Here is a 285,936-nt window from a genome sequence, read left to right as displayed (position 1 = left end):
TAGATTGGGAGGACTGTGCCCTTGTGAGTGGATTGCTCCATTCATGGAGTAGTGGGCCTGGTCTGATGGCTTTAAAAGGAGAGCGAGTGAGAAGCTTAGCTGTCATGCTCAGCCCGGTCTCACCATGTGACACACTGTGTTGCTATGGAGAGTCCCCACCACGAAGGCCCTCACCAGATGTGTTCCCTGGACTCTGGACTCCCCAGCATGCAAAACTGTAAGAAATACATTTCATTTCTCTATCAAGAACCCAGTTTCAGGTATTCTGTTATAAGCAACAAAAACAGACTAATAACACATGGGCTCTTCCCACTTCCACCTGGGTTAGAAAGGGTTGGCTGACATCCTGCCCACAGTCTGTCAAGAGGCAGAGATGGTTAATCCTGTTTTACAGATGAAACTTAGGCCAAGAGCTGATGGGCAACTTGCTGGTGGTCACACAGCCAGTAAGTAGCAAAGCTTTGACTTAAACCCAGGTTCTCTGGCCAACTCAGGATCCTTCCACTGACTCCCAGGAAGGGGGACGGCAGGTGATCAAGTCCCCTCCACGGGTCAGTCTCTCAGAAAGGGGCACACACATATACCACACATGGGCATACAGTGACACGTTCACATGTGCTCTGCCTTTCTCCCTTTTTCTGTCTCTCTCCTTTCCACCCCTTCCCCACCTTCAACCAGCCTATCCGTACTGGACCATATACTTTATTAAAAATATATAGTTACAAACTCCATTGTCAGCCTGGGCTGGGCCTGGGGGCCGGAGGGACCACAGGGAGGGAGGGTCGGGTCCTTGCCCTGCCCGTTGGGGTCCTTCCTCTGCACCCAAACTCAACACCATCCTGGTGCCGAGATGGCCGGCGCTGAGGGCCTCAAGAGCCAGTCAGCTGGGCGGGAGGGGGAGGGGTGCACAGAGAGGGACCACGTCTCATCCTGCAGGTAAAATGGCAGAAGGTGAATTTGGTGTCTCCATCTGTCTCCATTTATAGATATTTACAAAAGAAAGTCATGAGCAACAGGCCACAGTCATGCAAAGAAACGCACTCCCTCCCTCCCTCCCCCCAAACTAACCTCCTGCCCACCCAGAACCCCATGATGCCCACCCCCCAGCAGTCCAGTTGCCTTCCCCAAGGTTCTGAGGGCAAAGGGGGGCACGTCCTTAAAGAGTTGGTGGGGAAAGGGTGGTGGGTCTGGGGGTCCAGAGCTGCCCCCGTGGGTAGGCACTGGGGAACCCAGGCTGGCTGGGCAGCAGGTACCCTGGGCCCTTCCCAGTCCTGGGCTCTGGAGTCGGCAAGAAGGGGTTCCCCAGTCTTTGAAACCCCCACCTTCCTCCAGAAGGTGCACAAGGGAGCCAGGGTCAGCTGTGTCCTGAGTGTGGGAGGGGCGTCCTGGCAGCCCAGCCCTGGCAGAGGCTCTAGCAGGGAGCGGTGAGGGCAGGGCCTGGAAGTCAGATGGCAGACTCCCTGCGGTAGGAGATGTTGTCCAGCGGGAGGGTGGCTTGCATGCGCTCCAGATCCAGGTGGCTGCCAAACTCGAGCATTCGGATGATGCCCGCCTCCTCCTTGGACCCCGCCTCCAAGGCCAGGCCTGCGGCCACGGCGGCAGCGGCCGCGGCCTCCTCCTCCATGTCCTCCTCCTCCTGGCTCATGAGGGCCAGCTCGTTCTCGTAGCAGAAGGCACTGGGCGGGGGCGGCGGGGCGGGCAGCACGGTGATCTTGCTCTCCTGCAGCTCACGGGCAGAGCAGCAGGGCGTGCCGGCCACCTCGTAGGTCTTGTGGAAGCGGGAGTAGTCCACTTTGTAGTGGCTCTTCTCCTCGAAGACCACGGGCTCGAAGCGGTGGCCCCACAGGATCTCGCTGGCCAGGTAGGAGCTGCGGGCCTGGGTGGTCATGGCCGTGGCCTCCACCATGCCCTCGAGGATGACCACGATCTCGAAGTCCTCGGACTCCAGCTCCTCCTTGCCCATGCCGTAGAGGGGGCTGTCCTCGTCGATCTCGTGGACGATGATGATGGGCGACACCAGGAAGATGCGGTCCAGGCCGATGTCGTAGCCCACGTTGAGGTCGCGCTGGTCCAGCGGCAGGTACTCGCCCTCCTGGGTCATGTAGGGCTTGATGAGCTGGGCCCGCACGTGGGCCTCCACGATGTGGCTCTTGCGCAGGTTGCCCACGCGCCACATCAGGCAGAGCTTGCCGTCGCGCACCGAGATGACCGCGTGGTGGCTGAACAGCAGCGTCTGCGCCCGCTTCTTGGGCCGGGCCATCTTGGCCATGATGGTGCCGATCATGAAGGAGTCGATGACACAGCCCACGATGGACTGGACCACCACGGCGATGACCGCCAGCGGGCACTCTTCCGTCACGCAGCGGAAGCCGTAGCCGATGGTCGTCTGTGTCTCCACGGAGAACAGGAAGGCGCCCAGAAAGCCGTTCACGTGCATGATGCAGGGCTTGGGGGCCGGGGCCGCGCCGCCGCCACCGCCGCCGCCGCCGCCTGCCGGGCCCCCCGCCGCGGGCACCGCGGGGCCGGGCTCCAGGTCACCGTGGAAGAAGGCGATACACCAGAAGAGGAGGCCGAAAAAGAGCCAGGACACCAGGAAGGCCGCGGAAAAGATCATGAGCATGTAGCGCCAGCGCGTGTCCACGCACGTGGTGAAGATGTCCGCCATGTAGCGCTGCGACTTGTTGCTCAGGTTGGCGAAGTAGACGTTGCATTGGCCGTTCTTCTTGACGAAGCGGTTGCGGCGTTTCCGCCGGGGCACGTGGGCCTGCCCGTTGCGGCTGTGCCCGTGCATGTCCTGCAGCCGGCGTGGTCCCCTGGGAAGAGGCAGGGCCTGGGGGGTGGGGCGAGAAGCGGGACAGGTGAGATGCTGGGGAGCAAGGGGCGGCCCGGGGGTACCCCGGCTCAGGGCATCAAGGCACACGCCCAAGGACACTCAGAGGGGAGGAGCCAGGACCAGAGCCCCAGACTTCCTCTGGCCGCGTGTGGAGTGTGAGCTGAGGAGTGTGATCATGGCCTGAGTCAGTGCCCCCGAGGCCGGCCCAGCTCTGAAATCGGGGTCTGCCCGCCCAGGAAGCTAGGGCCATCAGGATGTAGACCCTAGTCCCTGCCCCCAACACGGCCCCTCCAACTCTCCTTTGCCCACTGTTCCAGAAGTTTCCTGATGCCCATCTTGGCTCTCTCCACCATTTGTCCTGTTTGCCCTGAGCATAGGGAGCTATGGGTGTTCCAGCTCCACTCATCTCCCTGGGTTCAGTCTTGTTGGGTCTCCCAGGAGCTGGGCATCCTCCTGTGCTCTCCAATACAGAAGCCACTGGCCACCTGTGGCTCTTTACATTTCATTAAAATTAAACAAAATTTTAACTTCAGTTTGTCATTTGCACTAGCCACATTGCAAGTGTTCAGTAGCCACAGGTGGCTGATGGCTACCATTCCGAACAGAGGAGATACAGGCGCTTTCCATCACTGCAGAAAGTTCTACCAGACAGCACTGGGACCCTCAGCCCTCCTAAGTCTGACCTCTCTCTTGGACTCTTCCCTCCCAGAGTTGCTTTGAGTCCCAAGCCCCAGATTCCTGTCCTGTCCCCAAACTTGTCAGGAGCAGTGGTGGGTGGAAGATCCACTGTGGTGGTCAAGATGGAGGAAGGAGGGAGCCCCAAGCTTTCGCTACTATGTAGGCATCACTATCCCTATGTCACAGGTGGCTCAGAGAGGGAAAGTGACCTGCCCAAGGCCACACAGCTGGTAAATAAGTGGATCCCAACTCAGGTGCTCTCAGCATTGAAGACTTCATGGTGTGAAAACCAGGATTGGGAGAGCCAGACACCCCTTCTGCCTAGCGGTATCCCTCAGACTATTCAATCCACCTCTCTGAGCCTCAACGTCCAGATGTAGTAATAAAATGGGGATCAAAAGTTCCTGCCTCATAGGACCTAGGGAGACAGTAGGTGCTCAGTTAAAGCCAGTCGCCCTCCTGCCTTCCTTCCCACTTCCCACTTGCCAGGCTGGTGAGAAGCAGAACTTGCCTCTTAGCGTCCCCAGCTGTTTCAGTGGAGGAGGCACCTTATCCCACCAGGTGGCAGGTGCACCAGCTGGGCCCATGGAGGGCAGACCCTCTTTCCACCTCTCCCTGCCACTGGGGCGCCAGGAGGGAGATGGTGCTGCCTGCCCTGGGCCCCAGCGGCTAGCAGGGCCAGGACCGGGCTTGGGTTCCCACTAACATCTTGGCCCAGAATTATGTAAGGCTGGAAGTTTCTATTTTCTGTTCTATTCTTCTTCCTGATCTAATTGTGCATCTGTGGCAATGTTTATACACTTCCCCAGTTCAGGACAACTCGGTTGCCGCAGCAACCGGTGCGCGCCAACGCTATAATTTAGAGATCAACAGCTTCAGAGCCTGCCTCTTCCCAAGAGAAACTCCCTCTTCCCAGCCCAGGAGAGTGAGCCCTGCCCCCACCTCCTCCCCCGGGGCCACCCCACCCCAACTTCTGGTTCTGCTATCTTCCCCCCTGCAAAGGAGCTTCCTGAGTCCTGCAGTCTTGGGTTGAAGTCCCAGACCCACTGTGTGACTTGGGCAAGTTTTAACTGCTCTGAACCTCAGTTTCCTCATCTGGAAAATGGGACCAGTGAGACATCATTCTGAAGAAGTAACAGGTCATGCGGACATGACCTCTAATGCAGTACTGGCCGATCAGAGGTCAAAACTTTATCTGGGAGCCCCGGACCCTCTTTGCCACCTCCTCCCAGAGTCCTAACAACCAGGGCTCCAGGTGGTAGCCCTGAGGGGATGGGGGGCCAGGCGCACCTTCTGGTCTATAAATAGTTTTCAGGGAGTTTGTCCTTTGCTAAACGTCTCCCCCTCTGCTCTGTCCCAGTGCCTTAAATGCCTCCATTAGCACCACCAACTGTCAGAGGAGGAGGAACGTAAGATCACCAAGTTCAAGACCCTCATTTTACATCAGAGGCCAACTTGTTGGGAATCCTAGAGCGAGGCCTGGTGGGGTTTGGGGTAAGGGAAGAGAAGGTGCCAGCTCAGCCACAGCAGGCCCTGGACCACTGTCTGCAGGTCTCCAGGAGAGAGACAGAGGGGACAAGCATGGCAGTCTGGGCCTCTGCCAGATAAGGGTCCTGCCCAAGGCTGAACGTAAGCCCAGGGTGCTGGGGGACCCCCTGGTTCTCTGCCCGGTGGGACTGGCTCCTGACCTGGTGGTTCACCTGGTGCTGCAGAAGGGGCTCTTCATAAGGTCCCACCATCTAGGAGGGGCCCTGGCGGTGAGGGGGTGAGGGAGCTGGTACCCCCACGGCTAGAGGCTGTGGGCCTCCCCTCCCCAGCACTGCCCACTGCTCCCCCTCAGTGACTGAGTGAGTAGCCTCAGCCAGTGCCACAGCCCAGGGTCAGCCCCGAGGTTCTGCCCATCCCACTGCTGACACTTCAACCGTCTCTTCAGCACTCACTCCCAGCCCCTGCCCTTCTATTGCCCCAGACTCCACCATCCCATACCCCTCGCTGCTGCACCTCCTGGCAGGCCAGGGCAGGTTTCCTAAGTCCCTGCTATACACTGGGCCCTGGGGTGACTGCCTCAGGCTGCTGGCGTGTCCTGGTGCTTGGCAATGCCTGCTCCTGGTCCGTGAGGAACGCTGCCTCCCAGGTACTCCCCAGGTCCGCAGCCCTTTGCCAGGGAGGCACCTGCGTGCAACCGTGAGCAGCCCTACCCCCCTGCAGACCCTCTGCTGGCCAGAGCCCAGTGCCTCAGCTGCAGGGACCCGCTCGCATGAGCTCACTCTCCCGCCACCATGGACCCCTCTGGCGGGGAGGAGAGGCTCACCTGCCAGCGCACGGGCTGCCCCTCACAGGGCCTCACCAAAGAGGAGAAAGCACGAGCTTGGCACTGTGTTTTCATGTAACGACTGCCAGCTTTTCTCCTCCTTATTTGTCACACGGGGCTCCCTGGGGAAGGCACATGGACCGAAGGTAAGTGCGAAAGAGATGGTGGCAGAGGGACAGAAGCATTGACAATTCAGTGCCATCCTCCTCTGAATATAGACCCTTCAGTTTTTAAAAAAAGAGCCCTGATGGCTTAGGGACCTGCCTTATTCCTGCAATTATACTATACTTTTCTGGAAGGCAGGGAACTGGTCTAATCCGCTTACGTCGAATGTGCACTGCGAGAATGCACTTTCAGCCATGTTTTCTGCAGCGGAGGCCCCAGGAGGCAGGAGGCCTCCTTCCTGGCCTTCTCCCTTCTGGCCTCGCTTCCACCTCCAGTCGATGGGCTACTCGACCGCCCAGCCTCTGTCTCAGGGCTTTTTAGAGGGTCACAGAGCTTGACATGAAATGATAGAACCAAAGGGATTGGTGAGGTGGGGCCCTCGTTTCCCCAAACCCTCAAGTGTGGGCCACTAGCCCATGGCAAGGTGAGAAAATAAAAGGACCAGGGAGCTGCTGTCCTTTATTCTAAGATTACATCATGAGACTGAGTGGTGAACGTTCTTTTGGGAAGTGATGGGGATGGGAGATGCTGGCTACTTTTTAAAATTTAATGTCCTTTCTTGGCAAAACGAAGATCTGACAATGCTATACCAGCTACCAAACTTTTAATTTTACTGTACTGTGAACATCAAAAGTCTGGGAATCCCTAGTACAGACTTCATTGGACAACTAGGGAAACTGAGGCCAAGAGCAGGGCCGTGGCACAGTGTCTGAGGTGGTACAGTGGTCAGCCATTGTAGAAGGAAACTTGGGCCTCAGGGGAGAGATGAAGGTGACCAGCAAGGCTGTCATGCTGGCACCGGCACTGTCCTGTCCCTTCCTGGGGAATTAGGGAGGGGCCGCAGACCCTGCATGCCAGTGGGTCCAGAGAAGGCAGGAAGACCACCTGCTCTTGTCACCTCTTAGATTTTCCCTATGATTTCATGACACTAAATGCCCATTCCTTGCCCACAACTCCTTGTGCAAAATTAAAACCAATAAACTAGCAGCAGCCCCAGAGGGTCCCAGCAACCCGGGCAGGTCACGAGGGCAAATCTCCCTCTGCACACCCTCACCACCCACGGGAGACACAGTGACAGCCGCAGATGCACCTGCCAGCCCCAGACAGCAGCACCAGCCCTTCCTGGAACTCAGCTCCCTCAGACGGGATGCGGGAGCGGGCGGAAGCCCACACTTGGGAGCATTAGCCAGTGCCAGCCTGCCTGTCTTAGTGCATCTCATTCCACCCCGCCATGAGCCTCTGAGGTTGCTGTGATTGGATGAGACAACAGGGGAGGTGATGTGACTGGCCCGAGGTCGCACAGCCAGCCACCCCTCTCTTTGCAACTTCTCTCTGAGAACGAACACTCTGCACACCCCGGCTCCGAGCCAGGTGCCGCCTCTTCTGCCTCATGGAAGCATCGCTGCACCCTTTGTTTATTTCACAAGTATTTATTAAGCACCTACCACAGCAACAAGCAGGGTTATTATTTCTTCCAGCTGAAGAATTGTAGGCTGCAGAGCTGGGGGAGGGGCTGAGCACAGGGATGGGGTGGGGTGGGGGGTGTGACAAAGCCAGGACTCCAACCCAGGTCTGGCTGGCCCCAGGTCCCTGGCTCCACCTGCTCCCCAGCCTCCAGCCAGGTCTCCTTCACCTGCTCAACCTAGGTCCCCCCAGGCCCTCCAGACCCACTCCAAACTCCCTCAGTTCCCCTATGCCATTCCTGGCTGCACTGCCAGCCACCAGCCTCCAGCCCCTGCTTCCTCTGCACCCCTCAGCCCTCACTGCCTGTCTGCATTGCTTGGTGTCTGTTCTACTTTATGAAAATAACATGCTGGCTAAACCCACGTGCCTGGTTCTCAGTCTCACCTCTGTCGCCTCCTAGCACATCCTCCTCGGACCTCAGTTTCCCCATCTGCAAAATGGAGATGATGGTAATAGTATCTACCTCACCAGGCTGCTGTTAAGGCGAACATGATAACCACACTAAAGAAACACCAGCTGATGCGAGGGGTCATAGGGCATTGTGGGTAAGATGCAAAAAATGATATGTTGCTGACGATGATGTCAAGGGTGTTGATGACAATGATGTAAGAGCACGGGACTGGGAGCTGGGAAACCCCTTCCAGTCCTGGCTCCACCTCTGATGTGACCTGGCCAGGTGTACCTTCCCTCCTTCTCCAAAATGGGGAACCATAATTGCTCCCTGGCAAGATAACTGGGTAGATGTAATGAAACAAGGTGCCCAGCAGAGTCTGGAATAAGGCAGGTGATTGGTGGATCTTTCTGAGTCTGACCAGCCCCACGCCTCCCTGGGCCCCGTCCTGGCCTGGAGGGAGAGGCTAACTTTCAGAGAGTTGGCACAGGGTGACGAGGGGTTGACTCAGTGCACCCAGGAGGGGTCCTAAAGGGTGGGGATATTTTCCTGGGGGAAGTGGAAGGAATTAACACTGTTGCCCCACTTTCCATCCTTGAGTAGCACAGAGTCTGCCCTTAATGCCAGCTCTGAGCCCCTCACGGTGGGTACCTGATTTGGGTGGGGGAGACTTTCCACTTTAACACGTGGGGCTTTTCAGGGAGCAAAAGAGCTCAAGGTCCCAGGCAGCTGAGTAAAGGGGAGCTGAGGACAGACCTAGCCACAGGGGGTCCCCACCTGCCTCCCGCTCTCTGCAGGCCCCATCCTCCTCTTCAGACCCCGGGAGGTCTCACTCTCTTCTTGAGTCTTGAGAGCCCACACCTTCCCCCTCCCAGTGTAGCCACTTCAACTCTGGAGTCTATACCACTTTCTGCCTGTGTGGCCTAAGGCAAGTTACCTAACCTCTCTGGTCCCCAAACTCCTCATCTTTAGGTGAAACTTCATAAGACTGTGATGAGAGTAAATGGGATCCCGCACATCACGTGCCCAGCACAGAGTACATCATAGATAAGGGGGAGTATTACTCCCATGGGTGAATAGTCCTTGATTTTCTCCCCTGAATTTCAGATGCAGCTTCCCAGAGCTCACCTGGCAGCCATCCACCTGTCCTTCCAACACTGCACTAGGGAGCAAGGAGGCAAGACCAGCAGCCTCAGAATCACACAGAGCTGGGTGGCAACTGGGCTCAGTCCCGCCTAGCCCTAGCAGGTTCACTGGCTTCTCTGAGTCTCGGCATCTCCATTTGCAGATGGAATATAGCAATGCCTACCTGCAGGATGGTCCTGAGAGGCGGATGCAGATTGTCACAAAAGTGCAGGCCACACAGCGGGTGCTCAATACACACCATTCCTCCCCTCCACTTTCTTCTGGGCCCTGAAATCCCACTGCACACCTAGCCATAGGCCAACTCCGTGACATGGCAAAATCCACGCTGAGCATCTGAGGATTTAGCATGCATTCACTGTGCCGGCGCTGTTCTGCGTGCTTCATGCGTGATCGATTTCTGTCATCCCCACACTGGCCTCAGAGGAAGTTACGATTATCATCCCTATTTTAGACGTAAGAAAACAAAGGCACAGAGAGCTTCAGTGACTTGCCCAAGGTCACACAGCTCGTAAGCGGTAGAGCCTGGATTTGGACCTGGGGAGTTGGCATCAGACCACACTGATGAGGCATGTTCCTCTCCTGCCTTGAAGATACGCTGTCACTCTGTACATTTGCTTCCTCTTGATAGGCATAATCAAGTCCTACTATGTGCCAGGTTCTGTGAAATCAGTCCTACTTGGAAAGGAGAAAGTGGATCATAGGGCAAGTTGGGGCCAGGACCCGGGTTCTTGACAGTGAGTCCAGGCAGAGCCAGGACACACAGGTGAGTCTGTGCTCTAGATGGGCTCCGAGCAGCGGGGAGTGAATGGGCTCGTTCCTCCGACTCTGCACCCCACCCTGCCCCCCAAACCACTCAGCCAGCGAATGTGGGTCAGGTGAACAGGCTGAAAAGCAAGTTCCACAGAATGTCCAGAGAGGCCTTGGGTCAGGGCAAAATCGCAGGAGCAGGTGGCTAGAGGACCCAGAGGCCACCTGCTCCGAGCCACAGGTGCGCCCTTTGCTGCCCTGCTGATGGCTGGTCCCTGTCCTCCATGGGGAGCTCACTGCCCCTCACAAAGGGGTCCCCCAAGTACCTACAAAGATTTGAAGGCAAGAGCAGGTCCCCGAAGGTTTCTCTTTTCCAGAACAACCTCAGCTCCCTCAGTGGTGGTGGGCTTCAGTCCCCCACTGCCTCGTGGTACCTTCTGGGGACCTGCTCTGCTTTGCCACACTTCCTTCAAAGTCTCTCATGCAGTTCCTGTTGACTGCACACTTGCTGTGGGTCAGACACAGGCCTTGGACTCACCCGGCTTACGGACCAGCAGGGTGAGACACTCTAGAGGGCAGGAGCATCTGCACAGTGGGCAGGTGTGGATTGTGTGAAGTGGTTTCAAGGAAAAGTACAGTGTGATGTGAGAGGGAAGACGAGGGGTGCTAGGTGGATGGGGATCCCCGAAGGCCTCTGAGAAAGTGACATGTGAGCTGAGACCTGAGTAGTAAGTAGCAGTCAGTCAGGAGAATTGTGTCTGTGTGAAAAGTGGGGTATGGAACATTCCAGAAGGAGCATGGTGTGTCCAGACTCTGCAGCAAGGCCAGGTTGGGGCAGTGAAGTGAGCAGGAGGGGGAGCTGCCCAGGATGAGGACCCAGAGGCAGGAGGGGAAAGGGTTGTCATCCTCAGGGCCACGGGAAGCAGGTGGCAGGCTGTCGAGTTTTGCCTGCTTTGGTCTTCTAAATTTTCATGTGAAATCTTTAAGACAAATAGGAGTAAAGAATAACACAATAAACCCTGTGTATCCGCCACCAGGCTTAAGAAATAAAACATCCTGGATACGGCCTCTGAAAGGAAAGAATGCAGACCTCGTGCTTTCCCTACACTCTTATCAGCAACAGCCCAAAGCAGACAAGCAACTAGCTCCGCAGTGGGTGCCAGCTGGGTGCCAGCAATTCAGCTCCGATGCTGTCTACCTGGAGACAGCGTCGTCAGATCCCACGGGTTGAGGGCTCAGTCCCCAAGACTGCCCCCCACTTCCAATGCCAATTGCAAGCCCCAGGTGGTTTTACCTGTGCTTCTGACCAACTGGCTATAAATTGGGGTCCCCACGACTCCCTCCTTGCATTCAATTAATTTGCTGAGCGGCTCACAAAACTCAGGGAAATACTTACTTACTCGTAGCAATTTATTATAAATATTACAAAAAATACAGGTGAAGAGATGCATAGGGTGAGGTTTGGGGAGAGGCACGGAGCTTCCACGCCCTCTCCAGGCGCACCACCCTCCAGGAATGTCCACAAGTTCAGCTACTGAGAAACTCCCTGAACCCTGCGCTCTTGGGTGTTTACAGAAGCTGCATCCCTCGGGCTTGACTGAAGCGCAGACGACTGTGTAGAAATGGGATTGGACAGAAAGGGTATGAAGGGTGTGACGCAGCACTGACAGACGGGGTGGGGAAACCCAGTGAGTCCTGTCTGTCCCGGTTCCCAGTGAGTCCTGTCTGTCCCGGTTCTTCTCGGCCTTTCTGTGCAATATTTATTCCTCCAGGGTATGGGGCAGGACCCCTCCTGAAATGGAGGTCTTATGTCCCACATCAGATAAGGTAGGTCAGAGAATTTCTTTTAAGCCAGCTCCAAAACAGAAAGGTGGAGAGAGGTTAGAACAAGCCTGGAACTGTAGTTGAAAACCAAAATACAGATATCATAATGTCACACGGTCTCAGTGGCACCCTGGCCTGATCTGGCCTCTGAGGCCTGCTGTGTCCGGGAGCGTTGGGCACATCGCTGTGGTGAGATGTGTGAGGCTGGTCTCCGTAGCGCTGTGTGGGGCACAGTGGAAGCAGGAGGCTGGCAAGGAGGCGCTGATGGTGGCTTGGAGCTGCCGGGATGGTGGCCGTGGGGCTCAAGAGAAGGAAAGGGATTCGGGACACATTCTGGACAAAGAGTTTGCAGGGCTTGGTGTGGACTGGAGGGAAGAGTGACGGATAATAGTGGCAGACTGAAGGAGGCATGAGTTTTAGGAGCAGCAGTTTCTAGTGTGCAGAGGCCTTGGGACGTCCAGATGGAGATGTCCGCTGGATGTCAGATCTCCATCCTCTGAGAGAGATCTGGGCGGAGTCAGGGATGTCAGACCATGGACATCTGGGTGACATGTTCATCTGTGATAGCGGGTGACAGTGCCTGGGCCAGGGGTGTTGAGTGAGAAGAGAGGTCTTGGACCAAGCCCCAGAGAAGAGGGAATTTTGAACAGAGTCACCCACAGAGTCACCCTGGCCAGCGCAGACCACCTGAGGATGGTGGCCACACATCTCTCCTCCACTTGGGTTCCCTCCCTCCCCAGCCAAGAAGGGTAAAAACTCCTCATGGGCAGGGGAGAAGGGGTGGTGCTGGGGGGAGGAGGGGAGCTGTGGTGGGCTCGGAGGGAGGCAGCAGCAGGAGCAGAGGTGACCTTGGCCCATGTCTGTCCCCATGCCCGCACCCCAGCCCAGGGACGGTGTGGACCTGGTCATCACCATCCCCCAGCTGCATGCCTCCTCCTCGGCTCTCAGCCAACAAGACTTCAGGAGCTGGGGCTGCTGGCTGGGGGACGGGGGGGGTCTCCCAGAGCTTTGGGGAATAGGGGCCAATGCCACCCATCACACATACACGGGATTTCCCTGGAATGCTCCACTGGGCCCAGTAGGTACCACCTTAAGAGGAAGGGTGGAGTACGGAGGACTGGGGAACGGAGAGGCAGTGGGGAATGGAGAGGCAGGGCTATTCATCAGAGGCCACCAGGCGGCACCGCCTGTGACGCCTCCTGTGCCCTCCTGGGACTCTAGCCTGAGACATTCGCGCACGCGGGCAGCCTTGTTTGCTGCAGCATTGCTTGGAAGCAGCCCAAATGCCTATCCATGGATGGTAGACCACGCAGCCATAAAAAACGAGGAGGGAGCTCTTTAAGGAGCCATGTGGGTCCTCAAGATGTATTTTTATGTGGAAAAAAAGGCGACAGTGCTGAACAGCGAGTATAGTAGCTGCCATTTGTGTAAAAAAGGAGAGAAAAGAAATTTATAGATACACATATTTGCTTGTCTCTGCTTGTCTGTGGATGGAGACCCAGGAAACTGGTGACACTGGCTGTCTCCAGGGAGGGGAAGCAGGTGGCTGGGGATGGGGTGGGAGGAAGAATTCTCACTGTATTCCCGTTTGTCTTTTTAATTTTAGAACCATATGAATGTATTACCTATGGAAAAAATATACATGAAAAATTTTAAAATTAGTGTGTAATTTTCAGAGAGGGGTTACAGCATTTGTAAGGTCTTCAAAAGGGACTGTGACCCCAGAACGTCTGAGAACACTTCACTCATGGGCTGTGTGGCTTTGGGAAAATACCTTAACTTCTTTGAGTCACATCCATAAAATGTGGAGGAATAAGAGCCAGTGCACGGGCATGCTGTAAAGACGGACAGCGGGGAGCAGGGGCTTGCAAGCTGTAAAGTGCAGAAGCTCCTTAAAGGGGATGACTTCTCCCCTCCGGCAAGGTCCCCGGGGCTCCTCTCAGCAGCTCTGACAGAGGCCTCTGGCTGGTCTTCGTCTTCCTCCTACAGTCTTCCAGGCCCCAGGACCCCTCCCCGGGTTGCACCTCAGTCTCCCTCCTTCCGCCTCTCTATGCCACACACCATGCAGTGCCCTGCTCGGCCACCGGGCCTCCCTTCTCTTCCCCTCTGCTCATCCAGTCCCATAGTTTAAAATACCACCCGGCCCATCTCCCTCCTGGGCAGCAAGCAGCAGACTCGCTCCTGCCCCGTGTGTCTGCTGGACGTGGAAGAGGCATCGCAAACCCAGCACCGCCAAGACAGAGCCGTGACCCCCACCCCCCAGCCTCGCCTCCCCGGCCTTCCCCATCCATCTGCGGGCCTCCACGGGGTCACTCAGGCCTGACACCAGGGCATGGTCCTCCAACCCGCCCTAAACCCAGGCGCAGTCATAGTGGTATAATAACTAACACACACTCAGTGTCTACCGTGGGCCAAGCACAGGCTACTCGTTTGATCCTCACCACACCTGCCACACCTGTTAATATCATCCTGCAGGGGGCTGAGGAGCTTGCCCAAAGCAGGTGAACCTCGGGGCTGCACCCTGGATGCTGGCCCCACACCCTGGCCAGCCAACCCACAGAGCCATATCACTACCCAGACAATCGCATGGCTTCCCCTGGCCTCACAGCACTCCTCCCCAGGGCACCCAGGAGGAATCCCAGCCCTGGCGAAGTCCTGCCCTCTCTGACCTCACCCCTCCTTGCCCCTCCCCACCCCCAGCCACACGGACGCAGATGCACCAAGTTTATTCCATCTCCAGGCCTTTGCACTGGCTGTTCCCTTTAGTTGAAATCTTCTTCTCTAAGACTCTGCGGCTCACTCCTTCCTGCCGTTCAGCTCTTGAGTCAAGGGCTGCCTGTCCCAGGAGGCCCCTTGGGCACTGTCCACACAGTTTCCTGATCTTCCTACCAGCACTTAATGATCCAAACCCACCTCATTCACAGCATCCTAATTAACTCCCTGCTTCACCCTGAATCCCAGGGCCTGGCACATAGTAGACGCTTAGTAAACAACTGACGACTGACAGAGACACAGGATAATTTCAGCCCGTCATCATTCCTGTGAAGGACCTAAGCAGGGCGAAGTGACAGAACGTGACCAAGGAGAAGCTATTTTTGACATTGTAGTCAGGAAGAATCTCTCAGTGGAGGTGGTCTCTGAGCAGGGAGCAGAAGGAGATCTTCTGTGTCACTGGACACAAGCGTAGTGGCCATGAGCAGGGGAAGAGGGGACAGAACGTCTGAGGCCTTGGGCCTTTGCCTCTCTCTCCATGGGACACTGGCTTCTTCCCAGGTGTCCTCCCAGGGATGGGGGTAGGGGCGTGGGTGCAGGCGTGTGGAGGTGGATGGCAGACAGAGGCTTCGGAAGGGCCAGAGACAGCGGCAGTAGGAACAGTCAGTGCCTGCTCCTACCCCAACAAGCAAAGGACTGTCACTAACGGAATGCCTGCCACACACAAGCAAAGTGCTAAGTGCTTACTCATCATTTCTGACCATCCCCCCACCCCCAGCTCCTACGGCCAGAGACTCTCGAACTCCAGCCACCCCCCTCTCCATCCATCCATTCATTCATTCGTTCATCACCCTAAATGTATCCTGAACTGGAACAGCATCTCCCTTCCTGCCTGGTGCGCCTCCAACACAGAACAGTGCCCTGCCTTGGAGGGCACTCCGTAAGTAATTGTTGAGTGAATGAACTTTATTGAGCTCCTATTATGTGCCAGGAAAGAGAAGCACTTAAGACCGAACCCTGCTTTGCTCAGCTCTGCTTGTGTATGTGTGAGGACAGGAGCCAAAGGAGGTGCACAGCCAGAGGGCTTAGGGTCCCCAGGGAGATGTGGGAGAGTACAAAGATGGAGCAGGGCTGTGGCTGGGCTGGGCAGAGAATGGTGAATTGGGGCCAGAGTGGGACCTAGGCCCCCGGGTGAGGTGTTTGGCCCGCAGGAGCTGGGTGGGCTGCTGGGCAAGGGAAGGAGACTGCTTCTGAGGGCAGAACAGTGGCCTCCTGGAATTCTGGGCACTTACATTCTTAGGAACTGAGCCTCTAGGAAAAAAGGAATCTGCACACCCAAGCCTCTATCTGTGGTGCTCCAAAATTTCTATACAGGGCAGTGGCTGTCAAACTTTTACCAGGGTAAAAACAGACATATTGTTTGTTCTTTTTACTTACTATATAGCATATATTTTTAAAACTGAAACAAGAGCTTCACAAAATAATGCCCTCACTGCATGCATAGTGCTTTAAATTTTTCTTTCTTATTTCATTTTAAAAAAATAAGTAATGCAACTCGCCAAATCAATTTCACAAACCACTAACAAGCCAGGACCTGCGTGCAGTTTTAAAAGCACTGGCCTGAAGGGTGCTTAGGAGCTGTGAATGGGTTGAAATGGAGAGCTGAGCCTGTCTTGGAGCTGAGACTGGCTGAGCTTGGACCACAGGCTTTTGGAGGCACAGCCATTGGGGAGTTGTTGGGGGTCATAGGGGATTCTTGGATGGTCTGTTAGACCCCTTGGGCTCATAGGACTTCTACCCTGCAGCCCAGACTACAGGGACCCTTTGGGTTCTGGGTCTAATCCCTTCCCTTGGCCCCATGTGAGAACCCCCTGCTGCCCCGCTAGCAGTTGTTTACACACCTCCATGACAGGGAGCCCACCCGCTCCTCAGGCAGCCCACTTGACTGTGGGGAGTGAGGCTCTGCTGCGCTGTCCATGCAGCTGGGAACTGGAATTCCCTCCCATGGCTGACTGTTCTCTCTGTCCCCAGCCCATCGTCTCAGGGACCTGGGGCAGCTCTGGTGTGCGGCTGTGGCCCCCACTCCACCCTACCTGGTTCTCTCTCCTCTCTACTGCCCAGTCACTGCCCAGTGTCTGGAGGACAGCCTTGGAGCCCAGCCAGAGAGAGGCTCTCTCCAAGGTCAGGTGGCCTCAGGATCTGCAGCTGCATGGCCTGGCACTGGCACTCAGCCAGCCCTACCCCCACCCAGGCAGGTCTGGGGCAGTGGGGTGGGAGGGCTCAGAGGGGCTGCAGGGGCAGGGCTCAGCAGGGGGGCAGGTGCCTGGACACCTGAACACCTGAGCTATCCAGAGAAGAAGGTAATGGCTGGTGAGTGCAGAGGCAAGGGAGGCGGGGCCCAGAAACCCAGCCCGGGGGAATGACACAAAGTGGTTCATGTCAACAACAGGCTGTGATACATTCACAGACCCCCAGGCTCACAAGAATGTCCCACCAACCCTCAGATGCAGGGGCACAAGCCCACCCTTATGCGTGCAGAGTCTGAAGTCTCAGCAAGGTGAAAAGGCTGCCCAAGGTCACACAGCCACTCAGGGTGGAGCTGGGCTTGAACCCAGATCTTGTTTCCCATCCATGGGACTCAAGTGGGACTACTGGGGCCGGAGGAGAGAAGCCTTGTGGGGACAGAAGGAGGCGGATCACCCCTCCTGTTCTGTCGGGAGCAGGCTGGGTCCTTCAAGTCAAAGTGGGAGGCAGGGATCAATCAGCAGAACCTTCCAGAAGCTTCCTGGGAGATGGTGAGCTCCCATCAAGAGGAGTGTGGAGGGATTCAGATGCCCTTGTCAGAGTGGTTGCAGAAGCATGTCTCCCATGGGTGGGAGGTTCAAAGGACACCTAAAGCCCTTCTGCCCCCTCCATGTCACCCACAGCTAGGGCCCCTCCAGCTCTGTGCCTGTCACCTCCCCTGCATGGCCCCATGGAGTCCCCTAATCGCTGACTCCCATCCCATCTGTCCCCCATCCCATCTGTCCCCCAGGCTGAGTGGCACCTTAGCATTCACAGGGCACAGGGCCCCGGGCCTCTTCTCAGGCCTGCGGTGGGAGAAGAGAGGCTCCTGCAGGGAGTTTGGGGTGGGGGCTTGAAAAGGAGCTACAAGTTAGGTGGGGGCCAGACAGCGAAGCCTGGTGCCAGCTCTACCAGCAACTGGATGTTGGGCAAACCCCGTCCCCTAGGCCTGAGTCTCCCCATCGGTAAAATGGGATCAACTCCCTACAGCACATGGTCCCTCCTCTCTGCCTAGCTGCCTCCCCCCCATCCCCGTGGCTGGGCAGGAGCTGGGGAGACTCCAGCAACAGACAGGGCAGCAAAAGGAAAAAGCCAGCATGTCCCCACCATCCCCACAGGTGGTTCCTGCTTCAGAGAGGGGCAAAGACAGGTTCCCAAAAGGACAGTGACCTGGTGAAGGACACATGGGGTTAGTGAGTGGCTGAGCTGGGATCAATCGACCCCAGGCCTGCCTGTTTCTTACTGCTGTGACAAGGGGCTGCTGCCCCTTCCCCTCTCTCCACTCTGAGGATTTTCCCAGGCGAGGGGGCTTGAAGAGATCCAGCCCCTCTTCTCCTCATCCAAACACCATAGATATAGGGAATGTCTTAGAGGAGGAGGGTGTCAGCAGACCTGGGGGCCCATCAAGAGGCAGAGGAGTCAGGAGCAGCCCTGGGCTCAGGTCCAGCCCCAGCTGTGCCACCATTGCTGTGTGACCTTGAGAAAACCCCTGTGGTCTCTGGGCTGTTTCTCCATCACCCAGGAGAGGTGTGGAGACCAGGCAGACACAGGAGCAGACCGGGGGGCCCCTGGGTAAAGCTGGGGAGGGGTTTCACCTTTGATTCTGTCCCAGGGAGCTCCTCTGCCCAACTGCACTTCCATGCCCCATCTGTCCTCCGCATTGCTGGAGGCACCCACTGGGCCCACCTGGGCAGGCCTAGACCAAAGCAACCAGTTGATAGGGCACTATGACAATGCAGTAGGGACACGGCTCCTGCTGGGGTCAGGAACACCAAGGACCACCTTTCCCTGTAGCCCTGAGGGACCCTGTCCTTGACCTGTCAATATCTCTCAGGGGCACCTCACTTCCCCCTGCCTCCTGAGGCCAGATGGTCCAGCTTTTGGCACCAGGGCTGGTCAAGGACTGGCCAGGTAGCCACAGGGAGCTCATGGGGTGGTGGTGGGGGTGCAGCATGGGGGACGGGGTGGGCTTATGCTCCAGCTTGCTCTGGGTTTGGCCTGTGGCCCACCATCTGGCCCCTGTGGTGAGCCTGGAGGACTTGGGTGAGCTGTTGCAGGGAGAAAAAGGGGAGCATCAGGCTGGAAGAAGTGTAACCTCCCTCCTTCAGGAGGCCAAAGGGAGACCCTGTGCTGGCTAGAGCTGTCAAGCAAAAGCATATATGGCTGTTTCTACCTGTGGGGCCTTAGGCAAACCCTTGTTTCTCACTGAGCCTTGGTTTTTTCATCTGTAAAGTGGGGGTGATGATTCTCACAGGGTGGTGGGGAGGATTAAGTGAAATCATGAATGTAAAGCCCAGCACAGGGCCTGGCACACAGAGACTACTCCCCATCCTGCAGGAACAGCCCCAAGAAAACCTCACTATTACCCCAGCATTCCTCCCTACCCAGTTCCCAGCCTGCGTGTCCTGCAAAAGAACAGTGGGCTTAGAATCAGGCAAAACCCATCCACTCCAATCCAGTCCCAGACACTTTTTACTTTCAGCCCAGCCACTCCCCTTATTAAGCCTCAGTTTCCCCTTCCATGCATGAAGAGAACCATTGATGCCCCAAGTCCTCCAGGCTCACCATGGAGGCCAGATGGCCAGCCGCAGGGGCAGTATTGGCCAAGGCCAAGACCCAGAGCAAGCCAGAGAGTGAGCCTACCCTGCCCTCCACGCTGCACCCCACCACCACCCCGTGAGCGCAGTGTGCGCGCCTGCAGGAGCGCGCACGTGTGACTCAAGGTCTATTCATAGCTGAGCTCCACCAGCTGCAGCGTCACAAGCAGAGGGGCCTGAGCCCATATTATTATTTCAATTACCATCTGAATTAAAAGTTTGAGCAGCTATCAGCCCACGTAGCAAGGAGAAGAGGGAGCAGGAGAAAAATAAAGATGAAAAGGAGAAGAAGGGCTGCACCCAGAGATCCCCCACATCCCAAGGAGGGCTGAGTCCGCCGAGGAGGCTTAAAGGTTATGCCAGCTGCCAGGATGCCTGCCCGCCCCTTGCCCAGGGCCCAGGGTCCTTGTGAAGATGCGAGGAGCACTTTGAGATGACAGCCCAACTGCATCTACTTTGTGGAAATAGATCACTCAGTCCAGATTCTTTGTCACATGGATGGGCAGACCGAGCTCAAAGAGGGTGAGGGACTGGCCCAAGTTCACACAGGGGGCACACCAGGCTGCTCTCTCCATGACCCTTTCTTGCCAGGCAGGTCCCACACTCAAAGTTTCCCCTGACCCTACCAGGCTGCAGGACACCAACATCTGTGAGTGGTCCTGGGGGCAGGGCAAGAAGCACAGGGGTGGAAGCCGTGATCTCTGCTGCCTTCTCTCCCTGTTCCCCAGCTAGACTCTCCTCCCTGCAGCCCTAGCCTGGAGCCGGCACTACTCAGCCCTCTGCACCCCCAACCCCACATCTCATGCCACCAGCAGCCCAAAATGCCTCTCCTCACCCGCTGATGCAGAGGACAGAGCCCTGGGCCAGGAGACAGGCAGCCTGGCCTGAATCTAATTCTCTGTGCACCTTTGGGCAGGTCCTTCCTTGTCTCTGAGATTCAGTTTTCCCATCTATAAAATGAGTTCCCTCCTCTGGTGCAGATCTGTATCTGCGTTTTCAGAATGGAGCCCCCAGAGGATCCCTGAGGGGGTGTCATGCTGCGTGGGCGACTAGACCATCTCCTGCCAAGCCCCAGCCCAGGGGAGGAACGTTTTCCACTCTTTTCCCAGGGAAGTCGCAGAGACAGCCCCCAAGAACCAGACCAGTCTTAACTCAAATCCAGGCTCCTCTGCTTCCTTGCTGTGTGACCTTGGACAAATCACACAGACTCCCTGAGCCGTAGCTTCCCCATCTGTAACACAGGGATGTCAAATCAACATTGCGAGGTTGCTAGGAGGATTAAATGAGAATTTGCAAAAGCTCCTAGACCAGTGCTCGGCGACCCAACGTGAGCTTCCTAGCTGGGAAGTGGGTAAGTGACAGGCGCTGCTTCCCAGCTCCTCCCTGGAAAATATCAAAGATTCCTAGGGTCTTGGAGGTGGGGATATCATTCGACCTCACCCAAAAGCAGGAGTCACTGGGCCAGGATCCCTGGCAGGTGCTCTTCAGGCTCTGCTTGCATAGCTCTGGAAACGAGGAGCTCACTATTTCACAAAACATCCATAGCTGCTCCTCATCTTTTTCCACTGTAAGCTCTGCAAATTTTCTAGAATAGATCATAACCTTCCAGCTTAACTCCAAATTCAGCCCGTCCCTGCCTGGGACTAGCTGAAACTGTCTTTAAACCGAGCCTGAAAGGAGTTCCTCAAAGAGAGGGATGGGATTAATGCCTGAGAGAGCTGGGGAGCAGGGAGGGAGAAGGAAGGGGCCGAAGTCAGAGTTGGGCTCTCAAAGCTCCTGGGTCCTGTCGGGCTTGCCACAATGTTCCGCAGGGTGGTTGTGTGTCTGCCTGTCTGTCTGTCTGCTTCCAGGTGGGGCTGGGACCCAGCAATCCTGGGTTCCAGCCCTGGCTCTGCTTCCTCCATCCCAAACCATCACTGTGACCTCCTCTGGGCCTCAGTTTCCACTTCTGCAGAATGAGGGCATCAGACCGAGTCTTCTGTCTGAATTAAGACACTCTTCTGTCCCACCTCCCCCGACTCCTGGCAATTCTAGGTCAGCCTGCCCCTCACCTGCATCCCGGCCTGCTGGGGACCATTAGGGCCCTAAGAGTCTGTAGTTTCAGGGCCAGACATCCTGTCTCTTCTCCTGTCCCCTCTTTCATGTGTAGTGCCTTGGAAACTGTCTTTGAGAGTTCTATCATCCCCATTTTATAGGTGAAGAGCTGGAGGCATAAGGAGGTGAAGCCACCTGCTCAAGGTCACAGAGAGTGATTAAAAAATCAGGACTCCCTCCTCTGGGACCAGGGGAGCAGCAAGACGTAGCACATCTTTTCAGGAGAGTCACTAAGATCTTGAACAGCCAAATGCTCTCTATACAGATGTGGATTCTGCATGGGGTGGGGGTGACCTGTCCAAGGTCACATAGTAAGGGAATGACAAATCAGGGTCCTAAACTGAGGCTTCCTGCCTCCCAAGCCCCCCTGGCCTGGGGAACAGCCACATGGCCTCACTTCCTGCTCCGGTCCTGGGATCTCCCCAAGACTGGGGCCCTTGTCCAGCCTCTAGGCCCTGCTTGGCTGTTCCCAGAAGCCCCCAACACCTGGGACTAAGGTGGGAAGAAGGCAGACAGGAAACAAAGTTAAGGGCTGGCCGCTGCCCCCGGCCCTCCGTCCCTCCCGCTCCGTCTCCCCTCGTGCAGGGGGAACGGCGGTGATGTAATGCGCTCGGCTTTCGTCCCGGTGCCAATCTCAGAAGAGACGACAGATTGCGTGAGCCAAATTTGGCATCCTAGGGGGAGAGGCATGAAAAGTGGAGATGTGGAGGAGAAAAGAGAGGAGCCTGGGGAGGTACAGGAGAAGCCCCCTGCCCAGCAGACCCGAGGCACCTCCCTTCCCTCCACTCAGGCCCCCCAGCTCCTCGGGGCCTCCCCAGTCACTCAGGGGCCAGCCTGGGTGCTCCCTGGACCCTCCAGCCCCAGTGCTGCTAGCCCTGCTCCCCCACCTCCACCCCGACACACCGCTCCAGCTCCTTTTCCCACTGCCGCTAGTTTCCTGGTTACCATGTTGCTGGTTGTCATGTCGCTTACATGTCCTCGTGACTCAGTGGTCCCCGCAGAGGAGCCCCCTCCTCCTCACACCCCCCTTAGCACTCGCCCCCGCCTCCCCCAGATCCACATTAAGAACCAGCCCGCCCTGTAAGCCTACACTCTTCCTCCTCCCCTTCCCTCTCATCCCAAGCTGAGGGATCTTTTCACAGCATCTCCTAGGGCTGCTTCATTCCCTGTGCCATAAATGTCTAAGAACCTACTATGCTCCAGGCTCACGCAAGCTGCTTTCAGAGACTTGACATAATCTGGAAACTGCTCAACACCCCAGTGAAGTCAGTACCATCATCCCATTCCCCACTTGAAGACACCGAGGGTCCGGAGAGGCCAAGCCAGCTGCCCAAGGTCACCCAGCAAAAACGTGAGGCCAGCTCTGTCTGGTCACGGTGACCCCAAAGGTTTTTTTTCTAGGAGAGGAGCTTTCTTTTTTTTTCAAGGGTAACCCAAGGGGCCATGAGGGATAGCTCCCAAGCCCCAAATCTTCCTCTAATTCTTGGACACTCCTACCCTTGGTCAGTCCTCTATTTCTGGCCATATTCCCCTCACCCCTGTCCCTCTGCCCATTAGCTGTTCATCGCCCTTAAGTTAAGATGAGTCTTTACCCCCATCTGCCCAGCACTTTCCCCAGCCTGCATACAGCCCTCAGCTCATCAAGCCCAGGGGCCCCCTTTGGAGGTCAGTGGGGCAAGGAGTGATGCTTCCATTCCACAGACGTGGAGGTTGAGTGTCAGATGGAACGCAACTCGCCCAGGGTGCTGGTTCTCAGCCAGCCAAGCTAATTTCTGGGAGCCTGAATGGAGGCTATGTGAGGCCCACTGCCCAGTGTAGAAAACCCCAGAAAGAGTCCCTCCTCCCAATATAGAACAGAGGCGAATGTTCTAGGCTTAGCCGTTCAGACTTCAGTTTGGATATGGGTCAGCTCGAGGACCTAAAAGCCTTTGCTCGTGCCTTGCTGCACCTAGCCCTTATCTTAACTGCTTTGCCTCTCCATGTGCTCCCCCCATTACAGGCCGAGCCAGGGCCGTGGTGTGGCTCTTCGGCCCCCAACAGCTCCCAGAAGACCTGAAGTTCTGGAGGTCATAAGACTGGATGTGGGGGAGAAGCAGAGTGCATTTACATGCGTGCGCGTGCACACACACGCACGCACACACATGCACGCACACACACACGCACGCACATACGCGCACACAGGACTCCAGCCCTTCTACGGCCTTGCAAGCCGGCCCTTGTGCCTCCCTCCCTCAGTTTCCCAGTTCCCTCAACCTGCTGCTTGACATTCTTCTGCTCTTGAAGCCCTCATTTGTCAACTCAGCCAGGCTGCCCTGCCTCTGGCCCCCCAGAGGATGCATGTCCCTGCATCCTCCCACCATCCTGCAACCTGGACACTGGCACAGAAGCGTGGTGGAGGGGACATTTGGCAGGTTGTCGGGGAAGTTCTCCTGGCTCAGGGCCTCATTCAGACCTCTCTTTCTCCCCTGTGTAGAGGAAAAAGCAGTCTCTGCCTCTCTCCCTAGCCTCAGTTGTGAAGTGTGAAAAGCCTCATCCACTGGATCCCTGCCCACCCACCCTGGGGTCGCCCGGCAGAAAGTAGGTTCTCAACACATGAGCACTGGGATATCGTTCTCGGTCAGATCGCAGGGCCATTTGCAAAGAGGCTGCAGTTGGGAGGTGGAGAGACACCCCCCACCTTGCCACAAGTCACCTGCCTTGAAGCTCCCCGGCATGAAAACTGGGGGTGGGTGGAGGCACGGAAAGGTCATGGCCGGGGCAGGAGGTCGAGACCCCTTCCACCCACCTCTCCCCTCTTCCTGGCCACAACCCAGATCCAGATGCTCCCGACCGACAGACAGACAGAAGCCGCCAGCTCCCGCGGAGTCACGGGACAGCGTCAAGCGCGCGCCGGGCAGCCAAGACCCGGGTCAGGCATAAGTGTGGAGCGGGCTGGGCCAGAGCGGCCGAGCCTCGGGACACACAGACACGCACGCGGCCGGACAGACTGACGGACAGCGTCCGCGGAGCGCGAGCCCCGGCTTACCGCGGCGCGGAGGGTCCGACGAGCGTCCGGGAGGCGCTGGGCAGGCGGCGCTACATCCCACGGCGCAGGCCGGCGGGCGGCGTCCCGGGCCGGGAGAGGGGAGTCCCGGCGCCCCCTCCCCGGCTGCCGGCCGCTCGGCGCGTGGGTCTCCGGGTCTCCGCGCCTCCGGGCCGTCCCGCGCCGGTCCCCGCGGGCCGCCCAACTTTCAGCGCTGCCCCGCGCCGCGCCCTCGGCGCCGCCTCGGCGTCAGCATCGTCGGGCCCCGGGCCCCGGCTCAGAGCGCGGGGGTCCGGGGGCCCATGGCGCCCCCGCCCCCGCCTTCCCCTCCGGTGCCCCCGCTGTTCCCTCGCCGTCACTCCGTCCAGCCCGCCCCGGCCCCCAGCCCTGCGCTCCGCTCCCCGACCCTCTGCGCTGGGCCCCGGCCCCGCGACCCCCTCGGCCTCCGGGCCTGGGGTCGCCCTCTCTGTCCCCGCCGGCCGGGCTCTGCCGCCACCTTCCCCTCCCGCTCCCCGCTTCTCCCCGGGGTCTCTGCCCCTGTCCCCGTCTCTGTCTCTCTCCGGGTCTCTCTTGCCTCCCTCGGTCTCTGTCGCCCTCGCCCAGCCAGGTCTCTGTCACCGTCTCTGTCGCCCTCCTGGTCTCCCCTCTGCCCTGTCTCTCTCCCCTGCGCGCCTCTGTCTCCCTCGTGGTCTCTGTCCTTCTCTGTCCCTCTCCCTCCCGCTCTCGCTGCGGCCCCCTCTGTCTCGGACCCAGGCCCCCGCCTGTGCCGCGTCCGCGGCTCGCCCGGGAGCCCGAGCTCCCGCCGCCCGCGGCGCGCCGAGAACTCCCAACTCGCGGCACGCCGCCCCGCTTTGCGAGACTTTCGCCCCTCCTCACACGTGACCCGCGCCCCACTGCGGAGGCCAAGCGTCCCCCCGGCCCCGGAGCCCCGGGCGGCCCGCGGGGTCTGGCCCTGGCCGGCGCCCTCACCCTAACTCGGCATCAAACCCGCTACCGCAGGGCACGTGGCGCGGGGCAGAGGCAGGGACTGGGGGCTGCGTGGCCCCGCTCCTGCCGCGGATCCTGCCCGGGTTTTCCTCCGCCCCCGGGAGCGCTCCTCCCAGAACCCGTTCCGAGGATCCGCTCCAGGGTTTTCCACACCCCCAGGGGCAGGTGGGGAGGGTTCACTCCGAGTCTGGAAGGGGATGGGTGGGAACCGGTCGGTCTGGGGTCCCTGGGCGCCCGTCTCCTCCCCTAGGCAGTCCCCGTTCCAGTTAAGAGCCCTAAGGACTGCTCTCAGGGGACTGAAGTGGCCCTGCTGCAGGGACCCTCACAATCACTGAGTCAGCATTGCCCCATTTTACAGACTCAGAGACTGAGTACCAGAGGGGGTCAGAAACTCGTTCAAGGTCACCCAGACGTGGCAGAGCCAGACCAAACCCCAGTCATTTGTTCTCTGCTGTCACACGCTGTCTTAATAAGGGATGACTGGTGCCCTTTTCCTCCCCCACACCTCTGCCACTGTGCCCCAGGTCTGGGCCCCACTCTCTGGACTGTCTGGGAAGCCCACAGACCCCGGCAAGCCAGCTTCCTCTGTGGCCATCCTGCCAGCTGGCTGGGCCCTCTGAGGAGATAGGAGGGGACGCACTTCTCCCTCCAGGATGGCAGGATGAGAGAACACCTGCAGTCAGACAGTCAGAAGGACTTCCCTGGGAGCCTGGCCATGTCTGACTTGCCCCAGTTCAGACGAGAGACCAAGGCACCCTAAAGCTGGGTGGAGAACTGCTTGAATCTGAAATCCCCTCTGGCTCCTCCTCCAAGCTGATCCCCGGGGATGTGTCCAGTACAGGAACCACAACACGAGCATCACCGTGACTGTTTCCCTTCCCCATGGGCTCTCCCCACCCAAAAAGATCCAGTCCCAGTGTGCTGTACAGTCAGGCCCCACCTTAGCTCACACCCCACATACTCACACATACACCTTGATTCGCACAGATCCCAGAACACACCAGATGCCTTCACACCTCTCTGCCTGCATGCACTGTTCTTCCTGCCTGAAATGCCCTTCCACCTTCTGTGCCCAGAGAAATCCTGCTGTTCTCCAAGCCCAGCCTCAGTGCCACTTCCTGGAGAAGGCCTCGTGGTGCCCTCAGTGGAAGTCACTCATCATTCACTCATTCACTCAACCAGCACTGGGCACCCACCACGTGCCAGCCCCTAGGCTGGGCATAAATGTAATTGTTGCTTAGTGGGCTTGGGAGTCAGGCCAGCCTGGGCTCAAAAGTGCTTAGGAGCTACATGACCTTGAGCAAGTGTTTTACTTAACCGGTCTATAAAATGGGGACCCTAACAGCTCCCTCAAAGGGACAGATTAAGTGAGGTATGTGCACAAGAAACACACAGCTCATAGCAGGTGCTCAGTAAGCGCAGCATCCCTTCTCGGTGCTCTTCAACACTGTGCGTACTCCACAGTGCACGTTCTAGTTCCACACCCGTCTACCTCATGACCCTGCTGTGCCTGCACAGGCACACACCACGACTGATGTTCCGTCTCATGAGCCCTTGCTGTGTGGATGGATGGGGGGCCTCAAGCAACCCAAGTGCTGAACCAGCCAGATGTGTGCCTGCCACCTGTCACACCTTTCCATTGTTGGAAGAGGATGTGAGTGAGGCCGATGACCTGTGGTCTCTTGGGCAGGCCTCTTGGTGGCTGCCCTGGGAGTGCAGGGGAAGAAGGGAGGGGCAGGAGGACAGGGACATAGAGACAGGGATGTCTGTAGATTCAGAGCATCCATTCTAGTAGGATCAGTCCCCCGATGCCAGATTTGGGCACGAGATTGAGGAAGGGATGGGGGCTCAGGGGCAAGCAGGATAAACTTGCTGGACCTGGGCTGCAGCCTGGGGGCAGCTGCTCGTCCCTTGTAAGGAGAGGTAGGGAGAGGCAGGAAGGGCAGCTCCAGGCAGGGAGAGGTTCAGAGACCCCAGGAAAGAGAGTCCCTCCTCTCCCACTCAACCCTGTGTGACCCTTGGTAGCTCACCTCTCCTCTCTGGGCCTCGGTTTCCTTATATGTAAAGTGAGAAAGATAATAGCCACTTGGAGCGTCTGTTCTGAGGATGATTAAAGTCTGAAGGAAGAGTTCATCATTGCCCACTGAGCAGCTTCTAGCCCGTTTGAGGTGAGGGGTGCGGATGGATAATGTGAGACAGGCATGCAGAGGCCTGCTGGGGTGTGTGTGTGTGTGTGTCTGTGTGTGTGTGTGTGTGTGTGTTTAAGGGAATTGGGGAAAAGACTGGGTGTCAGAACCAGTGTGACCCTGGGCAAGTTGCTTGTCCTCTCCGGACCTCAGAGGCTGCATCTATAATGGGACAGTCTGGACTGGGTCCCCAAAGGGCAAGAAGACTTTGTCATCATCCAACACTGAAGTGTCTCCTAGATGGAGTGAAAAGAACCAGCACCCACTGAGCTCGCACGTCAGCCTGGCACTATTCTAGACCTTCATAGGCATCGTCTCATTTAATCCTTACAAGAACTGATAGACACCTGTTCCCAATGGGGAAACTGAGGCACAAGTAGTATTGCTATAAATGGCATGGCCTGGGTGGCTGAGGACAACTCTCTGGGAGAGTGGGATTGGCTCTGAGGGTTGATGGGGAATGACGCTAAAACCTTTGTCCATCCGTACATTTTGCCAAAGCTTCCTGCCCATTCCATTTTCCCATTTGATCCTCACAACACTCCATGAGGTTGAGGCTACAACTGTCCTTACTTCACAGGCAAGGAAACTGAACTGAGGCTCAGAGAGGGGAAACGGCTTGGCCAGAGCCCGTCATGGAGTAAGCAAGTGTCTGAGCCAGGATTGGAACAAGGTTCGTCTTCTAGTTTCTGGGGAAAGGTCATTCCAGGCCAGCAGAGCACTCACTAACTGGCTCGCCCTGGGAGCCTGCTCAAGCTCCTGGGTCTCGCAGGGGCTCTGATAACCTGTGCAGAGGGCCGGGCGGAGTGCAGAGAAGGAAGACTTGGGCCAGGCAGATGGGACAGCTGAGTAGGAGAGGGAAAAGTCACTTCGAAATGCCGGAGTCACAGAATCCAGAGGTTTTTGCCCTAGAGAGTTCCTTAAAGTCCAGCTAGCCCATTCTGCAGATGAGGCAAACTGAGGCAGCCCAGCTGCTTAGATTAGAAATCAGATCAGGACACAGCTGGCCTGCCTCAGAGCTCTAAAGTCCTGGCAGCTCTGAGCGGGGGAGGTCCAGAAGGGAAAGGGACAGTGGGTCGGAGGGCCAGTACTCATCCCAGCAGGCTGTACCCTGGGGACAGAAGACTAGGGGGTATCTCCCGCCCTCTGTCCCCCACCCCCAGCACTCAGTAGTCACTAGGGTGGAATATTTTAGCACCTATAGAAAAACCGCCACAGACGGGCCGTGGCAGCTGTTGCTAAGGAGACGCTCCCAAAATAGCCCCCCTCCGCCAACCTTTCCCGCTGCTGCTCCTGCTGTGGGGAGGGGAGGAGGCCAGGCGGGGAGGGGGTGGCACATGAGCCCTGGTCCCAGGCTCACCCACCTACCCTATCACCTGGTGTCCACCCTGGCCAAAGACCTGGGCAGCCACAGATCTGTAGAGGGGGAAGGAGCTGGCCTGGGCATGCCTGTGACCTCAGCCACAGTCCTCAGCTGGGGGAAGGTCACCCAGGTGAGGGGAGGTCAGGGAGAAGAAGCCCCTGCACCCGGGACTGCCAGCACACTCCCACATGCACCGTCACATATCCACTCGTGCACACCACAAGTACAACCCCACATGCCCCCCTAGATGTGCATACGTACCAGCCAAGACACAAATAGATGCGCGGGTAAACACACATGCCGCAAATACACAATACACACCTGCACACACATACCACACAGCCATAAATACACACATCTACACGCACATACTCAGATATGCATACCCCTTACATACCCTGATGTACACATGCTGGACACATGGACACACAAGTTCACAGATACACACAACTGCCCAGACACATCCCCAGCGTGTAGCAGTCAATGGGCATTCAGTGCTGTTACCCAATGGGCTCTGGCCAGGGGGTCATGTCCTGGGGCTTCCAGACACCCTCACTTAGTGGGGGAACTTCTACGATCCAACCTCAGGGCGGAGGATAAGGACACGTACAGGCAGGAGATGGAGGGTCGTGTCTGTGTGAACCCCTCTAAGGCTGGAAGGATCCTCTGTGCCTGGGAGAGCTGCCCTAGGAAGGGCAAAGTGGAGCAGACTGTCACCTGCAGACTTGAAACCCCTGCACATGGAGAGTTCTGAGACCCAGGTTCACTGTGCAGCCAGATGTCATCGAGGCTGCCTTTGGGGCTGGGGTGATGAAGAGGACAAGATGGCAATAGAGTGGCAACTGTGATGGTCCTTGACATGTGCAAGGCACTTCACAGTTTACCAGCTGCTTTTACACACATTGATTATTTCACACACTTTGAACAGCTCCTCTGAGATATTGATGGTGGTGTCCCCGTCTCTGAGACCCAGAGAAGAGAGGGGACTTCAAGACCACACAGCAAGTTACTAGCAGAACCGGAACCAGAACCCAAGGAGATGCCAGCACCCGGCGCTACATGGCTCCAATCCGCTGTGCTGCACGACCTGGGAAACAGGCCGCCTGGGTGCGGGGCCTGGCTTTGCCCCTGATTTGCCCTGACATATTGGGGATGGAGCCAAGGGCTCCATCTCCCCGACCCCACCCCCAGGGGTATTCAAGCCCCAGCTTGTGGCCGCGGTCAGGGTTGGGGAGTGGTGTTTGCAGGATGCCCCCGGAATGCCAGCGCAAGGACAAAGGGCGGCCGCGTCGCTCCCCTCCTCTCTGCAGCCTCGCTCCTGACTCCAGGTCACGAATCCGGGCTCCGGGTCCTCGCTCGCGCCTCGTCACTCTGGAGACGCGGCGAGCGGCGAGCGGTTGCCGTGGGAACCCCGCGGGGCCGGACGCGCGGCGCACGACTCAGGCGCCGGCCGCTGGGCCTGCGCGGCGCTCGCGGGGAGCCGCGTCGGGGTCCGCGAAGGACACCTGTCGCCGGCGGCGGGCGGAGGGGGGGCCTTGTGGGCCGGGTTATTACGTTTTTCCTTTTTAAAAAATTGAGGTGTAACTTACCAAGACTAATGCATGCATCTTAAGAGTGCAGATCGGTGATTCTTGTGTGTGTGTGTGCGTGTGTGTGTGTGTGACTAATGCATACATCTTAAGAGTGCAGATCGGTGATGTGTGTGTGTGTGTGTGTGTGTGTGTGTGCGTGTGCGTGTGCGTGTGTGTGTGTGTGTGTGTGTGCGTGTGTCTGGCCGGTATGGGGATCCGAATCGATGAATTTTTAATACATGTATAAGACCCGGGTCACCACCGGCCGGATCAAGGTACAGAGCACTTCCAGCGCCCCAGAGGTTCTTCGCCTCCGGGAGAAACTGGCGAGGGAGGGATCGCCTTCTGCAGACGCGGGCGCTCGGCTTTGCGGGGCCCTCTTTGGGCCTCGGTGTCCTGTAAAGGGCGAGGAACTGCCATTTGTCGTGTGGTTTATTCCTTGCAAAGTGCTTTAGATACGTAGCCCTGCAAGATCACCCCGACGTGCAACTATGACTCCGAGATTAAATAAACTGTCTCAGTTTGGACAGCGCGTACGTAGGCGATGGAGCTCGAGGCTCGAACGCATCTGTCTAACCTTGACATTGACCTCTTTCTTCCCTTCGTTGGCCTCTTTTCAAGAGCGGTGCACATGAAATGCGCTGGGAGAGGGGGCCGTGTCATAGCTCTGCTCCTCTGTGCATGCTCCTTCTGCTTAGGACTCTCCTCTCGTGCCCCAGGTGTTGCCCTTGAACCAAGCTCCTGCTCACGCTTCAAAACCCACCAGGCCACCGCTTCCCTGAAGCCTTCCTATCTAGTCCTCCCTCGCCGCTCCTCTCAACGCACAGCGATTCTGTCTCCCGGGCGCCACGTCCAGCCCGTGCCCGGGCGCCCCCTGCCGCAGCGGCCGAGGGCTCCAGCAGCCCGCGCCTGGTCCCGCCCGCAGGCTGCCCGGCACACGCTGCTGTCCAATAAATGGGTTCGGAACCAAAACTGGAAGAGAGATTTTAGAACCTTGGCTTCTCGCTCCCGCGCTGGCCCTGCCGTGTGTGTCGCTCAAGAGATGCTGAGCTGGGAAGGAGCTTCCCGAGCCCACCAAGCCCCTGGGGCGGAACGCGGGCAGAGAAAGGCGGCCCCCAGCCCACCCCGCGCGGTTAGGGACCGCTCGGCCGGGACCTCGGGGCTGCCTGACAACGTTCATTCTTTCCACGGAAGCAGCGTCCACTGGCCGAGGCCAAGGGACGCCGTAGTGGCCTTTGGGGACCTCCAGGGAGTCCCGCGAGCCCGGGCCCTGGCTCCGCCTTCCATCCAGGGCCCTGCCTGGCGAGAGGGGGCCGATTAAGCGGTGGCGCGTCCGGAGGATCGTGATACTCACTTTACACCCCTATTTCCTTTCACACAGGATTTGAGGCAGTTTGCAGGATATTCCATAGTGGCAGGACCACTGTAACAAAATGTAACAAAAGGCTAGGGCCAGCAAGGGAAAAAATGGATATATACACTTTTTTCCCCTATAACTGAGCAACTCCCCCATCCTCTCTTCCATAAACCTTTGAATATACAATTTGCTTTGCTAATGAGAAGAAAACAGTCCTCGCCCTCTGAGCTGAAGGAAGTTTTCCTCTCGGCTTCCCCTCAGTGGCATTCCTACAGCAGGCGTATTTTTGGGTGTCAGGAAATTGAGGCTCATAGGCGTGAGGGACTTGCCCAGATGCACCACTTCAGGGACAGTGAATGAAGGTGCTGGTGGCTGGAATGCTGACATGGGCTGGCGCCAAGTGTTTTAAATGAGTAGGGGATTCCCCCTTTTCTCTACCGGGCACATTGAAAAATGCTCCTCATCGGGAGATGGAGTGGGAATGAAAGAGGCAGGGCTGATTGCTAAGAAGAGAGTGGCAGAATTTGGGGGGGCGATGAGGTCTATGTGACCTGGGGGAGCAAGAAGCAAATGGGAGCCTCAATTTCCTCATCTGTAAAATGAGGACATAGTATCAGTTTCATTGAGAGATCCGGAAGACAAGATACACCACGGAGCTCCAGATAAGCAGTCAGCAAATCTTGTATCTTCATTATTTCCGTTTAACGGATGGGAAAGTTGAGGCCCAGAGAGGGGACAGGGCAGGTTCAAGGCCACAGTGGCAGGCACAGGACAAGGTCTATGCCCCGGGGCCATCCAGCCTGGGTTCTTTCCCCTCCACTGCCATGGTGATCACTTCTCAGATGTCCCCTGGCCTTGGCCAGTTCCCTTGTGGTCTCCTGGGAGAAATAAAGGGAAAGGGAGGATTTCAACCTCTTTCCAGCCCCCGCCCCAACAGTTGGGGCTGCTTCCCAGGAGGACAGATGTTTCACCAAATGGCAAATGCACGTGCTTTTCCCTGGCTTGGGGAGGAGGTGGGCGCTGAGAAGGAAATGCCAGCTGGTTGGGCAGAGAGAAAGGCAGCCACACCTGAGGGATTTAAATAGCCACCGCCTTCTCTGGGCTCTGGCTGGAGGGGAGGCATCTGGGCAGGTTGGGGGGGGGGTGGTGGGGAGTGCGGAACAGAAAGGCTCTTTCAGAACCTGCCGCAGCCCAGAGATGAGTGCCTGGCTCCTCCTCTCAGAGGGACTTGCTCCCTGCACCTCACCTCCCTGGGCCTCAAGGTCCATCACCTGCAAAGTGAGGCTCTAAAGCCTGCTTTCTAGGGTACCTGTTGAGGCTAAATGGATAGAACCTGAGGAACATGCCTGACCAGGCCTGGCATGGAGAATGTCAATACTTTGTGGCTATTGTTACTACAACCTTCCTCCAGGGCAGGAATCCCTGCTGCTGAATCCCCGACAAATGGGCACCCACCCGCTGCTCACCCACCTTTCATGACAGGGAGCTCATCACCTGTCATGGCAACCCACAGTGGAATGTAATGATTTAATTGCATGAACCTTGAGTCAGACTGTGTGTTGGAATCCAGGCTCCAGGACTACATAGTGTCTGTGTGACTTAAGCAGATTACTTAACCTCTCTGTGCTTGTTTCCCTAGGTATGAAATGAGAGTAAGATCAGCGCCTCCCCTCACAGCGAGGTTTAGATCAGTGCCGCGAAAACTTTCATGTGCGCACAGATCACCTGGGGATCTCGTTTAACCGCAGATCCTGATTCAGCCCCGCAGGTCTGGTGTGGGGCCTGAGATTCTGCATTCCCAGTAGGTGATAGCAATGACGCTGGTCCTTGGGCCACATTTTGAGTCTCAAAGGACTGCCTTGCCCTGGGAGTTACGGTGAGGAGCTTGGGAGGATCTTAAACACGGGAGCGGCAGATTTTCATCATGGAAAAGCCTCTTTGACTATCTGTGGTAGGAGATGTGGGTGGTGGGAGGCCAGTTGTTTAGGGACAGATGGGGTCCCGAGTAGGGGGTCATGGGGGTTTAGGAGGGGGTGGTAAGGGTCCTCAGCTCATCAGGTCCACTCTTATGGATGCAGACACCCACACCCAGAAGAGGGTGGCTGACCTGCTCAGGCCACACAGCCCTGGGAGGACTCCTGCCCACCAGCGGGACTTCACCCTCCACCCTTCCTGTCTCTCAGCCCTCTGGGGTCTCTCCTGGCCTGTGTGCCCCTGTTTAACATCTTAGCAAACCGAGAAGAGGGAGGCCTGACAGAGGGCCCTGGATCTGCCTGCAGACTCGACCTCTTCCATACTCACAGCAACCCCATTTTACAGAGGAAAAGCTGAGGCCAGGAGAGGGGCAGGCCCACCGCCCCCAGGCTGGAGCCGGGGTCAGCCTGACTCCACCACCCCTGAGCGCTGTCGTGCGGGTCCTCCGGCTCCAACAAGGTGAGGTCGGGGCAGCGCGCACGTCCCAGGCGGCAGGGACCACCCGAGGGCCGCCCGTTCTCGCTTCTTCCCTCCCGCGCCCCCCCACGAGGGAGGAATTCGACATCGAGGATGACGACGACACGGCAGTGGGTCACCACCTACGGGGTGCCTCCGACCTGGCCCCAGTGAGATCGGGCCTGCGCCCAGAGGAGGGAACCGAGGCGGAGAGGCGGCTCGGCGGCTGCCCCAGGTCCCGGGCGGGAGGGCTCCGGTGTCTGCGGCGGGGAGGCAGGGGACACCGGGGCAGCGGGGCGCCGGCCGGAAGCCCCCCTGCCGGGAGCAGCCTCGGGACGGGCGGGAGGCGGGGTCTCCCGGCGGCGCCGCTTCCTGGCTCCCCACCCCGCGCCCGGGCCGGCCTGGCCACGTCACCGGCCGGCCGGGAGTGCGCTGGCGGCGGCGGGCTGGGAGCGCGCGGAGCCGGAGGCGCGGGCAGGGGCCGGGGGCACCGGGAGGCCCGGGGACGTGGCAGCCGCCCCGCCCACCGGAAAGTCGGCTAGAAGTTTGCCGGGCGCGGGAGCAGGACCGGCGCGCTGACCATGAACGTGTTCCGAATCCTCGGCGACCTGAGCCACCTCCTGGCCATGATCTTGCTCCTGGGGAAGATCTGGAGGTCCAAGTGCTGCACGGGTGAGGGGCGCCCAGGGAGGGAGGTGGGGGACCCCCTCGCTGGCCAGCTCCACGCCCTCCTGACTGCAGGGCGGGGACTCCCCAATGTCTGCTCGGGGTTGGGACTTGGGCTAGGGGGTCTTTGAGACTTTTTGCACAGCTCAGCTTCCAAAAAAATGTACTGTGCAATATCAAAGAAGGAGGACCCGCCGAGATTATGGGGGGAGGGTGGACTTGTGCCTCCATCGACCCCACCACCACTCTCTCCCAACTTGGCATTGCCACTGCTAGCTGGAAGAGGAAGGGGATGAGGAGGAGGTGACACGCCTTCCCTCCCATCAGTCACCTTCCTCGTTCCCTCCACCTTCACCAGGGAGGAGAGAGGGGGTGGGCACTCAGGAAGTGGTACCCAACCCCGGGGTCTTCTCTTCCCCCTGCACCCTCCCCTGCTCCGCCCAGATTTCCCCCAGGCTGGGCCCTCTTCCGTCCCAGGCCTGAGGCCTGCATGCGGCACAGGCACTGTGATGTGGCAGGAGGGGCACCAGCCCGGCCCAGGTGGGCGTGGAGCTGCCCGTGAACAGAAGCACAGGCAGGGCTGGAGGAGTCCGCTGTTGACCCAGCAGTCCAGCTGCCCTGCTGGAGGTTTGGAGAAGTGTCGAGGCTGGACTGGTGGTTGCCACACAGACCCAGTGCGGTCAGGGGCTGCCCAAACCTCCTGCAGCCATTTTTGTTGGCTGGTGTCCTGGAGGTGACGGCCCTGGGCTGGGCACTGGGTGAGGCCCTGCAGAGACGAACACAGGCTCCTCCTGGGAGCCAAGCAGCCGTGGAGGGAAAGGCTCTGCTCTGGTCTTGAATAGCAGGCAGGGTGTCAACACAGGAAGGGTGTGGGGGGCACTAGGGAGTGCAAACGTGCCCCAGGCAGAGCGAGCAGCCAATTGAGGGGTGGTCCTCCAGGAAGATGAGTCCAGGACAGAGGGTGGCTCAGGTGTGAAAGGGCCTTTTCTGTCAGGCGAAGGAGTCAGGACTGGAGAGCCGGGGAGGTTTGGGAGAAGGGGAGGGGGCTTAGGAGGGGACCTGAAGCAGGTCACTCTGGAAGCTGTGAGAGGGGAGGCAGAAAGAGTGGGGTGGGGTGGAGGCGTGGGAGGGGGCTGCCAGCCTGGGAGGCATGGTGGGGCTGGGGGAGTGCAGATGTGGTCGTCATTCCAGAGGGAGTGTTTCCAGACCTGGAGGCCACTTGGGTTTGGGGTCTCCAGAGAGACGGGCACTCACTACTCTTCAGGTTTCCACTCAGGGGAAGTGGGCCAGGAATTCTGAGGGGTGAGGGAGAATCAGTTTGGACCTGTCCCTGTGCTTGCACTGAGGGCCCTGGGCAGGGTGAGCAACTGTGAGTGGGAAGGGGCGCAGTTACCAAGTGTTCTTTGCCAGGCACATGCGAGGCACCTGGGATTTTGACAAAACACCAGATGCCAGAGAGCCTGCCTTGGGGGAGCTGACCGTCTTAGCCTGGGAAACCGGCAGTCCCAGCAGTCACAGCAACTGAGTGAATGATACAGTTTGTGAGAGGCAAAGAAAAAGGGCAGCTGGGTGGTAGTGATGTGCACAGAGGAGTCAGAGGTGAAGTGCCTGGACACCAGCCCTAAGGAGCAGGCCCTGGTGTGACCCTGACTGACCCAGCCCCAAAGGCCAGAGATTTGGGCTTCATTCTCTCTCCGCTACTCACCGGCTGTGTGACCCTGGGTCTCAATTTTCCCATTTGTCAAACGGGAGGGAGGGCTGCCCTGGTCAGTGGGTGCCATGTGTGATTGTTGGACCCCTCAGGGCCTCCGGCCGGGTACAGGCTCATATTCTCCTAGATGTTCTGTCTCCATGTGCAGCTTGCTTTGGTGGAAATTATTCATTGTTTTCAAGTGTGAAAACCATTGTGCCCAAGATCACCAGGGCTCCCAAAGCACTAAGGAAAATGTGAGTGAAGCCCAGAGGCCTGGCAGGCTGAGGACAAAGCGGGGGTGGGGGCGAGAGCCGTGTGAGGGGACGGCTAAGTGTCCCTGCCAGGGCTGCCTCCTGGACGGTCCTAAAGGGTCTCTGTGAGGGCTCAGGGAGATGGCATCACATCAAGCCCAGCCGGAGCTGGCCTTGGGTCAGTAATACCTCCCAGTCCCCTCACCCCAGAGGGCTCCCTCACCCCTGGCAAGCGCACAAGTGCCAGGCCCCCCACGAGGAATCCTATTCTAATGGAATCCTATTCTTGCTTCACATTAGTCCTGCACATCCCGTGTGTGTGAGGACAGCCATTTTACAGGTGAGCAGTGTGAGGCCCAGGCTTGCCCTAAGCATGCCACACACGCACCCAGCACTCTCCACAGTGCTAAGGGCTTCAGCAGTGTTCCTCCTCGGCCATTAACAATGGCTGGAGGGGGACAGCGAGGAGAGGTGGGGTTGGGGAGGCAGGGGAGCAGCCAGGCAGGACCTCATGAGCCATGATAAGGATCTGGGTCTTTATTCAAGAGCATTTCAGCCTGATTCAGGACAGAGGAGTGACCCGCCACTGGAGAGACTGAGGAGGAAGGACAGTTGACTTTTGGATGCAGAAATGTGGGTGTCATTGAGGGGAGTGGTTTGGCAAAGTGCCTGGTGTGGGCCTGATGAGGAAAGAAAGGTGAGGCTACCTCACCCTGGAGCTACCTCCTTAAGTGACAAAAGTGGCCAAAGACGACTACGGAGCGTGACAACAAAATGCACCACAATTCCTTGATTGGATCCAGGAACAAAACAGGATGGCAGTGGGAAAACTGATGAAATGGAAATAAAGTCTGGAGTCTAGTCAGTAGTGTTATACCAATGTTAATTTCCTCACTTGGATAAAGTACCATCGTTATGTATAATATTAACATTAGCGGACGTTGGGGGAAGGGTATATGGGAACCCTCTGTACTGTCTTCTGTAAATCTAAAATTCTTTCATAATAAAAAATTTTAAAAGAAAGAGGCCAAAGCAGGTCAAGAAGTAGCATGGAGAGTGTGACCCCATTTCTGTCACATAGGTGCCTCCTTGGGTGTCATGTGTACATATACATGTATGTGTCATGTGGGTCTGTGTGCACCAACAAAGATCTGGAATTATGCACGCTGAGGCTTTGGGATGCTCTTTTCTTTGCATCTTTATATATTGTCTGGTTTTTGTTTTACAAAGAGTAAAAATAGGCATAACTCTTGTAACTAGAAAAGGCTTCTTTAGGGGCCGGCCCGTGGCTCACTCGGGAGAGTGCGGTGCTGATACACCAAGGCCACGGGTTTGGATCCCATATAGGGATGGCCGGTTAGCTCACTTGGGAGAGCGTGGTGCTGACAACACCAAGTCAAGGGTTAAGATCCCCTTACCAGTCATCTTTAGAAAAAAAGAAAAAGAGAAAGTCTTCTTTAATCTTTACATTTTGGAAAACAAAATAGAATGCTCCCTGGGCTGAGCCTTCCTCCTCCTGCTCTGGTCTCCCTGGTGAATCAACACCTTGTATAGTCAGCAAGTTCTTCTCCCAAAGACAGAGCTTTGGGGATTGTTAGTGGAACTCTGGGGGTGGAGCAAAGAAGAGCCTCGATACCCCCCACCAAGCTCGACTCACACCACCCCCGACATCCTCCCCAGAGCAAAAGCCAATTCAGGAGGCAGGCACACGCCAGGGGGACTGGGAACTCGGTGTTTGTGCCTTTATTTGGAGACTGGGAGACATATTACAGCTTAATGAGAGGAACAACGACTCAAGTGATCTAATGGGAAGGGGAGAGCTTCCAGGCCCTCAGGGAGTGACAGTGCCCTAGCCAGGGTGTCTTTGTCACGTGGAGGCCTCCCCAGCCCCAGACCCTGCGCCTCTCGAGTGTGGGTGGGCTCAGGAGACTGTGTTCTCATTGTCTGCTCTCCCCCTCTGGCCACAGGCATCTCTGGGAAGAGCCAGATCCTTTTTGCTCTCGTCTTCACCACCAGGTACCTGGACCTGTTCACCAACTTCATCTCCATCTACAACACAGTAATGAAGGTGAGGGGGTCGGGTGGTGGCGGTGGTGGGCCCGCCAAGCCCCCACGAATGATGAAGCAGTCTGCTTGGGGACTTGGGCTGTGGAGTCAGGCCAACCTGGGTCTGAATCCCTGCTTTGCTGCTGACCTGGGCTTGGGCAAGGCCTCTGGCCTCTTTGTACCTTGGTTTCTTCATGTGTGAAATGAAGATAATACTAGTACTTACCTCAAAGGGTTTGGTTGTGAAAATTAAATGAGGTAATAAATGTAAATGCAAAAAAAAACTGCCATGTATTCAACATTCAATAAAGTTTAGCCGTTATAGTGGTTAAAAAATAAGCAAAATTCAACAAGGTGCCCTGAACTTTCAGAGAGCTTATTTGGTCATCCATCCAACAAATATTTTTAAGCCTCTACTGTGTCAGCACTTGTAGATATACAAGACTCCTCTTCTCATGGAACCTACATACTTTTTGTTTTTTTCCCTTACTCTCTGAATAAAGGCACCTATATTCTAATGGGGGAGACATAATAAAACAAACAAAAAAAACTTTGATGAGGAATAAGGCTATGCAAATCATTAAAATCCTATATTAATTGATGTTTCAATAAAAAAAGTTTTAAAAATAGGGTTATGCAATAGAAAATGACAAGCGAGCCACTTCAGGGAGTGTGGTCAGGAAGGGCCTCTCTGAAGAGATGACATGTAAACTGAGATGTGAGTGACACAAAGAACCAGCCATGTGAAGATCAGAGGAAGAGCATTCCAGGCTAAAGGAATAGCTGGTGCAAAGACCCCCGAGACAGGAACAAGCTTGGTGTATTCAATGTACAAACAGAAGGCCAGTATGGCAGGAGCTCAGCCGGTGAAGTCCACCCGCTGCTGGTCGAGATTCCAACAGAGAGCAGGTGAGGACGGATGGTGCAGGTGAACAGTTGAGATTTAATTTTATGAAGGGAAGCTGTTGCTTTGAAGCATGGCACTGTTTTACAGAAGTGTCTCTCAGTTCCACTCTGATGTCCCAGGCCCTGGGCCATAAACTATCAGGTTATGATGGGGTGAGGCATTTTCTGAGCTTTTAACCAACCACCATGGCTCTTTAAGACAACATACCTTAGTGGAAGGAGCCCATATTTCAGAGTCAGTAAAATGAGTGTAACTGCTTGGATGCTGATATCAGACTTAAGAGTGATTTTAACAAGGGTTTATTTTTTTCTCAAAACATGCAACCTGGAGGTAGGCAGTCCAGGGTTGGGATGGCAGCTCCATTGATGTTCTTAACCTCCTTCTAACTTGCTGCCATGCCACCTTTATTGTGATGAGGACTGATGGTGTGCAACTTGTGCAGTTGTTCAGAAGGGCCCCATGCTTGGTTTAATGTTCTGTTGCCCTGTTGAAATTCTTAGTTTTTAACTGGCCGTTTTTTTTTTTTTAATTCTTAGTTTTTAAATAAGAGGCCTTGCATTTTCATTTTGCAATAGGCCTGGCAAATCATGTAGCTGGTCCTGAATGTGATATTTGTCCTCAAGGTTGTCACAGGGTCACAAATGGGTTCTAGAGCTCCTACTATCACATCACATTCTAGGCTAGAACGAGGAAGGGGAGAAAAGAGCAATAGTGTGCTTGCCAGCTGAGTAAGCTGTTTCTAAGGAAGGTCTCCACAGGGGGAATCCTACCTATCTTGCAGAGCTATTGCAAAGATTAAGTGAGGTGATATGTAGAACCTAGAAAATATTTAACTGAAGTGAGTTGTCTTTCTTCTTCCCCCATATCAGAGAGGTCCCTTTGGGATTCCGTGCATCGTTACTAGGATTGGTAGAAGGGAGGATGCTGTGGGGTGTTGAACTCATTCAGTGTGAACTTGAGTCTGAAGTCTTGAAATCATCGTCTACTTCAATTGAACAAGTATCAAACATCACCTGCTCATTTCATTTCTCTGCCCAAGGGTCCACCTTGAGCATTCCTGGCAGAGATGGCAGACCCAGTCCTTGGCATGGGTGAATGAAGTCACGCCATCTCAAAGAGGCCAGTTTCCACATTTGTGAAATGAAAAAGTGATCCACTTTATCGGTTCATTCACTTATTCAGCATTTGTTTTGTACCAGGCCCTGAGTTAGGAGCTGGGGATTCAGAGGTGGAACCTGCTGTCAATAAGTCCTCTCTTGTAGGAGAGAGACTTGTGCACCACTATTTACAGAACACGTGATCACGGGCTGCAGTGAATATTTTCACATGTGGCTAAGGTGATAGTATGTGTGCCTCATTGTAGTGAAAAAAGACTTCTTTGAGGGGATAACTTAATCTGAGTCTTGAAATACAAATAAAAGTTCTCTAGGCCAGTGTGGTCCTGCACTAACAGCATCAGCATCACTTGGGAACTTGTTAGAAATGCAGTCTCAGACTCACTCAGACCTACAAAATCAAAAACTCAGGGGGCAGGAGAAGAAGCCATCTGTGTGATTTTTGGGGGGGTTGCTGGCCGGCATGGGGATCCGAACCCATGATCTTGGTGTTACAAAGCTGCGCTCTAACCAACTGAGCTAACCGGCCAGTCCCATCTGTGTGATTTTGATGCACACTCAAGTTTGAGAACCTCTGGCCTGGAAGGTGGAAGGCCATATCTAAAGTAAGTCATTATATGCTGGAGGACAGCTACTGTAATTAGAAGGGCTTTTCTGAAGGAACAATGGTGAAATAATTCAAGGGATGTTAGTCCTTGTGGAAGAATGCTCACAAGTCACTGATGCATGTCCAGGAAGTTGAGGTTTTTTAATTGTTTCAAGAGCCCTGGCATGCCACTGCTAAATCCCCTGAAAAAGGCCAATTCAGTTTTTTGGCCTAATGCTCCACAGATGGACGGGCCAACCAAGCACCTTTGCCTCTTTGTGGTAGCATTCAGTCCCAGTGAGAAGCATGAAGTTACTTGACAAAAAGTATCATCAACTTCAGGTTGTAGGCCACTGGAGCCAAGAGAAATTGCAAATACATTTCACCTCTTCACGTTACAGCAGAGCCCTTTGGCAGGCTTTGAAGCCTAGCAAATAACGTGAGGAATAACTTCATAGATTCCCATGTCACTCTCCCTTTTTAGGTGGTTTTTCTCCTCTGTGCCTATGTCACAGTCTACATGATCTATGGGAAATTTCGGAAAACGTTTGACAGTGAGAATGACACATTCCGCCTGGAGTTTCTTCTGGTCCCAGTCATTGGCCTTTCCTTCCTTGAGAACTACAATTTCACTCCACTGGAGGTAAGGGAAGGGACTGAACGTACTAATCCCAAAGATAAGCATGTTCCCTAGCTTTCTTTCCTCTGGACCCTTGACGACGTCTGGGCTTGCCTTGGTGAACGTTACTCACGTGTTGCTCAGGTTTAAGTTTGAAGAAATTGGCAACAAGCTCTTCACAATGCTCTACTTGAAAATGGGCACATCTAAATAAGTCATGATGCTCATAAACCAAGCAGGATCACAATCTCACTCCTGGCTGTTGAGATCTTATGTCCAACAGGTGATCAGCAGATCTCTCGAGCACAGTCCAGGCCCACAGATTTTAACTCAGTAGGCCTGGGTCCTGACCCATGAATGCATGAGCAACAAGCATCTCAGAAGATTCTGATGTTGGTGTTTATGGACTGCATTTTGAGAAACTGCAGCTCACTTATGGCAAGTTTATACAATAGAACTCTGCAACATTTAAAAATTATGTTCTATAGAAATGTTCATGCTATATTGTAAAAAGAAAAGCAGCACGTACTGTATACTTGAATCTTAAAAAATAAAAAATTTTGTATTTACATAAGGTTGGAAAGATATGATTACGTTTTTTAAAAGAGATGATCACCTTCCCATCTTGCTCAGCCTCTTCTGGCCACTTTTCTCTTTGGCTTAGATCCTTTGGACTTTCTCCATCTACCTGGAATCAGTGGCCATCCTACCCCAGCTCTTCATGATTAGCAAGACTGGAGAGGCTGAGACCATCACTACTCACTACCTGTTCTTCCTGGGTCTGTACCGGGCACTCTACCTGGCTAACTGGATCAGGCGGTACCAGACTGAGAATTTCTATGACCAAATCGCAGTGGTGTCTGGAGTAGTACAAACCATCTTCTATTGTGACTTCTTCTACTTGTATGTGACCAAAGGTAGGTACTGGAAAAAGTTGTTGGCACTGGCCCAAGAAGTTACTCATCCACTCAATATTTGAGGCAATATGGAGAACAGAGCCAAACCTGCCCCTCATGGTGCTTATGTTCTAATAGGGGGAAGACAAACATTTTCAGTAAACAATTAGAGCTGTAAAAAATAAAAAAGATTCAGGCCCACAGGGTATTGTGTGTACTGTCCAAATGTGTACAGGTAAGAGAGCTGTGAGATGACCTCTGACATATTTGGCTAAGAAAACATAGGAGAAAAGCATTCCAGAGCTTATGAACAAACTCCAAGGTAGGAACCAGCCTGGTGTGTCAGCGTGGCAATAGGCTAGTGTGGTCAAAATCTATAAACCTGGATATTATCAGGTCAAACAAGACCAGCTCATATAGGGTCAGGGAAAGGGGTTTACACATTCTGATGGCCAACGGCAGCCATCCAAGGGGTCATTTAAAAAACCAATCCACTAGCTGCTTTGTAGGGTAAAAGTGAGCCAAAGTAGGGAGACTAGTTATGGGGCAGTTTAATTTTCCAGGAAGGAGGTTATCAGTGGAAAAGATGTGGCAGAGGTTTTGGGAGTAGAGTTGAAAGAGTACTGACGGACTGTATGAAATGTGGAACAGAGGGCAACTGCTAAGTTCATGGCCTAAGGTAGGAGGGTGCCAATTAACAGTCAGTGAGTCCACAAGTCAGCCTGAGAGGAAGTGTCCCCTCGGCTTTAACCTACTGTGAGCTGGGCATTGAGGTGCTAAGATTACGCAGTTATATAACAGTCCTTTCATCAGTATGGTAAATTCTAATTTCACCTCCATTTTCTTCTAGTCCTTAAAGGAAAGAAGTTAAGTCTTCCAATGCCAATTTGACGGCCCTCAGAGATGGTCTACACCCTAACAAGGACATGGAACAAACCATTTTGACTGTTCTCCTTGAAAACCATGAGATCAAATGTTAGTTAATTCTATCTATAACTTCTCATCAATAGGATCTCCTTAAATACTCATCATGGAATGGTGCCTGACAACAGGAACAAACCTTAAGGTGCCTAACTCATCAACGGGTCAAATAAGCTATTGCTAAGGCCCTGGGGTAAGACTCATGCCAACAGTGAACCCCAATCTAGAAAGATGTCCTTCTGTGTATAAGAATGCCCCAACTGAAGACCAGTTGAATTATTAGGAATATGCTCTGTGGTAATTTCCATTTTCTAAGAAAGAGACCAAATTTAGGTGGTCAAGATAGAAAAGTGATAGCGTTCAAGTGTGAAATGTTACTGCACTTCCACACTCCTTTAAGTCATAAGCAAATCTAATTTACCAGCTTTGGCTGGAGTTAAGCAGTTTCATGCCTCACCTGTAAAAGACTGGCTTGAGTCTTACTTTTGCTCACACTTAGCCCTGCACTGAGTACCTCAACCCCAATAACCACCCTAGGTGGGTATCATCAGCATAATCACCATTTTACTGAAGAGCAAAGAGATGCCCAAGCCCTTACCAGTAGGTATCCTGCCTTATTTTGTGACTCAAATTCTTGGACCAATCAATCCCACCTTTCTTTCAGTTTTAGGTGCTAATATGAGTAGTCAATCCAACACCCCCAACCTTAGGAAGCAAACAAAAACTATTTTAAGAGAAGTACCATTGATCTATTCAAAGAAGAATTTTTAATCAATAAAAACTTCACACCTTATTGTCAAGTGTTTTTATTTATACCTACAAAAGAAAACAAGATGGTATCAAAAGGACAATTTACAAACTAAGAATAGTAACATTGCTCTTAGCATCCTCTGCCTGAACATCACACATCTACAAATTTTTCAAGTCATAACACAACAGGAATGTGTTCAGAGACCAGCAAGGACATGAATAGAGAGCACTGATCCCAAGCAAAAGCCACCAACCTTTCAGACGAGAGAAGTCCACACAATGAATTGTTAAGGAGGGATTAGGAAGAAGTATCCCATAGCTTAATATTGAAACCCTTTCCCTAAGTGAGTTTCAACCACAAATGCAATAACTAGCATCAAATGAGGATTCTTCTACTCATGTTCTGAATCAACAACAGAACCTGAATTAAGAGTGACAGACATGGAGGCAGAAGAGTTACCCTAGAGCTATATAGAAGAAACTGCTAGATTTCAGCTGTGCTCAGGCCACAATAGCTTTTGAGATATGGAATTTGCTGTTATTTTGATTTTAAGATTACTATGTCCCTGGTGGAAAAAGGGAAACAAGCAATTCAAATTCTGCTCACTTGCCCAGAGACCTTTCCCCCAAACGGATGCTTTTCAGAGCTGCAACAGAGTAGTACAACTGTGGTGGAACCTCTATGTTCAAAGAAAAAAAAAAAAAAAAACCAAAAAAACAACACAATTTGATTGTAGAAGAAATGTCCACAACAGACTTGCCAGTGCTTACATAAATTGTGTGGGGGTGAGGGCACTTTGGTTTGAAAGCACAGAGCAGTTTTGCCACATTTTTTTCTGTGCCTACCATCCTCCCTTGGCCTCAACTTCTATAAAATGGGGAACAAAAAGAGAAGTAAAGGAAGAAGAAAGTAGAAAATAAAGGATGTCAAAGTTTTTACATGCACATATTTCAGCTTATGCTGACAACCTACCTGTATGTTGCACATTGAATCACACTTTCAGAACCCCTCAGAAACCATCCCTTCTCTCTCCCTGAAGAATTTAAAAAGGAAAACAAAAACAGAAACCTCAAGTATTTCTTCCAGGCCCATCTGCTCTATGAGGTCTAGGAAAAACAGTATTACTATGAATACGATGAACTCACCTACCTTCAGATGGAGGAAAAGTAAAACGGATTTAGGCTTTAGTCCTCCATAACTTTTCTTAAGCACTACCTACCTGTAAAAAGCTGAGTGCAAAAGGATGCTGAAGAAAATTTGCATCCAGAAGCTGTTACAAAGCACTGCAGAGAAGAGGGTATGAAGAGAATAAAAGCTCTTAATAAACTCTTAAGATTCTTTGATCAAGCTAACTTGGCCAAAAGGTCAGACGTAGCTGATAAAGAGTTGCTTTTATTCTCTACTGCAAATAATGAGTTCAAAAAGAAAACGTGCCCATTTTGAGAATATTCTGTTTACAATTAAAGGTGCTTTTTACACTGCATGTGAATGCATACTCAACTGGTTAATAAAGTAAGTTTCCAGTGAGCATTTATATCCACTCGCTCACAGCAGCTGTCTGGCTGGAAAATGAATTTCACAGATGGTCCCTAGTCAGAGAATAGGCAACTTCCATCCAGATGCTGAGATGCTACAGTTTAACCACTGCAATAAACACTTGTGGTTTTTGGTTTAAAAGATACACTTAAAACTCAGAATCAGCATTTCAATTTCTAACCTGACGCTAAAATGGTTATTTTTCAAAAACTGGGAGGGCAAAAGCGGGGAGGGGGCGGGGGGGGGGAAGCAGAGTGTAAGGGAAACAAAACCAATTAGTAATTTTTTTTAACTGTCAAATGTACTTAACAAGCAATCAGCTAAAGCACTGTCTTAAAAACTCATCAGGCCCGAGGAACCCTGATCCAGCTTGAGAAACATTAAAAAGCATTACGGAAAATGTGCAGGGAAATCCCTCCTGGTTTTCTAACCCAGTAATGAGAGCAATTTAAAGCACAGATGCCATCTTCTACAGAACAATTCAACCCTCCCCCCACCCTCCCTCCCAACTCTGGACAACAAAAAATGGGCACCCACAAAATGGCCTAATATCTTACTTTTTCTTTTAAGATGAAAAATAGCTCAAATATCCTCAACATGCAAGAAGTTGGGGGAAGAAATTAATCTCTTCCAGTCGGCTATATATATATATATATACTTTGACAAACTCTGGTATTAGAGACTGGATCATTTTGGTGGGCAGAAGAAATCTGGCAGTGAATTCTAACTAATCTGCATGAAAAGACAAATCACAATGGTTGGAGATAAAAAATAAAAAAGAAAATGAAAGAAAAGGGGAAGAGGAGGGAAAAAAAGGAAAGACAGCGTTCCTTTAAATGTAATTAACTCAGCACAAGTCACTACCACATTAGTGGTTTCATTTACGTGAAGGAGGGGGGGGAGGGGGAGGAGGAGGGTATTGGTAGGCAGTCTGCCCCATGTAACCTATCATATTGGTAGCTCCTGGAGGCTGTGCAAACTGTTGTGACATCAGTGGCTGTGGCTGCTGCCCAGACCGGCCTATCCCACTAAACTGCTGGCTAGAGCTCTGTGAACTCCTCCCAGTTGAGGTGGTGCTACTAGCTCCGTAAGTGCCAGCACCATATTCTTGGGCTGTATAGCCACTGGTACCATAAGCAGCTGCCCCATAGGTGCCTTGACCATAGGTGTATTGGCCTGCTTGTGCTCCAAAGGCAGAATTTGGACTTCCATAGCCACTGCCATTAGCATAACCAGCTCTATCGGTTTCACCACGATCCCGATAGCTCGCAGAATCTCTCCGTCCACCATCCTTGACTCCTCGAAGCCTCCGGTCACACTCATCCTGATACATCAGATTGGGATTGTTGGCTGAAGAAGTGGTCCGGTATCGAGAACGACCTCCTGAAGGGAGGATAGAAGTAATTTTTTAATGCAGATATAGATCCAAATAGAACCTCATGTGAACACTCTACTGGGTACAAAAAGTATTCAACATAACACGTTTCCTTGATCTTTAGCTAGGCCAGCCTCCAAATCAGCACTTCAAAAATATACCCATAATTTTATTCTTTAATGGATCATACTCAAACATAAAAATTGAAAACACTAAAAGATACTCAACTTTTCACTCTTTCAGGCCCTTTAACTTGAGGATGACCAAGAAACACAATCTTACAATACCAAACCGGGAGTCAGGAAGCCCAGATCCTAGTGTATTTTGCAATTGTGTAGATCCAACTGCTATGCCTTAGTTTCTACCACCATAAAATGGTGTAAAATTATTGATGTCTCCATATGGAATAGTGAAAACTTAATAATTTATTACCAGGCTTTTTGAAGGTTATTAAAAAGCAACCACAATTTAGTTTAATTTTGAACATGTACCATGTACCTCAAAATTCAAAGGTCAGTTTTGGACTATTATCTATAGAAGTATTATGCTGCAAAAGTAGGACAATCATGACAAACTTCACATTTTCTTACTTAGAAGAGGCTATGAAAAGTATTAAGCACTGTTTTTTGTTATTAAGCAACATACTTAAAGCCTTCACAGGATTTAAAAACAAGGCACAATGAACATGAAAAGATACCTTGGCAGTACCTGGAAAACTCCAGGACTTACCCTTACCCCCTCCGCCGCCGCCTCCTCTGTGGTCCACCAGCTGCATCAGCTTTGGATTGATAGCCTGATTAGCCTCTTCCAGAACTTTGATCAGCTCTCTGGCTTGCTTTAGGTTCCCTGGGGTGAAGAAGGTATAGGCAGTGCCCTTGTTGGTGCTACGGGCTGTTCGGCCAATACGGTGCACATAATCCTCTGAACTGTTTGGATAGTCGTAGTTGATCACAAACTTGACATCTTCCACATCTTCAAAGTCAATGATGAGTCAGCGTGTAGGTTGATGTGGCAGGGAAAGAGAAGGTAAAGGACATGCCAACAACAGGTGGGAAGCACGAATGCAGATGACAGCAAGAGGAGAGAATATGAAGTTAGTAACCACTCTGAAGAGGAACAAAAAAAGACTCATCCCAACAGAGTAAAAGAGGATTAGTGATTCTTGGGACATGCATGGGAAATGGCATCTTTACTGGCTGTAACACTCTAAGGGAACCCCATCCAACCACCTGAACTCCTGCCTCTTCTGTATTTTAACCAATATACTGACAGGAGTTGCACCAAGATTGGTCTTCAGACTGGCAAATTCCAGTACTATTCTTTTCAAAAGAAAGAGGTAACCACTGTTAAGTTACAAGGCCAAATCACTTCTACTCTGTTGGGAGAAGCCTGGCAAAATCTACCAACAATGTAACAAACTTACCTTTAAACCAGTCACAGAGCAAAATGAAAAAAAGGAGCTTCATATACTTATTACTACATTTTTTTCAAGGACACTTAAAACATTTAGGTTAATTCTTTTTTGCTCTTATATTTTAAAAAACTGATCAGAGCCTAAGTTGTTAAGTACACACCTATTTTCCTTTGCAGAAACATCCAGATTACCTTTCCCCTTTCCATTACCACAAGAGCACATTACACTAAAATTTCACTGTACTACCAAGCCCAGCTTCTGCCAAATGAGGTTTTTTCCTTAACTCAAGGTTATTTTAACTCAATACTTGTTTCAATGATCAAAGATTATCTATGTGACCTGGGAAAATAAATTAATAGCCAAAGAATGTGGGAAAAACCATGAAACCTTGAGACAGTTTAATATTCTGTCTGCTGCTGGGAATTGGGCTAAATAACCTCCTAATGCTTAAAGTATGTAAATGTTAGTGTAATGCTTTTAGCTACATGTATATATATATTTTTACCTACTTAAACAAACAAATTTCAGAATATAACAAAGAATCCTAATGTTTTGTGGAAAAAAAATCTGCATTTTACAAAGAATATTCAGAAAATATCCTAGATAAAACACAGATTTTTGTGATATAAATAATTAAAAAACATTCTCTGTTTGTTACCAGACCGATGCACACTCCCTCCTCCTTTGGGAAACCGCTGCAGCCGATCCCGTCTCTTTGCCTTTTATTTTTGGCGGCCTCCTTTCGAAAACTCCGCCTTCTGACACGGGACCACTGGAGCGCGGGGAGCATGCATCAAGGGTCCGTGGCAGTGAGAAGTCCCCACACACGCTCGCTCTGTGAACTGGCTTAGATGCTTCTCTGTAGCCCCATTTGGTTGCCAAGCGCCGGAGAACCTGGGTTCGGGTAAAAATTTCAGGTCCTCCAACGCCTCCCCCAAGGATAATTGGGGTGATTGTAGAAAAAAATTAATAAAAAAAAATGTAAGTTACGTCCAAAGGGTCAGACTGCATCTATTGCCCAGACTGGATTAATTTCAGGGGGGAAAGGGGAGATGATTTAAAAAAAAATTCAGCTATTGTCACGGGGCTTGTGAAGAAGGGGCATTATGTCTGTTTCTTATTACAATAAAGGCTCCTCGGTCTTTACTGACCCCTAAAGTCCTGAATCACACCAGAAAGACGAGAAGGCACTTATCACAGGGGGCAGCGTGAGTCTCTGGCTAGGGTGACTGATACAATAAAGGGAAAAAATGAATTTATAGGGCCAGTATGAATGTAAGATGGGGGGAAATGGGAATTATATTCCATGACATCTTCAGAAGTAGGATAATGCTTCTTAACTGATCACATTGTATATGACCATGGGCAGCAGAGCAAGGTGAATTACTGCACTGGATGCACAGAAGTCTGCTTTCCTACCCAGACTGGGGGCTGAAGTCAACAGCTTGGATACTAATTCTTGAGAGTATTTCTAGAAGGGTTCAATACGGGAGACACATGGTGCAAGTTCTTCATACTAGAAAGGTGTCCTGTGTGCGCACACATAACTGGATGAGGGCACATAAGAGCAAATGCAGAATTTGGTTTTCTCCAGTCAAGCCTGCCCTGATGTTATTTGCGCACTACTATATTATCTTGGTGCCTTTACAGAAGATGCTGTAGCAGGGTAAGAAATTGAAAAGTTAATGTTTTGGCCAGCTGCCTGGGATAAGAACCTTTCATTTAAAAAGCCCTATGACATGGCCTGAATCACCAATCGCTAATTAGGAGAAACTAAGACTAGCCAACAGGCTCATCTAGAGCTGCTTCGGGCCAATGTAGATTTGCCTCGGCCATGTACTGTGTGATCTGCAGCTGATATCAAAGCTTCTGTTAAAAAACAAAACAAAATAAATTCAATACTTTTAGTTTAACAGTGTGTAGTTTAAAACAAAAAAATAAAAAATATCCCAGTGAAAAGGGAGTAGTGGTTGCCTGAGGATGACTATTATAAAATTAGGGGTATAAAAGAACTTACCTGAAGGGAACATTTAAGAGACCATCGCTTGACAGGAAGTGAAAAAAGACCAGATGACTCAGCTGAAAATTGCACCCCTGTCTATGAGGTAGAAGCCTTCACTTTCCAGGATCTTGTAGGACCTTGGTCAGAATTCTGCCATTTTGGTGGGTTTTCTCCCTCCTTTTGATTTTTACAAGGCAGCAAACAAAGGGGCCCAAAACAAGCACTGATGTTGAGTAACAAGAAACAGACTCAGGTACCTTCCCTTTCCCCTCACTTGGATGAGTGGGGGTGGGATGAAGAGTCTAAGTATTCTAATGGTAGCCAATTGATTTGGTTTAGAAATGCTGGGGAACGTGGAACAAATATTTTTAATTGTCTAGGCAAGATGCACAAAGAAGCTACCAGCACATAGCAAGCCTGTTTAAAAACCACCATTACTGAAAGCTTTTATGTAAACTGCTTTCAGGCCTCCACTTCCTCTCCCAACAGGCCCAAGTTCTAAAGGCACAGATCCAGACATGACCTCAGAGGGCAGAGACAACTTTCCGTCATGGCTGCAGGTCACCACTTCTGAAGGAGGGAATGATGAGTGCAATGGATCAAAAGGCTTCATCACTTTTGTATTCGTTTGAATACTTTTCTCTTTTTATATTAAATACTATAAGGGAATATGGTACTTCTCACCTTACTGGGCAAGAAATCAAATATCTGTCAATAATTTATAGATGTCCTTATAAGAAAAATAATCCCGTTTTCTAACCTGTTAGACCTGTTTAGCTCAGAACGATGTACTAAAGTACCATAAGATATCCATACATATCGTAAGTCATAACGGGTGGAAAACTGCAAAAGATCATCTTCAAATTAAGTCCTTAAACTGGATAACACATCTATGATACAAGTATGGGTAGGAGGAAGGGATAGCTGAGTGCCCATGATAATTTTACTTCAGTAAATAAAACTGGGCAATGCAGATTTAATTGCTGAATGATACCATATTATAGGTTTATTAAATCCCATTTAATAAGCATTAATGGAACTTGATCTCTATATATCTAGTACAGATAGACTGGTATAGAGAAAAGAGTAACTGAAGAAACTGGCTTACAGTAGCTAGGTTCAATCAGGCTCATTCTATCCAGCCAGAAAACAGAACAAAATTAGGAAGAAGTTGAGCTGTTCAACTCAATGTCTCCTCTCTCTCTAACTGAATAGTCATGCCTAGGCCTTGCTGCAGACCAAAGCCTGTTTGTTAGGAGCAGGAAGAGACTCTGAAAATTAAAAACAAAAACAAAAGCCAAAAAAAAAAAAACCATAAAAAAACCCCCCCAAAACCCCCAAGTTTAAAAAAATCATGGGGTGAAGGGTGGCCTCATGCTTGTACTCTTCTCTTTCAAATATTTATCTAAACACATGTATATGCGACTCTAAATTAGAAATGACAAACCAATCTTTAAACCAAAAGATACATATACCATTGACAGAGACACCTATCTATACAAACCTAGCCCACGGGAAGCTACATCTGTGGCAATGAGGATGGGAGCCTTTCCAGAACGGAACTCTGTTTAAAAAAAAAAAAAAAAAGGTACCATAAAAGTCAAGTTATACAACCAATACTAAATGACATGTCTTAAAAATAATCAAATAAACATTCCTAACTATCTGGCCCGTTTACTCTACCATGTTAAAATTCCAAGTAATGATGTTGGAAAACACCAAGCTCTTTAGATGTAAGACAGAGTAATTCTTTTGAAAATGTTCACTACACTCGTCTTTAGTAGAGGGACAAGAGGAAAAATTACCTCTATTAGCAATGAAGTATGATTAAAACGGTGCAGCAATTTATAACAAAACTAACATAAGCTAGAATTTTTTCCCTTAAAGTTATCTCCCAAATGAAACAAAACCAAAAGGGGGGGGAGGGGAGGGGAGGAGACAAGTTTAAATGCCGTGGGATGAAAGGAGAAACCATATTTCCCCCCTAAGATGCATGTATATTATTTCTTACATACAGCCTCTTTAATAGCTTTCCCAAAAGAGTAGTCCTGAAAAGAGGACTGGAAGGAAATATGCTAAAATATGACTTAATGATTAAGGAATGTTTTCGTTTAAGCATTTCAGTTACTGTCAATTTTTCCAAGGGAAAATTATTTCTATAATCAGAAAGAAAAAATTAAAGAACTTATTAAATAAATAAAGGGTGGTGTAAGTTATGGAAAAGTGTAAAGAGCCAGCATTATGAACCTTGAAGACATGTTAAAAGTGCCCTCAATATTCAATTAATTAGAGCAGGGCTAGAGCAAACTCCGACCTGCAGGTCAAATCTGGCATGATGCCTATTTTTGCAAATAAAGTTTTGTTGGAATACAGCCAGGCCTTTCATTTTGTGCTACAAAAGCAGACCTCAGTAGCTGTGGTATGAGACCACCGTTTAGTCTGCAAAGCCCAAAATATTTACTATCTGACCCATTACAGAAAGTTTGCCAATTCCTGAAATAGAGTATGGGCATTTGTTTAGGGTAAAAAAATCTACTGACAATGCTGTTTTGAACTTACCATTAAGTACCCAATCTCTTTCTGGTTGACTCTTGTCTCCATGGATACACATAGCTGGCCAACTATTAGAACAAAAGTGACCAACATTTTAGATATCTTTTAAAAAGAGGAATATTAAGCTTTAAAAAGAAATGCTGTCATGTAAATTTGGTAACATTTAACTAGGCTGTATGAATAGACAGCTGTGTTCATTTAAAGAGCAAAGTGCACATTAGGCCCTACTGAAATAGTATACATTTGCAATACCAAATTAAAAATTCTCACTATGAAACCTGAGGCTAATTAATTACCTTGGTGCTGTACTCACCCATCTCTGCGCATCCTTCGAGTGAGGTCATCACAGCGTCTCTTTGTCTCAACAAATATTATTGTCTTATTTTCCTTTTCAGCCATTATTTCCTCCATTAGTTGGATCAATCTGAAAACATGACCAAAATGCAGTCACCACCCAGAAAAGATCTACTTATATATTACGTAGAAGATATGTCTGCAATTACCAACTCCCAAAGCTACACATTACCCCCTTTAAAAACTTTCATAAACATATACAGAGCACTGAGTCAGGTACTGACTGCTATATGTTCTTAAGAAACATTAACTTGTACTATCCTCACATTAAGTCTGATGTAGGTAGTATTATCCCCATTTCACAGAAAATGAGGCACCAAGAGGTAAACCTGTACAAAATTATATAGCTGGTAATTAGCAGAGCCATGATTCAAATCCAAGGATCCAGAATCACAAAGCTTGACTTAAATCACAAAGCTCTGATGAATGATATAAAGGATGATCAGAAAGCTAGACATGCTCTTAATGTTTTCAGGTCTCAAAAAACACTGACTTATCTAACACTTTAATTTTGGAGGATTATTAGGAAAGGTCTATCAGCATTATCAGTAAAACAATAAAATCAGTTTCATACTTGTGGTCTTTTTCACTTTCCATGCAGACATCCACAATCTGGAGAATGTTGTGGTTGGCACTCAACTCCAGATTGCCTACATTGATCTGTGTGTAATCACGAAGGAAATCCTCTGCAAGCTGTCTGACTTCTTTTGGCCAGGTTGCACTCCACATCAATGTCTGCCTATCAGGCTATGAGAAAAGGAAAGGCATTCTTTCAAGCTAAAGAACTGGGGCCTTCAAAAGGTATAAAGATAGCTAAGTATTAGCTTTACACACCCTAATTTGGTCGACAATCTTACGGATCTGGGGTTCAAAGCCCATATCAAGCATTCTGTCAGCCTCATCCAGTACAAGGTAAGTACATCGGCGAAGATTTGTCTTTCCTGACTCCAGGAAATCTATCAGGCGTCCAGGAGTAGCTATGCAGATCTCAACACCTTTAAAATGAAATTAAAGATTTAGCCTATTAAGAACTCTTTATACAGTCCAAGCCTCAGCAAACAAAGAACCACCGCCTTCGTTGTCTGTACTCAACATGCTACAGAAAAGTAGCTAAATTTTAACACAATACCTACAAAAGCATGATATAAGAAGAATTTATGTATAATCATCAAATCTTCATGAAGTCTCCAGCCATGTTAAACTTCCTTTTTCAAAATAGCTATTTTAAGCATGTCTGCGAATTTCTAAACTATTGAAAATACTAGATTTTCTTTATAAGAACCCACTATTTCCTCAATCTCATTCACAGAATTTGGTAAAGTAAGATAAACTAATAATTCGCATACATTAAATATTTTTTTGTTACCTCTTTCCAAGTCTCGAATCTGGGGACCTTTAGGAGCACCTCCATAAATGCAAGTACTCTTCAATCTAGAACATTTGCCATAGTCATCAGCTACCTGCTGTACTTGCTGGGCAAGCTCTCTTGTAGGAGCCAGAACTAGACACTGAAACAAAAAAACACTTGAGATTACCATCCCAAATTAAAAAAAACAAACACACGCACACACACACAAACCTACAACAACAAAGTACAAAAAAAGTAATCAAATTCTTTCCTGATAGTCTAATCAAGTACTTTCAAAATATGTGATGGGGGGCCAGGGGCTGGGAGACTAGAGAATATAAAATGTACACACTAGTGGAGTGTGGGAAAATTAGAACTTAATATTTAGCATGTGGAATAATACTAAAACCCTCATCATTTGTTTTACTCTGACACATGATTCATCGCAATTTATATGTACTATTTAAGTGGGTTTACAGATTGTATTATCTAGTTTTAACTCACAACTCTCACAAAGCAAACAAGAGGCTTTAAAATACTGCAACAAAACCATGGTTTAAGTATTAGTAAAAAACACAGATGAATAAGAAAACAGCAGAGCCGGTACTCTTCTAACGTCTAGTTTGAGCTCTTCGCCAAATACATTAGGCAAAAACAATTCATATATAATCTGACAAAACTGTATATAATCTGGCCAAAACTATACAAAATCAAGACTAAAATAATGAACCTCACTCTGTACTGATCCATTAAAAGATCAGCTAATGATAATAAAGATAATTCTATTAGCTATATTAAATACACTACACATTACATAAAGCAAAGTAATGCATTATTTCTTTTTGTGACTATTTTGAGACATACTGTAACAATGTACATATTTATAAATATGAGTACATGACAACTGCAAGTTCAATTTTTAAATGACAGGTAAGAGTGTATATGAAAATGTTTGGAAACTACCACTCAAAATCTCACAGGAAATGACAAAAGTGAAAATGATCAAACCAGAGAACTGCATCGCCCTACAAACATTTACAAAAGTATTATTTAACCCCAAAGAATACATATCTCCAACCCGATTTTAAGACCCACAATTCAGGGACTTCACCTCATATCTCTTTGGTATCCCTCAAAGCATCACTGAGCAATTAAAAACTGCACTTGAATATACTCCACACTTCCTATATACAAAGGCAGAATGCACAATGTTTAACAGAAAGACTAGTTTAAATTCAAGCTGTGCCATTTAATGGCTATGTGACCTAGGGACAGTCATTTAATTGCACGTAAGATGGAGATAATAGCATTCCAGATATGGAGTATGGGGCTAAAAATTAAACTGGATAATGTATGTAAAAGCACAGTGTCTGAAACACAATAATCATTCAACTGTAGTTATTCCTACAATTACAAACAAACAAAAACACTTACAATTGGGCCATCTCCCCTTTCCAAGTATGGCTGGTGGTTAATATGAACAACTGCAGGCAGCAAATACTGGAGGAGAAAAGAATGACAGTCTTACACAAAAACTAAGTATCATAATAGTTCTAATTTATCACATTAATTAATAATGCCTAAATAGGAAAGTGACAAACAGAACTCACCACTGCTACAAACATGAACAATGTAAATTTGAACATAAAATGCTCCCACATATTTGATAGTTAAAAAAGCTGAAATATTACCTACACTATCTGACTTATACTTTTATGAAGAACTGAGAATATATACGACAATTGGAATAGCAAAGTAAGTTACCACAATGTCAAAGAACTTCACTTGCTGGTACATACCGCCAATGTCTTCCCAGAGCCAGTCTGAGCAATGCCCACCATATCCCGCCCACTAAGAGCCAATGGAAATCCCTGGCACTGAATTGGAGTTGGTTCTGTAAAGTGCTGATCCATCAACACATCCATTACATATTCTGTAAGAGAATTAACATGTTATTGCTTTTAAGCAAAACCAAGAACAGAGACAAAAAGAGTTTTTAAAAACTATTAAGATCACTGAAGGCAAGATTTACCCAGCTTTATAAATGTGCAAAGTGTTTTTTCTTTATTTACTCAATCTCTTAACAGCTCATTGCTTCCTCTAAGAAGGATGCTACCAGAGCCATCTACACTCCTCACCACCTCCACCACCACCCAAAATTTGAAAGCCACTACCCTAAAGCATCTAAGAAGGCATGGGGACATGGTAACCACTTATTGTTGGCCGAGTTCATATTATATCCAGTTAGAAAGCAATTCCATTCTACTGTTTTCTGAAAGGCATAGGTAAAACCCTAGTGGAATGCAAAAAAAACAAAAAAAAACAAATACTCAGTCTAAATTGGAGAACAGATGGGCATTAAAAAAAATCTCTTATGCACCAATATGGTTTTTACTGCTAACATTGAGCATGTTTTAAAAAACTTCAAAAACCATTATTACATAAAATAATCTGCCTTTGTGAAAGGTTTCCACTTGCCTTTTCAACAGGATCCTAAGTCCGGGACAAAACCTTGAAATAACCTATTACCCATGTTTACTATTCAAACAAATTTAACAACTAAGATTCTGGACGGAAGAACACTTACGTGGGAAGTTAGCATGATGGAAAGCAAACACGGGTTTAGGACAAACATCTCCCCCTCTCACTGTAATCTCTTTCTTTCGACGTAGCTCATCAACCTCATACTATGGAAGAAAATTAGGTAAGACAAGTTAGTAAACGATTTATTCTAAACATTCAAAACTTTGTTACAAGCCAGCTAAACAATTATTATCCAATCCATAGTTACAATTGCAAATATGTTTAATAGTTTATATAGTGCTTTCATACTGGTACTTCAGAAAGTCTGTGGAAAGACAGAATTGAAAGTAAACATGGGGGCTGGCCAGTTAGCTCAGTTCATTTGAGCACAGTGCTGGTAACACCAAGGTCAAGGGTTCGGATCCCCAGCCGCCAAAGAAAAAAGATAATCTGAATTTTCCCATGAACTTTTTGAAGACCCCTCATATTACTTCAACTTTGTGAGGACCCTCCTAACCTTGTCAGTTAATTAAAGATATGGGTGATTAAAAGGTCCAATTTCACAGGAGAAAACAGATAGAAAGAGTAATTAACTTGCCCAAGGTCAGACCCACAAAGAGGGAGAAATGTGGAACCTGGGCACAAGTGCTTTTCCCATTACACTTTCTTCTCAATAAGTAACCATTCATGGGTAGAGCCCTAAACAAACACAATTAGGTTAAAAAGTGCCAATATTTTACATTTATTTTACTTCATAAAGATAGGACTTAATATACAATACACAGTTAAAATCATGTATGACAAATAGGCTGGGAAATGTAATCAACAAATAAGAACTAAGCAATACAGGTACATATTTAAGCTGGTACCTTTCATGAATAACAGAAGTCTTTTTTTTTTTTTTTTGTCTTTTTTCGTGACCAGCACTCAGCCAGTGAGCGCACTGGTCATTCCTATATGGGATCCGAACCCGCGGCAGGAGAGTCGCCGCGCTCCCAGCGCAGCACTCTACCAAGTGCGCCACGGGCTCGGCCCAACAGAAGTCTTAATAAGAATCTAAGAAAAGTAATACACCACCCTAGAATAAAACATGAAACAGCAACAACAGTACACCAGTAAATTCTGGCCAGTATGTCTACTTAGTTCATTAATCTGTATTAAAAAAACAAAACACACACACAAAAAACTTACTGGAGTCAGTCTTGCCACTTCTGGATGTTCCACATAAAAATTCTTCTCAAACTTGGGGAGCTCACTCAAATCCCACTTCTTTTTGCGTAAACGCTCCCCAGGATTACCAAATTTCTTTGGGGGAAGGCCACCACCACCTCTTGCTCCAAATCTAGAAACATCAAAATTTTTTAGTTCATTAGTATTTTAAAGCAATTTATCTTATGTGCCATAAAAACATGCAAAAAGATGGACTACTAGGATACTACCAGCCTCCCTCAAAAAAAAAAAAAAAAAAAAAAAAAAAAATTTTATTACTTCCATTCAACAAAGTTACTGGGTACCAACTACGTACCAGGTAGTTTTAAGTGGTGCTGGACATAATGAAGTAAATAAAAGAGAAGTCTCTATTCTTCTGTAATCGTACATGTAGGCAAAGGAAGATACAAGTTTAAGTTTAAATTAAGGGCAAGATCGTGGATAGGGAGAAAAACACACTTCAGTCAAGTCCCCCAAACTTGCAACAGCTTCTTGGGTTCCCTTTCCCCTTTGTACTGTGATGAGCACAGCACTCCTACTGTCTGCTAATCTGTAAAGGAAAACTAATGGGATTTGTAAAGGGCTGGTGGGCTCGTCTTCATCTTTAGTTTATGCTAATGAAACAAGAGCCAGAACAAAGATTTACAACCTTTCCTTCCCCCTTGTCTCCACTTTTACCTTATACTCCTTTTGGTTCCCAGGCAAAGACACTATTAATTTATAGAAGAAACCATTAATAATTCCTAAGTAAGGTTTTCTGAAACTCAAATTCAATGAACTATTTAAAATCAATTTCTTCTTGCTCTTATATACCTTTTACAAAAGGCAAGTTCAACTACAATGCAAATAAGGCCACTAGCCAAACCTAAAACGTAAGAAGCTAGAAGCTACTTTTCCTAGAAGAATGCTAACACAAAGATGGCCTTCATTTTCCTATTTCAATCTATGTAAAGTGCACAGCTTTGGTATACAAACTGTATATGGTATTTTTTCATCGCATTTCCTTTCCTTACTCCTTGTAAAACACTGTACCGAATTTAATTTCTTTTCCCTACACTAACCCACTCATGACATCATCTTGTGGAAAGTTCCACTTTATAATAGGTAGTGGCTGTACCACTTTAAAGGACCTCAGTATCCTGCAATTCAAAGCATTAGAAAGAACTCTTTGGCTTAAAGATCCAGATAGTCATTTCTGCAAATACAATCATATAAAAACTGATGGCAGGAAATTGTATTGGGATCATCAGGGATCTACATGCAAGGCTGCACTTGGCTAATTCCATTTATACTACTGCTGAACCAGTAACATAAATTAGGACTCGAAACAGGAAAAGGGGCTGGCTGGTTAGCTCAGTTGGCTAGAGCCTGGCGTTATAACACCAAGGTCAAGGGTTCAGATCTCCATACCAGCCAGCTGCCAAAAAAAACCCCAAACAAAACAAAACCCCCAAGATCAGGAAAAGCCTACAGGGATACCCATATCCATGACACCTTTAATATGCTCTCAAGCTCAATACTGAACAGACCAAAGGCCACTTGGATTGGTACGAAGTAGCTAACATAATTCTAATAAGGTACTCTTCCAGAAATAGAAAGTCCAGCCTCACAAAGAAAAACTAACCAAAACCCAATTTTTAGTTTGTCAACCTAGTTCATATAAATGTGGCTCCTAGGTGGTGTTATTTCATTGTTACAACTGCATCCCAATGCTACCCAAACCCTAAACCGAGGAGCTAGGAGAAAATAAAACTTTAAAAAGTAAGGTTCCTTTTAAGATTCATTCTAAGCTGATCATTCTTATTTAAAAAAAATTTCCCCCCTTCTCTTTATTGCCCTGGCTATTTATCCAAGACATACTATTCTATTCTACACTAAAGATAAAATACAAAATACAAGGTTCTTAGAAAATATGCTGTCTTCCAAGTTTATAATTAATGCCCTCAAAATTTCAAGTGAGCTTTTTACCTTTGCAGAACTTTTGAGCATATCTATGCCATCCTTTAACTATGCACATATCCTATGGTATACTATGCTCCTCACTAAATATTTTAAAATGAGTCAGTAATAACTGTTTAATTTGGCTTTGCAATAAACTCAGCTTTAAAAATTCGTATTAACATGCCAAAACCATACTAGTTTAAACATACATATCATTTTTGGACCCTACAGGTACACACAAGTAACCTCATCCATTTCCTTTTCAAAGTAATAATCCATTCCAGCTCTGTAGCATTCAGTTACAAGTAAAATAGCAACTCAAATCATAAAGAAAATTTCATGGTGAAAGCAGAGTCAGAGAAAGTAGAGTTAGACCTTATGAAAAAATGCCATTTTGTTTGAAATGAGTTTTTAAAGCTTTTTTTTTTTAAAAAAAGTTACCTGATATTCAGTCAATACAGGATAAACTAAATATGGTTCAGTAATTCACTTTTTTTCCTCTTTTCAAATTGTTTTTATTATTAAAGCATATATAAAGTGAAAGGAAACACTGTATTAAACCAAACACCCATGGTAAAGAAACAATGTTTTCAGTACCTTTGGTAGCCTCCATGCGCCTATTCCAAATTTACAACTCCCACCATAACTACTACCTTGAATTTTGTTAACCATTCCCTTGGTTTCTATAGTTTGTCACATTTGTACGTATCCTTACATGTGTCATCCTGCCACAATTTGCTTTTTTACTCAACATGTTTGTGAGTCATCCACGTTGATGCAAGTTTTTTTTTCTTTTTCACTGCTGTATTATATTCAATTGTATGAATACCCACAGTTCATCCAGAGGTATGAGCTGTTTCCAATATTCTGTTGTTATGAACAATGCTGGTATAAATATTTTTGTACATAGATCCTGAGGCACATGTGCAAGGATTTCTCTAGGCTTTAGAGTCTAGGGCATAAAGCTCAGAGAGAAATTACTTGGACATTCTTAACTTTACTAGACAATGTTAAGTTCTTTTTCTAAGTGGTTACACTGAAATTGACTTCTAAACTTAGCTATATACACTACTTAACATTAAGCAAATATTCCACTTCCAGCCCTCCAAATTTAACACGGAGATCCAATATTTTCCTTGCTAACAAGGCATAAATCAAAATAATTCTTATTTTGCAAATTAAGTTATAATTGAAGTGTTTGTGACTAGAAAGTCTGGTACTTACATATGTGAACCACAAAAGACAAAAATGTTTGAAGAGAATATCACTAACAGAACACGAGGCAATTACAGACACTATGTCTTAATTCCGGAGAACACAGAAAAATAATGGCAATTATTTCTCTCTTCTACAGATGAGGAAACAGGCTCACAAAGGTTAAGAATCTTGCCCAAGGTCATACATACTAAGAAATGGCGTCACATTATACAGAGATACCACTTTGATTACTAAAAAAGTGGTAGCACAAATAAAAAATCTCTAAAGTAACATCTTCGTTTACCCGACATTGAGATTTTAATCTCAATATCTGGGAGGACTTCAAGTTTAATCTCATACTAACTTCCAACGAGTAACCGTGGCATAACCTCATCAAAACTTTCTAGCTAGGCCGGGAAGATACTGCTACTGCTGCAGCGCAATCAGAGAAAAAAGAGCGGACCATGAAAAAAATTAAAACTACAAAAACGACCATAAAAACTTGCCCTTTCCCAAACACGACCATTTAGATGGCAAGTAATTTCATAATTTTATACATTCCAATGTGCTTCCTCCGGCTTATTTAAAATACGACCAAAGGACATCAAAAACTAATTTTAAAAAGAAAAGTGGCTTTTCAGCCTCTAGTCCCTTTAACAATCATCTCTGGAGAGAGAACGTGACGGAAGCCATTTCGTGTTCAGATTTTCCTAGATGAACTCGTCTCTTCCCACAACGAGAACACCGGTGGTTTCCAGATGGATGTTGAGGCCTGGAGAGATCAAATGACCTGCTCGAAGCAGCCAGGCTCGAAAGTGGGAAGCGAGGCGAGGCCCGGGCCGGGTCCGCAGCGGCCAGGCCGCCCCTCCCGCACCCCCCGGGCCTGGCCGCGCCGCGCCACGACGGCCGTCCGCAAGGGGGGCCCGGCGTCGCCAAGCCGCCGCCCCTCCCGCCAGGCCCACGGCGACCCCGGGGCCGAGGCTCGCGCGTAAACCGCTATTACGCCTCTCAGGGTCGGGAGTGCCGCCGCCAGGCCCGCAGTCTCGGTCTCCTCGAGAAGCAGCTCCCGCCACGCACACGCAAGGCCTCTCCTCTCCTCCTCCCCCCTTACCCTCCACGGTCACGATCCCGGTCCCGGTCCCCAAAGCCGCCTCCGCGCATGGTCCCAAACGGATAAAGATCTGGGAGCGGGGCACGGATGGCCGGGCTCGGGAGGGCCTGCGGCTCCGGTCTGGTGACGACCGATGGCGGCGGCGCCTCCGCTGTTGGGGCGGCGGCAGGCGCGGCGCTTTCTCGCTCCGACGCGCTGTCTCCCGTCGCAGACGCCACCGTCGCCGCCTCTCTCGTCGGAGACGGGAGCAAAACACAGAGAATCGGGGTTATAAAAACGGCGGGTAGGTTTGGCTACGCTCAAACCCGGCAGTGCCGCGGTCTAGGCGTCTCCTTCCTTCCCAGCGACTGCACAAAATGGCGGCCGCCGCTGAGACTGCTCCAACTTAGCGCTACGTACGTCGGGGATGATACGTAAACAGCGTCTCGGAATCGCTCAAGTGCTCAGTGGGACACTACGCATATTCTCGGGAGCACTTTACGTCAGTTGCGGAAGCGGGCGCGTTTTGAGGTTGGTAGAAGAAAAACAACGTACGGAGCGGGCGTACAGTTCTTGAACTAGAACGTGGGGTGGGTGGGGGGAAGAGCCTCCGGTGCGACGTAACATTCCTTGCGTCGTTAGCCGACCCACTGTTGCGAAGATGCGCAGTGTGCGTAACTCATTCCGTTTAGAGAATAGAGGATTTTGTCAGATTCCGACCGCGGGACGGAACCCGGGGCCTGCTTGTGTCAGTTGCTTTGCAAGGACAATGGCCGCCCTCCATATTGCAGTCGTCCGTTTTCAGGGTCTCCAGGAGCCAGGAGGGTCTTAAGGTCCCTGGGGGCCCTGTCGCCCCGCCGCCTTGCGGCCGCCAAGATTGGCCCCGCGCCCCGGCGCCATTTCCTTTCGGTTGCTTCTCGTTGCGCTCTCGTCGGCAGCCATGATGGATGCGACATGTCCCTTTCTCTAAGGAGCTGGTCAGGCGGCGACGTCCCTGCTACGTTAAAGCACGCTGTGCTACACTCGGTTCACACTGAGGTGCATTTTCTGAACCGAATATTTTCACCGTCTCTGGCTGAGCACAGTTGATGTGTTAACACAGAAGCAGAATGTGCTTGGAACCAGTCTGAAGGTGGATGTCGCCGCGGTCCCTTGGCCGCCATTAAACAGCGCTCCTCAGGAGGCCAGTGGCAGGCCCTTAGCACCCTCCGGAAGCAAAGGTTCCAGGGTGGTCTTTAGACACAGAAAGGGTGAAGGCATAAGTACATATTTTCAACCAAGCTAGGCCGCGTTCTCGGTTCCTTAAAGCTGGTTTCCCTCCCGCTACCTCCTTCCTTTCCCCTCAAATTGCATCTTGAGTCTCACACGCTTGGCCAGATTGCATCACAGGATTGTCGAGCTGCTAGGGCCCTTGAGACCAGCTCATCTAATGGCTCCTTTCAAGGCCCCTCCGTGTGGGGGCTGAATGGTGTTTCCTATTCTGTGTTGTGTGTGTTTCCCAAATTATTGGAAAAGTAGCGTAAGGAAAGGAGCTTTGTGAGAGGCCGCTCAGATGTCACTTTGGCTGTAGACGCAAAGGGACAGTATTTGATTCCTTGGACAGGCGTTGAATGGCTAAAGAGCCAGGCACGATGCTAAACACTGGGGCACAGCGGTGAACAAGTTCCTGCACTCACATCGTTTACACTCTAGTGGGGGAGACAGGTAAGAAATGTTTATGTCCAGCAGTCCCTAACTAAAGTAAAAAGAAAAAGAGGAAGGGGATAGTGCATGTGTGCTTGTGTGGGAGGGGAGTATAACGGTTATGTAGTGTTACATCAGGTGTTCTAAGAAGGCCTCTCTAACCAAGTGACATTTGAGCAGATACCTAAAGTAAGGGCACTAACCTTGCTGACATAGAGGAAAGAGCAAGAGCAAAGGCCCTGAGGCAGCGTGTGGCTGGCATAGAGCAAGGAGGAAAGACAGGAGAGGGCCACATCGTGAAGAGCTTGTAGGCCACTGTAAGAACTTTGTTGTCTATTGAGTAAAATGGAAATTTGGAAGATTTTAAGCAGAGCGACATAAAAATGGACACGTATGGCTGTAGTGTGGAGAATAAATTGAGGGTGAGCTAGGGCAGAAGCAGGCAGATTAATTAGGAGGCTAGTGCAGTAATTCAGGCAAGAAATGAGACTTGTCTCAGGTTAATAGCAGTAGGTTAGGGAGAAATGGTTTAGTTGTGATAATTGAGCCAGTGATTTGCTGACGGGTGAGGTATGAAAAAAGAATCAAGTATGAATCTTAAAAGTCATCCAACGAATATTAAGCACCAACTGTGATTTAGACAATGTGAGTGGACTGGTTGTTTGTACTGGTTTGCCTATTTACCATATATGCTAAGTAGTTTAACCTGAGGCTCTGTAGATGAGAATACTTCAAAGAGTTTATGGAAAGATTCATATCATCTTTCAATTCTATTTCCATGAACTATGAACTTTGTGAAGTACCCTCGTATAACTAAATCATTTATATAAAGAAAAAAATTTTAAAAGCCCACAAAAAAACCAGACAATAAATGGTTTCCAAAGTAAGGCAGGTCGGCTGAAGCCCTTCCTACATTTTGCCACCAGGGAATAATTTATATTTTGCTATTGATCAGGTCTCTGTCTTGCAGCATTTTATAGCTCCTTTGTCTTCATAAAGCTTAACACGGTATGTAATTATATATTTCTGTCATGGTTTGATTAATCCCACCTTTCAGAAAAAGTGAGTTTTTAGTTTTCCTTTGGCAGACAAGTTTCCAATTACGAAGTGAACCCATAGAATCATTTCACATTCTTGATATATCATTTCTGTGTTTTCATACCAAAGATGGGTGAAGTTTATGATGTTTTTTCTGAACACAGAAAAAGAGTTTCATTAGATAGGGAGGTCAGAGAACCTAGAAATTTCATTAGTAACAGCCAAAACTGTTGCTATAAGTAAAAATATGCTTAGCTCAGTTCATCTTTTTTTTTTTTTTTTTTTTCTTTTTTGAAAACTTAAGAACTAACAGTTGGGTGCTCATTTTCACTGTGTTCCAGGTATGTGCTGTAAGCTTTATTTTATCTTCATTTATGTAGTTTATCTTCATCTGTAAATGAAATACCTCACAGGGATGTTTGAAAGAGCAAATGAAATACTAGAGTGGTGGCTTGTACACCTCATTTTTTTGCTCTTAAGCTACTTTTACACTTTTACTGTGAACCACCTAAGTTCTGTACATACATTCTATTGTCTAACTCTGCAATTTCAATTGAACTTGCCCAAATGTGAAATACAATGCCTCTGTTTTCTATCTTGATAGGACCCATGCTGGTTCTTTGGTAGCTGGGTTCATTATACTTTCGATACCAGAGGTTGAGAATAGTTGTACTTAAGTCAACAAGGTAACCTAAAGCAGGTGCCATCAAACTGTGGTGTATGAGGGACATGTAGGAACAGAGAGTTCACAATTGCACCCTCCCACTTTACAAAAGAAAAAACTTCTTCTACACAAAACTTCATTATGGGCTTTGTCATAGTTGTAAAAATCTCTAAAGTGCCAAATACAGTAACAATTAGAAATGCTAGTATTGGGCCGGCCCATGGCTCACTTGTGAGAGTGTGGTGCTAATAACACCAAGGCCATGGGTTCGGATCCCTATATAGGAATGGCCGGTTAGCTCACTTGAGAGTGTGGTGCTGACACCACCAAGTCAAGGGTTAAGATCCTGGGCCGACCCCGTGGTGCACTGGGGAGAGTGCGGTGCTGGGAGCGCAGTGGCACTCCCGCCACCGGTTTGGATCCTATATAGGGATGGCTGGTGCACTCACTGGCTGAGCGCGGTGCGGAAGACACCAAGCCAAGGGTTGCGATTCCCTTACCGGTCACAAAAAAAGACAAAAAAAAAGGGGGGGGGGTTAAGATCCCCTTACTGGTCAGCTTTAAAAAAAAAAAAAAAGAAAAAAAAAGAATGTAAAGGATGATACATCTACCCTGCTCTTTGCCTTAGCAAATGGACCTTTCTCATAATGATGGGACAAGAAAAATTTTTTTGGTGACAAAAAATTGTTATAATATCCTAGCAACCTTCTATGTCATGGGGGTCCCAGTGGATGAACGCTTTTTGGCTAGTTAAATATAAATGATTTTAAAGACAGTGTTAAATGATGGGTGTGGGGGTGCAAAATTTGAGAAATCTGATAAAGTGAAAAAGCTTTGCATGAAGGAGAGATGGGAAAGAGATGAGACAATAACTTTATCTTCAATAAAATCAGTAATGTTCCCTAGTGCTTAGGAGAGGGTGTTTGCTTAATGGAGGTGCCAGTAAGATGCCATGGAGTGCTGAGTTCCTCTTCAAGATGGAAGCCAGTCAAAAACACAGCTGTCAGGGAATGCAGCCATATCTAAGGTAGCTGGTTCTCAGTCCAAAGAGAAAATTCAGACATGTTCCAGCAGATTGTAAAGCACGAGGATGCAGTTTTCTTTAGATTCCTGGTTCCCTAAATTCCCTGTTCCCCCTCTCCCCTACACTTCACCCCTTGTGCCCCTGTTGCAAAGGCTGTAGCCAACCCCAGGGTTTTCTAGCAGTTGAAGTCCACACACAGCCAACTTCACCTGGCTCCTCGTTGCTTGCTAGCAGCAGAAAAACAACTATCACAGGTTTGGACTGACCAAAGGCTGAGTAACCAAGGCCATTTCAGTGGCAGCTTTTCAGCTCTGGAGAAGCCATAAAACTGACCCAAGCAAACTGTTGGTTCACGGTGTCCAGGGATCATCTGCTGCATCACCTGCTGGACTCAAGTCTCTGAGTTCTCATTCTGGGTGGGGCACAGGGGTTAGAGATCAGACCTGCCCAGGCTGTGTAACTATGACTTCTGGTGCTTGAGAGATGCTGACAGTCTTCTGAGTTGCAGCAAGCCCTTCTCTTTGTTGTGGAATACAAACAAGTCTTTGGTCTTTCCTGATAAACAGGTGATTATGATTCTAGTTTTGCTTTTGACAAAAAAGAGGAAAAGTCAGCCCTCATAGGCTAGAGGAGAAGTAGAATATGCTAAAATTGAGACCAAATTCCTTAGTAGCTGAACAGGAGTTAGATGTTCATGTTTTAATAGATTCATTTGTGTTCCCCAGACAGATCAAGGGGTGTTGATCAGACATGGAGTTGAGCAGAGAGTCAGAGAGGAAAGTTGGCATTGTCCTGCTGAGGAGCAGAACTAACTACAAGGTATATAATTATGTTACAGTCAATTGTACTTTGGAAATACATAGACTTAATAATGTGAAGAAAACCAGCCTGGCACCAAAAACCAGAACATAAGGACAAAGACAATGAAAACATTGATAGGTCACTTAAACACCAACTGGTGTCTCCAAGATATATAATGAGAAGGAAAAATCTTGTATTTACATAATTTTGATCACAGAGGCAGAATATAGTTTGCACACACTTGGAGGAAAACCAATTAGCGTTAGGGTTATCTCTGAGGAAGGACTGTGCCAAACACACATACACACACCCCTGATATAGGGGTGGTTCAGATTGGTACTAGATGGAAATTGGGTGGAGTCAAAGGAAGAATGTTTGATCTTGTATAAATATGGAATTCCGGACATGAGAGAATTTATGGGGGTACTGTAGACCTGTTGTTTCCCCCGTATAGTTTGGATATGTTTGTCTTGCCAAAGCTCATGTTGAAAACCTGATTCCCACTGTGACAGAGTTAAGAGGGTGGGAATCCTATCATGGCAATTTAAAAGTAGGGACTCGAAGAGGTAATTCGATTGGGAAGACCATGCCCTAGTGAATATAGATCAACCCATTGATGGTTTAATGATGGTCAGGGGCAAGGCTATGATGTCTTTATAAGGAGAGCGAGTGAGGAGTTGGCTTTCTCTTTGTGTCTGTCTGTCTCTGTCTCTGTCTCTCTATTGCTCAGGCTTTCCTCCATGTGACACCCTGCGATGCTGTGATGAGTCAACCAGCTACCAGCAAAGCTCTCAGCAGATGTGTTCCCTGGACTATGGACTTCCCAGTCTCTAAACAGTAGCAATAAATATTGTTTCTGTATACATTACCAGTTTCAGGTATTTTGTTATAAGCAACAGAAACAGACTAATACACCCCAAAAACTGGCTACTGCTCGGAATAAATGATTCAGTGAAAGCAGATTCACATGGCTTTTCCTTCTCTACTTATTGGAATAGCTGCAAAGACCAGTTCTTAGCTTGGGAAATGAGGAAGTTGACTCCCTTGGCAGTACTTGTGAATTGTTTGGGATTGTAGTGTTTAGGACAGGCTTTTTCCTTTCTGCCAAGGAGGGGTTGAAACCACTTGGGGAAAGGGGTAGAGGGGAGGTTGGCAATGCAGCCATGCAGGAACTACCCAAGGTAGAGGGTGCCTCGTCAAGACCATGTGAATGTCCAGAGTGCCTGGCAGGCCTTTGTACCTGCCTTAAACCTGGCCAGGTTAACCCCTCGGCAGGAGCTCTCATAACTACCAGTGCTTTTGCTTTGTAGCACTTAACCATAGTTATAATTACTTGTTCTGGTGATTATTCCTGAAACTCCATGTCCCAGGGACTGTCTGTGTTGATTAGTCACTATATCCATTGTATCTGGCACCTAGCTGGTATCTCAATATTGGCTGAACGTAAGACAATATGCTTTATTACTTAGGGATATATATATATATATATATATATATAGAGAGAGAGAGAGAGAGAGAGAGAGAGAGAGAGAGAGAGGTCTATCTATATATATGTAGTGTAAGAATAAAGAAATGCATGCAAGCATTTTACAACAAATTCAGGGAAATGAATAATTCTGTGGGGAAGAAAGAGATTTAATTCCAGAGGATATTCAGGGGCATTCATTTGTACTGATTTTATTTCACAAGTATCAATTGTACATGGATACTTGAAAAAGTTCATGGAAAAACTGAATTGAAAAATACTACAAATCCTTCCATGAACTTTTTGAAGTACCCTCATATTTTTTTTTATATCTTTTTGTCTTAAATTCTTTATAATATATTTAAAATATACATATGAATGAGTGAATGAGGATGAATGTGGCAGGCCATCAGAACCCATTAATAATTCAGGGTCTATAGCCAAGCAGCCTTATTCTGATTCCATGTTCTTCAAGCATCTTTCTTCTCAAGCAACTTTAGCTTCACATGAACTTGCTCAATGAGGCAATGGATTGTTCATTCAGGTCAATTTTCACATCTGGTCTGCTTGATATTACATTCTATTCTTCATTGTCATCAACGTTCTGGTATACTCTCATTGGCAGCTTATTTGAGCTTTGTCAAACTCAGGCATCGCTCTAGAAACCAATCAGTATTGGAGCACTAAACGTATTGAAGACTTAGGCTGAAGACCTGACACTGAGGCATGGAATATTTGCCACCATATGAGGTCTCTTGGGCAAAATCCAAGCAGCCTGCCCAGGTTGATACCCCGCTCCCTGTGCCTGCCTTCAGACTTACATAGTCTTAAAAATGTTATTTAAGTATTTAAATCTTCTATTGCTATTTAACTTTTTGAGAGTTTCTGTCTCACGTCCCTGACCATATTGTAAGCCCTTGAAGATAAGCAGTACCTACCCCCAAAGGGTCCAGCATAGTACCGTGGGTTACACTGTTATACTGATGACTTCCAAGAAACCATGCTTCCTGGAGTTCAAGCCCTTGTGTAGTTCTCTCCCACATTGTCTCCAGGCTTGGTGCATAACTGCTTTGGCCAATGGTAGGCAAGCAGAGGCTTGATAAGCGCTTGCCCTCTTGGAACCCAGCTGTCATGTAAAGAAGCTCAGGTTAGACTATTGAATGATGAGGAGAATGTGGAGAGAGAGGTCCCAGCCTTTCTACCAGCCCTGCCGAGACCCCAGATATACAGATGAATCCTTCTTAGACCCTCCAGCCAATCCAATAGCTGAATGCAGCTGCATGAGTGGGCTGTTTCCTTTCTCCTAAAAGAATGTTTTTTCTTTTTCTTGGTGGTGTCATCTTAGGATGTGAAGGTAGACATGCTGTAGCCATCTTTTGACCATGAGGGGAACTTCTGGAGAACAAAACCAGCACACCGATGATGGGAAAGTAGAGAGAAGGAAAGAACCTGGGCCCTTGATGACATTATGGAACTGCTAAATTAACCAACTATGGAGCTGGTTGGTTTCCGGACTTCTTATATAAGATGGCATATTTCCTCATTATTTAAGCTACTTTGAGTTGGGTTTTTGTTATTTGCATCTGAAGGCTTTCCTCAACCAGCTCTTCTGGTACAAGTACAAAAATCTGAAACACCCTGCATAGTATATAAGAGGCATTCAATAAGTTTATCATTGGTGAGGAGGTAAAAGATTTTGTGGTAAAAACTGCTAGTTGGTTACCCAATAATCACTTTCCCCTTCCTCCTTAATAACAACTCCAAATTTTAGCTGGGCATATTGCTGTCTGGAACAAAATACTGTATTTTCTTTCTTCTTTTTTTAGAAAGAGACATTGCTAGGTAAAAAAGACTACTTTCTTACCTTCTTTGTATATAAGTATGGCCAGTGAGATGTAAGCACAACTGTTGTGTGGGAGGGCTGCTTCACAGGCGCTGACTCAACTGGAAGAAACTTTTTTCTTTTTTTTTTTTTTTGCCTTTTTGCCTTTGTCTTTCTAATCTTGACTTGGTTTCTATGGCTAGAGTTCCAGCTGCCATTCTAGGTCATGAGCTGACCTTGAAGTCAAGAAGCTAAGATGGTCAAACAGAAAGACAGATGCTTGGGGTCGTGATGACAAAGTGGAGCCACCACAGCCACCACAGCAGCTCTGGACTGCCTAGCCTCAGATTTCTTTTCTTTTTCATTTTTCCTTTATTTATTGCAGATGGCTGGTACAAGGACTGAACCCTGGGACTTGGTGTTCTCAGCACCACACTCTAACCAACTGAGCTAACCAGCCAGCCCCAGATTTCTTTTCTATGAGAAAAAAATAAACCTCAATTTTGTTTAAGACACTGTTCCTTTGGGGTTTTCCCTTACATTCAGCTATGTAAAATCCCAAGTAATACCGTCTGTTTAACAACTTTCTTTTTAAAATATTGAAGACCGGTGTAGATGAGTATAAAGAGTAGGAATAATTAGGAATCTCCTACCCAAGTGTTAAGCAAGCCCTTCCTGGCTTCCCTTTTTCCAGTCCCCTGAAGCAGCACTTAGAATTACCTTGTCATTCTTTTGGTTGGAGTTCTAGATGGCAAGTAATAGAATCCAACTCTTGCTAACTGAAGCAAAGAGAACTTTATCAAAAGTACATTAGGGGTCATTGAATTGGCAGGAAGCTGGAGAACCAGCGTGGGAATGGATGGTAGTCTGAGCAACTCTGCAGTCTTGGAGTCAGAAACCTCCAGTCTAGGGCCGACCCCGTGGCTCACTTGGGAGAGTGCAGCGCTGGGAGCGCAGCGGCCGCGGGTTGGTATAGGGATGGCCGGTGCGCTCACTGGCTGAGCGTGGTGCGTGGTGCGGGCGACACCAAGCCAAGGGTTACCATCCCCTTACCGGTCACCAAAAAAAAAAAAAAAAGAAAGAAAGAAACCTCCAGTCTAGTAGCAGGAATAGCTTGCTCAGGTCACCACTGCTGCCGGCCCTGTGCCCCTGCCATCCCTGCTCTCACTGCATGTATGAGTGGCCTCTAACCTGTGCTTGCTTCCTTGCAACTGTCACTCACTAGCCAATGTATGGAGAAAGACTACATAAATTGGGAAGAGATAACTCTAAAAAAACCCCAGAGTGATGTTATAATGGAGAAATGGAAGCTGTACCACCAAAGAATGAACATTCACCTTATCTAACAAACCAGGATCATTTGAAGGCGACTTGACTGGCTGCAGCAGAGTATCTAGGATCCAATCCCTCTTCTCTCCATGAAAAGTATACCTTGTATCTAATCTCTGAGTCTAGTCTGTGGTATTCTGTTTTTCATTCTGACCTCCTGGCTTTCTGCTCTTGTTTTTTCTTTGCTCTTTAAATTAGAGGGGTGGTCTCTAATTGCCTGGTACCCAGCCTTGTGATGATTAGGGCAGAGGAATATTGTCTCCTGTGGTGTACAGGCCAGGGGGAAGAAGGAATGGCTCTGGACTGGTTAATTTGCATATCAAAGGCATGCTCCCAGCTGGGCTCTTTGCTATCTTTAAGAATTGGCTAGCACCAAGTAGGGGCAGTCTTTCCCTAGATTTAAAAAGATTTTTTTTAAGATGTGAAAGCATCATAATATACAGAAGATAAAAAATATATACAATGCATCAAGTAATAAAAACTTCCCTTCCCCAGGACAAAAGTTTGCCTTTATATTTGCATACTAAAAGAAGCCATTTATGTGATTTTGCAGGATACAGAAAAATCTGCTCCTAGCTGACTTTATCTTTGCTTATTCAGAGAAGCAGCTAATGTGGTTTAAAAAAAGTAAAAGAAAGAAAAAAAGCTCTTATTTTCCATTACCCTGCATTGTGAAAAATTCCTGCTTGTCAGGTTGGTGTTCTCTTTGTTTCCAAATACCAGTTTCTGTACCTTTGCACATGCTGTCTCCCAGCTTAACCTTTCCTCTCCCATTTTTGGAATCCTACTTTTTTCTGAAGGGTCAATCTAAGACCACACTAGTAACTAATTAATTATATAATCATTTGCTCTCTTAGTTCATAAATATTAGTGTTTTCTGTTAACTCTAGGGTACACATTCTTTGAGAGCAGGAAACATACTTGTATATTCTTCAGCATTTAGCATTCAATAACAATTAGTGAGTGAATGGCTTAACAGATAAGCAAATACTTTTTGTTATAAGTCTGTGCTGTAACCAACTGAGCTAACTGGCCAGCCCCCTGCAAATACTTTTTGTAACAAATGGTACTTTCAATACCTGAATTTTTGTATAAGTTAATGCAACATAAAAGATTACATCTTTCTGAAGTCTATAAAGATTGTCATTGTGTATTGTAATTTAAAAATATTTTCAACATACATACATTTTGAAAACTAGATTTTATTTTTGTTTAACAATCAGAAAAATACAATATTATTTTGTACATTTCTAAAATTACTATTCAGAAAATTACATTTAAGTTAACTTTAATATTTTTAAAAAGATTTTGAATTCTTTACTCAAAACCTAAAATATAAAAACCATGCTACCTTTATCATCCCAAATTGTACATTTTCTAATTACCTCCTTCTTTAACTTGCCAAGAAAATATGTATGTATCAGAAATACATTTTTTAAAAGTAATTTCAACTTGTCAAAAAGTCAAACAATTTAAAATTTGGCTTAATTTAATGTTTCTTTCCTGTTGCTATAAAGTTGAATACACAGTTTAATACTGTAAATAACAAGCTTTTTTGTATGTCCTATAAACATTCCTCCTTTAAACATCTCCCTCCTTTGGAACAGCATCCAGCTCTGTAAATCAGTGGTACTGTTCCCTAGAGAAATGTTCAAGGGGAACTCCATATGACAATGGGACATTTCTGAGCTCTTAGACTATTCTGTCTGTTTAGTGCTTCACTTTGAAAAGTGAAAGTAAGGGGAATCAGTTACCATTTCCCCAACTAGTTTTCTACAGTTGTGTGTATATATCTATTCAATAGTTATGTATATATCTATACGCATAATTCAGGAACTTTTTGAAGTACCCTCACATATTCCTGAATTGACATACAATGTATAGTTATCATAAGTCAGGGACTTTTAAGATAAATATAAGATTTAAATCTTTTTTGCTGACTTTCCTTAAATAACGTGAAAAAAAACCAAACTCTTATTTCTAGATCTGAAATTTGAAACCGCTTCTCCATTTCTTCAGCTCCTAATGAGCACTAAGAAGCAATTTGCATCAATTCACCACCTACTCCTTGGCATCCCCAATTCCTCCAGCAGTTATTGCGAAGGTGGCTTCATTTTCGGGCATCTCAGGGCTAACAGAATACAAGGGAACAGAAGTTTATAAAAAGCTCTATTTCTATAAATACTATATTCATGTCACAGGCATTATGCTCCCATCAGTCTGACTCTCCAGAGACATCTCAGAGTTGGTACAGCTAAATGTGGACTACAGAATTTACCTACAAGTGTTATTAATACTCACAAACATTTATTGAACAACTTCTATATGTAAGGTTCTGAATGTCAAGAAAAATTGTCCCAAACTTGGAAACAGGCAAAAGGGATAAGTGGGTGTTCTTTTAGTGTAGTGCCAGACACCATGCAGCAGACCCTTATGGGCTTATCTGATTGTACAGGGGTGTGCACCTTCCTACTGACTAGGCTAATATAGGGAAAAATTGTAAAGACTTTGAAATGAGCTAAAAGATTGCTGAGTACCTTCAATGGAAAAATAGTTTATCAGGGCTGGCCTGTGGCTCACTTGGGAGAGTGTGGTGCTGATAATACCAAGGCCACGGGTTCAGATCCCTATATAGGGATGGCCGGTTAGCTCACTTGGGAGAGCATGGTACTGACAACACCAAGTCAAAGGTTAAGATCCCCTTACTGGTCATCTTTTTTAAAAAAAGAAAGAAAGAAAGAAAAATAGATTATCTAGCACATCCTTCTAGGTTATTCAATTCTATAAGGGGTGTATGCCTTCCACTGTCCTTGATCTATTTTACAAGTCTGTAAGTTGTAGAAAAGTATGAGTAATGCAAATTTTTCTTGTCCACAGAAATGTAAATTGTGTGGGGTGGAATGCAATTGATTATTCCTATGAAGAATCTTTGATCAATTTATGATTCACTTCAGCATTCCTTATTTGACTGCTTATGTATGGTACTGTTATTTTTCTTTTGATCTGGTTATAAAATCTTATTAATGCCCTCATTAATTAATGAGTTAAATAAAATTTTTGACATTTTGTATTTGTACATGAGTCATAATTATATACTCTTAAATTTTTATCTTTTAATTTATTCTCCAACTCTGTAGGAGTAGAGGTTAATTTGTGGAAAACTGATAGCAATGCAGATGATTCTTGTCTGACGGCAATGCAAATGATTCCAGACTATAGCAATGGAAATGAATTTCATTTTGTAGAGAAGCTATTGATTTCCCTCCAGTAGAAAAGATAACTTCAAATGTTACAATTTATTGCCTGGTAGGATATTTACCAGTTTTGCATATAGCAAATTTATTTCAGCACTCCTTTGACTGATTGGCTACATAAATCTCTGTTCCTCAAATTACTCTTTAAATCAGTGGTTTCCTTATTAATTAAGGTGTTGAATAAAATGTTTGATATATGTTCATTTTATATGTATTTGCAAGAAAGTCAAGTTTTTAACTTTTTGAAAATCGTACGTTAGCATATACTAGATCCTATAGATGACACAAAATAAGACAAAGTCCTTACTCTCAAGAAGTCTAACATGTGAGCTATGACATACGACAAATACGCAAATACTAATACTATAATTCAGAGTCAACTTATGTTTCATAAAGTCACTATAAATGTTAGAGAACTTTAAAGAAAGGAGACATTATGCCTGGCTGGGTTGATTAGGAAAGGCTTCAGAGGTAATAGTTGAAGAAGCCTTTGAAGAGGCAGAAATGGAAGTATTCCAGGTAGAGGTGATAGCATGAACAAAACCAGGAGTAGGAAAGCGTGTTTTGTGTACAAGAAGGAGGGGAAGAATAAGAAGTTAGGTGTAGATATGTTGAATTTGAGGAACCTGTAGGACATTCACATACAGTCTACAAGCAGTTGGAAATGAATATCTAAAATGTGAGTAAAAGGTTAGATTAGAAATAGAAATTTGAAGATCACTGACCATCAAAGAACCTACTATTACTTTGAGCTAACCATTTTTATATACTGGTTATGGTGAATGCATGCTGCCATTTATTAAGTATTTACTAATTACTATGTGCCAGATTCCCTCATATTATCTCATTTAAACTTTTTGATAACCCTGTCAGGTATGTATTATTATCCACATTTTGCAGATGAGAAGACTGAGTTTTAGAGAGAACCTAAGATCACATAGCTGAAGATCACACTGCTAGCAAGTAAAGATGTCGGATTAGAGACCGAGGCATTTGACTCCACAGCTCATGTTCTTAACCATATTGCCTCTCATAGTTGGTTTTGTCTTTTTTTTTTTTTTTTTTTGGTGGCTGGCTGGTATGGGGAACCGAACCCTTGACCTTGGTGTTAGAAGGCTGTGCTCTAACCAGCTGAGCTAACCGGCCAGCCCTGGTTTTGTCTTTTGATTTTGTTTATTTGGTTGTTGTCTGATGGGTGATTAGGCAGTACACTTTGAGCACATTACGGGTAAGGTTATTTCCCTTAGGAAATAGCAGAGGGGTCTTCTCTAAGGATAGCAAATGGGTTATAGATAAGGTGGATCTTGCTGGATTAAAACTGGAGTTGAATAAGAAGGCCTAAGTGGCTTGTAACCTTTTGGCTTTGGTGGAAACTATTCAACTACTTACAAATGGCAGGAAGTAAAATGAAAGCTCTCTCTGGAGAGAGGCAAGAAGTTGTAAAAGAGAGAAGCCAAGCAAGGTTAACTTTAAAGTTGAACCAAGGTTTTTGTTTGTTTGTTTTTAATGTTTTGGTTCTGAAAACATAACCAGAAGCAATTACTTCATAAACTTGACCATTTGCATGCCTTTTCATTTTCTGGTAATTAAAATTTGTTCCTCCTTTGAATTCAGTAGCATCTTTGTTTTTATTTTTTTATTATTTTTTAAAAAGATGACTGGTAAGGGGCTCTTAACCCTTGGCTTGGTGTTGTCAGCACCACGCTCAGCCAGTGAGCGAACCAGCCATCCCTATATAGGATCCGAACCTGTGGCCTTGGTATTATCAGCACCACACTCTCCCGAGCAAGCCACGGGCTGGCCCTAGCATCTTTCTTTTTAATATACATTGATCTCAGATATGCTAAGTGGATTAAAATAGATGTTTTTCTTTTTAATTTTTTTTTATTAAGTCGCCTAAAAGTTTGAAAGAGAGAAAAATGTACATTTGAGTGCCAGGAGAGATGGAGCAGTAACTATAACTATAGTTAGTAACTATACTGTAGTTAGTAACTATAGTGACATTCAAGGAAAAGGCTGGTTTCTGTTTTGTAGTCACTCCTGCACAGCTGGAAATTCTTCTGAGAATTCCTTTCTGCTCAACTATTGTAGAATTCTGTGTTTTCTTTTTAACAAGAAATGTATGTCTTTTAAATCTGTTTAAAGGTAGTAGTTGAAGCCATGAGAGTAGCTACAGTAGACTAGCTATGACTACTCTAAATAGATCATTCTCAATAAACTCAGAAATAGAGTAACATTTATTAAAGTGTAGGCTTTAGATTCAGACAGCATAGATTCTGTTTTTTTTTTTTTTCGTGACCGGCGCTCAGCCAGGGAGTGCACCGGTCATTCCTATATAGGATCTGAACCCGCGGCGGGAGCATCGCTGCGCTGCTAGCGCAGCACGCTACCGAGTGCGCCACGGGCTCAGCCCTGGACAGCATAGATTCTAATCCTGGATTGATCCTTTATTGGTTGTGTGATGTGGGAGAAGTCCATTCATTTACTCATTAGGAAAATATATACGGAGTTCCTGCTATATCTGTTGTAGACACTTGAAATCTTTTTATTTATTTATTTGTTTATTTATTTGGTGGCTGGCCAGTACAGGGATCTAAACCCTTGACCTTTGTGTTATAACATTTGTTCTAACCAGCTGAGGTAACCAGCCAGTATGGCACTTAAAATCTGTAAGTGAAAAAATAGACAAAAATTCTTGTCCTTGTGGAATTTGTACTTGAGAGGGGAGAGACAGACAATAAATATATTATGTGATATGTGAGAAAATAATAAATGCTATGGGAAAATTAAAAATAGAGGTGGGTAAGGGATATTTGAAGTGTGGAAACTGGGAGGAGGCTAGTTGCAATTTTAAATAGGGAGGTCAAGACAGGCATTGTCAAAGACTTGAAGTGAGGGAGATAACCAGACAGAGGGCTATGTGGGGGAAGTTTATTCCAGACAGAGGGAACAACAAGAGCCAAGGCCCTAGGGTAGAAGCCTGCCTGGTATGTTGATCAAACATCAAGGAGTCAGCCCATTGAGGTTGAAGCACAGTAAGCAAAGGTGAGAACAGGAGGAACAGGAATAGGGCCATTCATGGAATGCTGTGTAAACCACTGTCAGGACTTGGGCTTTTATTCTTTTTTTTTTTTTTTTTTTGTCGTTTTTTCGTGACCGGCACTCAGCCAGTGAGTGCACTGGTCAGTCCTATATAGGATCCGAACCCGCAGCGGGAGCGTTGCCACACTCCCAGCGCAGCACTCTACCAAGTGCGCCACGGGCTCGGCCCTGGGCTTTTATTCTGACTTAAGATGGGGAGCCACTGGAGGGTTTTAAGCAGAAAACAGAAATGATCTGACAGTTTTATAAAAGATCACTCTGGCTTCTGTGTTTAAAATAGACTGTAGAGGGGCAATGTTTGCCTAACTGCATGGGGCCTTGTGTGTAAAATGGGGAATAATAAATTTACCTCTTAGGGTTAGTATTATAAATAATATATATATATATGTATGCAAATATATATGTATTATTTATATATATATAAAGCAGTTGGAGCAAGGTCTAGCACATAACAGCCACTCAATAAGTGTTAGCTATCAGTATTAGTATCATCATGTTCTCTACCAAAAAGTTTTCTCTAAAGTGAAGCATTCTTTTAAAAAAATCTCTAGGGACCATAAAAAAATGAGTACATGCTGCATGACAACTAAATTTTGATATTTTAAGCTCTGATCCAGTTTTGCTTTTTTTATTCAAATTTATGGACATTTGACATAACTAACCTTTATGATAACTTACTGATAACTTACTTTCATTATTCTTTATCTGCAGAGCCCTACCTGTCTCTTAGGACTGTAAAAATTGCAGTTGTTTATTGCAAATTTGGAGGGCTTGATGAAATATACAAATGATTGAATATATAGATGGAGTTCATTTATTAATTCAACAAATAGTTATTGAGTGCCTACTACATGCCGACTACCATGTTAGGTGCTGTGGACATTAGTGAACCAGACTTAGTCCCTGATGTGAGGGAGATGTATGAGGGTACTTCCAGAAGCTTGTGGAAAAATAGAATTGAAAGATAATAGGAATTTTTCCATGAACTTTTGGAAGTACTGTCGTACATGTAAACAGTCAATTACAATTCAGAGTGAAAAGTGTTAGGGAAAGTCCTAAGCACAGCAATTTGTCCAAGATATAGACCAAGAAACTTTAGTAACAAGGATATAACTATCTAATTCAACAAAGAACTTTGGAGCAAATTTCTAGAGATTACTAAAGCTCCATAAAACATATCATTTGCTTATTAGAGTCTTCTACAGGGTCGTGATAAAAAGCAAAAGGGTATGAATAAGCACCATCTTAGATAGATGGGGGAACTGATTATTTAATATTTATTCAATGACAATACATAATAAGTACAGTACTGTGACTCAGACTAAGAGCTCGTCTGATTTTTGAGGTAATACTTTTCTATCCGTAAGGTCAAGAGTTACTACAAATCTTTGCCTTGTTGCTTGGGGCTGGTTAATCAGTTGGTCACAAATTTTGCCCATTAGTTATGTCCCAGGCACTTGGAATACAGTGGTGAGCAAGCAAATAGTGTCCCTTTCTTCAGGGTTATTGTTAGAGGGGATGACATATGTTATACAAAACATCACCAGTGGAACGAATGTAAGTTCCATGAGGGCAGGGACTTGTCTTTTTGTTTTGTTCACTGCTTTGTCCCAAGAACCTAGAACAGCTGACATGTATGGTAGTAGGTTTCTCTGTAAAGATTTATTAAACTTATAATTCTTAATTAAATAAGTACTGTGAAAGAATATATTGTATATATAAAGAATATATTGTATATACATTTAGCGTATTCTGTAAGGGTAGAGGAAAGGTTCCCTGAGTTAGTGATGTTTAAACTGAAACCTGAAAAGTGAATGGAGTTAAACTGGCAAAAAGAAAGAAGAATATGTTCCCATACTGTGTACTTCCCCTGCACTCCCCACGCTTTAATTGGAATTGATGACTACATTTTCTAGCTTTACTGTATGTTTTGAAAGGTTAGGGACCAAGTCCATTTGTCAACAGAATCCCTGAATCCCTAGTACCTTAGCACATAGTATTTCCCAATCAATTACGTAATTTTTGAGAAGGAAATTCAAATATGTAGCATCTGCCAGTGGTAGAATCACAGCCTTGTAAGAAAGGTAATTCTGTTTAATACCATATGCACAAGAATCTGATGAAAAATATTTACCTGTCATAAATCTTGGCAATTCTCAGTTCTCCTCTTCCCTTTCTCAAGCTTATTCTTGTTGTTGAAGCATGTGCCAGAATATGTCCCCCGATGGGTTTTTTGGGGTCTGCCTGAAACCTGCATTAATAAACACCTTTTCAGGTTTTATCATATGGACTATGTACAGCAATATCTGCATTTACAAGGCAACCTTCCTGTGGAGGATGGCAGGGGATAAAGTAGGCATGTACTCTTAACAAGCAGAGGCTTGTTCATAAACTGTGGAGTAGGGTGGGGTTTGGAGCTGTGACATATAATGGAGTGGCTCTGATGTTCCAGGTCACACTGTACCTTAAGTGTGGTTCTTTAAGTCTTAAAAGAATTCTATGTTCTGTATAGATGGATTGCTTGAGGCCCTGATGATATTCTCAACTGGGCTGTGACCTCTGAACCCACAAACACTGTATTTATGCTCTAATGCACTTTTCATGTTCTGCCTTATTACTATTATTTACTCACTTATTATATTTTTCCTCAATCCTTCTCCTATTCCTTATCACTAAACTCCATCAGGGCAGACTACATTGTATTTAGCTCTGTAGCAACCAGCTACACAGTGGGTGCTCAAGAATGTTTTTTGGGCTTAAGATATGGAAGCTACAAAAATTCCAAGGAGAATATTGGACTGCAGAAAGATTGGTGCTTTCACAGAAGTTAGGTAAAAATAAAATTGAGACCAGTTGGAGATTTCTATCAAGAGGAAATAAGAAAGGATAGTCAGGGTTAGCTAAATGGGCAGAGAGAAGTCTTAACAGCTATGTTACTGCATTCACAGGTGGTCCTTCAGTACTACTCAGTAATTCTCCTATATGAACATGGGCATGGTTGGCTTCACCTCCCCTTTTACAAATCTTCAGTAATCTCCTTAAGCCTCCTTTTCCATTCTTGTCCTCTCACCTTGTATGATGTTGCCTACGACTTCATAGAGAAAACAAGGGCTGTCAGGAAGAAGCTCCCTTCACTTCCTCTGCTTTCTATACACCATCTACATACTTATCTACAGTTGTACTCATTTTTCCTCCTTACGTCTCAAACTTCTTTTGTTTTTTCTTATTTCAGCAAGTCCTCTTGTACCTCAATGCCTTTGTATATAAATGCCTTTGCACAAATGAAAGCCCCTTTCCCACTGTGTTTGCTCATTCAGCTCCTACTCATCCTACAAGTACCTTCCCTTCTTGGAACCCTTCCCTAATCCCTTGAAACAGAGCAGAGCGAGCCCCCTCTGTGCTCCCCTACCACTGTATGTATTCCTCTATTAAAGCACACTACATTGTAATTTTAAATTCATGGGTTTCACTCCCTACTATAATCTGAGTTCTTTGTAACTCCAGTGCCTAGAAAAGTGCCTATAATATAGAAGGTGATCCACAGATATTGTGAAATAAATACAGAGAAGACAATTTGGGTCTCCCTAGTCTAGGTCCTTCTGAACATAGATTTGTGACATATCTCCAAAGAAGCTGTAATTCAAGGAACTTCTGAATGGTGTTCTGACAGAAAGGCAAATATGAAAGGAGACAGATTCCCCCACTGAATTCCCCCTCTTCCTGCCATTATAGATAACCAAAGAGGAGTGGGAAGCTGGAGCTTCTAGATGTAGAGCCATGAATTTTTTCCTTAGCACACTACTGTTTGTTGTTACCACTGTAATACCCAATGCATGAAAGAGAATAGGCATGTTATTGAGTACTCTAGGTGAAAAACCTAAATGTTAAGAATGTCATCTCCAGGGCTGGCTGGTTAGCTGACTTGTGAGAGCATGGTGCTGGTAACACCAAGGTCAACAGGTTTGGATCTCTGTACTGACCAGCCACCGAAAAAAAAGGGAAAAATTATGTGGATAAAAACGTCCTCAAAAATGACTCATAAACTAAGAGGTTATACTTAATCAAAATAGACTGTGACATAGCATAAGAACCTTAGCTCTGAGAGAATATCAAGCTAATTCAAATTTTGTTTGCCCCATCAAGGTATTCAGGATTCTGGGCAGAATTTAGTGTAGAATTTATGGCCCTTAACCGTTTTTGTAGGTCACCAACACTTAGATAGTTTAATAAGATATAGAGCCCCCTCTCAGAAAAATGCACTTATATACATTTACAAAAAATTTCATGTAAGTTTAGGAGATTCATGAACACCCCCCAACCCTGTATATATAGGTATTAATAATAATAATAATAATAATAATAATAACCAAGATTTACTGAGTCCTTACTATGTGGCAGACATTCTTCTAAGTAATCTAATTTCCCTTTGCTTGGGTTCCATATTTAGTAAATAATTACAGATTCAGACTTGGATTTTGATAAAGTCTACGTACAGGGAGAGAATGTACTGGTCACATAAACCTCAGATGTAGTTACGTTTTTCATTATGAATAAGCTGGCCATGTGGTTTTTCACTGAGTCTCATGAGCTTAATTAATGTGAGTCTGCCCCTGAGAGATGGATTGGTTCTCAGTAGGCTGACCAAATCAAATCTCTGCCTGCAAGGCTGAGGGCCCTGGACTATGGTCAGTTCACCAGAGTAATGGATACATCCCTGCAAAGCCTCTAAGGTGACAGCATGCAGATACAGCCCTCATGCACTGTGTGGTATCTGAGCTTTGGAGTTAGACCTGGCTCAAATTCTGGCTTGACAGCTATGTGAACCTCAGGAAAATCTAACCATTCTAAGCTTCTGTTTCTTTATTTTAATTGGGGGACAATAACTGTGCCTAATTGGTAGGAAGGTTGTGAGAATAAAATGAAATAATTCAAGCAAGGCATTAGGCCAGTAACTACACTTATTATTTATCTGCTTTCCTAATCCTGACTCAAACACTTATTAGCTATGTTACCTTGGGCTAGTTACTTACCTTTATGAGTCTCGGTTTCTTTCAGGTAAAATGGGAATTAAAAATCCTTACCTCTTAAGGCCGATATGAAGATTCAAGATACATTTAATATAACTCATTGGGAGTCTACTACTTGCCAGGAACTATACCTGGTCATTAATATACATTAGCTCTATCCTTACAGCAATCATCTTGGTATGTAAGAGATCCTCGATAAATGGTAAACATTACTACTTAGTTAAATGATTCAGTTAAAACAGTCACTCTTACCGTGAAATGTAGACGAAGAAACTTTTCTTAAAGTCTCTGAACTTCCTGACTATGCTAGCGGTTATAAACAAGTCTTGAAGTACAAGAAGGTGTAATCGCATTCCACATTCTTGTAGAGGGCTTTAATTTACTTCTATTTCTAACCAAGTTAAAACAGCTTCAGAAAACCACCCACATCCCTCCTTTAGCCTGTTCTCTTATTTCCCCTTCATTTACGTTTTCTTCTCCTCTTTTTTTCCTCCTTTTCTCAGGAGGTTGAGGAGAACAGTAAGGAGGAAGATGAAATGGGGGTGGATATTAGGAATAAAGAGGGACTAAGAAAGATCATTTTTCCCCTTCTGGTTGAACAGGATATGTCATATTATATTGTGGAGGGTAAGACCCAGAACAACCTGATCTGCCAATGTCAAATTAGGATGCTGGGGTCATGAAGAATAAAGTTATGGTATGGGATAAAAAGGTAGCATGGTGAGACTAAAAGAGCATCAACTTTGAAGTCAAAGATACCTGGATTCAAGTCCTGCCTCCCCCATTTTTTAATTGTATGATCAGACAAGCACTAAGTACTAAGCCTTTGTTTCCACCTTTATAAATTAAGGCGCAGCCTTGTAACACCAAGGTCAAGAGTTCAGTTCCCCATACTGGCCAGCCACCAAAAAAATAAAAATAAAAAAACAAATTAAGAATAATCATAATACCTACCTCAAATACTGGTTGGAGTATGAACCCTGAGGGGCATGGGCAAGGGCAAGCTTGAGGGACAATAGTGTTCCTGGCACTTTTGACTTGTAAGGGGCAAGCTTACAGATGGAATTTTTGAAAAGGGGCCCATTGAGGAGAGAAAGGCTGAGTGAACCTGCCTGAGAATGCAGAGGAGGCTTTGAGATTAGGGGAAGATGGGGAGAGAAGAGTACTACCAAAAGGAAAAAAATTTTGAGAAAGAGATGAGAGGGTTTTTTAAAAAGCGTATTTTAAATAAGTTTTGTTAAGAAACCCTCTCCTCCTGTCTGCTCCCAAAATATGCAAAAACAAAAACAACAACAAAAAAAACCCCTACACTTTTTTTCAACGTTTTGAAGATGGAGTTCTGGCTTTTTTGTGGGGGTGGGGTGGGGAAGGATGCAACAGCATATTGAGATTGACTTCATAGAACAAACTGGGAGACCCAAGGAGGCTGAATTACATTGGAGTCGCATGAGAATTACATACGATGATGCATGAAAGCACCTGGCACGTGATAAGTAATCAATAAATATAAGTTCTCAATTTTGAGGGGGAGAAAATGAAGTTAAAATAGTTTAAATGACTTGCGTAAGGTTACCACACTAGTGACCCTGGTTTAATGTTTATTTCTCTAGCAATATTACCTCTTAATTTATGCTAATAATGTTGAATCTGTAGGTGACATCCTTAGAGAATAAACTGACTGTACATTTATAAGACAGCAAATGTTCTAAGATAACTTTTTGTTTTAAGAAAACAAATACAGTACACAAATGAAGTAGGGGGCAACATCATGGTCTTGTTATTATCTTATTATTAACCCTGATTTAGAGCTTTACCGGCTGATACTCTGACTTTTTATTTCCAGGCCTTCATCAACTGGGTCATTTCAGTTCTAAAATCTGTATCTGTATCTGCCTTGTCTAGGAGCAACTGCTCTGCTGTATCATACAGCAGCTCCTCGCCTCTATAATTTTGTTCCTTTTTAATACGTTGTGCCATCAAGTATAATGCATGGGATATAAGCCTCAATTATTGTCAGTGTACTTGGGGACTAATACCAATTATAGTGATATTTCTCTGACAGGCCCCAGGCGAGCTGCAGCTTGGAATTCCTCAACACTGAGAAAAGATATTTTCTTTACGGGAAGATTTCTAATAGCGTTTGAAATCCTTTACCTTAAAACTGTCCTGGTTTTTTTCATTTAGTTGTGGTAATTTTTGTGCCTTATATGAAGACATGCATCCAATTTGTATTGTTATAATTTAATATACTTTAGAATGCTAATTATAGTGAACCTTGTTCCTTACAACTCTGCTAGGTGGAGATAATGTTTCAAAGCAGACTTACCCAGAAAAAATATTAGCCTCTGCTACCTTCTCTAGCTCTCTACTTAGCTCACTTCATTATAAATCCCCTCCTCATTCCAAATTCCTCTTCAGTTATTTCCTGTCACCTCTCTATTTCTCCTTTATTGTCTTATTGGAGTTAATTCAAAATGGTTTTACTTTTTGAAACTTTCTCCAAATATAAGATAAAGAACCCCTATGTGACCTAATTTCCACTGATTTCCTTTGCCTTCTAACTCTAGAATGACAGTTTTGGCCTCTTCAGTGTTCCCTCCCTACACCTGAAGAAAGAACATTGCTCTTTAACTTGTACCGTTTTATTTGAAAGCATCCCACTTCCTCCCTCTGAGCCAATGAGTCATTTTCTCTTTTTAAAGTAAGCCTTAAAAATCTTCCATTTCTCTTCAGTTTAAAATTATTCTCTTTGTGAAGTACTTCATGTCCTGCGTATGAAAGACACCCCATAAAACAGAGAAGATTGCTTTAACCACTCAAGGACTACACTACAGAAGCTGTGTGACATACTGAGACTTTAAAATTTTGAGTTAAATGGACATCATTTATTTTTCTCTTTATGAAGGAAAGGGATTTTGTCTCTTTTGTTCACTAGTGAATTCCCAGAGTCTTGTTTCATAGTAGATTTCCAATAAATACTTGTTGAATGGATAAATAATTGATTTCTCCCTCTTTGATCTTTTTAACTTGCTTAATACCATTTGTGTAGTTATTATTTTTCACATCAGAATCTCCTGTAATTAAGTGGAAAATACTCATAAAAGGGTATTGAAAAGTGAGAAATATATCAAACTGCAGAAGATGCAGCAATACCATTAGAGTAAGTTAACAATATGACTAAAGAGAGACACATTCATTTCTGTACAATTTACAGAATTTATACTATCATATCAAATATTTTCTAATATATATGTCAATGACTCATTTTATCTGCTAGTATACGATGTATCACTTTGGGTTTTTTTTGTGTGTGTGTGTTTTTCGTGACTGGTACTCAGCTAGTGAGCACACCGGCCCGGAACCCGCGGCGGGAACGTCGCTGTGCTCCCAGCGCCACACTCTCCCGAGTACGTCACTGGGTCGGCCCTATCGCTTTGGTTTTAAAGTAATACTTTATATTGCAACTATCAGAGTAATAATTGATTTAGGCAGGAATCTTCAATGGATGCTAAAATAAATGGGTGAAAGCTTGTTGCAGAACAAGATATTTACACAGTCTCAAACTATCACCCCACAAATTACTTATTAATTACAAGAGGGAATTTTTGTAATTCTCTTTTACTATAGAGAAATCTTCTGAATATTGTCTTTTTTTTTTTTTCTGACATCTGGCCAGTATGGGGATCTGAACTCATGACCTAGGTGTTATAAGGCTGTGCTCTAATCAACTGAGCTAACCAGACAGCCTTGAATACCATCTTAATCATAAGATCAAACTTAATGTCACTAATAATGGGATAAACTGCCATCATGTGCCTCCTGATATGATATACTGAGAAGGCTATAATATCACTTATGTAGTTTTCCTGCCAAAAGTGTTTAACATTTTAAATAATTAGAAAAAAATCAATTCCAAATTGAGGGACATTGCAAAACAGTTTGCCTATGCTCTTCAAAAATGTCAGGGTCATAAAAGTCTAACAAAGGAGGAGTTAGATTAGAGGAGACTAAACAGACATAACAGCTACATGCAATGCATGATCCTCAATTGATCTTGAATTGAAAGCAAAACAAAAAACACCAGCAACTGTAACAGACATTATTGGGACAGTTAGAGACGCTTGAATATACAACTTTATGTTAGATAAACTATCACGCCGATGTTAAATTTCCTGAATGTGATAATTATATTGTGGTTATGTAGGAGAAAGTTCTTGTTCTTAGAAGAGATGTGCTGAAGTTTTAACAGGTGAAGTGTCATGTCTGCAAATAATTCTCAATGGTTCAGGGGAAAAAAAAACACCTCTCAAATGGTTCACCAAAAATATATGTGTGTATGTGCATGTTTATATACATATGTATATATATATGCATATGTGTATGTGGTGAGACAAATAGATTTTATACATACACACATGTGAGAGAGAACAAATGTGGCAAAATGTATCAATTGATGAACCGAGGTGAATACTATATGCATGTGCATTATACTAATCTTGCAACTTTTCTCTGGTTAAAAAGCTTTCTAAATAAAAAGTTTTAAAAAAAAATCTTTAAAAAAGCATTGTCATGAACTCAGGGTTATTTCGATTGCTTATTCAGACACATAATGCTCAAAATTTCTGTTGGTGGCAACAAACCTTTCTTTGAATTTTTGGTTTTTACTATCCTACTTTAGCTCTCCTTGCCTTTACAGTCACTGCTGTATTTTAAACAGAGTCATCAATAGTTTTATGTGCACAAATACTTCAACAAATTCTGAATGTGCCTAGTGTGGACTAAAATTCTGTTTCTTGAAACAGGAGACTTCTCTTACAGGGCTTCTTATAAATATATTTAGTATATATCCTGTAGAAAGCCTGCTTTTTTGTTTTTAGGCTAACAGCTTACAAATGCAATAGAAGTCATTCATGTATTTGGAATATAAGTTTTCTTTCCCTAAGATCTTTTTCTTAATGTCCTCCAATATCATTTTAGTTCTAGCCCAAAGAGAAGCACAAAGTACCACTGAAAATGGCTAAACTATTGCTTTATTATATAAAGAACTAGAGAAAAATACAGTCTAGATAACAAATAAGTGACATTTATAATTATGAAGTAATAGGCACTGTGCAATAAGGTGATTTGTGCTCACATTAAGACTGATTATTTTTGCCGAGCCCGTGGCGCAGTCGGGAGAGTGCGGCACTGGGAGTGCGGAATCGCTCCCGCCGCGGGTTCGGATCCTATACAGGAATGGCCGGTGCACCCACTGGCTGAGTGCCGGTCACGAAAAAGACAAAAAAAAAAAAAAAAAAAAAGACTGATTATTTTAAAATTATTTTCTATTCTACATTCTAACCCTCTTGATATTAACATCTGTAAAATACAAAAGTAGAATATTTGGGCTTACGTCATAGTTGCTCCTGGATCGGCAGTCATTTGATTGGTCACAAACACAGCCACATTATATTCTGCATCAAGAAATACAATTATGAAACTAAGAGAAAGGCACTATATGTATAAAAAGTTCATTGTTTAGATTTCAGAGTTTAGGAATATTGTGGTATGAATTTATTTTATAAATTATAAATAAGATCATATTCCTATTTTTTTCATTGATAACAAATTAATTAATGTAATTATTATTATTTAGGTTAGAATAAACATTCTGGCTTAAAAAGAGTTGTATTCCCATGAATGTAATTCTATATATTAAAAAATTACTGCCTCGTGACATTATTCTGAGCTTCTCTGAAATTCATACTTAGCAAACACAGTCGCAGATGCTATTCTGATAGTGCCATTTTATTTTAAGATATACCTTCTGAGATTTTTTGAAGTCGTGACAACATTTGGGCTAATTTTTGCTGCCGTTCAGCCAACTCCCCACGACCACTGAAATCCACTCGAAAAAGTGCCATAACTGAATCAATGATCTGCACAGGGTTAATGTAAAAATTAATATGCATTCAGAAATAAAAGGAAGAAGTTAATTTGAATAGGATTCAATAGAAGAAAAATAATAAATAGCCCTGCGAATGAGCAATATTTACTAGCTTGTACCAATAACTTGAAGATGCCAGCTTCTTCATGGAATTTTGCTGCTACATAATCAAGTAGCTCCATCTGATGTTCACCTGGTGGGAAATGCAGTGAGAAAATGTTACAAAAGCTAGGAGAAGCAAAAGCTAAGATCATTCATGTCCTTGGGAGCCAGGAGAAAGAGAATCCCTAAAGGATTCTCTTAATTATTTATGACATATTAAATATGAGGGTACTCGAGAAAGTTCATGGGAAGATTTGTATTATCTTTTAATTCTATTTTTTCCACAAACTTTTTGAAGTACCCTTGTATGATTGCATATTCTGCTTTTTATCACACATGCCAAATACTACATTATCCAAAAAGAATGTGACTCTGCATTTCAAAGACACAGAATAAGAAATAATTTGAGGGCATTTTAATATCTAAAGACTTACCAGATAACATACTTTATGGACTGACCAAGTTAATTTGGAGAAAAGCAAAATAAAAGAGAAAAGAATGGTGTCAAAATGTAGTATGTATGACTCAAGTAGTAAATCAGTGCTGCCAACTTTACAATTGACCAAAGCATTCAATTGCATGGGGCTCTTACTAGTGTATGCGCGTGCATAAAGTACATTATCCAGTACTGCATCGTGGTCTACATTGAAGCGATCAGCAATGTCCCGAAGGCGATCTGGACGGCTGGATCACGATTAAGGATCCAATAAATCAATTCCAAAAAAAGTTTAGAAAACAACTATAAAATACAATGCCTTAGTTAAGTAAATTAACAGAGAGGCAAAACAATGTACCTGCAAAAGTATTCTGGAGGATGCTAGCAATCACTTAAAGTCCACACCAGATTTTATTTTTCATTAAGTGCCTCAATTTACCTCAGACGGTGATAGTCATCAAAATGGTGGCAGTAATGCATTTAAATACTAAATTTTCAGATCTTTACAATCACCTTGGACATTAGTAATTATGGCCTAAATTACATTTTGCAAATGAGGACACTGGCAAACAGGGATTAGGTAAATGACTCAGGATTATGCAGTTCCAAGAAAAAAAAACTAGAAACAAAGTTCCAAGAAAAAAAACCCTAGAAACGATAAAGTTTGTGAGTCTCTTTTGTTCTCAGTTCTATAAAAATAGGTCTATCCTGGGCCGGCCAGTGGCTTACTTGGGAGAGTGTGGTGCTGATAACACCAAGGCCACGGGTTCGGATCCCATATAGGGATGGCCGGTTCGCTCACTGGCTGAGCGTGGTGCTGACAACACCAAGTCAAGGGTTAAGATCCTCTTACCGATCATCTTTAAAAAAAAAAAAAAAAAAAGGTCTATCCTAGAAAGATAATATCACCAAAATATAATTCACGTCACTTCAAAGTGAATTAATTTACTCTCTTCGTACTCCTCATCTGCTCAGTATAAAATAGTTTAAAATACAATTAATCATGTGTTGCCAACAAATGGTAAATTTGACCACATGAACAAAAGGGCCAAAAAAGTAACCTCAAGGATCCAGAAGGGAATTATCAACCCAGGGTTTTTGGTTTATATAGGGTTTATAATCCACTTTCTTCTAAAAGAGTTGCTAATTTTCTGAAATTAGCAAATTCACAGAGAGGCAAAGTACCTGCAAAGGTATTCTGAAAGATGCTAATACTCGTAATCACTTATATTTATAAACTATAAAAGAATAATAAACATTTTTTCTTAGATCTTTGATGATCTCAACATGCCTGAAGTAAAACAAAGTAAAATAAAATGCTTGTCTGTGGTCTCATTTCACTTTGTTTATACTGTTTATATAGCACTGATCATACTACAGTATAAGAAACTGCAGAGCAAGAACCATTTATAATCTCATTTGTGAGACTTGCAACCAATTCAATAAATGTTCAATTGAATTGCCTTTAGGATTTCTCAGTCATCTATATCCCCTAATGTACTACATATGTTCTTTAGAGCTTCAGTGACAGCCACTAAAATCTTCCATTGCTATTGATTATATCCAACAAATGTTTTTGGTACACAAGTCAAAGAAAACAATGAATTGAAAGAGGCAATAAAAATATTTTTCACAATGTCAGTTTCTGCAAAACCCAAATACTTGTGACCAGGGGTATAAAAGTTGAGCTTACACTGAAGGGAAGTTCAAATCAATCTACAAATATTCGTTAACCAATTACCATATGGAATTGATTGCCATACTAACGAATCACCAAGGCAGAGCATTGTGGAGGATATAAGGAGTCATAAGACAATGTGTGCCCTAGGTAAGCTTGAAATACAATTAAGCAGACAAAATATAAACATCTAAAGAGGAAAATATCAAGAGACAGCAGTACACATGTGAGAGAAACTGAAAGAATGAGAATATTCCACTGTGGCCCTTGCCACAGTGCTCCGCCCCTCGCCCTCCTTGCATATGACTCAGCTCCTGACTGTTCCTCTATATCATTCTTGATAAAATCCAGATTGATCAATGAGTGGCTACTAATCTGCAAGAAAAATGCCTCCGTCTCTGAGAATCATCCTTAATCAACTATTTATGAAATTAGCTGAACTCCAGACAAGCCCCCTTGCTAAAGCCCTATACTACATTCTGCCCTCCTTCCCGAAGTTGGAAGGCTCATTAAGTGTCTTCTAATGCCTGATATTTTTGAATAAAGTCTTCTGCAAATAGTTCTCTGGCTGCTTTTCTTCTACACAAATATCTTAGATAGTGAATTCTGTAATAGATCAAGAAAGACAAAGTTTTCTAAATTGGGTAATTAGAGATTAGAAAAAGCAGGCCTTGGAATGAGAGGCTTAAAGTATTTGTATTATTCAGAAAGACTGAGAGATGGGGATAGAGGGAGCCAACACCCAATAGGATAGAAATACTCTCACACCAGGCAAATTTCTCTATGACCAGCCAAATTAACATTCAAGAGTGGGAGCAGAAAAGGTATTTATTTTCCAGGGCTCAAAGTTTAACACCTGGATTACTTTTCTGAAAGAAGTATTTTAGTAGGTCCTCCAGCAAAACAAAAAATATAGCAAAGATTTGAGATGCAAGAAACCATAATGAAAAAAGAAAACAAAAATCTTTATAGTTAAAACCTACATAATTGCTGATATATAAATGTTTTCAAATTTTAACAATAAAGCATGTCTAGAGGCAATGGGATCTGACTAGAACAGACTCATCTCTTTGCCTCTAATAGTGACAATAGTGAGTAATGAGCTTGGAAAGGTAGATTTGTGCTTCATTGTGAGGCCTTACAAACCTGTGCACATGTTGCCTATTATTAAAAAGATTTATCATTTCCTATGATCCTGATACTTTCTTAAACTACTGTATTTCTTCTTCCATTCATTGGTCATGCTCTGACCATTTGCAAGAAACTTCCATCATTTCACCCTACCACAAATATTCTCTTGAACTCCTAATTTTGAACTTCAGTGATTTTTCTGTCTGCACCTGCAAAATCTGTGTGAAACATTACTGACACTGTTTTCTTCTTGAAACTTTCCTTTTGCTTGTCTTCCACAACCAGATTTCCTCCTAATTCCTGTGTCTCTGTGGGTTCCTCATTTTAGTCTTCTTCCTAAGTATAGACACACCCCAAAGTTATATTCTCAGTTCTCTCTTCTCTCTCTGTAAATTCTCTTTCCCCCTTGGTTATTTCATCCATATCTCTTACCCAACCCCTTTCTCACGCTGAGCCCAACATTTCCAACTGCCATCTGGATATCCTCTTGTACCTCATACCAACACATTAAAATGAAATATCACCTTTTTTCTGAAACATGATCTTCCCAATTCTATCATTAGCATCATTATTCTCCCAGTATTTATTTTTTAAGTTTATTTTATTTTTTTATTGATACATGGTGGACTTTTTATTATTGAAAAATAATTGATCAAACATATGTGTGAGGTAAAGTTGAATATCAATACCTGTGTACAATGTGTGATGATTAAATCAGGATAATTAGCATGTTCATCATTACAGAATGTAATTCCTTGTGTCCATTAGCCAATTTCTTGCTAACACTCCTCCCCCTCCCCCTTTCCTCCTTCTAGTAACCACGGTCCTGTTCTCCTTCTGAAAGTTCAATGCATTATTATAATCTTTCTTTTTTTCTTTCTAGAAAATTAATTTGGCCAAGCAAAGCTAACTCTTTTTTCATCACAATAATCCAGAATGAAAAAAATTTTTGATCTTCCCTTAAAAAGCAAGCTTATGTCTCTTGTTCCTTTTTTAAAAAATATTAACTTTGACCCTGCTCTTCTCTCAGACAACCATCTCATGTCTCCTCCACAAGTGACCACACTGGCCACATAATCCTGGAATCATGAAATTGTACATGAAGTGAGAGGCAACAGATGCCGCTGAAACACAATTCATGGAGGGATGTGGCATCTGAGCTTCATTCACTCACCTAGGAGATAGGGACTTTTGGTAAAAGGTGGCACTTTTACTTGCAATAAATCTGTTTTTCTAAATAGTCCAGCTGGCTTCCTTCATGCCATCATCTCAAATTTCATCTCCCTGTACATCTCTGTAGCATGGAAACCTTGTTGACGATTCACTTTGAACAACTAATTTTATCTCTAGAAAACAAGGAATTTTTTTTCTTTTTCTAGCTAGCATCCAAGTCCTCCTTCAGTTCTGATTCTGGGCTTTGAGATTTCTTAGTGTTCCTTTATGTCTTTTACAGATATACATTCCTTATCCCAGTCCAGTGAATCCCAGGCAATGTTAAGTTCTCTTACAGTCTGGAATATCAGATCCAATATTTCTTTTCTTCCTTTTTTCACTTTTAAATGTTTTGTTTTGTTTTTAACATTAATGTATACATATTTGTGGGGTACAGTGTGTATCAATACATGCAGATCCAATATTTCTTGCTTCCCCAAAACCCTCTGACCCTTCAGGAAGCAACCTATGGAATAGTCAATTCTTGCCATCCTCTCTGCATAAGGACTTAGTTACATAGAAGGACAAAGTGAGAAAGAACCATCACTGAAGGATTTACTGAACAGGTTATTCCAGGTCACGTTTGTCTTTTCCTCAGACTCCATTTGATGGTTGAGGTTTTTTAGAAATTCTTCACAGTAAAATGGAATTCCACAGCTTCCCTCCACTAGGTACAAGTCCAAGTTCTTTGGGGATGTTGCTCACATTGAGGTCAGGACAGACCTTGTTGCAGATGTCCTTAGGCTGTACAGTACCAAGGGTAACATAGGTAGTGTTCCTGTTCTTCATTATGCCACTGGAAGCTGCACAGGGTATATCAACAAAAGGAGACAGGGATAGTGTAGATAAGTTTCTTCATAAATGCCCAGGAGGCTGACTCCACAAACTGGGCCTCGAGATGAAAATAATTCTTTCCTCTTTCACTGTCTGTGATCCTCACCTTGAGTCAGGTACTCGATTTCCATTAGTATCTGGCTTTTTCCATATTCTGGCAATCCTTCGTACATCAGGACTCAGCTGCAGTTAGACATCAAAAATTCCTTCATAGTACACATGAAGTATCTGATCTCCTTATCATATCCCAGCAAAGAATAACCCTCATTTCTTTTGCAGATGAAGTATGCCATACCAAACATGACTTTCTCATTAAGGCCCAAACACTGAAAGACTGGTCCAAAATCTCCAACACCTTTCATAACTTTCTTTGGAATCTCTTTTAAAAAGTAGGCTGGTGGGTTGCTGCCATTTTAAGTGACAGAATCAAGGGCATGATTCCCATCATCATTCTGGCAGCTATGTTGACTTTTTGACCAAAGACTGTGAACTTGTGTCTCACAGTATGTCCCACACTGATGGACACAGTGTGGATTTTGTGGACCTGAGAGCAGAAATCAAATATATCCACAGCACTTTCCAAAGCATGAGTGACCTCATCAGGTGCCTTTCCCCTGGGGGAAACCAAAGACACAAAGGAAGGAGCAGCCCTTGTCAAATGTGAAGACTTTATTGATTTGGCCTCAAAAGACCTTCAGAACAGAGGTGATGTGCATGCAGTCATCCTGGATGGTGGAGCCTATGACTTTTGCTTTATCTTGCTCTTTAAACATCAGGTTCACAAACATGATTGCCACTGGGCAAAGTTCAGACAAATAACCCCCAAGCTGTTTGTGGTCACTATAATTCAAAATGCTCTCCATCAAAAACTTTTGTAGAGACAACTCCAGTTCAGGATCAGAGTCCAGCATGCTCGCAAGCCTCAGGAGGTTTTTGTCATCACCAGAAGGATAATAATTCATGAAGGTCATACACTTCGTGAAAAATTCATCAAAGTTAAAAGTAGGGGGTGGTTTTAAGAAGTTAACCTTAACTGCTCTCTGATCTGGAATCCTCTCAATTTCAATCATGCTCCAGTCACAGAGCTACCAGCAGTTTGGTGACAGAAAGACATCATTCATCTGTGCCATGTTATGTGCAAGGTGCACATCACCCACCACCTGACCAATCACCAGAAAGTGGTTGCGTGTTTCATCTCCAAAACCAACACGATGATGTGGCCAGCAGCCAGTCCTATCTTGACTCAGACATCTAGGCCTTCTTCAGACTCCTGGGTCCCAAACAATCCGTGGATCTCCAACAATCCATGGATCTCCAGGCTATATTTAATTACCACTATGATAATGTTTTTTAACTGCTTTTGCTTCACCTTCCACAGGGCTAGCAGTGCATCACTTGCAAATTTTAGGATGTCTCCTCCAAAAATCAACACTTATTTTCTGAGGCTGGGAAGTCCAAGGTCCAGGGAACGTATCTGGTGAGGACCTTCTTCTACAGAAATGCAGGATGTCACATGGTAAATGGGCTGAGCAAGAGCTCTTCCGGTATTTAGACAAAAACCCTGAGAGTGGTTTCTCAAACCTGTCTTTTCTTTGTCTACCAAATACAGTCAGTCATTAAATACTATCAATTTCCTCCTCCTAGCATTTCTGGTCCTTTTCTTTTTATTCCTGCTGCTTCCAAAGTAGATCGAGTTGTCTTTACTTGCCTAGAATATTGCAAAAGTACCCAATTTACACCCACCCACCATTCAAAATCCTTCATGTCTAAGATCCAAATCACCTTTCTAGCCCTGTATTCAGGAATACCTTACACTTTTAATTAACCTGTAATTCTTTCTGTTACCCATTCAGGTTCTGCCTCTTTTTCTTCTATGCTTTTGCTCTCTTCATACCTTTCCCTTATTTGGGACCATGACATTGATTGAGTCAATAATTTTCTTTCTAAGTATCAAATAGGCTGGCCTGTTAGCTCTGTTTGTTAGAGGCTGGTGTTATAACACCAAGGTCAAGGGTTTGGATTCCCTTACTGGCCAACCCCCAAGGCGGGGGAGTGGGGAAGGAAGCTAAGTATTGAACAAAATCTTTGAGGTTAACAATGAATAAGATACAATTTCCTCTCATGTATTTGTTTTGTCATTTTTACACCAAACCCATGTGGAGAAGTGAAACTTTATTAAATAAGAAGTAATTTGAGAATGTGAGCAGTCACTGTTTTCCCCTTTTGCTTTTCTCATTATTGTTGGTTTTTATGGGATGATTACAGAAATGATGGACCTGCTGGTTAGCTCACTTGGTTAGAGCACCACCTTGTAACACCAAGGTCAAGGGTTTGGACCCCTGTGCTGGCAAGCTGCTCCCTCCCTCCCCAAAAAAGATATATTGTAAACAACCTGTTTTGTAGTAATGTTACTATGTCACACTATTATGTTCGCAATTTGTTTCTAAAAAGATACAAAGTATTTTCTGTATCAATGAAGATAATCTTTCCTCCTGGGTAGCCACCGGCTCCTGGAAGTTGAGCTGTCACTAGGGAGCAATTAAAAAATTAATATTAATAGGAGTGAATAAACTTTGTACAAATGAATATGTAAATAAACATGGGATTTATGCTGGTTACAACTATTTGGTGAATTACCAAAGAATCATGATCCTTTAGTTTATAATATATTTTCATAATATATTTTCATAATACTTAATACTTAATAATATATTTTCATAATACTTAACCAGTGGTGAAATTTTAAGTGTTCTGCCACCATAGTAGTCATTCAACAAAGAATGTCAATATCTCTCACAATGAGAGATATTCATGAAAGTTAATTCTTCCAAAGAATGGAAGTAGAATTTAAATATTACTAATTTTCTTTCTACAAGTAATAATCACAGATATATTTATGTTATATAATTAATTTAAGTTGCATTTCAATTAATGTATGGCAAATTTTAAAAATGCATTAACTTTTTATGTAATAGTAGTTAACACCAAGGAGCTATTTTATACCAGGTAAGTGCATTATTTCATTTAATTTTCAAAACAATCCTAAGGGGCAGGCTGGTTAGCTCAATTGATTAGAAAGCAGTGTTGATAACACTAAGGTCAAGGGTTCGGATCCCTGTATAGGCCAGTCACCAAAAAAAAAAAAAAAAAACCTTAAGATTTGGCACTATCATTATTTCTATTTAATAGATGGGGAAAATTAGAGAGGTGAAGCAACTTACCCAGGGTCCCATTGCTATTAATTGTAGAGTCAAGACTAGAGTCAGACAATTTGATTCCAGAACCTCCTTCTTAACCACTTTGCCATGCTCCTTCTACTTAGGTCAAAGAGGTGCAGAGTAGTACTCTGTCTTTGTGAAAAAGGAGATATCTTTGCTTATTCTGTTTTAGAAAAATTTAAGTCTTAGAGCCAACCTTACTGCATGGAAAGTAAAGAATTCTAGGCCTCAATAGATTTTGTGTCATTCTTGTAAAAAAGATATAGAAAAAATGGAATAGGAAAAATTGCAAAAGTGGACCCCTCTTTTCACCAACACACTCATATACTCATTTACCTTCTCCCTTTTTCCATTCAGGTATTTATAGTGCAGTACATACATCGTATTAAGCATCACACAAATACTAGCTCTGGTATCTGTGCAACCATGGGCAACTTACTTAATCTCCCTGAGTTTTTGTTTCCATGCAAGTATGATCAGATTACATGAGATTATGTAAAGTATCAGCCACACAGTAGATGTTTAATAAGTAATAGCTATGATTATTTATTATTGCTATTGTTATTGTTGTTATTTATCCTTACCACAGAGGGTATGAGAGAGCTGGGTTTTTCCAGTACGAAATTCTGTGCAATAAAGAAAAAATAATTTAAAACATGCATAGTTAATTTTATATTTTTTCATAAAGAATAAAACACGGCTTCAGAATATTACTGTTTTCTTCTCTATCAAATCTCACTCATAAAGTATCTCTTCTGTCACAAATGGATTCTGCAAGTATGAATACCAATAGTAAAAAAAATTTAAGTATTTTTTTCACAGAATTGTCCTTTAGATAAAAGTTAATGTAAACCAAAATTTCCTTAGGAACAGTCATAAATGAAAGTTCAAGACCCCACCACAGAAAGGAGATCCTGAGGTTCCCCCAATGAACTGAGATCCTCAAGGGGAACTGAAGTAGTCTGAGACTGATGGCATCCCCTAGCTACCAGCACAAGCATCTTCTCTCTGGAGGAAAACTTCCCTACTCACCCATTTAGATCCATTGAATTCTCATAGATTAAATCAAGCAATAAGCTCATAAATATTGATAAACACACAAGAAGGTAAGCCACTAAGAATTAGTTAAAAGAAATAATGAAAACCAGATTAAGTTCTCCAAGTCAACAGAAAAAAATAATAATAACAAGAAGAAAACAGATTTAGTTTCCAAAGGACCGCAAATACTGGAATTGTCAGATATGATATATAATACAGCTATGCATGAATTGTTTGAAAGAAAATAGAGGACATAATCAAGGAAGAGAATTCAATCTCTATGTTCATGGAACATGCATTGATTAGAAATAAAATCAGCCTCATTATTCAAATAATTACCTTTTGAAGGAATAGAAGAAAATTCTATTCTTCTATAGAAACCACAAATAAAAGGATGAAAAATGTCAATAAGACACATGTTAATGTTGGTATATATTTTCATTGCAATTTGAATGATCCTGTATTATGATCATCGGGATTTCTTCATAAGTTCTATTTTGGAAGCACAATTCACTACTGGTGGTTTATTTAATTACAGGTATGTGTGTATTATTACATATAAAATATACACACCCATGTTATTTCATGTAACAAACTATTAAGGTTCTACTGACCTCCAAAAGCTTCTGTGATTGCCATGCTTTCAATTCCACCTCCTAGCAACTTACTGGAAATAGAAAGAAAATATCAGGAACAGGAACAGAAATAGAGATATCAAGAAAGGAGAAAGAATTTGTATCATTAGTATCATATCTATCTATCCTAATCTACCATCTGTCTGTCATACGACATGAACAGGAATTCTTGGCTGAACAAATGGCACTCCACCTGTTCAGATCACAGGTTCTACTGTGTATGGGTAGGTGGATCAACAAAACAATTTATGAGCCCTGCTGTTGTTGCTTCTGAGTATCAAGACTAGATGGGTTAGTAAAGCCTTAGGTCTCACTATTCCTTAGAATTGAACTGCAGTTAATAAAAATGATCTCTAGTTGTGTTTTTCATATTGTGGTAGGACTGTTTCTAAAAGCCGACCGAATATTCAACTTCTAATATGCTGAGAAACATATTAAAAATAGATATGAGGAGAATACAGTGATTGTCACCATGGTTGGCTTATCTCTCATAAACCAAATTTTATAAAGAACACATCAAAATAGAAACTGTTCAAAGATGTTAGGGCTGGCCAGTTAACTCAGTTGGTTAGAGAATGGTGTTGTAACACCAAAGTCAAAGGTTCAGATGACAGCACACATTTAATTGGTAACCCAGTGTTTTAGTACCTTTAATGTTCTTTATATGAAAAGACCTAAATTCAAGTCATGATCTCATTCATTAATTAAATATAACAAATATTAATTGTGTTAACTGCGTTAAGACTTAGAAGCACTTTAAAAACCTTTGTAGTTTCTATTAGCATGACTTTTGGGATGTGATTATAGATTAGACAAAGCCTTAAGAGAATGGATAATCCATTAGATTTATATTTACATAGTTTAAGAGAGCAATTTAAATGTAAATGAAGCAATGTTTGGAAGTTACCGCAAACTTAGTGAGGGCTGCAGATTTCAATGAGTCAAAGAAAAATCTACATACTGACCTGCATAATTTGAATCTAGGGACTGAGAGATCACCCCATTTGGAGGGCATGCACTCAGAGATCCTATAGTCCTGGCAACTATTAAAGAGAGCGTTACTTGTCCCTTTCCATCTTGAGAAAAATCACTCTGAAAGGCTACAGCTCTGGAAAATCCCATACAAAATTTCTGATTGATGTGCAATCTCAATCAGCTGAAAAGGTAACCCCAAAATTTACCACAAAGGCTACCCCAAATTATTTGGGATAATATAATTGTTTCCTTTGTGAAACTCAGAAAATTTAGAATTAATTGCAAGAATAGTGTTTTTAAATCTAGGGTGGTTTTCCAATCGCTTCTTGGCCTTTTGGCTAAGATCAAATGTAGGGCGATTTTCCAAGGTCACGGGTTTGGATCTCCCACACAGTCCAGCTGCAAAAAATAAAATAAAATAAATCTAGGGAGATTTAAAAATAGAGACACAAATCAAACCCACAGGTTACTATTTTCATATAAAATTTGGCAATAATCTGTGCATATTTGGTATTTCAAATATGAATTTTCAAAGCTTATGAGAATTTGCCCTTTTTATAATAACAGATTAGCCTCTGACTGATTAAATGATATAAACTTGCTTTTTTAAGTTGATAAATAAGTTTATAAACAGTATTTGAACACTTAAGAGTGTCTAAGACTCATTATATTTCTAAATTTATTAGATTTACAAAAGAGATTTAGGTAATTGCCAAAATTTTGCAATTTTGCTTGTTAATAAATAGACCAAGTTCCTAAAAGGAATACAATGTACTAAATGTATAAATATAATTTAAAATGTTTAAGGGAATTTAGTTAACCACATTATGAAAGCCCTCCTAAAATCTGCTAGATTTATAAGTGGACTTAAAGCTTAGGGAAAAATGTGTAACATTTTAATAAATTAAATAATAATTTTAAAAAACTTAGCTCCTGAGTGATCTTTTATGTGCCCAAAAGCAAACATCAAGGACACCAGAAAACTCACAATAACACTAATAATTTTTCTAGCCCAGTGGTTCTTAAGCAATGTAGGAGAGCAACTGGAGAATACCAAGTTGTCATTTGAATCAAGTGTTTTGTTACAATTTGATCAATTTGCCTTGGAATAGGATTTCCCAAGGATTCTTCCTTAGCCTTGAAAAAAAGTTTCCGTGAATTAAAAGTTTGGGGCAATTCTGGGTTAAACAGGTATTTTTGTTTCACTGCAGGATTTCACAGTGCCTTTACTAGGCTAGTGTACTTTGTGAATCTCCAAGAAAAGTATATAGTATACTGTACTTCCCAAACTTATTTCATTCATTATTTATTTATTCATTCATTCAGTCATTCAATAACTATTTATTGAGCACCTCATTTGTGCCAGAGATTGTTCTGTGCACTTGGGATAAAGCAGAGAACAAAAGAGATAGATATTCTTCACTTCATGGAGCTTAAATTCTAGTGGGATATCAGACAATAAAAATAAGTAAAATCTGTGGTATGTCAGATGTTATTAAATGGTATGGCTAAAAATAGGACTGGGAAAGGGGATTAGGAATTCAGAGGATGAAGATGGGGAGTTTACATTTTCAAATAAAGTAATCAGAGAAGGCCTCATTGAGAAGTCTATATTTTAGTAAAGACCTGTAAGAGATGATAGCAAGCCATGTAAGATAAGTGAGTAAAGAGTATTCCAGGCAGAGAGAACGTCACATGCAAAGGCCTTGATGCAGGAGTGTATCTGACATGTTCTAGAAATAGTAAAGAGGCCAGTGTGGCAGGTATATAAAAAAGAAGGAGAGTAAAAGATGAGATTAGATTAGAGATTGGAGAGGATTTTGGTTTTTTCTCTGAGTGAGATGGGAAGTCATTAGGGTGTTTTGAGCAAAGAAGTGTCATGTTTCTGATCTATGTTTTAAAAGGATCATTCTGGCTCTTGTGTGAAGAACAAGCAGTAAGTACAAGGTCTGAAGGAGGGGAGGTTGGTTAAAAGTTATAATAATTCAGAGGAGATAATAACAGGTGGGGGTTAGACCAGTGAGGTAACAGTAGAGGTGGTAAGAAATAGTTGAATTCATATTTCCACTCTCTCTCTGTACACTTACACATAAAAAGAATATATATATTAACTTTTAACAAAAAATGGTATAATGAGGTGTTTTTTTTTTGGTGGCTGGCTGGTATGAGGATCCAAACCTATGACCTCTAATCAACTGAGCTAACTGGCCAACCTCAAAAAAATTGCATAATGAACCATCACGTACCTGTCACTTGGCTTCAATGATTATCAACTATCAATTCAGGGTCAATCTTTTTTCATTTAACCTCCAACCGCTTCCATCAATTCCCATATTATTTTAAGCATTTACTAGACAAAATATCATTTCATACTAAATATTTCAGTATGAGAGCTCTCATTTTTAACATAACTACATTACCACTATCACACCTAAAAAATTAGTAACTCAATATCAACTATCTAGTAAGTGTTCAATTTTCCAGCTGTCTCATATATGTCTTATTTTTTACAGTATGTTTGAATCAGGGTCCACATAAGATCCATACACTGTGATTAGCTGATGTCTTTTAAGTCTCTTTTAATCTGTAGGTCTTCTCCCTGACTGCACCTCTTTTTTTCTCCCCTTGTAATTTATTTGTTGAAGAAACTGAGTGGTGGAGAAGACAGGATTTGTTAATGGATTAGAGTTAGGGTGTGAGAGGGGGAAAAGGTGCTAAGGGGTTGGCTGGTTCAATTGGTTGGAGCATGGTGCTGGTAACACCAAGGTCCAGGGTTTGACACCTGTATGTGCCAGCTGCCAAAAAAAAAAAGAAGTTTGGTTTCGACCTGTGAAGTCTGATCTGCTTATTAGACCTACAGGTGGAAGTTATATGACTGACCATAAAATTCTTTTTTTTCTTGGGGTATCTTATGAGACCAAGGTTTTGAGCAATACTTTAAGGAAATACTATTTTTGTTCTAATTGCTCTTGGCCACCACTCTAACTTATGAATACTAATTCTTCCTACTGGAAAGATGATGATATGTCTTAGGAATCATAAGATAGTAAATAAAAAGATATGTTAAAATTGTTCCTGCTGAAGAGAAAAAACAACACTGGATTATTTCTTCTAAAATATTCACCCTAAGGAGCTGGTCAGTTAGCTCAGCTGGTTAGGGTGCAGCCTTATAACACCAAGGTCATGGGTTCGGATCCCCATACCGGCCAGGTGCCAAATAAATAAGATATTCACTGTAATAATTGATTTGTGGTGAAATAAAATTTTCTTCATCAACAACAAAGAGGAAATAAAAAGTTTAACCAATTTTTATTTCTATTTTTATTTTTTAAATTTCATCATTATAATAATAATAATTATTATTATTATTATTTGGCAGCTGGCCAGTATGGAGTTAACTGATTTTTTAAAAATGGTTTGTAGATCAATACAGGCTGATTCAGAAACTACTTATATTTTGGGTCTGAATTTCTTGTAAGAAATTTAATCCTGTTCCTATAAGCAGTCTGGAAATTGCTTCAGTTTACATTAAAACAAACAAACAAACAAACAAAAAAACAAGCTACTTCAAAAGAAGCAGCTATTTCTAGTATTTAGAGTAGAAATAACAACCAGATAGAGGAAAAGAAACATGGTATTCCAAAGATTTTGCTTGGTGGTTATAAAAAATATGAGATACGCACTCAAATTCCTGGCTCCCAGTGGTGATATGGAAAACCATCTTCCTCTTTTCACTATATTCAAATGCAGTCAAGAATCCTGGTTCCTACAGAAAGATAAAAGGAAAGGTTCAAAAAAGGTATCTGATGGTTTTAATTTCAAATGCTGCCAAAAACTATATGCTCAATTACCAAGGTGATCATTTGTATAAGAAATAGTTTATGTGTCTTTGAAAGCAGTACAAGATCATGGTTAAGGGCACAGGCCTTTTTTTTTTTTTTTTTTTGTGACAGTACAAGGATCCAAACCCTTGACTTTTGTGTTACAAGGCTGTGCTCTAACCTATTGAGCTAACTGGCCAGTCCCTAATTTCTTTTATTTATTTATTTCTGAAGAACACAGGCTTTGAAGCCACCCTACATAGGTTCAAAATATGTCTCTGATCCTCTTTAGTTGTATGAAATGGGGTAAACTACTTAATATCTTGCTGTACTTCTGCTCCCTCTTTTGGGTCAAACGAGGATAATAAGAGCTTCTCTTTTATAAGGTAGCCAAGAAGATTAAATGAGATATCTTTATGGCATAAAACAGAATTGTATTTTACTGAATGATTCAGTTGCTTTCATTCAGCGGATCATAGAAAGATTTGCATTATCTTTTTTTTTTTTTTTTTTTTTCCATAGCTGGCCAGTATGGGGCTCTGAACCCTTGATCTTGTTGTTATAACACCATGCTTTAACCAAGATATTATCTTTTAATTCTATTTTTCCATGAACTTTTTGAAGTATCTTCGTATTTTTCACATGATAGATATACTACTTATTTGCTGAATTAATAAAATACAGCTGATGCAGGGGCAAAACTAGTGAAAATGGGCCCCGATGTAGTCTAATATGTTTCCCTCTCTGTTGTTTTATACTATGACAGTGGTTCTCAAACTTAAGAGAACTTGGAGGAGCAGGGGGATGGGCAAGCCCAGACCCTAGCCTACTTCAGTGAGCCTGGGCCTCTGCATTATTAGCCACTCCAGGTGATTCTGATACACATCAATTTTTAGAATCACTGTACTAAGAAATTAACTTCCTTTCTTTCTCTCATTCTGTCTCTCTCAATATCTTTCTCTCTTTTTAAGAATAAGCAACTTTAGCTAAGAAATGATGAGACTCTTATGGGTGCTTGAGAAGGAGAGCGGTTCTTTTCATTGATAACAAGATTTCATTTCCAAAGAAAAGACTGATGTCTAAGAGCTATAAAGTAGCAGTATCCCAAACCCTGGGTATTGCTCCTGGTCTTTGTTAGACACCCTGGCAGTTGTGGAATTCACCTGTGGGTGCAACTGCTTGATTGTACCCAGAAACTAGAGCAATTGAGCTCGGTTCACAGTAGTTCAGTTGGGTCCTCTCCAAGTTTAGGACTCACTACCACTTGCATTACTCTTCTGCCTTGACTGCCTCTGAAGAAGGAAACCACATGGCTGTTGGTAAAGAGAGCTTCTCGACTCACTGGGAATGAGACCCTCACCTACCAATGGAGAAATGGAGAGGATAGCTCTTCTGCAAAGAGGAAGACTTGGTTACTACCTTTCTGCATACTCCTATTTCCAAAGCTAGTACCTCTAGTGGTCCCCAAAAGCTCTACACAAAAGCTTGGGTCAAAGGCATATATGCTTTTGCCTAGCAGTCTGGCAGCTGCATGGGTCCCTCACAGTGTGTGGGTCCAGGTAAGAGGTACGGGTTATATTAGCTCAACTGCCTCAGTGAGAATATTCTTGGTCATAACTATTTCAACTGCACACATGTAGACTCAACCACTGTTAGTCTTTTTCTAACCCAATGCTCTCTTATCAATTGGTCTGCACCAGGAGAGAGCAACTTCTTTGGAACCAAGTGCTTTCCAACAGCCCTATATAGGTACAACATTTGAGAAGACAAGACAAAAATAAGGAGGTGGAAGATAAAAAAAACAAAAACAAAAAGAAGGAAGGGCAGAGAAACAGAAAGCCCCAAGTAACACAAAGTAATTACAAAGAAGTAATACAAAGGGAGACAAAAAGAAAAGTTTGGGTAGAAATAATTACCTTCATTAGTGTTTCAGGTCCCTTAACCCCTACCTCAATCTTTCAGAAATTAATTGCCATTGCTTTGAAAGTGAAGTGATAAAAAGTTAACATGGAGAGTATAATATATTGTGATCTACAGGGACTCAGAATTCCCACATTAATTTCTAGTGTTCATCATGAAAAAGACAACAAAGACTCAAAATGCTCTTCTAAGCTAAAACAGCAAAGAATAGATTTTGCTTACAATAAGTTTGTTTGCTGCCTCTTTAATCTTGTCCACTTTGGCTTCTGAGAGTCCTTTTACATTGCATAGGGCTCTTCTTGTTGTCATTTGTATCCCTTTGATGGTACAGATTCCTACTGACTTCAGTTTCTTAATGTCAGCCACATTCTGTAAATAAAAAAAATGGACACAGCAGATTGATAAAATGACAGCCTGAAAGGCTCCCATACTATGTCATGTGCTTTTGTGTCCATCTCCTTCCACCATTATGCCAATTTTATATGAGCAACCAGGTGGAACCCACCCACCATGTAGTCAAATGTTCTGGAAATATCTGAGTAGAACATACCCAGCAGGCTGCCAAATGTTCTAGCTGTACCCTGATTTCCCAAGAATGTTAGTGAGACCATGGCAATATAACAAGGAATTCAAAAGAAAAGTCTGTTGGTGGAAAAGCTAACAAATTTATCATACATTCACCCCTTCAGTTCAGCTCTTTCCTTCTACAGAACTTCATTACCAACATGCTCTTTTAAAATTTATAAAGATTTTTTCTTCTGCCCCTGGAGAATGCAAATAACTATATCACCAAAGGACCAGGATTTTCTCTTTCTTCTATTTTGTAAAACCAACTGAAAGAAATGAAATATGAGGGCTTCAAAAGATAATGTCAGTGGAGTTTTACTATCAACTGAATGCTACTGAAATCCATTGAGTTTGGGTCTGGCTGGTCAGCTCAGTTGGCTAGAGCTTCGTGCTGATAACACCAAGGTCCAGGGTTTGATCTCTGTACTAGCCAGCCACCAAAAGCAAAGCAAAACAAACAAAACAAACAAACAAGAAATCCATCTACTTTATTACCCAAAGTCTGGATTTCTTCCAAAATCATTTACTCCAGTCACCTGACATATAGAACCAAATTTTCTGTTAATGAAGATAGTAGATGTAGACAGTAGATAGATAAGGAGATGGGGAATGGGTTCAGAGGAAGCTCTGGACACCTCCAATTGGATCAGTGGTTCTCAACCAAGGGCAATTTTGCCCCCTGTGTACGCTTGACAATATCTGGAGACATTTTTGGTTGTCAGTTGTCACATCTGGAGGGGTGCTACTGGCATGCAGTGAGTAAGTAGAGGCCAGGGATGTTGCTAAACACCCTACAACGCACAGGACAGCCCCACACAACAAAGAATTATCCAGCCCCAAATGTCAATAAGGCTGATGCTGAGAAACTCTGATTTGGACAATTTAACACAGCATTGAAAAACTACTTACAATTCCATGTTTTTGTAACAGATCAATGTCTTGAAACAAAGATTCCTGAAGGAGACAGAAAAGAAAAAAATGGAGTTGTGATTTTTCCTATCAAACTGTTTCACATCTTTTAAAGAGTTAATTCAATACTATGAATCACTCCAAAATGCCTCAAATTCCACTTCTTTGGACAGATTGAGGCAGGATCAGTAATATTTTTCAAACACATTTTTACGTACTTAGAAGAAGCACTAATAATGAAAGGGCAGGGAAGCCAATTACTTTTGTCATGTCCTCCTTAAAATTTTAATACCTCTACCCAAAGAAGTGGAACAACATTTGACTTATTTTAAATATGTTTTTTCCAACTTCTTCCCCTCCAGGCCTTGATCTCCTTCCTCTAGAACTAGGCTGCTATTTGGTACCAAGGTGCATAGGTACCAGAACGGCCATACCAGTTAAGTTATTAAAATACTTTCATACCAGTTGCTAAGTAGCTAATCTTAGCACCCCTCGCCAAACAAGATGTTACATATTTGTAACATATAACTGTCTTGTTTCTACTCTCAGTTTCTAAAACTAGTAGCTAACAGAGAAGGAACTTGATTTTTGTGGGATGACTAAATGTCTACTTATCTTTCAACATTCTAGTCATACCTCTTCATCTTGGAATCCTGGCTCTTCCAGCACAACTTGATCCTCCTTCATATTGAAAGGTAAGCAGCAGAACAATAATCAACTCTGGGAAAACAAAAAATATTATTAAAGAAGTAGTCAGAGATCATATAGTAAAAATTCTTTTGCCCAGAATCCTCATTGATTTCATTTCAAAGTCACCAAGGACCAGAAGGACAATAAGAGAAACATTTTGTTTGGAAAGACTGGGCTGGCCTATCTTTGTGCTGAGCATGTGGCATTATTTCTTTTATGGGTTGTGTGTATGTGAGGGATGGGGGGCTATGGTTTCTTTTCTCTTCAGCATTGCTCACTTTTTATCATCTTCTGATTTCCTATTGCACAATTAGTCATGATTGTATGATATCTTTATTACTGCCTTGAAATATTATTCAGAATTGCATATTGCTATTAATCTTTCATGTTTAACAATACTCTAAAAAACTTGACATTTATCATTTTTCCTTGTATCCTCCCTTGAACTTAGTCTATCCTAATAAATAGATTTTATTTTTCTCATATATGGAGAATGCCTTCCTGCTTGCTGATTATGAATGGGTGCGCTTGTAAAATACATCTTTTTGTTTCATAGAACATTAGCTATACTTTGTTTCACCATATTTACTAGTTTCATGATTTTTTTTTTTTAGGATTTAAAAATATAGTGGATACCCAACATTATAATATAATATTAGGGCTAATAAGCAGACACTTTGATTTAACATTGTAGAAGTTTCAAAATCTCAGGAAGCTGCAAGGCATCACTGTATTCATTACAATAAAACATGGTTCAAATAATCATTTTTCTTGGTCTGTTCCATTTCCTCATTTAATACCAAAGACAGAGGCTGGCGCTCAACAGAGAACAAACTACTACGGCAGAGGTATGGTCGGTACCATCTGTTATCTCCCAATAGCAACGTGTCAGAGGCAAACGAGGACACAGTTTGAATGGGCTCTCCTGGATGCTGTCCCTCAGATAGCTACCTATATGCATGATCACCCCAAATTCCACATCGCCTGTCCTTATCGAAGGAAAAAAAATTCTTCTCCCTGTGACAAAACGAAGATTGTTCCCCATCTTTCTCAAGTAGCGATTGATGGATTGAACAATTGAATCTAAACTAGGGCCACCAAGCACCTAGGTTTAAGGCGACCGCTGTTGCTCCTTACGGTGGGGGTTGCGTGGGCAGGTCGCCCTCGACGCCTCCCTCCCGACACCAGAATCCTTCGAAAGAAGGAGGCGAGGCCGAAAAGTTCCCTTCAGGACTTAAAATAAGGAGGCTGGAAATCGCTCGAGATCCCCGAGATTCCTTCCCGGCGGTGGGGACGGAACGCACAGTGTCACTAGCCCAGGGCCCAGCAGCGACCACCAACTGTTACCAAAATGGGCGAGAAAGCGGAGCGCTAGTTCTCGCAACCTCGAGTTTCCCCTCAGATTCTTCACACGTTTTCCCTTTTTGCCACTCACCCCCTTCGTACCCACAGTCTCCCCGAGACTTTCAAGGTGAATCTCTTTTGTCCCCCGCCCGCGCTTTCCCGTCCTCAGCTGACAGGATTCTAACTCGGAATCAGAACGCGGATACTGGCGAACCCCGCGTAGCCAACCACAGAGTTTGGCGCCAAAGGAGGAGCGAGCGCGCTCGGCGTGGGCGGGGCGAGGACCAAGAGGAGGGGCTGGACCCCGGGCGGGGCTCAGAGCGAGGAGGCGGGGCGAGGGGCGTAAAGCAAGCGGGGCCCACAGACCGCGACGCTCAGGGCGAGGGGGCGGGGCAAAGGCAGAGAGGCGGGGAGTGGAGGGCGCGCAGTGGGCGGACCCGGGGCATGGTAGGGCGGGGGCCGTGGCTGAGGGCGAGGGGGCGGGGCGAGGACTGATGGGGGCGGGGCGAGGACTGATGGGGGCGGGGCGAGGACTGAGGGCGATGGGGAGGGTCCAGGACCACTGAGGGAGATGCCGAAGTCGGGGAGGGGACTGTGAGGCGGCGGCACTGATGTGGCCGACCTTGAGACGGGGAGGGGTACTGAACGGAGGTGGGCGGGAGGTGACGTGCCGATGCTTAATCAAGACCCTCGGGTTAGGAAGTCGAATATGGCGGCGGGGGGGCGGGGCGGGTGTCTTTTTCCCCGCCCAAGGCTTTTGTTTTCACACCACGTATTTCACAGCTGTCTGTACAGTCTGTTCCTCCTACCCCAGTGTTCCGTTTCCCTCTCTTCTCTACGACTCATCGTTTGCCACTCTCTTGTCTGTGATTGAGACACTCAAAGCCCATTCAGGATGGAGAGTAATTTTTCTTCTTCTTGAGGTTTTAAATAGACCACAGAGGCCAAACATATTTTGGCTCAGCTTTTAAATAGACGTTTTAGGCCAGCCTTCATGCCAGCAGAGCCATCTCTAGCACGTCATCCTCCGCCCCTGAAATGGAGACTGACTGTTGAGAGTCATAAAACGTTTGAGAGAGCATCTGTTGAGGTGGAGGCTGTGATGTCTCTTGGATGAATATCTGTGCAAAAGTTCTTTGGGCTCAAGACCTCCTACAGAGCGACCCTTTTTCTTCTGTCTGAATCATTTTGCTGGAAAAAATAGCTAAAAATTCCCACAAAAGCCGTTGGCATTTTGTAGGACTTCCCCCCCCCCAGGTGGATTGCTTAAAGAGCCAACAAATAACTGCCACAGCGCTTCAAAATCTGTTATTTTCCAGAAATATAGCCTGTCTTTGTTAAATGGAAATTAATGCCCATTTTGGGGAGGAACTACATAATGATGATAGGCTTTCACTGAGGCCTCACCTGAAATAATCATAGTAACTTTTGAGCAACTTGTTCCATGAAGACATCAACAGTGTATAGAAGAGCTGCAAAGAGCACAGCAAGATGATTTAGGGGAACATAACATATGTAGTTTGGTGTAGTGACAGCTGGGAAAGAGGAATGTTCATAATATTTGAAGGTTGTGTGCAGTACACTTCAAGAAACTGAAATGAGCTTGGTAATGACAGATTCATGAAGTGGGTATCATATTGATGGTTATAAGCAACTTTTAAAGTGTTTTAAAACAACAACAACGACAAGGCCTGGAGTAGTTAAAAAGTGCACATGAAAAACTTTCCACTCAAGTCAGGCTCCCCCACTGTCCAAGAAAACCTAGTTTTTCATATACAAAAATTCTGAATATGATCAAGGTGACATTTCAAATCAGTGAGGAAATGATGAATTCGGTGAATGGTGTCGGACTAACTAGGTAGCCATCCAGAAGAAAAGTAAAATTGGAGCTTTGGAACCATACTTCATTCCTTATACCAAAATAAATTTCAGATGGATCGAAAAATTAAATCTGGACCATAAAATAATAAATGTACTAGAAGAAAACATGGAACAATTTTTTATTATTTTATAATAAGAAAATCTTTTTAAGTGTGACACAAAACTCAGAAGCTGTAAAAGATTGATAAATATGACTATATTGAAAAATATATATCCTACATGGCAAAATGCTATTTTCTTATCCAAGAAAAAAAGCATGGCATGCTCGAGCTTTTGTATTAATTAGTGACTGGAGAATACAGCTTGCCAAATTTTTCAAATCCTTCAGGGAGTCAACATCTGTCTATAAAAATTTTAAATTTTGTGTCATTTTTATGATATTCTAAGAAAAAAAAAAAGACAAAAAACAGGCAATAGAATTGTGATTAAGACCTGAATTTGAAACCATTACACTTTACTGCCCCTCTGTGGACAATCACCTTATAACCAAATAAGAGGCACGTGATTCCAGTGCGTGCAGCTGGGCTTCCTCAAACTGGTGCCTGTGGATATATGTTTTTGGAGTTTGAAGAGCTCAAATTTGAGAAATACTTTAGTAGAGAATTAAAGAATGAAGGCTCATTACAAAAAAATAATTTCAATGCGGTAGATCTTCTATTAACATATTTAATTCATTCAGAAAATATTTATTGATTTCCTACTATCAGTCAGGCACCTGTGCTAGGTGTTGGGTAGTAGAGAGTCAACACCAAAGGCACCAACCCTAGTGGGGCTATAGATAAATATACGGGCAATTACAGTAAGAGCTTGTGAAAATGTATAATCGTGGATCTGCCTATGTTTTAGCCTGTTTTGTGTTGCTATAACAGAAATACCTGAGACTGGGTAATTCATAAAGGAAAAGAGGTTTATTTGGCTTACAATTCTGGGACAGCTGCATCTGGCATGGGCCTCAGGTTGCTTCTACTCATGGTGGAAAAGCGGCAGACAGCCTGCAGGTACAAGCAGATCACATGGTGAGAGGAAGCAAGAGAGAGAGAGGGAGGGAGGGAGGGGAGGGGAGAGGAGGTGCCAGGGTCCTTTAAACAATCAGCTCTCCTGAGAACTAATGGAATGAGAACTCACTCACTATCCCTCCTCCCCCAGGGAGAGCATTAATCCATTCATGAGGGATCTGCCCCCATAACTCAGTCAGTTTCCAACACTGCCACATTGGAGATCAAATTTCGACGTGAGTTTTGTCAGCACCACGCTCAGCCAGTGAGCAACCGGCCATCCCTATATGGGATCCGAACCCATGGCCTTGGTGTTATCAGCACCACACTCTCCCGAGTGAGCCACGGGCCAGCCCTCGACATGAGTTTTGGAGGGGACAACACATCCAAACTCCATCACCCCTATTAAAAGATAATCAATCCTCCATGAGTATTTTCACTTTTTTACATAGTATGGGTGTAGTGGATTGAATTATGTCCCCCCAAAACTCCCTGAAGCTTGAATTGTGTTCCCCAAGTTTTATGTATTAGAAACAGCCCCCAGGAAGAGACTGCCTCTAGCAAATGGTGCTGGGAGAACTGGATATCCATATGCAGGAGAATGAAACTAGACCCATACCTTTCACCATGCACTAAACTCAACTCAAAATGGATTAAAGAATTAAATATACACCCAGAAACAATAAAACTTCTTAAAGAAAACATAGGAGAGACACTTTAGGAAATAGGACTGGACACAGACTTCATGAATACGACCCCAAAAGCACGGGCAACCAAAGGAAAAATAAACAAATGGGATTATATCAAACTAAAGAGCTTCTGCACAGCAAAAGAAACAATTAACAGAGTTAAAAGACAACCAACAGAGTGGGAAAAAATATTTGCAATATATACATCTGACAAAGGATTAATATCCAGAATATACAAGGAACTCAAACACCTTTACAAGAAAAAAACAAGCAACCCAATTAAAAAATGGGCAAAAGAGCTAAGTAGGCATTTCTCTAAGGAAGATATACAAATGGCCAACAGACATATGAAAAAATGCTCAACATCACTCAGCATCTGGGAAATGCAAATCAAAACTACAATGAGATACCATCTCACCCCAGTTAGGATGGCTAAAATCCAAAAGACTCTGAACAATAAATGCTGGTGAGGTTGCGGAGAAAAAGGAACTCTCATACATTGTTGGTGGGACTGCAAAATGGTGCAGCCTCTATGGAAAATGGTATGGAGGTTCCTTAAACAATTGCAGATAGATCTGCCATATGACCCAGCTATCCCACTGCTGGGAATATACCCAGAGGAATGGAAATCATCAAGTCGAAGGTATACCTGTTCCCCAGTGTTCATCACAGCACTCTTTACAATAGCCAAGAGCTGGAACCAGCGCAAATGTCCATCATCGTTTGAGTGGATATGGCAAATGTGGTATATATACACAATGGAATACTACTCAGCTATAAAAACGAATGAAATACTGCCATTTGCAACAACATGGATGGACCTTGAGAGAATTATACTCAGTGAAACAAGTCAGGCACAGAAAGAGAAATACCACATGTTCTCACTTATTGGCGGGAGCTAAAAATAAATAAATAAATTCACACACACACACACACACACACACACACAAAAAAAAAAACAGGGGGAGGGGGGAAGAAGACATAACAACTACAATTCCTTGAAGTTGATAGGATAAGCAAACAGAAAGGACATTGTTGGGTGGGAGGGGGGAGAGGGAGGAGGGACGGGGGTTTCGGTAATGAGCCACAATAATCAACCACATTGTACATCGACAAAATAAAATTAAGAAGAAAAAAAAAGAAAAACAGCTCCCATGATGACTGTTAAGAGGATGGGAAATCCTGTTACGGTAATTGAAAGGTGGAGCCTTGACGAGGTGATTGGATTGTAGGACCATGCAGTAGTGAATGGATTAAAAGTGGTGGTCAGGGGCATGGTTCTGAGGGCTTTAAAAGGAGAGGAGAGTCTCTCTCTCTTGCTCTCTCTGCTTCCACCATCTTGCAATGTGAGACCCCTGGGTCCCTGTCACCACCACCAGATGGACTTTGGACTTCCCATCCTCAGAACCTGTAAGCAATAAATTTCAATTTTTACAAATCACCCCATTCCATGTATTTTGTTATAGGCAACAAAAAGGGACTAATACAATGGGCTTTATTATTGAATAACAAATATGCTTTGGAATTTAGAGATAGTGAATTGCTCTGGAGAGAGATTTAGAAACACCTTCCCTGGAGCCATTTGCTCACATTCCAAATGTAATAAAAATTAGAAACACCTTTCCCCTCTCCTCCAGAAACATTTGCTTATATTTCAGGGTTGTAAAAACTTAAGGACTTTTCACTCCTCTCCCAGCAGAGGATTTGTTTACATTAAAGAGTAAAGTTCCGTCTCTCTCTTTAGAAGGAAAGGGGAGGCAGATATACCAGTACCAGCTGCCCTATCTCAACTCCAGTTCTTATATTTTGGGAGTTCTTTTCCTGTGGTACAAACCCTGCTGCAGGCACATATGAACAGTTGGCCCTAATTGTATCACCCTGTGAGGGCATGGGGCGTGGAGAACCAGTGCTAAGATGCTCTGTGAGTAATAACAGTCTCTTCTCTGAGCCAGTCAGAATACATAATATAGAATATATACAGTCAATTAGTCAACTGTGTATTTTAATTTGGAATCACATGACCAGGTTGTTAGATCCTTGAATTTGACAAATTCTCTTAACCAATCAATAACTATATATTAAAATATCTGTCTACATATTTAACAACCCCTGCCTCCCAATCAAGAATTAGCTTCTTCTAGTATGTTTTGGAAAACAGAAAAACTCATTTTACATTCTTCCCACAATGTTCTGGGAAGTAGCTTCTTAACACTGCCTACTGCCAGTTATGCCTCTGGGTCATTTCTCATCTCACTGCCACCTGACACTCCTAGATACAGTTCCCTCAAGAGGACATGCAGCTCTTTCTCCACAGACGTCATTGGAGAGATTGAGGCAGACCATGGTTCCTCCCCTTCGATTCTCCATATTATCACTCAAAGCTGAAAGAAACATCAGATTTTTCTGAAACATTGCAATGTATAAAGGAAAATATGAGTGTATGTTAGAACAGTTTTTAAAAAATTAACATTCAATTTATTAAAGTAATACTTTTTTTTTTTTACTGATGACTGGTAAGGGGATCTTAACCCTTGACTTGGTGTTATCAGCACCACGCTCTCCCAGGTGAGCCATGGGTCGGCCCTAAAGTAACACATTTTAAAATTTAGCTCTCCTTAAGCCTTTAATAAAATGCCCATTTATGACTAATTAAATTCTGTGCATTTAAATGGCTGTATTAACTTTAGTATATTTGAATTTCTTCTGTTGCTTGACCAGACCAGCCAAACTTTCAAAGTACTTAAACCACTCTATTGAAGTCTAACTAATTTAACTTACAAATATAGTGATCTTGAGTCCTCATAGATATTCTGTAATTTTGTTAAATTATCTTATACCTTTCAACTAAAAATACCTAATCTACCTTCAGTTAATCAACTAATATTTTAATTTGGAATCACAAGACCAATTCGTTAGATCCTTAATTTGACAATTTCTCTTAACCAATACATTAACTTTAAATATATATATATTTATATATATATATATATATATATTTTTTTTTTTTTTCTTAAAAGATGACTGGTAAGGGGATCTTAACCCTTGACTTGGTGTTGTCAGCACCATGCTCAGCCAGTGAGCAAACCGGCCATCCCTATATGGGATCCGAACCCGTGGCCTTGGTGTTATCAGCACCGCACTTTCCCGAGTGAGCCACGGGAGGCCCTAACTTTAAATATAAATATACACATATTATTCCTAACTGTCACGAATAATTTTATCATCTCTGTATTAAGTTCTGAACTTTCATTTTGCCTCCAAAGAATTGATTTACATTTTAAATTACTACCCCAAACAAGTTGGACCTACCATCCTAGGGGACTAGAGTGGTTGGGACGTGAAAACTTTGGCTGCATATGTTCAGGAGGACTTTTGTGAGTCCAGTAGAATTTTAAATTGTTCACCAAATGCAAATTTTCCCACAGCCCAAGGGGAAATCTTTTAAAGAAGTTAAATTCTTCATAGGAGTGTCTCTTATAGAGACATTCTAGCTCCTAACTTGGTTTTCCTGCTCTCATGACATTTTGGGAAAAATGTTTTCTTCTAACTTCTGCCGTGTGAATCTCTACTGACTTTGGGGGACTTAGCCACATGCTTAAAAAGAGGTTGGTATAATCACAGGATACATTCTTCTTCACTACACAGTGTGTTCAGTAATTTTATTTAAAATAATATTCTATTTATAATTAATCAGCAAATATTTATTGAGTGCCTAGTTTGTGCCAGTTACTATTCTGAGTGCTGAGTAGCCCCCAGGAACCTTCAAGAGGACACTCACTGATGACTGGTGATAGCCTAAGGGCCTAGAATAGTCTGGGAGAGGTAGAAGCTGGGGTTTGTTTCTCTCTGTGGTCCAGGAAATTTAGGGCTAACAAGCTTTGCTCCACTCTGAGATTTTCCCACCAATGTGAAATGTTATTCCAAGTTTCCAGTAAGAAAGTGTTGGACCACCCCCCAGATACCCCTAAAAGACAAACATTACTTCTCAGACAGTATGGTCTGAACCCATAGAAGAAAAATGTTTTTCTCACCTCACTATCACATGGCCGTCTCTCATGTAATGAAGTCAGTGCTTCACAATATTACAAAGAGCCGTATTCCATTTCTTTATCTCCATTTCAAAATCGTGCTTGCTCTTTTAAGAATAAGGCTCTTGTAGCCTATTGCTGAGTCCTATAGCTTTTAGTGGCTGCTCTCCTAGCTACATAAAGAAGGTTTAAAATGACTGCAAATTCTTAACCTCATTCTCCTCCAGTTACAAGAATAAATACAGGGTGCTATGGGAACACGTGGAAGGTGCACCTTATCCAGTTTGGGGGTGAGGGGGGACATAGCATTTAGGCTGAGACCCATGGGTGTTTGGTTAGTCAGGTGGTAAGAGGGAATGGAACAAGTACTAATTTAGCAGAGTGGGCTTAGCTGGAACTTAGTATGTATTTGTAGAATGAATGACTGACTAGTAAAACATCTCTTACAGTTTAAACTTTCTCTCCAATCTTCTTTTTATTTTCCTCAGTATTCTAGTTTCATCAATCTTGTAATGCCCTTTTTTCTTATTACACTTCTAGTTTATATCAAATGTTATACTTATTGCCTCAGGCAGGGGGGATATTCCAAAAGACACTAATCATTCTACAATGTGTGCATTTGTATTAACTTAATGGGGTTTCCTATGGATTTTCAGGAAACAAACAAACAAAAAAATTCACCAGAACAGTAGAAAAAGAATAAAAACAAACAAAAACAGTTTTGTTATATATATTTATGTACATATATTTAATATATATTCAATTCCTACTTTTGCACTTGTCTAATACACATTTTTCCATGTCTTCTTAAGCATAATTTTAAATGGCTGCATAAAATTACATAGGATGTCTGTATTGTTAACTTAACAATTTCCCTATTATCTGGCATTACATATTGATGTAAGCATCTTTTTGTATGGCTTACTTCCTATTTAGGATTACTTTTCTTAGAGTAGATTTCCAGAAGTGTAATAATTGACTCAAAGGGTGTGGACACTTTTAGGGCTCTTGATAAATGTTTAAGGCTCATGGAAATATTTGGTTGTACCCATTCCCATTCACCAGCAAAGGAGGCGTTGGTTATTTCACAGCTCTCACTAAGCTTACAATCCAGCAGGGAAGGCAGACTTTATATGAAGAATTATACAAAGAACAATATAAATAGAATTATGGAAAATGCATTGAAGGAAAAATGGTGTGTACTGTGCTAAGCACACAGATAGAAAAGTGACTAAGGCAAGTCTGTGCCGTGGAAAGCCACAGTCTTTGGGAGAGGCAGACCCATAAACAAACAGGTCATTCTAACCTAAGTGTTATGATTGACTGTGAAATTCACTTCAGTCGTAGTCTGCCTTTGTTTTTCACCATCTCTTATTTTCTTGTACCTTTTTGATTTCATAAATATAATATTTTGTTTAACCATGATCCAAGTCACCATGGCTAGGTGGTTAGATGTCCTGTTTTTGCTCACATAATACCAATTTCTGTCTACCTACTTAAAAGTTGTTCTACAAAAAATTCATACTCTGTGCAAGTTCTACATAAATCTATCCAGAATCTGGATAAATGAAATGTCAGAGCAAAAACATGACTTATAGAAACAGAAAATGAATAAAACAGCAGAGTTACAATAGCACCTGGTGTAGGATTCTGGTCAAGATGGCAGAATAGATGGTCCCCAGCATCACTGTCTCCCACAAATCAACCAATTTACAACTATTAAAAAGCAACAACAGGGCTGGCCTGTGGCTCACTTGGGAGAGTATGATAGCACCAAGGCCATGGGTTCGGATCCCATATAGGGATGGTCGGTTGGCTCACTGGTGTTGCTGACAACACTCAGTCAAGGGTTAAGATCCGCTTACCAGTCATCTTTAAAACAAAAAAAAAGCAACAACATCCAAGCTGGAGCCACTAGAGCTCAGGGGAAGAGGAGGAGAGACCTACAGAGGGCATGAAGGCAGGAGAAACCACGATGAGAGAAAAAGAACTGCTCTGACTGTTTCAAGTCCCGGCCGCTTCCAGGCTGGAGCTGCTGAGCACACGGAGCAGGAACCGGCAAAAGCTGCAGCTGTGTCCTTCAGATGAAGTTGCTCGGAGGCTACAGGGTAGAAGAGGGCCTTGGTGGCCCCCAGGCCAGTAAGACCACTAATAGGGTTCCTGTGGACCCACATAAGAGTAAGGAGCCACAACAACTGAAAAAAAGGCCACTCAGAGGCTGGTGAGTCATCACAAGGGACTGTACACAGCCTGCCCCATGGGAAGTATTCGGAGTGCAGGCGGTGGGGGAGATGGGCCCACTGGGAGAATACTGGGGCACAGCAAGGACAGCTGATCTGCCCCCCAATCAGTGTAGGATCATCAGTGAAGACTGGTCAGGAGTATAGAACTGCAGAGGGTGCAGTTTGCTGAAAAGACTCAGGCCCAGACCAGAGTTTCTACACAACCCAGGTGTACCAGATCTCATGAGAGCTGGAAGTACCTATAAAGTCAACCATTAAAACCAGAACTGCACAAAAAGCCTTCCCCAGGGAATCAGCAGCAAAGCAACAATTTAGCTCAACCACAGAGCTCAAGTGCTGGTCCCCACAGGAAGTTCCCCCATTTTAGAAGTAAGCAAAGGACAACAAATTAGTTCCAGTGCAGAGTTTAAGTGGTAAGAACAGCAAATAATCCAACACAGAACTGAAAGACAAAACGAAATACCCACAGACCAGACACAAAATTTGATATCAACTAGTAAAGGTCTTATATCACCAAAGAACACCTATAAAACCTAGAAGGACCGGAATTCCCCTGGGCTATGTATGAAGCCAGGGAGGAGGGAGGGCTGAGGGCCACAGCCATGCCCCCAGACACACACAATCAGCCCAGCCATGACCATTGAGCCACAGCAGGAAGTGCCCCAGGCTCTCCCAAGCTGTGGTGGTGGGGAGCTGAGGGCCTCGGCCATGCCCCCCAACACTTGCAACCAGCCCAGCAAAGACCACTGAGTTGCCGCAAGAAGTGTCCTGAGCTCCCGAGCTGGGGTAGTGGGGGGCGGGGGGTGAGAGCTTTTGCCACACCCTCCTGACATCTGCACCCAGCCCAGCAATGACCAAGACACCACTGGAAGCCCCCTGGTCTACCCTGCAGGAATGAGGGGGGTGCCACAGGCCTCAACCCTGCTCCTCCTTCCTCCTTCTCCTACCCTATTTCCTTCCCTCTTTTCCCTCTCCCCCTCCCCCAACTGCTCTGCAACAACATTATACAATGTAAAAAAATATATTAATAAATAAATAAACTTAAAAAAATAAAAACCAATAGTACTTGCTGGGTGGTAGAATTGTTTCCCTGTTCATGCTTAACTTGAAGTTCCAGGGTTAAAAAACAGTAAATAAATAAATAAGTAAAGCTTTAAGTTTTTTTAATCACAATAACTTTATACATAGAAATTAAATAGTATATATTTTCATTTTTCATATAACCTTTGAAAGAACACATGACTTGGAAAAGATTTAAAGAAATACAAATATTTAGGCACAGATACATTTCTGGTTTGGCTTAAACTTCCTTTACAGAAAACCATTTATATAAACTTTTGATATATATTAATAGATTATATACATATAATATACATAATAAATGGGAAAGCCCAAAATAATTTTTTATATATACATACATATGTAAACATGTGAGGGTACTTTGAGAAGTTCATGGAAAATAGAATGAAAAGATAATACAAACGTTTTCATGAACGCTTTTTTTTTTTTTTTAAAGATGACCGGAAGGGGATCTTAACCCTTGACTCGGTGTTGTCAGCACCACGCTCTCCCAAGTGAGCCACGGGCTGGCCCCCCATGAACTTTTTGATGTAGTGGGTTTTTTGTTCTTTGTTTCAGCTTTTTTTTTTTTTTTTGGCAGCTGACCGGTATAGGGATCTAAAACATTGACCTTGATGATACAATGAGCTAACCGGCCAGCCCTCTGTGAACTTTTTTGAAGACCCTTCACATAGACTAACATTTTATATATATTTTGTGTATATATATATATGTATATGTATATGTGTGTGTGTGTGTGCGTGTGTGTGTGTGTGTATATATATATATACATGACTGTTCTGTGTGTGTGTATATATGTATATGTAAAACAGTCATTTTGGACTTTCTCATTTATTGAGATTTTTTTCGAAATTTGAGAAACTTCCAACTTCAGCACATTGCTGCCCCGACAGAGGCATGCCTGTGACAGTTTATTTCACCAATACTTATCAAGCAGTGCTCAGTCCCAGCTCTCCGCTGGATATGGGGATAAAATCAGGTAGCTGCCCTCAAGAATTCATGAGTCTAGTAGGGAAGTCAGACACAGAAACAGATCATCACCACACAGGGTCAGACAAGAGAGATTAGACATGCAGCTGGGAACCAAGTAGAACTCTCCCTGGGAGTCTCCCAGAGGTGATGACCCTTAATTTGGGGCTGGAAGACTCAGTAGGGATTTGCCAGCTGGGCAGGGTAGGAAAGGCAGGAGGAACACAGAGGCTTATTTGGGGAGCTGCAAGTGGTTCTGCCGGAGTGAAAGGCACTAGAAAGAAAGGAGCTTTTAGAATTAAAGGAGAGAGCCCAAAGGGAACAAAATTTGTTGGACACCTAATGATGATGATGACAGCTGACATGTACAGCACCTAGCACGTGTCAAGCACTGTCCTAAGTGCTTTCCACACAAAGTGCCTCCACTCCCCCCAAAGACCTCATGCGATAGGAACACTTACTATCCCTATTTGCACATGATAGAACTGAGGTGCCATGAGGTTAAATGACTTGCCCACAGCTCACAGTCTGGCTCCAGTGCCCATGCTCTTAACTGATAAGCTAAACCACTACGTGGCAGGCCCATCATATTCATATGTGATTTTATTTTCCATTTAAAGAAGTATGCTGTAAGCACACATAGGAGTGTCCACGGAGCCAGAATTATAGCGCACTTTAATCATTTGCTAGCTGTGTGGTCTTGAGGAAATCAATCTCTCTGTGCCTCAGTTTCCTCAACTGAAAACCAAGAATAATAACAGTAGTGCGTTGTGAGAACTAAATGGGTTAATATGCAAGAAGTATTTGGGCTGCTGGGTGGCAAATGGACTGGAGAAGCAAGGAGAGAGGGCAAAGAGAATGCCAGGAAGATGCCGTAAGAGTCCATGCCAGCCGTAACGGTGGCTTCAACCAGTAAGGGCCTCGGTTTGAAAATGGGTAAAATTGTACCTCATTCACAGGGTTACAATAAGAAGACAATAAAGTGGAAAATGTGCTCGGACGTGTCCATAGTAAATGCCTTCCGTTTTAAAAATTATGGATAATTTCAAATACACATATAAAAGTAGAAGAGTATAATATTCCTGTTACCCAGATTCTACAAGTTTCAACATATGGCCAATCTGGTTTCACCTAAATGTCCATCTGCTTCCTTCCTCCCATATTTTTTGGATGCAAATCCCATATATCATATAATGTCATCTGTAAATGTTTTAGTATGTATCTCTAAAAGATAAGGACTCTTAAAAAACATAATCACAATACCATTATCACATCTAAATAATAATAATTTTTAATATCAAATATCCAGGCAGCATTCCAATATCCAAATGTCTCCTAAATGCTGTATATATAATTTTTTTGGAGGGCGGGGTGCCTGGCAGGTTCAGGGATCTGAACCCTGGACCTTGGTGTTATCAGCACCACACCATATATTTTTAAAAGTTTGTTTCAACTGAGATTCAAATGGTGATATTTTAATTCTATCATTCTTTCTTAATTTATTAGATGGAATGTTTCTAAAGAGAAACTTCCCCTCATCTACTATTCGATTACCTGGCGACATAGTTCATATGGGAATGGCATGATAAATGCTGATTTGTTCCCTTTATTTAACAGTTTACAAAATAACGAGCTGGTTCCCTAGTATCCTTTAATAGTGACCAATTTGGTTTTTTGAAGTAACCATATGAACTTATGGTTGAAAACATGTTTGACGTTCCTCCGTCTATGGCAATTATTGTTACTGTAGATGCTCAAATGGTCCCATCTTTTAGCTAATGTGGTCCTCTCTCGGTTGGTTCCTGAGTTTTTCTGGCAGGCCCCTTGTCTTTGGTAGCTTCCTTGCTGTCTAGGATGATAAGATGTTCCAGGTCCATGTCATGATTTTCCTGCCCTAGACCAGGAACTAATCATTTCCTCGAGGATCCCTGGAACCTTTAGTGCAAATAGTATTTCAAGACCACAGTCTGGGTCATTGCTACTGGATCGGTCTTTACTGCCAGATCATTTCAATGGACACGGTTAAGAAATATGTGTATATATTTTTTAAAAAACAACAGCTTTATTGAGATATAATTGACATATGAGAAACTGTATATATTTAAAGTGTGTATATGGTGTATAGCTATGAAGCCTTCAACCCAACCAAGACAGTGAAGATATCCACCACCCCCAAAAGTTTCTTCGGGTCTCTTTGTAATTCCTTCCGTCATTCCCTCCCCTCCCCGCTCTAGCTGTCCCCCGCTGTTCCTCAGGAAACTGTTTTTAAACACAAAATTCATCCTCAACTCAGAACCAATTCAAAATCAGGACTAGAGGATCTTAACTTCATCTCTTCCAGTTTAACATCTGAATTTCCTTTCTCTCATGCTGAGAATATTGGTTCTCAGCAAAACTGGGAATGACGGAATTAGAATATCACACAATTACTCACTTGCTTTATCCCACATTACAGTGAATGCTCCTTAAATGTTAGTCCCCTTTGATGTTCTCCCCCCTCCCCTTATAAAGGGCAAAGAATTCTTCCCCATAATTTTCCCTTCTAATATTTACAAAGAGCAGAGACAGGTCTTTTCATCTTTAACTTCCTGAGAGGCCTACGGTTATGAGTCCTCAGTAATTTCTGGAAGGGGTTGGTTGCAGGGATGATCTTGGATCCAAGCTGTGCAAAGAATTGTTCTGAGAGATAGCAATGCAGTTTGTCATGGGCTCAGAAAACCAGGAGATCTTCTTTCTGGATGGGGGCTAATGGTGGAGGCAGAGAGGTAAATAGGCGATTACAATCCACTGTGCTAACTGCTACCATAACAGGCGCCGGCGCACGAAAGGCTGTTGGAGCATGCAGAGGTGCACCTGTGCCAGCCTTACTGGTGGTGTATCAGGGCAGACTTCCTACAGCAGGGGACATCTAAGTGAAGTCCTGAAAGAGGAGCAGGAATTAACGATGTTGGGAGTTAATAGGGAGGAGGGAGAAGAGGGATATTCAGGTACAGAAGCGACAGCAGGTAAAAGGTCCAGAAATAGGAGAGAGTATGGCTCCGTAGGGGAAACGTAAATAGTTTATTGTGGCTGGGGTAGTAAAGGAAGTCCAGAGAGTGCTCTGATTATCTGTGCTGGAGCCTTGTACATGGCAGGTGCTCAATGCATCCTGGTTTCAGAAGAGTATCCTTTATAACAATAATGACAACAACAACAACAATAATAACTGTGGCAGTTACCAGGTGAAATACACCACGCCAAGAACTTCGTAGAAATTATTTCATTTAACCATCATCAAAATAACTCTCCTAGGTAGGCATTCAAGAAAACAAGTCACCCAGCTACTGAGCCTAAAATTCATTATGAAACAGTGCAGGGATTCAAAGACCCAAATTTTTTTATGCCAAAGCTTGAGCTCCTTTCCTGTTACCCTTCCTCCCCTCCCTGTACCTGGGTAATTTTCTCCAGGGGGAAATTATACAAGTGAAGATGTACATTTGTGAGAGGTGCCATATGTTCCAAGAATCTGCTTGTTTGCTCCTTGGTTCAGGCAAACAGCCATCTGCACCATTTCTTCCCTCTTGGCTGTGCCAGGTGGACTGTTCTAACACAGACCGGGTCACTCCCTTGCACCATGAGGTCCAAATGATAAAGCCCAACCCCTTAGCCCAGCTGCAGATCCTTCCACATGTTGGCCCCTGAGCCTCTGCCCCTTAGCGAAGTCTCTCCTGAAGGGCTCCTGGCATACTGGCTTCACTTGCCTTGGTTTTTCTGATTCCACACAGATCTCTAATAAAGCATTGATGAATTTATTGGCTTACACTTTGTTCTCCCTCTTGCAGATTGTGAGCCCCTTAAGATCAGGGACTGCGTCTTTACTTAGCTCTGTATCCATAGGGCCTAGTGCAGGGATGGTACAGAATAGACACCTAGCAAATGCTTCCTCAACCTCTCCAAGCCCCGGTTTCCTCCTAGGAGAACAGAGGTAACAATACCCACTGCAGGAGGCCACCAGGTGGGTTAATCAAGATAATGGCTGAAACGGGCTCAGCAGAGCACTCAGCACATAATAAGTACTAATAAATGATATCACTTATGATTGCTATTATTATGTTATATAAAAATATTATGTACTCCATAGTGTTATTATTAATAAGTAAGTGAATGAAATAATTGTTAAATAAATGCATGCATGAATGAGGTGACTTAACTTCCATTTAAATCCTGGATTTGGCCCATGGCAGCAATAAACTTTAATATTCTTTGTCCCATGGACTGGGAATGACTAAGTGTGTCCCTACTTGCAGTATTTTTTGTTTTGTTTTGTTGTTTCTGTTTTAGATTAAATCCAACAACATGTGCAGCCTTCACAATTTTTGACAAGGATTCATTTGGGGGAGCTTGAAGATGGGAGGCTAACTAAGGACAAACACCTTTTTCTGCATTGCTTTTGACTCTTGGTGATCTCCACCTGTCTGTGGACACAAACAAAAACAGATTGAAAAAACAGTATAATCAAGAAAATGAAGAAAGGAGTCCCCAGGATCGACACCTAGATATCGACCACCCAGCATGAAGCAGGTTAGAAGACTGGAAAATAAAGGTGAAATCGATAGACTGTGTAAAGTGTCTGAATGTACCGGGAGGAGATTTATACAATCAAGGGAGAATATGGAAATGAATTGTGGTAAGCACAAAAGGGGGGGGGGGGAACTAAGCAAGAAAACAGGTAAATTAAAGCAAACAAGCAAACAAATAAATAAATAGCCTTAGTACCAGGGATAACAAAAGTTTTATAAGAAAAACAGCCATAGTACTCTCCATGGCTCAGCTGGCAGTAGTATTGATGGTACCATAATGCTGATTAATGATCCATCTAAAATTACAATATAAACCCGTTGGGAGGATGGGAGATGGAAAATGTGTACATATGTGCAAGAGAACCCAGTCATTATCTTTCCTAGTGAGAAGTCAATAGATAATGCCTAATACTGAAAAGTCGAGAAGTAGCCAGAGCAGCGTGGTATTTAGATATATGGAGGGGGAGCAAATGCCAAAACAATTAGTTAAAAAACTGGAAAGTGTTGCCGGGGAATGGGAAACAGTGTCCAGAGGAGTGCAATTTTTTGTAACAAGCTTTATACAACTGTTAACTTAATAAACACTTCTATATGCTTGCTTTGCATCGGGCACTGTTCTAAATGCTTTTTTTAAATATTCAACCAATTTAATCCTCATAACAGCTTTAGCTATACATACTGTTATCATCCCCACTTGAGATGTTAAGTGATTGAGACAGAGATGTTAAGTGATTGCTCATGATCACACAGCTAGTAGGTTGTGTGGAGCTGGGATGAAAACCTAGGTGGTCTGACTCCAGAGCTGCCTCTCTATTCAATTCTTAAAGAATGGATATGTATTACTTTAAAATAAAAACAGGCGCTACCAGTGCAGTGGCATTTGCAAATAATTGATCACAACCAGTTACAGATTTCTTTGTTTCTTCTCCCTCCTACTGCTTCACTTGACTAGCCTTAAATAAGTAAATAAAATAAAAACAAAACATAGTGTGATCTTTTAAGGAGGATTTATTCCTAACTCCATAAGTATGGAGAGGCAAAGTTTAAAAATATAATCTTACTTTTTCTGTAAGCAATTAACTAAAGTAGAACATCAAGCATATATTAGCTAGTCAGTAATTCCTTCACCAAGAATTACTATTATTGTTGCTGTTATTGCTTTTTAACAACTGGCCAGCAAGGGGATTCGAACCCTCGCCCTTGGCCTTACAAAGCTGTTCTCTAACCAACTGAGCTAACCAGCCAGCTGCCCTTCACCAACAATTAGATGAATACCTACTATGTATCAGCTGCAGAAGCAGGTATTGGAGATTCAGTGCTGAATGAGACAAGGTCCCTGAACTTGGGAGACTTACAGTACAGAGAGTGAGACAGACAATGTCATGACTACAGTCAAATACATTCAGTAGAGCATGTTCAGGAAAACATAGAATACAAAATAGGCAATTAATAGGGAAGTCTGGGGAGACTTCCTGGAGGCAGTGATGCTTGAGTTGGGCTATAAGGGTCAGATAGGAGTTAGCCAGATGAAAAAGTGGCTAAAGTATGTTCAAGGAAGAGAAAAGAGTAATGAACACTTGTAAAAATGAGCTCAGTTGGTTGGTCTCCTTCTTTACCACTCTAAAATGGATGTCAAAAAGAATAGCTTTTATACATTCATCTTAACTTGGGAGACTCCACGGCCTAAACCAACGGGGTGCAAACCATGCTGCTATAATACAGTATCGGTGGTTGTTTCCTAATCAAGGAAAAGATGAATTGATAGAACTTTCTTCATATTAAGTTTACTTCTTAAGCCTTCTTTTAAGAATAATTATGGCTGTAATTCAGGCCCTGGCATCTAATTGCTGGTTTCAAATTCTGGCCACCGCTTACCAGATATGAGTCTGGGCAACAGTCACTAAACCCCTCTGACCGTCAGTTGTAAAATGAGGATAACATCACATATCTCACAGGAGAGCCGTGAGAATTAGAGAATACATGTATCATGCTTAGAACACCATACGGACCTGGACAAAATCAACATTCAATAAATTTTAGCTATGAGAAACCGTTGCATGCCACTGCTCAAGGCAATCAAAACAAATAAGTGAAAGTTACAATTAAGAAAAAAAGCAGTTCTGTTTTCTTAACATATTATGTATCACTTGATTTTAAGATACAAACTCTGCAGATACACTAAAAATTCATATTTTATGTTAGAAAATAATCCTTTATTTGGGTGCCAGAATTTAAAATGGTAATGTTTTTATGGGCTTTTGTAAAGAGCACTCTGATGTCTGGCTGCCCTGTCCCTGACAGACGGAGAATCAAGGCTCTGTGCTCAGGAAAATGCTCTGAGGATGTCAGCATTTGGCCCTTCACCCTTCAGTTCATCTGCACTTGAGCTAGCCTCTTCCTCCACCCTAGAGCGTAACCCTGTGAAACAACTGCTTGACTGCTTTCCCCAAAATGGGTCTTCCCCAAACCTCCCAGCCTAGAATGTTCCAGTGCAGTTCCTTGCTTTGACTCAGCAAGTTTTCATGTTATAAAAGGTCTGAGAGCTTAGAGAAGAAGCATTTAACTCTGATCTTGTGTGTATGTGTCAGGGAGAGCTTCCTGGAGGAGGAGACATCATCTGTACTGGCTCTGATGAAGTTGGAGCTGGCCAGGGGAAGGAGGCCAGGGTGGGAGGGGGAATGGCATTTCCTGCAGAGGAGCAAGCTTGTGCCCAGCAAGGCCTGGAGGCAGGGGAGAGTAGCCTCTTAGGGCATCTACAGGGGGTTCACGGTGGTTTGAGTGGTGGTTGGGAGAGGAAGGTGGACAGAGAAGAGAAAGGAGAGGTGAGCAGGGGCTACCTCGTGAAGAGCGTGAATTTTATCCTTAGGGTATTGAGGGGAATGAGGATAAAGTGTCAGTTTTAAGTAAAGGGGTAGTGTGATTAGACGTGGATTTCTGAATGACCTCCCTGGATGCTGTGAAAGAGACGTGTGAGGAGCCTGGGCCCTAACTCAAGTGAGCGTCAGTTGCTTCATTTGAGAAACAGAAAATAAAACTTACCTTGTGGGACTGTTCTAAGAATTTAATGGGATAACCTATAGAATATGCTTAGCATAGGACAAAGATCACTTCCTGCTATGGTTTGAATGTTTCCTCATGTTGAAAATTAATCCCTATTATAACACTATTAAAAGAGTAGGATACATTGTATATGCTGAACATACTAATTACCTTGATTTGAGCATCACATATTGCACACAGGTATTGATATTCAACTCTGTACCCCACAGATATGTATCATCAACTATGTTCCAAAAAAAAAAAATCAGCATAAATAAGTAAATAAATAAATAAATAAGAGGTGGGAAATCTGTTTATGTTATTTGTTTTTTTTTTTAAAGATGACCGGTAAGGGGATCTTAACCCTTGACTTGGTGTTGTCAGCACCACGCTCAGCCAGTGAGCTTACCGGCCATCCCTATATAGGGATCTGAACCCGTGGCCTTGGTGTTATCAGCACCGCACTCTCCCGAGTGAGCCACGGGCCGGCCCTTGTTTATGGTATTTGAAAGGTGGAGCTTTTAAGAGGTGATTGGACCATGACAGTTCCATGCCCAACTCTACATAGATTAGATCTTCTACATACAACAACCATCCACATTTTTTATGGCCAAGGAAACAGGCCCAGAGAACTTGGGTAACTTAAAGTCACTGAGCTAGTAATGGAGCAGGGCAAGGATTCAAAACTTCAGATCCTTTTAGAGTTAAAGCTCTTTCTACTGTTTCACCTTTTCTTGTGGGGGAAACTAAAAAGTAACCCTTTACTTGGCTAATTTTTACCTGCGACTCATCTAGAGCTGTCATCCCCACTACAAGATAGATCCGCTGGGTTATAGGAAAAAGATATTGGACTTTCTATTTATATATTTTTATATCATCCTTTTAAATTTCTATTTTTTCTGTATGCTTTATAGTATATACACTCTATTAGTACAGAAATATATGTATATGATTTCTTAATAAGTAGAATATCACTAAAGACTGAGTTATCAAATGTTTTACTGAGAGGGGTACAAGATCAAGGAAACCCGGGGACTACTATCAAGGGGTATAGACAGGGTTCCAAATAGAGGTAAGTACCTGCGAGAGACTTTACAAGTGCCCAAAACATACATCTATACTCCCTTCAGGAAGACACCATCTACCATCAGAGCTTTTAAAAGCCAAATCTGACCATGATTCCCCTGCTTAATATCTTCCAGTGGCTCCCGATGACTTAGGAGATAAAGTGCTTCATGGAAATCCTTCATGAACCTATCCTTCAGGTAGCTTCTCCAGGCTCACCTCTCCTGAAAGTCGCTCCTGAGCGCCTACCATGGTTCTCCTGCTTCTGAGCTTTTGTCCCACTCCCTCCTTGCTGCTCTGCCCACCAGGCATGCCAGCCCCTTTTCTCATCCCCTCCTTCTGCCTGGTAAACACCCTCTCATTTTTTCTAAACACAGGTCCAGGGACAGCACTTCTGTAAATGTTTCTGCATGGCTCCAGGCCTCTGCCTTCTTTCTTCCCCTCTGCCCAACAGCACCTCCTGGACTTAGGGCATTTATTTGTTGATACATCTGCCTTCCCTCTACCAGCCCCTTGAGAACAGGGACTGTGTCTTATCCACTGCTACTTACCCAGTGTCTGCTGCAGGGGACTTTTGAAACCTCTCAAAACCTGGCCTTGCTGCTGTATAAACTGCAGTGGGTAATCCCTACCTAATACGGCTAGTATGAAAGTTTAGCTGTCATATGAGGTCATGTTTGTAATGTGCTTAGCTTAACACTCAGCACAGAGTAAACAGTTGATAAATGGAGCCATCAGTATCATATTATAATGTAGTATTGTTATTTATAATATATATTTTTATGTATTTTAAAAAAGATGACCGGTAAGGGGATCTTAACCCTTGACTTGGTGTTGTCAGCACCACGCTCTCCCAAGTGAGCTAACCGGCCATCCCTATATAGGGATCCAAACCTGTGGCCTTGGTGTTATCAGCATTGCACTCTCCCAACTGAGCCACGGGCCAGGCCTTACTTATAATATTTTAAATAGAATAATGAATAAAAGAGTAATGCATAAATAAATATAGTGATGCACGCACGAGACTCCTTATTCCTGCTTTTTACTCAGCCTAGGGAAAACTACAATGGAATCTTTCCCTGACCCCAGGAACAGTGATTTCTACATCTCAATCTTTGGCCACAATTTTCTTTCCTCCCGTTGTTTCACCCCAGCTGGTAGCAGAAATATGGGAGACTCTGCAGAGGCCTCCTAGTTTCAGGGAATAGTGTTCCCCAGGTTTGGAAGTGAGAGGGACGAATTGTTCATCTTCTGTTTCTCATCTCTTTTCCCCTCCTTTTCCTTCCTGTGGGGGAAACAAAAAAATTAGCAGAAATTTTATGTGATCTCTACAAAGGTTTCACTGGAATCTTGAGAAAAAAAGTTCACAGACCAGTCAGTTACATTGGCAAAAGTAAATAACTGAAGCAGAGTGCTGAACACAGCACGACGACCCCTCATTCACCTTCCAAGCATTGACTGAGCATCTGTTGGGTGTTGGGCACTGGACTAGACCCTGGGAAAACAATGTCATCTAGGACAAGGTTCCTGACCTCCAGCCCAAACATACAATCTAGGGAGATGGACAATCAAATCTATGGCTAGAGTAGGATACGTTCTGTGGAATGTGATCGAGAAAGCACAGGACATGTAATGGGTGCCCTGAGTAGGACAGTCAGGGAAGACTTCCTGGGCAAGGTGGTGCCTGAGCTCAGTTTTAAGGGTCAGGTGGGGATTAACTAGATAATAGTTAAGGACATAGTTAAAGGATAGTCAAGTCTGAGGGAACAACAATAATACTGGAGAATTAGACTGAGTTGTTTTTTAAAAATATTTCCAAGAATCTAAGATGGATGTTAGAAAGGCTATTATTAATGATTCACCAATAATCCTATAAAATTCCATGACTCAATCTAAACTGTTGTAACAAAAAAAATTGTGGTCTTTTTTTAATTCAAAGGAAAATTTAAATTGGAAGATTTCCCTGGGCAAAATTTTCAATCCTGTTAAGCTTTAGTGTCTTTCTCTCTCTTTTTTCTTTTTTTGGTGGCTGTCCAGTACAGGGATCAAACCCAGGACCTCGGTGTTATCAGCACCATGCGCTAACCAACTGAGCTAACCAGCCAGCCCAGCTTTGGTTTCTTCATCTCTAAGGTGGAGAGTATAACACCATCTATCTGATAGAGACAGTTAGTTAACAACCCATCATCCACTCTCCTCATTAGGAAAAACCTTAGCAATGGAACCAGCTTTTGTTTGAGTGGGTAATGTGCCCAGATTAAAAACAAACAAACAAAAAACTACATTTCCCAGCCTCCTTTGCAACTAACATCACCACATGACTAATACCTGGCCCTTGAAATGATGTGGCAATGTTCTATGGTATTTCCAGGGAGGCTTCTCAAAAAGGGAGCACCAGACTTCTCAACAGCAGAAGTAGGAGGCAGAAAAAATTTTTCAAAATTCTGTGGCAAATTGAATTTTAATTTAGAATTTTATTCCCAGCAAAACATTTGTCAATTATTAATCAAGAACAAAGACATTATGGACATGCAAAAACTCAAAACGTTTCCCATATACCTATTCTTTGGGAGCTACTAGAAGATGTGCTCCAGCAAAGTGAGGGAGTAAAACAAGAAAGAGAAAGACATGTGACCTGGGAAACAAGGATATGAACAAAGTAAAGTTAACAAAGGGAGGTCCCAGAGTGATGGTGAAGGAAGTCCCAAGACGACAGCTGTGAGCCAGCCTATGGCACCCCAGTCCAGATGGGAGGAGGTCGAGGGGGTGAGGAGAACTCCATGATCGAAAAAACAAGAAGAAATGAATAGAACATATGATACATTTGAGAATATGGAAAATAATGTTGCTGAGTTTTTCATAGCTCTTAGCAATCAGGAAAAAAATTATGAACAGATAATGTCTAAAAAGAAAAAAATCAAGAAATACATATGTAAGCCTGTTATTTAGAAAAACAGATGTAAATTCCAAAAAAGCAGCTAAAAGAATTGAAAATTTTAACTTCTGTGGAATAGGACTGGCTGTGGGGAAGGATGGGGCAGGGACTGCTATTTGTCATCAGAAGCCAAATACTATTATTCAATTTTTAGAAACCATGTGCGTGTATTTATTTGACAGAAATAAAGGGCTGATCTAACTGTCCCTCCTCTTAAAGCTGCTGGATGGCTGCCCACGGGCTGCAGGAGAGTGGGACTCCTAGAGGTGTGGCATGCGAAGCCCCTGCTGCCCCTCCAGTCGCTCCTCAACTCCCACACTCAGCCAGACCCCGTGGCAGCCAGTAACTTCTAGCTCTTCCAGTTGGCTTGAGCGGCATCTGCCTGGAATGCCCGCCCATGCTTCCTCTCCCCCGTCACAAGCAAACAAAAAGAACTGACCCCATGCTACTCCGTTCCCTTTTGAAGTCCTCTCTCAGAACTGATACGACTTTGTTGCACCCTATCTATTTACATATCTTTTTCCTCCTTCTGGACCGTGAGCCCTTGAGGACAAGGACTTTAACTTATTTATCTCTTTGAATCCTTAGTGCCTGGCAGAGCAGGTCTTCGGTGAATGTTCGCTTGGCTTCTCAGTTTTCTATTCAGTAAAATGGGGGCGATGATATCTAATAGCGTTTTTGATGATCTAAAAACAAAATTAAGTGGGCACGTTGTCTTTTTCTGATGGCATCTCACCCATTCCACCCATGTCATCGACTGTGCCTTGCGCTCTCTGGCCCACGGGACACACAGGCCTGGCTAATCATAGCACTGCTTCCCCCTCAAGACAGTGTTGGTCCAGGCAGGGTGGGCGTGGCAACAACCCCAGCAGAGCCATCACAGCCTTCCATGAAGCTTGGCTGATGGAGGCTGAGAGAGGCCGTCTCTCTCCTTTTTGGGTCATGCACTTTAAGGACATAGGCCTGAGGCTGTCCATGGCCCTCAGGACACTGAGGGCAGTTTGAAAAAGAAGACAGCACACACAGGAAGGAGGTGGGAGGGGGTGGAGAGAGAGAGAGAGAGAGCTTGAAAATATCATGGAGACCTGAGGTCCAACATGCCTGCAGCCAGCCTATAATGGTCTTCCCAGTTACTTAAGCCGCTAGATTCTCTTTCCGCTTAAGCAAGTTTGGCTGGCTTCCTGGCATTTGCAACCAAAGAACTCTGACTCATACAGCTCAGCTCATAAAGTACATAGCCCAGTGCTTAGCGCAGAGGAAGTACAAAATCATTGGTAGCTCTTACTACCACCAATAATAATAAAAATAAGAGTTGAGTGACTAATACATAAAAGTGAGTGAATGTGCTCTTGTGAGTTTTATGTGTTCTTGCCTATGTTTTAAGAATTCTTACACTGTTCACACCTCTGCTTTTCTGTGGTTTTTGTTCAAACAAACCTTAAGAGAAATGCAGTCTCCCTGCAGCAGTTTCCCCTAGGTCTCTTGTCAAGGAATTCTTCATTGCAGGTTGAAGGTGGGATGAACGTGTGGCTTGACTTTTTTTTATCTGCCATTTTTTGATCAATATTTTTCACCTCCCTGGGGAGAAACCACAAAGACACGTAAGGAAAAACAGTAAAGAGTCAGTGTGATCTTTTCACTCCTATCTTCATACGTTCAGGTCGGCAAATATTTACAAGTTTGTTAATTAGTCTGTCACAAGCAACAGTGACCACACAGCAGTGACTCAGTCCCTGGGGACAGGGCGAGAAAGAAGTGGTCCCTGGAACATAAACTCAAATCAGGGAGATGGGTGAGGAAATCCACGATTTGAGGGAAAGCTGAAGTATGTATGAACTTTGAAGGAAAGCTGAATTCAAGGTGGGATTCTGCCACTTGCTGTGTGACCTTGACAAATTACTTAACCTCTCAGTGTCAGGGTATTCATCTCAACATGGTGATGATAGAACCTAGTGTTGTGGTGAGGACTGAGTTACCACAGGTCCAGCACTTAACATAGCGCCTGGTACACAGAAAAAGCTCAATAAATGTAGGCTGTTGCTGTTATTATAGGAGAAGGTTTTCAGTAGAACATATTCATATAGCTCGGGGAATGCTGAATTGGGCAATATATCATTTGGTGTTTGAAATGTGAGTAGATATTTTACTCAGTGGAGAAGCAGGTTATGGGTATTCAAGATAGACAAAATAGCAGTCAATATGTATTTAAATGAATTAAGAGGCTGTCATATACTCTGCCACGGTAGGATGGATGTAAAAAGACCGGTATTTAAAAGTTAGCATTGAAATTGGCCTAAACCAGTGGTTATTCCAACAATGGGGGTCCTCTCCCAAGTCAAAAGAAAAAATTATGTTGACAAAACATTCTCACTTTTAGGATCTTCTTACCTAACATTTTCTTAACTCTTTGGAAACCTCTTTCTGCTTGCAATGGGGAGACAAATAACAAACAGAAAATTGTGTTTATCCTAGATATGATCACGTTTTCTAACAGAACAACTTGGAGGTAATTCTTGATGATATTTTCCATATGATCATTTCTTGAGACATTGAAACCTACACACATCCTAGACTCACATTTTCCACTAGTAAAAGAGTCTAGTTTTTATGACAGAATTATGTGGTGAAACATTTCATGGAGTTCTGTAAAGAGCATTTAAATTCTCTTTCTTACTTATTTTATTAAGTTTTTTTTTTTTTGCAGAGCATTTTGAATTCTGGGTGCTCTGCCCCGGATGTATTTGAAGGTCAGGGCTCCGGATGCACAAGAAAACTAAGAGCTTCAGCAGCAATTGAGCTGGCTCGGTGTAGCTTGCGTGCATGAGCAAACCAGGCTCTTCTTGCACCTAGAGCAGGGGCCCCTGCAGAAGAGCGGCTGGACTGACTTCTGTAAGGGGTGGGGGTTGCTCCAGGCCACCCCAGCTGCAAGCCTTCCAGCTACAACTCCTTGTGCTGCCATGTCCCCTGCAGCTTTCATGGTATGAGGGTCCCATGTATTATCTCTGCCAGACGGTATTTACTGAGCACTTCCTCTGAGCCAGGCGCTGAGCTAGACATCTCTTTTAACCCACACAACTACACTGCAAGGCAGATACTAATATTGTCCCTGTTTTACAGATGAGGTATCCAAGCCCTGCACGGACTAAATGATGAGCCTAATTCACACAGAAAGCAAGACAGAGCTGTAACTGGAGCTGCAGCCTGTCCAATGTCAGAGCCAATGCTCCCAACCAACATACTCTATTAGGGAAACAAGTGGAAACTGATGTCCCCAGAGTCCTAGCCCACCTATGAGTAATATTCCACACAGATGTTCATCACCTTTTGTTCTTGTTATGGCTACTATTTGAGAACCTATTTACTAATTTTGGGGGGTAACTGGCCGGTATGGGGATCTGAACCTGTGACTTTGGTGTTATAAGGATCCGTACATGTGACCTTGGGGTTATCTAACCAGCTGAGCTAACTGGCCAGCCCATGGGCTACTATCTGAGAAAAAAAACCTTTCTATTATTTAAAATTTTAAACATACATAAAAATAAAGTAGAATAATTAACATCATTTACGCACTATCTAGCTTTAACAGTTATCAACATAAGGTCAATCTTGATTTATCTATTATGCCCTTTCCCTCCCTCCCCCAACCCCAAATGGGTTATTTTAAAGCAAATTCTACACACCATATCATCTTATCCATATACTCTTATGTATCTTTTTAGGACATGACTTAAAAAAAAAAATTACTACAAAACAATCATATCTAAAAAAGAAACACCAATAAAAGGAATTCTTTAATATCATCTAATACCCAGTGTTCAGTTTTCCCCAATTATCTCATAAATATCTTTTTACAGTTGGTTTATTTAAATCAGGATTCAATGTTTTTTTTGTTGTTGTTGTTTTTTTTAAAAGATGACCGGTAAGGGGATCTTAACCCTTGACTTGGTGTTGTCAGCACCACGCTCTCCCAGTGAGCAAACCGGCCATCCCTATATGGGATCCGAACCCGTGGCCTTGGTGTTATCAGCACCGCACTCTCCCAAGTGAGCCACAGGCCGGCCCAGGATTCAATGTTTTGATTGATATCAATAATAGCTCCTCCTCCCTCTTTGATTTCCCTTGCTTGTAATGTGCTGAAGAAGTCAGATTATTTGTCCTATAGAATTGCCTATTCTGGATTGGCTGATTGTATCCCTGGAGTGTTTAATGTGTCCTCTGTGACCTGTATGTCCTGTAAACTGGTAGATCAATATGACTACCATTTAAAAAATGTATTGAAGTATAGTATCGATACCTAAGAGTGCACACACTCTAAGTGTGCAGCTCAAGAAAATTTCATATACTGAGCACACTCATGGAACCAGCACTCACAGCAAAATACTTCACTATGGTAATTCAGCTGATAAGGATGTCTTTATTAAACAAGTATGTCCTTATATATTTCTGAAATATATAAGCTGTAGACTTAATCTTGAATATTCTACATGAGTTTAATATTAACCCTAAACTATTTTTGCTTTGTTAATGCCCCAGCTAGATGTGGCTATGGGGCTAAGTTCTGGCCAATGGAATAAAAACAGAAGGGTTACTTGTAACTTCCAGGAGGAATGCATTTCTTTGGACCCGTCTTCCTTCCTACTGGCTGGAATTTAGACCTTACGGCTGGAGCTCAAGCAGCCATCTTGGACCATGAAGCTGAATTATGGGCTGAAAATAGCACAGCAATAAGATTAAAGAAGCTTGAGTCCCTGACACTGTGAACTGTCACATCTGCTGGACTCCTTGTAAATGAGAGAAAAAAATTTGTGTCTTGTTTCAGCCACTGTTTATTTTGTTTTTTTGTCACTCTAGACCAAACTTAATTCTAACTGACACAATTATGTACTATCTATGGACCTGGTCCTGTGTAAAGGCTTCAGATGCCTTATTTCATTTGATCAATACAACTGTACAAAGTAGGAAATACTATCTTCATTTAACCAACAAAAAAACTGAAGCTCAGTGACCTATGTGATTGGTCCAAGGTGATAGAGCCAGTAAGTAAAAAGACCTATATTCTAACCTAGCCTCTGCCCTCCATCAAGGATCATTACAACCATTGGGAGAGACAGACATGTAAACAAAACATAATGCCTGGTGCACAGAAGGTGCTGAAAGTATTTGTCAGGTCAGTGAACTAGAGAAGAAACAAAGCATAATGAACTACAGTAACAGAGGCAGAAGCAAAAAGCCCTAAAGAGAGGTCCCTGTGTCTTCTCCCTTCTCCCCTCCGACCATCTCTTCCCTCACCTCGATCTCCAGTCTCTCTCCCTACACACAGGCTTGGGTCTTCCACCTTATGTTTATTTTTATTTATTTATTTATTTTAGAAAGACTATTTTTAAAAAAAAATAAAAGGTTCATTTGTGTCAGTATTCACATTAGAAAAATATACATTGCTTGAAATACCACCTTATGTTTAAATAGCCCTGTTATTCACAATCCAATCTTGCCTTTCTAATGCAGAATTTTATGCCTTCTGTTTCTTAGTAATTCCACCTACCCATGGGGACTACTTACACCTGTCCCTTAATGTGTCAGGCTCTGGTCTCTGCCTTCAGCCCTGTAGAGACTGCTGTCTATCAAGTCCGCACACCTGTCTCCGCCCCACAGTTCAGAGTCTGGCCACCACACTGCTGCTGCTTGTTTCCCTGGTGTTCTTTCTTCCCTTGGCATCACGGTTGGTGTGCCTTCATATATGGGCACACCCTTCCTTCCCTTCTCCCCCTGCCCCATATTCCGTTCTCTCCCACATATAAGCTGCCCTCCAAGGTTCTGTCCTCAACCTCAGCTTCTACATCTGTAAAATGAGGATAAGTAAATAACTGCACCTATTTATACACACTATTTTGTAACATGAGTTTTGGTTCAATAATATGTTGTGGGCATCTTTCCTTATAAAATAAAAATAGATGGACGTTTTTCTTGGCTGCAGAATATGGATGCATGAATAGTTTATTTAACCAATCATCTTTTGATGAACGCTCAGGCTGAACTGCATTCCTATGGTGGTGGTGTTTAACAGGGTTTTGTGAGTGTGTGTGTTGTTTGTCTGTGTCCCATAACATTTTACGAATAACTCAACTGTATCACATTGCATAACAAAGTATTTACCTATGTGTTCATATTTTTCTGTCTCTTATCGTGGCAGACACAGATAGCTGTCTAGCCAATAGCAATTCCCCCTTTCTCCCTTGCAAACTGAATCCCATTCTGTTTGGGACAACAAAATGCCCAGTTCTATGGAAGGTCTAGTCCACTTACGGAAATCTCACTACCCTTTGCCAGATACTTCCCAAGCTTCCCTTGCAGCCAGGGTGGCCACCTGAAAGACTTGTGCGGGCTTGCAGGGAAGACATGAGAATGACAAAGAAGAAAAAGAAGATGAGCTGTTCTTTACAGAAAAAATGCCAGCTAATAAATATAGAAGGAATGGAAGAAATAGAAAAATCACCATTTTGCAATTGATGTAATAATTGATTCAGTCAAAGACCATCAATGGATGCTAAATCACTGGGTGAAGGTTGTTGGGAAGGCACATTCACATGGTCTGAAAGAATCACATCACTTATTACTGACTAATTAGAAAGGCAAACATGTACTCTTACAAAGCAGAGATCTAGCAGATACCACCACGTGTTCAGACTCACGACCAGAGGAAGTGGACATGATATGCCTCCTGATGGGATGCGAAACGAACATACAACATCATCTATGAAGGCTTCCTGGCAAAAAGATTTAACCTGAATCTAACCAAGCCTCTAGTATAGACCTAATGTCTAGTGTACAGGAAATACAGGATATATTGGAACAAATTCAATGATATCTTAAAGAAATATCAGAAAATCCAGAATGTGGCGTGAGCTTTTCCAAAACGTTCATGTTATTAAAAAAAAATGTATAGAAAGGGGGCGGGGGCAGGGCACTGTAACAGATTAAAAGACACCAAAGAGATAAAACAACAAAATATAATTTCTTATCCTTGATTGGATCCCAGAACAGTAAGTAAAACCAAAAAATACACTTTGGGCACAAATGGGAAAATTTGAATTTGGACTGTACATTATAGAGAGAAAGCAAATGTGGCAAAATGTGAATATTTGGTAAATGCAGTGATGGTATATGGTTGTTCCCTGTACTATCCTTTCAACTTTCCTGAAAGGTCTAAAAATTTTTAAATAAAATAAAAATATTGAGAAAGGCAGAAGGCACAAGAAAATGTTCATAATATGCTGCTAAGTGTAGAAAAAAAAATCTAAAAAATAGACTGACAGTGTGACTCTACTACTTTTGTTTAGTGATACAGATATATGTACCCAGAAAAAACAGACTGGAAAGATTTATAGAAAAATGTGGGCAATGTATATCTCCAGGTTCTTTTATGCAGTTTTCCAGGTTTTTTGTTTGCTTTAATCAAGCATGTAATGTTTTTGTAGTTAGAAAAAAAAAACAACTTAAAAAAAGAGATTGCATGTCTGTTATTGAGGAATTTACATTCTGACCACAAGAAGCTGCTCGCGCGTAAGGCAGTTACCGGGCTGGCCCTGCTCCCTAAGAATTTTGATTTGCCTCAATAGATGGGTGCTGAAACAGTGGCACCCCCTTAAAGCCCCTTCAATACCTGAAGAAGTTGTCTTGCAGTTCCTTCAGGTACTTATCAAAATAATTCCATTCACTCCGGTGAAGCCGGTACAACTGACCGAGGTGGTCTTTTCGCTTCTTCATGTTGCTCAGAGTCAGGCTGATGATGTCAGCATACGTCGGGGTGGACTCAGTGGCTTTCATTGTCAAGGAAAACCCCAGTACTGTCTGACTGTGTGGACGCTTTGTATTATTAGTGGCATGAGCCTAGTGCATGGGGTGGCAGGAACGTGGGATGGCAGAGAGGGAAATGCCCCATGTTTCTGGACAAGATACCTGAAATCTGAGCAGGAAATGACCCTTCTGCTCTTTGACCGTGGCCTGCTTTGAAAGGAAGAGGCTGTTCTCTCTGTGGCCAGGCAGTTGCCCACTTGTAAGAAAGCCTTTCTCTGCTCCTGCTGATGGAAGGGAGGGCTAGAAAATAACTTTTTTAGACTACCATCTAAAATGCTTACTCTCATGACAGTGGTGAACAGAAGGGGTTCCAGCTTCCCTTTCACTTCAGGGCCAAGGTCTCATTCCCTATCTCAAGTTTGCACGTTGAAAAAGTCTCTCTCTTCCCCACCTTTCCTCCGCCCCTCTTCCTGATTGGTTAGAATCTCAGCTACACTCATTACAAGCTGGGGGACCTGAGACAAGGTATGTCATCCTCTATGTCTCCATTCCTTATCTACAGAATAGGGATAATAACACCTACTGTAGATGACCTCATTAATAGTGATGATACTTATTTAGCACCACCTGTATGCCATTTAATCACAACACTGTTAGTTTGTTATAACTATCCTTATTTTAGGAATAAGCGGATAGAGATACTGAGCTTGGAGGCTAAGCTGTGCACCTGAGATCTCAAGACCAGTAGTCACTAAACTGGGACTCAAATCTGGGGCTGTGTATCCCCAACCCAGCTTCCTTCCATCGCATGACACTGTCTTTACAGAGCAATGAGGTGATGTATGGGAAAGCACTTTATAAACAATAAAGCACTATGAAATGTGAGTTGTTACCATTCTCTCCCTACAGACATAAACAAGTCTGTGGAGATGAAGTTACATAGGGCGAGAGATGCAAAGTCCCACCTAGTTCATTATGAAAGCTCTTCCTGATGAGAAGCTAAATGCAGATGAGTACCCTGGAGCACTTGTTATCTGCCAGGCACTGTGCTAAGCTTTTATCTCTATTGTGTCCATAATCTGCATAACAACCCGATGAGGCAGGTATTCTTATCCCTATTTTAAAGATGAAAAATAGGAGTCCCAGAGAGAAGATGGAACTTCCCTATAATCACTCAGCAGGTAGTGTTGGTTCCTGAGTCCAGGTCTAACTGACTTAACCGATCAATTTGATTCCAGACAGAACCCACGTTCTGACCCCTGTGGTAAACTGCTAAGACTCAGGACACCAACAAATGCCACAGCTGTTTTCTTGAGATCAGAGCTTTTAACTGGATCTTTAGGATAAATGGGAACAGGGTCAGGAATCTGCTGATGGGTCTGGGAGAGTGCTGTGTGTGAGGAGGGTGTTAGATGAAACACACACACGGACACCGAAATCCCTGATCCATACACACTCTGGGGCCAATGAGCATTATGTAGTTTCAAAGTATGTACGTACCTAATTAGCCCATTTATTCGGTTGATGGAGGAAAGGAGATTTTGCACACAGGGAAGTTTGACATGCCCAGGGTCTCACAGCCAGTTCTTGAGGCTGGCTCGGTTTGGAACTAAGACGAGCAGTCATATCAGTGGCCACCCCTGACGAGTACCAACTATGTGCCAAGTGCTGCACTAAGGCCTAGATGCCTCTTTCCAACTCTTGCTTCTGAGAAGAGGAAGCAGGGGTCTGGAGTAACGCATGCCATGCCTGCAGTGACAAGGATATGGGATGCTCTTGGTCTTTTCCCTCCTGACGATCAGCACGTCCTCACCATGGTGCTGCAGCCTGGAGTAATTCAGGAGGAAGTACACAATCAGAGGACTCTTCCCATAAATGTTGAAGAGGTTTGGAGTCAGCGCAGGGATTTTGCAGGCAGGATAAGACTGAGGAGGAAAGAAAGTGGAAAAAATAAAGGACATTGTCATTTTTATAGCATGTATTAAGACACGTAAAGGCACTCATGTCCTTTGATCCTGCAACTCCAGTTTTAGGATACATCCTCAGGAAATTCCCCAAAGTAAAGAAAAAAATCGTTTAGGCACAAAGATACCTACTGCAGAGATATTTACTATACATAGCAGAAGGTAAGATTAGAATAACCTAAATGTTCAAGAAGATATTAATATCTTTATCCAAAGGAATGACAGGTCACTATTAAAGTTATAAAATTATCAAATGTTATGAATAGTTAATAACCTAAAAAAAGTTTCAGGAATAATAGTAAATTTTTAAAAACTCAATGTGTAAAATTAGATAGTATTATATATTTTATATAAAATAAATATAATTACATAAATCATAAAAAAATGATGGCTGAGAGACTGGAAGGATATTACCCAAATGTTAACAGTTCATTCGGCAAATGTTTATTGAGTGACAACTGTGTACATACACTCTTCTAGATGCTGGAGATTCAACAGAGAACAAGACAAATTCTAGCCCTCATGGAGCTTGCATTACAGTTGAGAGAAAAACAATAAACAAATCAATAAATGAAGAATATCACGATATTAAGATCAAGCAGGGCAGGGGGTGAACAGTGGTGGAAAGGAGAGGACAGTTTTCCATGGGGTGGTCAGGGAAGGCTGCCCTGAGGAGGTGAGATCCTAGCAGATCCTGAATGATGTGGGGGGAGGGAGGCTTGGGAAGACCCGTCAGGAAATGTTCTAGGCAAAGGGGACAGCAAGGGCAGAAGACCCTTGCTGACACAAAAAAGCAAGGCCGGTGTGGAGGTGTAGAATAAGAGACGAGGCTGCAGAGGGATCGGGGCCTGCGGCCACGGTAAGGAGTTAGGATCTTTTTCTCTAAGTGTGATGGAAACCACTGGAAGATTTTGAGCCAGGGTACAACACAATCTGAGTAATTTTTAAACAGTCTCTCTTTGCCTACTGTGTGGAGAAATGACTGTGATGGGTAAGAGTGGACGCAGGAAGAGCAGCTAGGAGGCCCCTGCAGTGGATAGGGAAAGGTCCACGGAGCCTGGGACTTGGTAGCTGCGGACAAGGGGTGAGAAGTGATCGCATTTGCAATTGACTATGAAGGTGAATTGCAGGATTTGCTGATGGATTCATGCGGGTGTGAGAAAGAGGAGTCAAGGACAGCTGGGAGAGTTTAGGTGCCAGTTGCTCAAGAGGGAAAGTCGGGGAGGAACAGGCTGGTGGGGTGGGAAAACCAAGAGTTGCATTTTGGATATGCTATATTTGAGATGCTGATAGATAACCAAGAGGAAACAGATCAGGAAGAGAACAGGCTGAGGCCAACAGTGATTTGTTTTCCTCTGCTTTTTTCCAAAAATGTTAATAATGATTATGTACTACTTTTGTATTTAAAAAATACATTTTATATTGAAGAAGCAGTTATAATTTAACCAAACAAAAGTTCTGCCTCATGAATAAAGGTTGTGACAGCACCTAACCACAGTATTTTCTAACCCTATTCTAATAGGATAAAAATTTAATTAATTGTCTAATGGGATTTCTTTCTCCAGAAGGGTTTCTCAACTGCAGCACTATGGAGATTTGGGGCTGGATAATTCTTTGTTGTAGAAGTTGTTCTGTGCATTGCAGGGTGTTTAGCAGCAGCCCCGGTCTCCCTCAGCCCCCTGCCGCCGTCCCCACTTGTGACAACCAGAAATGTCTCCTGACATGGCCAAATATCTCCTAGGGGGCAAAATTGCTTCCAGTTGAGAATCACTGTTCTAATAGCAAGATACCACTGTAATTACAGAAACCTGGAGTTAGTAGGGAATCTATAGGTCATTTAGTCCAGTGATTCCTGGAACTCTTTCTCCAAATGGGGGTCACTCCATGTTCACTGGTCTCCAGTGAGATGAGGGAAACAGGAAGAATACATTGTAATAAATCTGACATAAAGTAAATTTATCCACTTTAAGGACTCTCTTCTATTCTGAGATTGTCCTTGTTTACTTTTTGATATTAATGACTTTTATAAAATGATGTGATGGCAGACAGCAGTCATTTTGTTTTAATGAACTTATTTAGTAAAAAAAATATATAAAGTTTCTCAAAGTCTATGGAAGTCTAACATCTGGGCTACACTAATCTAGTTCAAGATTCTCTGAGGGTTTATCTGAGAGCTGTTCTTTTGGCAGTCCAGCATCTATTTCCCTTTCCTAATGGCCCCCGATTCTTGTGTGTTTGGGGGAGTTGTCTGCCCTCTACTGCATTTGGGCTTGCGGGGGCTTTAAATCAGGCATCTTGCTCCCCCACGAGAGCCACAGTAGGGGTCCTCAGAGGCTTTCACAGGCTCTGTCAGCTGGAACCTTCCTCCCAGCCACCCCGTTACAGCCAGGACACATGGGTTAAGCCAGTCAAAACTCCTGATCCTCAGATTTTGAGTTTCTGAGGGGTGAAATATGGATGGAACACATGTACGGGTTCACCCACTCCTGAGATGCCACCTTGAAGTGATGGTTCAAGGGTTGCAACTGCCTTGATTTTTCTCCTGGTCCCTGGACTGATTCTCCAGACGTCCTAGCTCTTCAACATTTTTCTAGCTTTTGCTTAAGTTGGCCAGAGATAACTTTGTTACTTGTGAGCAAAGAAACCCAACTGATACGCATCCTTTCAATAATATTCTCAACAGGTAGATGTGTATTTTTGCTTCCCTGACTTTGGAAATAAGGAATGTATTTCCTTCTGAAATATCCAGTTCTGTTGTTGGTAATTATCTGATTTCTCCCAGGTTGGAGGCAGGGGGAGGAAGTTTGGGCACAGGGGCCTGGGCACAGGAATGGGAAGGGCTGGTTCATAGCCACAGCACTGGGCAGTGAAGGAGCAGTGGGCAAGAGGAGAGACGTTCTGGAACATCAGATCCAAGAAGCAGGTAGAAAGCAAAGGAGGGGCTAGCATTAAGGGGTCGGCATCAGAGACCAGCAAGGGGAAGGACCCGGTTTGAGAGCTAGAGCTGAAACAAGAACTGGCGGACTGCAGCAGAGTCAGAGGGTAAAGCAGGTGTGAAATGACTACTTGGACTCTTAGGAAGTTCTTTTCTTATCCCAGATAAAAATTGGACTCTGTAATTCCAATCTATCTTCCTCCAGAGGAATATTTAAGGGGAGCCTTTGGGTCTTCTCCAGCTCTTGCCTTCCCCAGCCTAACCGTCTTCAGTGCTTTCAGTAACTCCTGCACACGATTCTAGTCCGGTCCCTCTCTCTGGATACATGTCAGGTAGGACCATCTGAAGTGGGACCATCTTCTATTCTGTGTCAACTCCACTTCCTTTTTTAAAGGTCTTTACTTTGACATTAAGATTTCAATTTTCTGCTATCTCTGAGAGTAAAAATCTTTATTTTTTTTTTACAAAATAAATTCATGCTCACTGTGAAAAGTTCATACAATGTAGAGATGTAAAAGATAAAAGTCTCCCTTGTTCCTACTCACATTTCCTAGGGAAAAAAGCACTTCAATATTTTTCTGTGTATACTTCCCAGCCTTTTTATATGCACATACTGACTTTATATTAAAAGCGTATTTCAAAAATAAAAATGGAATCATCCTATGTATAAGGTCTTATAACTTTAATTTTTCACTCATCAGTATCTAAATACATTCCTTGTATCATTTTCTTAACTTATTAACTTTAGACATCATCACCTGACACATTTCAGAAGGTATAAATCTGCCTCATTGTTTTTAATAGCAACAGAGTATCCTTATTATGGATATTTCACAATTCACCTATTTCTCGTCTGAAATTTAAGTTTTCTTCAGTTTCTGCTGTTACACATTAATGCTGTAAGGGATAGCTTTGTAACGAACATTTCCACAGGAAGGATTATTAAAAGTGGAATTGCCAGGTCATAGATGTAGTCATTTAAAATTTTTATTTTATTTATTTTATATTTTTCATTCAAAATTTTTAAAGGACACCCTTAACTCATAACAAAACACCTAAAATGCTAGATAAATCTTTTAAAAAATTACTGATGTCTCCTTCTATTCCTAGCATAGCGGGATGTAAAAAAATTGTCTTAGCTGGGACCATAAGTCACTACAGGAAGAGAAGTGTCTTAGGAAACATAGTGACAAGCCACTTGGAGAGCAGGTGAGAGCCTAAAGCATGAGTGCGTGAAGGCAAGGAGAGCTTCTGCTCTGCCTTCGAAATGAACAGGAGTTCAGGTGGGGGTAAGACAAGGAGGGAGGAAAGTGGAGAGGACTGGAAGAGGAAGCTCTGGCACATGGTAGAATGGCTAAAGGATTTTTCAGAAAGGCAACTAATATTAACTTTAACATTTTTTGTATTACTGTGATATGGTCACCCCTCTCCTCATGTCTTTAAACTTCAGTGAAATCTTCTATATGCATAAAATACACAGACACATGTGGGCCTTGTGTGGGTGGTAGGAGAGTTCCACATTTGGTGATGTGGTATGTGCAGAGCACATGCAGGACAGAAGAGGAGCTGGGTGCCAGAGAAAACATATTGCCCCATACCTAAAGTTCACAGACATTTTGAGAGGGCACTAGACTTCAGACCAATCGTATAACAAGTGCTTGAACCAATGGTTAGCTAAATTCAAAGGAGTAATAAGTAGAGAGAAAAAAAGAAATAAAAATATTTTCATTTCTCTCTTCAAAAAAAAAATTTTTTTTAAAGATGAACTGTAAGGGGATCTTAACCCTTGACTTGGTGTTGTCAGCACCACGCTCTCCCAAGTGAGCTGGGTTGGCCCCGAAATATTTCTATTTCTACGAACAGAAAAAAATAGCAGCAAAGGATATGAAGAGGCATTTTGCAGAAATAGAAATCCCAAAGGATTATAAATATAGAAACGTAGGTTTAACTTTATTCATAACTAAGGCATTGACATAGAAACAATAATAAAGTACCATTTCCCCCTCATCAGAACAGCAACATGTAATCTGATAATGCATAACACTGGCAAGGGTACATGGAAAGTCTCTCATATGCTGCTGGTGGTAATATAAATTGGTACATCTTCTTTGGAGAGCAATTTAAGATGCACAGACTTTGATCTAGCAATTCCACTTCTGTAAATATTTCCTACATGTGTTCTTGTACATGAGAGCCAAGAAACACACCACACACACGCACACACAAAGATGTTCAAGGCAGCAGTGTTTATAATAGCGAAAGACTACAAGTCCCTACATGTCTACCAATAGACCATGTAAATGGTTAGATGAATAACGGAACACAGATGAAACCATGAAAACAGAACGTGATAGATATCTATGTGCTCTTATGTGGACCACTCTTTAAGATATACTGAAGTTAGTGGAGTTTGATTTATAGTATGAGATCTGGAATCAGATTGCTTGGGGGTAAAATCCTGGCTTTACTCTTACAACTCAACAATAAAAAAGACAAACAACCCCATGAAAAATGGGCAAAGAATTTTAATAGACATTTCCCCAAAGAAGATACACAAATGTGCCAATAAGCACATGAAAAGTGCTCAATATCATTAGTCATTAGGGAAATGCAAATCAAAACCACAGCAAGGTACTACTTCACACCCACTAGGATAGCTCTAATAAAAAGACCAGAAAATAAGTGTTGGTGAGAATGTGGAGAAATTGGAGCTCCCCGTAAGTGGTGGGAATGTAAAAAATTCTGAAGAATTTTCTGAGGAAAACAGTATGGCAGCTCCTCAAAAAGTTAGACATAGAATTACCATATGACCCAGCAATGCCATTCCTAGGTATAGACCCAAGGGAATAGAAAACATATGTCCACACAAAAACTTGTACATGAATGTTCATATAAGCAGTATTATTTGTAATAGCCAAAAGGTGGAGACAACCCAAATGTCCATAAGTGGTGAATGGATAAACAAGATATGGCATATTCATATAATGTAATATTATTCATAAAAAAGGAATGAAGCATTGATATGTGCCGCAACATGGATGAACCTTGACAACATTATGCTAAGTAAAAGAAGCAAGACATGAAAGACCACATATTGTATGATTCCATGTCTATGAAATGTACAGAATGGGTAAATCCATAGAGACAGAAAATAGATTAGTGGTTTCTAGGGGATGGGAGGAGGAAAGAATGGGAAGTGACTGAGAACGTGCATGGGGTTCTTTTTTGGGTGATAAAAATGTTCTGGAGTTAGATAGTGATGGTGATTGTGCAACTCTGAATATACTAAAAACCATTGAGTAGTATATTTTAAAATGCTGAATTTTATGATATGTGTATTATATCTTAGAAATATCTTGGCTCTACTACTTAATAGCTATTTGACTTTGGGCGAGATACTTTTATGAGCCTTAGTTTCCTCATCTACAAAATGGAGATAATAAACGAAACCTACTTCTTAGAGTTATGTGAAGATTAAATGAATTAATGTATATATAATGTTTAGAACAATGTCTGGTATATTGCAAGTACTCAATAAATGTTAGTTATTATATGTTAAGTTAGAAAAACAAATTGCAGCTGATAACACCAAGGTCCAGGGTTCAATCCCTGTACCAGCCACCAAAAAAAAGTGAATTGCAAAATAATGAATATAATATCCCAATTTGTGTTTTTAAAAAAAGGTTTATATTCTTTGATGTACATGAAACATTTCTAGAAGGATATATAGGAAAATAGTTATTGCCTCTGGGGAGGGGGCATAGGGTCTGGCAGGAAAGAGAGATTTTATTTTACATATTTTAAATATTATAATAAAATATTAAATAATAAATATTTTAATAAAATATTTAAAATTTTTATATTTTTATTAAATGTTCTTTAACACTGTTTGAATTTTTTTTTTTTAAATCATGAACAAAAATTACCTTTTCAATAAAAACTATGCTTAAAAAATAAAAAAGAAGGGCTGGCCAGTTAGCTCAGTTGGTTAGAGGGTGGTGCTGGTAATACCAAGGTCCAGGGTTCAATTCCCTGTATTGACCAGCCATCAAATAAATAAATAAATAAATAAATAAAATCAAAAAGAAGGGGCAGCAGATCATATCAGTGCTGTGCTTGTTAAGATGGCAGAACCACATAGTCTGGCTCTTTGGTCAGGAGCACCCATCGAGGCCCTCATGAATGGCTATTAACAGCTGATCCAGCTCTCCTGGTCACTTCCTTTCCACTTTTCCCTGCCTGGCCCTCAGTTCTCAGCTGCTTTCCATCCTTTGCCACCATTCACTCTAACTATCAGGCTTTCCCTCTTCACTAAGACAGATCACAGAGTAGGACACAATTACCCATCTCCTTTCTTTCCATCTCTAGAGCAAACCCACCAACCCTGTCAGCATTAAAGACCAAAACACTGCTGGGCTTAATTTTCCCCATTTTATAGAAGAAGGTCAGAAAAGTTAACAACTTGTTCAAGCAACACAGCTGGTGACAGGCTGCCCAAGATTTGAACTCATGTCTGTGTCTTTCCCATCATGCTCTGCTGCTTCTCAAAAGTTTCACTGCTAAATACTGAGGGGAAATAGGTAGTGGCAATAAATATGGAGAAATGCAGAGATTCAAGAAGTCTTCAATACTCACTGTACTTGGCCCAAATTCAGTGGCCTGACCCCCTTGTTAGCCAGTGCCTTGGGGAAGCCCTCAAACCTCTCACCCTGGTTCACTGTCCTCAGGGCATCTTCTCACTACACAAGACTGAAATTTCCATTGATATAAACTACTATCCACTGAGGTTTGTAGGGAAGAGTTAGGAGAGAGAAGGAAAAGAGGAGAGAACATACATTAATCTAGTGCCTCTCATATGCTAGGTTCTGTTCTGATTGCAAAGCTCAGTGGTTAAGAGCACAGGCTCAGAGCCAGACAGATCTGCATGCAGATATTGGCTTTATCACTTACTTGCTTTGTGATCCTGGAAAAATTAGTTAGCTGCTCTTAGCATCACTTACCTCACTACTAAACTGGAGAATAACAGTAGTGACTATCTCAGAGGATTGTGGCAGTAAAATAAAACATACTGTATGTATAAGACTTAGAATAGTGCCTGACATACAGTAAGTGTTCATTAAATGTTAATTATCATCACTACCTCAGGTAAACCTCAAAACAACACCATGACCTAGAGATTATTGTTCCATTTTATAGAGTAGGAAACAAAGGCTCAGTGCTTTCTTTCCCTTAGACACAGCCTGCATTTTAAGCAGGTAATTTAAATCCCTGCAGAAGTTCAGACAATATGCTCTCTCAACTTGTGCCTACGTCATCCAGGAATTACCCTTAGGAGGTTTCCTGACTGTATTACCTGAGTCTACAGTCAGAAATACTCCAGTTTTTATCCTGACATCTTCATGGAGCTAGATTTTCTAGCCTTATCTCCTACCCCCTTCTAAATCATCTCTACTGTGAAATTTCAAATCATGTTCTCACCTGTTTAGAAAACACTTTCGCACATTCTCTTGCTTCTGATATCCTCTTGACTTGTTGTGTAGCTTTCCTGATGACCGGGGTGTGACAATGATGCTCTGTCATGATGATATTAGCCAAAAAAAAAAAAAAAAAAAAAATTGGAGCTTGCCAGTTGTGATGAGAAAGAGCATAGGAAAAATCTCAGCTCCCTACTGGAATGAAAAAGCCTGGGTGTGTTCAGATCATTGGGAGATGCTAGAAGAAATAGCTTAGATAAATTCGTACAATTTCACTTGCTTTTTAGTCAGATATATACCCAGAGGCCACACATTTGTCCACTGACTTATCTATCTATCCATCTATCCGCCCAACAAATATTTACTGAGCATCTACTATGTACCAGGCCCATGCTAGATGTTAAAAATTTTGATACTATCTTCAAGGAACTCACAGTTTAGTGAGAAAAAAAGACATGTAAATAATAATTGTAACATTAACTCAAGTTCTATAATAGAATTCTTTACAGGATACAATATGGTTACAGAATAAGGGAGGAAAGGAGTAAAGTCTTTAAAAATGCTAAGCGGCATCAGGAAGAGTAATGTGATTAAGAGAGAAGAAATATCCAACTCTTATACAAAACTATAGCTTTTCTGTAAGAGAAGGTTAACAGAGAATATCTTAAAGACAAGCAGAGAGAAACAACAAATCATCTATGACATTAGAATGACTGCAGAGTTCACAAAAGTAACAATGGGAGGTAGAAAACAGTGGAATAAAGTCATTAAAACATTAAGAGAAAATAACTGCTAAACTAGACTTGTGTACCCAGCAAAACTATCCTTCAAGAACAAAGATGAAATAATGGCATTCATAGAAAAACAAAAACTAAGGGAACTTACCAAGAGACATGTGGTAGAGGAGCTGCTAAAGACAATTATATGTATATATGTATCTGAGTGTGTGTGTGTGTATCCCTCACACCCAGGAAGAAGGAAAATGCCCCCCAAAAGATGGTCTGAGCTTCAAGAAGAAAGCAAATAAAAAGATAATTTAAGACCACCAAACAAAAAATGTCCACAATAGTAATAATAATGATTATTATTATATGTATCAGGCCCACACTAATAATAATAATTACTATAATTATATCTAATTTATGGAGTTTAAAAAAGGATAGAACTAAAAATGCTGGACAAAACAGCATTTAAATGTAGAGGAAATGGATTAGAGCTAAACTGTTTTAAGTTCCTTGTTTTGTTCAGGAAAGGGGGTGGGTTAAGATATTTCTTAACCTTAGATGAAGTTAAATATGTGTGATAGAATTTCAAAGGCAAACAACAAAGCAGAGTTTCTCAATCTCAGCACTATTTACATTTTGCTCAGAAGGCTCTTTGTTGTGGGAGAATGTCTTGTGCCTTGTAGGATATTTAGCAGCACACCTGACCTCTACCCACTACATGCCAGTGGCAATATCTCCTTAAGCTGTGAAGACAAAAAATGTCTCCAGACATTGCTAAATGTTTTTCCAGGGGAAAATTTGCCTATTTCAGAACCAGTGAAACAAAGAATATAAAGAGAATATATGAGTATAACTTCCAGGAATAAAAGCATAAAACAGAGTGAGAAAGATAGAGCCAAAAAAACTCAATCAGGTTTCCAGTTCTGGTTAAGATGGAGTAAGCACACTCCATCCTGTTTCCTACTGAATATATAGGGAAGCTCTCTGAGGACTCTGAAAAGGAAATGGTAGCAGGCAGATTAGAGAAGGAAACCAGAACTCAAAATAGAGACCATAGGCCAGTGCATTTCCTGGATTTATTTTTCCTCCTATATCTCCCAGTTCAAAGGCAACATGAATCCCAGAACTGAGCACTAGGCAAAAACAGAAAGATCCATTAGAATCCCTCCATTTGTGGTCCAAGGAATGGAAGGGGGATCCCTATGGGACAATGAGAGTGTGGGGAATTCTGTTTTGTTTTCTCTCTCACACATGCCCTTAGGCAAACCTCCTTCCCGGAGCTGCAATCCTGTGATGGTCATGCCAGCAGCAGAAGTGGCAGCTGGATAGTCACCTAAAAAACTCTGAAAGTGGGGAATCCTTTCTTGGACCAGAGGACCTGTGGTCCGAAGAATGTGGAGGGAATCCTTGTTGCTTTTTTCTCTCTTCTCTGTCCTCTTCTCAGTTGGCCATGGAGGCAGACCCAGTCAACAGAAGACCACAAAGGGGAACCTTTGGAGACAGTGTGGGTAAGATCACAGAGAGGACAGAGATCAAGAAAGGAATTCCATAAAATTGTGTTTGGATGCCTATGTTCACCCTTGAGCTGTGCATATATATATGTACATATCTGATCCTAAACAGCATACCAAAGGCTTTGAGAACTCAACTATAAGGTAGATCACTGCCCAGGTCTCAGATATGGTCCCTGGATGGCACATATGTAGGCCAGATCAAAATAGCACTGTAAAAGTTTTGAAACCTGAACTGAAACCACAGTCTATAGAAAAAAGGTCAGAACCTGTGGCCTGAACTTAACTGAGTGAGTTGCCTGTTAAAACAACATAATACAGTACAATACAAAACAAAATCTCCCAACCTTCTCCATACATTTAAACAGAACTCAGAATCTCAAAATGTTAAAAATGTCCAGAATACAATACAAAATTACTTAACAGAAAGGGAACCAGGAAAGTCTGAAAAATTCTCAAGGGAAAAAGACCATCAGCATCACCAACCCTGAGATGACTCAGTTGTTGGAATTATCAAAGACTTTAGAGCAGCTATTATAACAATACTGTAAGAAGTAAGGGTGAATACACTTGAAACAAACGAAGAATAGAGTCTCAGTAGATAAACAGAAGCTGTAACAGGGAACCAAATGGAAATTTTATAACTGAAAAACACAACAACCAAAATAAAAAATTCACTGGATTGGATCAACAGCAGAATTGAGGTGACAGAGGAAAGAGACAGTGATCTTGAAGATAGATCAATACAATTATCCAATCTGCGTGGTGTTTTCTGACACCACTTCTGACACCAAATGTGATTTTTCTACATCAGTTCTCTGACACAAACTGGTGTCCAATAATTCAATTCAATTCTGACAATATATACAGAGTTAGCACCAGATCCCACAACGTAAAGGACTCAGTCCCACAAGAGTGCTCCCACTTCAGACACCAGCCTCAAAATGGTGTGTGCAGGCTACCCATACTTCTGCCCAGCTGACTACAAATTTGAGGATTCCCACGACTCCCCCTTAGGTTCAATAATTCACCAGAATGACTCAGAACTCAGGAAACTGCTGTCTTTACACATATAGATTTACTAGAAAGGATTCAACTCAGGAACAGCCACATGGAAGAAATGCATAGGGCAAGGTATGGGAGCAGGGGTGGCACAGAGCCTCCAGGCCCTCTTTAAGCACAACACCCTCCCAGCGTGTTGATGCATTCACCAACCTGGAAGCTCACCAAAGCTTACTGTTCAAGAATTTTTATAACTCAATCTCCAGTCCCCCTCTTCTCCTTGGAAGTTGGGGGTGGGAATGAAATTCCACCTTTCTTATCATGTGATTGGTCTTTTTTATGATCAGTCCCCATCCTGCAGCCATCTAGGGTTCCTACCCTGAGTATTAGCATAAACTCAGGTGTGGTTGAAAGAGGCTCATTATGAATAACAAAGACACTCCTTTTACTCAGGGAATTCGAGGGTGTTAGGAGCTCTGTGCTAGGAACTGAGGACAAGACCAAATATATTTTCTTTATCATACCACACAATCTGAACAATATAGAGAAAAACATTGGAAAAAATGAACAGAGCCTCAGGAACCTATGGGACAATATCAAAAGGTCTAACATTTATGCCATCAAAGTCCCAAAATGAAAGGAGAAAGAGTGTGGTACCAAAATATTATTTGAAAAAATAATGGTTGAAAACTTCCCAAATTTGGTAAAAGAAAAAAATTACAGATTCAAGAAACGCAGTAAACCCCAACACACGTTAAACTCAAAGAAACCCATGCCCTTATACATCACAATCAAACTGAAAGACAAACTTAGGAAATATCTTGAGGGCAGCTAGAGAAAAATGCATGACACAAAAGGGAAACAACAATTCAGATGAGTGTGGATTTCTCACCAGAAACCACAGACACCAGCAGGCTGTGCAACATTTTTAAGTGCTGAAAGAAAAAAACTGTCAACCCAGAATTCTATATCTAGAAAAAAAATCCTTCAAGAATGAAGATGAAATAAGAGCATTCTCAGATTAAAGAAAACTAAGAGAATTCACTGGCAGTGGGCCTATTTTCAATGAAATATTAAAGGAAGTTTTGTTGTTAGGTGGGAGGAAAATGATACCAGAGGGAAACTTGGAACTTCAGGAATAAAGGAAAAGCAACAGAAATTGTAAACATCTGGTTATATATAATAAACATAATTGACTGTTTTCCTCCTTGTAAATTCTTTAAAATATGTATGATTATCACTCCAAAATATAGTTTGGCAGTTCCTCAAAATGTCAAACATACGACCAAGTAATCCCACACACACAAAAGAAATGAAAACATATGTCTACACAAAAACTGGCACATAAATATTCATAGCAGCATTACTCATAAAAGCCACAAAGTAACTGAGTGAAAAGGAAAAGACAATATATTAAATATTTGTGTGGTGCAAAGTTTAGAAGGAAACCTACAGCGTTAAATAAATGCTCATATTAGAAAGAAGATCTCAGTGTCATTCAGTTCAAAATACTTTCTAATTTACCTTGGTACTTCCTCTTTAACTCATGACTTCACGATATGTATATTTTGGGGACTTGCAAAGGATCCCACAAATATTTACCTCCATTTGGAACCCTGGCTAAACCTCTTGATCAGTGGTCCCCAGCTTTTTTTGGGGGGGTGGTGACTGGCCCTTACGGGGATGTGAACCTGTGACCTTGGGGTTATAAGGCTGTGGTCTAACCAACTGAGCTATGGCCAGTAAGGATCTAGACTCCTGACCTAAGTGTTGTAACACCACGCTCTCAACAACTGTGCTAACCAGCCAGCACCCCCAAGCTTTTTAAAAAGAGTTTTATTGAGATATAATTTGCATACTAACTTCCATAAGCCTCCATTTCTTCCTCAAGAAAAAGGATGGTTTAAGTTTTTAGAATAATGATGACGTGTAAAATGATCTAGAATGATACTTTAGAGTTTGTGTTCTAACTGTGTTTTCTTAGATTCTGTATTTGTCTATTTGGTATCCATTAATTATAGGTCCAAACTAACAAAGTTGCTCATATCTCTCCTGTGATCCAGAGGCCATACTCTGAACCAATTCCTTTATGTGACCCTCATACTCTGTGCCAATATTTCCCCTGCCCTAAATCAAACCAGGGCCAGATACTGGACAACCAGGGACAGCCCCTATGCCCAAAGCCCTCTGGAATTATTCCAACTGGCCAATACTAAACTGTTTACCCTCGCTTTGCCTTTCCTGCTGAAACCCCAATAAAGGCTGTGGCCTAGGCCTTCCCCTCACTCCTTTCTGCCTCTTGCCCGACCCTGGTGCTTCCCCCTGTGGCCCCACGTGGCATGCCATGCCCCTCGTTTCTACAGGAACTTTGAGTAACATTAAACTTCTCTTTCAGTGGCATCGACCTCCATGTTCTCACTCAGTCACCTTTATAAATTAAGACCCAGGTGCAAATCAGTTTCTACCTCAATGGATGCTGGTTTCTGGTGTGGGAGAGGAGCAGCAATTATGTCTTAAATTTGTTTTCCTCTGGTGTCAACAGCCTTTCTTCCCCACAGATTTTAGCACTGTGCTGAACTCATCATCACAAAAGGGGAACTTAATCAGTGCTGATCGAACTGAAAGGACAATTGCATCCTCTCATAAAATATTACTTGGTGCCAAGGCTAGACCTCCAGGTGTAAAGTAGGGCAGCAAATTATGTGCAAAGCTGAGAAAACAGGGTTTTAGAGACGATAACTCAGTCAAAGCCTGCATTTCCCTTTCGAGTAGTCAATGTACCTTTTGTGGTATTCCGTATTTGTGCGTTTTCTTCTAAATTCTGCTTGGCTGAAGAGCCTCTCTCGGTGGTTGAATTTATACTAGACGACTCCAGGGGAGTAAAAAAGGGAGAAGAGGAAGGTCAGCTAAACTGGTAGAGAGGAATCCAAAAAAGTAATACATGCAAGTTTTTAGATGTTTTTCATTGCTTTTAGTGAAGGAACATGCAAAGGAAGACTTTTCAGGCCCAGCTTGACAATCCCAGGAGCGTGGCAGAGGGAAGTGGCTGACGTGGAAAACACATGGGCTGAGGCAGACTCGGGCTCCAGTCCCAGCTCTGTCTCTCAGCAGCGGGTGACCTTGAGCAAGTCATCGAACCTCTCTACTGCATGGGTTTCCTTGTAAGTCAGCTAACGCACGCAAGTGCCTGAGTAAGTGCTCAGGGTAGGTGCCCCCAAACCTTACCCTTGTTGTTTATGGCATCACGCATCACACCCCCTTCAGGAAACATTTCACTGGGCAACCATTTAGTGCCTGGCACTGGGCAAACACTGAAACCTAGTACCAGCCTTAAGGAACTCGAGTCTAAAGGGGAGATAATACTAAACAGACAATCACACTAAGGTGTGGAAAGTATCACTTATTGTTACAGAGATAATATAAATTAGGATTATGTTTGGGTGTGAGTGACAGAGACTCAAAATAACAGTGGCTGAAACTAGGTAGAAATTTCTCTCCCACATAAAAGTCTAGAGGTGGGCAATCCTGGGCTCATAAGGTGTTTCTACTGTGCTAAATCCTAAGGAACTCTGATTTCTTCCAGCTCATGGTTCCACCTTTTCCAAGATAGGACCCTTGTTCTTAGGATCCAAGACAGCAGCTAGAGCTCCAGTCATCACATTCAAATTCCAGGCAGCAGGATGGAGGAAAGGACAAAGAGATGAAGGGTTCACGCGAGCTGTTTTTTGTTTGTTTGTTTGTTTTAAATGAATGGCATTTTATTTTAAAGTAATATATATTCACTTGATATTATTTGGAAAACAAAAAGGCAAAGAAAAATATCAAACATATCTACTGTTGGCAGTTCATTTTTAGTAATTTTTGTATGCATATATATTGATTAAAAAGAACAATAAATCATTCAACAAACAAGCAAACAAAAAGGAGTTTCACTTCATTTTTGTTGTTCTTTAAAATATAATTGTAAATAATAATTTATTGCATAATTTCAAATGGCTAGAAGAGAGGAGTTCAAAAGTTCTTAATACAAAGAAATGATGAATGTCTGTGGTGATGGATATGCTAGTTACCCCAATTTGAGCATCACACATTGTATACATGTACCAAAATATCACTCTGTACCCATAAGTATGTACAATGAAAAAATAATAATTAAAAAATATATAACTATGACCTTACTGCATGGACAATTTTGAATACTATACTAATCAGGACAATTGAATTATTTCTCATGTTTTGTTTTCTTCATGTACATTTTCAAAGGCGACTTTATATTCCATTGTGTTGGAATGTCAGTGTTCAATTAATTTTCCCTATAACTGAATATTTTAGGTTATTTCTGGTTTTAATTTTGAATAAAACAAACCCACAGAGTATATTATGGCAAACAACTATATACTCTAGTATTAACAAATCTTTAGATCTTTGCCACTTTTGATTTCAAATTTATTTTTTATTTTTTATTTATTTTATTATGAATATTCATGAGATACAATGCTGATTGTCACCCCTCATGGCATGATGTGAGGGCCAGATTCATACTGGCAGCATACCCATTACCAGAAATTGCTTTTGTACCCCATGTCCCCAACCCATTATTCCCCCCTCCCTTCCCCTCCCCCTCCCCCCCCTCCACTTTGTATCCCAAGGAATGTTCTCTCCCTCTGCAAGACCAATGCACTACCGTGGTCATTCTTTCCATCCTTCTTTCTCTCTTAGCTCCCACATATGAGTGAGCACATACAGTATTTATCCCTCTGTACTTTGCTTATTTCACTCAACATAAGTTTCTCCAGGCTCATTCATGTTGCAAATAGAGGTATTTCATTCTTTTTTATGGCAGAGTAGTATTCCATGGTGTATATATACCACAGTTTCCTTATCCAATCATCCATTGATGGACATTTAGGTTGGTTCCATGTCTTGGCTATTGTAAACAGAGCTGCGATGAACATGGGAGTGCAGGTGTGATGATTTCCGTTCCTCTGCATTATATGAGATTGCTGGATCATATGGAAGATCTATCTGTAGTTGTTTGAGAAACCTCCATACTATCTTCCATAGTGGTTGTACTAATTTACAGTCCCACCAACAGTGTAGGAGTGTTCCCTTCTCTCCACACCCTTGCCAGCATTTGTTATTCACCATCTTTTTGATTATAGCCAGTCTAACTGGGGTGAGGTGGTGTCTCAATATAGTTTTAATTTGCATTTCCCTGATGACTACTGATGTGGAGCATTTTGTCATGTACCTGTTGGCCATCTGTATGCCTTCCTTTGAAAAATGTCTATTCAGCTCCTTTGCCCATTTTTTAACTGGGTTATTTGCTTTTTTACTGTATAATTGCTTGAGTTCCATGTATATTCTGGGTATTAATCCCTTGTCAGATGCATAGTTAGCAAAAAATTTCTCCCACTCTGTAGGTTGTCGTTTCACTCTGTTGATTGTTTCCTTTGTGTACAGAAGGTTTTTAGTGTGATATAGTCCAATTTGTTTATGTTTTCTTTTGCTGCTTGTGCTTTTGGGCTCATATTCATAAAGCCTGTGCCCAGACCTAGTTGCTGAAGTGTTTCACCTACATTTTCCCTTAGTAATTTTACAGTTTCAGGTCTTATACTTAAGTCTTTAATCCATTTTGAGTTGATTTTAGTGTATGGTGAGAGATGCATATCTAGTTTCATTCTTCTGCATATGGATATCCAGTTTTCCCAGCACCACTTGTTGAAGAGGCAGTCTTTTCCCAAATGTAGATTTTTATTGCCTTTGTCCAACATAAGATGGCTATAAGCCTGAGGGGTGATTTCTGGGTTCTCAATTCTACCTGACTGGTCTGTATGTCTATTTTTATACCGGTACCATGCTGTTTTTGTTACAATAGCTTTGTAGTTTAATTTGAAGTCAGGTAGAGTCATGCTTCTGGCTTTACTTTTTGTTCAGGATTGCTTTGGTTATTTGGGGTCTTTTGTTGTTCCATATGGAAGGTAAGATTGTTTTTTTCTATTTCTGTGAAGGATGTCATTGGTATTTTGATGGGGATTACATTGGATCTGTATATTGCTTTGGGTAGTATAGACATTTTCACAATGTTAATTCTTCCGATCCAAGAGCATGGAATATCTTTTCATCTTTTTGTGTCTTCTTTAATTTCTTTCAGAAGTGGGTTGTAGTTCTCATCGTAGAGGTCTTTCACTTCCTTGGTTAAATTGATCCCTAGGTATTTTATTTTTTGTGTGACAATTGTAAATGGGCTTACTTTCTTTATTTCTCTTTCTGTTAGTTCATCATCTGAGTAAATAAATGCAACTGATTTTTGAGCATTTATTTTGTATCCTGCAATGTTACTGAAGTTATTAACCAGCTCTAGGAGTTTTTTGATAGAGTCTTTAGGTTTTTCTATATACAGTATCGTGTCATCTGCAAACAGAGAAAGTTTGACTTCATCTTTTCCAATCTGGATTCCCTTTATTTCTTTCTCTTGCCTGATTGCTCTGGCTAGTACCTCCAGTACTATGTTAAATAGAAGAGGTGAGAGTGGGCATCCTTGTCTTGTTCCTGTTCTTAAGGGAAAGGCCCTCAGTTTTTCCCCATTCAGAATGATACTGGTGGTGGTCTTGTCATAAATGGCTTTTATTATGTTGAGATATTTTCCTTCTATATCTAATTTGTTGAGTCTTTATCATGAAGGGATGTTGAATTTTGTCAAATACTTTTTCATCATCTATTGAGATAATCTTATGGTCTTCATCTTTCAGTTTGTTGATATGGTGTATCACATTTATTGACTTTTCTATGTTGAACCATCCTTGCATCCCTGGGATGAATCCCACCTGGTCATAGTGTATAATTTTTTTAATATGTTGCTATATTCTGATTGCTAATATTTTGGTCAGCTTGGACTCTGCTGGGCTGGTGGATCACGTACCACAGGGTGTGTGATCTGTTGAGCTTTCACTTCCTGTGCAGGACTTCTCCCTGTTCCGTGTGCTCTGGCCCAGGCTGTTGGATCGTGCAGTGGCGACCCCACCAGGTGTGTGGTTTCTGTCGAGTCTCCGCCTCCCTGGCCGCACGTCTCCCCACTCTGTGAACACTGTGCTGGGCTGGGGCGTGTCTTCTGCACCCCTCATCTATCAGCTGGGCCTTCAAGACCCTGCTTGGCACTGCCTCGCCCAGGAAGTCTACCAGGTTTCTGCTAGGCACAGACGACCGGTCTCTCTGGGTGCCTTTGTAGCACTATGTAGATCTTTCTCGGGTCTTATTCACCTTTGTTTCCCCCCAGTATAAACCGAGTCTAGCGCCCACCTGCAGCCTGGTCTCCGGCAGGTTCAAGCGGACCTGGGAACTCTCCTACCACACTATTCCCAACCAGAAATTCGTTAGGCTTTTTTCCAAACTGGTGGCCGCGGAGATGGTATCTGCCTCCCAGTAACAGGGAGTTTACCTGGGGCCGGAATCCAGGGTGTGGTGGAGTGACAGTCGGCCCGCCCGTACTTCCTTGCCCTCCCGACACTGGCCAGGGATGCCCCCCGCCACCAGCCCCGCCAGAGAACCGCGGAGGGAGTGGGAGCGGAGGCCGGTCCGCAGGCTCCGGAAAGCCCCGCACCAGGCCAAGCAAGTGGGAGGGCTCAGTGATGGCCGAGCTGGGCGGGGCTGCCCGCACCTGGGAAAATGGAGGCAGCACTGGGGCGGTGAGTGGCCTGGTGGTGCAGGCGGGAGCCGCATGGGCATCCACCCCCCGAACAGAGCTGTGCCAGGGGTCACTCACAGTGCTGTGCCAGGTCGGGCGCTCGCTCTGTCTCTGGTTTGCCGCCTTTCCCAGTTCTCGGCCGCTGCCGCCTCGGGCTGTTCAGTCGCGGCGCGGCTCGGGTGCTCCCAGGTGATTGCTAATATTTTGTTGAGGATTTTAGCATCTAGGTTCATCAAGGATATTGGCCTGTAATTTTCTTTACACAACCTTTTTTTTAAGGAAAGATTTTTTTCCAAAAACTGCCACATGACACATCCACTTACATCTCATTAACTGGATCTTGGTCACATGGCTACACATAGCTGTAGGGGAGGCTAGGGAATACAATCTTTATTCTGGCCATGCACATGCCCAGCCAAAAATCAGAGGTTCTCTCTTTATAGATGAAGGGGACAACGGATATTGAGGAACAACTAACAGTCTGCTGCAAGCAGTATGAGGAGGGGAAAGCTTGATTCTGTCTGGGAGAGAGCTGGAGGGCTTCCAGGGAGAGAAGACACTTTTATTCTGTCTTTGAGGATGAGTAGGAGTTTGGCAGTGTTAAACAGATGGCCCACCAAGTGGCTGACAAGCAGTCCACCAGCCTCAACATCAACCACTTTGCTTTTATAGAAATGTGATATTTGAATGGGCAGGAGAAAGATGAAAGGACTTCCCATACATCATGCAGCTGGCTGTCCAATAGCTACTGATTTTTACAGTGTTTATGTGGTTACTGGGATTCATAAGAAAGAAAACACTCCCAGATCTCAATGAAACATCAACGCTCCTTCTTAACAGGTCTCAGAGAGATTTGTAGTGGAGCAGAGAACAAGGCAAGGAGATCGGCTTGGGCTTAAGTTCTGAGACCCTCGTACTTGGTGGAGAGGTGGCGTGATGATGCTCAGACTGACAGCGTCCTGATGTCAGCTGAAGTCAGTTGTGTGGCCTGGAGAAAGTTATTCACCTCTCCGAGTCTATTTCTTCCTTTGTCAAATAAAGATAATAATTAATAATTACCCACCTTGCAGGGCTGTTGTAAGGACTAGAGAGGATATATGCAAAGAAAACCTGCCCATGGTGGACTCTCCATAAAGACCATGCCCTTCCACTCTTACAAAGTACTTTCCCATCCATTCTTTCCAGTGGTGACCAGTCACACCCCATGAGTGTGAGAGGCAAGGTGACTACCAGTGGGGTTGGGTTTTAGACTAAGACTGCTCTGGGACCTTCTACCCCACCATGGCACAGAGGAGATGGGGCTTTCAGATCCAACATGCTGAGGGCTCAGTGTGATGGTGGCAGAGTAGCAGGGGGAGGCTGTTTTTGAGCCACTATGAGATATGATCTGGGGATGCCCAGAAACGTCTGGGAGGGAAGTGGGCTGTGCAGATCTGTTATTAGCAGGTATGGGCATGAGCTAGAGGAATTTGGGTCATTATTGTTAATGACCATGATTATCCCCATGCTCTGGAACTTGGGAAAATTCCTGTTGAAATTAGTAGACATTCTTACAGGACATAACTAGAAAACAATCTATGAGATATCACCTATCCCTAGATTGAATCTATAATGATTAATACCAGTCGTGGTGCCCATTTTCCAGATAAAAACATGGAGGCTGAGATTTACTCAAAGCTATGTAACTGATAGGTGGCATCACCTAGATGGAAATTTAGGTCTTCTGGCACCAAGCCTAGTGTGTTTTTCAGCCTTTGCCTATGGCTCCATGGTGTCATTCATTCCCAGTTCCATATGTTGGGTTGGGTAGAAATTGTTCTCTCTCTGACCCACACCTCTCCTCTGAAGTCTAGTCTTACATATTTACCCACTCATCACCTCCATTTGCACTTCTCATAGGCATCTTAAATTTAATAGGCTCAAAACTGAACTCTTGATATTTCTCCTTTACCCCAAACTTTACACTTTCCATCTCAGTAAATGGCACCATTCAGCTGCTTAAGCCACATACCTGGGAAGCATCCTTTCTTTCCCTACTTCTCTACTCCCAAAGTCAACCCATTAGCAAGTGTTGAACGATCTGTCACCAAAAACACATTTCAGGTCTGTCTGCTTCTTGCCACCTGCCGCCACTGTCTCTTACTTAGACAACTACAAATGCCTCCTGGCTGATCTTCTGTGCCCCTCCAATACTTCTCCATATTCAGAAGACAGTGTGATCTTTTAAAAATGTAAATACGGTCATGTCATCCCCTATTTTAATGGATTCTCATGGCACTTAAATTATATCTATGTTCCTGAGTATGACCCTTACAACTCTGCAGTATCAAGCCTCTGCCTACTTCCCCAGCCTTGACTCTTGCCTCTCTTCCCCTCACTTGCTGGGCTACAGTATTACTGGCCTTCTCTCTGTTCCCTGAATATCTCAAGTGCTCTTTGTTTTTGTTTGTTTTGTTTTGACCTCAGGGCCTTGCACATGCTGTTCCTTCTTCCTGGAAAGTTCTTCCATTCTCTCTTCCAACGGCTGACTCCTAACCCTTTGGTTCTCAGCTCAAGTGCATGTTTTGGGGGTGTTATTTGTTTCATGTGTGCCCTTCCTTCTCCACATATATGAGACTCCCAGCTTCCTCTGCAGCTATGCTCTACCTTCGGATGCACTGCACTTGCCTGAGACTTCAAGATAGAAATGAGTGATATGAGGAAATGGGCACCATGCAGACTCTGGTTTTTGAAGAGACTGTTAACAGGAGCAATGGGTTTTTCAAGAAAAGCAGAGTAGAGCTTTTAGCATCTTGTCCTCAGGAATACTGGTGCATAGCAGCATACCTTTGCAGGGGTGGTATGGTTTGGGCATTGTTCTTGGCAGCATGGCCTCTGAAGATAACATGCAGACACTTGCAGGGGAGCTGTGTACCAATAATATCCTTTAATACATTTCTTTCTGCTTAAAGTAGCTGGAGTGGATTCTGTTGTTTGCAACTAAGAATTCTGATGATGATTCCTCCTTACACAGGACTTCTTTCACCATCTTTGTTAATATTTACTAAATGAATGACTCAGTCTCAAATAGGTAAAAGTTCAAATTTATAGCTGGGCCTCATAGCAGAAGGCCATTATATGGTTAGATACTTTTTCATTCCCACTGTGCTAATCCCCAACCCTTAAACAAGAGAAGGGCAGAGGGCAGGTGAGAGACTTGAAGTAATTGCAACTCATTCCCCTGAATTGTGGACTCTCAGACAGACTGTTGCTATTGAAAAGCATATTTTGAACATAGCCAGCTATCTCATTGAACAGATGGGAAAATGTGTCTGCTCATGACAAGAGAGGCTCTGTCCTTACCACGGAATCCAATTATTCTCTCCATCCTGGTTTGCCCATTAAAACTTCAGCTGCTTTCAAGGATCCAGGGTTTTTATTATTTCTATTTCTGGGGCAGAAAATGGAATCTATTAGCTGGGTTCCTGAAATAACTGTCAGAAGATTTTATGTATTTCAGTACAAAGAAAATACATTTGTTTCAAGCAGTTGTGACAGGCAGTGTCAAAATGTTGAATAATATTTTGATCTTGGTCTCTGAGTGACAGCTGTCTCTCTGCAGCACCTGTTTCGTCCATTCTTTTCGGGGGCTTACATATAGAGCACCATTATATGCTAAGCACAGGGCCAAGAGTTCACGTAGATTATCCCATTTGAAGTCCAGAAATATTTGTTGAGTGCCTTCTTTGTGCGAGGTCTATTCTAGGAGATAAAGGAGATAGAACAGAGACAAAGGAAAAAAAGATCCTGTTCTCATGGAGCTTACATTTAATAGAGGGAGACATATTCTAAACAATACACAAACCCTGCAGGGGGAACAGCAGATCGTGATAAGCACTGTATAGAGAATGAAAATAGGCAAGGTGATGATAGAGTGGATGGGGAGGTGGGGAGGGCAATGACATTAAAACTGGAATCTGAAGGACAAAGAGGAGCCAGCCATTCCCTCAGGAACCCTGAGGAAATCACATCCAGGCAAAGGTGACAGCTACTGCAAAGGCCCAACTGGGCATAGGCCTAGAGTGTCCAAGAGGCAGAAGTAAGTACAGCGGGCTAAGGTCTATTGCTAGGAAGGGAAAGGATGCGAGGCAGCTGGAGAGGGACAGAGGCTGAATTCTGCAGGGCATTTCAAGTCAGGTGAATGACACTGGGTTTTATTCTGAGGCACTGGAGAAGCTATTGGAGATTTTAAGCAGGGAATGACCCTATCTGATGTATGTTTGTAAAAGGTCACTTTGGTCACTATGTGGAGACTGAGCTGGGGCTGGGAGTAAGAGAAAGGAGCCCAGGTGGTGGACACTACAGTTGGCCAGGTGAGATATGATGTTGGGGGCTGGGAGTCAAGCACTCTCCTCAGCCCTGCTAAGTCTGAGATGCTCCTGGTGAGGCCAACAGGGCAGTTGGATAGACTTGTGTGAGTTATGGGAGAGGCCAGGGAGGAGAGGGAGATCTGGGTGTTACTGACATATGCATGGCACCTGGAGCCACCAGAATGGATGAGGCTGCCTGGGGAGAACATGCAGACAGAGCAAGGAAGGAGCCCAGGTCAGAGAGGACTGACAGGACAGGGAGCCTGCAAAGAAGATTGAGAAGGGGCAGCCAGTGAGGAAGGAAGACATTGGCAAAGGTCTGGCAACATGGAAGCCAAGAGAAAATGGCATTACAAGAAGGTGGGAGTGGCCAATCCTATGAAACAGATTAGGGAAGAGACTTTTGGGTCTGGACCCACGTCCCACAAGAGCAGCCACAGTTAGCAGCCAGCCAAGGGAGGCACATTTGCGAGGTGAGGGAAGGAGATGAGTCTTTCAAGAAGTTCTGGTGTGAAAGGGAGCAGAAAACTGTGATGTGGAGTCCAAGGAGATTTAATATTAAAGATAAGAGATGCTAGAGCACCCCTGTTCAATGATGGGTAGACGAAGACGGTGCAAGAGGGAGGGGCACTAAGTACATCTCTCCTTGGGAAGCCAAGAGGGCTGAGGTCCAGAGCACACACTGGGGCTGGCCCTGGAGGGGAGCAGGGCCTCTTGTCCATGGGCACAGAGGGACGGCAGCTTGTTAGAGTGCGGATGGGAGCAGGTTGTCTTGGTGGCAGCAAGGTGAGGGCCTTCCTGTTGGCTGCTTCTAATTTCTCAGTGAAGACATTCCCTGGGAGGTGCTGGGGTGGAGGGAGAGTGGGAAAGGTAGACTGCAGTGGACAGTGTGAAGGTCAGAGAGAGTGAAATCTGTATTTCTAGGAGGGGGAACCTGGACACACTAGGAAAGTGAGGTGGTGCGGTGAGGCCAAGTGCCCCTATGTGTTCTAGTCCTCATAATGGCAGCAAGAAGACACCATGGTTATTGTACTCATTTTACAAGTATAAAAACAAAGTCTTAGGGAAATTGAGTAACTTGCAGCGCAGCTAGAACCTTAGCCCATGAGAACAGGCCCTTAACCAGAGATCTTCAAACCCTGTGGGGACATGAAGACTTTCCAATGACTAATGGGACTGACAGTTCTAAGAACATTTCCAGATCCTCAAATTTCCTTTCATACTGTTTTCTAAAAGCGATTGTCTTGAGAATGTGCAGGTGTTCACAACAGCCTCCACCCCACTTTACAAAAGAAAGACACACCCTTCCCCCATCTTGAAACTCCCTTTGGTGAATGGATCAGAGTGGAAACACTCCCAACCTGCACAGAACCAAGTGGGAGGACGGTGGGGGGAGGATGTTCTAACGAGGAATCAAGCCTGATCTGCTACTTGTTAAGAATGAAGCATGGCATTAGAAATGGGGCACTTAGGCATTAGATGTGGAGATATCCTAGAGTTTAACGATTAATGGGGAGACAACCATGATCAGAGCAATGATGAATAATTACATTATTAGTAATTACATTACTCTGAAGGAAAGGGATATGAGCACATATAACAAGGAAGCTCCAGACCAGGGGGTCAAGCAAGCTGACCCTGAGGATGCAAGGGGATGAAGGAGATCAGAGTATACCACCAAAAATGTGCCACTTTGGCATGAGGATTATTTTGAGCTGAAGGCAATTGAGAAACAGCAGACACAGGAAAAGCTCTCTACCCTTCCCCTTTCCTCCTAAAAGTGAGGCATAAATTTTCCTTTGTGAAGATGTTTCCTCATTTATCTCCAGTACTAGAAAGAAAAGACACTCATCAGGGAAGATGACACCAATGTGAATCTACACAAATAAACCTTATTGAAATAACCCTTATCTTCCATTAGTTTCCCCCATACATTTACCTTCCCACAATTTACCATCCCTAGAAACCCAAACCCCTTTTCCTTTGTCTTGTCATGGCTACACAATGTATCACTCTTTGTTAAAATGGTATATAACTATCAAGCCTAACTGCTTCTTTGGGGTTTTCACTTCTTTTCTAGGAAGCGTCCTCTGTCATGTAAAAATATTAACATCAAATAAAATTTAAATACCTTTTCTCCTGTTAATCTGTCTTTTATCAGTTTAATTTGCAGAACCCCATACTTTAAGCCTGAGAGGGTAGAGGAAAGTTTTTTCCTCCCCTACAAGTGCCTGAATTGAGATGGAAGAATGAGTATGTATCTTCTAGACAAGGAGTTGGCAAACTTTTTCTGCAAAGAGCCAGATAGCAAATATTCAGCTTTGTAGTCATAAATTCTCTATTGCAAGTATTCAATTCTCCTGTTTGAGTACAAAGGTAGTTGAAGAAAATAGTAAATGAGTGGCCATGGCTGTCTGCCAATAAAGCTTTATTTACAAAAATAGGCAGTGAAAGTCCTGATTCATAGTTGATAGAATTTGAATATGTTGTTCCTCAAAAACTCATGTCAAAATCTGATCCCCAATGTGGCAGTGTTGGGAGCCATTTGGGTCATGGGGGGCGGGTCTCTCATGAACAGATTAGTACCTTCCCTTGGGGGTGGAGGGGTATAGGGAATGAGTTCTCATCCCTGTTAGCTCCCCTGAGAGCTTGTTGTTTAAAGGAGCCTGGCACCTCCCCTCCCTCCCTCTCTCTTGCTTCCTCTCACCATGTGATCTTGCACTAGCCAGCTGCCTACCATTTTCCACCGTGAGTAGAAGCAGCCTGAGGCCCACACCAGAAGCAGCTGCCCCAGAATTGTGAACCAAATAATCCTTTTTTCTTTATAAATTACCCAGTTTCAGGTATTCTGTTTTAGCAACACAGAAATGGCTTAATACGATAGTTTTCCAAACCCTGCCCTGGACATTTATTTTTTCCAGCTCTTCAGAAAAAAATAGGCCATGATTTGTGGCATTTGGTTAATTGTGTGCTATCAAGACCTCTCTGGACTTGAAGTTGCAAGGAGATGCTGACAATGACAATGGCAGTGGTGACAGGGGCTTATCTGGGACAAGAGGAATGGCAAGTGCAGAGGTCATGTAGCGGGAAGGTAGTGTATACAAGGAACTGAAAAAGGGGCCCTGTGGCAGGAGTCCTGAGGTCCCAGAGGGTGGATATGGGTTTGGGCAAATGAGGCAGGCCCTTTCAGGTCGGTACCCCAAAGGTGAGAGAAAGCCTTCTGAGGTATAGAAGGTGTTTTTAATTTGGGCTGGAAGGAGGGAATTTAAGGTGTGGAGATGGGATATGGTCAGGTGGTGATGGGATGATGTAATTAGCTTTGCATTTTGAAAAGATGCACAGGTACCCGAGACCTGAGGGAGACCAGTTAGAAGGCTACTGCAGCAGTGATGGGAGCTCAAACCAGGGTGGCAGGAGTGAAGGGCAAGAAGAGGGTGGTTCTGTTTGTAGGTAGAACAGCGATAGGGCAGAGGAAGATGTAGGTTTCAGGGATGACTTCTAGGCTTCAGGCTTGCCATGAGGATTCATGGAGGGAAAAAGATATAAAGGCATCTCATGCTGCAGCCAACACTTAAGGCTGGTTCCTTTCCTCTGTCCTCAACTGCTGCATTTCTGTGGTTGCCCCCTTAGTGCTCCACTCACTGAAAGGGAGATCCGGAGGCCTTCCAGGACCCCTCACTGAGAAGATGGGACAGAAAATGGGGCAGGAGGTACAGAGAGGTGCAGCTGACAGGAGGCCACTAATGCCCAGAAGAACCAGGGCTTCTGAAGCTTATGGGGCTCCAAGGTCTCTGGGTCTGTGCCTCCCCCTTACCCGAGAGTGGCTGGATTTCCTGCTCTGGGCTGGCTTCTGGAAGGAGGATCTTTTACAAGTGAAGAAAGAAAACTCTTTTCCTAAAGAAGGAAAAAAACTGTTCTTTAGTTACTTCTCACACTGGGGCAATGAAGTTTACAGATCAGAAGTTTTGAGAGCCCCCTGCCTGGAGGATGGCACACCCACCCAAGAACCCCACCTCCTGAGTGACCCGGGACAAGTTATCTAACCTTTCTGATCCTGTTAAAGAGCTGATTACCATCCACCTCAAAGCTATCTGTTAAGTGGGTCAATAAACATGAATGCTTAGGAAAGTAACAGATAAAAGTTTCTGGCCCTGAGGAAGTGGTGGCTGTTATAATTCCCAGCCAATAACTGCGGCAATACTCTGCTGCAAAGGTGAACGCTGCTCAAACTAGAATGTGCTTATAGATCTGGGGGGATCTTGGTAAACTGCAGAACCTGATTCACTTGATCTAGGGAGATGCTGATGCTGCTGGTCGTCAGCTCACACTATGAGTCCTCCCCTTCACCTGCCTAAAACAGATGTCCTTCCACTTCGTGACCTTCTCAGGGCTGGCCTGGAGACCCTTCCCCATGCTGCCCCAGCACCCTGCGTCCCCCCATCACAGAGCTCCATTCTCTGCAGTATGATTGTGTTGCTGAATTTGCCACTAGATCGCCAGGAGGGACTGTGCTTGGCTCTACCATGTTCCTAGCGTTCAGCACGGTGCCCGGCCCGCAGTGCTCATCACGTGTCTGTTGAATGAAATTAAAAAGTTGACCTTGGGCAAGGTGCTTCTCTGAACTTTAGTTTCCTCATCTGTGAAGTGTATTTAATGTGTGCTTCAGCAGGTTGTCTTGAGAATTAAATAAAATGGATAGAGAGCCCAGCACAGTGCCTGGCACATAGTAGATACTCATTAACTGGCATCTATCATTCAAACATAAAATTCCACTCCCCACATCCCAACAGTTATGTTGTGTGGACTCTAACTACATTTTATAAGCATTAACAGTTCAGTCATTTTGGTGGCCAGTTTGGAGGTAGGTGAGAGAGAACCTGGCCTGAGGACATCAATACTGAGGTTGTCCCCTGCCTTGATCGGGTAGTAGTTGGGTGAGGCTGGGAGCAAAGTGAGTGGGAGTCCGTAGCTGATATCTTACCTGTTATCAATTTTCTTCTCTGTAACAGTAATTCTTCTCTCCGGAATCTCTCTGGATCTAGTTCTGAGTAGTCCCAGCTATTATAGCTCTGTGGACAAGGATATGTGCCTGAAAGGGAGTTGAGAGTGAGACCAGACACTCCTGCAAAAAGTGAGAACTCAGCACAGGAAGACAGAGGCTTTGAGACCCTCTGCTGGTTCCAGGGAGGCTGGGCTTCCAGAATTAGCCCTGTTCCCTACTGGTCTTGTGGCCTTAGGTGATGCATTTCTCTCTAGAAGGCTTTGGTTTCTCCATCTGGAAAATGGAGCTGATGACACCTGCCCTGCCCAGCCGTAGCTGGGTGCGAGGGTCAGATCCCACAGGTGTGTGAATCCATGCTGTGCTATGCAAATGTGAACACACTAGGCTGTTTATTTTCCTACCTATCTCCCCTGTTCTTGCTGGACTATGAGTTCCCTGAGGGCAGGGGCTGGGTCTTATTCATCTTTGTACCTCCAGGGCTTACTACTGGACCTGACACATAATAAATAGGTGTTTAGTAAATGTTTCTTCAACATATTGTCAAACTTAGCTAAGTGCCAAAAACAGGCTCTCCTGACATATCTGATGGTGATACTTCCAAGGATTACTTGAGAAATTTGAGCTACTATACAAAGCTGCTGGTTCTGCTGGACAAAGCGAGTGGACAGGAGGTTTATACTGGGGATGAGTTGGGGGAAGGAGGCAAGGCTTTGGATGAAAAGGGGAACAGGAAAGAGGAAGCAAGAAGAGAAGAGAGTCAGGGAATGGGAGGCAGGATGGTAGAGTGGTCAAAGATCTAGCTTTGGAGTGGGATAGCCCTAGATCTGAATATCTGCCCCTTATTTCTTTGCTGTTGGACTTCTTTGATCCTGCATGTTAAGAGGATTGAATGGATGTACAGAAAAGAGTTAACACAACAGGCCTGAGACTGCTATCCTTAGAAAAGCCTGCTACAAAGTTTGGCCCTTGGCTGGCATCTGGGCAGAAACATCACACACACGTTGCTACATGTTGTTGCAGGGGGATGAGTGGGCTCTGTGTGACTCCTGATGGGAAGGAGAGAGCATAGGATGGCTGCATATGGATTCCTTCAAACTCTGCCTGTCTTTCCCCCTATGATCCAGCTGTGTATCCTCACTAACTCACTTTCATAAATTTTAGCCATGACCACAACTATATTCCGAGACCTGTGAGTTCTTCTAGCAAATCTCCTAATGTGGGGAGTTATCTTGGGGTTCTCCAATACAATAGGAAATGTAAAAAGTGCTTACTTTGCACAATACCTAGTACACAGGAACCTCTGAATAAATAGTAGCTTTTAATGACCTTAGAAAATGTCTAGGTTGAGATGGGGGAAGTGGGGAAACGGGCTGAAAAGTAGTTTAAAAAGCAAGCATCAAACTGGCACTGTGTGTGCTGGAGGGAGGGGTGCTGCAGTTGGCCATGGGGCTGCATGGAGGCTGGAAGGTAAGACTGTCCAACCATCGTATCGCTTTTAGGTTCCTGAGTCCTGGGGCCATCAGCCCACAGCACATGGTTAAATAACGAGACTGCGCTGAAACTTCAGTATCTTGTTAGGAGAGGGTCCTTGCTCCCTGCAGATGTAGCTGGGCACAAAAAGTGGAAAGGAAGGGATGTCTCAGAACTGTTTCGAGGAAGCAGGAAAATCCGTACTCCTTGGGGCTCCCCCCCCCACACTTTACTTTAATGCTGAGGAGAGAAAAAGGAGACTGCCTTGATGAAGGGGTGTTATGGCAAACAAGAATGTGCCCAGGCTCTGGTGGAAAACATCGTTCCAGAATTGCTTTCCCCAGTGGAAAGAAGTTACCCCTCACCTGAAATCCACAGGCTCACTGTGTTACAGATGTCAGACTTGAATTCATGAGTGTTGAACCAGGACTGTGGGAAGCAGCAACAGAAGCTGGTGTACAGGGCTTTACTCAGAAGCGACGGCAACCTCTGCAGGGCAAGCAGAGCTCAGGCGACGGTCTCGACCTTTCCCCCCTCAGATAAAAGCCCCTGACTTCAACGGATCTGTGACAAAATTCTTTACCCAACACCGCGCTGCCTTCCTGTTCATGAGAGGAGCGATTTCCATCTTCGGCTGCCTCCACATCTCCGTGGACTCCTACCTGAGGGTCACTCCCCTAACACCATGCTCTGCTTGGCCAGCAAAACCTTCTCCCTCCCCCAGTGCCTCTTTAGGGGGTCTGTTGCCCACTCCCTCCTGCAACTTGGCCAAAGTATAGCCAAGATGTATCTGATCTACCCACATTACTATATACACTACTACTCACTAGTGGTGCTGGTTTTTTTTCTTTTTTTAATGCTTTAATGCTTTAAAAAAAATTTTTTTAAAGGTATTATTGTTGTTGCTTCTTAACTACGGGTAAGCTCAAATTATACATTTATATCTGGCTTTATCCATTTAACATCATAATAGAAGTGCTTCCCCAAGTTGTTATAAATTCATTTGGGATTTTTTTTCCCCAATGTGATTTTCATAATATTGTACTGAGTGGGCATATCGAAATTTACTTAAACATCCCCCACAACTGGATATTGTCTTGTTTCCAACACTTGGCATTACAAATTATGCTGAATAGTTGTTTTTATTTATTAAACTATCTCACTGCCTGGCAAACAGTAAGCAGTCAAAAATTTGTTGCATGAATGAATAAATGCATGAATGAAAGCACCTCCTCCTGTACATTAGATTATGTGCTCCAGAAGACGGTATGGTAGAAATTACAGCTGCTGTGATATAGTGAGGGCTTAGCGGGCACTGGGCAGTATGTCACATGCCTACAAGAATCGTCTCATTTAATCCTGAGAACAACTCAGAGAAGTTCTATTATCTCCATTTTACAGATGATGAACCTGAGGCACAGAAGGCCTATGTGACTTGTTCCGCAGTCACTAAGCTAGTAGAAGTGCCTTTCGGCATGATTGTGTCAACTTGCTTCTCACTCACACTGTGACAAAGACATTTCCCTCTGGGCTTAACCACACTGGGAATTACACTTTTCCATCCATGCAATCTAACCAGTAAAAAGGGGTATCAAATGATTATTATTTTAATTTACATTTTTGCTTATTGTTAAAGTGAACTTTTTTTCACACTCATACTTCTTTCTTGGTGAATTTCTAGTTTATATACCTTGTCCATTGGTCCATGGGGTGTTTAATTTTTTCTTAATGATTTGTAAGAATTCTTCACGTTGTGTGACACATATGCTACCAATATTTTTGCATAACTTGTCATTTGCCTCTTTGTGGTAATTTTTTAAAAAATTATATAGTTAAATCTATTGGTCTTTTTCTTTATGGCTTATTTCTGTTAGAGCGAACAAGATTGAAGTCATGTTGGGACCTAAGAAAACCTCCCAGGCTTTAGAAAATTTTAAAACACAGTATTTTTCCCCTCTTTCTTTCTTCCCATCCTCTTACTTCCTTATCCTGCTTGACCTTGAAAAACTAACATTTCTTCTTTGAGGCATGCAGAGCTCCAAGAAGCAATCAAAACCAGATGTCTGGAAGCTGACCATGGGTGCCAACAAGGAATAACATGACCAGCTGCAAAGCCAGCTAGACTTTGCCAGGAAGCCCGAAGGTAACAGCCAGCTAGACTCTGCAAAGAAGCTGACTCCCTACTAATTCTTTCCACATGCCACTCCCTCAACATCCCCCTTACAGACACCCTCAGTAAATTGGAGCTTTTGAGATGGTTTCGTCTGTGATCTGCTTCAGGATGCTGGGTTTCCTGAATAAAGCTACCTTCTCTTTTCACCAACATTTGACTCTCGAGTCATTTGTTTCTGTTTGAAAATGGGAAGCCGGACTTGGGTTTGGTAACATTTCTTCCGGGTCATATTTAGAATGCCCTTCCCACCCCCAAATCATGTAAAGTATTCACTTACATTTTGTTCTAGCAATCCTTTTACTACATATATACACACACATATATACATACACATGTAGAAGGTATATATGTATATTCACACTTTTAATTTTAAAATTACATGCTTATTTAAGTATTACAGAAATATATCAAATAGAAAGGGAAAGTCTCTTATAACCTCACTCCCCAGAGATAACCATTGCTAAGAGTGTGGTAAATATTTTTCCAGATTTTTTTCTGTTCATAGGCACATAAACAATAACATACACATATGCATATACATATATTTGAACATAAATTTATATAAATTACTTTGTTTTTTACTTAAAATATATCATTACATCTGTCTCAATCAGCATATACAGCTCCACCATACTTCTGGTAACTGACACATTACAAGTCAGTGTACAGATGCATCACAACTTACTAATTACTCTTATGGAAAGAATGTTCAGGGCATTCTCTTGGCATCAGAAGTGAATAGAAATCTAATGTGATTTTTTTTTCTAGATAGTAGTCGATGCTCACTTTTAAGAGTGCCTCTTCGTAGTGGGACCTGGGTCCATGAAACAAAAGGAAGGCGTAGTGTCGGGCTATCCTGTCAAACAGCTTATTTTGGATCTCCTTGTTTGGCTGCCAGGAATAGAAACAGAGAAGGAATTACTAGAGTTCCTTGTTGAAACAGTCAAAGGGCTGAGATTCTTATATAAGTATTGCTCTCATTTTCAGGAATCTTATTCTCAAGATATTTAACCTCATATGCTTTATGAAATAATACATTCATTTGTTGTATAAGATTTACAAAGATGAACATAGAGGCAGAGTGTTGTTGAAGGAAGCACCCTAACTCTGGGCCAGGAGGTCCTGAATTCTACTCCCAGCCCTGCCCTTGACCAGCCAAGTGATGTGGACCAGTTCCTAAAGCTTGGGGAGCTGCAGGACATTGTTTAATAGCTGAAGCCCAGGGTGTATGGGTGAGGCATGGGTGGGAGGGGATGGGGTGATGGATGAGGCTGCAGGGGCGGTCCATGGGATCAGAGGACCTTGTGACCTTTTTAAAAAAATTTTTTTATGGCTGGTGGGTGTGGGGATCTGAACCCTTGACAATCCTCTTGACTTTGGTGTTATCAGCACCATGCTCTAACTGGCTGAGCTATAATGCTAAAGAAGTTAAAATTTGTTCCATAGACAAATGACTTAAGCAGGGAGAGAAACAATAAGATTTCCATTTACCTTGTACCTTTCATGAAATATCCACCAGAAGCTATCCAGCCATATGGTTCTTAGAGAAGGAGAAGAGAGAAACTTCTCTAATTCTCTACCTGAACAGAAAGACTTGAAAAAAACCCAACAAAATTCACATTATTACTATTGTTATTGTTCTTTTTTTTTTTTTTTTGAAATTCACCTTGTTGGAGTGAGCAGGACTGAAGCCATGTTGGGACCTAAAACCACATGGGCTCTAAATGATTTTTAAAAAGACACAGTTTTTTTTTCTTGGCTTGCATTTCTCTGAGTTCCCTCTTTTCCCACGGTTATTTGATATTTTGGATCTTGGTTATGGAGGGCAAAATGACATTATTTACATGAATGTAAAGTTGTTTTCCAACCAGCCTGAAGCTGCAGACCTTCACGTACTACCCAGACCCTGAGATAAGGATGGGAGCAGAAACCAGACAGAGTCTTGGTGAGACCTTGCACCTGAGACCTTGCCTGAAGCCCTTGCTACTCGTGTGCTCTCTCTCCTGCTTTTCATTTTCTTATGTTCCATTCTCTCATCCTCCCCTTTAAAAACCCCTCAGCAGAACTGAGTCTTAGAGATGATTTTAGTCTGGCCTTTCCCCTCCAGGTTTTCCAGGGAGATGGTGGATTAGCCCACATCTCTCCTCAGGTCACTGGCACTCCTGAATAAAAGCTGACTTCCATTTTCACCAACATTTGACTTTTGAGTGGTTTGCTTTTGTCTAGGGGCAGGCAGCCAGATCTGTGAGCTTGATATCAATTTTGGGGACTGTCATCCAGGAGCTGAATGTCCCCTGTAACAACCTGGAGCCACAGCCAGATTCATGATCATCTTCACTCAAAACCTGTCTTTCCTCCTTCTTCGTCCTGTGAATTGTCATTGTTATTAATTCCACCATCTTCCTGCCAATCATCTTTGGAGTCACCAAAAAAAACCACCTAACCTTTTGTGTAGAGTCCTGGGTTCTTTAGGTGACTGCTAACTATTAGGCCGGCCCTAAGCCAGGTGTTTTTACTTACTCTCATTTAACCCATACAATAATCTTTTGAGGCACATATTATTATCTCCATTTTGCAGATGAGAAAACTGAAGACCAAACAGCTGAAGCCACTTGTCCAAAGTAACACAGCCAGCAAGTGGCAGAGCCACGACTGGAACCCACGACTCTACACAGCTGCTCCACACCAGCTCCCTCCAGCTCTCACCTCCCACGTTCAGTCAACAGCAGCCAGGATCAACCAACACAGACACTACACAAATGCAAACCACGGGCCCACAAAATTCCACTGAGTTGGTAGTAAGCATATGGAATTCTAAAATTAAAATAGAATTATAAATGAGCTCAGGGCCATAAAATTTAGCTTTCACTGTTATGCAACTGGGTCTCGAACCTTGCCCTAGCTCCAAAGCTACCACTGTAATCATATAATACACATGTAACATTTATGGAATGCTTCCCAGGTATCTGCCACTGGGCTATGCACCTTTGTTTTTTAATCTCACTTTGTTTTTCACAATCTGTCTAGGTGGTAGGTACTATAGTTATCCCAATGTATAGAAAAGGAAAGTGAGGATCAAAAGGTTGGGATTCTTGCCTAAGTTCACACAGCCCAGGAGTTTCCAAAGCAAGCAGCCTGGTCCCAGACACACACAGGACGCCTCTCTTTCCACTAGGAAGAGCAAAGAGATCGTGCTCTCGCACGCTCCTGTGTGCAAAGGGCAAGACTCCTTGGCACTCCTTTGGAGCCTGCAGCTGAGAGCATCCTGCACTGATGAGCGAGCCTCCCTACTAGGAAGGAGCTCTCTGAGCCCTGCTCCTTGCTTGTCTTTTCACCACTCCTTGTGCTTCTTTGGACAGGCAGTAGAGTGGAGCAGTTAAGAGCACAGACAGTGGTACCAGGCCGTGTGGATTTGAATCCAGCTCTTTTACTTATTAGCTCTGTGACCTGAAGTAAAGTCATTGAACCTCTCTGTGCTCAGTTTCTTCATCTGGAAAATGGAGATGATAACGGTCCCTTCCTCAAGGAGGGAGTGAGGATTGGATGAGTGATACCTGCGAAGCACTTAGTGCCAGGCAGTTATTGTTTATTTATTCATATCCTGTTTCCTTTCAAACAGGATTTCATTTCAACTCTTCAACAAATATTTATTGAGCATCTACTAGGTGCTTGGGATGTCCCACAGGTAGGGAGACATTTACACTATGGGGTGATAGGTGCTCTGAGAGAAGGAATCCCAGGGGATGTGGAGCCCAGAGATGGCATCGAAAATGTGCTTAGATATCAGGGAAGGTTTTAGAAGTAAAAATAACCGGATGAAAAAGGGAGAGCTGAGAGCTCCTCAGAGAGGGAGAAAGCGTGTGCCGAGGCTGTGGGAGTGCATGACATATTTGGGGAACTACAAGGGGTTTCTGTACAGTGGAAGCATTGGGTGCAGGTGGCGAGAGGCCAGGCTGGAGCCAGACTATGAGGCACCTGGTGCTGGGACTGAGAGTTCTGAAACTGGACAGGGGAAGGGAAGTCACCGGCACAGATACATTTTTGATAGGGCAGAACACCGTGTTCTAGAAAGATCCCTGGTGGCAGTGTAGAAGATGCAGTGGAGGGGATGGGGACTGCAAGGCAGATGACAAGCTGGGCAGCAGGCTCAGTGATCCAGACAAGAAGTCATGGGGCCTGAACTTGACTGTGGCAGTGGGAAGGGGGAGGAAATACAGTAAAGATGGTAGTTGATGTTCCTGACTGTTTGGAGGTGGAGGTGAGGGTGAGGGAGATCAGCTGATGCCCAGGTGGAGGGTATATTTTCAACAAGGTAGGGGGCCCCAGAGGAGAGGTAGGTCTGATGAGTGTGAGTCTGAGGGCATGCAGGTCAGAGGCAGAGGGACATGAGGGCAGAGGCGGAGCACAGCAAAGGGCTTGGAGGCAGGAACACGGTTCCTAAGCAGTAATTAGCCTTGTGTGGGGAGACGACCCAGGTCCACCCCCCCCCTCAGGAGTCTGTGCAGAGGAGGAAGACAGGAGCAGAAGGAGGGGTCCAAGAGAACATGGACCGTGAAAGGGCTTGGAAGGCCAGGTGTCTGCCTGCAGAGGGAGAATGCTACCACAGTAACCAAGGAAGGGAAGAATTTCAAAACGTAGGGAGTCAGCCTCTGGGTCAGTTCTACAGAGAGGTCATCTAAGATAACAACAGAATGCGTCCTTTGGATTTGGAAAGATGAGAGCTAGTGATTGATGTAGGCCACTTTCAGTGGTGGGTGAGGTGGGAACCCAGACTACAGCAGGATGAAAAGGGAATGGATGTGAGAACATGAAGCCAGCAAGTGTGGACAGCTCCTCCAGAAGTCCCGGGTGAGGCTCAGTGCTGAGCTGGGGCTGCACTCCTGAAAGAGGCAGACAGGCTTTTGTCCCCACGGAGCTCAGGGTTGGTGACTGCCTCCAGACTCTAAAGCACAGGCAAAGTCAACTGCAGAAAATGAGGTGCAGGTGATGGAGGAGAGGACTTGAGGAGGCAAGTAAAAGTTTGGGATGGCCACTGAGCAGGATGGAAGAGGGTCCTTTGAAAGGCGGGGCACTCAATGTGCCTTGAGTTTCCTGGGAGTCAAAGAAAAGCAGGAACTAGCAGGAGCTATAAGGCTAAAAGCATTCCAGGAGATGCACAGTTTTTCTTGGTAGTAAGGCCTAGGGAAAACATTCCCCACGGGACCTCAAAAATGGAGCATTTGGTAACACAGCAGTCACTGTCCTCAGGGCTACCCATGTTGTGGATGGGACATGAGCAATGTGGCTGTGCCCAGGGGCTCTGCCAAGCCAAGCAACATGCAGGCTGAAAGTCACAAAGAAACAGCACGTACTCCATTTGTTCTCAAGCCTTTTCTTCCTTTTTCAGAAAGAAAGAAAGAAGGAAAGAATCACAATAATACATTAAACTTTCAAAAAAAAGGAAAGAGAGAGAACAGAACTGTGGTTATTAGAGGTGGGGGAAGGGGGGTTGTCCAGAAACTAGTTAAGGGTCACAAAGATTGATTACATTTTGTAAACATGAGTACACTAATTATCCTAGTTTGATCACCACATATTGTACACATGTATTGATATTCAATTCTGTATCCCACAAATATATATAATCAATTATCTTTCCATTAAAAATCTGTCAAAAAATATCTATCATTTGAAAATAGAGGAAGTAAAAGGAAGAAAACTATAATTCTACTACTCAGAGACCACTACTAATATCTATGTATTTCATAACAGGATTCTCCTATGTGTGTGCTTGCATAGCATTGTATTGTAGAGAGTTTTATAAACTGGTATTTTTTATTCAACATCATAACATAGAATATTAAATACACTCTTGCACAGCCTTGTAACACTAAGGTCACAGGTTCAGATCCCCGAACCATCTAGCCCTGCCCCATTAATTAAAAAAAAAAACACTCTTGGTAAAAATTCATTTTTATGGCTACATGGTCCATAAAATATACACCAAAAAATGTCTGTTCCATTCTTCTACTACTGACATAAAACTGTTTCTAAAAGCATTGATAATAAAAACTATCATTTTTTTAGAATTTATGACTTAAGTCATAAATAAGTGCTTTTATATGAGTTATCTCATTTATTTTACAGTAACATTTTACATTATTTTACAATAACACTTCAAGGTAGAGACTTTATTATCCTGAGAAGAAATTAGAGCCCAGAGAGCCACTTAGCCACCAACAAGTGCTGTCTTCCAGTTCCTTGCTGTCACAGCTCACAATGGGGTAAATGTCTTTTTTCATTGTCCTCCAGAGAACATGAAGTTCTGAGCACCTGCCACTGCTATGGTCTCTCCACTGAGGAAAGCATGTACCATCACTGCCTGGCCTAGACACCAGCGCCCTGTCTATTCACTGACTGCAGTCCATGCCAGCAAACAGCACTGTCAGACTGGGCAGTGACTGGCCCACGCAGATCATCGCTCTTAGGAAGTCCGAATGCAAGACACAGAGGAAAGAGACAGATGGGCCCGCCACAGCCAGAGAGAAGGCAGCAGAAAGAAGCCATGAAGAAAGGAGGAGGAAAGGAGAGGGGAGAGGGAGAGAGAAGGGGACAGAGAAATAGAGACAGAGAGATGGGGTGGGGGTGGGGGTTGAAGCAGCACTGAGAAGTACAGGTAGAAGAGACCCTGAGTCCTAGGAATTGTGGGGTGACATGTTAGGAGCTGAGGGGACAATGACCAGAGCTGCTTTGGGGACGCTGGAGTCACTCAGTCGTGAAGGGTCACAAGGCACAGCTGTGTGGCTGCTGAGGCCATTTCCTGGGCTGCCTCCCCCTTCCAGATCTCCTTACATTATCACCTGTCTCCCAAGTAGCCAGCATTCCCCTCACATGCGCGCACGGGCTCTTCTGGGCCTGGGAATACTTCCTTTCTTCCCAAGGAACCAGTGGGCTCTAGCACATCACTCTTCAGGGTGGTGTGCTCGCCCCACAGGGCATGGAAAGGAAATATGCTAATTAACGTCTAACTGAAAAAGAATAGAAACCAAGCATGCTAATGTGTAAGGTAATGGCTGACAACAGAACGTGTAGTGTATGTAATTTACAAACAGACATGTGTCTATGGGGGTGGGTGCTCAGGAGTTTTTGCTAGTAGCACATGTGATCAAAACAGTCCGGAGACCGTTGCTCTGGTAGAAGAAATCTAAGTTTTGGAGTGAACTTGGGCTGAGGTTCCTCCGTTGCTCCTGGGATGTGAAAAGGGGACAGCTGCGTTGGCCCCACGGTGTTGCAAACCCAGCATAAAGCCCACCCGCGGCTGGGCGAGCTGCCACTCTGCTTCCTTACCTTGCCACTAATGGGGTTTCTCTCTGCCCGGATTACGTTGCCCACCATGTCACAGAATTCCACCCCATTTGGAAGCTTGTTTGGCCTAGAGTCGTTAAATTTGGGGTGCTGGTACAGCTCCGCCAGCAGATTTTTATCTGCTGTTTTCTGAAGCAAAAAAGCAGAATATGAAAATGGGGTTTATCATTTTGACAGTTTAAAACTATAGGAGCAAACTTATATATATAACAACCTTATATAAATAGAACAAACATATAAAATGAGGGGGAGTTCATGATCTCAGTACTCCTTACCAAACACCTATTTACATTATTTCTATTTTCCCACACAGACTTTGAACAAATGTACGCAAATACATATATACAACCCCAACATATATATACACACAGGTACTTCAAAAAGTTCATGGAAAATGGAACTAAAAGATAATGTAAATCTTTCCATGAACTTTTTGAAGACCTCATGTGTGTGTGTGTGTGTGTGTGTGTGTGTGTGTGTGTGTATGTATGAGATTCTTTTAATTATCTTTTAATTCCATTTTCCACAAACTTTTGGAAGTACCCTTGTATATATGCTTTTATGTCTTACTCTATCCACTTTACTTTAGACTTTTCACATAATTACATTGCTTTCAAAATTATCATTTAAAATAATCTATCCCATTACGAAAATATTATATAATTTAATTAACTAGTCACTGTTACCTCTAATTAATATTACTATCATTAATAACTTGGAGAATGTAATTCTCCTTTTTGGGTTATTTAATATCAATTTCTCAAAATGCTAATACTTGTATTAGATAAAAGGATATGACTATCTTTATGGTTCTTAATATATATCATTAAATTGATTTTTAGAATAAAATAAAAAATGTGATGACTATAAATAATGTAAAAACACAGAAATGGAGAAAGAGGAAACTGATTACCATTACCCAAAGGCATCTACAAGAAACATTCTGATGGACTGAATTACTTTCTAACTGGGCTATGGTGACTGACAGTGACTCACTACACAGACACCGAGTCAGACAACCAGGAGTCAGTGGTCAGCTCCACTATTTACTAGCTGTGCCACTTTGGCAGGACAATTAAATCTGCTCGGCCACCATTAATAGATAGTATGACAGTTTCAGTGCAGACTCTCAACCATTAGGCTTATGCTGTATTGGAATTTCCTAGACTAAAAGGCATAAAAAGGGATAACAATAACATACTGTTTTATATTCTCCAGCATTTAAAGGTTTGAAAGCATACTACCTGGGTAGTTTATTTTATTTTTATTTTTTTTGTCTCTTTCGTGACCGGCACTCAGCCAGTGAGTGCACTGGCCATTCCCATATAGGATCCGAACCTGCGGTGGGAGCGCCACCGCGCTCCCAGCGCAGCACTCTCCCGAGTGCGCCACGGGCTCGGCCCCTACCTGGGTAGTTTAAAGAACAAGCTGAGAAGAATCTTACTGGGTGGCTATGAGGTGGGGCCAGATTGCTGCTGCAGAGGCAGCGGAGAGAGCCTGCCCTCACAGAGGACCGTGTAGGAAGCCGGGCCCTGCCATTGACAAGCTCTCTGTCACCTATCTTCTCCTGAGTCATCTTCCTGGGGCGTCTGCAGCAATAGGCCTAACTTGCATTGGGGAGTGACTCAGAGCAGCTGTGCAGAACCTGCTGCATGGACAGTTCTTTGAAGCTGTGCAGCCCAGTGGCTCTGAGCTGGACCTGAACTCATTGTTTCTAAGGGGAAACCCCTTCCAAGTTCTAAAAATAAACAGACACATGACCTCTGCACCACTCCTCATTCTGAACTTGGTGTCAGCTCTGGACTTTTGAGGGTGTCATAAGAAATTCTAGAGTTACTAAAGTACTTTAAGGTCCTTTTTTAAAAAGGGAACTCTGAGATTTTCCTTCATAATCACCATCTGGGCACCAAGTATTCCCATCCCAGAAATAAAATCTATTTCATGCCCAGCAGAAACCAGTTAGAAACAGACCCCGCAATAGATCCCTTACCCTTTTTATAAGGAAAGATTTGGCATTCCTCTCTTCTGAGCCTTTGCAGGAATACTGCGATTTTCTTTCTCTCTTGACTACAGAAGAATGGAGAAAGAGAAATAAGAAATGAGTAATCACAGGGTCTGTTCACTGCTGTGTGTTCACGATACCAGTGACTTGTCATCCAACCTGAGCTGCCAGATGACCCCCACACTGCCCGCCTTGCTAGATCCCAACCGTGTTGTTCACTTACTAGCATTCCCTTCCTTATCTGACCAGACCACTCCATCCAGCAGGGAGAAGTAGACAAGCTGTGGCTTCGGGCAACTTGTTTCCCTCCTCCCAGCCCTGTTTCCTCATCTATACCTCCCAGGTAGGGCTCTTATGAAGATTTAACCAGGTAAAGTGGATGAAAGCGCCTGATGCAATATGTCACATGATAGGTTGTCTCTAAATAGCACTGTCCCTCCTTCCTTCCTTGCCCAATGCCAAGAAGTCAGATTTAAGCTTCCTTCAGAAGAGGACAAAAATATCCTCATCTGAAACTCTGGATTCCTACTCAATTGCATTTTAGGTATGACAAAACCAAACTATAAAAACACCATCAAGGCTATGAGAAAGGATTTTTTGCCTCTGTCTCCTGGGCTGCTGCGACTTTTCTCTCTTAAAGCCTTCTTCTCCAATTCAAATTTCTCAATTGCCTTCAAAAACCAAAAGAAAAAAAAAATGGGTAATTAGGGATTAACGCAAATCCTGAAGGAGGGTGGGAGTCAGGGACTAGCCCTTTTCTCTTGTTGGTGTGCAAAATTTGTGGCCAGTGCCTTGCTGTCTTCTCCTAGGTGGTAGGACTGGCGGCAATCAGTGTCGCTGATAGCATCTCCCTGAGTGTCACCACCAATACATCCCCCACACCCTTGCCCCCATGTTCTCATGCTGCCCCTCTTCCTGCCTACACCTCTGGGGAGTACAGGATTTGGAACAGGGTTCTAATCATAGCCGTACAGAATACAAGCTATTGTTTAATCTCTCCATGAAAGAGGGGTAAAAATAAGTACCTTCCAGGGTCCTTATAAGGATCAGAGATAAGCTATTTAAAGTGTTTTAAAACACTGGCACAAAAGAAGGAAGGAAAGAAAGATCACAGTAGTGCATTGGTCTTGCAGAGGGAGAGAACATTCCTTGGGCTACGAAGTGGAGTGGGGGGGAAGGGGCAGAGGGAGGGAGGTTGGGGATAATTGGGTGGGGGATACAGGGTGCATAATGCAATTTCTGGTAATGGGTATGCTGCCAGTATGAATCTGGCCTTTACATCATGGGCACGAGGGGTGGCAATTAGCTTTGTATCTCATGAATATTCATAATAAGAAAAAGAAAAACAAAATAAAACACTAGTACAGGTGTTATCAGATAGGAGCTGCTTGATAAGGGGTAACTATTATTATTATTAATCATTTTACCCTTGACCTTGAGACTTCTCTTGATCTCTGACTCCTTCCCACCCTCCAACTGCTTACCTCCCAAAAAGGAAAGAAAGAATGTCAGTAAGTCAACAAATTGTATTGATTGTCAACCAAGAGTCCAGTACTGTGCTTGGATAATAAAGTTAACAAAGAAGTTTTATTCTGTGTTTGTACCCTCAAGGGACTTATAATTTATTTGGAGAGCCAAATCAAGACATGTAGAACAATTTAGTGCTAAAATTCTGCATTCAGGATTCAAACAAGTGAGATCAGTATGGGCTGCAGCAGTCATGGAGGACTGTCTGGAAGAGGTGGGACATGAGTGTTGGGGGTCACTGATGAGGAACTGGTCTCTTCAGCTTGATAAACTGTGAAATGCCACTCCAGGCTTCCCCTGCCTTTCTCTTGCATTGACAGTCCCTGGTCTGCATAAGTTAAACATACTGGATGTGTGTGCAATTGTGGGAAGGAGGGATGGCAGGGGGAGAGTCACATTGGAAAGTCTATGTATCAACTATCAACACTGTTGCTCCAATTAAGAGACTGAGATAAGGCAAGATGATTGAATCGGATGGGTGTGTGTCAATGTAGCAATATTCTTTCTTGCACAGCAATGTCTCTGATTGTTGCCAGGATGTCATTGTAGCAGACAGTGTATGGCCTGGAAGACAATGTATGGCCTGTAAAATTTGCACAGAAGGAGAGGAGAAAGGGTAGTTGACTGTTGGAAGTAGAGCATGTTTTAGGGGAAAAATGATGAGACCAGCATTGGGCTGAGTTTGCATTTGAGAAGACATCAGGACCTACAAGTGGGAAGACAACTCCCAAACTCGGCTGGTGACCAGCATCACTTGGGAATTATTAAAATATATAGATTCGTGGGTCCTCATATTAGAGATGCTTATTCCTTAGGTCTGTATTGGGTCTTGAATCATTTATGTATTTAATGTGGCTCCTGAATACTTCTCTACTTAAATTTAAAAACCAGTAAATAATTTACATGGTATAAAATCAAATAGTACAGTAAAAAGTCTCCTTCTTACCCCTTGCCCAATTCCTATCCCCATAGGCAATCAACCCAGTTTCTTGTATAGCCTTCCAGAGACATTCCATCCATGCTCAAATGGGAGCATGCCAGACACACTGTCCTGCACCTTGCTCTTTTCACTACTAGAGAGCTCTTTTAGTTTTTATAAAGTTCCCAGGACAGTCTGATGATTAGTTAGGTGCAGGTATCACTGCTCTAGGTAGGTGGAAATATGAGACTGAAATACAGGTGAGAATCTGGAATTTGTGAAGGTATCATATATTCCACAAATATTTCCTGAGCCCCTACTAAAGGTCAAACACTGTGCCAGATGTTGAGGATGCAACAGTGAACAGTGAATGCCACCCCTGCCCTCCAAGGGCTCACAGACTGGTGGGGAGAGAAAGGATACTAGGAGCATGCCCAGAAACGGGTCTACACTAGTTTTGGGGTTGAGGGTGTAGGCAAGGCCTTTCCTGAGGTAGTGATCTAAAGGCTGAGAGCTGGGGTGAATGTCAAGGCTGTAAAAGTGGGCAAACTAGTTCTTAAGGGAGTGAGACTGGAAAGAAGAGCTAAGCAAGGTTCATGGTCAGAGACAAAAGGGAAATCCACACTTACGGCATGGGAGGAGGAAGTGGCAATAGGGCACAGCTTGAGACCTGGGCAGAGACTCAGGTCTGATCTCAGCTGACACGCAGGAAGTGGGGAGGTGAATCGGGGACTCAGAATGAGATGAGTCATTCGTCTATTAAGCACTTCTTATGCACCAGGTGCTAGGTGCCATCTACCTGGGCAAGACAGATGCCGGAGAAAACAGTCTGGCTAGAGGTGCTGACTTGGGAGAAATGGCCGCACAGTCAAAGCCTAGTGTATAAAGGGCATGGCAAACTGTCCAACAGAGGGTGGACAGGCAGCCCAGGGATGGGTTCTGGTGGCAGCAGACAGCTGGCATCTGACAGACCTGACCAGCTGCCTGGGCAAAGGAGCAGGAAGGACAAGGCAAGGGGTTTCTTCCTCCAGGTCATGAGAGGACCCAAAGTTGCTCCTGACAGCCCTATCCTGTTTCTAACTGGCAGTGAAGAACACTCGAGCTGTGCCTATGCTGGGCAGTCTTGAAAAGCCACCAGATCCTGCTCCTGAGAAGGAAACTTCATTCATTTTCCTGGTTTTTAAAATTATGATTAGCCTGGCCAGTTAGCTCAATTAGTAAAAACATGGTGCTGATAACACCAAGGTCCAGGTTTCAATCCCTATACTAATCAGCCGCAAAACAAAACAAAACAAACATACAAAAAAACCCAACCACATACAAAAAACAAAATAAAATAAAATAATTATTAAAAAATCACAGAAGTGAAATATATATTCTTGTCTTAAAATATCCAAACGTTACAGAAGTATATGGAGTAAAAAAAGTTTAGCCACCTTCCATCTTACTCCCCTTTCCAGAGCTGACCATGTTAACCAGCTCGTGCATATCCGTCTAGACTTCTTTCCTATACATTTATATATGTATAATGTCCTTGCTGTGAACCAGGCATTCTTCTAAGCCCCAATCTAAGGGCTTGAGCAAGTTTTAACTTATCTGACTCCTACAACAACCCTATGAAGCAGATACATTATTAATGCTATTACCTTTTATAGGAACTCGATACTCAAAAAGGTTAGATAATTAAGGCCGGCCCGTGGCTCACTCGGTAGAGTGCGGTGCTGATAACACCAAGGCCACGGGTTCGGATCCTATATAGGATGGCCGGTTTGCTCGCTGGCTGAGCGTGGTGCTGACAACACCAGGCCAAGGGTTGAGATCCCCTTACCGGTCATCTTTTAAAAAAAAAAAAAAAAGGTTAGATAATTTACCTAATGACCCAATGCGAGAGAACAGTTGAGCAGGAATTTAAGCTCTGACAGACTTACCCCAGAGCCTGCGATTCTAGTGCTCTGTTCTTCCCACAGAAAAACGCACACTTGTAAAAATAGAGTGCCTTTTTAAATTAGTTTTTTATTTTTAAAATCTATTTTTAATTGTACATATTTAGAGCGCTTTTTAACTTACATGGAATCACTCCAAATAGTGTGTGTATATATTACAGTTTTATTCACAGTTTAATTCTAAGCTCTACTCGGTGGAGTAGGAGAGACTGAAGCTAGTGGTCTCTCTCCTGCATCAGTAAAGAACGGCTTCACCTCTGTGAAGATCGATTTCACTGTATCAAAATAAAATATTCACTCTAGGGCTCTATCCTGCAGAAATACTTGCAAATGAGCCCCAAGATACATGTACAAAAATATTCACATTCACTATGGTAAAAATACTGCTGAAATATTTATCAGTAGGCCATATTTAAATAAATTATGCCATATCCAACCTATAGAACATTATGCAGCCACTAAAAAAATGGGGCGGGTCAACAGTACTGCCTTTGAAAAGTCTTCAAGAGATATTTACGCTAAAAATAAATAAACAAATGAATAAGAGAACAACAAAAGCAGGTTATAAAACCATATTTATGGTATGATCTTGTTTATGTTAAAAAAGAATACAATAACCTAAAGTTATGTATATTTCTAAATGTATTTTAAAAGTTCTAAAAGGATACATACTATATGATTAGCAATGGTTACTTCTAGGGATGGAAATGGGGCTGGGAGAAAGGTGACTTCCACTTTTTACCTATATACTCATAGATAGTTTGAATATTTCAGAATAAGCATGAATTACCTTACTATATAAATTTCTAAAAATAAAGCAGCAAGAGCTGACCTAACCCCAGAAGTCAGTACGGGAAAAGCTGGGTGAGAGGGAGGATTAAAACTGTGGAGGCAAATCATGAGATCAGGATCCTGTGATCAGAAGAACTGGGTAGAAAGCAAGATGCCAGGTGGGAAGGGGTGAGAGGTTTAGGTCTCACCTTTAGTGAATTGACAGGTAGTAAAGGAGCAAAAGAAGCAGAAGGAAGTGAAGGGAGAGGAGAAATAGGAGGCGGAGAGCCAGGAAAGCAGGGTGGACTGAAGATCTGCCCGAGGGGAACTCACAGAGAAGGCCTTGCTCTCAATCTACAGAACTTCACTGCCAAGAAATGACTTGGGTTTTCATCCAGTGTGAGTCTCTCTCATTGTGTTTGGAGACATAGATGTCACAAATGAGTGAAGCAGGCCAAATGTAAGACTGTAATGTCAATTAACACTTTGCCTCCAGGTCAGGAACACTAGGGAGTAGGGGGGACTGTGGTGAACTGGAGAACTCATGTCCTGATAAAGTGAGCCACTGCTCTTCTGCTCCAGCTGATGACTGCCATGTGGAAATGCAAACCCTGAATGCAGACAGCTTGGGCCATCTGGTGCAGACCAACAAAAACACATGGGAAGCCTGGACTTGGCCCACAGACTGCCAGTGAGGGACCTCTGGTATAGCTGACAAACCTGCAGGTTAGACAGTGGACTTGCCCACAGCACATAAGATCCCCCAGAGAGAAAATCCTCCTCCTCAGAGCCACCATGTTTGGGAGCAAGGCAGGTGAGGTCACAGAGCTGTACGGACCTGTCTAGTCTGAGGAGCAGGTCCTTAGCAGTGACTCGTTGGTTGGTTGACATTGCTTTGTTGCTCTCATTTTCAAATCTCCATATATCCATATCTTGGAGACTTTTATGCTTCAGATTTCTTAAATGCAGTTAAAAATAAAAATCAAATACACACTGCTGCCAAAACCCAGGAAAGCCAAAAAGACACAGATGACTCATGCCAGCATTCTTCCATCTAGTAGGAGCCGTGCTACACAACTGCCACTTGCTTCACCTTCACAACTCCTGCCTCCTGACAAGCTGTGTGTGTGTGTGTGTGTGTGTGTGTGTGTGTTGGAGACTTATTGGACAGTTCGTTTTACATTTTTTTATAAAAGTGAATCAAAATTAACTTTCAGACTTCTGGTTTCTTGTCTGGCACATAAAGAGCTCAGAAGTCATTACTCAGTCCTAACAAGTAAGAAGCTGAAAGAACTGAAAACTCAGTAACTCTTCTTAGATTTGTCAGAGAAGTGAGGTCACAGGGCAACCTGATGCCCCCAAACTGGCCGAAACAGAGAATCACAACTTAGAGAAGCAGAAACCTCAATGGGAACCAGTAGGAAAACCTAAATAGTCAATGATGAATTGCTGGAGGCTCAGTGTGGACAACTCTAAGAGTTAAAAACTCCTGGGGTCACAAAAATTAACTCAAAATGGATCATGATCCTAAATGTAAAATGCAAAACTATAAATCCCCTAGAAGATAACACAGGAGAAAAGCTAGATGACCTTGGGTTTTGGTGATGATTTTTTAGATACAACACCAAAGGCACAACCCATGACAGAAGGAACTGATAAGCTAAATTTCATTAAAATTAAAAATTTCTGCGAGGGCCAGCCCGTGGCTCACTCGGGAGAGTGTGGTGCTGAGAACACCAAGGCCCCAAGTTCGGATCCTATGTAGGGATGGCCGGTTAGCTCACTGGTTGAGCGTGGTGCTGACAACACCAAGTCAAGGGTTAAGATCCCCTTACCGTTCATCTTTTGAAAAAAAAAAAAAAAATTCTATCTGCGAAAGACAATGTCAAGAGAATGAAGTGACAAGCCACAGACTGGGAGAAAGTATTTGCAAAAGCAATTGTCAGTGAAGCATGGTTATCCAAAATATGCAAAGAACCCTTAAAACTCAACAATAAGAAAACGAACAAGTTGATTAAAAACGGGCCAAAGAACTTAACAGACACCTCACCAAAGAAGATACACAGATGGCAAAAAAGTATATTAAAAAATGCTCCACATCATATGTCATCAGGGAAATGCAAATTAAACAACATTGAGATCCCACTACACACATATTAGAATGGCCAAAATCCAGAGCATTGACACCACCAATTGCTGGTGGGAAGGAAAAATGATACAGCAACTTTGGGAGGGAGTTTGGTGGTTTATTACACAACTAAACAGATTCTTACCATATGATCTAGCAATCACGCTCCTTAGTGTTTACCCAAATGAGATAAAAACTTATGTCCACATAAAAACCGGCACACAGATGTTTATAGCAGTTTTATTCATAATTGCCCAAACATGAAAGCAATCAAGATGCCCTTGAGTAGGTGAGTGGAGAAATAAACTGTGGTATATCTAGACAGTGGAATATTATTCACCACTAAAAAGAAATGAGCTATCAAGCCATGAAAAGACATGCAGGAAACAAATGCATACTACTGAGTGACAGAAGCCGATCTGAAAAGGCTACGTACTGTATGATTCCACCTAAATGACATTCTGGCAAAGGTAAAACTATGGCGATAATAAAAAGATCAGTGGTGGCGAAGGGCTAGTGGGTAGGAAGAGATGAACAGGCGGAATATAGGATTTTTAGGGCAGTGAGACTACTGTGTTTGATATTATGTTAGATACATGTTATTATGTATTTGTCCAAACTTATACAATGTACAACACCAAAAGTGGACCCTAATGTAAACTATGAGTGGTAATGATGTACCAATATAGGTTCATTGATTGCAGCAAACATACCACTGTGGTGCAGAATGCTGATGGTGGGGGAGGTGTGCATGTGCGGGGACGGGGGTTATATGGGAAAGCTCTGTAGTTTCCAGTCAATTTTTCTGTGAACTTAAAAAATGTATGTTCATTAATTTTTAAAAAATTAACTTTGAGACCTCAATTGTGAAAACATGCTTTCAAATGAATGGAGGGGCCCCCAGGGCACTATAGGGCCCTTCCTTCCCGGAAGCCTTGCCTTAGCTCTAGCACTCGTCACTCACCAGGCTGTTGGCCAACAGGGCGGTGCTCAGATCTATTTCAGCAATCTTTTGGTTCACCTCGTGCATAGAGCCAATAAGGCACGCTGGAGGGGTGAGTCTGCTAAGGAAACTGTCCGTGTGGTGCTCACACACGCAACAGGATGGAGCTAGCCTGGCTGGGAGACAGCCCTTTCTGTGCTGCCTCTCCACTTGATTATTTTCTTTGCAAACATTTACACTTCTTTATCTTGTTTTAAATGAGTTGCTCTACAAATTATAAATGAAATTTGACCATATTATAAACACTTTGGAACATATAAAAAGAAAAAAAAGAATCACCCATTATGCTGCCACCCTAACAATTCTGCTAGGGTTTGTGGAAATTCTGTTCCAGTATTTTTTTTACACACACACTTTTTTACATAATTATAATCTCAGTGTATGCCTGTTTTATTACTCTGACTTCTCTTCCACTCATTATTATGAGCATTTTATATATGGCTAAACAATCTTCATAATAATAATTTAAAATGACATCATACTAATCCATTTAGAGGCTGTACCTTAATACACTTAACTGTTCCTTGGCTATTGAGTATTCAAGTTGTTTATAATTTTTTTTTTTTTTTTTTTTTGGTGGCTGGCTGGTACTGTAAGATTTCATTTTTTTGTTTTGTTTTGTTTTTGGCAGCTGGCTGGTCTGGGGATCCAGACCCTGGACTTTGGTATTACAACACCATGCTCTAACCAATTGATCTAACCGGCCAGCCCAAGTTGTTTACAATTTCTTGCAATTATAAATAAATGCTGTGCGGGACATGGTCATGCAGAGAACTGCTTCCATATTTTAGAATATTTCTTTAAGAGAGAATTTCAGGTGAGAAATGACTGGGTCCAAGGGTATCTCAACCTTGTTTACCACTGTTGAAATCTGCTCAGTTCTATGGGCTCTCTTGTTACCCACTCAACTTTTGCATTTCTCTCTGTCTTAGCCTCAGGTGGTCTAGGATATATCCTTTCTAAAAGCTCCATAATCCTATCATTCCTCACTCTGTTCACGTAAAGCAGGTTCATTCTTATTTCCATTACCCTCAAGTGTTCTTACAAATCGGAGGGCACTTGAAAAATGAAGACACCAGGAAGGGACATGACAAATCATAGAAAGTGAAATGGATTAGTTAGGTTGAGATGAGTGTGAGATTAAGAAGGAAGAGGGGACATTGGAAAGAAGCCCAGCAAAGTGAGACCCTCCAGCAGATTCTGAGGGGTTCACACTTTGCCTCATCCCTAGAAGGGTTTCTGAGAGGTATGCAAGGTGAGGGGGTGCAGAGTGATACATGCAGTTTGGCCAGTGGCAGCATGACTTGAAGGTAAATGTGCTCTATAAGAGATGGAAGACCTGGAGTTATGTATAACCTGAGAAGGTTATTTGCCGGACAAGCTCTACGGTCCTCCAGAGGGGGCGTTCTGTGACCCTGGGATACAATTCAGGGTCAGAAGTAAGAAGAGGATCAACAAAGACAGGGCTGGGGAAGTAAGATGCAGGTAGAGCCGGCATGATGCCAGAAGGGCCCAGGTAGAAGGGCTCGCAGGTGAGAAGAGGTGAGGTCAACTGGAAAAAAACAAAAAAAAGTTTGGGCCGGCCTGTGGCTCACTCGGGAGAGTGCGGTGCTGATAACACCAAGGCCACGGGTTCGGATCCCTATATAGGGACGGCCAGTTAGCTCACTTGGGAGAGCGTGGTGCTGACAACACCATGTCAAGGGTTAAGATGCCCTTACCAGTCATCTTTTTTTAAAAAAAAAAGTCGGGTCTTAAGCTCACTTGTCTGAGGGCAGAGAGCTGGACCATGACGTCTTAGTCGTTATCTATAATATCTATAACTAGAATTCTTTGGAAGATAGAAGGAAAAGAAGGAGACAATGAAAGAAATAAGCTTTTTCTCTGTTCTTCCCCATTCTTTCAACAAATACTTTCAGCACTTCTTCCTTGTGGGATCTTTCTGATTATATTAGTACAAAGATTCAAGTCAAACAATCCTTCACAGCCTCAAATTCTTTTAGAGGATAGATAGGGCTTAAGTAAATGAAAAAAATCAAGAAATATAAGGAACAAGCTAATACGTAATGTGGAGTATGGACCTGAGCACTGATTACACCTCTGTGGCGTGACTCGAGTTAGGTGTATCTGGTCTGATTGTAGGCGACACCACCAGAAGGATACAGGGTGGATTGTCCTGTAACTCCTTCCTCACAGCATTCTCCATTGCAGTCCGAGTAACAGGTGAGACAGTCAGGTCTCCATCCACTTGTATCATTGGTAAGGCAGTGAGGTTGATGACGTCCATCATCCTGAAATAATCCATTGTCTAACTTCTTGCAAACTGACAAAACAAAAAGTTTCCACTCTTAAAAGCCTCTCATTTCCCACTCCAGTCTTGTTCTTTGTTCTATCAGCCTCCTAGAAATCACAAATAGCATAGAATCATATTAGAAAAAACAACAGGAAAAGACCAATCACACTCCCCAGTAAGCAGAGCTGATGGTGAGGTACATGTTCCCTGCTTTCATGGGGAATAAAGATGTTTGTCTGAGAAGCCCATTTTTTTCTTTACATTGCAGTAAGTGCAGCAGAGAAGCTATTCTTAACTGTGGATTTCACGGCATATATGCTCGCCTTTTCAACCTGCTGATGCCCACCTCTCCTCCCAACCCATAATGAAATTTATTCTAGTTTTAAAGATAAGAAGACTAGAGTGCTGAAAAGACCAAGGCTCCAGACTATCCAGTAAATCCGTTTTCAAACTAGATAGGAAGTCAAATCTCTTGGCCTCTCTGAGCTTCAACTGTAAAAGTAAGAGATTTGGATCAGGTGGCCTTAAGACACTTTTCAGCTCTCTGATGTTGTGATTCTTGGACACTGGGTCCATCTCCTCAGAATGAGCCTCCTGATCTATCTTCTTCTCCCCATCATGCACTCTATACACCTGAGCCATTAAACCTCTTCCTAGTCTTTGACCATATTATGCTCTTTGTGCCTCTATGCCTTTGCACACGCTGTTCCCTCTATTTGACTAGGTGATACATCTTTTGGAAAACATTCTCAAATTATTCCAGGCCATTAGTACCATGCCTTCTCTGTGAGGCCCAGGGTTCTGCTTTCATCTCTCTATTACAGAACTTGTAATATTGAACTGAAATGATTTGCTTCTACATCTTTCTCCATTAGGCAAATTACTCCTTAGGGATTAGGTTCATTCAATTTCTAATTCCTTTTAGACTCACTTACCACACTTCTTTCTAGTCCAAAAGAGGTTATCCATCTTGGGCTGTCCCAAGTCAGCTGGATTGCAGGAAATGCTGGCCCAGGCCCAGGTCAATACTATTTCCTCCCCACTGCTCCTAGCTTTTAGCCATACAGGCAAGGAGAAGGGGGTTAAGAGGAGGCAGGTGCATTTTAGGGATTCTCACTTTCCTCCCACCCAATATCCAGAATGACTGAAAAACTACGTATTCTCTGAGAAGGCAGGCATAGTGTTGTTACATTTCCTCCTGTGTAACGGAGACGAAAAAAGAATTACACGATTACTCAAAGCATTATGTATGTATTGAGAGGCCCGGAAGGACTGCACTTCAGTAATTTCCCCATTAGGAGGAGAAAGCTGAATGTGACAGCTCCAATTCAAAGTTAGCTTCTCCCTTTTATTGTAAAGACAAGGAAGTTTCACAAGAAAATTCAGTGATTTAATCATTACAAAGAACACAAGGATACGGGCAGAATTATGTCTAAGTACAGTTTTCACAAACAGAAACTAGTAAAATCAGTGAAATAAACAAAGTGACATTCCATAATGCAATTTTTAAAAGGTTTAGTCAATCCACCAACAAAATCTTGTTCTTAGCAAACACTATCTTTTCCTACAGCAATTTCCTTAGTATTTTTACACAACAATCAAGCAACTTTTCTTAACACACCAATCAGTAGGTTAACCTGCACCAAGGACATTTGTCCTTGAGCCACCAATTTTGCTGTGTTACAATTCTTTATCCACAACAGAGACTTTAGCCTCGGGAAAGTTTCCTGTCTTTTGCAAGCTTAACATTTCTATATGTAATTCTAAAAAGTTAGGTTATGCCTGAAACTACAGGGCTTTGGAAGCTAGGTCCTGTGAAATACATTTGTTTTATAAATGTTAGTATCCTCCACATAGGGTGACTCTGGCAAGAAGCCTCTTGCTTTAGCTTGGTGTTATTAGTCATGCCAAATGAGTAAAGGGAAAATTCAGTCCTCCTAATGGGAGACCTAAATAACAAGCCTCTTAAGAGAAATGTTTAAAATACACACTCTGTTCCCTTCTCTCTCTCTCTCTTTTTTGTTTCTAGAAGCTGACTGGTACAGGGATCTGAACCTTTGACCCTAGTGTGACCAGCATCATACTCTCCCAAGTAAGCTAACTGGCCAACCCCTTACACTCTGTTCCCTTCTGAATTTTTCATCATACAAGTTTAGGACAAGTACTCTGAGACATGAGAAGTTTTTTACTGTCATTACTTGGGGAGGAGATGAGAAGAAGGGGGAGAAAACTAGCTTCACTGAATATCTAAGCTCTGGCAAGCACTGTGCTTTGTGTTGGGGGCAAGGAGTGGAAGAATATTTCTTATTTCTCCTGCCTTCATGGAGCACATATTCTGGCAGTCAAGATTTGAGTGTCCCCTGTTTAAAGCGAACATGTTTTAGCACGTAAAGACAATTCCAACTTTGGAGTCAGACAGACTTCTGTTCAGCTTAATCTTTAGTCATTCAATGACCATGTACCGAGTACATACCATAAACCAGCAGTGTGCTCCTACTGGGGGCAGGATGGCGAGCTAAACCAGACTTAATCCCTGCCCTAATGGAGTTACATCTACTGAGGGAGACATGCAATAATCAAATAATTACATAAATAATTATGAATTATAATTCATGAAAAATCATGAATTATAATTATGTATAACTAAAACCACTGCTTGAAAGGGAGGTACAAAGCATTGTGAGATGACATAATAGTGTATTTTGACCTAGTCAAGGAGGTCAAGGTGCTGAAGGAAGAAAAGGAGTTAATTAGATAAAGGGGAGGGTAAATAGCATCCAAGCAGGAGGGAGCAAGGCTGGAAAGGTAGGAAGAGGCTAGGTCTCTGCTGTCCCTCACAGTAGCCACTTCGCACATGTGACAACTGAGCCCTTGGAATTTGGTTAGTGTGACTAAATAAGTGAAATTTTAATTTTAATTAATTAAATTAAAAAAACAAAGTAGTGTAAATTTTAAAATATTGGGTATATGTTGAAAGATAATATTTTGGACATACAGACTTTAATAAATCATTATTCGAATTAATTTCACCTGTTTTTTTGTTTGTTTTGTTTTTACTTTTAAAAATGTGGCTACCAGAAAATTCTAAATTACATGTGTGGCCCGTTTCATGTTTCTGTTGGACCGTTCTGGGCTAGGCCACACAGATTTTGGTTCTAGGACATGGAACTCTTCCTCTTTTAATGCAGCGTGGTGTAACTGGAAGAGAACTGCTTGGGGCCAGAGACCCTTGAGTCTTGTCCCTCATTGGATGGATGACCTGGTACATTCTCTAGGCAAGTAAACCATCCCTTGAATGCCTGAGTTTTTTCATTTATCAAATGGAACCAATAATACACGCTGTTAGGACTTTAGGAGATCTGGAGTTGGTTTCCAGTAGTTCTCCGCCCCGTGCTCACTGTGTAACCTTAAAGTAGTCCCTGGGTCTCGGTTTCCCTTGCATGTAGAAGACGACCAAGAGTCAGAGCGTGGGGAAGGGGCAGGCCTGCTCCGAGCCCGCGCGCTGCCGGAGGCGGGTCATCGTCCGTCTGTCCGTCTGCCTTACCCGAAAGCATCGGAGGAACTTGACGAACTCCGGCCCAGTTCCGCCACGGGTCTTTCAGGGGACCCCACAAAGTTCTGGATGGGCGCCCGACACCCGTTGCCCCCACATCCAGCAGGAAGGGCCCTTTGCTGTGTGGTTGGGGTGGAGGAAGAGGCGGGGGGCTGTCGGGGAGAGGCCCATGTTGCTACTATGAGTCCTGGCGTTCTCCAGGCAACCGAGGTGTCAGCGACGCGCCGTTACCAAGGTGACCGCGGCAGGCGGTCTGGGGACCAGACCAATGTGTTTGTGGGAAGGGCGAGTGTAGTTCCTCGTCCTAGCCTATGACGGGGGCATGTAAATGACTCCCAAAGACGGTCTGTCTGTATAACCTATTGAATACACCGAGGGGAGACCGCAAGAGCGTCTGGCGCCGCGCCGGGCACCCCCTCTTTCCCCGGTGGTAGAGTCCAGGGCGAGGCTGCGCATGCGCGCGGCGGGCGGGAGGCGGGAGGCGGCCGCTCGCGCTCGCGGCGGTTGATTGGGGCCCTGTCGGGGTCCTCTCAGGCGACCTCGGGCTGTGCTTGGACCCGGCTTCTGGGAAGCGTCAGGTACGTCTCCGAGCCCGGCATCGCCGGGCATCTCCAGGAGAGCGGCGACAGGAGGGCGCGGAGGCCGCGTTCCCCCCAGGCGCGTCGCCGCCGGACTCTGTTTCCTCGAGTGTAAATTGGGACGGTAAGTCCTCCCGTGAGTCAGCCGTGCAGGTGATTAAATGAGATCGTGCGTGCGAACGTTCACAACCGTTACTTGAGTGCCACACCCCTGATGGCCCCCATGTACCTGCAAGACATGTACTTGGCTGGCTCACTGGGGGACACGTATCCCTTTGAGAATGCGATGAAAGCCGAAGATTCCTCCATTACTGCCTTGATAGAATTAAGATAAAATAATGTATTTTATGGCCTGTTGCAAACCGTAGAGCTTGGCACAACGGTTAGTGATTAGTATCATTATCTGTAGATAACATTTACTTAATCTGCTTTTCAGGGTCGTTATGAGGATCAAATGCCACAGCTTCTTATAAATACTTAAGCACTATAACAACCTCTCAGCCGGGTACTATTATTATATCTGATTACAAATAAAGAAGGGAGCCCCAAGGAAGGTAAATGCTGGTATCTCCCTGGGGATGAGCAGCACGCTGATGGTTGGAAAGCAGGTGTTCTCCCTTAACTTCCTTTGTGCTGCGCCCTCTCTTCCAGGAAGTTTCTCTAGAAAGAAGGCTGTCTTGGACCAAGCGGGCAGCTTGTGCCTCCAGGTCCACACTCATGCCCCAGGACCTCGGGATCTCAGCCGATGTTGTTTGTGGATTATTAGCTCTGACTTAAAGGCAGCTAGTTCAGACTCTTCCTTTTCCTCATCTGTGTTATGTGGATGACAGTTCTCGGCTTAAGAGTTATGAGAATTAGTGAGGTTATGAGTGAGGTGCCCCAGTTAAAACCCTGAGAAATAAATCAATTTGGCCAGGGTTTAGCAAGCAACTGAGGTGCAGAGCCAGGCCTGGAACCTGGCCTGTTGTGTCCAGGTGATGTGTTCAGAGTGCTCTTAGCACAACTGAGGACTTTGGCAAGAACAACTAGGCTTATTTTTCCTTCTCCAGATGCATGGAGGGGTGGGAGCTGCTTCTTAACTGTTTTTTGTTTGTTTGTTTTATTCATAAGTAATACAGGAATATATTATTATTGTAATAATTCATTAAACCCAGAAGTATATTCTTTAATATAACTTTATGTTATATTGTACCATATGAAATCTATCTGACCATTTTTTAAACCTATATAAATACCAATTTTGTTCAAGTTAATGATCCTGTTCCCCTTCCCAGGTTTAACCACTATGAGCAGTTTGGTTTATCCTTCCAGATCTTTCTCTGTTTTTTTTATATACACACATGTGTTCTTGCTTTTATTTTCTTTTTTGACTTCTCTTATGGGATTATATTATATACATTGTGCTGCAACTTGCTTTCATAGTCTAAAAGTTTTGGACGTCTTTTCAGGTCAGTCCATATAGAGCTATCTCACTATCTTTAATTGGTGTTTGCTCTTCCGTTGTGAGAATGTGCCATGATTTATGTGGCTACACCAACCATTGATAGACATTTTGGATTGTTTCTTATTTTTCACTGTTATCAACACTAGAGAACGTTTGTGTGGGTATGTCCAAGCCTTCCTGTAGGATGAAATTTTAGAAGTAAATTTGCTGTCCAAAAAGTGTGCACATTTACAATTTTGCTGGGTTTTGCTTACTTACCCTTCAAAGAATTATAGCATCTTATGTTTCCACCAGCAGTAAATGAAAGTATCTTTTTAGTCACACCTCCACCAGCAGTGGGTATTTTTCATCTTTTTATTTTTTGCCAATATGATGAATGAAAATAATTTTCAAGTTATTAATACAAGGACAATTTGATGTACACCTTAGGTAACTGACCATGACTGTGTACCTTGGGAAAATTGATTATCTTCTCTGATCCCTAGTTTCTCATCTCTAATATGGATAGGAAAATACCTACCTCTCAGGGTTGCTGCAAAGAACGAAAGAAGTATGTGAAGTGCGCCCATATGGAAATGGATATCCACCATATCCATAGTGGATACACAGGAAGTGACATTAGTTAGTTTTTGTTACTAAGCACTTTTCTTCTTTAAGGTCTTTCTTCCTGGATTTTCCTCCTGTTTTGTTCTTGTTCTGCCCTCTACAGACATAAAATTAATGCTTTTGCCTCTTCTACCCTCTTTCTCTTCTCCAGCAGAAACAATGCCAGGGCCTTCCAATGTGTTTTGGATGGTGGCATAGCTTCGAACCCTCTCAGCATCTTGCTCCCAACCCTGTCTCTTCCACTACCAAGCTGGAAGCTTTCTGGTTTTTCCAAGACCTAAAGTATTGTGACCAGGCCCAAATGTCATCCCTTTTGTTGTGTCTACAATTGTTTTTAATTACAGACACACACCTACTAGTTAAACTGTCATGAGCATACACCCCCAAATACCTTTATTTTTGTTTATTTGAGTCATAGATACATATATTTCTGTATTATATAAAACTTCCAAAGAAGCTTCTAAACTTTATATCATTAATTCTAGTAAAATTAATTTCTACCTCAGTGAAAATGGCACAGAAATTTTTCTTCACATTTTCATTGGATACATGTCTTGCCAATTGTGATGGATTCATATTGTAAATTATCTTTTAATGATAGTTGATATAAAACCTTGTTTCAAATAGTCTTGAGAAGATCTTTTTGGCTAATTTCTTGTCAGATGTGATTAACTCATTACTACTTGTATCTCATAATGAGGTGAAGGAAGACTTCAGGAGTAGGAAAAGCGAGAGCTCTGCTGTTTTCTTTTTGCTCACCTGTGCTCTCATTGTTACTTTTAGTCTATGGTTTCTTAGAAGGATTCTTTTAAAACTACTTGTGTGTTATAAGTTAAAGTTGGGTAATGTATGGAAAAAAATGAACCCTAACCCCTGTATATGTCTCACACCATATACGAAATTAATTCCAGATAAATTGTCCTCTCAATTGTAAAAGGTAAAACAATAAAATTACCAGAAGTTAACATTTAAAAAAAAATCATCATTACCTTGGGGAAGGCAAAAGTTTCTTAAATAGGACACAAAACACTAATCATTAAATAAAAAATTATAAATTGGTTCATTAAAATTAAGAAATACTTTGATCAAAAGAAACCAATAAGAAAACAAAAAGGCAAGTCAGATTGGGAGAAGATATTTTTCAGTACTCTTATATGTATATACACACACACACAGACACACACACGCGCGCGCGCGCGCGCGCGCACACACACACACACACACACACACACACACACACACACACACAACAAAGGACTCATATCTAGAACCCTTACACATCACTAAGAAAATGACAGATAACCCAATGGAAAAATGGCAAAAGCTTTGAACAAACATGTCACAAAATAGAGTATCCATTTGTCCAGTGAGTATATGACAAGGTGCTCATTTTAGTTATTGGGGAAAAGCGAATAAAACAAGCAATGCAATACCACTGTGTACCTACCAGAATGAATAAAATGACAAAGACAGATAATGCCAAATGTTGACAAGCATCTCTTGCATACTTCAGGTAGCAGTATAAATTGGTACAGTCACCTTGGAAAACTACTTGGCAGTATCTATTAAAACTAAATATATGAATACTCCGTGCTCAACAATTCTACTCCTAAGTATAGAACCAGAAAGTGTATATATGTGTACAGAAATACATGTCCAAGCATATTCTTAACAGTATTTTTGATAGTAGTCAGAAACCGGAAACAGTCCAAACGTTTATTATCTATAGAATGGATAAATAAATTTTGATATGTCCATGCAGTAGAATATTATACAGCAATGCAAATGAACAGACTATAACTACACACAATAACATGGATAAATCTCACAAATGTGATGTTGAGTGTAAGAAACCAGATGCAAAGGAGGACAGTGTATGAGTCCATAGATATACAGTTGGTAGTTGAGGCTTGTAGGGTGCTGAAATGTTCTGCATGCTGATCTGGAGGGTGATTATATGTATGTATGTGTGCAGTGAAAACTCATGAAGACTTACACTTATTACTTGCAGGCTTTTCTGTATTTATGTTATTCTCAAAGAAAAAGTTTGCTTCTCTCCTCCTTCCCTCCCGAAAAACCTGGATGATGTCATTAAATCCAGTAACTGGGCCTATGTGAATTGTAGTAGGTCCTTGGGACACCTCACTTCCCATACAGGGCAGGTGACTTTCTGAAATACGGACCTAATGAGGGGCACTATTATCAGTCTGGAAGTTAAATGTAAGTATAGCTTCATTTCTTTACAATGGAGTATATGCAGAGGCTATTGCTCCAGGTGTGATTCTCACCAGTGTACAGGAATAAGTAGGCACTGCATTCCTTGCTGTAGCTGGTGATGCCAACTTGTGACAAACTTGCCTGTGATGAACATAAACTGTAGAACCACACAAATCTGGGTTCAAATATTAGCTCCCACTCAAGACCTTAGTCTTTCTAAACCTCTTCCGTAAAATGGGGAGAACAGGAGGAGCTAGTCAAAGAGTGGTTGTGAGAGTTAAATGAGATATTGCATGTAGAGGTCTCAACATAGTGACTGGCACATTGTGAGCATTCAACACATGGGAACTATTACCAGGATCGTTAAAAGCCCATGATAAAATATATGATATGAGGACAATGGCATAAGGTCACTGACCCAACTGTTTGTACCTCTGACTTTTTCTGACCCTAGGAGAAGGGAGCATCGGCCTTTTCTTCATCAGGCCAAAGATGCCTCTCTTTGGGAATACGTTCAGTCCAAAGAAGACGCCTCCCCGGAAGTCTGCTTCTCTCTCCAACTTGCATTCTGTGAGTGTCAGTACTGGAGTCAGCCCGGTGTGCAGTGTGACTGGAGTACTAAGTGTGTTCTCTGAGTGGGAAGTGTAGTCCTCCAGAGGCATTGTCTTAGGGGGGCATCCTTTTAATTCACATCGCTATGGCTGAAAACATTTTTGAACTCCTATTTGGGATTATTGTCAGAGCTTTTTCAAGAACAATCTCATTAGATTTTTGGCCTCAAAAAATATTATCCAATTTGACTTCCACTTTATTCCCAAGACTTGGCTAGGAATTTATTTTAGTCATGTTTAGGAATCAAATTCATTCTCAAAGGATGATGGTTTGCTACCATTAATAGAATTCAAAAGGATATGTCACAGCTCCTAAAACAGTTTCAAAAGAGATGTTCTAAGAAGGTTTGGAGCAATGGCAATAGCATTGAAATAAATGATAACTTTCCAAAGCAACTTTCTACCCACTTGAATGTGTAAGCTCTATGAGTTTAAAAAATTATATAACGTAAAGTCAGGCCACCTGGAAATCAGTTTCCATTACCAGCTATGAGATGCCTTCCCTCCAACACTGACACACAAATATACACAGACCCCATATGTGCAATCACCCTAATCTTTTCTGCTGAAGTCTTCCAAGCATCTGTGACCAGGTACTGTGTTCTTCATCTCCACCATAATCCTATCTGCCATTGTTGGCACTCACAGACCACGAGGTGATGTATCCTGGTTTCCCTGACCTTTTCCCATAGAGCTGGTTGTGCAGATTGGCCAGTCCTTCACAGAAAGTCAGTGGGATGGAGCAGCAAGGCTGTTAGGATTGAGCATTAACCCCAGCTTTCAGGTCTTTGAATCTGTTGTCTCCTGTTCCCAGTTAAAATCCTGGTGGAGGTGTCACTGTGGCCAAGGCTGGGCATTCTGTGAAGCAGGCCAGGCAGAGGCCCAGGAGCTCAGTTTCTGGTGCCCACAGGCCTTGAGGCTCTCTTTTCTTCCTGCCATGTGTCAAAGATGCACATGCACCTGGCAGTTTCTCTGGGCCATCCCCTGTCATAACCATACAGAGTGCAAGAGCGGCTGTATGCTTACGTAGCATCTCTATCTGACCATGATTTGAGGTCAGTCCATGTTACTGTATTTTACACATGCTGACAGGCAGTTGTAAGCTGTTTGTAAGTTTTATACGTTAGGTGTTTTCCAAAAAAGCTATGTATGCTGAAATTTGTAAATGGGATTATTTTATATCTACTGGACGCTTAATAGTTTAAGGAATCCTACTGTAAATTTTTAAAAAAGTGAAAAATCCTTTTTAAAACTTGGAGGGAAGGGCCGAGCCCGTGGCGCACTCGGGAGAGTGCGGAGCTGGGAGCGCAGCGACGCTCCCGCCGCGGGTTCGGATCCTATATAGGAATGGCCGGTGCACTCACTGGCTGAGTACCGGTCACGAAAAAGACAAAAAAAAAAAAAAAAAAATTAAAAATTAAAAATAAAAAATAAAACTTGGAGTGAAGAAACCTCCACGGTGCTTTGTAGGGTAACCGATAGATTTTATTCATTCCTGGTTATTATAGAATAATGTCCCAGATTTTGAGAGTGGCACATAAGGCCCTTTATGGCCTCACCCAGCTCTCCTTCCAGCCCTTGCCCTCTACATGCCTTATGCTGCAGGCACCCACACTTCACATGAGCCTCCTTTGTACATGTCACTCCCTCTGCCTAGAATGTTCTTCCCTAGCCATCAATTCAAGAGCTGTTAATTCACAACTTTCTATGTGTCAGGCATTCTTCTAGGCACTGGGTATAGAGAAGTGGGTTAAGGAGAGGAGAGGAGAAAAAACCAAATCTGTGCATTCTTGGAGCAAATATTTTAATGGGAAAGGGTATGGAAAATAAGTAAATTATATCAGATGATGATAAGTGCTATGGAGCAAACCAAAGCACAGGCCTGGGGTAGGAAGTGGCTGGGCAGTGGGAAAGGAGTTGTCATTTTAAATAGGATGCCCAAGGGGGCCGGCCCGTGGCTCACTCGGGAGAGTGTGGTGCTGAGAACACCAAGGCCCCGGGTTCGGATCCCATATACGGATGGCCGGTTCGCTCACTGGCTGAGCGTGGTGCTCACAACACCAAGTCAAGGGTTAAGATCCCCTTACTGGTCATCTTTTAAAAAAAAAAAAAAAAAAAAAAAAGGATGCCCAAGGAAGTCCTAACTGGGAAAAGGACATTTGAGCACATACCTGAAGGATTTCCCCATTGAGATGCACAGGTCTACCTGGCAGGGGTGAAAGTTCCTTGAGGACAGAGCTGGTTGTGTTCATCTCTGGATACCCAGTTCCTAGTCCTGACTCAGGTGGGTGAGCAGTTGTATAAATGAATATATAACTTGTACTGTCACACGTTAAAAAACTACTACTACTACTAATTGAGTGTTAGAATTTTATGCCTTTTCCATGACACATGTAGTTCCATATTAAGCAAATGATAACTTAGGGGCTTATCACATTTAAAAAGGATTTTTCACCTTATTAAAAATTTACAGTATGATTCTTTAAACTGTTAAGTGTCCAGTACATGTAAAATAACTCAGTTTACAAATTTCGTCATATATATCTTCTCCAGAAGACATCTAACGTATAAAGCAGTGCTTTCTCTCTTATAGTTTAAACATTTTTTATGTTGTGCGTTATTTTTGATTTTCTGAACTTTAAAAAACTTATGAAAAGTGCCAAGGAGGGATTAGAGAAAAGATATTGGTTGTTGGGGTTGTGGAGTCAGCAGAAGAGGAGTGGGGATAGGGTCATATTCTGCAGCCTCCCGAAGCCCTCACGCAGTGTCTCACCCACAGCTGGATCGCTCAACCCGGGAGGTGGAGCTGGGCCTTGACTACGGAACCCCCACTATGAATCTGGCGGGGCAAAGCCTGAAGTTTGAAAATGGCCAGTGGATAGCAGGTAGGCTGCATTTCCTGCCATTTGGTCGAACAGGAGTATAGAAGGAAACCCCCCTTCTCATGACTGGTTCTGTCCTTCCTCCAGAGACAGGCATCAGTGGAGGTGTGGACCGGAGGGAGGCTCAGCGCCTGCGCAGGCGGAACCAGCAGCTGGAGGAAGAGAACAACCTGCTGCGGCTGAAAGTGGACGTCCTGCTAGACATGGTGAGGCAGGTGGTGGGAGTGTGCTCCTTCTGGGGGGCTCCACCTCTCCTCAGTTAATGCAGCTGGTACCTGCTCAGCGCCAGTTTGCCCAGACACGTTGCTTTGTATCCAAAAACAAGAAAACGAATGAGACAGAATCCCTACCCTCCATTGCTAGAGGAGGAGGTGGACGATAATGTTAATTGCAGCGCCTGTGGTAAGGGCACCAGAGTTTGTACTGGGTCTGGCGTCAGCCTATGAGAGGTAGAAGTGAATTCTGTCAAGTCAGGAAAGCTTCACAAAGGAAGGGATGTTTGAGCTGAATGTTGAAGGATAATGGCAGGAATGCAGTTTGAAATGAAGGCATGTCAGGAAGAGGGAACAGTCTGCTCATGGCTTAGAGTGTCCACACCAAGGAGGCATTAATCAGTACTGAGCACAGGCCTGCCGGGAGGCACACACGGCACTAGCATTAGTTTCTTGTGGCTGTTGGGTCTAGAGGTGCATGTGAAGGTTGATTGAGAGGCAGGAGACATACGCTGTAGTGGTTACGAGCATGCCTTCTGGAGTGAAATGGCCTGGGTTATTTGCCCAGTTCCACCACTGGCCAACTGCTCTGTGACTTAGTTTCTTCAGCAATAAAATGGGCATAATAGGAGCATCTATCTCATAGTGAGTTGATACACTAGTAAGTACAAGTAAAGCACTTGGAATAGTACATTGCTTAGGAGGTGTAGCTCTTATTTCACAGTAAGCTGACCTCTGCTTTAAAGAGTTGATGTCTCAAGTGTCTGCCATCTTCTCTAAAGTCTATTAAATGATCCTGATGAGGAAAGGGGCATTCTTCCTCAAGCATTTCCCCCCTAATTGCCATGGTGTGAACGACAACTCAGAAGCTCCTCTAATCTCTTAGCATTAGAATCACCAATGTCTGTTTTTTTCATCCTCTGAGGCCTGCTGTTCTTCATGCAGGGAGTGCCATGCAATTGTAGGTGATCAAAAATGTTGACAGAGTGGACTGTGAATGTTTTTCAAGTACTTGTGGTGCTGGGTCTCAGGTGGTTACATTCTGCCTACTTACAAGGGGTTTCCTGTCGTGGAGGCCAGCGTTGCTAGAGAAATGCCAGGAGGCCTTTCCCCAGTGCACAGAGCCGGCCTTGCAAACCTGAAACATAGCCCAGAAATGTCTTTCTTTGTAACAGTCTGCTGCTTTGCTTTCAGCTTTCAGAGACCACTGCCGAATCCCACTTAATGGAGAAGGAATTGGATGAATTGAAGAGTGTCAGCCGGAGAAGAAAATGAAGACCCCAAAAGACATTTATTAGGAGAGTAGGGAGAAACCCACTGGTCAGGGGAGGAGGATGTGGCTAAGCAGTCCTTTTTTTTTTTTTTTTTTTTAGCCGAACTAGTGGATTAGGTCCTGGCAGGGAGTATCATGTAATGGGGCCAACAGGCACTGGCACTCTGGGGCCGGCAGTAGAAGGTGACGTGTAATGGAGGAAACCAAGATTTCAGGCCAGGGCAGCAACTAGGAAGTTACTCCAGATGTACCGCCAAGAGATGCTAGTCTGTAAGCCAGACGTCAGGGAGGTCTGGGGGCATGTAAGCCTTTGGGTGTTGTCCATACATGTAAGCATACAAGTGCACATGGCCCCAAATCATCCTATTAGACAGACACTGTTGGGAGAAGCAGCAACTGGAGTTTATCTTCTCATTCCCTTACATTGGTGTTGGGGACATGGCACCAGTTCTACAGAGCCCTGTTTTAGGGGCTCTTGAATGAGTTGCTTTTGGTTCTCTGCCCCTCAGGCCACTCTCTCTCTGCCTTGAAAGAATACTCATTCGCCAAATCGACAGCCTCCTCTGGCTTAGCTTCTCAGCAGCAAGCACCAGCCTTCTATGGCAACACTATATTTTTTGGTTTGTTCCTGTTTACACTACCTTTTTATTAAATACTGTTAAATAGTAACTCTGTCGCCAAAGTGACTGAAAAGAGAAGCATGATTTCCTCAAGAAGTAGATAGAGCCTGGAGTTTAAGCTCCTGTTGCTCCATCCAAAGACAGAATTTTAAGGTATGGGGAAATATCACCCTTGCAGGAGAGCATTCCAGTTTTCCTGCACATTGGCAAAGGCTGACACAAAACAGAAACAATCTCTCTCTGCTCAGATTCCCTTGTCCTGCTTTGGGGAGTTGGGACTGGCCCAGACCTGGCAGGGATCCAGTAGTTGCGATGGGAATTTGCACCTGAGTCAGTGTGGGCTGGACTTCTTTGGCTGGAGGAGAGAATCCAGCTCCCAAAGTCAAGTGGGAGGGCACTGAGAATGGGGGCATGGATCCCAGGGGTTTAGACTGGGGATGGCTATTATGGTTAGCAGTTTCTGAATGCCTGTTACATGCCTGGCACAGGCTCAGTACTTTGTACCTACTGTGTCTCATTTCCCCCTCAGCTCAGCCCTGTGAAGCAGGGACTGTCAGCATGCCATTTGCAGATAGGAAACATTCTGGAAGGTTCAGAAACAGGTCTAGGATCACATAACAGGAGTGTTGGAGCCTGTCTCGTTCCTGGTAAAAGAGAGGAGCTGGAGGGCTACCTCAAATGGAGGCTGCTGTTTATAGCCCATCCTTGCCAGCAGAGCACTCTATGGGGGGCTCGATAGAAGGAGAGCACAATTTGTAGCTCCAGCCCATGACCTAACTGCTGATATAGGAGAGAACGCTTAATACAGAAGAAATTGGAGAAGGATCCAAATATATGCAGGATCCAAATATATCTTCAGGTGCAGACACTAGGAGTAACTGGGTTTGCTTATGCCAAGGCCAGTGTCACTGGCAATCATTTATTGAGCACCCTCAATGCCGGAGGCCTGTTTCTAATTCTCATGACAGTTCTTCATGTTTGTTTTCATCATCCCCATTTTTTAGTTGAAGAAACCAGCCCAGCAAGGTGACACAGCTGGGAGGGATGGGGCCGGGACTGAAAGCTTGAGAATCACGTAGGGTATATATGGTATCACAGTGATGTGGACTCCCCCCGCCCGCCCCTCCAGCGCCTTAGTGGGCTGGAGCCAGGGACCCTAAACACCCTGTGGTATGTGAGGCAGTTCTGCAGTGAAGAAAAAGGACTTTTGAGTGAGCAGAGAAGCAAGCCCTTGGCAAGTGTGGAGCAGAGGAATGCTATGATCCAAGTGGTTTTTAAAAATCACTCTGGCTGCTCTGTGGTGAGCACAGACTTAAGGGGGCAGGAGTGGGACCAGGCAGGTCTCAGCAGAGGAGAAGAGGTCAGATTCTAGATGTGAGTTGAAGGTGCAGCCTACCAGTGTTTGCTGATAGATTTGGGGTGTGAGATAAGTCAAGGATAATCCTATTAATGAAAGTATCTAGGAGAAAAGGGGGAAAAATAACCCATATCCCACCACCCCAACCCCATTTCCTTCAGGGAGATGTTTTGTTTTTTTCCTTTGAGATATCCTATTCTTTCAAGATCTTACCATTTTTAATCAGATACATCCTTCAGGTTCTGGCTAAAATACCTCCTCAAGGCCTTTGTTAAACAAATCTACCACTTATGGGGTACCCATGTAAACAGTGCTGTCTTCTTGACATCTCTTGTAGTCACTACAACAATTTTGTGAATTTTTGTGCTGGACATTGGATTAGGGAAGGACTGTTGCTGAAGAGCTGAAATAGAAAGCTCTGTGGGCGTGAGAGAGTGAATGCAGGATTAGAGGCAATACTCAGAGGAAATCTTACAGTTTGAGTCCTAGCAAGGGGATCCATATGCACAATTGTACAGATACAGGCTAATGTGCATTTTCTGTTTTCTTGTTTTTTGTGGCTGGCCTGTATGGGGATCCGAACCTGTGACCTTGGTGTTACTAGCACCACACTCTCCCAAGTAAGCAAAACAGCCAGCCCCTTATGTGCATTTTTAAATGGGAGGGGCTTACAACTTTTATAAGAATCTCAAAAGATCCATTACCCCCTCCCCCCCCCATTAAGAACTACTGTATCACCAATTTCAAATTCTGATGGGACAGAAATAGGAAAGGTGGAGATCATGGACTTGAGAGATGGGGAGTGGAGGAACTAGGAACCCAGGGTTCTAGAACACCACTCCCCCATTGAATGGCAGAGTCGCCTTGGCTCCTGGCATGGGGCATCACCACTCACTTGCCAGTGCACCCTTTCTTGGCCCCTTGTCCATTGACATGACCTCTGGCCTGGCCTCAGTCTCACCATATACCATTGGTGCTGCTGAGCATTTCTGTGTGAAGGTTTCAGCCTTGCCACACTCCCCCAGCTTTCCTCCTACTACTCCCGACCTTTAAATGTCCCATTCCACCAGGTTGTGTCTTTCTTCTGTTCTTTCTCTGCCTTTTCTAGATCATCTCTACTTTCAAAGTTTTGAATACTCTGCATCGCTTAATTCCCAATATATATATATTTTTATCCCTGGGCAACTTTATAATTATTGAAAGAGTTCTTTTAGCCTTAAACATGGTTGTTATTGTTTTTAAATCATGTATTATTGCTCTTGTGAATATAAACATATTGCACTGTGAATTTCCACTTGGAGTCATTGATGTCTGTGCTTTCCATATATGATTGCCCTCTCTACCTCAACAGAGTTTGTCTTCTAGTATATCTTAAGAGAACCCATAAAAAAAAAAAAGGATGGCACTGGGCTCTTCAGCTTCCCTTGGATTTGTATAGAGCTAGCCTACTTTTAAAAAAAGTTTTAACACATGCAAAAAAGAGCATAATTTGTAAGTGTACAGCTTGATGAATTATCCAAAATGAACATACCCACGTGCACACCACATAGCTCAGGAAATAGAACCTTACAGAAGATGCTCTCCTGCCCCTTTCCAAATATTATCCCCTCCTCCTCCTCAAAGGGGAGTCCTGACTTCTCACTATAGATTGGTTTTGCCTGTTTTTTAACTTCATATAATGGAATTATACAGTAGGTACTCTTTTGTGACATGAAAACTTTCTTACAGTTGCCTTGTCCAAAAATGAAAAGGCCTGGGGACTGTATTGGGAAGAATTGTGGGTCCCCATACCCCCCTGAAGTACATAAGCAATGGCAAAGACTTGTTATTATGAGGGTAGTTTAGAAAGTTCGTGGAGGGATTCGTATTACCTTTTAATTCCATTTTTCTACAAACTTTTTGAAGTACTCATACATTGGCATGCATCAGATAAAGATTCAGACTGTCCAATCCTAGGTGTCTGATTCCATGGTCAGCTGGCTAAAGGTGTATATCAAATTACTCTTAATAACTTGTGGGGCACATTATAAAAAGGAGCATTTACATCCATCATATAGGCAAGAAATAAAAATATGAATAATAATGCTGGAGAGTGTGAAGGGAAAACAACACTTCCATTTACTATTGTGAAAGTCCAGTAGTCCCCCCCTTATCCGTGGTTTCAAGGTTTCAGTTACCTGCAGTTCAGTACAGTAAGATATTTTGAGGGAGAGAGAGACCACGTTCACAGAACTTTTATTACAGTATATTGTTATAATTGTTCTGTTTTATTATTAGTTATTGTTAATCTCTTACAATGCCTGATTTATAAATTAAATTTTATCATAGGTATGTATATGTAGGGAAAAAACAGTAAATATAGGGTTTGGTGCTGTCCATGGCTTGTTTCCCCCTGCGGATAAGCAGGGAGAACTATACATGATAAAATTCTCTGGAGGGCAACTAGCTAATACCTAGCAAAATTTTACATGTGCATACTTTCTGGCCAGCAAACCCACTTCCAAAAATCTGTTCTCTAGAAACACTTGCAGCAACCCTGAGCTGTGCCTCAATTTCCTCATTTCTATAGTGGGGTAACAGTGCCTACCTCAGTGGGTTGGTTGCGAAGGTTAAATGAGTACACACTACACACACACTACTGCCTGCTACTTAAGTGTTAACTCCTACCCTTGTTTTACTACATTGGGATGGTTTATTTAGTGTTTTCCCAAAAGACCAATAAACCTCCAAATCGCTTTATTTCCTACCAAATAACACACTCCTCAGGAAAATGAAACTGGATTAGCGTTTGTCAAAGTGTGCTCCCAGGGAGGCTGGTTAAAACGCAAGTTTCTGGGCTCACCCTAAGCCCACTGCACAGAATTACTGCGGAAGCACCCCGGAATCTCTAACAAGTTTTCCGGCTGTTTCTTCTGCCCACCGAAGGCTGAGAACCACCGGGTAAGACGAGCGAAAGCCCTGCAGGGATTCGGCCGCAGCCAGCTCGGCTGACGGGGGTTGGAGGACCTGCGGGCCAGTGGGCGCCGCTCTCTCTGGCCCCTCGCGCCTGGGCTCCCGGAAGGGCGGCTCTGTCCGCCGTTCGGCTGCTCTCGCCTCCTCTCTTCCGCTTCCGGTGTCCCCATCAGCCATGGCTGCCGCCGCTGCTGCCGGCGTTGGGGAGCCTATGTCCCCGGACGAATTGCTCCCGAAAAGCGACGCGGAGAAGACTGAAGAGGAGTTGGAGGAAGATGACGACGAAGAGGTACTACGGCCCCGCGGGTGCTGGGCGGAGGGTGGGCCTCCCCGGGGGTGCGGGCTCCGCGTGCTGCGAGATCGCGGTAAAGGCAGCTTCTCCGGGAGGCGGGGTTAGGGACCCAGCTGGGCCCGGGGGTGTCCTAGCTCAAGCGGGGCTCGGCGTCTCCTGGCGCTGCAGTGGGTTCGGGGGTGGATGCCGTTTCTTCGGCCAAGACCCGCACCTCCTCCACCACAGCTAGATGAGACCCTGTCGGAGAGACTGTGGGGTCTGACGGAGATGTTCCCGGAGAGGGTCCGGTCCGCGGCCGGAGCCACTTTTGATCTCTCCCTCTTTGTGGCTCAAAAAATGTACAGGTAAGGGACGAGGGCGAAGACGTTGGGGGCGTGCATGGGATGACTGTGGTGCTGTGAAAGAACATGGGCTTTGGAAGCAGCAGACCTGGGTTCGAGTGACCTTGGACTGGTTATACCCTAACCTGAGTCTTAATTTCCTCTTCTGTAAAGTGGGGATTCTTACCTGGTAGGATCGTTGTGGGGATCATTTCAGCTTTTCTGAAATATGAGCAGTTTTGTAAGAACTCAGGAGAAGGTTTAACTGCTATCACTAGATAACACAGCTACCAGAACCGTTCCTCCCGTCTCTGGTAAGAGTGTGGTGCAAGGAATGGATAGAATACACTTATCAGAAACATTGGAATATGTAATGTGAGAGGTTTGGTTACTGATTCGTTCTTAGCGAAGCTGTTTTTGTTTGCATTTCTCCATTCTCACTCTCCCTCTGAAGGTTTTCCAGGGCAGCCTTGTGGATTGGGACCACTTCCTTTATGATCCTGGTTCTTCCCGTTGTCTTTGAGACTGAGAAGTTGCAAATGGAGCAACAGCAGCAACTGCAGCAGCGGCAGGTAGGCGCATACTCTGGGCTTTTTTGTCAATGTTGGAGACACAAGTTATTTATTTCTCCCAGCACCTGGGTAGACCAGCTGTTAATGAGTGGGTAGGGTTTGGGATCAGGCCCATGCTTTTAGGTGCCTGTGCTCTCAGCATTGTTCTTGTAGACCTTGTCTACCCCATAAGGTATGAGGAAATTGAGATCCCCTAGGCCTGTACAATGTCTTACATCCCTCCTTTTCTTTTCCAGATACTTCTAGGGCCTAACACAGGGCTGACAGGAGGAATGCCAGGGGCTCTACCTTCACTTCCTGGAAAGATATAGATTGTCACTACTATATTTTGAGCTGTCTTGGTGGGAGAAATTTGAAATTCAATAATGTTTGAACTGCTGATTATTTGGAATTTTTTTTTTTTTTTTTAACTTTGGCACATTGATTTATCTAAAAACCTAATGGGGAGAATTCTCTCCACATTGTCTCACAGAGAGACTCCCAACTTGCTACTGTGCTCTCCACAGTGTTCTGACTTCTGTCCTCACTCTGATACCAGAGTGCAGCCATGCAGACAGTTATTCCAGCTCTGGCCATCCCACCCCTTTCACTAAATTGCTCCTAACTAGAAGATCTCTCTATCCCATTGTGGGGTAGGAACTAATGTAGTGCGAGGGATGTACCCCTGACCATTAATGACTGGGTTTTTTTTCCCTCCTAAGAATGGAGATGTTGGGGAGGGACATGCACACAATATAAAACAAAGTGCATTACAGCTGTAGTATAAGGCAGCCACTGTGAATCCCTAAGTATGCTGGCAGAAGGGAGATGGGCTACAGCTTCAGTCACAGGATGAGGACAATAGGGACTGTGGAGGATAGAGCAGGAGCTCATTTCCTCTGCACATTTTGGCTATTAGACCTGTGTGTGTGTTAAAAAAAAAAAAAAAGTCAGTGCTCACTTTTTGTATTTAAATATTAAAAATGATTCCAACTGAAAGTGTCATCCATGTGCCTGTGATAAATACCTTAAAATTACTTAGACCATTTTAGAAGGTTAAAGACATGTACTATCTCTCACATTTCCTCTTACCTAAGCCAGCACCTCCATCTCAATTCTGATTGACCCCTTCGTCCCAAGTTAAGTTTCCAAAAGTGAAAAAGAAAATTCATTTTTGGCCAAGAACCTCTTAATAGCAGTCTTTGCCCTGAATTCAGACACTTTCAGATCCACCAGCCTAAGACAAAGGATTGGGGTCCTGTGCTTGTATAGTCTACAATGACACTGTATAGTTATAAAGTATTTGTTAGAAATAACTACTGATTTCTCATCTGGGGAGGGTTGCAAATAGGACTTTTTGTGACCTAGTTTTTTAAAAAATAAATGTTGAGATGAACCACTGATGATGAATCCAAATGTAGCCCTTTGACTTTGCAGTATTTCCATTTAACATATATTTTTATTGAGCCTTGTGCTAATAATGGTATTACAGCCTTTATATGCATTATTTATTGGAATAACTACAGTTTAGGAGGTAGTGTTATTCCTGTTTTACAGAGGAGGAAACAGCCACAGAAAGGTTAAGTAATTTGCGTAAGGACACATAGTGCATCTGGAGGATTCAAATCCAGGCAGTCCCAACTATAGGACCCTACTGTACACTCAGTGCTGAGGGCAAACCAGACCTTCTGTTCAGATGCATGATTTTCCACTTCTTAACTAGGGAAAAACACTAGTCATCTGTCAGTGTCGTACAAACTCGTACTTCAGTAGATAGACTCTTCAAATTGTCAAGCCTAATTTTTGTAAATTAAGGTAAACCGAAAAATGCCTTGGATGTCTTTTGAACCAATTCCCACTTAAGTGAATATTTTTTCTGGATTTTTCAGGTTAGAGGTTTGATCAAGGCACAATATAGCTCTAAAAGATGACTTATGATGGTAATGAATTCTTTTTAAAGCAGCATCATACTAAAGTTTATTTTTCTTCCTTTACATAATTATAGAACTCAGGCAGACAAGATTTATGTATGGAGTTTTCCATTTTTAATATTTGGCTAAACAAAATACATCTTTTGTAAACAAACCCAGCACAAGGCCAACAAAAAGAGGGGGAATAAAAGCAAGAAAAACAAAACGCCTAGGGTTGCCCCTTATTGGGCATCAGGGTCCGGCCTGCTCCCTTCCTTAAAGGAACTGAGGCTTTTTGCCCTTGGGCATCAGCATGGGTCCCTGTTCCTAAGCACCAGAATTGGATATGAACAGAGAAACCAGCCCTGAAATGTTTAAACATCTTTGCATATCCAACTGGCTCATGGACTCCAAGTGCACGGGGACTCCTTTGAGGTGCCATTTGCACAGGCCCAAGCAGATTTGTGGAGAGGAATTTCCTCCTCTTCCCAGGAAATGGCTTACTATCACTGACAGTGCCAATGGACCCAAGGTCCTGCTTGTGACAATCAGCAAGGTTGGCTGTAACTTCTGGCTGGTGGTGGTTGGAATGTCATTGGGCAGGGGTAAAGAGCTCCCTGTGGTGCTAAGCAGGTCTGGTATAGAAAATGGTGCAGAAGAGACTGCGGCCAGTTGCCGAGAGGGCATAATGCAGTAGCCACTTTGTGGCCGCTGTTACTCAGCATAAAAAACGGCCTTGTTGGATTGAAGATATATGTGCAGAAAAGGTGCTGGTGTAAACATGCACTCCAGTCACAGTGGGGAGAAAGCCTCAGCTTCACCCCCTTAAGCTTGCTCAGGGTCAACATGCAAGCCCCAGGCTGGCTTTGCTGCTGGAGAGAAGTCTGGCCAGTTGGGGCAGCTCTCAGACCTGCCAAGACCATTGATCTGTAAGGGCTAGCTGAGTCACCCTTGCTGGCCCACCTGCCTTGAGGCAACCACTACCACTTTGGTAACATGCGTGGTATACTTGTTTCCCCTTCTCTTTTGTTTTCCAAAGTTACAGGAGAAAAGTGGCCTACAACTGTTTCAAGAGGTAAGGGGTGGGTTGATCCTCAGTCGATTTGTAAAGGAAACTACATGATGAAGAATCCAGATATTGTAACATAATGTACATAGCCACCCACTTGAGGGCTCTGCATCTTGTCACTATAGTGACAGTCTCCAAGCCTAGAACTTCTACCAATTCTAACAGCTCTTAAACTCTGAGACGCTTGTACTTTCCTCACCCAACTCTGTCCCAAACTAGTGGAATTTGATGTTAAAAGAAGGCTTATTTTTTTCTGATTCTGCCAGAGTGGGTCAAGTGGGAAAACTGCCTCTCTGCCTTGTCTTTTGCCCCAGAGCCTCCTAAATCAATGTAGTGAAATGGAAGGGACAAAACTGGAGTAAAGAAAGCAAGCCACCCCATGCCTGTCCCAGTCTGGCTTTAGCCACATTGTCTTAGGTATCTATCTCACTCCTATCACGCTAGAATGTTGTGGGATTGAAAAACTCAGCTTGAAATATTAGAGAACTTTTCATTATAAAACTCCACGGCTGGCCATAAACCACCCTTAAAAATGGGGCTAAGGAGTGGCATTAAGCATTGGAGACAGCATGTTGTACCACTGCTAGGGTTTTGGAGATGGTTTCCTGAGAGACCTCTAAGTTCTGGGTCCTTCAAGCCAGTCAGACTGGCTTTGCATGTACTGTATCTTCAGACCCACTGGTGTGACAGGAGAGGGGAAGTGGAGGCAGCATCACCAGGTGAGTCTGGAGCATCAGTGATAACTCCAGCAGAACCTCTGTCAAGTCCTCACAGAAAGGGGAAGATAAGCTAGGACCATCTTTCTTTCTCCTTTTCTCCCAAATAAAATAAGGGTTTCGATCACTTGCCCAAAGGGCATAGGGCTCCTACCTTCCTTTCCCAGGAACAAACAACGCTGGGTGGTACTTGTAACAGTCCACATATCTGTTCTACTGCACTGTCAGTCAGAAGGGGGAAAACCCGATGAGATGTTTAGGGAAGTGGCAAGGGCAGACCCACCGTAGAGGCCACAGCACTGAAGGGGTGAGCTGAGGGGAAGGTTGGGTAGAACTGTGTTACACATCAGCCCTCCAACTCTGATGGGCCTCCACCTCTTCTGGTACCACCAGCAGCAGTTCACAGTTCTTTCCTCGCAAATGATGTTTTAGAAATTTCCTATGGAAAAAGGAATAGATGAGAGAAAATGAAATGCTGGCAAATTGCAAATTCCAGTCTGGGGGCCACATGCTCACCAGAAACCTCATTATTTACCCTTGGCAGTCCTATAAACATTCTAGTAGCGGTCTATTCTTGGAGGGTTCCTCATTCTGTTACTCCTCAATCTGTCCAGTTAGAATTCCAATCTGAATTTTGGCCATCTTTATATATTACTGACAATAGTAGCTGGTTCTGTGAAGAACAGAACCCAAAGTACTCTAAAGGACTTGTAACTTAAAAAATTTTTTTCTTCTTTGGTCTCAGGGAAGTTTAACCCTCTCTCGCCTGAATGTTTATTTTCCTTCCTCTGAAATGGCAAATGTACTGTCACAGTTGTCTAAGTGGAGAGAGTGTTACAATGCCAGCCCATACCAAACCAGGCCAGTATTCCAGGCTGTGGAACTTCCCTACCAACAGTACTTAAAGTCCTGACGGGCCATCAAAGATTAAGATCTTTAAGTCTGAGACCTTATGATTCTAAGTTAGGCAGGGAGAGGATCCAAGGAGACAGGAATTTCATTTCCTTTGTCAAACAATCAAAACAGAGCTCAACTTCCCCAACATACCAAATGAACAGCCCAGCACCTTAGCCACAACAGGCGGAGGTTACCTGAGCTCACTTTCGCCTCCAATCCACTCGGGCATCTTGAGTTTGGAGTCGAGGTTGTAGTAGGCCCCTCCTACCTCTCGAACACAAATCCAGTGCTGCCTTTTGAGAGGCAACTTCAGTGGACCCCAGCATAGGCTGGAGGGCAGATTCATGATGAAGCCCATGACATTAGTGAGAGCAATGACACTGACATCCCTGTGGGAGAGAAATGGTGTCATGCTCTGAGGCAGCTAATGGCCCAAGGTTCCCTGGCTGTAATACCACAAGCAGTCACCTCCCCACTCATGCCATGAGTCCCAGGCTTGCACCACAACCATGCTGTTCTCCACCAAATCAAGCCTTGTTCAGATTACCTGCGCTTGTCCCACCAAACAGCTTCATAGCCTTTGGTTTGAAGTGCTGCCATGATGACATTCACATCATAGTTCCCATTTCCCAGCATGCTCTTCTTGTGGGGTGTCACCATGGTGTTTGGAGACAACCTACAAATGTGAAAAGAAGGCTAAGACTCGCTGGTCTGCTTGACCCCTCCTGGCCCTACACTACCAGGGACAGAACACTTTACACCACTGTCCCTGAAAGCTACAAACCTGATACAAACTACTGATAAAAGCTACTATCCCTGATAAAAAACTTAAAAAAAAAAAATACTGGAAAACAGGATTTGATATTTTCATTTGCATGGGTAGTAACTGTTGTTACTCTTTTTCACAGCTTAAGTGCCTTCTGCTTAAGGCCTAAACACTTGGTAATCATTAATTAAATACTCAAAGGTGTACAGGGGCCCAGGCAGGTAACATAGACATACAAACCAGGGCTGGATGTAATGCAATAAAAAGTAGTAAGGCCTGTGTTGAATGCATGACCCACCTAATGGCATTCCAAATATACGTGTGCATGTATGTGTGTGGTACCTGAATAAAACTTAAAAAAAACACAACACACAATCAGCGGAAAAATTTTTTTGTGCGAGACAACGTTCAGCCACAGTCCCAGTTTGCCCACCCAGCTTTAAGCCATTTTTGCCAGGTCTCTTTAGCTATTTCATTTCAAGACAAAGTTCGTGCTGAAGGCATTTCCAATCCTATTAATTTGCTTTCATAGTCTTGTGAGGCCAGGAGCTGAGGAAAGGCCATCTCGAAGGAAGGATCAGCATGCCTTTGACCTTGGCGTAAAGAGTAGGAAGAGAAATGTGGTGAGTTCCTCAGGACAAAGGCAGAAGGTGTCCACGAGGCCATCTCCGGAAGAGAATCAAGACTTTAGGCTAAGGATATCAACTCTAAATGCTTAAGAAATGTTATAAAGTTTTTTTTAACTTCTCTATACACAGCAAACATACTGATATTTTTCAAATATAAAATATACTCCTGCCATAGCTTAAAATCTTTCAACTGTACTGAAAGCACTTACATTCTATCTAAACAAATCTAAACTACTCCTGTCCTGCAAGACCCTCAGGATCCTGCTGATCTCATCTCTTACCTCTTACCATACTACCCTTCTTTCTGTTCCCTGAATATACAAAGAAAGCTCTTTCTTCCTTTGCACTCATTTGCCATTTCCACTATCCCTGCTGTCTGGAATGTTCATCCCCTAGATCTTCACATAGTTTGCTCCTTATTATTTGGGTCTCAAATGTTACTGCCATAGAGAGGCCTTTTCTGACCACCCAACCGTAAGTTCCTCCCAGTCACTTCCTCTTACATCAACCTGCTTTAATTTAATTACAGCCCTTTGTCACTGCTAGACATGTTTTCTCACTTGTCTGTTTCTCCACACTACAATGACAAGAGGGGCCTTGACTATCCTGTTAACACTACATCACTAGGGCCTACAGTGTCCGACACACAGTAGGTCCTCAAGGAATGTTTATTGAAATGTCTTCTTGGGCCGGCCCGTGGCTCACTCGGGAGAGTACGGTGCTGAGAACACCAAGGCCTCGGGTTCGGATCCCATATACGGATGGCCGGTTCGCTCACTGGCTGAGCGTGGTGCTCACAACACCAAGTCAAGGGTTAAGATCCCCTTACCGGTCATCTTTTAAAAAAAAAAAAAAAAAAAAGAAATGTCTTCTGTGTTTATTTTTGTAATCCTCTTTCCCTATAAATATTAGTAGATTCGAGATTAAAAGGGTTAGGCTTACATGCTCATCTCTGGAGCTAGCAAAGGGGGATCTGAGGACACTAAACTCCACTCTGAAACCAAACTTTATTTTACGTGTAATTACAATTTATTGAAAACCTCTATGCCAAGCACTATGAGAGATGCTTTAGTATGTATCTCATTTAATCCTTACAATAAACCTATGAGGGTATAAGTTATTTCTATTTTATAGGTCCAAAAACTGAGGTTTGGTGATTTTAACTGGCTTGCCCATGAGCACTTACAAGTGACAGAACTAGGATTCAAACTTGGGTTAATTTGAATCCAAAATTGTGTTTGTTGTCTTAATGTGGAAGGTGGTGGCTGGTTGATAAGAGGAAAGGCTGGCTGAGTCTCTAAGGCCTGGGTTTAAAACATAGCTTACTGGGACAGACGTTTTCCATAGGTTCTTAGGTACTTGGATTAAATAAGGAAGCATATGAAAGAAGACTTAGCTCAAGATAGAGCAGGTTCCTCTCCCATCACCAATTTTTCAATAGCCTCTCATTGTTTTCAGTGAAAGACTCTGACCAGTACATGAATGAAGGTTCCAACGAAGAAAATGCTGAGTGTTCCACCTCTTTCACCATTTAACTTCCTGCCAGGCTCAAACCTTAGAGCAGTGCTTTCCCAAGTGTGTTCTCAGAGATACTAGTTTCATGCTAACAGGATCCTGGAAGGCATCCAATATAATAATGGCTGAATGAACCAAGTAAGTAAACAGGTTTCCTCCAGGAGTTCTTGGAGTCCCTGATATGCAAATCTTAAGGGGGTTATATAATATGCTTCAGTTTCCAAACATATTTAACCACATAAACATTTGTTTTAAGGTGCACCTTACAGGACTAGTGTTCCAAGGATCTCTCTTCCCTGTCCTTCATCTTTTATCTCAGATGCAAATCCTTTCTTGTATATTCCCACTACCTTTCCTCTAACTGCAGGCCCCTCACCTCAAACCTGGACTTTTGAAGCAGGTTCCTAAATTGATCTCCTTGCTTCCGAACTCTCCTTCCACCAATTCAGCCTATGTACTCCTGCCACATTCACCAAGGTGTCATTTCACTCCCTTATATAAGAACTGACAGTGGAGCCAACCACGTGGTTGGCCAACTCCAAACCTCTCAGCCCTGATGTTTCCCTCTCATTGAGCTTAGTGCACTTTAGGCACCATGACCACTGTGGCCTCTATTATAATACTCTGTTTCCTGCTCCAAGCCAAATTCTACAGCTTCGTCAAGCTCACATCTTATCTCTCCCATGGAATCTTTCCTGGCGCCTCTGTGAGAAAGGAGGGAGATTGGGAGAACCACACATCTGAGTTCACATCCAAGTACCATCAACACTAACTGTCAGATTTTATCTCCATGCCTGTTACCTCATCTGTAAAAATGGGAATGATTCCTATCTTATAGCGCCCCTGAAGAATTCAGCTATTTTATACATGTCCAGCCAAACTGTAAATCTCTGAAGCACGGGGGATGGCTCTTCTCTTCTGTACCTCTCACAGCTAGGCACTGGCAAGTGAATTGGCCACATTAAAAGTATGGTGGTTATCAATTGAGAAAAGGTGTTGTTGAGTAATAGACTTATCTCATCCAAAGGCTAGACAAACACATAATAATAACACAATAGCTAACATCTGCAGAGTACTTCTGTTTTCCTGGCCCTGTGATCCATGCTTTATTTTGAAACACATCAGGAAGTTCTGAGCCATGTCACATTTCTTCAGACTTATAAAAAGGAAAGAAATAATTAGGGGGAAAATTTTTGATGAAATGTCTACCTATCTCCCTTTTGCTGAAAATCCAAAATCATCACTGTAGCCAGACATAGTGGTGACCTCATTGCAGGACCAGGGACTTATCTGAGGGCATAGACATTAGGGGAAGCCTGGACTAGAGTCTATCTTATCACTTTTAAATCACTCCAGATCTCATGGCTCTAACCTCTGGCTGTGATGACAAAAATAAGAGGCTTGCTTTATACCTGAGAATTTCTACGGATATCACTAAGACAGCCCTGAACAGGAGTTTGTCAAGGAGTCTCAAGAAAAATTTCCTTTAGAATCAGAACAGGATCCCATGGAATTCATTGGGACCAATGTGTTGATAAACCCAGAGGCCTGTTCAGAATTGTCTCAGGTTTAGAAGTTGAATCCAAGCTCTGCCACTCACCAGCTGTGCATGACTGCAAATCACTGTAACCTTTGCACCTCAGCTTCTGTACTTACAACATCTCAAGATTGTTGGAAGGACTAAAACGCATAAAAGCAGCTAACACAGTGGGCACTTGATTATTGTTAATAAAAGCAAGTACTGTTGTGTTGGGTGCACTGGATGGACCCCATACTCAAATGACCACTCCACTAGAATGAGTCTCCGTGTTTCCTATATTGACTGGTTTGGCCAATCAATCACCTGCTCAGGGACCTTATAATGGCGAGGGCTGGAGTAGTACTTACCCTCTGTGGTGATGAATGCTAGTTGTTCACTGCTATCCCTAATCTTTGTTCCTTCCACCTTTCATCGGATTTTTTTCCCCTGGTACCAAGCTAGTTTTCATCTAGTTTGATTTTAATATCTATTCTATTTGAGAGAGGAATGCACAGCTAACTCAAGAACATCTAATCATTGAAAAATTGGGATGAATCTGGTGAAAATGTTTGAGACCTGAGCATTTTCAAAACAACCTAACAAAGCTGCTACTGTATCTTTTTTTTTTTTTAAATAAAAAAAAGATGACTGGTAAGAGGATGTTAATCCTTGACTTGGTGTTGTCAGCACCACGCTCTCCCAAGTGAACTAACTGGCCATCCCTGTATGGGAATCCAAACCCACGGCCTTGGTGTTATCAGCACTGCACTCTTCTAATTGAGCCACAGCCTGGCCCTTACTGTATCATTTGACTTCTATGTCACCTCTTTTTCAAAGCTTAGAGACTTATATGATAAAATGTACGAAATCAAATATCCACATCTTTATAGATAAATACCGATGACACATACCCAGTTTCTCTGATCTTTTCTGCAATTTTACAGGTTGAAAGTGGATCCTTTTCAAACAAATGACTTCTGCTATGGCTGTAGATGTTACCACTATCTTCAAATCCTGGGCCAAGCCTTTGTCACACCTGACTCCTCTCTTCCCAGTCCTCTTGTTGCTGCCGAGTCATTAGCTTAGTTCTTTCTAAGTTCCTATTTGTTTCTATTCCAAGCATGGGTCGTCTTATATCCATGACTCTATTGAAACTCCACCCTGCTTTTGTATTTCTCCTCTTTTGTCTGGCTAAAATTCAGCTGCTGGGATGAACTTCCTCTTAACAAATAGTACTTTTCAACATTTTCCTCCCATTTCTACCATTCATTAGCCACATCTTCAAAACAGCACAGAACTTCAGATCTGGGAAGTTAAAGTTATCTAGTTAAACTTGGCCATCATTACTTCTCTTCCCATTGAGATCTAAATAGATCATCTTTTCACTTAAAAAAATTTTTTTTTTTTATTTTTTAAAGGTAACATTTGTTATGTAAACTTTACTTCATTATTTTTTTGGTGGCTGGCCAGTAATGGGATCCGAACCCATGACCTTGGTTACAAGGTTGCGCTCTAACCAACTGAGCTAACTGGGCAGCCATGTTTTCACTTTTAAATTGCTCCAAATTCCATGCTTCTAACATCACTTAAATCTATTCTCCAGGTATGGTCAATATATAGCTCTGAAATATACTGCTCAGAGGCTGAGTCCTGTTCAGCTTGTTTTCTCTACAGTGCCTAGTGGTGCCTGGCACACTGCGGGCAGCTAGTCAATGTTTGTTTAAAAAATTCCATCTTCTTTCCCTCACCTCTCCCTTTGCTTTTTCCTCTGGATTCTTTTCACACTTCTATTTTTGTTCCTATTTGTCCCTATAGAATCTTTCCATCCAAAATAGATAGAATTCCACTTCAGGAGTGGGGACAGAGTATACTATCTTATGTATTGGTTTGCTTTTACTTTGAGGTGGATCTTTATATTGTGCCAATAGGGAATTGAGAAGTGCAGTGCAATTTGTTAAGGCTTTAAAAGGAATTGGACCCTGGTTCCATGTGGGTGTTTAGCAAGTATTGAGCATTCTTTTATTCAGGGAAAACACAGCTGACAGACTCCTGCTCTTATCCACAAACACTTGGTGATCATAGCCCAGATCTTCAGTCCCAGCCTAATTTATAGGTAGGGGGAACAGCTACTGACAATACAATAGCTCTGACAGGCATTTCCAATACTCAGGAAATAGGAACAGTTAGGAGGGTAGGCCCTGGAGTCACAAAGCTTGGAGCCAAATCCTGCCATTAATAGCTCTGTGAACTCTCTGTGCCACGATCTCCTCATTTGGAAAAATGGGAAACAACAGAATCTATCTCATAAAATTCGTGTGAGCACTGAATTAACACAAGGAAAGCACTCAGATCAGTGCTTTGCACAAAGTGTTCATGTGTGTTAGTGATCTCATGATGATTTCCTTTGCCAAATTTATAGAAATGAAAACTTTCCTACCACGGTATAATTAGATATACAGAATCTTGTATTTGACATTTATTTACTAGTGGGTGAAACTGGGCAAATCACTTAAACTGATGCTAGTTTTCTAGGATCATCACCAGTAAGGTTGTTGCAAGATTGTTGGTATATATTAGAAAGTACCAAGCACATTCAGGTCCTCATTGTGAATCCTTTCCTTTTTCCTACTTTTAGATTAGGAAATAATTTGCAAATATCCAATCAGAAATATAAGAAATATTAATGGCTGGCCAAAAGAAAGCAGTGTAATGGACTGGGTCCTCCTTTCACAGTAACATGACTTGGTGATCTGAGACAAATGATCTTACCTCCCACTGCCCCATTTCCTGAAGAGTTAACTTCACCTGGTGTCAGATAATGGCCATGATGCAAATGACACATTTGCCCTGCTACAGCGTTACTCTGGTTATTATTGGCACTCAAAAATAATTACTCCCATTATAGTTTTGACAGCATACTGGGATTAACATTCTATTAGAAGAAGGCCTATGGTTCTTTCAGGGTAAATGGTCCTCACCTTTGCTTCACAAATCACCCCAAATAGGTTGCTTCCAGCTGTAATTCAGGTCCCTGTGTGGCAATAATTTCATCTCCAAGTGGAGGGAACCAGAAAAGGATCTTCTGCAACTACTAACATGCACTGCCTGAAGAATTCTTGAGCTTTCTCTGCACTGAAGACCCAAGTAGGTGTAATCCCTTCTAGTTTGAGTGATCAGATAGGCTCATTGCCAAAGATGCTATGGACTGCAGACATGCTGCTGTGGCCATCCAGACACTGCAAAACTAATCCTCAAAACCTTTTCGAAAATCAAACAAAGAGAAGAAAGCTGAACTTCTATCAATCTGTGGGGTGGCATTTGTTTTAAGTGGATAAGAAAGGCCATCTAGAAGGAAGTAGAGGGCCAACCCCGTGGCGCACTCGGGAGAGTGCGGCACTGGGAGCGCAGCGGCGCTGGGAGCGCAGCAACACTCCCGCCGCAGGTTCAGATCCTATATAGGAATGGCCGGTGCACTCACTGGCTGAGTACCGGTCACGAAAAAGACAAAAAAAAAAAAATAGAAGGAAGTAGAAAGGGGAGGGAACCTGAAGTCTGCTCCCAATTATAACTTTGCTATTTAGAAGCTATTTGGGCAAATTGCCTGACCTTTCTGCCTGTTTCTCCATCAGTAAAACAGAGACAGTAAACAACTGCTGGGAGAGCTATACAAAACAATGTATGAAAAGCACCAAGGCCAGCACATAGCCTCACAGAAAAGCTGAGCCCGGTTTACACACCCACTACATTCCACCTTTGATGGCAGGTGATTGAATGTGTACATATCTTGCCACCCTTCTACATTATAAACCTTAGAGGCAGGACTTGAGAGACATTAGGGCATGGTGGTCAACAGAGGAGATACAAACCTGAATTTAACTCTGGCATGATTCATCTCTTGTTATGTTACCTTGGACAAATTACTGGACTTCTGAGTGCTGACTTTATCCATTAAATGGAAATAACAACACTTACAACATGTACTCCACGGGATGCTTGGGGAGATCACTTGAGATGACACACTGAGGCTATTTAAACACTGTGCCTATCCCAGAGTAAGTGCTCAACAGACTGATTATCATCTTTCCTGTTCCTGTGTCCCTTATACCTGCTAACAGCATCTAGTTAATACCTGTAGGTTTGAAGGTTTATTGAGGTGAGACATTGTTGCCCCACCCATAGAAATTCAGAAATACCAAGAAGTATCAAAATGCCAAGGAGAAGGGGTCCCTTACCTTTGGAAAATCTCTTGCAGCGTTTCCCGGGTGAAGGCATTGCTGTCCTGGAAGACGTTATTGAGGGCATGAAGAGCACAAAGCTCTCTGCGCTGTTTCTCATGGTAGATTTGTGGGGGTGCTGCCTGGGGCAGCTCCAATGATTCTGATTTGGTCTTGTCTCCTTTCCATGGCACGCAACTCATGTTTTTCGTTTTACGTTCCAGAGAGGGCAAAAACACCCCACTCCTCCCTCCTGAGGAAGAATGTAAGCTCCTCAGTCTTTTCAGGATTCCTGAGGTCCACCTTATTCTCTAGTGTCCATGATTTATGCTGTCACTTGGAGAAAAGGTTGGAATCAAAAGGAAAAAAAAATCCACCTTTTCTCTCTTCTGAATAGAAAAATAACTTTAGGATTAGTTTATTTCGCCACCACTGTGAAAGTGCGGAATTTAAAAAAATCATAAAATGAAGACCATGTTTCCCTTTCCCCACCCTTCCCTCCCGCCCCCCTCCAACCCCCCCCCACGATTTTCTTGCTCTATTTTCCTCTCTGTAAATGCCAACCAGACCTCAATGAAGGAGGACCGAACGGAATCGGTCACATCGCTCCTTTTCTTCCATTTCTTTCGAATTATACGACGCCACTGGCTCAGGAAACAAGGCCTAGCTGGTGGATAAAACACACAATCCGGGCAGCTAGCGAGGGCCGGCCAGCGTGGGATCGCGGGCCGCCCTGGGGCCTCGGGGGTAGCCCTCCATCCCCTCGGTGCGGTGGGGCCGAGGCGGGCACGGTTCCCTCGGGAAGCGCGGACTCCCGCCCTCCCGCCGCGGACCTGCGGAGGAGACAGCTCCGGTCAGCCTGCGCGGGCGGGCCGCCGCGGAGCACCAGGCTGGCGAGGAAAGCGGCGCGGCGGGTCCGGCCCCTGCCCGAGGGAAGGTTCTGCTCTGCGACAGGCAGGCCCGCGAGGGGTGGGGCGGGACAATCCGCCTCGCCCTCTCCCGCCCGGGCCCACCCGGCTCGCCACCCCCACCCCACCCCACCCCTCTTCCGTCACGTGAATGCAAGCCGAAGCGCCCTCTCGCCGCTCCCCGCCCCAGCCCGGCCCTCCGCGCCGCCGGTCGTCCCCTCACCGCTGTGGGCCGCCACCTGGAGCTGCAAGTCGCCACCAGACACGCGCGCACCTGAGCCCGACGTCAGCGGCCCTAACCCGGCGCGCGCCCCGGAAACGCCCTCCCGCTGCTCCCCGCCGCGGCGTCACGCCCAACGTCAGCCTGACGTCACGGCGCCGGTTTTGGACCGCGGCTGCGCGTGTCTTTCTGGCGGGTGCGGGCAGAGCTGCGCGGCCTGGGGGCTGCGAGGCCCTCGGGCGGTCGGGTGAGGGACTGTAGATCCCTGAGGCGGTCGGTTGGGCATGTACGGCTCCTCGGCTGGGCTCCGTCCAGGCCGGACAGCCTGAGGGAGTCCCGCCTCGACGCCCGCCCCACCTCTGGGTGTAGGCGCCGTTCCGGGGCGGTGGCTGCCCTTCGCGGCTCTCTCCGCTCCTCCCCTCTCTCTGGGCCGGACTTCTCGGCAGGGAGCTTTTGCGAAGCTGGACTCACCACTGCTGCTGTGACCGTTTTCTGTTTGTCTAGTGCGCCGTTCAGGTGATTTCAAAGCGCTTTGCGCGGTGGGGCGCAAATCCTCTTGGTTAGTGGGCCCGGCCGCCCCGCACTTTCCAGGGAGCGCTGAGGGTAAGTGTCTCGCCGGGAGTCACGTTTCAAATGGAAAGGAGAGTCCTAACTCAGTTCCTCGAAGTCGTATTTCGGCTCACTACTCACAAACTGCTGCCCTTTTGCCCTGGGGCTCCCCGCCTCATCTCACGGTGGCTGTCACAGAGGTTTCCTCTGCGTTTTCCAAGGTCTGTCTAAGCGCATGTGTGTCCGAAGAAGACAAACGACAAGCAGTCTCACGTGTTCGATTTTTTTCCCCTTTATGTACTCCTACGACATATGGAAGGCATCCTTCTCCACCTTACTGACTTCCTTTTGTATTTTTTGTTTAGAAAATTGGAAAAACAAAGAAATCACACGTCCAATTCAGTCATTTCTTTGAGTCCTTCAACCCACTGTTAACTCCATTCACACAACAGCATTATCATTAAACATGTTTGAAAGTCTACCACGTGGTAGGGAGTCCTTTTCCTTTATCCAGATACCTTTTGAATTATCTTAGATTCTTAGATTTTTGTAATTTGTAAGCCACCTAAGGGTTATGGTTATACTTACGAAAGATTAGTTATTGAGGCCTTTTTGTGCAGCAAGCAGTGCTCTAAGTGCTTTATGTATATTAACTCATTTACTGCTAACTATCCTTTAGTACTTCATTTTCTTAGAACAGAAAACTGAAGCTCAGAGAAGTTAAGTTGCTAGTACATTGTGGAGTATACTAACATTTATAAAGCAAATGTATTTCACAGGGCCTAGTTTCCAAAGCCCTGTAGTTGCAGGTATAACCTAACTTTTAAAAATTACGTATGGAAATGTTAAGCTTACAAAAGACAGGAAACTTTCCCCAGGCTAAAGTCTCTGATGTAGATAAAGAATTGTAACACAGCAAAATTGCTGGCTCAAGGACAGATTCCCTTGGAGCAGGTTAACCTAAAGTTGATTTATTGTTAGGCAAAAATACTGAGGAAACTGCTGTAGGAAAAGACAGTATTTGCTAAGAACAGGCTTTTAGGGCCAGCCCGTGGCTCACTCGGGAGAGTGAGGTGCTGATAACACCAAGGCCACAGGTTTGGATCCTATATAGGGATGGACGGTTAGCTCACTGGCTGAGCGTGGTGCTGACAACACCAAGTCAAGGGTTAAGATCCCCTTACCGGTCATCTTTAAAAAACAAACAAACAAAAAAAAGAACAGGCTTTTGTTGGTGGATCCACTAAACGTTTTGCAAATTGCATTATGGAATGTCACTTTGTTATTTCACTGATGTTACCAGCCTCTCTTGTTAAACTATACTTAGCCATAACTCCACCTATGTTCCTTTTCTGTACCTTTCTGGCCTGGAGAATAAATACTGAGAAAGAACCCCAGTCCGGTGTTAATTTTCCAAGGAGGAATGCCTCTCTCTTGAGGGTTCCTGGTAATTAACCCCTTCAGAGTTTCTCACTGCTCAGAAGAAATGGGCTTTGAGTAATCCTTTGCATCTCTGTCACCCAGGGGAAGAGAGGTGACAAAGAAAGTGCAACAGTACATATGTGTAAGAAAATAATCTAAGTGATTCATTTTCAGAAATGACTTATCTGAGGGTGTTTTAACTGATTCAGGCCCAGCCGGAAAGTCGTCTGACTGGTCCAGCCCATTGCGGGAGGGTCGGTCCCTGAACAGATAGAGCTCTCCTTGAGGTGGTGATTAGTTAATAGCCCCTATTATTTTCTTCCAACAGTAGAGCTCTCATTGAGATGGCTATTAGTTACTAGCCCCCATTGCTTTTCATTCCCTGGTGTTTTTCCTTTCACAGGGCTTTAGAAGGCCTTTTTCATGGGCTTGTTCTGAGCCCTCAGACAAAGAAATTTCTTACAATGGTGTAATAAATTGGGGTAATAAATCTTAGGCATCCTCTGGGAAGATTGTGTGTCCTGTAGTACTCTCAGCCAGTGAGGAACTGGGGGGAGGGACTTGCATACTAGGGGATAAATTGCTTGCTACAGCTCTTTTCCCTGTGCCTGTCCCATTCACAGACACCCAAACCTTGCAAGGCCATAATTAAAGTCTCACTTCGCTGTACCTCATGTTTCCATGTCCATCCTTTGGCATCAGACAGGTGACAGCATTTCTCACAATATGTAGATCCGGTATATAGTGGATTTACAATTTGAACCTAGGCTATAACCTGTCTTTAAGATGAGAATGTAGGGCCGGCCCGTGGCTCACTCGGGAGAGTGCGGTGCTGATAACACCAAGGCCCCGGGTTCGGATCCCATATACGGATGGCCGGTTCGCTCACTGGCTGAGTGTGGTGCTAACAACACCAAGTCAAGGGTTAAGATCCCCTTACCGGTCATCTTTAAAAAAAAAAAAAAAAAAAAAAAGATGAGAATGTAAACATGGGTAGGGAATTCCCTCTCTAAAATGTTATTTTAGACTTTCCCCTTAAATTCAAGAAGCACTTGCTCTGAGAATATCTTTTCTGAGCAAAGTCCTACGGTGAGAAGAGCATGGTTTTTAGTTTGCTATCAAGTGTCAAATAGCACATTCTGTACTTTTCTGGAAGAGCCAATTGGTAAGATGCTAAATATCAATCTGAGCAAAAGAAGAAAAACCAAAGTGTGTTTTTCCTATTCTCTGTTCTTTTTACTGAACCTAGGTCCGGCTGCCTGCCCCAAACAAAAAACCCTGGCTTGGCTCGCCAAAATCTGTTACAGAACCTAGGGCATTCAGGTCCTGGCTGAGACTTGCCAAAATCTTGTTAGCCAGGGCATTCAGCTTTTGGCTTAGGCTCACCAAAATCTTGTTACCAAACCCAAGTCTGGCTGCCTGCCCCAAACAAAAAACAACAACAAAAGCCGGGCTGGCCTGTGGCTCACTAGGGAGAGTGCGGTGCTGATAACACCAAGGCCACGGGTTCAGATCCCATATAGGGATGGCCGGTTCACTCACTGGCTGAGCGTGGTGCTGACAGCACCAAGTCAAGGGTTAAGATCCCCTTACCGGTCATCTTAAAAAAAAAAAAAAAAAAAAAACACCCCAAAAGCCAAATGTTGGTGCAAACAGAAGTCAGCTTTTGTTCAATAATACCAGTGACCTGAGGAGAGATGTCAGGCTAACCTATCTCTCTGGTAAACCTGAAGGAGAATGGCCAGACTAAAACCATCTCAAAGCCTCAGATTTATTGAGGGGGTTTTAAAGAGGGTTAAGGGAATGGAATTAAAAAGCAGGAGGGAGGGGGATGTGAGCTGTGGGGGCTATGTGTAAGGAGCCAGATGCAAAGCTCCCTCTGGTTTCTCTTCCTTTCCTTGATGTTATCTTACAGTCCTGCTTCAGGGTAATCAGTATAGCTTTATTGATGTCTCCCTTGGTTTCTCAGGGTCTGCATACTATGTGCCTAGTGGCATCTTTGCAACTCCAGGCTGACTGGAAAACAACTTTACATTTACGTAAATTGGGTCATCCTGCCCCATAGCCAAGGTTCAAAATAGCAAATAGCCATGGGAAAAGATGGAACTCAGAGAAATTCATGCTAAGGAAAAAACTGTGTCGCCCCCCCCCCTTTTTTTCTTTTTTTTTTTTTTTTTTTTTTTTTTTTTTTAAAGATGACCGGTAAGGGGATCTTAACCCTCGACTTGGTGTTGTCAGCACCACGCTCAGCCAGTGAGCGAACCGGCCATCCGTATATGGGATCCGAACCCGGGGCCTTGGTGTTATCAGCACCGCACTCTACCGAGTGAGCCACGGGCCGGCCCCCCCCCTTTTTTTCTAAAGCTCATACAGTGATAGGTCACAATGTGGCTTCAGTCCTGCTCACTCCAACATTCTCAATACAAAACAGCACCAAAATGTGTGTGGATTTCTCCCCACCAGCAACCAATCGATTCTGTAGCAGACACCAGCTAGGTGTCCTTCAATTCAATTCTGACACTTATCTACTGGAAGAAAGCATCAGATCCCACAGGTTAAGGGCTCAGTCTGACAAAACTGCCCCCAACTTCAGACACCAGCCGACAAGTCTAGGCCAACTTATGACTGACCAGCTATAAATCTGGCTTCCCATGACCCTCCTCTTTGGGTTTGATTAATTTGCTAGAGCAGCTCACAGTACTCAGGGAAACACTTTACTTACATTTACCAGTTTATTACAAAGGGTATTATAAAGGATACAGATGAACAACCAGATAATAGAGATGCATAGAGCAAGGTGTGTGGGAAGCAGCGTGGAGATTCAATGCCTTCTCCAGGAACTTTCACCTGTTCAGCTATCTGTAAGCCTCATTTGCCCGCCCACCCAAATTCAGTCCTTTAGGATTTTTATGGAAGCTGCATTAGATAAGCATGATTGACCATTGGTGATAACTTAATCTTCGGTTCCTCTCTCCCTCCCTGGAGATTGGGAGCTGGGGGTAAAAGTCTCAACCCTCTAATCATGCCTTGGTCTTTCCAATGACCAACCCCACTTCTGAAGCTATCTAGGGGTCACCAGCCATACAAAAGTTACTCATCACTCGGGAAGTTACAAGGATTTTAGGAGCTGTATGTCAGGAAACGGGAATGAAGACCAAATACAGTATTTCACAATATTACAATTATTGTAGAATACGTGCCTTGATATTTGGCTTTCCTAACCAAGACTTTAATATAACTACCTCATGGGATTGGATAGAGGACATATAGGATAGTGGTGAGCGAGTTGCCTGGAAAAAAGAAAAAAGTACATCAGAACTTTTATCGAGACCATTGGAATCTGATGACTTCTTGTCCCAGATTCCCAACTGTGTTTGTGCAAATAAGACTTGATAGTAGTTGAACACAGAAACAAGAGACTTTCTTTCAGGTAGATCCCTGAAACGGAACCCTGCCTCTTGCTCACTAAATCCTGTGGTCCAAACTCCGACTCTTGGATAGGTTAAAGTCTCAAATGGCTGCTCGTTCTTGTTGCCTAGAAAGAGTGGCCAAGGCCAGCATTATTAGACCTTGGTTAATCCCTAATTTCACCAACCATTGAAGGTCTAGTTTTTTGACTCGAGACAAATTCAAGACAACAAAATTTGTGCTGATGGCGTTTTGGATTGGGGCTTTCCACAGCTGACGTTATTATGGAAAAATAACCCACAGGAAACTACCTTAACAGACTAGATCTCGGCCTAGCTGTTCACCACAAACGTGGTGAGGTGCTTTTGGCTTGTATTTTAGCCGCTCGCCATTGTCTTTTTTCGTGTAATTGCTCTCTCCGCAGAGGCAGTGAATGGAGAATTCTCCCTAAGGTCAGCGTTTAATTAATTGCCTCGCTTTGGCTGCTACAGTGTTACAACTCTTGGAATGTACAGCATCAATCCTACCATTAAAATTGCCTGGAGCATGCCAGCACGTCGGACACTGGTGCTTCAGCAACTGCCTCAGCCACTGAACTGAGCAGGAGGTTCATTTTGCAGTTTACTATCTCCGTGAGCTGCGGTTCGAGGCGCGGGACCTACTCGATGCCCAGATTGGGCCTCACCTCTGTCCATCATAGGCTGGCCCTGGGCACCGACTGTTTTGCAGTAGGATTTGGAAGCTGAGCACCGCCTCTGGAAACGAGGGGCGTGAAGGGGCGGGGAGGGAAACTGCTGCATGTATTTTTCTCCCTATTGGATGGCTGCTGCGTCAGTCATACTCTGCTCTGCTCCCGTTGGCAGGAAGGCGCCAGGCGGGTAGCGTAGACACGCTACAGCCCCTCTCAAGTTGGATCAAGGCGCTTGACGTCTCCGACGTTTGTTTTGGGGGTTTGGACTCATTAATTATTCATTAGGTACTTGAAAGGGCTGCGGCGATTGGTGGCTGAGAACCCTGTTCGATTGTTTCTTAGCTAGAGATATGTGTCACTACGCGGCGGGAGAAGCTTCGCATAAATTATTCAGAGGAGGGGGCGGGGCCACGCATAAATTAGTCAAATGAACCGCGGGAGGGTGGGAAGCCGGCTACGAATTAGCCTAAGTTATTAAAGATGGCGGCGGAGCGGAGTCGCTCCTCTGTGGACTCGCCGGTCCCGGCCTCTATGTTCGCCCCCGAGCCCAGCTCCCCGGGGGCGGCCAGGGCCGCGGCGGCCGCCGCCCGGCTCCACGGCGGCTTCGACTCGGACTGCAGCGAGGACGGCGAGGCGCTCAACGGCGAGCCGGAGCTGGACCTCACCAGCAAGGTAGGCCCGGGTGGAGGCGGCGGCTGGCGCTGAGGGGGGCGGGCGGCGGGTCGGGCAGTCTCCCGGGCGACGGCGGGGCCAGCTGGCCGTCCTGTCCGCAGGACGGGAGGGGGCTGAGCCCGCCCACCTGCCGGTCCCCGGGACTTGCGGTCTCGCGCGCGAGGGGCCGCCGCCAGGGTCCTCTGCAGCCTCCTGGGACCCGGCCTCTCTCCCTCCCGGCTCCCGCCGAGATCACAACCCTCAGCTCCGCCACGTGGAACGGGGGCGCTAGATGCCGGTCCCGGTCCCCGCGCCGCCTCCCCCCTTCCTGGGGTCCTCACCTGTGAGGGGACCCCGGGACCGAGAGTGGTCCTCTCGCTGGACCGTCCGGGACGGCCGAGGGTCGAGGTGGCTTGGGCAGCGGGGTGGGATGCTCGGGAAGACAGGTAGTCGGAGGGGAGGACAGGGCAGGGCGGGGGTGGCAACCGCGTCTCCTCGGGACTCGGGAACGGAAACAAGAAGTAGTCTCTCAGTCCGGGAGAAAAGGATGTCTGACAAATGTCTGCTTTGCGAGTCCACACAAACCCAAACGGAAAGATGGGCATGACCCATGATCTCGCCATCCGGGGAGTGGGATCTCATCTTGTATGAGTGGGATAACGGAGGACGCTTTGAATCTTGACTTCTGAGCTGTTGAGAAGGTAGGCAGGAATTAAGGGGTTCACTATCTGCTTGGCATTGTGGAGAATAAAAAAGTATCACATGTAACTGGAGTTTTGAAAGTGCTTAGTATGGCTAAAGCAAAGAATGCCAACTTGGAAGTCAGAAGGGCTGCGTTCCCTTTCCTGTCCTGCCATTAAAAAGGCTCTGTGACCTTGGGAAAATTTCTTAACCTCTCAGTTCCCCAGCTACCTCATCTTAAGAAAGTTCAGATGCGTTGTAAAAATTAGAAATGTATATGAAAACACCTAGTATAGTGCCTGATACAGAAACTCAGTAAAAGTTTGAAGTGAACTGCATAGCTAATAATTTCCTGTGTGGATTAAATAGCAGCCGATGGAACATAGAATACCAGTACCACCTCATACCTGTTGTAGGATAGTTTCTGCCCAGATTTCATGGAGCTTTGAAAATGTTTGTGACTTTTCATAGTTTATGATGGCAAAACTGCATGAAACTTGGCCCTAAATGGGGGAGAACTTTCTCTGCAACCTAAGCAACCAATTTTTCAGCTGCTCTTTCTGCTTCTAGTCTCAGCTGAACAGTTGGAAGCTAGTTAGCTCCTGCTAGTCACAGTAGTCCTGTCTGGTGTCTAATGCCTTGAGGAAGATGGCCAAGCTTGGAGAGAGAGGGATGGTCAGGGAAGATATGTAAGGCAATGTGACATAATGTAAAAGACCCAGGCAGCATCCAGGTTACAATTAGAAGCTCTGAGTCAACTCAGGAAGTTATGAGATGTGCACCTGACTCAAAAACAGAGGAGCTGGATGTCAACACATGGTCAAGGTGCTTAAGAAACCTGAAAACACAGTGGGAAATTGCAGGGCAGAGTTGCAAGGAGGGTAGTACCTTCATTTCCTGACCAGCTTATTTAATGTTCCTGGATAGGGAAGTGTTATTTCATCACATAGCTGAGGAAGTCCTCCTCATGTTTTTGAAATTGAGAAGCTGTATATATATATAAATATTGATGATACTGAAAAGAAAAACTGATGATGTGGAAAGAGAGAAGGGATGCGTTGAATAGATTGATGCCTGAGGAAAAGATTAGAAGATAGAAGTTTATATACTTACTTCAATTAAGTGCAGGCTCCTAAGGTTCCCAGAGCCTCCAAAGGGAGAAACAGTTAGTGAACAGTGGTGGGTAGTTTCATTCAGGAAGATTTTTCTAGGAATAATTGGGTGAAGAAAACTTTGTAATTATCATTTATTGAGCTGTGAAATATGCTTTACATGTTTTACAGTGGTCTTAAGATGCAGGTAGTATTATCATTTTGTAAATTGAAAAACTGGGACTCAGGTTAAGTTCTTTGTCCAAGGTCACACAGGAGTGGTTAGAGAGTGGGGTCTGATGCACCTATTGGTAAATGGCCTCCCCAGATAATCACATTATTTTAATGTGATTGGCAGAAATTTGCAGAATGATGGTGCTTATACTCACCTTAATGGTAATGGTGTTTTATTGATGAAGATGAGTCTTGCAGACAGTTTTCACTGCTGTATCCCAAGTAATCAAGATAGCTAAGGAAAGATGGAACAATTCTTTTGTTATTCTGGGAGCCATTGGCCTGTAGATAGAGGCATGGCGGTATATGAGATCTCTGTCCTGTGAGTTTCCAGATGCAGTTGCAGGTAGAGAAGACTTAAGCATGTAGGTGTAAAGCACTGCTCATCACTTTCTACCTACAATGCCAGATTCTCAGTCATTTAGGTCCTTCCCTTCTTGACAGCAGGAGGCAGGCTGCTCACACCCCTCTTTACTATGGGTCGTGGCTCAGACATACTTATTTTAGTATATCATATAGCTCATATAAAGCCTTACTTAGGCTCAAATCCTATTTAAAGAGAAACAGAGAACACATGATGGGGCTGTGTAGCTATTTTAGATTAGGGTTCAGTGGGGTTTAATCAACAGGGTCTTTGGTCAGGCCATTGATGAGTTTTGGCTGTGGTGCTTATCTAGTAAGTGTGGTCCTGAGGCTGTTGGTTTCTTTTCTAGCTGGTTCTAGTGAGCCCTACATCAGAGCAGTATGACAGCCTACTTCGGCAGATGTGGGAGAGGATGGACGAGGGATGCGGAGAGACCATATATGTCATTGGGCAGGGATCAGGTGAGCATAGTTTTTCTTTCACTTTATTTTAAAAAATTATTTAGAGCACATTTTCCCCCTTTATTAACTTTCCTGCTCATGTGTCTCAGTTGCAGTGATTCTTTAGTATCTGCAGAACTGTTTGGAAGACATAAAAGTAAATGTTAATTCCTGCCTTAGTGGTCATAATATGCTTAATTTTAAAGATGCACTTTCTGAGCAGTTTTACAGGTACTTCTTTTCTACCTCCAGTACTCTCCATTTGCTTAAAAGGAAATGCAGCACAAAGCAAGGGAACTTCTTGTCCAAGGTATTAGAGCAAGTTATAGTTAGGTCTAGAATTAAGCCTGTCCTGGGCAGCTCCAGGCCCTGTTTACAGATCCCCTTGATACTTACTTCCTGCTTAGCAGAAGACTGTTTTGATTCTTCTTGATGTCAGCAAGGAAAAGACTCCAGAATTCTTCACTTAGGCTGACTTGCCTTAGACCACACTGACCATTCATTCTGGATAACTGTGATAACAGAGGTCCTCTTCTCTCCCCGCTAGATCCTGTCAGACATGTAGGCTTGTAACCATTCTGGGAAGGACTGGTTATTGTCCTCCAACCTGCTTATTCATTATAATGGGGCCCACTGTTTTAGAGGATGGTGGCTCCCATGACAGATCCCAGATTATAACATGAGCTTTTTTTAACTCCTCGTTGCTCCTAGCTTAACCTTCAATACAAAGCATACTTACCCTCATCTTTATTATGACATTATCTTTGCTGAAATGACAGCTGAGATTTGTTTACAATTATGAATTCCGACCGTACCAGCTCTTCTCTCTGTCATCTTTGCAGGAAGCCTAGAGTGGGCCTGGATGCATCATTAAAAGAACAGTTTTCTTTTCTGAATGTAGGCTTTGTAAGTCAGGCAATAATTTTGTTGTCTGAGTTTAAGACAGAGGAAATCTCAAAATCATTCTTTAACTCTTTGACATGTATTTACTAAGTATTTTCTAAGGCTTTATACTGTTGCAAAACTCTTTTGGATACTTACAATCTGGTCCCTACCCCAAGGAGGAAAGATGACATATATACAAATAATCTCGGTGGACAATAATATTTGGAAATACTACAAGTGACACAAGAAGAAGAGTTTGAGCTCCAAATACTGCTGTACCTTCCTTTGAAAGGTCTGTCATATCTGTCCTTCCCATCCTTGCTGCCACCTCCCCATTTGTGGGCCTTCTAACCTAAAAGAAGGGCTGGTCAGAGAGATAGGAAAGCCAAGAGGTTGCATGTCAAGAAAGGCAGGGAGTTAGTCAGCTTTGTCAAGTACTACAGAGGCAGCAATGAGTGTCAAGTTCAGAAAAAGCCATTCCATTTGGTGACTAGGAGATCATTGGTAGCCTTTTGAAGTCTTTTATGTCATGTACACATCTGGCCTGCTGTAATAAGATGAACCACTCAAAGATTACTTCATGCTTGTAGAATTTTAGAAACCACATATGTCACTTTTGAAAAGTGTTAAGACTATTCTTTGAAGACCCACATTCTTATGACCCCCTCTTTCCCTTATCCTTTAATTGGACTCAATGAATTTTACCATGCCTTGGCAACTCACAACTAATTAACTCTCTGTGGCAAAGTGAAAGATGTCAGGCATTCATTAAAACATCTCCTACGCACCTGTGCATTATCTTTGCATCTACCAGTTGGATGCTATGGATTCATAATGACTCCTTCCTGCTGGAATTCTTTAGAGGTAGAAAGAGATAATAACTAGTTAAACAGGTTGAACATCAGAGGAGTAAACCAGATGCAAGGCCCCCAGGGGTCAGGTTCATCACTGACTTTCTGTGTGTCCTTGGTGTTTCACTTCTGTTTATCATTCCTTCCTCAGTAAAATGGTGATAATGACATGTTCCCCACCTTACCTCAGGGAAATTTTACATGGATAAATTAGACATTAAAAAATTCTAAGCAGGGACCGGCCCGTGGCTCACTCGGGAGAGTACGGTGCTGATAACACCAAGGCCACGGGTTCAGATCCCATATAGGGATGGCCAGTTTGCTCACTTCGGAGAGCCTGGTGCTGACAACACCAAGTCAAGGGTTGAGATCCCCTTACTGGTCATCTTTAAAAAAAAAAAAAAAAAAATTCTAAGCAATGCAGAGCAATGTACTCTTTAAGTATACATTCTTTTTTTTTTTTAAAAAGATGACCAGTAAGGGGATCTCAACCCTTGACTTGGTGTTGTCAGCACCAGGCTCTCCGAAGTGAGCAAACTGGCCATCCCTATATAGGGATCTGAGCCATAGCCTTGGTGTTATCAGCACCGCACTCTCCCGAGTGAGCCACGGGCTGGCCCCTTAAGTATACATTCTTAATTTAAGGTTAATATTTTAAAAGGAGGTAATATGGCCTAGTAGTTTAGGGTCTGTAGCCTGGCAGGTCTGGGTTTGCCTACTGACTCTTTTCCTTGTCTTGAAATAGGGATAATAATAGAATCCGTCCTATGGTGTAATAGAGAAGATTAAATAAGAATTCAAGGAAATCACTTGGCATATAGTAAGCACTATATAAATGTTAACTAGTATTAATATTGCAATAGTAATTTTTAAGGGTCTCAAGTTGTAGTTGATTTACCATGAAATTTTTTTTAAAAAGAACCTTGTTTGTTTCCCAAATACTAAGCCATGACTTTCTAAGAGCCAGGTACTATATCAACAGTTCAAGGGACACAGGAGCATTAAGTCTTTGTGGGGAAGTTAGGAAAGGCTGCAAAGAGGAACTGCCTCTTGAATTGATTCTAAAGGATGAGTAGGAGTTTTCCAGGGAAATGGAAGCAGTAGTGAGTGGGCAGAGAAAACCACCTGCACAAAGGCATGGAGGCATTGGAGACTGGAATATTTGGTCAAGCAGAAGTAACCCAGTGACAGGGCCGGCCCGTGGCTCACTTGGGAGAGTGTGGTGCTGATACACCAAGGCCACGGGTTCGGATCCCTATACAGGGATGGCTGGTTCGCTCACTTGGGAGAGCATGGTGCTGACAACACCAAGTCAAGGGTTAAGATCCCCTTACTGGTCATCTTTTAAAAATAAAAAAAGAAGTAACTGTGTGAGGTGAGGAGTGGCAGGAGGGGAGGCTGGACAGGTAGGTATGCAGAGCCCAGATCCTGAGTGTCTTTGAATGCCATGCCAACGAGCTTAGACTTTTATCCTAAAAATCTGGGGAGCCTTTGCAGCATGTTGAGTAGGAGAACGTATATAGGAAAAGTAAATGAGCTGGCAGGATGGAAATCTGATTAGGATTGGGCATGGCTGAATATAGTAACTAGTAACTGGACCTCTGCAGCTTTTCTCCTTGGCCTTTGTCTCCACTCCTACATAATGAGGAATGCGATGCATGTTGGAGAAGGGTAATGTGACTGACTGAGAGCCCTGATGGACAAGGTGACATTGGTGATGGCCCCTGGTGTGAAGCAGGACCTGAAGGCACTGCTTTTCATTATACAGAAGTAGGTGAGGTTGGATAATATTGGGGTGTCTGGCAGGAATGGCAGGGTTAGTCAGGCTTCTCTCAGAAACACTTCCAACAAGCCCTTCTCTAACCCAGAATGTTTTCAGAGCTCACTTGGCCATGCATTTAGAAACTCCTCAGCCTAACTGCCCCCTCTTTCTTCTTCTGTTTTACATTTTACAGACATTTGAGGACTTGATATAGGGAATGTACCCCTTCTAGGGCATCAGGGAATGTTTGAAATATGATCTCTGTCCTCAAGATACTTAATGTTCTGTGGGGCAGAACATGTATCCAAAACACTATTGTACAAAGCAGTACATGCTAAATGCTGTAAGGGAGAGCCAACATTTGTGGGGCCTCTGAACAGAACCAATAAGATTTTGACAGAAGGAGGTACACTGATGGGCTTTCCAGGATAGGAAATCCATTAGTAAGGGTGTGGAGCTAGGACCATGCAGGGAACGTGGGTGGAAGGGGGCTGTGACTGGCCCACTTGCTCTGGGACAGAACTTACAAGGGGAGAAGAAGGAAGGGGGGTGGAGTAAATGGCGGAGGCCCTAAAGGAATTGGGGCTGGGGAGGAATGCTGCTGGGCCTGGGGAGCCATTCAAAGGCTTTGCCTCAGAAATGACAATGTCAGAACTGTGACGTTAAATGTGTGGGTTTCTGCAGGATGGTTGGAGGGAGTAGAGACCGGATTTGCTAAGACCAGTTAAGAGTCTGTTGTGGTGATTCAGGTAGTATAAGGGCCTGAATCAGGCTGGTGGCTGTGGATTGGCAGAAAGTGTAGATAGCAGAGAAAGAAAGGCAAGATAAAAAGCTAGAATCAGCAGGACTGGACTGATGAGAGTGCTCAGCTTAGGTGACTGGGAGGATGGTATTGTCATTATCAGAAATAGGGAAGGCGAGAGGAGGGACTGGTTGGGCATTGAGAAGAACTCTTGCTGGAGGAAAAGACTCTAGGTTTGGAATCCAAAGGCCTGAGCTCCCATGGCCCCTCTGCTTCTTCCCAGCTCTGAGACCTCTTTGGGTTCTATCTATTCCACTATTAAAAGCAAACAGTAATGTCTACCTTATAGGGTTACAGTGAGACTAAAATGCTTTATTAATGTCTTTAGGTTTTGTGCTGTTGTTTAAAAGGGGGTGGTGGTGGTTGAGTTTGGATATCAAACTTCTAGAAGTTATAATCCAGGCAATTGCAAATTCAGCCTGGAGCTCTGGGAAGAAGATGGTGCTATAAATGATTTTACAGTTTTCAAAATGACAATTGAAACCATAGAATGAAATGGCCAAGGGGAAAGTTTAGAGGAGACATCAGTAGTCCACTGATGGACTACTGGAAAAGACTGGCATTCAGGGGACAAGAAGGGGGTGGGGGCCATATCAGGAGAGGTCAGGTGATGGATGAGCAGGGTGGGAAGGAAGCGCTTCCAGCAGGAAAGGCAGGTGGTGGGTGGTGTCAAATGCTGTAGGGGTCAAGAAAAGGGCATAGGATAGAATGGCTAGAATGCCATAGATGATGTTTGAAAGCTGCATTTTCTTCTAGGGTTGTTAGGTTCAGGGTGAGTAGGTGGTGAGGGGACACAGTCAACAAATGTTGGTTACTCTTGAGATGGTGGTGGTAAAGGAAAAGCAGAGGAGATGGTTGCTCAGTAGATAAGCAGGGGCAAGGCAGGAGGGGGTGGTTTTCCTTTTCTTAGTTTAGGAGTGACTTGAGCTTGTTTGTAGGAGAAGAAGTGGAGGCAGAGGAAGAGGAGACAAGAAGAATACTTGATGCTGCAGGGTCTTTCAGAGGTGGCAAAAGAGAAGAAGGTTGCTCATGCACAAGGAGGGGTGGTTAGCGTAGGGAAGGAGCAGGGGCGCTTTTTGAGACAGGATGGCTGGGGAAAGGCTGAGGGAGTGATTGTGCAAATGAAATGGACAACACTGGGAAAGCGCCTGAGAGGGGGTTGTCATACAGTAGGTGCTCAGTAACTGGTTGGTAGGTCCACCCTTCTGTCTGATTCCCTTCCTCATCTTGAGCTCTCAAACTCATTTTTCCAGCTGCTTACTGCATATTTCACCGGAGCCACCTCAGTTAAAAATTATCTCTGAAAGGGCTGACTGGTTAGCTCACTTGGGAGAGTGCGGTGCTGATAACTCTAAGGTCAAGGGTTCAGATACCCATACTGGCCAGCCTCCGAAAAAAAAAAACATCTCTAAAATAATTCTTAAATCCTCTCACCATTTTCCTTCATCTTCCTGTCCTCATTATCTCTTGCCTAGGTTATTAGAATTACTTCCTAACTGGGCTCCCCCTTTCTGGTCTCTTGCTTGCCATTGCATGCTCTCTACTGCTGTCCAGGAGCTCTTCTAACCCACAGCAATGTGATGGTATTACCCGCTGCTGAAACCTCCCAGGCTTCCCACTGCCTGGTACAAAAGATGTCTTGCTGCTATCTGATGTCTGTCTGCCGTATCAGCTTCCACCTCTCATGTGGTCTCCCATCACTGAACGTCACCCATCCTGCTCCCCAACACACTGAGCTTCTTCCTGATCCCTGAATGTGTCATAATCTGCCATGCGCCATGCTTTGTTCCTCCGGCTAGGATGTCCTTCCTCCTTCCTCTGCAGGGTCATTCATTTCTCATAGATGGAGACCCAGCTTGGAGTCAGCACCCAGCAAAGCTGCCCTCGGCTTCCCCAGGCAATGCTTTACGTTCTCTTCATACAGTTCTATAGTACAACAGTCAAGCTGTATTGTGGTTAGTTAGTTTCCTGTCTACCTCTCCTGCTGGGCTGTGAGCTTGCTAAGGGCATCTGTATTTCCAGTGGCCGGCATGAGGCTTGGCATAAAACTTAGGATAGTCTCAGCAATTGTTGTTGAGTGAATTAATAAGTGCCCTGCTTGATGAAGAAGCCCATGGTACTATTATATCTTAACTCTGTGTGCACTCAGGTTATCTCTCAAGAAGAGAACACTGTGTTCTCCAGTGCCCAGCTGGGCCTTTGTTAGGTGGGGTTGATGCGCTGGCTTATTGGCTGGCTAGTTGGTCAGGAACCCCTCTCTTGCTGATGTCTGGGCTCTTGTCACCAGATGGGACTGAGTATGGGCTGAGTGAAGCTGACATGCAGGCCTCGTACGCCACAGTGAAGAGCATGGCGGAACAGATAGAGGCTGACGTCATCCTCCTGCGAGAACGTCAAGAAGCTGGGGGCCGTGTGCGTGATTACCTGGTCCGGAAACGAGTAGGAGACAATGACTTCCTGGAGGTCAGGTGAGGAGGCCTCACAATAGTTCAGGGGTCCCCCACTGCATGGTCTAGTGCTTTACAAAAAATGGTGATTGAGCCTGTGACACTCGGTATGCCAGCCCCACCTTCCCTTCCTGAGTGTGGAAAGAATGTCCAGGGACATGATTGCTCTGTTCTCTATTTCTGTACTTCCCTGTCCCTCTATAGTTCCATTTGGGAAGAATAGGAGAGGGGCTAGCTATACATTCTGTGGCCATTTTGTGGTTTGTAGTTTTCCCATCAGCTTGCAAGTCTAGAAACCAGGGAAGTGGAAGAGAGCATTTTGTGCTTCTTGTGGCTTTGGGGCTCCTCCTGGCAGCATTGGAGAAACCAGTGGAAGTTAAGGGAGAAGAACCATTGTGGGAGCCCAGTTCCTCCTGAATAGCTCTTTGTGCTGCCTGGATACAGCTCCAGGAATATTCCCAATGTGCTCATTCAGGAACAGGAGGAGCAGTGAACCGGAAGGGCTCAGGGGTGAGCCTGGACTTACAGATCCAGTTACTGGGGTTCTGAGTTGTCTCTTCACCTCGCTCACCCACTAACTCTCACATGGATGTATGGGTCTGTTCATGTACACGCAGGGTAGCAGTAGTGGGCAACGTGGATGCCGGCAAAAGCACGCTTCTGGGGGTCCTGACACATGGGGAGCTGGACAATGGCCGAGGCTTTGCCCGCCAGAAACTCTTCCGCCACAAACATGAGATTGAATCTGGTCGCACCAGCAGTGTGGGCAACGACATTCTGGGCTTTGACAGTGAAGGCAATGTGGTGAACAAGCCCGATAGCCATGGTGGCAGCCTGGAGTGGACAAAGATCTGTGAGAAGTCCACTAAGGTTATTACCTTCATCGACTTGGCTGGCCACGAGAAGTACCTGAAGACCACTGTCTTTGGCATGACTGGGCATTTGCCTGACTTCTGTATGCTCATGGTAAGTGTGAGGTGCACTTGAGTAGGGAAGGCTTCATCAGAGCTGGTTGGGGTGTGGTTATGTGCAAGTGTTTGAAATTGTTCTGAGATTGAGGCCTGTTGGTTTGGGGGGCTTTGATGTTGGGTAAGGATGGCAAATTTTGCAGGGCTGCCCTGTCCTCTGAGCTCTACTCTCTTATCAAGGGTTGAACCTTGATCTCTCCCGTACATTGAACCAGGCAGGGATTCTCTTGGTAAAGTGCCATTTGCAGACCTCTCTTATTCTGGGGAGAGGCACAGAGGAGGGTGTCTTATGGGGCTTACTTATTACTTTCAGAAATGTTTTCCCCAGAGGCTTCGGCTGCTTGAGGAGGTAGCACCAGGTGGCACCCTCAGAGAGTTGGGGAAGAAATGGAGGAGAGCACCATAAGTGGGTACAAGCCGCAGTCAGGAGGGCCTGAGATGTGGCCTCTTCCAGAGCCTGGGAGGGGTATCAGCCAGTGCACAAGCCCTTGTTGTGAGGCGCTTGCACAAGCCCTTGCTAGCCTGATGATATGGCAGTGATCAGGGCTGTCCTAGGGCTCCTGGAGAGCTTATAGTCTATGTGTTCAGGTTTTTAAGTAGCTTGTCATGTACATTACCTGAAAAGCAAAAGAAGCAGAGGGCTCTGTGTTGGATCCTCTTGTCAACTTTGCATTTGTGTCCCACTGATCTTCCTCTCTGGATATTGAGTGGGAGTGGTGAGGCCCACAACCTTGTGCGCAGCTTCACAGTTTTCACAGAGAGGGAGCGAGAGTGCACATGTGTGAGTGAGCAAGTTTTCCTCTGGCAAGTCCTTCCCAAAGCCTTTCTCCATTTCCCAATTCCTCTAGCTGCCTGTATTAGGAAGGGTAGTAAACACAGCATCTGTTAATAGCAAACTTGATCAAGTTGCCCCACAAACACAGGTTCTCAGGAAAATTCTCCCCAAACTGGAGAGTAATAAAGAGAGGCAGAACTCTTGTTGGCTCTCTGCCTAGGGTTCTTGGAATCTCAGCATGATTTCATCTCCCATTTCATTAAACATTACAAAGGGCTATTACCAACTTTCTTGATTGGACTAAGAAAAGCTCTCCAGGAAGGGGTCTCAATGGAAGATCCACAGGGATATTTGGGGAAGTTGTTGGGTTGGTAATAAGAAGGGTATAGAAACCAGTTTAAAGTGTTTTTCTTGTGCTGGCCCATGGCTTACTCGGAGAGTGCGGTGCTGATAACACCAAGGCCACGGGTTTGGATCCTATATAGTGATGGCCGGTTTGGTCACTGGCTGAGCGTGGTGCTGACAACACCAAGCCAAGGGTTAAGATCCCCTTACCAGTCATCTTTTTTTTTTTTTTTTCTAAATGTTTTTCTAACTGAGCTACAGTGATCAGTACCAATTAATGGAAATATCTTCACCCCAGACAAAATGTTCATATCTGACTTTCTATAAGTCCATAATCCAAACAAATATTAAAAATTCTATTGAAAAAAATGAAATATTGGATTATTCTTCCATGGCAATTAATTTCCAGGAAAAAAGTATTTAAAATATATAGACCACAGATTGATAGAGCTCTCTCTTATCCAGGTTGGGAACAAAGCAAGTCTGGGTTGAATTGGAAAGGTGGTTGAAGGGCATGGGAATTATTAGGAGGAAGATCATGGAGGTGTCCTGGTATAGGAAAAAGGAACACAGTCAGGCCTGGGTCAGCTGTGTCAGTGGGGTGGTGACTAACCTGTGAGCTGGGGTGATCAAATGAGAGCATCTTAGTGAAGACACTCTGGAATGTAAGCGCTATATAAATACATCATGGTAATTTTTGTTTTGGTAAGTAATGCAATCATATGGTACAAAAATAAAAAGGTACCAAATGGTTTATAGTGAAAAGTCTCCCTTCCTTCTCTGTGTAGTTTCCTCCTAGAGACAACCAGTATTTCCAGTTTCTTGTGTATCTGCCAGAGATATTTTATACTCGTACTAGCAAATGTGTTATACATTTTCTACCTCCAATTTCAAACATTCAGAAAAGTTAAAAGAATAGTATAATGAATACCAGAAACCCACCACTTAAATTCAACAATTATTGGGCCGGCCCTGTGGCTCACTCGGGAGAGTGCGGCGCTGGTAGCGCCGAGGCCGCGAGTTCAGATCCTATATAGGGATGGCCGGTGCGCTCACTGGCTGAGCATGGTGCGGACCACACCGTACCGAGGGTTGCGATCCCCTTACCGGTCAGGGAAAAAACAAAACAACAACAAAAAAAACAAAAATAAATTCAACAGTTATTAACATTTTGCCATATTTGTATATGTGATGGATGCATATATGTATATATGTTTTGTTTGGGTGTTCTTTATTTCTTTATTTTTTGACTGAATCATTTGAAAGTAGGTTGTAGACATTGTGACTCTTTACCCCCAAATACTTCTAAAAGTGAGGTCTGTCTTATACTGTTACTGTAACCAAGAAAATGAATAATAGTTCCCTAATAGTCTCTAATAGCTAGTTTGTATTTATATTATCTCAGATATTCCCCAAATGTCTTACAGCTTCTTTTTTTAAAGACAGTGATCCAATCACTCACTTTTTTATGGTAGCATACTATATACACCTTGCTTTTTTTTTTTGGTGGCGGCTGGCTGGTACAGGGATTAAACCTTAGACCTTGGAATATACCTTGCTATTTATTTCCATTAAAAACATATATTAGAGTTTACCCCATATCAGTAGATAAAGAGTTTCCTTTTTCTTGTGTGTGGCATGTTTTGAGCATGTGCCCTAATTTTTTTTAAGTAGTCTTTATTGTGATATTTCAAAACATTTATTCTCTCTAGCTGCCAAAAAAACAAAAATAAAACCATTTATTGTTACTGGAAGGAAGAATAGTAACAGTAATAACAGCTGCCATTACTTGAACACCTAGTTCATGCTGGTTTTCTGCCGGACCCTTCATATATGTTGTGGCATTTAAATTTCAAGTGACCTTCTAGAGTGGATATTGTTATCCCCCTATTTTACAGATGGGGAAACTGAGGGCCAGGGATGTTAAGCTGAATCTTCTTTGATGACTCTGGGCAGTTGTTTTTCCCAAACTGTCTGCGTTTGTCTTTTTTATTGCTTACAAGTCTCCTCAGATTTTGATAGCCCGCATCGTTGAGTCAGGGGTTAAAGTAATCTGTGCCCAGCACAGCTTTTTTCTTTGAGGCCCTTTGCCCCACACACCAGCAATCTGTCTCTCTTGTCCTGACAGTTCTTTTCTGTGTTGGGGCAGGTGGGCAGCAATGCTGGCATCGTGGGGATGACCAAGGAGCACCTGGGCTTGGCATTAGCACTCAATGTACCTGTCTTTGTTGTAGTCACCAAGATTGATATGTGTCCTGCCAACATCCTGCAAGGTAAGTGAAGCCTCTAGTCAGCAGCAACTTCTCTCTTTGGGGCCGTCACCCACTGTGCCTCCTTGGTGGTATCTTCTGCTTCTTCCTTCCCTATTTATCTCTTGTTCTGAGCACAGCTCAGCATTATCCTCTGATCTGTATGCCTTATGGTTCCAAGTGTAGGATCCTTGAGATCCCTAATCTGGCACCTCTTTTCAGGTGATCCCAGTCAGATGGAATTGGGTTCTACCATCTAAGCTGGATGTGTATGGAAAAGTTTGGGCAGAAGGTCTAATTACCTTTTACCACTAAAGCTTCAACACAGGGTTGCAGGACTAGACCTTTGTGCATTTCTCCCTCACTGCTGCAGATTGTAGAAGAGAAGTAGAGAGGTATTCTTTTGGAAGGCCTCATAAAGACCTCTCCTGGACATTTACAAGTCTGCAGATCCTTTTGTCAGATGAGATTTTTTTTCCAGGAAGCAGTGCATTCTGGGAAGAACATTGTCCTTCTCAGGATCCCCCAAGGCACTTGCTTACAGTATGCAGGTCCTCTAAAGACCATGGAGAAATCTGCCATGTGTTTCAGACTCACAGCCTTAGAAAACAGGCCCTGTCTGTGCTCTCTCTTTTCTAACAGCACATTCCCATCCAAAGTTTTGATCTTGCTTTTTGCTTCTCCAGGCATTGTGGCATTTAAACTGGTCCATCTGTCATAGTCTGTTTCCTGCTTGCATCAGTAATGAACGGACCCATCTTGCCTTGGAAACCTGGCCAAAGAGAAGGCTATGTCCTCTAATTCTGTTCCATTTCACCCTTTAAGAAACCCTGAAGCTATTACAGCGCCTGCTGAAGTCACCAGGCTGCCGGAAGATCCCCGTGCTGGTACAGAGCAAGGATGATGTGATTGTTACAGCCTCCAACTTCAGCTCCGAAAGGTAATGGGTGCGGAGCCTGGAGGGCCGCAGCAAATGATAGGCCTGGAATGACTGTCAGTTTATGAGGTCTCATGGAAACACCACATCAGAACACCTCTCACCATTCAGAGATTGGAGGAAATAGAAGGTTCTGGTCTCAGAACGAGGTCTCCCATGTCGGCAATGTTGCCCCAGGGGCTATATCAGGTGACCCAGATTCTGAGATCCTGGTCTCCCTGAGGTTGGAATTCCAGGTGAGTTTTCAGTGTCCTCCTCTGTGAAATGGAAATAATATTACCTTCCCCATAGGGCTCTCGTGAGTTTTGGAAATGATATATGTAAAGCACTTAGCGCTGTGCTTGGTTGGTGTATGATAAATATATGGCCATTTTTATAGCTGTAATTATTAATTTTTTTGTACTGTTGTTTCTCAAAAGCCCTGTAATCACAGGTCAATTTTGACATTTACTCAATAATGTATCCTTTCATTCCATAAATATTTATTGATGTTTGTTCTGCCAGGCTGTTCATTTAGATGTTGAAGATTCAGAGTTGACATGAACCCAGTCCTTGTCCTCAAGGTGTTCAGCTCCTTGGTCAGAGCTTCTCTTGCTGGTAGTGAACTTTGCTAACTCTGCTCCTTCGCCCAGAGCCCAGGCCTCCTTAGAAGCAGTCTGCCTCCTGACTTGGTCTACGGTGCAAGACCCAGAGCAGCCTGGCTTTTTTGCCTGTGCCTCTACCTTGATGCTCTCTTCAGTAGCACCAGATGGCCAGCAGAGGGCACATTTTAGACAGCCCCATTTTAGCTCATTCACATTTTTACATGCTTATTCTGTGCAGGCACTATTTCTAGGAGTTATGGGGAATATATAATTCCTGATCTCAAGAAGTTTAATTCACCCTGAATAGGACAGACAGGCCATTTAGATGACTCTGATGGAAAATCAGATGGAGTCATGTGTAACAGACTTGAAAAGCTCTCCAAGAACTCAGAGGGGTTGAGATGGGCTCTGAAGTATGAGAAGGGTTTGGAAGTTGGATAAAAGGGAAGGAATCCAGGAAGGAGAAACAGAGTGAGCAAATCCACGGGAGCAAGAAAGTGCCAAGCTTTTAGGAGAATGGAAGGTTCTCTTGTATGGTTAGAATATAGGAATTTGAGAGAAATGAATGTGCAAAGATGGCTATAAGCCCGAGTGTGAAGGGCCGTGAATGTTGGGAGAAGGGATTTGGGCTGTCTTCTCTGCAGTGGAAAGACGGTTAAGGATTTTAAGCAAGGATGGGTATGCTTGAGGAAGGAGAGGCAGTCGTGAGGTTCCAAAGTAGGGCAGTGATGGAGGGACAGAGAAGAAGGGACAGGTGTCAGAGACAAAACTCAGTAAGAGGAGAAGGCCTTGTAGCAGGTCTTGCTAGTAGTTGCTAGGTCAAGGGCTTAAGAGTCAAGCCCTCAGAGGCAGGTGAAGGAGAAGTGGGGTCTTTAGCAATGGCATCTGCTCCTAGAGTCCTCTTGCAGTTCCCAGCCTGTGGCGGGACAGGAGCTGACCACCTTAGCTCCTCTCTCCTTTTTCTTCCCCTTCAACTTAGGATGTGCCCAATATTCCAGATCTCCAATGTTACAGGCGAGAACCTAGATCTGCTGAAGATGTTCCTCAACCTCCTCTCCCCCCGCACCAGCTACAGGGAGGAAGAGCCTGCTGAGTTTCAGATTGATGACACCTACTCTGTCCCAGTAAGTGGCTTCTGGTGGGACTGAGCAGAGTAGGTGGCAGGGTGGGCATTTCCTACAGGGGCATCATGGGGTGTGTCTGTAGTGGGAATGGACTAACTGGGCTGAGGTCTTCTCCTTGGCAGGGTGTGGGTACAGTGGTGTCAGGAACAACACTGAGGGGCCTGATCAAGCTGAATGACACACTGCTGCTGGGCCCAGACCCTCTGGGTAACTTCCTGTCCATTGCTGTCAAATCCATCCATCGCAAGCGCATGCCTGTCAAGGAGGTGCGGGGGGGCCAGACAGCTTCCTTCGCATTGAAGAAGGTGAGTGTCGATAATACTAAAGACTCCCCTCAGGCTCCATTATGCTAGACTCTGGGTCTGATGCTTTACTCGCCATTTCCAGTGCTGGTGGCTGCTCTGCAAGATAAGGATACTGACCTTACTTTTACAAATGGGAAAACCAAGTCCAGTGACTTGCCCAAAACACAGTGCTACAGCCAGGGCTTGAACCAGGACTGCCTGCCTCCTAAACTCTTTCTCCCTGTAGTGCCTGAGCATAGTGCCCTGAGCTCAGTAGTGAGGTCAGATAAGAGTGTCCCTTCTGTGCAGGGGATTCTTCTACCTAGGGCCATTGAGGTCTGCAAAAAATCCTCTTCTCATTTGGCCTTCTCGTGGGGTTTGGGCGAGTTCTAGCTTTGGGGTCACCTACCTTCCCCACCAACCAAATTAACCAGAAAAAGTGGGACTTTATTCCCTCCAGTGGTCAGGTCATGCTCACCATGTTCATTCCACCTGAATACTTGACTTCCCTTGCCTCATCACCCATCCTTCAAGGCCCAGCAGCTAAAACGCCAGCTCCTGCACGAAGCCTTTCCTTACGCCAAGTAGTAGTGTTAAGGCTTCTCACATAGCACCAAGTCTGCCTCATGCTGTCCACTGTAGAAGGTCCAGTGTGGTAAGGGGACAAGGCTGAGTTGGTGTTGTTCCTATTCCTAGAAAGACTCCTCTTCCAGGACCAGAGGGTGAAACCAGAACACATCACTGCCCCTGAGTTCTGGGGTTCCCTCTTTCTTTCAGATCAAGCGCTCGTCCATCCGGAAGGGCATGGTGATGGTTTCCCCACGCTTGAATCCCCAAGCCTCCTGGGAATTTGAGGCTGAGATTCTCGTCCTCCACCACCCCACCACGATTAGCCCACGCTACCAGGCCATGGGTAGGTGTCTAAGGCCCTGCCAGGCCAGGAAGCCCCCACTCTCACTAACCCCCTAAAAGTGCTACAGCAACCCAAGCACTGTAGTTCCAGCTCCAGCCAAGAGGCAGTTCACCATCCAGTTTAGTGATGTCATTCCCTCAGTTCCACCATGAGCCGCGCCATTTATTCAGTTCCACACACACTAACTGGGGGCTGGGTTGTAAACCCCGACCTGTCCTCAAGGACCTTACCTTCATTCCTTCTGTGAATATCTGCTGAACACTGCCGTGTGCCCAGTGGTGTTGCCAGCGTGCTGGGAGCAGAGATGAGATGGGCAAAGGCCTTCCCTCCAGGAGCTCACAGTCCAGTGAGGGGGCATACATGCAAACAGTGCCCTGTAATTCCAGGAACTAGGACCCCTTTCTGTACAGGGCCTGGGGGTGGGGGCAGGGGGTGGGAAAAGGTGGGAGAGTGTGAGGCAGAAGCAGATCCAGGAGCAGGCCTCCCAAGGCCTTCAGCTCTGGAGATGAGCCCCACACTGCCATAGCTCAAGTGTATTTCACGCTTTCTCTTGCTGCCTCCCCTTGTGCCGAGGCCACAGAGCTGCTTAAGCCTGTCCTGACCTTCTTGCTCCCTTGGCAGTGCACTGTGGGAGCATCAGGCAGACAGCCACCATTCTGAGCATGGACAAGGACTGTCTGCGCACTGGGGACAAGGCCACTGTACACTTCCGCTTCATCAAGACCCCTGAGTACCTGCACATAGACCAGCGGCTGGTATTCCGGGAAGGTCGCACCAAGGCTGTTGGCACCATCACCAAGGTATGGCTGGGGCAGACCTCCTTGCCTTTTCCCAGGAAGCACCAGGGGCCACTCCACTTCTAGAGAGCATGAGCACAACAGGCTCTTCTTGAGAAGCTGAGGAGTCTCCCTAACTTCCAGGGGCAGAGGCACAGTCACTGCTTTGCGAGAGCTGGAGTAGCACAGAGGTGTGGCCTTGGTGCCATCTTCTCCGCTCTCCCTGAGAGGTGTCCCTGGGCCTCTCATCCTGGGCTTTGGTGGTGACCATGGAAGAGAGAAGGTGAGGTTGGGGCATGGCCTTTCTCTGTAGGAAATAATGTTGGCAGAGTGTCTAGGCCTAGCAAGGGTCAGCCTCCCAGGTGCCAGCACAGACTCCTGTGGCCTGGCAGGGGCTGCAACTGAGATCTCTCCTTACAGCAATGGGTCTGGTTGCAGTGAGTGTTGGACAGTGCAGGGGGAGTGGGTGTGAGTTCCCTTGGGGCTTGAGCTGTTTGTGTGCCCTGGAGCCCACCTTTTGCCCTCTGCAGTTCTCGTCCATGGCTTTGGGTAGGGGCATTTGATAGAGTGGTTTGACCCTTACTCCAAACAGAGGAAGAAGTGGCACGAACCTGTCTGAGATCTTGGAATCAGCCTCAGACTGGCCTTTCCTCCAGAATGGTCCTCCTTGGGCTCATCTGTGGTCAACCTGGGGTGCAGTGTTTATGTGTGGGGGGTAGGGAGGAGGTCATGTCCTTAAAGGCCTGCTTGCCTCTGGGACTGGCTGAGAGTTTGGCGGAGGCTGCAGCACAACCTGTGATGTCCTCTGGGACTTAGCTGGCCTCCTCCTTGCTTTGTTTGAGATTGAACTTAGGCCACCAGGGAACATCCCAAATCAGTCACTCCTGGGTGGTAGCTTTTAAGATTTCTGATAGGCAGAGAAACCTGAAGTTAAAACTTGCCCCAGTCTCTTATCATAGGGGCAGCAGCAGGATCTGGGGGCTGGAGGTGCAGCTGATACTCTGAGGAGTTTCAGCCAGCTTCGCAAGGAGCAGAGCTTTGATTTCAACTCCCCAGGCTCTGGGCAGGCTGGAACCCAGCCTGGGAACTGGGCTGACTAGGAGGTGGCAGACAGGTTCACAGATTTGTCTGCTGGAACAGGATAGAGCCTTTCTGGGCTGGGCAGAGGCTAGAAGTGAGGCATCAGCCATAGGCCAATGGAGTCCTGGGCTGCTAAGTGGGGATGAAAACACTTCTCATCCCTACTGCCTCCTGTCATTGCCCTCCTGCCATCCGCCTCGCCCGAGGCCAGCCAGACCAGCCAATGAGGAGTTCCCAAGAGAAGGGGCGCAGGGGTGGCAGCTGAGCTGAGCCACTGCCCTGTAGCTCCAGCCTCACCCTCACCTCCTTGGCTCCACAGCTCCTTCAGACCACCAACAACTCCCCAATGAACTCCAAGCCCCAGCAGATTAAAATGCAGTCAACAAAAAAGGGCCCCCTGACCAAACGAGAAGAGGGGGGCCCATCTGGCGGGCCAGCAGTAGGGGCACTCCCTACTGGAGATGAAGCTTCCTCTCTAGGGGCTGTGCAGCCAGCTGCAGCCAGCAGTCTCCAGCTGCAGGTGAGTGTGGGCTCCCTGGCCTCAGGCAGGGTGGCACCAGGGTGGCAGGGAGTGCGGCTGTTACTCTGATTTGGTGGAGGAGAGCCTCAGGCATAGATAGAATGTGTTTTCCACCAACTTCTGGCAGGTAAGTGCTGCTAAGTGTGAACTGTTTATCTCTTAAGGCAGTGTTTTTTAAACTATGAGATGTGGCCTACATAAAATCAATTTAATTGGTTCTGATTAGAATTTGGTTTTAATGAAGTAAAATAGAATAGGAAAATGTCAAGGTTTTCCTTTCATAGTAAGAGTACATATTGTTTGTGGGTGTGGAAGCAATATATGTGTGCACTGCAGTCCAGCAGGTTAGAGGGTCCTCCTGTGTCCCCTCCCTGACATGTACACATCCTGAAGGGGAGGTGGCCTTGGGCTATGTCAGTGCAGCTCTGACTTGGCATCTCCCAAAGGAGTTCTCTCCTGGCCTAATGAGGTCTGGCACTCCCTCGCACTCATCTTCCCATGGCCTCTGCCCTTGTTGGACCCCTCTTTGGAGAAAGTGGCTTCTGCCTGGATCTCTCTGTCCATTCTGCTCTCTCTCCCATTGAACCTTTCCTCTGGTTTGTTCACTTCCTTTCTCCTTCCATCTGTCAGTAGCGGTGAATGTTGATTCTTGCTCTTCTTTGTGCTTCTCTGAAGGGCTTCCCCTTACACCTTTATCACTCACGTGCATCCCACCACCCTGCAAGGAGGGCAAGGTGGGCTCCATTTTTCAGACAGGGGAAGTACTGCGAGCAAGGTCACCTAGTGAATTCCTGGTCAGGTTGGGGATAGGGCCACACTGCCTGCCTGCTCATCTTGTGTCCCCTTTTTCCTGCTGCCCCTGCCCCTCTGCTGTCCTGCCCTGCTCCCCATGGACCAGCAGTTCTCAAGCTCTTTTTTTCTCTTTTTCAGCCCAAACCCAGCAGCGGGGGCCGGCGACGAGGGGGCCAGCGCCACAAGGTGAAGTCCCAGGGGGCCTGTGTGACTCCTGCCAGTGGCTGCTGAATCTTCCCCTGCCCGCCCCCCCCCGCCACCACCCAAGGAATCCTCACACACTGGCCACTGCTCCCCCAGATAGGCAGAGCAGCTCTGACCACCACCTGCCGTCCCCTAGGCCACAGCCAGAGCCTCCTTACTCCCCCCACCCCCATTTTCCAGGGGGTTGTAATTTATAAGCTGAGGAAGGCGGCCGACTTCTGGAGGACTGCCCTCCCATCCTCTTCCCTGCCTTCTTCTCCACTCACACATTTTTTGTACATCTGGGCCCTTAGTTTTTATTCTTTTTATTATATATCTCTGTCTCTAAGTGTGTGTGTGTGTGCGTGTGCGTGTGCGTGTGCGTGTGTGTGCGCGCGTGCGTGCGTGCGTGCGTGCATGCGTGTGTGTGTGGTGCAGGAGTGCTGCCAGTCAGAGCCCTGTCGGTCTCTCTCCTTTTCTCTTCCATGACTGGCTGCCTGCCTGCCTGCCCATCTGTTGGGCTGTGTATTTGTCTCTGTGCGAATCCTCAGGGCCTTTAGAGGGTGTGAGGAGCTGAGGGAGCCTGCCTCCCGTCTCACTGCTCCTCTTGGCACTCACAGGCCTCTTCTGTGGGGCCGGACTCTGGGCTGAGGGGCTCCTGGGATTCGGTGTCTGCTGCTGTGAGAGCAGAGAATCCCCAATCTAGGACTTGGGGATTTTAACAGGGAGAAAATGGTGGCTTCCCCTTTTCTTTCTCTCCCTCTTTTTCCCCTTAAACCCCCAAACAGGTAATGCCCAAAGCTCTTCAGCTGTAACCTGTAGATGTGTGGAGGGGAGTAGTGATTGGATTGTAGGACCCTCCCCATCCTTGACTCTGACCCTTGCCACTGACCCAAAGACAGCTGATGAGTTTTCCCCTTGGAGACAATCCTGTGTTTGCCTGGGCTGTCCCGGGCTACTCCTGGCTTCTGCTGATCTGCCCCACCTGGAGGCTCTCACCTTGCCTAGGAGCTACCTCCTGTGGGTTAGACTGTGGCTTTTTGTTGGGCTTAGGGACACTGTTTACTAGACTGGGGTCTGGGCCTGCTCAGGAGCATGTTTTCTAGCACCTCCTGTTGGGGTTACAGAGATGTCCTCTGGGCTAGGCTGGACTGGAACTCCTCCTTCACTACCACATCACCCCCACACTGCTGCTGCAGGAGCATAATAGTGACAAGCCTGAGACTCAAGTTTGGAAGCCCTGATTGGGGTGCAGGGAGGGCAGGTAGGGGATAGTGCAGCAGTATCTTCCAGGCCCAGCACAGAGCATTTAGTCCTCTGGAAGAATTGCTGCCTGGGATGGGGGTGGGGGTGCGCAGGCCAGAAATGACAAAGTAGGCTCCTAACCAGCCTGGACTGAGCTCTGCACTGAAGCCCTCAATTTAGGGTGGGCTGACAGGACAGGATGTGTTCCTGCGCTGGCTGAGTCCTTCAGCCTTGCCTCCTTCCTGTCCTGTTCCCAACCCTCCTTTCTTCCTGCTTCCTGACTGCTGGTCCCCTCCCCTCCTTCCAACTGTTTCTAGTTATCACTGACCTGTGGCCATGGACTGATCAGACCAGCATTCAAAATAAAAGTTTGTTCTAACCCGACAGTGTTGTGTTCCCTGCCCACCTCCTCAGCTGGAGGTGCTGCCATAGGGAACCTGTTGCTGTGCCTGAGCTTGAGCCCTGCTGGCAGCCCAGCTCAGGGCAGGGCTTTGGGGAGACTGGCTTCCCCTGTCAGGCAGGCATGGCTTCAAAGTTCAGGCTCCTCCACCGGCTGTGTGACAGGACAAGTTACCAACTTTCTCTGAACCTCAGTTTCCTCATCCCCCATAAATTCCTCCGTCAGGGTTGTTGTGCATATTGATTGGGTGAGAGACCGTAGGTGAGGCCCTGGAGTGCCCTGCATGTGGGAGGTGCTCCCTCAGGACCCGACGTATGTGTCCAGGACTGCCAGGGGCTCTCCCATGCTTCATGTTCTTTGACATTCACAGTTACCGTCCGAGGTAGGTATTGTTTTATTTTTCTAGTGAGGGAAACTGAAGAAGCTCAGAAGTGTCACCAGCAGGTGTTAGTTCCTGCGCCAGCCCTTCCCCACAGCTTTTCCTCGTCAGCTGCTGCGGCTTGTCCTTTGCCCCTTCTGTTGTCTATTGGCTGCTTCCCTCTTGCTTTTTGCCCTGGCTCTGGCTCCGCTTCCAGGGGCTGCTGCCCACAGGTGCCTCTGTAATAGGAGGGCTTTGGCGCTGAGGACCCTGACGTGGCAGGGGCTGTGGAGTCTTTCTGTAGGCCTTCACCATGGGGGACCTTGTTTTGTCTTTTGCCCCTGTAAGTGGCAGTAGTTGCCAGAATCATTCTTTGCATTCAGGAGCTCTGGCCACCACCCTGGCCTCTGCCCACAGACATTCAGGAGGATGGGTCTGGATCTGTGTGATCACCAGGCCCATACCTGCTAGCAGGGAGCTGATGGAATCCAGTGTTTTACTGACATTAACAGGGACTACAAAATCCATTCAGGTCTCAGTCCTCCCAGCTATTCATTTGGAACAAAACACCAGCCTTTTTGCAGTTGATAAAGAATAAAGTTGTTAATCCAGTCATCTGGAGTGGCAAGGCCTGGCCCTTCTATGCCTGCAGCAGTAGGTGTTTGTGGCGTCTTTACTGGGAGTGAAGTCCTGTATGGTGGGATGGGGATTGAGATGGCCAGATCCCTGACTTCACAGTCAGGACCACTGTTCTGGCCTGTTGACCACCCTGACATGGAGCGAGATGAGGAGAAAGGAGCGTGCCATGGTGCAGGGGAAGTAGAAGCTTGATTGGGGCTGGAGGAAGTGCCATGGAGAAGATGGTGTGGGGGCTGTACTGTGTGGGGCCAATAGGATTTGAATGTGTGCACATGGGCAGAGGGTATGTGCCTGGCCCAAGAGGGCATGAACACAGGCACCGAGCTCTAACGGTGTGTGGGGCAAGTTTCAGGGACTTGTGTATTGGTGCCAGTCAGGGATGTCTCCTTTGTTGGAAATGGTGCTAGATACAGAGCAGGTATTCAGTCAATTAGGGGAGGTGAGCTCAGGCCCAGCTGTTTCCTAGGACTCAGAGCTGGCCCAAAGGCTCCGGGCTGGATGTGTGTTCCACCCAGCCCCCTCCCAACTGACCAGGGTTCCTGCCTTTAATTTCTCACTCGTGATGAGGAGTAACCCTGGCGCCCAGGTGCCATGGTCAGTACGAGAGCCTTCAGGGTTAGGCTGGAGAAGTGGTCCTGAACTCAGTCTAGGGAGCTGTTCCCCCCTGAGCTAGCAGTTTCTGGCCCTTCACAGACCACCTGCTTGTTCCATCCCAGTTACAGGTAGAAGGGGAAAATACCTAATTCTCATGGAGGAGAATCACTGCACTCGAGGTGGACACAGCCAGTAGTAAAGGTTGTAACTTTTTCTGCCTCTGCTCAGTGGAACTGAGACAGGAAAAGCCTCTGTAATGGGGTATCAACGATAACTAATAAAGCCATCTTCTTCCTCCTGCCAGCCCTGGAGCTCAGAAACACTGGAGTAGGAATAAGTCTTTGGAAACATTGGTTTGGTTTAGAATTTATTTCCTTATTTTCCCAAGAGCAGCTGTCCTATGCAATGGCCAGATAAAAACCATATTTCATTGATCTTGGGCATCATTTATTTATTTATTTTTTGCATAGGCATAAATTAGAATCTGGAGATAAAAAAATTAAGAACCAATAGTGCAGCATTTGTGACAGGAGAGCACAAAACAAAACCTGGTTGTCTCAGGGCAAAGGCAGGGGCTGTGCGGAAGCAGCGCTGGGCCATGGGACAGCCGTGGCCTCACCACCACTTCATTCCAGCCCCATACTCCAGAGCCGATTTGAGATTCTGATTCCAGAGCCCTGTGCTCATGGAGCCCCATGCTCATAGAGCCCCATGCTCATAGAGCCCCATGCTCCCAGCCTTCCTTAGAGGCTGGGCATTGCCTGCATAGCAGCCCCTCTTGCCCCTTCCCCACAGGCCAGAATCAACAGACACAGCCAGAACCAGGGACCCAGGCCTCTTAGTGGCCAGGAACAAGGAACTGAGTTTCACCCAGTGCCTCACAGAATGGGGCTCGGAATCAAGCCCTTAGCTTTTCAGTTAAAAAAATCAAGATCTTGAAAAATATATACATAGTAAAACAGGGCCTGCTGGGTCCAAAAGTCCCCTCCTCATCCTCCTCCCTACCCAAGGTAACTTTGGCCAATCTCCTCCCCCACCAGCCTCCACCTGACTGTCCCCATAGAGAATGAGCCAGAAGGAAACTGGATCTGAGCAACAGCTGAAAGATCCCTAGGGGGTAGCCTGAGGGTAGGGCCCCTACATCAGGGCCTGATTAGATGGGGATGGACTAGTGCAGACAGACTTGACACCCTGAACATCACCATCATCATTGTCACCAGACCACCATGAGAATCTGGGGAGCCCCCTGCTCCCCACCCTCCTAGCTAACCCCAGATGCTAATGGCCCCAAAGACAGCTCCGGGTTCCCCATACCCCGGGGAGATGTGAAAAGCTTGCTGTGGGGTGCAGGCAAGCCCAAGCAGGAATGGGGAGCAGAGCAAGCCCTAGCCCCAGCATCAGGAGAGTAAAAGCAACTAGCAACTATCCCCAGCAGAGGGGACTCCTACAGGGCTGGCCCCCAGGCCATTCAGAGCCACACAGGCAGCAGCCCTTAGAGGCACATAGGAGCCGGTCCCTTCTAGGGTACAAGAAGCCCCATGGCCCACTTCTACCCGGAACAAATAAAGTCTTCTGTAGAAGCCCTTTAGGGGCCCTGTGGGCCAAGCTTCCCTAGGTTGATGGCACCAGCCCTACCAGGCATGTGCTGCCTGGGGACAGTGCCATCCTGTACTCTGCTGAGCACCTTCCTCCCGCAGGGCCTCATTTCCCTAACCAGGATAGGGGACAGCTTTGCTCATCCAGCTCACCCACCCCAGGTCCTTGCTTGGCCCCCCACAGCTTTGGCACCCGCTTTATCCAAGCACCTCCCAATAGGAGCTCTGTGGGTGCCAGCCCCTCCACCCTGGCCCAGGACAGTAGGGTCTCACTTCTCCCCACCTCCCAGTCCCCCACAATATGCTACATATGTACACCCTCCCAGAAGGGGGAAGGAGATGCCTGCTGGCACGAGGAGGAATGAAAGGAGACGCTGGAGCCTGCTGGCCACCTTGAGCTGCCCTGCTGCTCAGGAAACCCGTGCACATTCTTTCTCATCTCCACGGGGCCAGGGGTCCTCTTTCTTGCCTCTGTAAGTCAGAGCGCTGATCAAGCATGTGGGGGAAGTGGCAGGGTGTGGCTCACCCACTCCCAGATGGCTGGCAGCAGGCACGAGAAAGAAGGGCTAGTGGGTGGGTTCCCCGTGCACCCTGAAGCGGTAGATGCAGGTGTACTCGGGGTGGCCCCAGTTAGTCAGGATCCGCAGCTCCACCACCTGGTATGTGGCCATCTTAGGGGCCTGGGTAGAGAGGAAAGGGGTTGAGAACATCACAGAGCCTTTTGAGACCTCACAGAGAGAGAAGGTGGGAAAGGGAGACAGCCACCCCTAGAGCCAGATGGTTCCCTTCCTCCTCCACTGGGGCTCTGAAGAGAACTGGGCTTCAAAAGCTCCTGTCCAGTCTCCCAGAGCAGTTTCCAGGCAGTGGGCTCAGGAGCCCTGGGGCCTTCAGCAGTTCTGCAGGGACCCCAGGAGCATTAGTGGTCAACCCACAGGAGCCTGTATCAGGTCCAGCCCTTGGCCACATAAAAATGGTCTTGGTACTGAGGGCCAGCACAATTCATCTAAAACTGGGATGAATTCACTCTTGGTTGTTTTTTTATTGTTACAATCAGTGGAAAGAACTTCCTTCATTGAGTGTTTGCTAAGTGTTGATATGCACACAATTTCTTCTCTTTCTCAAGTGCTCCTCAGGCCTCTGTCCTGTAGGCTCAGAAAGCCACAATTTGAGCCAGCGCTTGCTGCAGATCTCACCTTGGCCCTACCATAGGCCTAGCGCTCTCCCTCCTGTCCTCTACTCTCCAAAAGGCTCAGTCTGCACATTGCCCCTTAGAGTTCCCGACCCCTCCCATGGCCCAGTAATCACTTTGGAGCTGAAGACAACTCAGTCTTTACGACTGGTCCCCCACAACAGCTCCACTAAACTGTCTTATAGTTGCCTCAAACTCAGCCAAACCTGCTCTGCATCAGCCCCTCTCGGCTGGGCTTCCAGCGGCCCACGCAGGTGGCCTGGAAGCTGTCATCCTCTCCACCTCTTCCTCCCTGCTCCCATCCAGCCTGACATCAGGTCCCTCCCAAGCGTGTCTCTGTCCTCACTGCCAACACCCTTTCTGGACCTCATGGACTCTGGCTTGCTTCCTTGCAGCCTTTTCCTGAGCAGTCTCCTTGGCTCCAGGTTTGTATCTCTTCCATTCGCCATTTCGGGGCGCAGTAACCTTACTAAAATCACATCATACTGTCATATGTCACACCTAAACACAGCAATGCCCCTCTCCACAGCCCTGAGAGCTGAAATGCCTGACCCTCTGCAATCTCTCTTCCTGCCACTGTCCCGTCTCCACCTCTCACAGTCCCTTCCCACCAGTTCCTCACACTAGGACTCCCCTGGTGTGGGTCTGAGGCCGCCTGCTTCAGACTCATCTGGATGGTTTGTTCCAATGCAGGTTTCTGGGGACCATCAACCCTAAGGAATCAGATTCTCCTGGGTGGATACTGGGAATCTGCATTTCAAAAATGGGCCTAGATCTGCTGCCCTGTCAAGTTTAAGCCCCATGCACTGCCTGAGGCCCCTGCTAGCCACACAAACCCTGAGCCTGGCATGCGCTGGTCCCTCCTAGAAAGCCCTTTACAATCTTCTCTTCCTGGAAACCTTAACCGTTTTTTTTTTTTTTTTCATAAAACTTGCCTCAGTGGTGCCCTTTTCCAGGAAGCATCCCTGACACTGCTATCCCCTGTGCTGACATCTGCACAGCACGTCTTGAAGACCATTTGGACATCCACCTCCAGTTCTATGTCTTGAGGGACGGGAGAACAGTGCCTTAGGGCAGGGGCTGTGCCTTCCCTCCCTGAAGCCTGTGCCTGGCAGAGGCAGTGCTCGGGAAATGTCTTCTGGCTGGCTGGGAAAGGGAGTGTGCCGCCTCCACTGGCATAAGAGAATCCTCTACCTGGAAGTAAAATGTCTGAATGGGCTCCCCATCCTGATCGTAGGTGAAATTGCCAAGAAGCGTCCCCTCCTGCTGCAGGTCTTCATCCAATCCCTACAAAACACAGTAAAGGGATGGAGGAGAGAGTTGTGACAGGAGGACCCAGGAGGACACTCCCTCCCCATCCCCACACCTATGCCCTCCCACCCAGCAGGTCAGCGCAAGCCTCCTCAGGACTGTAGGGGGTCTAAGCACTCGACACAGGGCTGCTGCACGGTCTGGGATGAGTCACTTAACTCTCTTGGCCTCACTTCCTTCCTCCATAGGCTGAGATAACTGGGACTGAAGTACTGTTTCCCACCCGGCTCCACCTCTTCCAGATCTACTCCCCTTTCTCCCCGTCAGAGTGATCCCCACTTGATCCTCGGTAGAGACCCACAGGATCCCCCTCTGGCCACTTTGGCCTCCACACAGGTTGAATACTCACAAAGATGGCAAAGTCCTTGGGGGCACTGGAGATGGTGCTGTTGGGCGACAAGGCCTTGGGCACGTGCTCTAAGGTGACAGCAGTGGGGCGGATGCGGGCAGAAAGGCGGACCACGGCAAAGCCCTGGGGCCCCTGGAAGGCCCAGCAGTTGCCTGGGTGCACGTCTGGCTGGAGGGGAGGAAAGTCATATCACAGCAGGGCACCGAGTCCAGCTCTTGCTGACACAGGATGGGACAGGCACCCAGTGTGTGCTCAGAGCCCCCTGTTGTACTCCCTAGGGGCCCACCTGTAGAATGACTCGGGGCGACTGGGAGTGGTACCACAGGGGGATGCCGAAGAGGCTGAGGAGGGCCGTCTTGGTCTCGTAGGTCTCGGAGCAGCGGGTGCTGATAACACTGGCCCCTGAGATGGGAAAGAAGGAAAAGGTGGGTGCTTGCCACAGGGGAGGGAGACCCAGATGACCTGCTCAGTTTGCCAGTCACAGGAGCTCCTGGCTCAAAGGGCTAGAGCAGCAAGAGGAGGGATGCCACTGCCTGTCTCCTTGCTGAGGACAGAGGGCAGGTCTTTAGCCCTAACCCAGACCCACAAGGCAGCTATAAAGGCCAGCCTCTCCCCCAGCCATCGGTGGTGCTCGGTCCATCCTGACTTCCCAGAACTGTCTTTGTTGTGAGTTCTAGGTTGGGTGATTTCTGCTGATCCCAAGCCCTGCTTGCTTGGCACCACAGCTGTCCAGGCAGATGTCAGGGGCCAGCCACTGTGGGGACCAGGGCAGGGCAAAGCAAGGAAAGTGGCACACACACCTCCTGATTCCAGGGCATAGTCCACCATCCCAATGCGGTCCTCGCTATAGCGCTGCAGGGCCTGCTTCACGATCCGGTGCACCTGCTGAAACACCATCACCGGGTGACAGTTACGGATGGCAAGCAGACCTGTCCACCCCAGCGCCCCACCAGGAACCCATGGACTAATCCTTTTTCTGCTTGCACCATTCAGGTGCCCAGGCAGATATGAGTGTACCTCCACCCACCCATTCCTATCCCAAAGCACACATCAGAGCCTTCTGCATGTCACTTATGTTCTGGAACACACCAACGAGCTGGCAGTGTGGGACTGTCCAGGTCTATACCTCCCAGGTAGGAGAGCAATATGTGTGTGTATATGTGGGGTGTGGTACTTGGTCCTCACCTCCTCTGTCACCCCAACTATGCCTTCCTGCTGCAGTGTCAGTCCCAGGCTGGCCACAGCCTCCCTGGCCGACTTGCCCTGCATCTCTGCCATGTGGGCCAGGATCTTGCTCTCCAGCGCCTGCAGCTGAGCTTGCATCTCCTCCCTCTGAAGGAGCCCAGTGCGGGATCCCCCACCTCGGAGGAGGAACTGACTGATCCAGGCAGGGAACTGAGACTCCACCTAGGGACCAAAACCCAGCATCAGCCTGGGAGACAGCAGGAGCCAGGGCCCATGGTGGGGCAGTGCTCAGTGTAGGCAGCAGGGCTAGGGAAGCAGGGGGCCACCTGGAGGAAAGTTATGAACAACTCTTTGTGGGCAGTGGTAGAAAAACAGGAAGAACTCCCGTCAAAGAAAGCCAGCACTTGTCACAGCAGTTTCGTGGGAGTAACAGAGGCTGCAGGGCAAGAGGCTCTTGCTGTGCAGACCCCCAGGATAGATGGTCTCAGAGGAGATGGCATTCAGTGGGGCACCTGGATGGTTCCAACTCACATCATCCCGCACGGCCTGGATCTGCTGGGGCAACAGGCCCACTTCATCTGCCACCGAACTCTGCTTCAGGCTCAGGGCTGCCAGCTCCTGCTGCAGGCCTGCCAGCTGGCCCTCCAGGTGCCCCAGCTCCTTCACTGAGTTCTCCTGGAAGGACTCCTGGGTCATCCTAGTCCCAGAGAGAGAAGAGTAAGCTCTCCCCAGAGAGATCCAAGGCTAAGGCCATGATGAGGAAGAAAGAGGCTCCTCTAGTTGGCTCCTGTTCAAGGGCTCATGCCCATCACCCATCATGAACTCGAGGCAGGGCAAAACCTCCCTTTGGAGATTCTGGCTGTAGAACACACCACAGGTGCCTAGGCACTGGCTTGCCTGTCCCAAGGAGCTAATTCTGAACCTGTTGCCTCTCCAAGCCTCAAGTCCATGTTTGCTCTGCCTCAGCCTCTCACAGCCTCGACAAGTGTGGACATCGGGGGCGTGAGGGGCTGCCTTCATGAGGCTGCACAGAAAAGATAATGTGTGTATAAGTGAGCCTGCGAATCCCCATCCTCTTGTGGTGCCCACCGCCCACCATCAGCCACCCCTGCTAACCTCCGCTTCACCTCAAAGACAGGATCTAAGCAGGGGTCCTGAGCTAGGTTCTAGCCATTGCCTCTGCTCCCCAGTCTTGCCTGGGGGTGGGGAAGGGCGGGGAGAAGCAGGCCTAGACCAACTGGTGGTGCCCATTACCTTTGCCACTCTGACTTCAGCTGCTGGATGCGAGCCTCAGACTCCTGTGAGCAGGAAGAAGGGACAAACACAAGAAATGCCAGGCTCAGAGAGCTCGGTCTCCCAGAGTAGTACCTGCTTTCTACTGTGGTCTGTGTTTAACCACATCCCTGCCCAGAGTCTCCTGACCCCTGCAGCAGAAATCAAACTGGCCTCCTGGTCAAGGTCCTATGAGAGTCTTGCCCTGTATCCAATGCACTCAGGCATCTAGACCACCACCTGTTGCCTCAGCACTCCCGGGAGCCCTTGCGGGGCTTTCCAGCTGAGGTGAGTTCAGCTCACACCCCTCCCCCTGCAGTGTCTTTACAGTCCCTTCTGAAGGGCCATGGGGGTCTAAGGTGTTTCAGTCCAAGAACGGATGCCGAATTGGATCAGGACCCCAATGCAGGCCCTGAGTGCATGCGAGCCCACTGACCTGGGAGGCCTGCACGATCTTCTTGAAGAGGTCTTCTGAGTCTTGTTGGTGTTCTGCTCTCAGGGCAGCCAGTTCTTCCTGTCAGACAGGAAGGAGAGGACTGAAGATTTAAATTGCACTTACAACTAGGAAGTGGTATAACTGAAATTCAATCCAGGTCTGTTTGATTCCAAAGCTTCAGCTTTTGCCTTTATGCTACAGTGCTTCTCTGAAGTATGCAGGACTCCTCGCATGACACTGGCTGGTTAGCTCACTTGAGAGACCATAGTGCTGATAACACCAAGGTCCCAGTTCCCCATACTGGCCAGCCACAAAAAAGAAAAAAAAAAAGGCTCCCACTTGACCTCTACTGCACGCCTACGCTGCCAGGTGCTCCATGATTGCACCTCTCACAACTGGGGGTGAGGGGTAGACATGATAGTCTCCATTCTAAAGAAGAGGAAACAGGCTTACAGAGGATCACTGCCAAGTGGCAAAGCTGTCTGACTCCAAATGACACACTGCTCTCTCACACATCCCGCTGGGCCCCTCCCACCCCACACACCCACAGTCATGCGATGGGTTCCCACGGATGTCACTGGCACAACCTGGGGTATCTCCATCACCCCACCTGGATGCGAGCAGCCGTGTCCCTGCGGAAGTCCTCCTTCAGGGCAGCCTCGCGGCGGCTCACAAGCCCCTCCAGGAGTGCCAGGGTGTCCTCGTGGCTCAAGCTGCTGCCGCCTCCCTGGCCAGTGGCCCCCTGCCGCAGCTCCAAGCGTTCCAGCCGCATGGCCTCCTTCTGCCAGTTGGAGGAAAATTCGGCAGCAAGAGCTTCCAGGCGCCGCTCCAGAGAATGCACCCGGGACAGAATGCGCTGCTCAGCCTGGCAAGGAGGGAGAACCACAGAGGTGAGGGACCCAGGAGAACCCTCAGGCAACAGGATTTCCCAAGGCAGCCCGCAGAGAAGAGGAGACAGAATCCCAGAAACGCCCCAATGTAAGCACATGCTGATCTCTGCTCCAGTGGCAGGGAGTTCTGAGCTTATTCGTGCTGTGGGATGGGGAGGCACAGGGTGCTGGGACAGGACACCAAGGAGGGTTCCCTGAGGACATGGTGCAGTAGTCTGATCCCAAAGGAGGCTGGGTGAGAGGCTCCTGAGTGCAGGGACAGTCCAAGAAGAGGACAGGGGAAGCTTCAGCATGGCTGCAGGGGTAAGGGGACCTGCTGGGACGAAGCCCACCTCACTCCCCTCCTGCCCTTGCACAGGTTCGGGAGAGCGAGGGGCTGAGAATTACAGCTGTTGACTTTCAGTAGCTTTCACTCCTTCCACAGATAACTATGGCTAAAAGACAAAATAATTTGAACAGGCTTTCTTTTCCTCTTTAACTGGATGTCCCACAGAGAAGATGGAATAAAAGTCATCTGGACCTGAGGGTGGCATTTTATAGCTTTTCATGAATTCTGAGAACCTTGTTGGCTTAACAACAAAATCTTTGCCAACAGAAATACAACACAGTCTGTCAAGTGTCAAAGGGCAAGGGGGCTAGACTGTCAGAGGATCTCAGTTTTAGAAATACCATTTTTTGAACAGGCAATACATTTGCATGGCTCAAAAAGCAAACAAACAGCACAGTCATGCTCTCATCCTCTGCCCTGTCCACCCAGTGTCCTCACCACCACCCTCCCCCAAACCAGGCACCTGTTTTTATTAGTGTCTTTATGCAAATGTAAACAAATACAAAGACATACTCTTTATTCCCCCCCACTTTTTTTTTACATAAAATGTGCTTCTGAAATTGAATTGCATTTAACATCTCTAATGATTAAAAAAGAAGTTACAGATGACAATATGTCATTATTTTATGAAATAATAAAAGTGTGGTCAAAAAAGTAATACCTGCAACAACAGATGGTTAAAAATATGATACCAAATTAAATTCAGCAGGATGCAAGCAAAGTTCAAATAACTATAATTAGCGGAAAAAGTTTTAAATTTTTGTCAACATCAGGACCTGTGCTCATACCACCTTCTGGTTGCTTGTCACCCCCTGCTGACTGCAGGCTCCTTGAGGGCACAGCCTGGGCTTAGTTTATCTTTAGACTCTGGCAGAAAAAACAATGGCCTCTGTCCCTCACTCCTCCCCTTGTCTGCAGTCTCTGTAACGTGATCTTGCAGGTTCTCCCATTGAGAAGTGGAGTCTATTTCCCCCTCCTTGAATCTGGGATCGGCTCTGAGATTTGCTTCAGCCAACAGAGCATGGGTGGCAGTGACAGTGTGCTAGTTCTGAGTCTAGGCCTCTGAGGTCTGGCCTGCTTCGGTTCCCTCTTGGACTAGCCTGCTGTTTGAGAGAAGTGCAGGCAAGGGCCTAGGTCAGCCCGCCCCCAGCTGATCTGCCAGACAACTGCAGACACAAACAGGAGGGAGCCCAGCCAAGATCGCCTGTCCTTGCTCACACCAAAAAGGACCCAGATGACCCACAGACTCATAAGCTAATCAAATGCTTATAGTTTGAAGCCACTGATTTTAGAGGTGGTTTATTTGTGGAAAAAGATAACTGCTATATTACCTACTCATAGAAGGTGCTCAGTAAATATTTGTGAAATTGAAAAGGTACAAAGTAGACAAGATAATTTGCTGAATTCCTCTTCCTTCTGTTTGTTGTGCTTCTTAGGATGGCAACTAACTTTTGGATACAGTCTTGAGTCATACTTAAGTGTAGGTAAACACCCTCCCCCAACACCTGTACCCCAAAAAGTAGAAAAAGGAGTGTCCCAGCTAGGACAGCATCTCCTGAGCTTTGTGTAAGATGCAAGGGAGGGAAATCAACTGCAAGGACAGGCTGAGGGAGGGCCTGCCACTTCCACCTTCCCCAGTGGTTGCTAAACTCTTGGGAACCTATGACCCTAAGATACTCACCTGGAAATGTGGGGACGAGTCTCGGGATTCCCACCCCTCATGCTGCCTTCTGCTGTCCTTCGCTGCCCACCAGGAAGCCACAGCAGGGTGGACTGTCTGCAGCCCGTAGGGGTAGAAGTACCACGCGCCTGTGCACAGGGGAGAGGCAGGCTAGCCAAGGAAGGTGTAGCTTGTCTCACTCATGTGAGCAGTGCTCTGCCAGAGGCAGGAAGAGGGATGGTGGCTCCCACATTCTCTGAGGGGGCAACTGCCTCCTGACAGTCTCAGAGCACATTCACTCTCACGCCCTGCAGGAATCCTTCATCTTTTGTTGACTGCAAAACTTGGACAAAACAGCTTCAAGATATTAGGGATGATTCAGGGGTAGAACCCAGAGGCCCTGGTGGTGGTTGTCAGCCTGGCTGTACCTCAGAATCACCTGGGGAGCTTTTAAAACAACCAGTGTCTGGCCCTGCCCTCCAGAGAGCGAGTTAATTGGCTGGAATGGGGACCCTGTGTCAGGTTTTAAAAGCTCCCCAGGTGGTTCTAATGGGCTGCTGGGGCTGAGAATCACTGAGACAGAATGCAGCACCTTCTCTAAGAGAGTCTGCTGGTGGGCCCAGAGCAAAAGCTGCAGCCATAGACACTTGCCTCTTGCTTTAGGGGCCATCTGTGTGTGATGTGCTTACTCCTGAGCTGTGTGTGTGTGTGAGGGAGAAACAGAGAACCTGCAAAGTCACATGGGCTAAGAGTCTCCATCCTGGTAAGACTCCACACTTGCCAGTCAATCACCAGCCGTGAGCAGGTGCAAGGGACACCACAGGACCACTGGGCTTGAGGTCCAATGTGGACGTGGTCCTCCCTCACACACTCCCTGAGCAGGTCACCCAACCCTTCCCCATGTGCATCTCCACATGACATGACCATGACAATGGCTCTCACAAGGTCACAGTGAAGCTCAAATTAAACAGATAATGTATGGAAAAGTGCTTTCTGGATAAAACACTACACAATTATAAAGGATCCTTATTATTTTAAGGACAATGCCCAGTTTCCACTGGATGTGTATAAGCTGTTCTTGTAACAGGAAACACAAAAAAGAAAACCAACATTTGGAAAAATATTCTACCCTGTTATTAGTAAAAGAAATACAAGGTGAATAGATGCTAAACCTGAAAACCCAACTCTCTAAGAAAATAATAAAGCAGGGCCTTTAATTATAAATTGGTACTATCATTAAAATTGAGCCTGGGGGCTGGTTAGCTCAGTTGGTTAGAGCATGGTGCTGATAACATCAAGGTCCAGGGTTTAATCCCTGTACTGGCCAGATGCAAAAAAACAAAAGTAAAAATAAAAATTGAGCCTGGGACCGCATAGGCAACTCACAGGAAAAGTGTGAAACTGACATGCAGGTGCCAATGAAAAGCTGAACACAAAACATATAAAAACAAGAAACCCATGTGACAGAGACTGGAACAATGTAGAGCCACCGGTAAATGAGTGGTATCCTGGTGTAAAAAGAGGTATTTATTTCTCTTTACTACTTTATTGTTTTTATCTTAAAGACAGCTAAAGATTTAACTTGATCTTGTAAAAATAACTCACAGACTCTGTCCTGATTTGGGCTGGAAGGAAAATGACTGCTAATAATAACAGTATTAGATGGCTGGCCGGTTAGCTCAGTTGGTTAGAATATGACCTGTAACACCAAGATCAAGGGTTCAGTTCCCCATACTGGCCAGCCACCAAAAAAAAAAAAAAAAAAAAACATCAGAGTCCCTGCTTTTTACCCAAACATGGCTGTACTAGGACATGTTCCTGTCCAGGGTGACACTAAGAATGTTCCAGAGATGCCCTGTAGTGCAGTTTGGCTACTCCAACTTAAGCAAGATCAGTAGATTGGGGTGTTTCCCCTTTGACCCACTGGGGCACCCTGAGAGCAGAGGCAGCCTCAGTCAGGAGAGGACCCAAACGGAGAGAGCCAGACAGAAGAGTCCAGAGCCCCGGGGGTAGGAGCTGCCCAAGGCTTGGTCTGTACCGACTTGTCCTGCCTCCTTCCCTGTCTAAGGGATCACTGTTGCCCTGGGGTGCACATGTCTGCTCAGCACCAGCATCTGCCACATCTCTCTCCTGCCCCTCAGCTCTCCCCACCCCGACTTCTGCCACAGGCTGCGCAGAGCTCACCGTAAGTCAGGCAGGTCAGGAGCAGCAGCAGCAAGAGGAACCAGAGGAATGTTTTCAGGGACGAGAAGCGCCTGCGGCATCGGGAGGGAATACAGGGAGAGGAGGTGTAAAGAGGAGGGCTCAGGCCACCGGACTCCCCCTGGAGTCCCTTGAGACTTTTTTCCTGAGTAGTGAGTAAAGGGGGACACCTTCAAGTTTCTTGTTGTGCCAGGACCAGACTGGTCACTTCAGATCTTTACCTGCAGTGTAGGTCTTAGAGTGATGGGGACAATTTTGGCTATGTGAATTTTATTGATGTTATTAAAAATAGTGTGATATTTGAAAAACCTAAAAATTTTATATATAGCAAGCAAATATAGGAAAAAACACATAACTCCTTAAACAATATTCTCTTTTAGAAAAATGAGGAACCTTTTTTTGGTGACATGAATCCGTCCTTGCCCCTCTTCTCAGCATAGCTGACTGCTCCAGCCTGACCTGGATTATGGCTACAGGGAACTTGACTTCCTGGTTCAGACCTCTTTCCTCTGCCCAAGGGCAAGTTCCTAAATCCTGGTTCTGCTGATTTAGGGACCCGTGATTAACTAACCCCCAGCATCCCTACGCAGAGCCTCTTCTAGGCTTCTGAACACGAGGGGGAGACCTGCATGTCTAGGCCGTCATAGGCCTGACAGGGAGGCTGGATTTTCTGGGAAACCCCACTTCCTCGCTAGAGCCTAAGGGCATAACCAGCAGGAGTAAGGCCATTGGTTATCTTAGAATCAGAAGTGGCTGGACTGGGGTGGCATTTAGCAGGAAGTGTCCAAGAGGAAATAAGAACCCATGTTCCAGAATACTGCTCTGAAGGGCTATCAGTTAGGGGAGCAAAACCTGACCCTGAGTCCCTTCTCTGTGGGACAGAGATGGGTTCCAGGGAGTCCACTCCATGCGCACCGAAAAAAGCTCTATATAAACAACTGGAAGAACCTTCAGAGAAATGACCATATACAGGTTTAGACACTTTATCAGTCCCTTTGGTCCCAGGGCTTTCTGATTTTTTGTCAAAGCTGGAGTCTAGCTCACCTGGTTAAAACGAAGACATCAAGGAGGGAGGCAGCTGTGGTCAGGCGGTACCAAGTGGTGCCAACCCACCAGTAGAGAAGTCCGAAAAGCCGGCCTGAAAAAGTGACCATCAAGCCTAAGACTTCAGATTGTGGTTTACAGCATCTCTCTCTCTCCATGTGGTCCTCCCTGCCCCTGCTCCCAACACCCACCTGCCAGTGCACCTCTGGCTTGTCCTACAGTGGCCCCAGTCCCTCTAATCCACCTGCCCACATCCTCTGTCCTGCTCTGCAGCTGATCCTTCCAAGCGAGGGTGTTCCCATGGCTCTCAGCTCCCAGTGGTTGTTCATCAGTGGTTGTTTCATCAGGGAAAGCATTCTAGCAATTTCCCTGATGGTCCTACAGTCTTTCTGTATGGGCTGGATGCCCAACCACAGAGAGATGGGTAAGAAGTTCTGCTGCAGACAATGGATGTAACTGAGCATGGGTTAACCAGCACCCACCTGGAGAAGTGACCACCATCCAGAAAAAAGAGCCTGCTCGAGAGACGGCAGTCCTTAACCGTGAGCCTGAGCCATGCTGCTCCATATGTGAATAACCTGCAGAAAGAAAGGAGAGGAAACCAGCTCTGTCTGCTGTCACTTTTAAGAGCGGTGGGATGTGGTACCTGTTCCTTCACTGTCTTCTCCCTTAGACTGGAAGCCGAGACCACATGTCACTCTCCTTCATATCGCCAGAGCATCACATAAGCCTGGCCAGTAATTGTTTGCAGAAGAGAGGACACGGGTGCTTTCTGACATTTTATCTCCCTCTAGAACTTTTTGTTTGCATCCCTCTCCTCACCAACAGTCCCTCAAACCACTGTTTGGAACTAGACTAAGGGAGCATCCATGCATTTAACAAATAATTACTGAGTACCTACCATGGTGGCACCCTCATTAAAATGCTCAAAATGAGCCAAAAGTAGCTCATAGACTAGTGGGGGCAGGACAGAGATAAGTCTGGCAGTCACAGCCCAGGGTGTGAAGGGCCATCACAGGCCAAGATTCAGGTGCAAGGCTGGGCACAGGAGGGATGCCTGGCCCATATGTGAAGTGCCCACCACCCACTATGCTCCCTTGAGCTATCAGGGTGCTACCTGGGCAGGCTTCCCACGACCTCCCAGCAGCCAGGAATCTGCTGGGGAGGGAGGAGGCGCTGCCTACCCATGTGGTCATCCTCCGAAGAGTAGCCCGAGGAAGAGCCGAGGAAGTCCTCAGAGACCTTGTCCTCGGCAAGACCGTTGACTTTGCTGCTCTCGGTGCCGCCTGTGCCTCTCCTCCTCCTCACCCGCAGCTCCTCGCCTGTGCAGGGAAGAACGAGGGGCTCTCCTGGGCCTTGGGCAGAGAGGCACTCCCAAGAGGGTTTCTGGAGGACCCCACGGGGACACGCTGAGGAGCATCTCAGAGGATGCAAAGCCCCATCACAAAGATTTTACCACTCACTCCAGTAGGGGTCACTATGCAGGTGGTCGTCGAGAAGGGAGCTCCTGGCGAGGGATACGGCCCGGGGGCTGCCTATGTAGGATTCCCGTACCAGGGACTCGCTGTAGTAGGAGGTGTGCGCATCGGAGGCAGGGCCCAGCTGGGGTGCTGGGGACAGGCGCTTCATGTTGCTGGATTTCCTCTTCAGGCTCCTGTAGAACAGCCGTGAGGGGAGAGGCAGGAACGGGAAGGTGAGCCCAGCCAGGAATGCTCAAGAGAACCAAAGCTGCTGGTGCTCTCTTCTAGCGGGAGGCAACTTAACAGCTCCCATCTCCTCCTGCCCACCCTCCAGCAGGTGCCGTCTCCGCTTCTATATCTCTGGCTCGCAACTGCAGACAGGCAAGACCAGCATGGAGGGATGAAGCCAGGTCTCTGACTTCAAAGCCAATGTTTTTCCCATGTATCTTAATGAATTAGTAATTTCTACAACCCACTGAAAACTTAGGCAAGCCCCACCTGGCCTCCTAGAACTAGCCAAAGCCTCAGGGGCCTGGAATCTGGGCCTCATGCCTGCAAGGGGGCAGGACTCATTCCTCTGCTCAGCTGTGTCTCTGAGGCCCTACAAGCTGTGAGACACGCGGGTGTGGGCCCAGGAAGGGCAGTGGGCTGCCGCGCCCTCCACAGCAGAGGGTTTCCTGCGAGCCCAGCCTGCAGCTTGGGGTTTGTGGCCTGACCTATGCTTGCAGCAGTCCCCCCACTTCCTGTTGTCTACCATGCAGGCAGCAGCACCGGTTATGGCGGGGGAGCAGTGGCTGGGTTCTGGCATCCTAATAGGTGTGAAGAAAGGCAGAGCCCCCTTGAGTGGACATGGGCGTCTGGTCTCTGCCCATGAAAGTTGCAACAGGAAGAGCCCCTGCTCTGTGGGGCGGTGTACCCGACAGGGGGTGGTATTCCCTTGCATCCCTACCTGAGAGGACTGTCCTTAAACAGGGTGCTCTGGCTCCCCATTTCTGAGCTTCCTCCACTGCTGCTGCTGCCATCGTCAGTGTCACCCTGGGAGTAGCGCGAGAGGCGCTGGCTTCGTCGTGACATGATGAGGTGGGCTGGGGACCCTTCTCCTGAAGAAAGTCTTGGGGGAGAAAAGGGAACAATACGTGAAGCTTAGGGCTGTCCCTAGCGCCTCCCTGGAGGAGCAGAGACAGAAGCAGTGCCTGGCAGCAGAGAACAGACCACCTCCTGTGCATTCAGCCAAAATAGCCCGAGAGGGGCCAAGACGGGCTGCACCGCAGCTCTCCCACAGTCCGTGCTCTGCCTTGGGGTATGCTTAGTGATTGATGGTGGAGCCCCTCTCATGGGGCTTTCCACAGGATTTTCTAATTCTCAGCTCACTTGTCTTTATCCTCCTTGATGCTGAGCTCCACGCGAGCCAAAACTGGGCCTTCCTCAACCTCTGCCACATAGCAGAGAACCCGGGACACGACACGCAGATAAGGGCCTTTGATTTCTGCTGCACTGCACACCCCAGCCATCCTGCCATGCTGCCCTCTCCCTGGAACTGTGTATAGTCTCACTCTAGCTGTATCCCTTAGATGGGATATGCTTTCCTTCCCTGTCCTTTAGCGCTACACTCATTGATTCAGGGCCACAGTCAAACCTTGACTACAGAAAACCTTTCCTGGTAAGGCCTACTTGCATTCTGATGGTGCTCATGTTCTACATCCCCTCGGTGCACATTGTGCTACCACATCCTAAGGTAATGGTGACAAGATTCTCTGGTAAATGTCTCCTAGGTACCAGGCTCCTTACATGCCCCATTTCTGATCCTTACAGGCAAGGCAGGTGTCATTACTCCCATCTACAAGGAAGGAACCTGGGTGAGATGAAGGGTCTCTTGCCCACAGTCACCCAGCCTGTAAGTGACAGACCCAGGATTTGAGCTCAGATCTGACACAGGTTGCAGGGCCTGGGTCTGGAATGTGCTGTGCGTCCCCAGTTAGAGTGTTTTATTGTCCCTCATATGCTCAGAACAAGGCTGTATACAAAGTCGTTACACAACAAGTATTTGTTAACAAATTAACAAAACAAGGAGGTGGAGAGCAGTGTGGAATTGCAATCAGTCCCAGCCTGCCCGCCAATCACCATGTGGGGCAGAAATCAAGGCTCTGGAACTGATAATAAGGACAAAGGAGGCCAAAGTGAAAAGACCTGGCAAAAGGCCGAGGTGTACAACACAAGGAAGATTAATAAACCCTTCAGCCCTAGAAACTCAGACTCAAAATATCAGATTACCTATGTGAGGAGTCTCAGTGTAGTGCCTTTGCCGGCTGTATTACAGCCATTGTTACTTCTTAAGCCCACTCAGGAGATCCTAGTAGTTGTGATTTTTTGTCACTTCTAATATTCCTGACTGACACTTAAATGACTAGTTCTCTGAACTGTGTGGTGGGCATAGACTAACATTCCAACCCACACTATGGAAACTAGAAGGTCTGGTTAGTCCAGGTAGAAGGTCCTCTTCTGAAAAACAAGCAGCCTCATGTCCTGGCCTTATTGGCATCTTCCCAGGTAGATGCCCATCTGGCATCTTCTCTGCTTTTAGCTGGTGTGGGTAAAGGGACCAATTGGTAGTAGCCAAAGCAGGAAGTTGGCCTGGGTCCTTGTCTATATTTCACTCCTTATAAGGTAATTCCACCCCCATCTCTGCCCTCCCCCACCTGAAAGCTCCAGATGCCCACACAGGGCTCCTCTTCTTAACCCCTCCCCGGCTGAAATAGATGAAGCCTTTGCCCAGGGGCAGAAACAAAGCAACATGTTTATACTCTATCCAAGCTGCTGGTGGCAAGAATCCATTCAAAGCTTGGGGAGGGGGCGGATGCTGAAAATTGTCAGCACTGCCTCCACCCTCCCAGAGATGCCTCTTAGTCTTTTCTGCAGGGTCCTGGGATCACAAAACAATTTGCCACTGAGTCTGGATTTCACAAGATGAAAAAGGTGGAGGCCCTATCCTCCAAAACAAGAGCTGAAGTTCTAAAGCTTAAATCATTGGCTTATCAGAATAGCCCCACCACACACAGTTAAAAATCCCTCAGATAAAACATCCTCCCCACTACTGAGCTGAACCACATCCTTTTCTCAGTTCCAGCCTTCCCCATTACTAGCGTATATGGCAGTATCCATCCAGTCTTCAGACTTAACCTAGATCTTGGGCATCTTCCGCATGTCACTTTCACTCCCAGGGCATGTTCAGGCCACGTCTCCTTGTGGGACCCGCCAGACGCCCAGGTGCTAACTGCCCTCCCTCCTCCTTCCCCACGGGGCGTCACCGAAGGCGCCCTTCCTTGCTCTCTGCTCTTAAGTCACACCCGCCCCCCATTAGCTTTTTTGGTTTTGTTTTGGTTTAGACCTGAACAAAATGGGCCTTGCTCCTGTTCCCAGAGTTCCGAAAGGCGGCGGCAGAGGCAGGGAACCGCCTGTCCCTGGGAACGGCCTGTCTGGCACTAAGAAGCGTGGGCACTGCCCTGGGCCGGTTTGTGGCAGCCTGGTGTTTGCTCCCCTGCTCCTGGGAGGCCGCCCAGGGAAGTCCCGCCTGGAGACGCCGCCCTCCCGGCTGACCACTGGGGCGGCCGGCCCCGGGGGCGGAGGCCGAGCGGGAGATGAGTCAGGGCGGCCGGCCTTGGCACGGCGCTGGCCCTTCACGGCGGGCCGCGGGGCGTGAGCCGGGCGGGGGCCGGAGAGGAAGAAGAAGGCCCGGCAGCTCGGCCCTGGCCCGAGCGGTCCGACCGTGACCGCGGGGTCAGGCCCAGCGCCCTCAGCCCGCGCGGCCGCCCTCGTTACCTGCTGCGCGGCTGCTCCGTGCGGGGCTGGGGGCGTCCGAGGCTCGCCGCGCCCTCTTCCCGAGTCCGGGTCCCGCGGGCGGCGCTCCACGCAGGGCCGAGGCGGCGGCCGAGCCGGCCGGGGCGCGCGGGGAACGGCGGCGCGAGGCGACGCGGGGCGGGCGGGAGAGCGGACAAAGCGGCCGGCGGAGGCCGACGCTGCGCGAGTGGGGCCGGGCGGCGCGCGTGGCCGAGTGTGTGTGTGCACCTGTCAGTCAACGCTGACAGACCGCAGCCCATTGGCCAGGCCTTGCCGGCCGTCGCCGCCCACCGTCACCGCCCATTGGCCGGTTTGAACACAAAGGCCCCCGGCTCGCTCCGCCCTCCGCGTGGGCCCCGCGGCTCAGCGAGCCCCGCTCGGGACCCCTCGCGTGAGAGGCGCGGGGCGGGCTGCGATCCCCGAGCTGCGGGGGGACGTGGCGGGAGCCCGCAGTGCGGCCTGATGCACACTGAGCTCCCAGTCTGGGGGCTCAAAACACCGGAGACGCCAAGAGTGCCCCCCAACCCCCTCGTACGCCTCACCACACGCGCCCCGCAAGCGGGCTCGACAGGGCCGGGGCCGGGGCCTTGACGGCGCTGGGGTTGGGGGGCAGCTCCCCGAGGATGGCCGGAGGGAAGGGTGGGGAGCAGGGCGGTTGAAGACCCCTGGGTAGGGCCCCCCCTGAGGGGAGCGCGTGATTAGCCCTGCTGGTCCCTCGATTACGGTGGTCGAGGCCTCGCGGAACCCCGGGCGCGCGCGTGACTGCCCCTAGCCAGCCATTCTACACCCATTTTACAGACGAGGAAACAGGTTCATAGAGGTTTTAAGTGATTTGCTTAAAGCCACAAAGAAAGAGGCAAAACTGAGATTAGAAGATTCCACAGAGGAAGGGGAGGAGAGATAAGGAGTGAATGGGTAAGGGACGCAAAAAGTAACTACAGTTTGTAATGACGAACATGCTAGTAATATTGATTTGATCATTACATACTGTACACAAATACTGATCAGCTGTACCTCATAAATATGTATAAATAAAAATTGAAAAAACAAAAAAGATTCTTTCCACATCTTTCCAATTTAGGGTTAATTTTGGGATTCCAGATATGGCGGGAGACTGCTGCTTCCCTGTCTGTATCCAGAGTCCCCAAGTTTTGTGACAGCTTTTCTCCGTTTTAAGGAGGGAGATTGTCACAATTGTGCTGGAAGAAGGTAGAGCCAACGACTTATTCTTCTGTCTTACACAAACTTGGAGCCTGCTCCGCACTGAGGGAGTAAAATGCCACCTGGCTCCGGGGTCCTGTTTCTTGGCTCCCCACCGCCACCTGTGCAGATGCAGCCAGTGCACAGTCACTTCCTGCACAAGCTCTTCTAAGCCAAGATGAAACTGTTGTTACTTCACTTTTAAAGTGCCAAGAGGAAATGAGACAAGAAATGACAAAATAACTGAGGAGGGCACAGGAAGGCCTGGGGGTAGGGGCTGAGGAAACACGAAGCCCTCATGCTAAGTCGGCCCAGCCCAACTCCAGACAGAAACAACCCCCCTTCCTGGGCCTCCGTTGCCCCACCTGGAAAGAGGGGCAGCACCTGCCCTTAACAGCATCTTGGTTGCTCCTGGGTTTCGACTAGGAGCTCTCTGAGGATGAGCGTTGGCTCATGTCTAAGGATCTGCTGAACGCAGAGGGGGTGAAATGAGAATTCAAATCAGATTACGGGGCAGCTCGCAGGTAGGGGAAGGGCCCTCTCTTGACTCCTCATCACCTGGGTGCTTAACTCCCTCATTCTGTCCTAGTCACTTCCAGCAGAGTCCCCGCATCCCACCACCTCCGTGCAGAGCTTGCTCACTCTTCTCTGAGGGTCCTGGCAGACACGGCCCCTTCTCAGGATGTGCTGGTTTGTGAAGTAAGAGGGGGCGTGTGAAGCCCAAGCCCACAGCTGACGGGAGGCAGGCCCCTCTTAAACCTGCTGCCTCTAGGGGCCTGCAGTAGGCAGATACTAGGTACTAATTGCTGGAATATGTGAGTGTCACCTAAATTAAAAGACTTTGCAAATGTGATTAAATTAAAGAATTTTGAAATGAGATTATCCTGGATTATTAGGATGGGTAATTACAAGTGTCCTTTTAAGAGAGAGACAGAGGAGAAAAAAAGGGGGCAACGTGACTGTGGAGGCAGCGATCAGAGTGATGTGGCCACAAGCCAAGGAATGCGAATAACACTAACAACTGCACTGTCTGCTGCACCGATTGGCTCTGTGATCTTGGACAGGTCAGTGAGGCTCTGTGAGGTCAAGTGGGGAAAGGAATGCGGGAACCCTCAAGTGCTGCTCAGCCACAGAGGGCTTTGGCCACCTGTGGTCTTTGGATGGAGAAGAGAGGTTGGGCCCCTGGTTTATCCCATAGTCAAAGTCGGGTGGCTTTTCTGTGCTTCCAGAGACCAGGGCTGCCCCATTATACCCTATGTGGTGGTGGAATGAGCTGTGTGCCTGTCTGCCTCCTCCGTGGACATGTGGCCAGTGCCAGATCCATAGCAGGTGCTCGGTATGTGTGTGTCTACTGAACACAAGTGAGGGAAGAGCCTCCACTCACCCCCCTGCAGCCAAGGCCACCTCTACTTCCCCCTCCCTACTGTCAGCATCAGTCAGCAGTCAGGGAGTTGGTGGCGTCTGTCATTTAACCATCAGAGGCAGACCTTGGCGGGGGCGGGTGAATTTCATGTCAGGCTTCCTGGCTGCAGGAATGAGTTTGGCAGCGATCAGGGGGTGGTGACCTCAGAGGAGCTTGTCATCCCCCACCCCTCCAACTCCCAGGGGGCTGTTTCTCCAATGCAGGCTCTCTCTTCTACCCCACCCAGTTAGGTGACAAAACTCTGGATTTACAGAATCTTTCATCCGGAGAGCTCAAAGAGCTCCATCGGCAGGTGGCAAGCACAGTTAAGCTTGTTTTATGGAAGAAGTCCAGTCCAAGGAGGGAAAGGCACTGGATCCAGGCTAGAAAGTGGGTCAGCTGGGGTGCCAGGGGCAGAATGTGGGTCCCTGACCAAGGTGGACACTCCCGGGCACACAGAGATTTGCCCAGACTCTTATGGATGACTTTGACTTAGTCATCTCTGTCCCCCCACGCCTATTACAGTACCTGGCTCCTAATAAATGCTCAATAAACACGCATCAAGCAACCGCCTGACTGCAGCATCCCAGTCTTTAATCGCCTGCCCCACTCTCTGGCATGGCCTCCAAAGCTTCAGACACAGATCCCTGCTGGCCTCACTTGCATTCCCAGAGCCCAGCCCCATGGCCTCTCCCACTCCAGCCCTTGCCCGGGCTGTGCCTTGGCCTGGAATGCCCTTTCTCCGGTTCTCTACCTCATGAAATTGTACTAATATTTCAAGGATGGACTCAAATATCACTTCTTCGGTGAAGGCTTCCCAGCTCCAAGTTCCCAAGGCAGAAGCAGTAGCTCCAGCAGTGTGCTCCCGTGCTCTGCTCGGCCCTCTGTCCCAGCACTTCTTATGCTGTATTCTGGAATGGGGGTAGTACTTGCCACGGCCCCTAATGCCTGGCCCTCAGTAAGCGTAAGCTACTATGATCACTCATTGTCGCCACCCCACCAGCCTGGCACTGCTTGTGTAGAGGAATGGCCTGAACAGGCTGTGGGCTCAGAAGGAGGGTCGGGGCCCCTGAGGGGCACGGAGGATCCACGGTCAGAACTCATGGGCTGACATCACGGGGCTCACGTGATGTCTGGGAGTTTGTCTTTCAGCCTCTTGACACATACACCAGCCGCTCCACCTCCTGCGGGGACATTGCTGGGCCAGTGGTCCAGAGAGCAGACTTGAGATTCAGACACTCCTGGTGGGCAATTTGGGCAAGTTGTTTTACCTTTCATAGCCTTGATGTCCTCATCCATAAAATGGGGATGATATTGATGTGTCTACTTCACAGGAGCTTAGGACAGTGCCTGGCCCAGGTAAGCGCTCAATCAACGCTAACTATTTTTTAAAAATTTGTAAGTATTTGTTAGGGCTGGCCCGTTAGCTCAGTTGGTTAGAGCGTGGTGTTATAACACCAAGGTCAAGGGTTTGGATCCCTGTACTGGCCAGTACAAAAAAAATACACACACATAAGCATTTGTTTATTCAGTAAATGCTCACTGCATGACGGTCCTGACAATGGAAGACATGGCCCCCACTCTCCAGGGGCCCCCTGTCTGGAGGAGAAGGCAGGCAAATGAGCAGATCATTACCACACAGCGAGATACGTGCCCCAGGAAGGACCTAGGGCTCTAAGGGTCCCTCATGACCAGGCCTTCAGGATGACTTTTGTGGGCCTCTTCTTCCATAAAAAATATTAAAAATTGCCTTGTGCAACTGTGTCAGTTTGAAGATGAACATAATCCCGGCTGGATTATATCCAATTTTTCTTTCTGATTAAAAAAAGTAGCTGAAATAGTTCTATGGGCCCTGGCACTGTGCCTGCTCTACCTAATGGAGAGTCAGTCTGGCTATGACTGCTAACCAGATTTGCGGAGTCGGGGAAGCTGCTGGAGAAAGTGACCTGAAGGGCGAGAAGAGTAGCCAGGGGAAGAGGGGACAAGTGGGTACCAGGCAGAGGGAGCAGTGGGGAGAGAGCTTGTCTCATCCATCAGGCGCACTGAATGGAGACGGCCTGCTGGGCTACTCTCTGCCCCATCCCAGTCCTGTCGCTAGAACCTTCACCTCTGTCCCCTGGGCTAGCCTGGGATGACCAGCACAACCCTAGCCCCCCCAACCCCAATAAAAACTCTGTCACTCGCCGCCTCCCTCCTCCAGGGCTGTAGCACACTCCTTCCCTGCTCCGGTCTTAGTTTTCCCACCTGCAGGGTAGGGTTACTAGTGTTCACCCATCCTTTCTCTGGAGACAGACAGGGTGGCAAGGTGGAAGTCCCCCAAGACCTGGGGAGAAAGACTTGTGCAAGGACCCACGGAGGCGACTAGTCTCCAGCAGTGCTGTCGTGGGGTGGCTGGCACGCGTGCCCACGCAGGGGTGCATGTCAGAGGCGCCTTCCCCACTCCCCAGCCGGCTGTCCGCGCTGCAGCCTACATGCAGGGAGGTCCCCAGAGAGGGTGTGGGGCTGGTGGGCCCTTGGCCGTGGCTGAGGGTGTCTCACTCTGGGACCCCAGTTCATTCAGTTCTCCTTTTGTGCCTACCACCCTTCCTCCACTCTTTCCTATGAGCCAAAGTCCTCTGACGGTGGGGAATCTCAGTGGCTGGCCTTGGTGGCACACAAGACAGGTCAGGCAGGGCTGCAGAGGCTACAGGTGGCCACTGGCTCAGCTCAGCCCTCTGGGCAGTTGTGTTCCTCAGCCAGCACCTCCCAGGGCCCCTGGTCCATGTGTCTTTGCATCATATCCATGTGGCCTGCAGGTGCCAGCCAGGCCTCCAGGTGCTCAGAGACTCCTGTGTGACATCACTCTGGTGGTGGGGTTGGTGGGGAGAGAAAGGCTCCTGTCTGTAGGTGGAGAAGGTCGATGCTACGCTGAGGGGTGGGGAGGCAGGGCAGGATGCGCTGAGGGGTGGCCTGGGGCTGTCCCCTTCCCCTCACCGGTTCAGGAGGGGACTCACCTCCAGCTGGCGTGGGCACGAGCAAGTCTGGCTGAACTGATGCCGGCTCTAACCGGCTCGGCTCTCCTCCGGTTCCAGGGCTGGCTTCCCTGGCTCTGGCCACACAGGCCCTGAGAGTCCTGCAGGTCATCATCTCTCTTTCCTTTTAGTCTAGGGTGCTCCACACTCTCCTGCTTTCCCCTCGATCCCCACTCCCTGCCCTGCCACACTTCTCTTCTCTGTTCCCCGTCCTCTTCCTCTGATTCTCAACAGCTTTGCTCTGACGGCCAAGGTGGCTGCGGTTATTGGTCATTCGGGCAATTGCTCAGTCTTCCTCTTCCGGCCTCCCCTGCCCACACCCCCAACCCCAGCTCCCTTCAGCGCCAGGTTCCTGCCCCCCCACCAGCCTCCCTCCCAGGACGTGATCCTTGGATCCT

At 45.2% G+C, this 285,936-nt stretch overlaps 10 protein-coding genes across 15 annotated transcripts; 4 read left to right on the top strand and 6 right to left on the bottom strand.

Moving 5' to 3' along the window:
* Positions 1-1,444: 1,444 nt before the first annotated feature.
* Positions 1,445-2,791, bottom strand: KCNJ4 (potassium inwardly rectifying channel subfamily J member 4). Its single transcript, XM_063076085.1, has one exon. It carries the CDS (start codon positions 2,789-2,791, stop codon positions 1,445-1,447), a length of 1,347 nt encoding a protein of 448 aa, XP_062932155.1.
* A 31,951-nt stretch (positions 2,792-34,742) lies between these two features.
* KDELR3 (KDEL endoplasmic reticulum protein retention receptor 3) lies at positions 34,743-43,839 on the top strand. The gene is made up of 5 exons (XM_063076185.1): positions 34,743-34,833; positions 38,739-38,839; positions 41,910-42,068; positions 42,709-42,961; positions 43,791-43,839. The coding sequence occupies exons 1-5, from the start codon at positions 34,743-34,745 to the stop codon at positions 43,829-43,831; spliced, it is 645 nt and encodes a 214-aa protein (XP_062932255.1). The 3' UTR covers positions 43,832-43,839.
* Positions 43,840-44,651: 812 nt separating this feature from the next.
* On the bottom strand, positions 44,652-63,466 carry DDX17 (DEAD-box helicase 17). Of its 2 annotated transcripts, none has more exons than XM_063074989.1 (13): positions 63,176-63,466; positions 58,909-59,059; positions 57,782-57,881; positions 56,994-57,127; positions 56,629-56,694; positions 55,213-55,354; positions 54,681-54,841; positions 54,421-54,593; positions 53,806-53,916; positions 53,499-53,560; positions 52,444-52,503; positions 48,253-48,495; positions 44,652-47,531 (listed from the first exon to the last, which is right to left on the bottom strand). In XM_063074989.1, exons 1-13 carry the CDS (start codon positions 63,223-63,225, stop codon positions 47,026-47,028), a joined length of 1,959 nt encoding a protein of 652 aa, XP_062931059.1. In that variant the 5' UTR covers positions 63,226-63,466; the 3' UTR covers positions 44,652-47,025. The 2 variants fall into 2 exon arrangements, with proteins under 2 accessions (XP_062931059.1, XP_062931060.1); XM_063074990.1 differs by having other exon boundaries at positions 48,259-48,495.
* Positions 63,467-75,041: 11,575 nt separating this feature from the next.
* On the bottom strand, positions 75,042-109,452 carry DMC1 (DNA meiotic recombinase 1). 2 transcript variants are annotated; one of them, XM_063075999.1, is made up of 13 exons: positions 109,402-109,452; positions 108,766-108,810; positions 107,512-107,658; positions 105,232-105,314; positions 100,553-100,605; positions 99,485-99,526; positions 98,138-98,210; positions 90,984-91,075; positions 90,409-90,482; positions 90,167-90,281; positions 89,756-89,816; positions 81,471-81,587; positions 75,042-75,111 (listed from the first exon to the last, which is right to left on the bottom strand). In XM_063075999.1, the coding sequence occupies exons 1-13, from the start codon at positions 109,450-109,452 to the stop codon at positions 75,042-75,044; spliced, it is 1,023 nt and encodes a 340-aa protein (XP_062932069.1). The 2 variants fall into 2 exon arrangements, with proteins under 2 accessions (XP_062932069.1, XP_062932070.1); XM_063076000.1 differs by lacking the exons at positions 90,984-91,075; positions 98,138-98,210.
* A 23,153-nt stretch (positions 109,453-132,605) lies between these two features.
* Positions 132,606-196,307, bottom strand: FAM227A (family with sequence similarity 227 member A). 2 transcript variants are annotated; one of them, XM_063076324.1, is made up of 16 exons: positions 196,166-196,307; positions 193,964-194,046; positions 186,313-186,382; positions 185,700-185,776; positions 183,692-183,838; positions 177,857-177,958; positions 177,152-177,256; positions 174,558-174,681; positions 172,702-172,809; positions 171,535-171,614; positions 158,469-158,556; positions 152,454-152,548; positions 143,844-144,001; positions 141,943-142,095; positions 135,757-135,860; positions 132,606-132,634 (listed from the first exon to the last, which is right to left on the bottom strand). In XM_063076324.1, exons 1-16 carry the CDS (start codon positions 196,305-196,307, stop codon positions 132,606-132,608), a joined length of 1,665 nt encoding a protein of 554 aa, XP_062932394.1. The 2 variants fall into 2 exon arrangements, with proteins under 2 accessions (XP_062932394.1, XP_062932395.1); XM_063076325.1 differs by lacking the exons at positions 177,152-177,256; positions 185,700-185,776; positions 186,313-186,382; positions 193,964-194,046; positions 196,166-196,307 and having other exon boundaries at positions 171,535-171,616; positions 172,692-172,809; positions 183,692-183,739.
* A 4,038-nt stretch (positions 196,308-200,345) lies between these two features.
* On the top strand, positions 200,346-212,368 carry CBY1 (chibby 1, beta catenin antagonist). 2 transcript variants are annotated; one of them, XM_063075385.1, is made up of 5 exons: positions 200,346-200,426; positions 205,148-205,263; positions 208,084-208,189; positions 208,274-208,392; positions 209,593-212,368. In XM_063075385.1, exons 2-5 carry the CDS (start codon positions 205,186-205,188, stop codon positions 209,671-209,673), a joined length of 384 nt encoding a protein of 127 aa, XP_062931455.1. In that variant the 5' UTR covers positions 200,346-200,426; positions 205,148-205,185; the 3' UTR covers positions 209,674-212,368. The 2 variants fall into 2 exon arrangements, with proteins under 2 accessions (XP_062931455.1, XP_062931456.1); XM_063075386.1 differs by having other exon boundaries at positions 200,395-200,550.
* Positions 212,369-214,762: 2,394 nt separating this feature from the next.
* On the top strand, positions 214,763-217,166 carry TOMM22 (translocase of outer mitochondrial membrane 22). The gene is made up of 4 exons (XM_063074888.1): positions 214,763-214,889; positions 215,118-215,236; positions 215,667-215,784; positions 216,021-217,166. The coding sequence occupies exons 1-4, from the start codon at positions 214,776-214,778 to the stop codon at positions 216,093-216,095; spliced, it is 426 nt and encodes a 141-aa protein (XP_062930958.1). The 5' UTR covers positions 214,763-214,775; the 3' UTR covers positions 216,096-217,166.
* A 619-nt stretch (positions 217,167-217,785) lies between these two features.
* Positions 217,786-230,231, bottom strand: JOSD1 (Josephin domain containing 1). Of its 2 annotated transcripts, none has more exons than XM_063074886.1 (6): positions 230,130-230,231; positions 229,568-229,831; positions 229,017-229,430; positions 220,903-221,031; positions 220,550-220,744; positions 217,786-219,897 (listed from the first exon to the last, which is right to left on the bottom strand). In XM_063074886.1, exons 3-6 carry the CDS (start codon positions 229,199-229,201, stop codon positions 219,798-219,800), a joined length of 609 nt encoding a protein of 202 aa, XP_062930956.1. In that variant the 5' UTR covers positions 229,202-229,430; positions 229,568-229,831; positions 230,130-230,231; the 3' UTR covers positions 217,786-219,797. The 2 variants fall into 2 exon arrangements, with proteins under 2 accessions (XP_062930956.1, XP_062930957.1); XM_063074887.1 differs by having other exon boundaries at positions 229,017-229,251.
* A 6,445-nt stretch (positions 230,232-236,676) lies between these two features.
* Positions 236,677-259,563, top strand: GTPBP1 (GTP binding protein 1). The gene is made up of 12 exons (XM_063076212.1): positions 236,677-236,868; positions 239,567-239,678; positions 246,245-246,425; positions 247,022-247,370; positions 250,642-250,765; positions 251,567-251,681; positions 253,242-253,386; positions 253,509-253,691; positions 254,448-254,583; positions 255,205-255,383; positions 256,759-256,959; positions 257,890-259,563. The coding sequence occupies exons 1-12, from the start codon at positions 236,677-236,679 to the stop codon at positions 257,980-257,982; spliced, it is 2,010 nt and encodes a 669-aa protein (XP_062932282.1). The 3' UTR covers positions 257,983-259,563.
* Positions 259,564-261,595: 2,032 nt separating this feature from the next.
* On the bottom strand, positions 261,596-280,124 carry SUN2 (Sad1 and UNC84 domain containing 2). The gene is made up of 18 exons (XM_063076211.1): positions 279,908-280,124; positions 277,041-277,202; positions 276,095-276,285; positions 275,816-275,953; positions 275,114-275,209; positions 274,632-274,725; positions 273,570-273,640; positions 271,407-271,534; positions 269,118-269,372; positions 268,508-268,585; positions 268,054-268,097; positions 267,331-267,496; positions 266,800-267,021; positions 266,415-266,499; positions 265,901-266,016; positions 265,615-265,782; positions 265,149-265,241; positions 261,596-263,445 (listed from the first exon to the last, which is right to left on the bottom strand). Exons 2-18 carry the CDS (start codon positions 277,163-277,165, stop codon positions 263,332-263,334), a joined length of 2,184 nt encoding a protein of 727 aa, XP_062932281.1. The 5' UTR covers positions 277,166-277,202; positions 279,908-280,124; the 3' UTR covers positions 261,596-263,331.
* Between the last annotated feature and the right edge of the window lie 5,812 nt (positions 280,125-285,936).

The sequence above is a fragment of the Cynocephalus volans genome, chromosome 12 (assembly GCF_027409185.1).
Source record: "Cynocephalus volans isolate mCynVol1 chromosome 12, mCynVol1.pri, whole genome shotgun sequence".
NCBI classification, from domain to species: domain Eukaryota; kingdom Metazoa; phylum Chordata; class Mammalia; order Dermoptera; family Cynocephalidae; genus Cynocephalus; species Cynocephalus volans.
This window is presented reverse-complemented; position numbering and strand designations above follow the sequence as displayed.

Coding starts and splice junctions, on each gene's coding strand:
- DMC1 (XM_063075999.1), bottom strand. CDS start 109,452: ATGAAGGAGGATCAAGTTGTGCTGGAAGAGCCAGGATTCCAAGATGAA. Junction 100,606..105,231: donor ACTGGGAGCCAGGAATTTGA/GTGCGTATCTCA, acceptor TTCTATTTCCAG/TAAGTTGCTAGGAGGTGGAA. Junction 99,527..100,552: donor AATCACAGAAGCTTTTGGAG/GTCAGTAGAACC, acceptor TTTATTGCACAG/AATTTCGTACTGGAAAAACC.
- FAM227A (XM_063076324.1), bottom strand. CDS start 196,307: ATGGATTATTTCAGGATGATGGACGTCATCAACCTCACTGCCTTACCA. Junction 177,959..183,691: donor GAAACCCCATTAGTGGCAAG/GTAAGGAAGCAG, acceptor GTTTTTTTCAAG/TCTTTCTGTTCAGGTAGAGA. Junction 132,635..135,756: donor ATTCCTTGACAAGAGACCTA/GGGGAAACTGCT, acceptor TGTTTCCCCCAC/AGGAAGGAAAAGGAGGGGAA.
- KCNJ4 (XM_063076085.1), bottom strand. CDS start 2,791: ATGCACGGGCACAGCCGCAACGGGCAGGCCCACGTGCCCCGGCGGAAA.
- DDX17 (XM_063074989.1), bottom strand. CDS start 63,225: ATGCGCGGAGGCGGCTTTGGGGACCGGGACCGGGATCGTGACCGTGGA. Junction 57,882..58,908: donor AAGTGGCAAGACTGACTCCA/GTAAGTTTTTTG, acceptor TTTCTTCCATAG/TATGAGGTTGATGAGCTACG. Junction 48,496..52,443: donor TGTAGCTTCCCGTGGGCTAG/GTTTGTATAGAT, acceptor TTGACTTTGAAG/ATGTGGAAGATGTCAAGTTT.
- CBY1 (XM_063075385.1), top strand. CDS start 205,186: ATGCCTCTCTTTGGGAATACGTTCAGTCCAAAGAAGACGCCTCCCCGG. Junction 208,190..208,273: donor AAATGGCCAGTGGATAGCAG/GTAGGCTGCATT, acceptor TCCTTCCTCCAG/AGACAGGCATCAGTGGAGGT. Junction 208,393..209,592: donor TGGACGTCCTGCTAGACATG/GTGAGGCAGGTG, acceptor CTTTGCTTTCAG/CTTTCAGAGACCACTGCCGA.
- JOSD1 (XM_063074886.1), bottom strand. CDS start 229,201: ATGAGTTGCGTGCCATGGAAAGGAGACAAGACCAAATCAGAATCATTG. Junction 220,745..220,902: donor GTTTGGTGGGACAAGCGCAG/GTAATCTGAACA, acceptor TCTCTCCCACAG/GGATGTCAGTGTCATTGCTC. Junction 219,898..220,549: donor GGAGGCGAAAGTGAGCTCAG/GTAACCTCCGCC, acceptor CTTTTTCCATAG/GAAATTTCTAAAACATCATT.
- KDELR3 (XM_063076185.1), top strand. CDS start 34,743: ATGAACGTGTTCCGAATCCTCGGCGACCTGAGCCACCTCCTGGCCATG. Junction 34,834..38,738: donor GAGGTCCAAGTGCTGCACGG/GTGAGGGGCGCC, acceptor CTCTGGCCACAG/GCATCTCTGGGAAGAGCCAG. Junction 42,962..43,790: donor CTACTTGTATGTGACCAAAG/GTAGGTACTGGA, acceptor ATTTTCTTCTAG/TCCTTAAAGGAAAGAAGTTA.
- GTPBP1 (XM_063076212.1), top strand. CDS start 236,677: ATGGCGGCGGAGCGGAGTCGCTCCTCTGTGGACTCGCCGGTCCCGGCC. Junction 236,869..239,566: donor AGCTGGACCTCACCAGCAAG/GTAGGCCCGGGT, acceptor TTTCTTTTCTAG/CTGGTTCTAGTGAGCCCTAC. Junction 256,960..257,889: donor CCAGCAGTCTCCAGCTGCAG/GTGAGTGTGGGC, acceptor TCTCTTTTTCAG/CCCAAACCCAGCAGCGGGGG.
- SUN2 (XM_063076211.1), bottom strand. CDS start 277,165: ATGTCACGACGAAGCCAGCGCCTCTCGCGCTACTCCCAGGGTGACACT. Junction 276,286..277,040: donor TTTAAGGACAGTCCTCTCAG/GTAGGGATGCAA, acceptor GCTGTTCTACAG/GAGCCTGAAGAGGAAATCCA. Junction 266,500..266,799: donor TAGTTGGGGTGACAGAGGAG/GTGAGGACCAAG, acceptor ATGGTGTTTCAG/CAGGTGCACCGGATCGTGAA.
- TOMM22 (XM_063074888.1), top strand. CDS start 214,776: ATGGCTGCCGCCGCTGCTGCCGGCGTTGGGGAGCCTATGTCCCCGGAC. Junction 214,890..215,117: donor AGGAAGATGACGACGAAGAG/GTACTACGGCCC, acceptor CCTCCACCACAG/CTAGATGAGACCCTGTCGGA. Junction 215,237..215,666: donor GTGGCTCAAAAAATGTACAG/GTAAGGGACGAG, acceptor CTCCCTCTGAAG/GTTTTCCAGGGCAGCCTTGT.